Genomic DNA, 288,358 nt, shown 5'->3' with positions numbered 1-288,358 from the left:
CGCAGTTGACAGTGAGATGACGTTTCTTCTTTTGCTGAGTTTATATTCCCCACTTATATCTTAATGCAATGATATTTAAAAAATGTGCAACAGATCAACAGATGTAACAAGTTGTCCAGTGTAGGAAGTCCTCACTGCTACACTAGTTTATAGAAAGACCCATACGTGTAGATTACTACACTGTAAACTGTAAAAAGCCACAAAAAAAAATCACTTTTAGTGTAACCTAACTGAAACCATAGTTAAGTGTTTGTGGACACCGCCCCCCAAAAAAAATCAAAAGCGATTTTTATTCATCATGGTTTAAAAATTGCAGATTGGGCCTCCCGGGTGGCGCAGTGGTTAAGGGCGCTGTACTGCAGCGCCAGCTGTGCAATTAGAGGCCCTGGGTTCGCGCCCAGGCTCTGTCGTAACCGGCCGCGACTGGGAGGTCCGTGGGGCGACGCACAATTGGCCTAGCGTCGCCCGGGTTAGGGAGGGCTTGGTCGGTAGGGGTGTCCTTGTCTCATCGCGCACCAGCGACTCCTGTGGCGGGCTGGGCGCAGTGTGCCCTAGCCAAGGCGGCCAGGTGCACGGTGTTTCCTCCGGCGCATTGGTGCGGCTGGCTTCCGGGTTGGATGCGCACTGTGTTAAGAAGCAGTGCGGCTTGGTTGGGTTGTGTATCGGAGGACGCATGACTTTCAACCTTCGTCTCTCCCAAGCCCGTACGGGAGTTGTAGCGATGAGACAAGATAGTAGCTACTATTATAGTAGCTAACAATTGGATACCACGAAATTGGGGAGGAAAAAGGGGTAAAAAAATATTTTTTTTTTTAAATAAAAAAAATAAAAAAACAAAAATGCAGATTGAGTAAAAAAAATACATAATTATTGGATTGGAAGGACCAAACAACACAGTTCATTACAAAGGGGAAAGAATCTCAAACATAGCCAGCGATAGTATCTGGTCATAACGGGAAGAACATATTCACTGACTAATACTTCCAATAATGGGCTGAAAATAACCGAATGAGTATCAAATAAATAAGATGGCCTTGGTTACATGGCCACAGAGATGACAATAGTGTCTGCACAAAGAGACTTATTTCTGTCGTTTCAATTAACCCACTGTGGCCTCCCCTGAACTCAGTTGCCAATGAACTACCTCTGTGCTCCATCCAGAGAGCACCAACCCCAACCTGAACCCTGCTAAAAAGGTGTGAGATTGGGTTGGTCACACCTTATTTGAATGACAGTCTTCAGTGTTGTTTCTAAACCACATGATCTTAGGTGAACTCAACTAGATGAACACTTGTAGACTGTCACACTCAATGCCAACGCTCTTTAACCACCCTAAAGACTTACTCTAATCAGACCTCTCCCTCATATAGAGGTAGTCTAATAACCTAATTTAAGAGTTTGGGCTGTAGGTCATAATTCATCTTATTAACGGATGTGCAATGTGTTAACTTGAACAGGCTGGGGCTGCGAGCTATTGGCTGGGTTTGTCTGACATCTGCATATTTATCCAATTATTACGCTCGTTTTTTTTTCTCCAAATGGAGCCACCAGGTTTAAAGTTAACTTCTCGGAGACAAAAAGCCTTGATTTGTTATTGATGACAGCCATTATTCCATCAACGGCTGGATGCGAGAGGCAAGCTTCAACAGGCAGCTCCGTCAGTCAGTCTGTCCGGGGGAGTGATTAGTTCTTCACAATATAGAGCTGGTTTTTTTGTGTTACCCTGACTTCCTTCCTGCTGCATCAATTATTTAGATAACTTGTCTCGCTCTCAGGTTTTGGGGACTGAAAAAGTGAACACTGAGGCTTTTCGTTGACAACTACCATTATCAGCAACAGAGGCTCCACTGGCAATAGCAGAGTAACCTGTAATTATGACTTGCCCAGGCATTTTTCCTCACCCTGGGTGGAGGAAAGAGTGCACATCTCCACAGTATATCTGGGGTCAATTATATAACTCACCTAAGGTTTTCAAATCAAATCAAATTTAAATTTGTCACATACACATGGTTAGCAGATGTTAATGCGAGTGTAGCGGAATGCTTGTGCTTCTAGTTCTGACAATGCAGTAATAACCAACAATTAATCTAACTAACAATTCCAAAACTACTGTCTTATACACAGTGTAAGGGGATAAAGAATATGTACATAAAGATATATGAATTAGTGATGGTACAGAGCAGCATAGGCAAGATACAGTGGACGGTATCGAGTACAGTATATCCATATGAGAAGAGTATGTAAACAAAGTGGCATAGTTAAAGTGGCTAGTGATACATGTATTACATAAGGATGCAGTCGATGATAGAGTACAGTATATACGTATGCATATGAGATTAATAATGTAGGGTATGTAACATTATATTAGGTAGCATTGTTTAAAGTGGCTAGTGATATATTTTACATCATTTCCCATCAATTCCCATTATTAAAGTGGCTGGAGTTGAGTCAGTGTCAGTGTGTTGGCAGCAGCCACTCAATGTTAGTGATGGCTGTTTAACAGTCTGATGACCTTGAGATAGAAGCTGTTTTTCAGTCTCTCGGTCCCAGCTTTGATGCACCTGTACTGACCTCGCCTTCTAGATGATAGCGGGGTGAACAGGCAGTGGTTCGGGTGGTTGATGTCCTTGATGATCTTTATGGCCTTCCTGTAACATCGGGTGGTGTAGGTGTCCTGGAGGGCAGGTAGTTTGCCCCCGGTGATGCGTTGTGCAGACTTCACTACCCTCTGGAGAGCCTTACGGTTGTGGGCGGAGCAGTTGCCGTACCAGGCGGTGATACAGCCCACCAGGATGCTGTCGATTGTGCATCTGTAGAAGTTTGTGAGTGCTTTTGGTGACAAGCCGAATTTCTTCAGCCTCCTGAGGTTGAAGAGGCGCTGATGCGCCTTCTTCACGATGCTGTCTGTGTGAGTGGACCAATTCAGTTTGTGATTTGTATGCCGAGGAACTTAAAACCTGCTACCCTCTCCACTACTGTTCCATCGATGTGGATAGGGGGGTGTTCCCTCTGCCGTTTCCTGAAGTCAATAATCATCTCCTTAGTTTTGTTGACGTTGAGTGTGAGGTTATTTTCCTGACACCACACTCCGAGGGCCCTCACCTCCTCCCTGTAGGCCGTCTCGTCGTTGTTGGTAATCAAGCCTACCACTGTTGTGTCGTCCGCAAACTTGATGATTGAGTTGGAGGCGTGCGTGGCCACGCAGTCGTGGGTGAACAGGGAATACAGGAGAGGGCTCAGAACGCACCATTGTGGGGCCCCAGTGTTGAGGATCAGCGGGGTGGAGATGTTGCCTACCCTCACCACCTGTGGGTGGCCCGTCAGGAAGTCCAGTACCCAGTTGCACAGGGCGGGGTCGAAACCCAGGGTCTCGAGCTTGATGACGAGCTTGGAGGGTACTATGGTGTTGAATGCCGAGCTGTAGTCGATGAACAGCATTCTCACATAGGTATTCCTCTTGTCCAGGTGGGTTAGGGCAGTGTGCAGTGTGGTTGAGATTGCATCGTCTGTGGACCTATTTGGGCGGTAAGCAAATTGGAGTGGGTCTAGGGTGTCAGGTAGGGTGGAGGTGATATGGTCCTTGACTAGTCTCTCAAAGCACTTCATGATGACGGAAGTGAGTGCTATGGGGCGGTAGTCGTTTAGCTCAGTTACCTTGGCTTTCTTGGGAACAGGAACAATGGTGGCCCTCTTGAAGCATGTGGGAACAGCAGACTGGTATAGGGATTGATTGAATATGTCCATAAACACACCGGCCAGCTGGTCTGCGCATGCTCTGAGGGCATAGGCTGGGGATGCCGTCTGGGCCTGCAGCCTTGCGAGGGTTAACACGTTTAAATGTTTTACTCACCTCGGCTGCAGTGAAGGAGAGTCCGCATGTTTTCGTTGCAGGCCCTGTCAGTGGCACTGTATTGTCTTCAAAGCGGGCAAAAAAGTTATTTAGTCTGCCTGGGAGCAAGACATCCTGGTCCGTGACTGGGCTGGTTTTCTTCTTGTAGTCCGTGATTGACTGTAGACCCTGCCACATACCTCGTGTCTGAGCCGTTGAATTGAGATTCTACTTTGTCTCTATACTGGCGCTTAGCTTGTTTGATAGCCTTGCGGAGGGAATAGCTGCACTGTTTGTATTCGGTCATGTTACCAGTCACCTTGCCCTGATTAAAAGCAGTGGTTCGCGCTTTCAGTTTCACGCGAATGCTGCCATCAATCCACGGTTTCTGGTTAGGGAATGTTTTAATCGTTGCTATGGGAACGACATCTTCAACGCACGTTCTAATGAACTCGCACACCAAATCAGCGTATTCGTCAATGTTGTTATCTGATGCAATACGAAACATATCCCAGTCCACGTGATGGAAGCAGTCTTGGAGTGTGGAATCAGCTTGGTCGGACCAGCGTTGGACAGACCTCAGCGTGGGAGCTTCTTGTTTTAGTTTCTGTCTGTAGGCAGGGATCAACAAAATGGAGTCGTGGTCAGCTTTTCCGAAAGGAGGGCGGGGCAGGGCCTTATATGCGTCGCGGAAGTTAGAGTGACAATGATCCAATGTTTTTCCAGCCCTGGTTGCGCAATCGATATGCTGATACAATTTAGGGAGTCTTGTTTTCAGATTAGCTTTGTTAAAATCCCCAGCTACAATGAATGCAGCCTCAGGATGTATGGATTCCAGTTTGCAAAGAGTCAAATAAAGTTCGTTCAGAGCCATCGATGTGTCTGCTTGGGGGGGGATATATACGGCTGTGATTATAATCGAAGAGAATTCTCTTGGTAGATAATGCGGTCGACATTTGATTGTGAGGAATTCTAAAATCAGGTGAACAGAAGGATTTGAGTTCCTGTATGTTTCTTTGATCACACCACGTCTCGTTAGCCATAAGGCATATGCCCCCGCCCCTCTTCTTACCAGAAAGATGTTAGTTTCTGTCGGCGCGATGCGTGAAGTAACCCGCTGGCTGCACCGCCTCCGATAGCGTCTCTCCAGTGAGCCATGTTTCCGTGAAGCAAAGAACGTTAGTCTCTGATGTCCCTCTGGAATGCTACCCTTGCTCAGATTTCGCCAACCTTGTTGTCAAGAGACTGGACATTGGCGAGAAGAATGCTAGGGAGTGGTGCACGATGTGCCCGTCTCCGGAGTCTGACCAGAAGACCGCCTCGTTTCCCTCTTTTACGGAGTAATTTTTTTTTTGGGGGGGGGGTCCATTCCGTTGTCCTGGTTGAACGGCAGAACACAGGATCCGCGTCACGAAAATCATATTCTTGGTCATACTGATGGTGAGTTGACGCTGATCTTATATTCAGTAGTTATCTCGGCTGTATGTAATGAAACCTAAGATGACCAGGGGTACTAATGTAAGAAATAACACGTAAAAAAAACAAAAAACTGCATAGGAACGCGAAGCAAGGCGGCCATCTCTGTCGGCGCCGGAAGTTCTAGGTTTTAGGGACTGAACAATGAACGCGCTCTTCCTCATTGCCTTTCATCAAAGGGGCTCCACTAACTATGATGACAAAGTCACCTGGTTGAACAAATCGATATTTTCGCAATTATTATTTCAAAGTGATATTCTTCCTCACCCTGGGTGGAGGATAAATGGGGTCAATTATATGTATAAATCTGGGGTCAATTGCGCAGTCAGTTACACCACACAGCAAAGAGATCTCCTTGTCATGGAGGTCTTGGCAAGAAATAGATGATTGGGTTGGAGTCACCTGTTGCTCAAGGACAGAAAGTAGTCTGAAGTGTGTAGCGGCATAAATCAGTCCCCTATTGGTAATATGGCACTGGTCTTCCTGGGTCGGACATCTCGGAGGAAAATTGGCAATTCCACTTAAGCGTTTGGCTGCTAATTACAGTGTCTTAGACTTGGTCTGGGGTCCGGAGACTAGGGAGACGTAGGCTGTATTAATTTCCCCCAAGAGATCTCGCGGCCTTATGGCTTACACAAAAAAAGCCATCCGAGAAATTGAGCTGCGACAGTGGACTCCTCTAGATTTTGAAGCATGGGTGACCTTCCTGTACGATCCGGAGCCGAGCGTCATTTCTCTCTCAGCCTAAGGTCTCAACAAGCATCAGGTATCAAGGTGAGAATAATGGATTCTAGTTTGAGGTTTGATACACTGATAGTGTTGCTATGAAAATAGCCAGTGACAATGCCTATGATCAAACCTATCACGAAGATATCATTCTCTTTGAACAAACACTTAGTGTTGTATGACTGAGCTGCACATAGCTTGGTTGCCACGTAGATCGCACTTCAGAGGGCATGATACAGTGCCGTGAAAAAGATCTCTACTTTTGCATATTTTGATACTAAATGTTATCAGATCTTTACCAAAACTTAATATTAGATAAAGGGAGCCTGAGTAAACAAATAAAACAACAATTAAACTTGTTTCATTTATTTCAGAAACAAAGTTATGCAACACCCAAAGCCCCTGTGTGAAAAAGTAATTGCCCCCTTACACTCAATAACTGGTTGTGCCACCATTAGCTGCAATGACTCCAACCAAACGCTTCCTGTAGTTGTTTATTAGTCTCACGTCACTGTGGAGGAATTTTGGCCCACTCTTCCATGCAAAACTGCAGTAACTCCACGGCATTTATGGGTTTTCAAGCATGAACTGCTCGTTTCAAGTCCTGCCACATCATCTCAATTGTGGTTAGGTCTGACTAGACCATTCCAAAACTTCAAATGGTGTTACTTTTTTAGGCATTTTCATGTAGACTTGTATGATATTGGGATCGTTATCTTGCTGCATGATGCATCTGTGCTTCAGCTTCAGCTCACAGACAGATGGCCTGACATTGTCCTGTAGAATTGTCTGACACAGAGCAGAATTCATGGTTCCTATATACATATGGTTGCTGCAGGGACTTCCATTCAGTCACAAGAGCATTAGTGAGGTCGGGCAATGATGTTTGGGCGATTAAGCCTGGCTCGCAGTCGGCAATTCAATTCAATTCATTCCAAAGGTGTTCGATGGGGTTGAGGGCAGGGCTCTGAGCATGCCAGTCAAATTCTTCCACACTGATCGACAAAAAATGTCTGTATTGACCTCGCTTGTGTATGGGGACATTGTCATGGTGAAACAGGAAAGGGCCTTTCCCAAACTGTTGCCACAAAGTTGGAAGCACAGAATCGTCTAGAATGTAATTGTATGCTGTAGCGTTAAGATTTCCTTTCACAGGAACTTGGGGGCCGAGCACAAACCATGAAAAACAGCCCACAGCCCCCAAACCATGAAAAACAGCTGCAGTCACCTGGAAATGCATTACAGGTGACTACCTCATGAAGCTTGTTGAGAGAATGTCAAGAGTGTGCAAAGCTGTCAAAGCAAAGGGTGTCTACTTTGAAGAAAATCAAATCTAAAATATATTTGATTTGTTTAACACTTTTTTGGTTACTACATGATTCCATGTGTGTCATTTCATAGTTTTGATGTCTTCACTATTATTGTACAATGTAGGGAATAGGAAAAATAAAGAAAAACCCTTGAATGGGTAGGTATTTTTCTCCCTATTTAAGGTCCCACCAATACATAGAGAGAGAGAGATACTCATTATTTTTGCGTTAATATTTTTCCTTTAGTTTATTGAGCACATTTTTTTTACCTACTTTTTTTATAACTCTGCATTGTTGGTTAAGTAAGCATTTCACAGTGAATTCTACACTTGTTGTATTCGGCGCATGTGACAAACCCCCCCCCAAAAAATTCATTTGATGATCACACCGGCAGATGTGCACTTCCTTATAGCCAATGTCCACCTATACATCTTTACCATCTACCTCGTTCAACATCAATTGAAGAAAGGACATTCAGAATAGAGAAGCTTGCCTGCTGAGCAGTCTCAGTCATGGGTTATTTGAAAATCTGTATGATGTCAGTGCACATCACATCTCAGGATATTGCACAATTAGGCCTAGCAGTCAGGATTGATCTGGCTTCTGCATGTGGAGAAATCCATTTTTTTCAAAAGCATCCCTTATTTTATGGATACCCGAGGCTTTCCACTCTGTTCTACATCAACTAAAAAAAGGAACACACTGTGCATAATCCAGAGTTCAAACAGGCTATTCAATCTTGATATCGTTTATGGACTGCTGTTTACTGAGGCATGAGGCAGAAGAACCAATGACCTATATCACATGGTCTCTGAATAGGTCAAAGAATCCATTTCTATGCATTTTTTATGTAGGAGAAAACTGAAAGGACTGTTCAAGCCGCAAGGACCTGGTGTACGATAACGATCATGAAAATTCCATACGTTCTTCGACATACGCCGACGATGAGCATTCTTGAAGCAATCGACATTGGTCAACAAACTTCAACAAAAATGTTGAGAACTTTGTTTTGTTTGTTGAACCTAACGAAGCCAATGGGTAACTAGGGAAAAGTTACAGTAGTCTTCCTGGAAAAGTTATAACTTTGTGAACGGTCACGGATGTCTGCGTATCTGGTCCAGTAGTCTGCACATGTCCAAGTCTACAGCTATGCTAATTAGAGTCTGCCGGCATAACTTGGGAGTATGCGTGACCATAATGTATAGGAGTGTGAGATAGGTCTACATAATGACACAATGAATTTAATTCAGCTCGAAATGATCTGACATGTGCAACATCAATATTGCAATTTTCTCCTTTCTTTGACACTCCATTAATACAACAGAAACGAGACTACAGTACCACCTCCAATGAGATATGCGACACTCCGTTCATTTGCTCTCGACACGCACAGAGGACACTGACCAATCACATACTGGCCAATCACAAACATCCCCGTTCAGAGGGTGCAGTTAAGAGGCTGGTGAGGAGAGAAAGGGCTCTACCTCAGTAAACGAGATCGATTTGGTGCCAAAGTAGAACGAATCTTCAGTGCTGTGGCAGTTTTTCAGCTACAAGCAAAACTACACTGCTCAAAAAAATAAAGGGAACACTTAAACAACACTATGTAACTCCAAGTCAATCCCACTTCTGTGAAATCAAGCTGTCCACTTAGGAAGCAACACTGATTGACAATAAATTCCACATGCTGTTGTGCAAATGGAATAAACAACAGGTGGAAATTATAGGCAATTAGCAAGACACCCCCAATAAATGAGTGGTTCTGCAGATGGTGACCACAGACCACTTCTCAGTTCCTATGCTTCCTGGCTGATGTTTTGGTCACTTTTGAATGCTGGCGGTGCTTTCACTCCCGTGGTAGCATGAGACGGAGTCTACAACCCACACAAGTTGCTCAGTGCAGCTCATCCAGGATGGCACATCAATGAGAGCTGTGGCAAGAAGGTTTGCTGTGTCTGTCAGCGTAGTGTCCAGAGCATGGAGGCGCTACCAGGAGACAGGCCAGTACATCAGGAGACGTGGATGAGGCCGTAGGAGGGCAACAACCCAGCAGCAGGACTGCTACCTCCGCCTTTGTGCAAGGAGGAGCAGGAGGAGCACTGCCAGAGCCCTGCAAAATGACCTCCAGCAGGCCACAAATGTGCATGTCTGCTCAAACGGTCAGAAACAGACTCCATGAGGGTGGTATGAGGGCCCGACGTCCACAGGTGGGGGTTGTACTTACAGCCCAACACCGTGCAGGACGTTTGGCATTTGCCAGAGAACACCAAGATTGGCAAATTCGCCACTGGCGCCCTGTGCTCTTCACAGATGAAAGCAGGTTCACACTGAGCACATGTGACAGACGTGACAGTCTGGAGACGCAGTGGAGAACGTTCTACTGCCTGCAACATCCTCCAGCATGATCGGTTTGGCGGTGGGTCAGTCATGGTGTGGGGTGGCATTTCTTTGGGGGGCCGCACAGCCCTCCATGTGCTCGCCAGAGGTAGCCTGACTGCCATTAGGTACCGAGATGAGATCCTCAGACCCCTTGTGAGACCATATGCTGGTGCGGTTGGCCCTGGGTTCCTCCTAATGCAAGACAATGCTAGACCTCATGTGGCTGGAGTGTGTCAGCAGTTCCTGCAAGAGGAAGGCATTGATGCTATGGACTGGCCCGCCCGTTCCCCAGACCCAAATCCAAATGAGCACATCTGGGACATCATGTCTCGCTCTATCCACCAACGCCACGTTGCACCAGACTGTCCAGGAGTTGGCGGATGCTTTAGTCCAGACCATCCGCCACCTCATCAGGAGTATGCCCAGGCATTGTAGGGAGGTCATACAGGCACGTGGAGGTCACACACACTACTGAGCCTCATTTTGACTTGTTTTAAGGACATTAATTCAAAGTTGGATCAGCCTGTAGTGTGGTTTTCCACTTTAATTTTGAGTGCGACTCCAAATCCAGACCTCCATGGGTTGATAAATTTGATTTCCATTGATAATGTGTGTGATTTTGTTGTCAGCACATTCAGTTATGTAAAGGAAGAAGTATTTAATAAGAATATTTAATTCATTCAGATCTAAGATGTGTTATTTTAGTGTTCCCTTTATTTTTTTGAGCAGTGTATGTCAACCAAATGCAAGTGTTGTGCAAAAAGTGCCTCGTGGCGACAAGTATATTGAATAATTTGAAGAAGAACCATCCCACACTTTATGACGATTGCATGGGGAGGGGGAGGGGGAGGGGGACGGACGGACAGCACCAAAGCCTCTCAGCCACCCATCTTAAACAAGCATGCCATTTTGTGTCGTCAAAAGAATATCTCGCAGTCACATAGGTGATAGCCAAAGACATGATTCCTATTTACACAAGGCAGCAAAGATGGCTTATGCACTATGATAGACACGCGGAACAGGATATACAAGATTCCATCTCGCACATATTTCTCCAAAGTCACCGTCCCAACACTGTATAACAAAATGAAGGGAAAAGTTAACAGAGCGTGTTGATTATTACGCGACGACAACATACCTTGGGTAGAACAGGCGAGCCCTACAGTACAGTAGTTTGAAACAAAGGTTGGTGCTTGCAAACATCACAGGCTACTTCCCCGGAGATCACACGGGAGAAAACGTCACTCTGGGGTTGAGAGAAGCTTTAGCCCCCTGGGGCCTGAAGGAGGAGCAGCACGTGTGCATAACGATAACGGCGAAACGTGGAAAAAGCCATCGCATTGAACGACTAGCCAGACTCCAATGTTTTGTACACAGACTGCACCTGCATCAGTAGGCTACGTGTTACATGTTAAGGCCATGTAAATGATTGAGCCTACACAACACAACCATAAGCAAATGATTCCATCTGAACGAGTAAGTGCTGAGCTTACAGCACACTATATTTTGATGATCATGCTAAACATTTCTGTTTGTTATGTAGGTTTAATAATCCTATCTATTATTATATGTCTAACAATGTTAGAAACAATTTGTTTCATTTGGTTTTGCGTTCAGTTAGCACAGTATGTATCAATTCATATGAACTAATTTTAGTCACCCTGACACTTGCTTTTAACATGTCTGATGTAATTACCAAGTTTTCACCTAGGTGTAACCCTGCAATTAATTGACCACGTTCTACCTTTGTTGGCTTGTTAATACACTATAATGGCAAAGGCATATTCACAGTCGACCTAAATCAAACCAGGGTCGTGTGCAGTCACTGTAGTGAAGGATCTTCCCATAGACACCACAAGTTGAGCTTTGAATAGTTTATCCCTGCTTTCCTATAAAACATCATGCTTGTTTATCTGTACAAGTAACACAAATCTGAAAACGTCGCTGTTTCAAACACAATGGGTCAGTCTTTGTCGGAGCCTAAAAAGATCCAAGGACAATAAGCAGCCAATTTCAGAAAGTCCGTCTAGAACTCACGGAAGTTGGAACTGATAAGGAACGAGACATGATTCATCTTTAGCACTAAAAAATATTGCTGTTTTATTCCCCATTTCATTTATTTCTATATATTTGGATTAATTACAAGGCGTTGAAGAAGATTTACATTCTGATAAGAGCAGGATATGTTATTCTCCTTCGCATGTGCTGGAATAACCACATTCCTCAATACTATGCATGTTCCTTGACTGCATTCTTTCTCCCACACTAGGCTTTGTATGCACCCAGTCATATCCACTGGAGTAAAAAGCAAACGCATTGTAAGAATATCCGTCAAACAACAATCCAATCATGCGAAATCAGTGCAAAATTCATTCATTTCAAATTCAATTTTGCACCCAGTGGACCGTTACAATATCGCCTACTGTATCACGTCAGGTCATCAATGATTCGATTTCAACCTTGGTTCTTTCTTTAGTGTCGTTCACTCTTTCCTACAGATGTCCTCTCTTAATTTGACCAGTTTCTCACAGCGGGAAAATAATCCTGCAGCAACAGGACATGTGAATTATTATGTGGATTACAATTAAGGGACATTTTTGTATGGGTTGATGCCATTTTCGTTAGGGAAGATCCAGTCTGAAATGTTACATAGTGGAAATTATAATCTTTAGAAGCCTTTTTAAACCTCGGAGCCACTACATGTTTGAATTTCCTGCAGCGCAGGAAAATTCTCTGCAAGAAAAGAGTGATCAAATTAAGAGAACGCAAACATCTCTTTCCCATCTCATTCTGTTATTCTAGATGTTTCTTCTCGACAGGAACTTGTGTTTCTATAGACAGCTCCCTCCGAGGTCTAATGCAGATGCCTCAGAAGCCACATTTCTCCTGAGCGAAGCAAAGGGAATGCTATGCATGACACCTGAATAAATAAAGGAACTTGGCCAACTTCTTACCTGAAACTAATCTCTCCCTCTCCATATGTAGTGTTTGTGGACACATACATGACATTTAGAAAATGCTAACTGACTCCGTGCCAAATTAGGTGGCTGCCAGAAAGATGAAAATTGAATGTTGATGAACATGCATAGCTGGCACGGGAGCTGGACAAAAAGAGAACAATGTCAATAAAATAATAAAAGGTACTGATTTCAGCTCCCCTAAACTTCAATCTCATATTTCTTATCTGCAGTCTCCCTCGTACATTTTCTCTATTCATAGCTAGGGACATTGTTACAGTAGCGGTCGTCTCTCTGGTATAGCCTAGTATCTATTTGTGACTCACCTACTTCTGACAATCCTTTCTACTCTCTTTGAGGTCTGCTTTCATGAATCCTGATCCCCTCATGTCCCTGAGGGAGAGCTCACCTTTCCCCCATCCAGATTCCCTCATCTCCCTGAGGGAGAGCTCACCTTTCCCCCATCCAGATTCCCTCATCTCCCTGAGGGAGAGCTCTCCATTGTACTCAGGAGGTCTTTGTCTCAGATCAATAGTCCCTTTAAAATTCCTCTCCACCCTTAGGCAGTCACGACTCCACACTCCAAGGATCTCTCTCTCCTTTACACACACACACACACACACACACTACCTGAGCCTCTAAAATAACGAGGAAATGCAACCACTCCAAAGAAGGAGACAAACACAGTGGTGTTCTACTGTAAACTTTCTACAGATGCTTGTCTGAATACAGCCCTTTGGGTTGTGTCTAGTCTGCGGTTTATTTGTTATGACTGAAGAGACCAGTGGGACTAGTAACAACAGAACCGCACTTCCTTCAACCTGCTCTCCTCCCACAGGGACCCACTCCAGAGTAAAACACAGCATATGACTTTGTTTGCCAAGACTAGCTAAATGTCTATGCCACGGTCCAAGATGCAAGACTTTACAGCCAAACGTAAAAGCTGGGAAGAGCAGCAGTAAAGATGGAGAAAGCAGAGAAGAATGGTACTGAACCCCACTATTTCCAGCACATTTCAGGGACTGCGCGAGCTACCTGTGAGCATCAGAATACAAAGTGAGTGAGGCAGTGGAGGAGCAGATGTCTACAACAGACTTTAATGAACAGACCCCCGCTGCCTGTGAGAAGGTCACCATGAGGAGGAGTGACGAATGAGAGAGGCAGGTAGAAGCAGCTCTCGGCCTTGCCTCTGCATAGGGCAGGACTGGAGGATTGTATTTGCATTTTGCCTTGCAATGTTATTACTAAATTCCCTTCCAGACACTCCTCAGTCACCACAAGCCAACTGTTACATTCTACTCCGATTGTACTGAAGAGTCAAAAATAGTCCTGAAGAGAAAAGTCCTAAAGTTAACCAGCACAAGGAAATAGTAGCTGGTACACAAACATACTCTAAGTTTGCAGCTTATTTTCAGCTATTTTTCTATACTCCGTGTAGGATAATAGTTTAATTCATGTTCATAGTGATCAATCAACTGCTCCTTACATCCTCCCTCAAAACAGATCAGCTCTAGACCATAATTGGGCCCAGAAATAAAGCAAAGCCAGTTCAGACCGGAAACCTGAGTGTTTGATATCATCAGCTGATATTGAAGAGGCAGGTAGCCTAGCGGTTAGAGCGTAGGGCCACTACCCAAAAGGTTGCTCGATCGAATCCCCAAGATGACAAGGTAAAAAAAAAAATTAACAATGCAGTTAACCCACTGTTCCTAGGCCGTCATTGTAAATAAGAATTTGTTCTTAACTGACTAGTTAAATAAAGGTTCAATTAAAAAAATATGTAGCTATGATGTGCTCACTGCCTGAAGTTTTTGGTAATGATTTAGGTTTAATATGGCAGTGAGCTACCCTGAAGCTGCAGAGCCTAACGTCAAGACTTAAAGTATTGTCATGTACAAAATGGTTAAACTGTAATGTTTTCTGTCAGAAGTCCTCACAGTGAAAATATTTCATGCAGGCATCAGAATGATGTAAAAGCGTCAACTGTGAAATTAATTTCACTCAGAATTTGAAAATCCAGAACATAAAAATAAATTTAAAAAATTGTACCCATTTGTATGAATTATTTAATAAACTCATACTTTATGATTAGGCCAAGAAAAATGGATTGCTGCTGTGAACTTACGGCTAGTTCAAAAATAACTAAATCTCTCTGAAACCATAGCGGCCACATGGCTCTCTTGATTTCATTTAAATCAAATCAGTATATTAATGTTACTTAGAAAATACAATTCTTTGGGGAGAAAGATACTTTTACTAGAAATGTTCATATAATTTCCAGTTTCCCCATGGCACCTACTAAAGGTAGACTTCTTTCAGGGGACCGGAGCCCTAGGACCATGCCTCAGGACTACCTGGCATCCTTGCTGTCCCCAGTCCACCTGGCCGTGCTTTTGCTCCAGTTTCAACTGTTCTGCCTGCGGCTATGGAACCCTGACCTGTTCACCGGACGTGCTACCTGTCCCAGGTATGCTGTTTTCAACTCTCTAGAGAAAGCAGGAGCGGTAGAGATTCTCAATGATCGGCTATGAAAAGCCAACTGACATTTACTCCCGAGGTGCTGACCTGTTGCACCCTCTACAACCACTGTGATTATTATTATTTGACCATGCTGGTCATTTATGAACATTTGAACATCTTGGCCATGTTCTGTTATAATCTCCACCAGGCACAGCCAAAAGAGGACTGGTCACCCCTCATAGCCTGGTTCCTCTCTAGGTTTCTTCCTAGGTTTTGGCCTTTCTAGGGAGTTGTTCCTAGCCACCGTGCTTCTACACCTGCATTGTTTGCTGTTTGGGGTTTTAGGCTGGGTTTCTGTACAGCACTTTGAGATATCAGCTGATGTAAGAAGGGCAATATAAATACATTTGATTTAAATTGAATCAGTGTTTGTAGTGGTGGCAACAATACCTTACATAAATATTATTCTTCTTACATTCTACAAGACATAGGGGAGTATAAATCAGATGCATAATTAAGATCCCGAATCTGAGAGGGCCTCCCGAGTGGCGCAGTAGTCTAAGGCATATACAGTGGGGCAAAAAAGTATTTAGTCAGCCACCAATTGTGCAAGTTCTCCCACTTAAAAAGATGAGAGGCCTGTAATTTTCATCCTAGGTACACTTCAACTATGACAGACAAAATTAGGGGGAAAAAAATCCAGAAAATAACATTGTAGGATTTTTAATGAATTTATTTTTAAATTATGGTGGAAAATAAGTATTTGGTCAATAACAAAAGTTTCTCAATACTTTGTTAAATACCCTTTGTTGGCAATGACGGAGGTTAAACGTTTTCTGTAAGTCTTCACAAGGTTTTCACACACTGTTGCTGGTATTTTGGACCATTCCTCCATGCAGGTCTCCTCTAGAGCAGTGATGTTTTGGGGCTGTTGATGGACAACACGGACTTTCAACTCCCTCCAAAGATTTTCTATGGGGTTGAGATCTGGAGACTGGCTAGGCCACTCCAGGACCTTGAAATGCTTCTTAGGAAGCCACTCCTTCGTTGCCCGGGCGGTGTGTTTGGGATCATTGTCATGCTGAAAGACCCAGCCACGTTTCATCTTCAATGCCCTTGCTGATGGAAGGAGGTTTTCACTCAAAATCTCACGATACATGGCCCCATTCATTCTTTCCTTTACACGGATCAGTCATCCTGGTCCCTTTGCAGAAAAACAGCCCCAAAGCATGATAATTCCACCCCCATGCTTCACAGTAGGTATGGTGTTCTTTGGATGCAACTCAGTATTCTTTGTCCTCCAAACATGATGAGTTGAGTTTTTACCAAAAAGTTATATTTTGGGAGAATGTCATATGGTCAGATGAAACCAATCTTCTTCTGGATCATCCAAATGCTCTCTAGCAAACTTCAGATGGGCCTGGACATGTACTGGCTTAAGCAGGGGGACACGTCTGGCACTGCAGGATTTGAGTCCCTGGCGGCGTAGTGTGTTACTGATGGTAGGCTTTGTTACTTTGTTCCCAGCTCTCTGCAGGTCATTCATTAGGTCCACCCGTGTGGTTCTGGGTATTTTGCTCACTGTTCTTGTGACCATTTTGACCCCACGGGGTGAGGTCTTAAGTGGAGCCCCAGATCGAGGGAGATTATCAGTGTTCTTGTATGTCTTCGATTTCCTAATATTTGCTCCCACAGTTGATTTCTTCAAACCAAGCTGCTTACCTATTGCAGATTCAGTCTTCCCAGCCCGATGCAGGTCTACAATTTACTTTGCTCATCGCGCTCTAGCGACTCCTTGTGGCGGGCCGGGTGCCTGCAGGCTGACCTCAGTCGTCAATTGAACAGTGTTTCCTCCAACACATTGGTGCGGCTGGCTTCAGTGTTAAGCGGGTTGGGTATTAAGAAGCGTGGTTTGACGGGTCATGTTTCGGAGGACGCAGGACTCAACCATCGCCTCGCGAGCACGTTGGGGATTTGCAGCTGTAGAGCAAGGGGAACTACTACTTCAAGGTCTCAGAGCAAGTGACGTCACTGATTGAAACGCTATTTAGCGCGCACCGCTAACTAAGCTAGCCGTTTCACATCCGTTACACAGAGATGAGACAAATACAACAAACAAAAAATTGCGAATCAGATACCTAACTGTAAGGGAGGCAATGTGTCTGCCAAACTATCCCAGAAAGATAAGACTTCTTCTTGTAAGGCAGTAGGCAATACCTTCGGAAAAGTCTCACCCTTCCTTTAGCTTTGAGGATCTTCAAGAAATGTTTGGAAAACAAAGAACGGAGTCTACCAAAACAACTCAAAAGGCTGTCACATCTGACATCTGCTCATACTCACGTGTTGACAGATAGCAGAGAAACCCTGGGCTTGGAAAAAAAGAAAGGACAGTGTGTATGTGTGTTCAAAAACATATTTTCTTACCCCAGCAGCAAAGCCCAGACTTCCATCCAATATCCGCTTCTGAAGAGGAGGGCAGAGAGAATGGAGGAGTGAAGTCAAACCAAGGGCATCAACAATCCAATGTGATGTTTAGTTCAGAGCAATTCAATGGTAACGGAATTACACTGAGACACTGATTTTTCACTTTAAAATGTAAACCAAACAAAAACCATGTTATTTCAAAGTTTAACAAACCATATGACGCTATGCTCAATGACTACTTTTAAGAATTTTAACTAAAAATGTTACTAATACACATTTACAGGAAGAACTGTGCATATATAAAGTTTGGTAACAGAATAAAACTGAGGGATATTGTACTGTAATTCTTTTTACCAAACATTTTATCTGCAGTCTTTCCAGTAAATGTTTTATAATTGTTCTGACTGTGTAAATTGCTCAAAGTAGCCATTGTACTACTGTATGGTTTATTCAACTTTAAAAACAACATTTCTTTTGTTTAACATACATTTTAAATAGGAAAAAATCAGAGTCGGTGTAATTCCATTGACATGGAAATGCCCTTCTCAAGGACAAGAAAAAATAAAGAAATGAAGGCATGTCTTCAAAGATATTGAACTTTCCATTTCTATGGAACTTGAACTTCTGAAGCCATTCAAATATACTGCAATTGATTTAGTGAAACTAAGGGACATAAACTGTATTTGTCTGCATATAGCAGTGTCACAATACAGTAAAACATCATACAGCGGCAACACACAGAGAAACGTTGTACCAGTTCCTTACCTGTCGGCTGGAGAAGATGAAGACCAGGGCAGCCCCAGCAGCAGTCAGGCCCCAGGTGAACAGAGTTCCCAGCAGGGCCTGGGTCACAGGACTGTAGCCTGGAAGCATGGTGCCAATCTTGGAGACAGAGAAATGCACACAGTGGAGTGGAGCCGCACAGGATACTTTAGGTTGTTTTTACGACACAGTCACAGTAGCTAGCTACCTTGACGAATGTAAGGTACATTGTCGGGAAATCCCTGTAATATGAGTGCTCCAAATAACAGATCATTTTGTAGAACAAAGGCGTGTGTGCTAAATCCTGTTGGTTCAGGAATGTGACAGGGTGGCATGTTTGCAAATTACTGCCCAACCCCACAAGCGTCCTGCTTAGCTGTCTACATAGCTAAATAAACTTGCTTGGCAAGCAAGACGAGAAACATTTGCTAATGCCTTTCATTGCATTGTTACATCTTTATTTGTGCACAAAATAGCTCTCTTTTGGCTCTCTATCTGAAATCAATGTGCGTTGCTAGTATCATCTAAAGAGTTGGCCTAGCAGTATCAGACGACACTCAGATAACTTTGCTTTTGTTCTCTGCGCTGGTTGTGTTGCAACGAAACACGTGCTTTACGGCATTACCAAGACACATGCGTTATCCGGGGACCGATTAATATATTCTCATCTTGTTTTATGGTTTTAATTCATTAAATCATGTCAAAATACTTACTGTCACTTCTGGCACCGCAAGTCGAATGTATTTACTTCCTACTTCCCTGTATACGTATCTGTGACAGGTTGAGGACTGCCCCTCGCAAGATGCCATTGGCTATTCCAGCATTTGGAGGCGTGTATTGTAATTTGATAAGCCAATAAGCCTTCGTTCACAAAGTCACAGCCAGCCACTAACTTTTGACATCAATATTACAAATGGTGTTTTATGAATGTCATGTTAGATTTTTTCAAACGGATAATTTCCTGCATAGTATTATTTTGATTATTTTGTATTGATTTTGCATATCACACTATATAGCTTTTGTCAGGAGGTCATTTTTATTTACAATCTCTCATGTCTTGCCCAGTGGATGAGGTGAAGCAGTTTCGCAATGTAGCAGAAAATAGGTTGAAGTACCTCTGCATGGGACAGTTCAGGTAAGGTGACGTAGTTACACCCCATGAAGTGCCTCTGTGAATGTAAGCTGTAAGCTATTTTTTAATGTCAATAGACCACTGACAATTTGCTAGGGTCTGTTATTTGCAATGGTCTGTTATTAATAGTCTGTTATTGTGCTTGAGGATTAGTAAGTAACCATTGTGATTATTTTCCTATATCAGCTTCAATATGTAAGCTGTCCCTGTGTTGGCAGTAGGGCCTTAAGCAGATCAATTCCAAATGTTCCTCTCAATGAATGTACTCTCCCCACTGGGCACACACCGGTTTACATTTTCAACTAACTAACTTTGAACCAACGTGGAATATAAGTTGAATTGACGTCTGTGCCTATTGGTTTACTCTAAGGCTTTAAACGTTCTCTTGCTGATCTGTTGTTCTGGCTCTGCTTAGCTTAGTCTAATATTAACTGTAGGTACATTATGATCCTTACCATGCATCACATAGCCAAAGCTGTCAGAGCTACCACCCTGTTATGTGACACGTCATTGTGCAAACCAGCTCTCAAATGCACAAAGAGTGAGAATAATGCATGGTTCAGGATTTTTAAGCCCTTGAAACCTCAAGACAGGCAGTGAGTTTTCCTTGTTGTTAATCAATAGTGCTATAGTCCAGTTAAAGGCCCAGTGCAGTCAAAAACGTGATTTGCCTGTGTTTTATATGCATTTCCCCACTATGAGGTTGGAACTATACTGTGAAATCAGAAAAACATATCATAAGGCCCTTTTAGAGCTGTTTAAAAATAGTTGCTGAAATTTCAACCTGTTTTGGTGGGATGCTTTTGACCTGCCTGGTGACATCACCAGGTGATAAATGACTTACTAGACCAATAAGAAAGAGATTTCGAAACCTCTCTGCCAATAACAGCTAGTTTTCTGTTTTCCCCTCGCCACTCAGACCACTCCCAGACAGTCAAAATTATTTTTTGAGAAATTGCTCTTTGCTAAGAAGCTATTTTTGTTTATTTTTGACCATTTTAATTGAAAACAATCACTGTAAGGCAGTTCATTGTTATGCAGAAATTATTTGATATTGAGATAAAAGTGGCTGCATTGGACTTTCAACCAACTTTATTTGGTTTGTAATCAGTTGGTTCCATTTAACAAGTAGCCATGAATGGTCAGGCTGTGTGGGTCGCATCGCAACGCCCTAGATTCCATTCTGTGGAAATCTTCTGACAATACACAGCAAAGAGGATGGAGGTAAGCTCAGGTCTCTAGTCATCCAGCTAAAAGCATTAAGTATTGTGTATGTGAATGTGAATGTGTATGTGTATGTGTATGTGTATGTGTATGTGTGTGTGTGTGTGTGTGTGTGTGTGTGTGTGTGTGTGTGTGTGTGTGTGTGTGTGTGTGTGTTGTTGAAAGTGCCTCACAGCTCTGATTGGAGTGGTCCATGCTGTGTTTTGATAAAGATGGGAGTAGAGTAAACGTAGTGGCACACTGGAATGTTTTTTCCACACAGACACAGTGGAAATGACCTCATTAAATCTTTGGCCTGTAAATACTCATGGTTCTTTAGTTTTTGCCTGACTGACCCCTAAAGTGATGATATGTCATTTATACAACTTCACAGCTCAACACAGCTCGACACTCTGACATACAGTACTTTTTGGTTGTTTATTTACAAACGGCACATAGATTTCCTACTGTAAATGTTCAGGAGATTTAGTTGATCATAAACCAACAGCTTTGCACTGCCTTTTCTAAAGACAGCTAGAAAAAATGATATGTGAAATCCAAGGCCTCTGAGAAACTCCGAACATTTAGCTCCATGAAACCGAATGCCTCTAGAGTAGTTTTATGAGAGGAAAACCAGCACCACTCGATGAAGTACTAACAACCTAAGCAGGTACTGAGACTACAAAGGCATTTCTCACTTTAAATGACAAAGGCATTTGTCACTTTAAAGGGGCCTGTAAAAGGCCAGGCGCCAGGAGTTGATGGGTGTGGGTAATGGAAAGTGAGAATTTAGGGAACATTTAGAATTTGAGATCTTCTCAGATACAGGAGACAGTGGATCAGACAGGTACACTACCTTCAGAAACTATTCACAACTCTTGACTTTTTCCACATTTTGTTGTGTTACAAAGTCGGATTAAAATTGATTTAATTGTACTTTTTTTTTGTTGACGATCTACATGAAATACTTTAATGTCAAGGTGGCGGATAAATTCTAACATTTGTCAAATAAAAATCATAAACAATAACAACCTCTTGATTATTTAAGTATTATTTAAGTATTCAACCCCCTGAGTCAATACATCACCTTTGGCTGTGATTACAGCTGTGAATGTTCCTGGGTGAGTCTCTGGATTGTACAATATTTGCACATTATTCTTTTTTAAATGTTTCATGCTGGTTGTTGATCATTGCTAGACAACCATTTTCAAGCCTTAACATAGATTTTTAAGTCAAAACTGCCACTCAATAACATTCAGTGTTGTTGTGCAACTCCAGTGTATATTTGGCCTTGTGTTTTAGGTTATTGTCCTGCTGATATTTGAATGTGTCTCCCATTATCTGTTGGAAAGCAGACTTAACCAGGTTTTCCTCTGGGATTTTGCCTGTGTTTAGCTCTATGCTAGTTTATTTTTATCATAAACTCCCTAGTCCTTTCAAATTACAAACATAGCCATATTTTACTAGGCAAGTCAGTTAAGAAGAAATTATTATTTTCAATGACAGCCTAGGGATAGTGGGGTAACTGCCTTGTTCAGGGGCAGAACAACAGATGTTTACCTTGTCAGCTCGGTGATTCGATCTAGCAACCTGCCGCCCCATAACATGATGCAGCCACCACCTTGCTTGAAAACATGACAAGTGGTACTCTGTGTCGTGTTTTGTGATTTGCCTCAAACTTAATCCTTTGTATTCAAGAGATAAAGTTACTTTTTTTGACACGTTTTTTTCCCCAGTTTTACTTTAGTGCCTTATTGTATGTTTTGGAATATTTTTATTCTATACAGGCTTCCTTCTTTCCATCTTCAGTTCTCTCCTAATCACAGCAATTAAACCTTGTAACTGTTTTAAAGTCACCTTTGGCCTCATGATGAAATCCCTGAGAGGTTTCCTACCTCTCTTGCAACTGAGTTAGAAAGGGATATCAGTCTGCTTTTTTATTTTTACCCATCTACCAGTAGGTGTCTTTCCCTGTGAGGCTTTGGAATACCTCCCAGGTCTCTGTGGTTGAATCTGTGTTTGAAATATTAATGCAACTTATTAAGCACATGTTTACACGTGAACCTATTTAGGGTTGCCATAATAAAGGGGTTGAATACTAATTGACACAAGACCTTTCAGCTTTTCATTTTTTATTCATTTGTAAACATTTCAAAAACCATAATTGCACGTTGACATTATGGGGTATTGTGTGAAGACCAGAGACCAGTCTTCTAAATTGAATCAATTTTAAATTCAGGCACAACAAAATGTGGAAAAAGTCAAGGGGTGTGAATACTTTCTACAGGCACGGTGCTGTAATTATGATGGTACTGAACGTTCCACCCGCCTGTACCACTTTAGCACCTGGACATGTTTGAAGTGTTGACGATGTCGTTCAAGTGTTGAACTCCAAGGTAACCTGCCTAAATGACTATAGCCCCGTCCGTAGCCCTCACATCTGTAATCACGGGCACATTTGGAAAAGAGACCTCAATATGTCTTCCCTGTCAAAATAAAGGTTGAATAATGAAGTGCTTTGAAAGGCTGGTCATGACACGCATCAGCACCATCATCCCAGACACCCTGGACACACTCTAATTAGCACACCGCCACAACAGATCCACAGATGACGCAATCTCAATTGTGCTTTAGAATGCTGTTTCCCATCTGGACAAGAGGGGAAATGACTATGTGAGAATGCTGTTCATAGACTACAGATCAGTGTTCAACACTATAGTCCCCTCCAAGCTCATTAACAAGCTGGGGACTCTGGGACTGAACACCTCCCTCTGCAACTGTATCTGAAGCCACCTGACATTTACATAAGTATTCAGACCCTTTACTCAGTACTTTGTTGAAGCACCTTTGTCATCGATTACAGCCTTGAGTCATCTTGGGTATGACGCTACACGCTTGGCACACCTGTATTTGGGGAGTTTCTCCCATTCTTCTCTGCAGATACTCTCAAGCTCTATCAGGTTGGATGGGGAGCATCGCTGCACAGATATTTTCAGGTGTCTCCAGAGATGTTTGATCGGGTTCAAGTTCCTGCTCTGGCTGGGCCACTCAAGGACATTCATAGACTTCACGAAGCCACTTCAGCGTTGTCTTGGCTGTGTGCTTAGGGTCGTTGTCCTGTTGGAAGGTGAACATTTGCCCCCAGGCTGAGGTCCTGAGCACTCTGGAGCAAGTTTTCATCAAGGATCTCTCTGTATTTTGCTCAATTCAACTTTCCTTCAATCCTGACTAGTCTTCCAGTCCCTGCGTCTGAAAGACATAACCACAACATGATGCTGCAACCACCATGCTTCACCATAGGGATGGTGCCAGGTTTCCTCCAGACGTGATGCTTGTTATTCAGGCCCAAGAGTTCAATCTTGGTTTCATCAGACCAGAAAATCTTGTTTCTCATGATCAGTCCTTTAGGTGCCTTTTGGCAACAACAAGCAGGCTGTCATGTGCCTTTTATTGAGGAGTGGCTTCCATCTGACCACTCTACCATAAAGGCCTGATTGGTGGTGTGCTGCAGAGATGGTTGTCCTTCTAGAAGGTTCTCCTATCTCCACAAATGAACTTTCGAGCTCTGTCAGAATGACCATCGTTATTGGTCACCTCCCTGACCAAGGCCTTTCTCCCTGGATTGTTCAGTATGTCTGTGTGGCCAGTTCTAGGAATGTTGGTGGTTCCAAACTTCTGCCATTTAACAATGATGGAAGCCACTGTGTTCTTGGGGACCTTCAATGCTGCAGACATTTTTTGGCACCCTTCCCCAGATTTGTGCCTCGACACAATCCTGTCTCAGAGCTCTATGGACAATTCCTTTGACCTCATGGCTTGATTTTTGCTCTGACATGCATCGTCAATTCTGGGACTTTATATAGACAGGTGTGTGCCTTTCCAAATCATGCCCAATCAATTCAATTTAGCACAGGTGGACTCCAATCAAGTTGTAGAAACATCTCAAGGATGATCAATGGAAACAGGATACACCTGAGCTCATTTTAGAGTCTCATAGCAAATGGTCTGAATACTTATGTAGATACGCTATTTCTGTTTTTTATTTTGAATTAATTTGCAGAAATGTCAAAAAATCTGGTTTCGCTTTGTCATTGTGAGATATTGTGTGTAGATTGATGAGGATTTTTAAATTGATTTAATTCATTTTAGAATAAGGCTGTAACGTAACAAAATGTGGAAAAAAAGGGAAGAGGTCTGAATACTTTCCGAATGCACCGTACATATCTACCTCTAATCCCTCGTACCCCTGCACATTACCATACCATATAGCTACCTTCATTCTTGTGCACTTTATTCCTCTTATTTTTTGTTGGGAAGGGCTCACAAGTAAGCATTTCACGGTAAGGTCTACCGTATTTGACGCATGTGACAAAAAAAAAAGATTTGTTGGATGTGTTGATGTGATTGTTTAGTGCCAGGTGGCTCCTGAGTCTGTGGGCTGTTGGAGTATTCTAGCTATCCATGTCTGAGGAAAACAGGACCCGAGACAATCACTCACCCTGCATTTTATCTGCCTGCCTACCGGCCATCTCTTTCTTTTTCTCTCTCTCTCTCGCACTCACTCTCTCGCTCTCCCCATGATGAATGAACTGCCACGGAATAAAGCAAATCAGAGAGGGAAGCAAAAGACAAAAGACGAAAAACAACTGTGAGAAAAAACTAAACAAGCCTCAATAACCAACAGGGGCTTCATTCCTGTCCACAGCTCATCCGTTATAGCCAGTTTAGAAGGTGGGTGGCCCTAGCGGGAAGTGGTGGGGTATGTGGCAGTGGGGGCTAGTTCAGCTCCGAGTGAAACCCCCCCACCCCCCCGCCCCCAAACTGTGAGGGGAGTATAGGAGAGCAGAGGGGTGGGTTGGGTGAGACAGAAGGATGGGGTGAGGGTGAAGAGGAGAGAGGAAGAAAAAAAAGAAGCTGGATTGCACTTTGTGGAGAATGTTTAGTTTAGTTATCAAAACAAAAGTATTGTAACAGATGGGGCTGGTTACACCTTGGAAACGGCATAACAGCGGGGCTGGGAGTGCCAAGGGAGCTTATTAGGCTTATAGGAGAGCCAGAGGGAGACTGATGGGGCTCGCAGCCGTAGACACACACTTCAATGCTGCAGGGGAGATATAAAAGCCCTCTCACACACAGCGTCCAGCTTCACTGAAGTGCTCCATGTGACATGGGTGTGAGTTTCTTACCACAGTGAATGCTTCCTCCAGGACACCAAAGGACTCAGCTTGAAAGATTTTAAAGAAAAAAGAAACAGTTGGTTTGGACGGCATGTGACCACAGAAATTGCCTGTGTTTGAGGATGGATGTTTTCTTGGGCTAAGTAACAGACAAGTTTTTGAACTTATTTTTCTCATGCTAATGGTGGACAGGTACTGTCAAGCTGTTTGCAGAGGAAAAGACAGACATGTTTTTGAACTCTAACTGTTATTGTGACTTTTTTGCTACTTTTTATCAAGTTTTTCATATATTTTTTTAAATGATTCACAATTTATCCAAACCAAACTTTGAAAAACGAAAGTATTGAGCGAAGATGGACTCCTCATTCACCTCAGAGACGTTTTACAATGCGGGGTCGATAGCTGACCCCACTACCAGTTACCTGGACGAGGACATGTATCTGCAGGAGGATCTGGATGTGTTCAGTGTGACAATGGCTGTTCTCTACCTGGCTGTGTGCATCGTAGGGCTGGCCGGGAACACCCTGGTCATCGTGGCCATCTTAAAGCTGGACAAGATGGCTTCTGCCACCACGGTGTACATCTTCAACCTGGCCCTGGCCGACGGCCTCTTTATGGTGGGCCTCCCCTTCATCGCCATCCAGAATTTCCAGAACCACTGGGCATTCGGGGACCTGGCCTGCAAGCTGGTCATGGTCCTGGACGGCATCAACCAGTTCACCAGCGTCTTCTGCCTGACCGTGATGAGCATTGACCGTTACATGGCGCTGGTTGACCCTCTGCGGTTCGCCCGCTGGCGCACGCCCAGGCGGGCCAAGATAGTCAGCAGCTTCCTGTGGCTGTTCTCTCTGTTGCCTGTCCTCCCCATAACCATCCATTTCTCGGCTAGGGACGGCTTGTGTAACCTGGACCCCCAGGTGGCTTCCGAGTCCTGGTGGCTGGCCTTCATCACCTACACATTTGTCCTGGGCTTTGCTCTGCCCTTCCTGGTTATGATTGTCTCCTACACCGCCTTGGTGGTCACACTGAGGATCCACCGCCACCAGGCCAGCTCCCCAAGCCAGGAGAGCCCTTGCCTGGAAACCCAGGTCACCAAGATGGTGGTGGCCGTGGTGCTGGCATTCGCCGTGTGCTGGCTGCCGTTCTACGCCTTCAACTTCTGCTCGCTGTACCATACGGACCTGGTGCTGACCTTCGCCAGGTGCTTTGAGTTCGTGGTGCTGTTGTCCTATTCCTGGAGCTGTGCCAACCCCATCCTGTACGCCTGCCTCTCAGAAACCTTGGGACGCCACTTCCTCACCCTCCTCTGCCCCACCAAGAGGTTTCCCAGTGTGCAATGCAACCCTGACACGGAGCGCTATGACCTCAATGATACAAGCGGGATGGGCAACAGTGCGGTGGCATAGAGATTCCTGAAAAACATTGGAAACTTGTTTTATGTATGCCAACTTTCCCTTTAAATGATGACATTTTATTCTGTCTTTGGACATGTCCTTTGTATATAAAGGAGGTTGGTAAAGATTAGTGTGTTTTTCTATACAAGTGTTTCTACATACATTTCTGTACATCTGTTTTTCTACTGGATAATAGGTTTTCTATTTCTGCACCGCTCTGACTTGTTCTTTAATTTCATTCCTGATAAGGCTGCGGTGAGGCCCCGCTGCTCTATCACACCACTGTAATTCGATTTTCCATAACTAATTAAATGAGGAATAAATTCTGTGACAACCGGGAGACAACAACAGGTGGCATGTAAACAAGATGATAGCAACAGTATGTGCCGCTGGCCAAGACAAAGAGCTCCCAGAAGACCCACAAAAGACGTTGACTTAAGACTTTCACATCAACTTTGTGTGGACATTTTCAGTGACGTCATGGAAGTCAGCTCAAAGACGTTTACTTTATGGGACATTGTTCCTACAGAACTGTTTGGGGTGAGATACAAAAGACAAGTAGAAAAGGTGTTTGGTTCATCCCAAGATTAGTCCTATATCGAATGGTCATTGAGTAAGAATGTTTATACTGAAACTATGGATGGTTTATACTTATTAAAATGGAATAGTGAGGTTTTTCACGATAAAGGCAGATGAATGAAACATGAATTACTTTATGGGAACTTCATGATCGAGCAATTGATTCTTTATCAAGACAATGGACAAAGAAAATACAAGACAGAGATTGATGGCATAATCATCTTTATCATCATTATTAAAATCATAATCATCACTGCCATCGTCATCAACTATTTTTGTTGTAGTTGCTTTCGTGTTGCGTTTAACGCCCAACCTATTGTCGTGTTAAATTAGTTTCACAATTTACAAATATTGTTTATGGGATACATATTGCTGATTGAATCTCACTTACTCACTACAGGATCATCACCTTTCTGTTTTAAATATTAAATCACACGAGAGAAAAGTAATTGATGGAAATTTGCATTGAAAACATACAAAGCACAATTATGTGTTTTGTCTTCTCATGTTCATAACAAAAATTATTAATCTGTGAGGCTCAAGTTAAACTGCTTAGTAGCATGCATGTCTGACTGTAGCCTACCTGGTATATAAACAGTTGACTTGTGATGGATTGATTGTGTGGTGAAGTCACATTATGAGAGAGGCTCTGACTAGGGTTGCAAAGGGAGGGTATATTACTGAAAACTTTTCATGTTTACCAGTAAACTACCAGAATGTTGGTACATTTTTCAAGGATTTTATGTCTTCTATCACAAGACATCTAGTGACCCTTTTTGGTACTTCAGATTATCACAGATGTCTGTAATTATCTCTGGCCCTCTGTGTGGCCTTATCACATTTCAAATGTATGAAATCATTGAATAAGTTGATTTTAAAATGAAAAAAATCTAATTTCAAAGCTGTAAAACATGATCCTAAATATAAACCTTACATTTAGTGAATACCACTGATGTTTAATATGAGGGTTTCAGCATGAAATATCCTACATTTTAATTTATTTTACGATGTCATTATGTATTGGTTGTCAATATTTTAGCATCAAACTGGTGGCAGTTGTGAAAAAAGTCAATAGTTGGAAGAGTTGCAGAGTTAATTGAAAATAATGGCATTGTTGATTAGAGACTGAAATTAATTAGGTTATTTTCTCTTGAACCATACACTGTAGACTATTAGAAACTCATGGACAATATGGACACAGATTAAATACTTTATACGAATGCCTTTTTTAAAAAGTTATTCAAGAATAAATTACCAAAGTTACGATAGATTATCTGTTAATTACCAAAATTACTGAAGATTCTAGTAACTTTTGTAAATTATCAGTAGCTTTGCAACCCTAATTCTGACCAATTCTCTGTTGCAATTAGTGGTCCTCTGTGAAGCGTAGTCTGGAGCTGCTTTGAGTCTAAAGTGTAAGACCTGCTAACTACCCACTGGTTGAATCAACGTTGTTTCCACATCATTTCAATGAAGTTATGTTGACCCAGTGTGTAATAGATGATGAATTGACATCTGTGCCCAGTGGGTAGCGACTTGGGCTAGAGGTGTCTGGCAAGTGGACTATGTTTTTGAGGCAATAATATGTGGAGCCGTTTACAGAAAGGTTTCAGAGGAGTTGACGTTCCACTGGCTATAAAATTGCTCCTTTTCAAGGGTTCACTGACAGATTTCAGATGAGTGTAAATTGTTGCTTATTTTTGTATATATTTTTTTTAACAACCTCTTATTGCAAAGGGAAGATATTAAAAAAAGATTTGGAAGCTTTCTGCCTGGCCATATTTGAGGGACAATGAGGAAGAAATAAAGTGAACCCACACAACTGGACTCCATAGCGGTCTGTGTGTATACGTGGGCCCCCAGCCCTCGGAGCTCGAGGTAAAGGGTTGACGGTCAATGACACATAGCCACGCTTGATCAATATCAAGGGCCATTGGGGGCATGTTTGCTTAATGCGTCATCATTCTGGGTTTGAACAACATGAAAGGGAGATCAAATTCTTGACTGTGACTCCAAGGTCGTATATGTGCAATTCTATGATGTGCAAGTCCATAGGAATTATGGGTATCTGAAATTCGGTCATTAGGGGTCACTGCGTTTAAAAGATAATCCTACACCAGGGTTATTTCTGCGAGACGCGATCCAGCCCTGTTCAGTAATAGGAGCAGCTGCTAACTGTCTGTGAGAGACTGCAGTAAAGAAAAGTAATGGCCGCCATGGGAGTGTAGGTGGGAAACGAATCAATAAAGTTAAATTACACAATTTATGTCTGATAGCTGTCAGCACGTCTTTATCAATAACTCTCTCAATCCCTCTCTCTCACACACAGACACACACACATCCCATTGGGCACACACTGATTGAATCAACGTTGTTTCAACGTAAATTGTCAACATATTGTGCCGTGGAATCAACATGGAAAATATATTGCATTTTTATCAACCAGGACTGTTTTCATATAATTTCAACTAGCATTGAAACAAGCAGTAAACATGTCGGCAGCAGTAAACATGTCGTCCCCCATGAATGATGCAGCACTCATCCTTGGGCCAATTGAAACATTGCGTATGACTAACACATTTCAGTTAATTATTATAGCTCCCGCCATGGGCCAATCAGTGTAAATGTCGTATTTATATGATTATTTGGTTGCGTTCTCAATTCAACAACCAGTTTGTCTACAAATTAATGATTTGATATGTTGGAATCACGTCTCCAACTCAACCAAAAAGTTAAAGAATAGCACCAAATCAAACGTTACATGTTGTTAGATTCTAATTCTCAGAGTAAATAACTCAACTGTGTGTGTGTGTGTGTGTGTGTGTGTGTGTGTGTGTGTGTGTGTGTGTGTGTGTGTGTGTGTGTGTGTGTGTGTGTGTCAATCCTTACATCTTTTATGGGTCGACAGGAAGACGCAGTGATTGGGTAATAAAGTTTCAGATGGATATCTTGAAGTATGCGCAGACTACACAACATTTAGTGGAAAGTCACCCAGGTACATTTGGGCAAATCGTGAAGGAGACATTTACATTCACTTTACAATTTTCTGTGAGAATATCGTCATCTGTATACTTGGACTTTTTATTTCATTTTTCCAGTATTAGTAGCCATATTATAAGTTCAACATTTGCAAAACAAACAGTTTTCATAACTCTCCATATTCTTCTAATTTGTCACGGCCGTTGAAAGAACTGGACCAGGGTGCAGCATGGGGAGCGTACATATTACTCTATTTCATATGACACCGACAAAAACAATAAACCATCCAAAACAACCGTGAAGCTAAAGGCTATAGTGCCAACAAACAAAGAAAACTACCCACCAAGACATGTGGGAAAAAGGGCTGCCTAAGTATGGTTCCCAATCAGAGACAACGATAGACAGCTGTCCCTGATTGAGAACCATACCCGGCCAAAACAAAGAAATACAAAACATAGAAAAATGAACATAGAATGCCCACCCAAATTAGACCCTGACCATACCAAAAGGGCGTGACATAATTTTTGTCCAAAACGAAAAGCCTTGCTGTCGCACAAGGTTAGCAGCTACATATGGGAGTATCCGGAAACTCCCGTAAAGCCCAGCTCATTGGCTATCTAGCTAGTGAAGACCGCCCGCGTCATCCGCGTGCCATGAAGGCGTCGCTCTCTAACCAAATTTGGTGTCCTATAGGATATACTACACCACTAATGATATAGTGAAGTCTGGTTACGTTCTAGGATCTCTGAGGAATAAATACGAATGTGATTTGACTGATTGAAACAACATCTAGGGTTATATTTTCACAGATTCCTTTCTTTGCAAATTGAATGAGTGGAAATACAAAATCAATGGTGCATGCTATATGGACTTTTTTAGGATATGGGAAATGATTTCTCTAACAAAACAACACTTCATGATATCTCTGGGAGCCTTTGGATGATAAATCAGAGCAAGATTTCAGAATGTAAGTACACATTTCACCTTCAGAGGTGAATTTATCCAACCTATCGCGGTGAAAAAAGTGTTTTGTTGTTAGGAGCTCTCCTCAAACAATAGCATGGCATTTTTTTTCGCAGTAATAGCTACTGTAAATTGGACAATGCAGTTATATTAACAAGAGTTTAAGCTTTCAGCCGATATAAGACACTTATATGTACCAACATTTGTTGTTTCTCTAAAATCTGCGATCGTGACACAAGGCGCTGCATGATTTACAACTGATGCCTATCCCTATTAACATCCGATGTTAAAACCAATCTCTATCACTCCTCGGATACTATACTTCTGAGTATAACAATGTCCCAAGTTTAACACAGAATCTAACAGTGTGTGATAAATCAATTTGATTTGATTCAGTCCTATTCTTCAACTTAGATTTTTGGTTGAGATGGAGATGTAAATCCAACGTATTTCTAAGTTGTCGACTACATTTGATATCAAACAACCATCCTTTACGTACAATACAATATCCAAAGGTAAAAGTCTATTATTAATATCATGCATTTGGCGTCCTATTGATAGGGCTAAGGGTGACTACTTCTAAACTTTCTAAGAACCAATCAAGCCATGGATGAATGACAGTATGCCGAGCTACACGTTGAAATGATGGTGTGCTTTGGGCAAATCAAATGTCAATGTAGCCTACATAAGTCCAACCTCACTCCGAATGTACTTTCACGTACAGTTTATGTAAGAAAAGTAAGTTACCCAATGTGATTTCGGCAGTCTGCGCAAAGAAGTATGAAAGTGATCAATGTCTAAATGTGTTGACGTGATGGCTCAGCTAAGACAAACACAGGTTATTTCTTAAGCTAAGCAGCGTACATAGCAGGAGGCATCTGGATGGTGGACTCACTGAAGTGCATCACCTGTCCTATAACGGTAGGAGTCACTATTCAGGAAGAAATCATTCGACTGTGGCCTCATATTTTATTTCAATATGCCTCTGTATTGATATCGTGACGTCAAAAACAATCCCTCTGGGCACAGAAGTCAATTCAACGTTTATTCCACGTTGGTTCAATGTAATTGCATTGAAATGACATGGGAACCACATTGATTCAATCAGTGTGTGCCCAGTGAGATGATATTGATTCAAACATACCATTGATTCAAGCATACCAAATAACCATTGATTCAAATATACCAAATAACCATTGATTCAAACATACCAAATAACCATTGATTCAAATATACCAAATAACCATTGATTCAAACATACCACATAAAATATGTCTAATCAAATCTAAAATTCAACATAATATCTACCACCCAATCAATATAGGATAAATGTTTTTTAAAATGTTTTATTTTGTGGAATTGTCAACGCAATTTCAATATATACATAGTTCTGATGATTATGTTGAAATTAGATTGACAACCTGACTAATAGGTTGTTACATCAATATATTTAAGTTGAGATCTTACCCTAGTTATATTTTTTCACAATGCTGGTTGAAATGAGATGAAAGCAGTACTCTGGTTGAAGAATCTTTTCCAAATCATATGAATTGTCCACGTTGATTCCACATCACAACACATTGACAAATGATGTTGTAACAACATTGATTCAAGCAGTGTGTTCCCAGTGGGATAGCATCTAATTTTTCATCCTCAGACAGATTTTTTTTAAATGTCAGGCTTTTAAAAATAATTTACCAAAGACCCACTCTGAATATCATATCCCAACATAGTCCGAAGAAGATAAACATTCTTTCATTTTCTAGTCACAACACAACAAAACTCCAGAACTGGGCTTATCACTAAGCTTTGTGGTACTGGGTTCCCTGAGTGAGGCTGACTCTCACACTGATAACAACATTTCTCCCAGGCAGGCTATGTAATCCCTGGGTTTGTTGTTCTCATGGAGAGCCTGGGGGGGTCCTGGTAGTTTACTCCATGTTTTTCTCCGGCAGCAGGGAGAGAAAATCCCTCCTCATTACAAACAGATATGACAGCTTTAAACGTCCAGGAAGCCATAGAATAAACAAGGATATCAATTCAATGTTCACCATACTCCTATGCTACCACGAGCTTTAAAACCAAGAATGGAGGTATGACATCGCAACTGCTACTTTTTGATTAATTGAGATTTGGTCTGCATATTCCTGGAAAACATCTATCAAACTATCTCCTGTTTGGAGAGTCAATGGATGTCATGGTCATGATGATACCAGAATCATTGTGTGTGCAGGTCCAGAGGTGTCAGAGAAGAATCACAACATGTCACTTCGCTATCTCTATATCCTCTTGACGTGCCGCACTCTGCGACGTGCTGAGAGGGCAGACAGAGCGGAGAGAATCAATGTCATGGATGTGGGGAATGAAAAAGCACAACAAAACAACATGGCTGCAGATGACCTGAGATGGGAAGATGTGATGTGTCCACTACAGCACAGCGGGTTGTTCTTCAGAGGTAAAGGAGTCTCCCACTCAGACTCTGACCCTAGGGACTCTTCTGGAACAAACAGCCATCAATCCTGGTTCTATCCCCACACATCCACTCAAGCATCCTTACAAACAACTGTCAGTGGTTATGCGATAGATCATGGGGGAAAGAAGACGACAAAAACAAGTAATTCACGTCATAGCCTGTGCAAGATCTGGAACTGAAATGGCACATTAAAATACTCATTTTAAAGTTGGTAAGGATTGGAAGCTTGGAAGCTTCATGGTACATTTACATTACATTTAAGTCATTTAGCAGACGCTCTTATCCAGAGCGACTTACAAATTGGTGCATTCACCTTATGACATCCAGTGGAACAGCCACTTTACAATAGTGCATCTAAATCTTTTAAGGGGGGGGTGAGAAGGATTACTTTATCCTATCCTAGGTATTCCTTAAAGAGGTGGGGTTTCAGGTGTCTCTGGAAGGTGGTGATTGACTCCGCTGTCCTGGCGTCGTGAGGGAGTTTGTTCCACCATTGGGGGGCCAGAGCAGCGAACAGTTTTGACTGGGCTGAGCGGGAACTGTACTTCCTCAGTGGTAGGGAGGCGAGCAGGCCAGAGGTGGATGAACGCAGTGCCCTTGTTTGGGTGTAGGGCCTGATCAGAGCCTGGAGGTACTGAGGTGCCGTTCCCCTCACAGCTCCGTAGGCAAGCACCATGGTCTTGTAGCGGATGCGAGCTTCAACTGGAAGCCAGTGGAGAGAGCGGAGGAGCGGGGTGACGTGAGAGAACTTGGGAAGATTGAACACCAGACGGGCTGCGGCGTTCTGGATGAGTTGTAGGGGTTTAATGGCACAGGCAGGGAGCCCAGCCAACAGCGAGTTGCAGTAATCCAGACGGGAGATGACAAGTGCCTGGATTAGGACCTGCGCCGCTTCCTCTGTGAGGCAGGGTCGTACTCTGCGGATGTTGTAGAGCATGAACCTACAGGAACGGGCCACCGCCTTGATGTTAGTTGAGAACGACAGGGTGTTGTCCAGGATCACGCCAAGGTTCTTAGCGCTCTGGGAGGAGGACACAATGGAGTTGTCAACCGTGATGGCGAGATCATGGAACGGGGAGTCCTTCCCCGGGAGGAAGAGCAGCTCCGTCTTGCCGAGGTTCAGCTTGAGGTGGTGATCCGTCATCCACACTGATATGTCTGCCAGACATGCAGAGATGCGATTCGCCACCTGGTCATCAGAAGGGGAAAGGAGAAGATTAATTGTGTGTCGTCTGCATAGCAATGATAGGAGAGACCATGTGAGGTTATGACAGAGCCAAGTGACTTGGTGTATAGCGAGAATAGGAGAGGGCCTAGAACAGAGCCCTGGGGGACACCAGTGGTGAGAGCGCGTGGTGAGGAGACAGATTCTCGCCACGCCACCTGGTAGGAGCGACCTGTCAGGTAGGACGCAATCCAAGCGTGGGCCGCGCCGGAGATGCCCAACTCGGAGAGGGTGGAGAGGAGGATCTGATGGTTCACAGTATCGAAGGCAGCCGATAGGTCTAGAAGGATGAGAGCAGAGGAGAGAGAGTTAGCTTTAGCAGTGCGGAGCGCCTCCGTGATACAGAGAAGAGCAGTCTCAGTTGAATGACTAGTCTTGAAACCTGACTGATTTGGATCAAGAAGGTCATTCTGAGAGAGATAGCGGGAGAGCTGGCCAAGGACGGCACGTTCAAGAGTTTTGGAGAGAAAAGAAAGAAGGGATACTGGTCTGTAGTTGTTGACATTGGAGGGATCGAGTGTAGGTTTTTTCAGAAGGGGTGCAACTCTCGCTCTCTTGAAGACGGAAGGGACGTAGCCAGCGGTCAGGGATGAGTTGATGAGCGAGGTGAGGTAAGGGAGAAGGTCTCCGGAAATGGTCTGGAGAAGAGAGGAGGGGATAGGGTCAAGCGGGCAGGTTGTTGGGCAGCCGGCCGTCACAAGACGCGAGATTTCATCTGGAGAGAGAGGGGAGAAAGAGGTCAGAGCATAGGGTAGGGCAGTGTGAGCAGAACCAGCGGTGTCGTTTGACTTAGCAAACGAGGATCGGATGTCGTCGACCTTCTTTTCAAAATGGTTGACGAAGTCATCTGCAGAGAGGGAGGAGGGGGGGGGAGGAGGATTCAGGAGGGAGGAGAAGGTGGCAAAGAGCTTCCTAGGGTTAGAGGCAGATGCTTGGAATTTAGAGTGGTAGAAAGTGGCTTTAGCAGCAGAGACAGAGGAGGAAAATGTAGAGAGGAGGGAGTGAAAGGATGCCAGGTCCGCAGGAAGGCGAGTTTTCCTCCATTTCCGCTCGGCTGCCCGGAGCCCTGTACTGATCTCAAAGCCTTGAAATGTTTTAAATACCCACGTTTTGTGGAATATCTGTGATATATAATGGTGGTAGTCTGTTGGTCAGGCAGTGACAGGTTTGACATGTTTATTAAAGTCATTTTTGGAGGTTTTGGTAATCAGCTAAAATAATAAAGATTAGAGCATACCCAGCCAACCAAAACTGGTTATGTTAATGTTTCCTGAACATTTCTTTACGTTGTGGTAAAGGTGTAAGAACATTCCCCGGAACACTTTACTTGGACAGTCCATCTGTAGATGCTCTAACCCTAGCCCTAACCCTAAACTAAACCCTAATTCTAACCCTAACCTTAGTAAGCAGTTGCTTATCAACAGATGGTCATATTATCAACAAACTATCTGTAGAACCTCTACAGATGGACTATCCGCCCTGTCTAAAAAAAATGTGAACCATCCCGCCCAAAAAGTTAGAATAACACAAAATCTGTCCAGTTTTGTTGATGATTATAAACTAGGTGGTTCGAACCCTGAATGCTGATTGGCTGACAGGCGTGGTTTTTCAGACCAAATACCACGGGTATGACAAAACAATTATTTTACTGCTCTAATTACATTGGTAACCCCTTTTTATAATAGCGATAAGGCACCTTGGGGGTTTGTGGTAAGTGGTCAATATACCATGGTTAAGGGCTGTGTCCAGGCACTCCCCTTTGAATCATGCGCACAAACAGCCCTTAGCTGTGGTATATTGGCCATATACCACACCCCCTCGGGCCTTATTGCTTAATTAAACAATGTTGGCATTGTGTAATCACCAAGAATGTTTACAGTTCATATTTGGCCGTGCTGCTATTAACGCACTGAACAACTGATTCATACATGGGAAAACAGACAGACAGTCAAAAAATAAATGAAATGAGTTTGTTTTAACGTATCTGAGCATTGTAAGAAAGATCAGCAAATGATTTATATTTTGCACTAAACTACTTCCATGTGCACTGAGTGTACAAAACATTAGGAATACCTGTTCTTTCCATGACATAGACTGACCAAGTTAATCCAGGTGAAAGCCATGATCCCTTATTAATGTCACTTGTTAAACATTGAGACAATTGAGACATGGATTTTGTATGTGTGCCTTTCAGAGGGTGAATGGGCAAGACAATAGATTTGAGTGCCTTTGAAGGGGGTATGGTAGTAGGTGCCAGGCGCACCAGTTTGAGTGTGTCAAGAACTGCAACGCTACTGGTTTTTTCATGCTCAACAGTTTCCCGTGTGTAACAAGAATGGTCCACCACCCTAAAGACTTACAGCTTACTTGACACAACTGTGGGAAGTGTTGGAGTCAACATTGGCCAGCATCCATGTGGAATACCTTTTGACACCTTTGTAGAGTCTATGCCCTGAAAAATTAAGCCTGTTCTGAGGGCAAAAGGAGTGGGTGCAACTCAATATAACAAAGGTGTTCTTAATGTTTTGTAGACTCAGTGTACTGAATGTTCAGGTGCCATTTTTGGAACAATCACGTCATAACATCACATGTTATTCTTGATGTCTCCATGAACATAAGCAGAACGTTCATGTGATCTTTTCTCAGAACCACTGTAATTGAATTCAGACACAGTCACTTTCAAGATTATTGGCACCCTTCATAACGACGAGCAAAAAATACTATAAAATAAATATTACGAATACTGAGCTATATTGTATGCTCAAAAAAATAGGGGAAAATATATTACTTTATAATAATACAATTGCTCAAAGATAAATATTTTGTTTAATAATACAAACAAATCTCTAAAGGATAGGTGTCAATTCTTGGCACCCCTAAAGATTCTTATGAATAAAATCAAACAAAATTAAATCTGCATTAACATCCTACTTTTCTAAGTTCATCTCAGTTTCAGGAATTGTATTGTGGCCTTCCATGGCTTCCTGTTTCACTGGGGTCTAAACATTTTGTAACACGCATGTAAAAATCCATTTTGGAAAAGAATTCACAAGCAAAAAGAGACAAACACCATGGGACCAAGCAGACGTCATACCGCTCAGGAAGGAGACGCGTTCTGTCTCCTAGAGATGAACGTACTTTGGTGCGAAAAGTGCAAATCAATCCCAGAACAACAGCAAAGGACCCTGTGAAGATACTGGAGGAAACAGGTACAAAAGTATCTATATCCACAGTAAAACGAGTCCTATATCGACATAACCTGAAAGGCCACTCAGCAAGGAATAAGCCACTGCTCCAAAACTGCCAGATTACTGTTTGCAACTGCTTTTTGGAGAAATGTCCTCTGGTCTGATGAAACAAAAATAGAACTGTTTGGCCATAATGACCATTGTTATGTTTGGAGGAAAAGGGGGAGGCTTGCAAGCTGAAGAACACCATCCCAACCGTGAAGCACGGGAGTGGCAGCATCATGTTGTGGGGGTGCTTTACTGCAGGAGGGACTGGTGCACTTCACAAAATAGATGGCATCATAAGGTAGGAAAAGTATGCGGATATATTGAAGCAACATCTCAAGACATCAGTCAGGAAGTTAAAGCTTGGTCACAAACGGGTCTTCAAAATGCATAATGACCCCAAGCATACTTCCAAAGTTGTGGCAAAGTAAGGACAACAAAGTCAAGGTATTGGAGTGGCCATCACAAAGCTCTGACCTCAGACCCATAGGAAATTTGTGGACAGAACTGAAAAAGCCTACAGCAAGGAGGCCTACAAACCTGCCTCGGTTACACCAGTTCTGTCAGGAGGAATGGGCCAAAATTCACCCAACTTATTGTGAGAAGCTTGTGGAAGGTTACCCGAAACATTTGACCCAAGTTAAAACATTTCAAGGCAATTCTACCAAATACTAACTGAGTGTTTGTAAACTTCTGTCCCACTGGGAATGTGATGAAAGAAATAAAAGCTTGAAATAAATCACTCTCTACTATTATTGACATTTCACATTCTTAAAATAAAGTGGTGATCCTAACTGACCTAAGACAGGGAATTTGTACTAGGATAAAATGTCATGGAATTGTGAAAAACTGAGTTTAAATGTATTTGGCTAAGCTGTATGTAATCTTCTGACTTCAACGGAATATACTGAACGGGGTGGCAGGTTAGCCTAGTGGTTAGGGCATTGGACTAGTAACCAGAAGGTTGCAAGTTCAAATCCCCGAGCTGACAAGGTACAAATCGTTTGTTCTGCCCCTGAACAGGCAGTTATCCCACTGTTCCGAGGCCGTCATTGAAAATAAGAATTTGTTCTTAACTGACTTGCCTAGTTAAATAAAGGTTAAAAAAAAAATAATAATAAATATAAACACAACATGTAAAATTGTTGTGCACAAATGTATTTACATCCCTGTTATTGAGAATTTCTCCTTTGCCAAGATTATCCATCCACCTGACAGGTGTGGGATATCAAGAAGCTCATTAAACAGCATGATCATTATACAGTGACGAGATCCTGAGGCCCATTGTCGTGCCATTCATCTGTCGCCATCACCTCATGTTTCAGGATAATAATCCTGGAAGCTGAAAATGTGTCAGTTCTTCCATGGCCTGCATACTCACCAGTCATGTCACCCATTTGAGAATGTTTGGAATGCTCTGGATCGACGTGTATGACAGTGTTCCAGTTCCCGCCAATATCCAGCAACTTCGCACAGCCATTGAAGAGGAGTGGGACAACATTTCACAGGCCACAATCAACTGCCTGATAAACTCTAATCGAAGGAGATGTGTCGTGCTGCATGGTGCAAATGGTGGTCCCACCAGATACTGACAAATGTTTTAAGGTATCTGTGACTAACAGATGCATATCTGAATTCCCAGTCATGTGAAATCTGTAGATTAGGGCCTAATGAATGTATTTCAATTGACTGATTTCCTAATATGAACTGTAATTTTAATAATTGTATATAGCCTATATAAAGGATGAGAAGGTTAGGCCTAACCCCAGAGAGATAGATGTAGAGTATGCCAGTGGCATGCTACGAGATAAACATTTATTTATTTATGTCAAATGGCTACTGCATCTGCTACACAGATATAAAAGTATATTCAATCTGACTATTTTGTACAAAAATGAGCATTATATTGTTAGATTATATGAGTAAATTTGATAGGCCTGAAACAATCTTCCTCACCTCAAGTTCAACTGTTGGAGTCAGTTGGAGCGCCATGGCGCACTGCAGTAGCTGAAGCTTAATAATAGCCACACCATACCAAACCTTCACAAAGGTTTCTAAACTGTATTAGGTTAATACCAATAGTAAGTCAAGTTTATAGGGAAAAGAAGAGCCGAGGGGTGAAAATAAACCTTGGAAAAACATACTACCCTTCCCTGTGCCAAATTAAAAAACACTGCTATTTTGGACCACCCCTCCCCCTCAGTAAATGTCGATCTGTCCCTAATTGAGTGACTGTCAGTGACTGACACACAGTCGTGGCCAAATGTTTTGAGAATGACACATATTCATTTTCACAAAGTCTGCTGCCTCAGTGTCTTTAGATATTTTTGTCAGATGTTACTATGGAATACTGAAGTATAATTACAAGCATTTCATAAGTGTCAAAGGCTTTTACTGACAATTACATGAAGTTGATGCAAAGAGTCAATATTTGCAGTGTTGACCCTTCTTTTTCAAGACCTCTGCAATCCGCCCTGGCTTGCTGTCAATTAACTTCTGGGCCACATCCTTACTGATGGCAGCCCATTCTTGCATAATCAATGCTTGGAGTTTGTCAGAATTTGTGGGGTTTTGTTTGTCCACCCACCTCTTGAGGATTGACCACAAGTTCTCAATGGGATTTAGGTCTGGGGAGTTTCCTGGCCATGGACCCAAAATATCAATGTTTTATTCCCCGAGCCAATTAGTTATCACGTTTGCCTTATGACAAGGTGCTCCATCATGCTGGAAAAGGCATTGTTCGTCACCAAACTGTTCCTGTATGGTTGGGAGAAGTTGCTCTCTGAGGACGTGTTGGTACCATTCTTTTTTCATGGCTGTGTTCTTAGGCAAAATTGTGAGTGAGCCCACTCCCTTGGCTGAGAAACAACCCCACACTTGAATGGTCTCAGGATGCCTTACTGTTTCCTTGCAGGTAACCATGGTTGACAGAGGAAGAACAATGATTCCAAGCACCACCCTTCTTTTGAAGCTTCCAGTCTGTTATTCAAACTCAATCAGCATGACAGAATGATCTCCAGCCTTGTCCTCGTCAACACTCACACCTGTGTTAACGAGAGAATCACTGACATGATGTCAGCTGGTCCTTTTGTGGCAGGGCTGAAATGCAGTGGAAATGTTTTGGGGGGATTCAGTTCATTTGCATGGCAAAGAGGGACATTGCAATTCATCGTATCACTCTTCATAACATTCTGAAGTATATGCAAATTGCCATCATACAAACTGAGCCAGCAGACTTTGTGAAAATTTATATTTCTGTCATTCTCAAAACTTTGCACAAACTGCACAAGACAAAAACTGCTGATACACAACAATATGTCGAGCACCTGGTCGTATTCTACTTTTCTTACTCTATATTCTTACTCTCAATTGAGACCCCGGCTGAATTCCTTCTTTTTTTTTTGGAACCAAGTTAACCTAGTGTGCAATACATGCCTCATGCGGAAGAAGGTGCTTGAACAAGGGAAACTTTCTCAGACGCTTTTGACAGAGATCGTTCATTAGATGCTTATCCTCCAGTGTTCACTATAAACTCTGGTTGCGCAGTCTGTCGCGCTCGTGTAAACACATAAAATGCCCCGTCTGGTGACTGACCCAACCGTTTCCATTAAATACATTAGTACGAGCACATATCCTCCCTAGAAAATATAAGACCGAGGAACTCTTAATGGCAGTTTCCTTCACGCAGGCGGATGGACACTGACGCACATTGGGGGAGTTTGGTGAGGAGGGAGGAGGGGCGAGAGCATAGCGGATCGGCAGCTCCATCTGCATGCAGAGACGAAACCTGCAGCAAACGCGCACTCACCCATCATTCAATTCCACCGAACGCAGCAGTGAATGCAACGCTCATCAGCGCGCTGACAGGCTGCGCTCTCCTTTGCTTTTCAATCGTCCTGCAAGAACAGATTTCGCATTTGCTCTGGTCGTTGATTCAGCGCCAGTAGGCTACTTTTGGATACATCAGTTTCTCAAAACGATCTACAAATGATTTACACAATTGTAATTGCTATCTGGGGTATTTAAAAAAAATATATATATATACTGTAGCCTATTGCCTCTTTGACATATTACACATAACTGTTAGATATGTGGTGATGACCGTCACCGCTTTGGTGCACAAGATACCACTGTGCGTAATGGGAGGACAGGTGTATCATACTTTAAGTGGAAGCCACGGGGCAGAATGCTGCCTTCCCATGGACTTTCACTGATTCCCAGAAGTGGAAGTCGGAATACTCTTGGCTGAAATAACACCTTGTCAAAATGGAGCTAATGTGGCGTACAATTTTCACAATAAAAGGTAAGTTTAACCTACATGAATCTTGAAATTGTACGTGCTATTACCAAACAATAAGTAAATTAATTGTGATAACCAGTCGTCAAAGGTTAAATAGGCCTACCAAACGTGTAACCAATGTATATTTTTAATCGGACATGGATATTTCTTTATTTCAATTGTCACCTGTTAAATTTTGTTATCTGTATTCATTTATAACAGCGCACCTGTTATTTTATATTCTGATCAAGATTAGGCAATTTCTCGTGCGCATGTGTGCGCCATTGTGCCCGCTGTTGATTTTTAATGCTCCAAATGTATCAGTAATGGTCCATTGTTGAAATTCCAAATGCCATGTAGTACTTGACATTGACATTAATTGAATGTTAGTGTCTACATGTGGAGGCCAAACAGAGAAACCAATAAATGAGAACACAAAATAACCTCTGCACCAGCAATATTGACAAAAATATCAGATTGAAGACTTGTTTGGCGTGAGAAATATTTTAGAATGATAGAAGACAGAATAATCATAACCATCTTGCATTTTAGAAGGCCAATATTTCTGCATAAAATATGCACATAATCGATACTGAACCAAAGAGTTGTCTTATATTATCATAGTAAATACTATCTAACATTTGTCTATTGGCTACGATTTAAATATATCTAGAATATTACAAAAAATCCAACTCCAAAGAGAATTGCTGCCACAATTGTTTTCGAATTGTTACGTGTAAGCTATATACAATGTCATGAATAGTATTTGCTCCCTTTCTAATGTTCTCTATTTTTGCATATTTTTTATTCTGAATGTTATCAGATCTTCAACCAAAACCCAATATTATATAAAGGGAACCTGTGTTTGCAAATAACCCCAAAAAAATATTATACTTATTTTATTTTATTAAAGTTATGCAACACCCAATTCCCTTGTGTGAAAAAGTCATTGTCCTCTTACACTCTAACTGGTTGTGCCACCTTTCACTGCAAAGACTGCAACCAAACGCTTCATGTAGTTGTTGATCAGTCTCCCACATCACTGTGAAGGAATTTTGGCCCACTCTTACATGCAGAACTGCATTAACTCAGTGATATTTGTGGGTTTTCAAGCATGAACTGCTCATTTCACGTCCTGCCACGACATCTTAGTTGGGATTAGATCTGGACTTTGACTAGGCCATTCCAAAACTTCAAATGTGTTGCTCTATAACCATTTTCATGTAGACCTGATTGTGTGTTTTGGATCATTTTCTTGCTGCATGACCCAGCTAAGCTTCAGTTCACAGACGGATGGTCTGACATTGTCCTGTAGAATTCTCTGATACAGAGCAGAAATCATTGTTCCTTCTAATAAGGCAAGTCTTCCAGGTCCTGAGGCAGCAAAGCATCCCCAAACCATCCCACTGCCGCCATGATGCTTGACTGTTGGTATGAGGTTCTTACTGTGGAATGCAGTGTTTGGTTTTCGCCAGACATAATGGGACCCATCTCATCCAAAAAGTTGACTCAACTTTGCCAAATAAATAAATAAATAAACATCTGGATGACGATCAAGGTTCTTTGGAAGAATGTTCTATGGACAGATGAGTCAAAAGTATAACTTTTTGGACAACATGGGTCCCATTATGCCTCTGCATTCCACAGTAAGAAACGTATACCAACAGTCAATCATGGTAGTGGTGGTGTGATGGTTTGGGGATGCTTTGCTGCCTCGGGACCTGGAATAAGTATGGAATTGTTGTTATTTGTTCATTCAGGTCCCCTTTATCTAATACTAGGTTTTGGTTGAAGATCTGATAACATTCGATATCAAAAATATGCAAAAGTAGATCACATTTGAAAGGGGGCAAATACCTTTTCACAGCACTGTATACACGGAGTATAAAAAACATGAAGAACACCTGCTCTTTCCATGACAGACTGACCAGGATGAATCCAGGTGAAAACTATGATCCCTTATTGATGTCACCTGTTAAATCCACTTTAATCAGTATAGATGAAGGGGAGGAGACGGGTTAAAGAAGGATTTCTAAGCCTTGAGACATGGATTGTGTATGTGCCATTTAGAAGGTGAATGGGAAAGACACAGATGTAAGTGTCTTTGAACGGGGTATGGTAGTAGGTCCCAGGCGCACCTGTTTGTGTCAAGAACTGCAACACTGCTGGGTTTTTCACACTCAACAGTTTCCCGTGTGTATCAAGAACGGTCCACCACCCATAGCACATCCAGACAACTTGACACAACTGTGAGAAGCATTGGAGTCAACGTTGACCAGCATCCCTGTGGAACACTTTCAACGCCTTGTAGAGTCCTTGCCCCTATGAATTGAGGTTGTTCTGAGTGGTAGAATAGTAGAATACACAAAGTGACATTTTGAAACTTGGTTGTGCATCAGCAGTTTTCCTCTTGTTTTAGGTCAGTCACTGACAGTCACTCAAATAGCCCATGTCAGTTATTAAAATATTATAGAGTTGTAAATTAGTCTAGTTAGCTGGCTAGACTATCTAAACTAGTAATCATGGCCGAATTACTGATCGGGCATGCAGGGCACGTGCCCAGGGGCCCTGACCTCCAGGGGCCCCCATAGATTGTTGTTGTAATTTGCATATTAATATATCATATTAACATGGCATCAGTCATGGCAAAATGTGTAGAATTACAGGAAATTAGCTGTTAAACTGCAAACAAACAAATTCTATAAAGCAATTGTAGTTGTTTATCTTTCATTAATAAAATTGTTTTTCTGCTAACAGATTCCTTTGTACATATTCAATTTCAGTTTTTAATCCCGGTTTTGAGCTCATGTGAGTGTAGCGGCTAATTGTATAGCTAATAGGCTATGTCTTAGTAGATCGACGAAGGTGAATGAAGCTACATCAACCAATGTGATAATGGCTGGGGGTCATTGATGCTTGATTTTGCTGTTGTCCAAATAGCATTTTTGAGTTTTTAAACTGTATAGAAATGCAGTAAATGAGCTTCAACTGTCTTAACAGACCTCTAAAACTCAGACCCTGGCTACGGCCCTGCTGCCACTGTCTCTGACCAGAGCGCTACATGTTTCCCATGCAGTGCGAGCTTCTCATCACCACCAATCCAATAGAGGACCTGTGTTTGCACAATAAACCCAGATCCACACATAGCTTTATGCCCAACAGAAATAACAGCAAATCCTGACCTTTTCCATGCGCATGGATTTTGGTTTTCCATTTTAAAACAATTCTCAACAAACATTATTTTGGCTTGGTCTGGTCCTTTATCATAAAACAAACACCTTTGCATTGGAGAATAGTTTCATTACTGGACACTTGAGAATCCATGGGTGTTTTTCAAGGGGTTTCACATCAGCTTGGTGCTGTTTGTTCAACACAGTCCCAACCATTCAACACATTCAAATGAAAACACCAAAAGCCCTACTGGAGGAGTGTGGAGTCCTGCAAGTCCTATATTGTGTGGGGACCTATAAATGAAGGGCCAGGCTTTATTATGTAACTTAATGTTGAGTGTAAACCATTATATAGCAGGCTCAGTTACCATGGTGCTTTGAAGGAATGTATTCTCCCTCGTCATTGAGTTTCTCTGTTCTCACCCACTGTCTCCATTCTCTCTCTGTACTGTACACTCAGGTGGGATGTGAGATTAGTGTCTTCAACCCTGAAACAGAGCCAACCCAGCCCTCCTCTGTCAGCATGGATCCCTGGCCTCTCCTTCCGTCGCCCCCCAACCTCTCCCTCCCCGAACCCCTGTACTACGACAGCTACTTCCCAGGGAACGAGTCTGACCTGGGGTCCCGGAATGACACTCCGGATGAGACCCACCAGGCCTTCGACAAGACCAGCTCCGTAGTCATTACCTTCATCTACTTCACGGTGTGCGCCGTGGGGCTGACTGGCAACACCTTGGTGATCTATGTTATCCTGCGCTACGCCAAGATGAAGACGGTGACTAATATCTATATCCTGAACCTGGCCGTGGCCGACGTCCTCTGTATGCTGAGTCTACCTTTCATCGCCGTGCAGCTGGCCCTGGTCCACTGGCCCTTCGGCTCCGTGCTCTGCCGCCTGGTCATGACTGTGGACTCCCTCAACCAGTTCACCTCCATCTTCTGCCTCACGGTCATGAGCGTCGACCGCTACCTGGCCGTGGTCCACCCCATAAAGTCCACCAAGTGGCGGAAGCCACGCGTGGCTAAGATCATCAACCTGACCATGTGGGGAGTGTCCCTGCTGGTCAACCTGCCAATCATGATCTTCAGCGGTCTGATGCCCAATAATAACCAGGCTTGGGCGTGTACCATTGTGTGGCCAGAGCCTCAGGGGGCCTATCAGACGGCCTTCATGTTCTACACCTTCCTCCTAGGTTTCTTCCTGCCGCTCATCGTCATCTGCCTCTGTTACCTGCTCATCATCATCAAGGTGAGCCCCTCCTCCCTGTTCATGGTGTTTTTATTTTCAAATTCACTTTATTATCTTTATTATTGCTGACGTCTTTGGTCAAGTTCTCCGTTCTGACATGCTGGAACCTGTTATCTATCTACCTGTTGCCTGTAACCACAGCGATAGGCACAGTTGTGGCATCTAAGAAGGTAGTATCACCAATAACAATGGATCCCCTCTCTCCCCGTCCAATAGGTGAAGTCGTCAGGCATGCGCGTGGGCTCCACTAAGCGTAAGCGTTCGGAGAGGAAGGTGACCAGGATGGTGTCCATCGTAGTGGCCATGTTCGTGCTCTGCTGGCTGCCCTTCTACGTGTTCAACGTCACCTCGGTGACGGGGACCATCGACACCACGCCTGTCCTCAAGAGCACCTTTGAGTTTGTGGTGGTGCTGGGCTACGCCAACAGCTGTGCCAACCCCATCCTGTACGCCTTCCTGTCAGACAACTTCAAGAAGAGCTTTCAGAATGTTCTGTGCTTGAAGAAAGTGGCGGGCCTGGATGAGGCAGAGCGCAGCGACAGCCGCATGGAGCGAACGCGCATGGTCAACGACGTCACCGCGGAAATGCACAACGCCGCGCTGCTCAATGGCGAGCTGCAGACCAGTATCTGAGTGTGTGTGTGTGTGTGTGTGTGTGTGTGTGTGTGTGTGTGTGGGCTACTTGTGTGTCTCCTTGAGCAGATGGACAAGTGTGGAACAGTTAGAAGGACTACTCATATTAAAGGCACTCTTCTATAATCTCCTGTACAGCGGCCCAAACACCAGGGAGGTCCAGACTTTGCCAAACCCCCCTCCCCGGGTGTATCTTTTGGTTTTTGCCCCCAGGACTACACAGCTGACTCAAATAACCAACTCATCTTTAATTATTTGAATCAGCTGTGTGGTGCTAGGGAAAAAAAAACAGAGCGTGCACCCAGGCGGGACCCCGGAACCGAGATTGGGAAAACCTGCATTAGAACACATCTGCCAAGATCCGTCTCAGAAAAACAAAGACAGAGATGGAATGGAAGGAGATGAAAAAGAGGTCTCTCATGTTTCATTGGCATGGATTGATACGTACTGTCTTGATCAGGATATGAGAAAGCACACTTTTGATAACGCATCTTATTTATTGATCAGGAAAGATGATACTCACCAAGCCAGATGTCCTCTGACTGAAGCTGGAGACTTTTGAGTTTTGCATCCAGGATCATTGATCATTGATTCTCCGACTTCAAACGATCTTGATGCTGTACATAGACATGGTTTTCTGTGATGTGTTTTTGATCTCCTTGTAAACCCCAGTTTAGCATAGATCACACCCCATGTTAACTTCCCCTTGTTACTACCATTCGTCTGTCGGCAGTTATCAAGATCAATACTCTGATTTATAGTTGGCTCAAACTTTAGATGCTAGCACGGGCGAACACACACACACACACACACACACACACACACACACACACACACACTCACGGTCTCTGAGATGGGCTGTTCGTATACTGTGTACAGTTTATAATCTGGTATGACATTTTCTCTTCTGCTGTCAGCACTAGTTGGCTTAAAGGTGATATGCTCCTAGCATAACCAAGCTGTCGTGGTGCCAATCTTGTTGCTACTCAACAGGAGGAGTTGTGTTTCAGCATCAGTTCTATGCTGTCAGAGTGACGCTGATGATTTCTGAATGGACAGTATTGCATCACTGAGGGAGCCACAGCTGCAGTGTTTTGGTTGGTAGAGAGATGGGTGCATTTCACCACCACAGTCCAAGGGCAATGTTGTTATCTCTCTAAATGTGTACAGATGGAGAATCCATGGTTCTGTGTGTGTCTGTGTACTTGCCTGCCTTCCTCTGCGTGTGTGTGTGTGTGTTTTTCCCTGGAAGGCCTCACCATGTTAGGGTGTGTGTGCGTCACTATTTTCACAGCCCATTAAAGGAAAGATTCACCCATTTTGAATGTTATATTGTTTTGATGCATCTCTGAGCGATGTTCTATCAATTCCCGGGGACATTACATGTTTTCATGTGTTTCTGAGCTATTGCCGTTGAAGCAGGCAGAAATCCACCCGGTATGACGTAGCACTGCGATAAAGCCGTTCTTGCTACAAGTTAATAGGAATACGACTTTTAGATGGTGAAAACGTCTATCATACTTGTCAGATTTCAATACTGACCGATGCCATAACACAGGAGGTCGTCTTCTATCTAATGAGCCATTGATCATATTTTTGCGATATTCCTACCTCGAGAAATGTTTAATTTAACAGAGGGTCCACCACATTTCTCCTATTTGTCTGTCTCTTCATTCCAGGGTGCATTGCATGATGCCGTTGCATGGCCATTGAGAATGTCAGACTCCACTCTGTGAGGCACATCGATCTGCAGGTTGAACATGGTAATATAGTGAGAAAAAAAATGTTTGGGGGGGGATTTTACAGCTAACTAGCTACTTTACATGCTGATATTGACTTTGGTATTACTGTGTGTAGCTACATTTGCTAGCTAGCAGCCTACCAAGCTAGCCAGCCAGCCCACCAAGCTAGCCAGCCAGCCCACCAAGCTAGCCAGCCAGCCTACCAAGCTAGCCAGCAGCCTACCAAGCTAGCCAGCCAGCCCACCAAGCTAGCCAGCCAGCCCACCAAGCTAGCCAGCCAGCCCATAGAGAGAGCATTGCATTGTGTGTGTTGTAGTTGACTTGAGCTGCAACAGATTTCCACAACGATTTCCACATGTTGCTACCAACCTCAACGACAAAATGAAACATTTGTTCACAAAAAAATTGTCTTCATGTATTAGTGTTATTTAACACAGTAAATTATAGGAATTAATGATTCTCTTTAACATAGTGACATCAGGCATTGTAATTAGCATCATTATGCCAGAGGCAGTTGAACTCTCTCGCTCTCTGTACAGTAGATTAGGTAGACCGTACATAGATTTAACCCAAGAGGACGAGGGCGTAGGATAAAGACATATAGAATAAGGAGGATGGAACCTCAGCCTTCTCTCAATGTGTCGTTCATTTGTGAAGGGCTAGAAGCTGCTATCACTACCTTGTTCCTGCACACAAACACACAGATACAGACTGACACAGACAAAGTTCCAGACACCTTGAGGAGAACAGGTGGTGTTTGTATGGAGGAACTATCTACACTCTGCCTCACCCGAAATGTACTTACAGGAGAGCAAAGATGGCAGATATTAGATATAATAAGGTCATACATTCTTCTACAGTAAGCACCTATTGTCCTCTGTGTGTGAGCAATGTCTCTAAGTCGCTTGTTTTCCTTCAGTTTGCAAACCGTATGCACGGTGTAAAATATTGTAAATGACATGTCATAATTAGTTTGTTACATGTGAGTTCTCAGATGGATGATATTTTATACTGGTGTTTCATAATACAGGGCAGTGTGTGTGTGTGTGTGTGTGTGTGTGTGTGTGTGTGTGTGTGTGTGTGTGTATTGGTTGGCTCTTCTATCCTTGTGGGGACCTAAAATCCCCCAAAGTACGACAAGGATAGTAAAACAAGGAAAATGTTCCCTCGTGGGGACATTTCCCACATCCCCATGAGGACAAAGGCCCTTAGAGGTTAGGATTACAATTAGGGTTAGAATAAGGATTTGGGTTAGGTTTTAGGGAAAATAGGATTTTGAATGGAAATACATTTTAGGTCCCCACGAGGATAGAACAAAATGTGTGTGTGTTGAGTCCAATCTCGATTGGCAGGGAGTCAGGGGACTGCCGCTTGATGTCACTCATCATTTGTGTCGTCATGACTCACTGCGGTATGTATTGAACACTGAGTCAATGTGCACACATCTATCTATCGAGCCCATTCATTACGGCGTATCAGCTGTGGCAGTGTTCCAATAAAATCTACTTCATTAGTGAATAAATGAACGCTCCTGAACCTTAAAGGAAACATGATCATATAGATGGTCATCTGGAGAGATGGCATAAGTACAGAACACTGTGTGTGTGTAATGATTGCTAACTAAACAAACGACCCACAGAGAGCGAGAGGAAGGGGTCGAACACGGTCGTACACTGTCCTCAAACGCAGTCTTTTCCGTCGGAGTAAAAGCAGAGGTCAGCCCACACCATCCCTTTCATCATGTCAAGGGTCTGTCTCTCAGGTTCGAGCGTCACAAGTGGTTCACCTCGAAATGACTCAGGGACCGTACACTACTGACTGGCAGTCAAAGGAAGGAGCAGTTCTCATAATCAGATAGTTTTTCTCAATATCAGCTCCTCTTCTTGCTCTACAAGGTGAAATACAGAAACCTGATCCCAGATCTGCTTGTGCTCTTGCCAACTCCATTGCTGTCATTGTTTGGCCTGACAAACATGTTTGGCCTGACAATGAGTTTTCATGATAGCACAAACAGACTGGGAAACGCAGTTGATGCAAGATACTCGAGTACATGCAGTATCCTCACTGAAAGAGGAGAGTGAGTGTGGAGTGGCTCGCACATCGTTTAATTTTAGCTGCAGGTGATGGGCAGGACTCGCAGGAGGTATGTTTGTAAATTAATTTTGATCAAGCTATGTAGCCTATTGATTCCTTCTTGATGAATAAATAAAATAAATGTTTTGTTGTTTCTCTGTAATGCTAGCCCTCTTGAGGTTTTATGAGGTTGGCTTTAGGGAACCTATCTCCCAAACTCATAACTACCCACTGGGCACACACTGGTTGAAGCATCATTGTTTCTAAGTCATTTCAATGAAATTACGTTGAACCAACATGGAATAAAAGTTTAATTGACGACTGTGCCCAGTGGGTAGCTACCAAGCTATTGAGACTAGCAACAGTAGTGTACAGTAACTAAGTAACGATACTTTGAAGTACTACTTAAGTAATTTTTGGAGGTATCTGTACTTTACTATTTACTTTACTTTTACTCCACTACATTCTTAAAAGAAAATATGTACTTTTTACTGCATACGTTTTCCCTGACACCCAAAAGTACTCGTTACATTTTGAGTGCTTAGCAGGACAGGAAAATGATCCAATTCATACACTTATCAAGAGCACATTCCTGGTCATCCCTACTGCCTCTGATCTGGCAGACTTACCAAACACAAATGCTTCTTTTGTAAATTATGTCAGTGTTGGAGTGTACCCCTGGTTATCCGTAAATAAATAAAATATATAAGTCTCTGTATAAATTTGCTTAATATAAGGATTTGAAGTATTTACTTTTGATACTTAAGTATATTTTAGCAATTATATTTACTTTTGATACTTAAGTAAAATTCAAAACAAATAGACTTTTACTCAAGTATTATTTTACTGGGTGACCTTCACTTTTACTTGAGTCATTTTCTATTAAAAACGTATCTTTACTTTTACTGAAGTATAGCAATTGGGTACTTTTTCCACCACAGTCTATAAATCAAGTTAGATCAGCTTGTCTAACATTCCTGCTGGCAAGGTTGCTAGACTTTAGAAAAGCAAGCAATCACTAAATGTACTGAATAAGACTCACATTCCTTTCAATATTTTACCCAGATATTAGCAGAGATGAGGGGAAGCATATTTAGTAAAATGAAGGAAAAAAAACACACCAGTTAGGAAGATAAAGACAGCTTGACATAGATATGCAGAAAAAAATACTTGCTTTAAATGTAATCTGGCACCTTATGATAATATCATGATATTTGTGTATTAATTATGAAATGATATGTGCCTGTATTGATTGTGTGTTATCATCCCATGTACTGTGTTGTAATTTGAATGTAATATCCGAGGCATGTTTGTGCAGTACGTTAAGATGTGGGATTGAAAACAGTCAGAATGACACCCTCTGGAATGTGTAGAATAGAATTAGGCATAATGATTATGGCTATAGATTGCAGGGGGGAAAAAAAAACTGTTTCGGGTGTTTGAAACCCCCTCTATCCTCACATACATCGTGCCACCTCGAACACAATGGCCGCCTGATGCCACTGGTGTTCCAATTGGTTTGATAGAGAGTATTCAATGTTATATGAGGTAGTCTACTGGGGCTGGAAAGTTTTTACTGGAGTGGTAATTTACCAGGTGTACAGTGTACATAACACTGTAATGTATCTCCTCTGACACTGTGTTCTCTTGTAGAGATAGAGGTAGCAGAAGAGACACCCTGTTAGCAAATTATTAGAACAATGTTTAGAGGTTATTTTACTCTCAATGGCCATAGAAATGGGAGGGATATGTATATTCTATAAAATCGTTGAAAAACCAAATGTGTTTTATGGCTAATACTGTAATACAGCAAATCTGGTTGGGATATCCCCACAAATGTTGCTAAATGTCTCCCTCAGCTGGTTAGTTTTGAAATTGTGTAATGTGATTGCCCCAAGGATGTTGGGCGGATATAGAGATTCAAACTACTCTGCAATGGTAGGCCACTATGGATACACTATATCTACAGACTGGTCCATAATTATTGGCACCCTTGATAAAGATGAGCAAAAAAAGACTATAAAATAAACAATATAAATAGCTATGTGGTATGCAAAAAAAAAAATAAGGGAATTATTTTAAACCAATACAACTGTTTAGAGAGAGATTTGGTTTAACAAACAAAATAGGGGTTAAAATGATTGACACCCCTGTTTTCAGTACTCCAGCACCCTCCCTTTACGAGGAAAAAGACACAGCCACAATCCACAAAGAAACGGCTCAACATTTTGCAATGGCCATCTCAGTCAACAGACATGAACCCCATTGAAAACCTGTGGTTTGAATTGAAGAGGGCCGTCCATAAGAGCAGATGAAGGATATCAAGGATCTGGAAAGATTCTGTATGGAGGAATGGTAAAAAAAAAATGTTGTTATCTTTGCAAGGGGACAGTCTGGGTACTGAAAACATGGGTGCCAATAACTGACCCCTGTTTTTTTTGTATTACTTGTTAAACTCAATCATTCGATAAACAATTGTATAAATTAGTATAAAATAATACAATATCCAATTTTTGTTGCAGACAATATAGCTCAGTGTTTTGTATTATTTATTTTATACTGTCTTATTGGCACATCTGTATCTAGAGTTCCAATAATTATGGACCTGGATGTACATACTCTGATAGGATTAAAAGAAGGCTCTTTGTCCATACAGCTGCACAACCAAACAAACAGACATTGTGAGATCCTGAATGGTTTTTGTAAATATGTCATATTGTTGCTTCTGCTACTGCTGTTACTACGACTACTACTTGCAATTAAAAGCAGTTCCATTTGAAAATGGATGGCTATACTCATTTGGTTTGACTAATCGGTTAGCTTTTGAGATGAGTGTGTTGACTTGTGTGGTCTTCCTTTCTCCTCCCATTTGACTGAACATCTGTTTCTTGTAGGTCTATTCTGAGGATTAGTAGGTTTCTGTAGGTGAACTGTTTGCCTGTTTCTACATGAAATCTACTTCAGGCTGGCAGAGAACTTGTCCACCGGGTGCAGAGGAGGGTGTAATTATGCGTCGCCAATTTTAGTTTCACAGTGACTCAACACCCATGCATATTTACTTTGCTGTGAAGTCATTGCAAATTCCTTCCTTTGCAAAAGTGTTATTATTATGATTAAATTAAGTAAGTGGCCTTGTACGAGCCAGAATGCTCATAGGCATTTCTGTAGCATGAAGCAGCTTGACGTACAATTACACCCCCGATCTCCTTAATACCAAGCAGAGAGTCCCATCAAGTCCCATTTTGACCGTTTTTAGTGTGACTCGGCCGTGGTTTAAACTCCCAACCTTCCCCTCTAAAAACGTCTCGCATGCACGTGAAAACTAAACATTGATTCGCAGTATATGTAACGTCTGTATTCATCAACGGTCACATATGAAACAAAACATGGTACCGCAGGACAGATGCGTCCACGCTCCTTCAAATAGCATAGTGAGATGGCCATGTAAGTCTATTGCAAATTATAAACTGGGTGGTTCGATGATTGGCCGACAGCTGTGGTATATCAGACCGTGTAACATAGGTATGACAAAACATTTATTTGTACTGCTCTAATTACATGGTAACCAGTTTATAACAGCGACAAGGCACCTTGGGGGTTTGTGGTATGTGGCTCTATAGTGGTGTGTCACTGGCTCATGGTACATTGGTAAAATGTAATGTAACGGAGACTGCAGACTCACAGCAGCCTTGTGGCATGATGAGGATTCGGAGAGCAATATAAAGCTCTTATTTCATTTTTTTATTTCACCTTTATTTAACCAGGTAGGCTAGTTCAGAACAAGTTCTCACTGACAACTGCAACCTGGCCAAGAAAAAGCAAAGCAGTGTGACACAGACAACAACACAGAGTTACCATGTTGTCAGTTGTCTGTAGCTTGTGAGGTATGGAAACACTTGTTGTTGCTTTTATGGATTTTGTCTTGTTGCTTTTTGCTCTGCGTGTGCTCATTGCGCAATGATTGTCAATATTGTAATTGTTTTTAATAACCTGCCCAGGGACTGCGGTTGAAAATTAGCCGCCTGGCTAAACATTCAAAAAAGTTCTGGGACACTAAAGTCCATGGAGAATAAGAGCACCTCCTCCCAGCTGCCCACTGCTCTGAGGCTAGGAAAAATTGTCACCACCGATAAATCCACTATAATTGAACATTTCAATAAGCATTTCTCCACGGCTGGCCATGCTTTCCACATGGCTACCCCTACCCCGGTCAACTGCCCGGCACCTTCCACAGCAACCCACCCAAGTCCCCACCATTTCTCCTTTACCCAAATCCAGATAGCCGATGTTCTGAAAGAGCTGCAAAATCTGGACACCTACAAATCAGCCGGGCTAGACAATCTGGACCCTCTCTTTCTAAAATTATCTGCTGAAATTGTTGCAACCCCTATTACTAGCCTGTTCAACCTCTCTTTCGTATCATCTGAGATTCCCAAAGATTGGAAAGCTGCGGTCATCCCCCTCTTCAAGGGGGGTGACACTCTAGGCCCAAACTGCTACAGACCTATATCTATCCTGCTCTGTCTTTCTAAGGTCTTCAAAAGCCAAGTTAAACAGATTACTGACCATTTCGAATCCCACCATACCTTCTCCGCTATGCAATCTGGTTTCAGAGCTGGTCATGGGTGCACCTCAGCCATTTCTCAAGATTCTAAACGACATCATAACCGCCATCGGGGCGGCAGCGTAGCCTAGTGGTTAGAGCGTTGGACTAGTAACCGGAAGGTTGCGAGTTCAAACCCCCGAGCCGACAAGGTACAAATCTGTCGTTCTGCCCCTGAACAGGCAGTTAACCCACTGTTCCCAGGCCGTCATTGAAAATAAGAATATGTTCTTAACTGACTTGCCTGGTTAAATAAAGGTAAAATAAAATAAAATAAAAAAAATCGATAAGAGACATTACTGTGCAGCCGTATTCATTGATCTGGCCAAGGCTTTCGACTCTGTCAATCACAACATTCTTATTGGCAGACTCGACAGCCTTGGTTTCTCAAATGATTGCCTCGCCTGGTTTACCAACTACTTCTCTGATAGAGTTCAGCGTGTCAAATCGGAGGGCCTGTTGTCCGGGCCTCTGGCAGTCTCTATGGGGGTGCCACAGGGTTAAATTCTCGGGCAGACTCTCTTTTCTGTATACATCAATGATGTCGCTCTTGCTGCTGGTGATTCTCTGATCCATCTCTACGCAGACGACACCATTCTGTATACTTCTGGCCCTTCTTTGGACACTGTTAACTAACCTCCAGACGAGCTTCAATGCCATACAACTCTCCTTCCGTGGCCTCAAACTGCTCTTAAAACGCAAGTAAAACTAAATGCATGCTATTCAAACGATCACTGCCCGCACCTGCTCGCCCGTCCAGCATCACTACTCTGGACGGCTCTGACTTAGAATACGTGGACAACTACAAATACCTGGGTTTCTGGTTAGACTGTAAACTCTCCTTCCAGACTCAGATTAATCTCCAATCCAAAATTAAATCTAGAATCGGCTTCCTATATCACAACAAAGCATCATTCACTCATGCTGCCAAACATACCCTCGTAAAACTGACCATCCTACCGATCCTCAACTTCGGTGATGTCATCTATAAAATAGCCTCCAACACTCTACTCAACAAACTGGATGCAGTCTATCACAGTGCCACCCGTTTTGTCACGAAAGCCCCATACACTACCCACCATTGCGACCTGTACGCTCTCATTGGTTGGCCCTCGCTTCATACTCGTCGCCAAAGCCACTGGCTACAGGTTATCTACAAGTCTCTGCTAGGTAAAGCCCTGCCTTATCTCAGCTCACTGGTCACCATAGCAGCACACACTCGTAGCACGCGCTCCAGCAGGTATATCTCACTGGTCACCCCCAAAGCCAATTCCTCCTTTGGTCGTCTTTCCTTACAGTTATCTGCTGCCCATGACTGGAACGAACTGCAAAAATCTCTGAAGCTGGACTCACATCTCCCTCACTAGCTTTAAGCACCAGATGTCAGAGCAGCTTACAGATCACTGCACCTGTACTTAGTCTATCTGTAAACAGCCCATCTATCCACCTACCTCATCCCCATACTGGTATTTATTTATTCATTTTGCTCATTTGCACCCCAGTATCTCTACCTGCACATTCATCTTCTGCCGATCTACCATTCCAGTGTTTAATTGCTATATTGTAATTACTTAGCCACCATGGCCTATTTATTTCCTTAACTTACCTCATTTGCACTCACTGTATATAGACTTTTTGTTTTCTTTTGTTCTACTGTATTATTGACTGTATATTTTGTTTCTTCCATGTGTAACTCTGTGTTGTTGTATGTGTCAAATTGCTACGCTTTATCTTGGCCAAGTCGCAGTTGTAAATGAGAACTTGTTCTCAACTAGCCTACCTGGTTAAATAAAGGTGAAATAAAAATAATTAAAAAATAAAACCGTCACTTTTACTGAAACGTTGATTAATGTGCACTCTCCCTGTAAAAATAAAATAAACTCAACACATGGAATAAACAAGCGTACAGTCAATAACACAATAGAAAAAAAAATGAAGTCTATATACAGTGTTTGCAAATGGCGTGAGGAGTTAAGGCAATAAATAGGCCATAGTAGCAAAGTAATTACAATTTAGCAGATTAACACTGGAGTGATAAATGAGCAGATTTATTTATTTTATTTTTATTTCACCTTTATTTAACCAGGTAGGCAAGTTGAGAACAAATTCTCATTTACAATTGACCAAGATGGCCAAGATAACGCAAAGCAGTTCGACACAGAGTGGAGTAAAACAAAGACACAGTCAATAATACAGTAGAAAAATAAGTCTATATACAATGTGAGCAAATGAGGTGAGATAAGGGAGGTAAAAAGGCAAAAAAAAAGGCCACTGTGGCGAAGTAAATACAATATAGCAAGTAAAACACTGGAATGGTAGATTTGCAGTGGAAGAAGGGGCAAAGTAAAGATAGAAATAATGGGGTGCAAAGGAGCTAAATAAATAAATACAGTAGGGGGGAGTGGTGGTTGTTAGGGCTAAATTATAGATGGGCTATGTACAGGTGCAGTAATCTGTGAGCTGCTCTGACAACTGGTGCTTAAAGCTAGTGAGGGAGATAAGCGTTTCCAGTTCCAGAGATTTTTGCAGTTCGTTCCAGTCATTGGCAGCAGAGAACTGGAAGGAGATGCGGCCAAAGAAAAAATTGGTTTTGGGGGTGACCAGAGAGGATGTTTTTAGCAGAAAATCTTCAATAATGTTCCAACCGGAGAATTCCTTTGTCTTCAGAAATGCAATGGAACTCAAGCTAACTCTCACGTGGACACACGTAGGTCAGCTCATGCCACTCTGCCAGACCACTGACTCATTCAGCTCCCCTCCTTCACAGTAGAAGCATAAAACAAGGTTCTAAAGACTGTTGACATTAGTGGAAGCATTAGGAAGTGCAATGTGACCCCATAGACACTGTATATTCGATAGGCAAAGAAAAACTTAGATTTCCCACTTCCTGGTTGGATTTTTTCTCAGGTTTTTGCCTGCCATATGAGTTCTGTTATACTCACAGACATCATTCAAACAGTTTTAGAAATTTCATAGTTTATTCTATCCAAATCTACTAATAATATGCATATATTAGCATCTGGGCCTGAGTAGCAACCAGCCATAAGAAGTTTAACACAGTGTCCAAAGAAGGGCCAGATGTATACAGAATGGTGTTGTCTGCGTGGATCAGGGAATCACTCACAGCAAGTGACATTATTGATATGTACAGAGAAATGAGTCTGCCCAAGAATTTAACCCTGTGGTACCCCCATAGAGACTGCCAGAGGTTCGGACAACAGGCCCTCCGATTTGACACACTGAACTCTGTCTGTGAAGTAGTTGGTGAACCAGGCGAGGCAGTCATTTGAGAAACCAAGGTATTGAGTCTGCCGATAAGAATACGGTGATTGACAGAGTCGAAAGCCTTGGCTAGGTCGATGAAGATGGCTGCACAGAACTGTCTTTTATCGATGGCGGTTATAATATTGTTTAGTACCTTGAGCGTGGCTGATGTACACCCGTGACCAGCTCGGAAATCGGATTGCACAGCCTGAGAAGGTGTGGTGGGATTCTAAATGTTCAGTGATCGGTTTATTAACTTGACAAGACTTTAGAAAGGGGTGGTGTGGTATATGGCCAATAAACCACAGCTAAGGGCTGTGTCCAGGCACTCCACGTTGCTTCGTGCTTAAGAACAGCCTTTAGCAGTGGTATGTTGGCCATATAACCACACCTCCTCGGGACTTGCTTAAATAAGAGCTTTATATTGTGCTCCAAATCCTCATCATACTACAAGGCTGCTGTGAGTCTGCAGTCTACATTACATGCCATTTTTACCAATGTAACAGACCACTGTAAATACCATACTGTCGGTCTCATTCAATATTTGGGAAAGGTAGGCAAGTTCACATTGCTTAGTAAAAGTATATGAATAGACATGACAAAATCTAACTCATAGTCACAATTCACACCTATCAAGCACATGACTCACCATAACAAGAGAGTAGCTCACCTTCTGTGCAAGGGGGAAGTACCAGAAAAGACATTGTGGTTGTACCCAAATTAGCCCCCAACTCAAATACATGTAGCCCAACATCACTGCATGAGAGGCACATTTCAAACAAAGGTCCATACATGTCTTTCATCTCTCTGTGGGTAAGTCATACGATATCTGTTTTGTTACATTATGTCACAAGATGCATTTTTTAAATTGACATGAGTCGGTTAATGGTTATGCTGTTCATGGTTTATAACTTTTTAAAAGAAGTAGTCTTTAATAATTAATTGACCACCTGGGAATGGTAATTAAGGGGGGGGGGGGAATGTTTACTAAATCGGATATCCAGACATAAAGATCAACATCATGCCTTGAATACTTACTGGTGTATGCAATGAGCCAGTTTATGCTAGAGTGTTACACCAACAAAAACACCATAATGTCACGTGTGGTGAAAGGAACCAAATCAGTAGTAAAGGTCTTATATGATACTGTTGGAGAATTGTTTAAGCAAATGCACAGATAAGAACAAACGTATGAGTCAATTTTATGAAGTTGAAGAGTAAGGCGAGGCGCAGCTTCATGAGTACTTTCTCCGGCTCAGTGATTCTGTGCCCAGCAGAGCGCAGCGCAGTATTCCTCTGTCAAGAAAAGTTCATTTCAATCTTTGAAGTTGTATTGAGTTGTTTTTGGAGCCTTGCCCTCTCTTCTGATATATTCTGGAGCTAGTTGGACCGGATCATTTTGTGTAAAACTAAAGAGGTTTGAATCCATCCAAACCAAGTGATCCAAGACTGATTACTATGCGTTATGAAATGTAATGTAACATTTTTTGTATATAACTGCCTTAATGTTGCTGGACCCCAGGAAGAGTAGCTGCTGACTTAAATGAGGATCCTTAATAAATACAAAATACAAATTACACAAGGATCCCCATGAACTGACCCTGATTTTTCCCCATCTGTCATTCAGTGAGTCAGAGTGTGAGTTGACACCCGAACTGAGCCATGGGATTAGGCTGTTCTGAGGGTTACTTCTGGGACCGCCTGGTCAGGAAGTGTCTGACCTGTCAGATGGTCTGCCAGCAGCCCCATCGCCACCTCAGATGCATCGAGTACTGTGGTAAGTTCACATACACACAAACGCTCACCGGGGGCAATAACACATACACTGACTTGAGAAGTCAGTGAGAGGCCAATACACAGTGTGATTGTCCTTATGACTCAATCAGTGGAAGCTGCTGAGTGGAGGACGGGTCATAATAATGGCTGGAACGGAGTGAATGGAATGGCATCCAACATATGGAAATCATGTGTTTGACATATCTGATACCATTCCAACCATTACCACAAGCCCACCCTCCCCAATTAAGGTGTCGCCAACCTCCTGTGGACTCGATCTTCAAAGTTATATATAGAGATAAAGTGTGTATCATAAGTATTCACCCCCTTGTGTTGCATTTCAAAGTGGGATTCAAATTGATTTCATTGTGTTTTTTTGTCGTCACTGATCTCTACAAAGTACTCCATATTGTCAAAATGATATTTTTGTTTGACAAATTAATAAAAAATGTATTACTAAAATGTTTTGGTTGCAGAAGTATTCCCTCCCTTTGTTACGGCAAGACTAAATAGTAAGTTCAGGACTAAATAGTAAGTTCAGGACTAAATAGTAAGTTCAGGACTAAATAGTAAGTTCAGAACTAAATAGTAAGTTCAGAACTAAATAGTAAGTTCAGGACTAAATAGTAAGTTCAGGAGTAAAAATGTGCTCAACAAGCCACATAATAAGTTGCATGGATTCTGTGTGTGTTAAGTTTTTTTTTTAAATGACTAACCCATCTCTGTACCACACACATACAAGTAGCTGCAAGGTCCCTCAGTTGAATAGATCATTTCAAGCACAGATTCAACAAAAAAGACCAGGGAGCTTTTGCAATGCCTTGTTAAGAAGGGCACCAATTGGTAGATGCGTTAAAATAAAAAACAATGATGAATATCCTTTTGAGCAGGGTGAAGCTATTGATTAGGCTTTGGATGGTGTATCAATACACCCAGTCACTACAAAGATACAGGCGTCCTTGCTAACTGAGTTGCCAGTGAGAAAGGAAATCTCTCTGGGATTTCATTATAAGTTCCTTGGTGATTTGAAAACAGTTAAGAGTTTAACGGCTGTGATAGTTTTCTCCTGAGTCTGGATCAACAGTGTAGTTACTATACAATAATAACCTAAATGACATTTAAAAAAGCGTGTACAGAATACAAATATTCCAAAACATACATCCTGTTTGCAACAAGGCAGAGTAATAATGAAAAAAATCTGGCAAAGGAATAAACTTTTTGTCCTGAATACAAAGCGTTATGTTTGGGGCAAATCCAACAACACACCACTGAGTACCACTCTCCACATTTTAAGAATGGTGGTGTGGCTGCGTGATGTTATGGACATGCTTGTCATCGGCAAGGACCAAATATTGCACAATCAAGGTGTGCATAGCCACCCAAAAAGGTGTTTCTAACATGTATGGACTCAGGGGGTGAATACTTATCTAGTCAATATCCACTGAGTGTACAAAACATTAAGAACACCTACCCTTTCCATGACAGGCTGAATTGACGTGAACGCTACAGTATGATCCCTTATTGATGCAACCGGTTAAAGCCACTTCAATTAGTGTAGATGAAGGGAAGGAGACAGGTTAAATAAAGATTTTTAAGCCTTGAGACAATTGAGACATTGAATGACACACACACACAATCCGAGGGTGAATGGACAAGACAAAATATGGAAGTGCCTTTGAACAAGGTATGGTAGTAGGTACCAGGCGCACTGGTTGGAGTGTTTCAAGAACTGCAACGCTGCTGGGTTTTTCACACTCAACAGTTTCCTGTGTGTATCAAGAATGGTCCACCACCCAAAAGACATCCAGACAACTTGGCACAACTGTGGGAAGTATTGGAGTCAACATTGGCCAGCATCCCTGTGGAATACATTTGACACCTTGTAGAGTCCATACCCTGACGAATTGAGGCTGTTCTGATGCAAAAAGGGGTGCAATTCAACATTAGGAAGGTGTTCCTAACGTGTTGTGAACTCAGTGGATATTAGTGTTATATTTTTCAATCATAAAAAATTAAATGTTTCATCGAGTTTGACATTAGAGTATAATTTATCCAGTTTGACATTAGAGTATAATGTGTAGCTCATTGACATTTTTTTATTAAATCCATTTTAATCCCACTTTGTAACACAATAAAATGTGAATAAATCCCAGGGGGTTGAATTATTGATAGGCACTGTATTTAATTATATATAACATGTTGTATTTAATTATATGGTGTTGTATCAGTGGTAAAAGGATCATACAAAAGGTTAATGAATCTCAATACCATTTTTGTCAGGTTAACTAACATGTATAGCCTACTGGAATCATGGCTGATATTGAACATAGTATCCATTTTGTGTCAAAACACAGGAAGAATATACCATGCATGTTATAATACTCAAGACCATCCCTGTGCCATTGTGTGTCTGTCTGTGCCAGTGTCTCTGGGGTGTAAGGCGGTCCCAGGGCAGTACTATGACAGGCTGTTGAAGATGTGTCTGAGGTGTGCTGCGGTGTGTGGCAGCCATCCCTCAGAGTGTTCCCACCAGTGTCAGAGTGAGTGAACAGCATTCTAAAGTACTATACATCCGCACAGTATGTTGTAGCTATTACAAAACATATAGGACACTCACTTAGCAAACCCTTTTCCATAAGCATTTTAGGTGCTAAATGTTCTCTTTTTGTCTCTCGTTCTCTCTCTCTCTCTCTGTAAGACACTCAAACCGTCATAATAGTTTGTACACTACTAAGTCATTCATTGAGCATACAGCCATCTCCAAAAGAGCTTCTGGCAGTCGAGCCAATATGTATAACAACTGACATGCAAGCGACCCCTTCACAAATGCAGCAGCCTGTTATACATTTTGTTTAAAGGAAAAACCCACACTCACTGGAATATTCCTTACGTTTGAATGCCCTTTTATTTTTTTAAATTGTAGAAGCGGAGGTCAGAGCAAGCGGACAAGTTTCAGCCACAGTCTTCGTCAGCGTTTGGTCAAGGCTGTGGCCTTTTGCTCTGACCTCTGTTGCTAAAAATAATAAAAAATAAAAGACATTAAAACGTCAAGAATATTCCAGAGTGTAGGTTTTTCCTTTCTTAAAATATATGCCTTTTTAACTCAGCAACCAAATACTTTTTTCTTCTACAAACATTTGAGTTGAGCACACCAATTCCTTCAAATGCCCTTTACCCAGCCAGGTGCTTCATTACCTCAGGATTACACGGCTGGACTAGCTGAAATGTAATGTCTATGTCCCAAACGGTACCCTCCCATAAGGTGCCATTTGGTGTTCTCTCTAATTCAGTCAAATTTAAATAAGATAACTTTGGGATTAAATGCATTTGGCTTTGATGATGTTCAGAACTGAGAACCGTCTGGAAGTAGAGCGTTGACATTTGGAAATGGTGCATACGCTACAACTCACTTCACATTACATGGACGTTATTGCAGAGTACATAAGGATTTAATTTAGGCATTTAATTCCCTCAAGACCAACAGTCTGCCTTGAATGGAATCTTGAGGCCTGTGGATGGGAATGCCTTCCAGAACCATTCCATCAGGGGGGGCTACCTACCCAGAGGCCTGCCCTACTCAACCATCCTGGTGTACTCTCTGCTGGGCCTGTGTCTGACTCTGCTGCTGTTGACCCTGTCTGTGGCTCTGCTGGTGCTGCTGAGGAGGCCCCCCCGACCAGGGGCCACACAGAACAGTCACACCCAGGGTCATGAAGGTCAGAAGGGCCAAGAGCCTAATCAGAACACCCAGTCCTCCAAAGGTCAGTTTGGGCACACATCTAGTGTAAAAAAGTTAGCACAGGTCACAGCTTCATAAAGCCACTCAGAATAGAAGTGCTGATCTGGGATCAGCCCCCCCCCCCCTGTCCATTTATGAATATTCATTAAGATCTAAAAAGGTAAAAAACAAACAATCAAATGTATTTATAAAGCCCTTTTTACATCAGCTGATGCCACAAAGTACTGTACAGAAACCCAGCCTAAAACCCCAAACAGCAAGCAATGCAGGTGTAGAAGCACGGTGGCTAGGAAAAACTCCCTAGAAAGAACAGAACCTAGGAAGAAACCTAGAGAGGAACCAGGCTATGAGGGGTGGCCAGTCCTCTTCTGGCTGTGCCGGCTAGAGATTATAACAGAACATGGCCAAGATGTTCAAATGTTCATAGATGACCAGCATGGTCAAATAATATTAATCACAGTGGTGATCCAAAATCACAATCTTGTAACTCAACATGACTCCTTTTAGATCGAGATAACCTGTGTGTGTGTGTGTGTGTGTGTGTGTGTGTGTACGTACCATCTTTAGACTGCCCGATGGATCCATCCCTGCTCCAGATAAACAGTGTGACACTGAGCCGTTCGTCCAGCCCCACAGAGACTTGTGTGTGTGTCCACTGCTTCCCTGACCTCGGAGTGCCTGGCAGGGGAGAGAAGCAGCAGAGACCCCCACTCGCCCTCTACCAGCAGGCTGTCCCCCAGGACCTCCACTCTCCGACCAGAGCCTCTCAGTGTGGATCATCACAGAGAATAATTTGCTCCCCCAGTCAGCCCAGCTTCTGATTGCAGAACTGAACCAGACTGGACACTAAATAAATAAACAACTCAGGACAAATCTGATACTGCCCACTCCAGGGTGAAGTTTCCAGTAAAGTACAGATCTAGGATCAACTTCTCCTCCCCAATCCTAACCTGAACAATTAGTGTGGGGGGGGGGAGAAAAAACTGTCCCAAGATCAGATGTGTGAGCAGTCTGGAGAGCAGAAATGAATAGGTGGTGAAGGATACAGGAGAAACCGGATTGAGACAGAAGCGAGTGACATAGAACATTATATACAGTGGGGAGAACAAGTATTTGATAACCTGCCAAATCGGCAGTGTTTCCTACTTACAAAGCATGTAGAGGTCTGTATTTGTTTTATTATAGGTAAAAATGACAGACCTCTACATGCTTTGTAAGTAGGAAAACCTGCAAAATCTGTAGTGTATCAAATACTTGTTCTCCCCACTGTATGCCTGTACAGATGTTGGATATTCATTTGAGCCAGTTTTCTACAGCAGGAAACTAATCCTGCAGCAACAAGAAATGTGAATTATGTGGATTATAATTAATGGACATTTTTGTAGTGGTTGATACATTTTTCAATAGGGCAAATTACGTCCGACATTTTAAAATTGAGATTTTAAAAACCTTTTAAAAGCCTTTTAAAAACCTTGAATACACAAGTTTGCATTTCCTGTTGTGCAAGAAAATTCTCAGCAACAAAAATGATCAAATTAGGACACCCTCTCCGTCTCTCGGGAGACATTACAACTACCGCTCAGTCAGAATTAGACGTTCATCCATGTTTCTCAAATGTCAAATTACAAAGTTCATGTTTAAGGTTAGGCATTAACTCAGAATATTTAAGGTAAGGGTTACGGTTTGGGGTAGACTTAAAACAGAAATCTCAAAAGCATATTTTTATTGCTAGATTTGAACATGCAACCTTTGGCACCAGAGGGGGATGCGTACACATTCACTGTTGCCCCTAGTGGCCGGTTTCCACGTCATCATCCGACGTGCTCAGACATGGACGGACATCAAATACTGACTATCACAGGTGACTGGACATTCACAGGCATGTGTCCTCCACGTGCCATGAAAGACCTCCAGTAAATCTTCAACAAGCTAATAAAACCCTGCAGCACACAGGCGAGTAAAGATATAGGTTTTTATTTTGGGTCTCACCATCAGTGTCCAGTTCTTGCAGCAGATAAAGTGTTGGGGGTGTAGTCTTGACTAGACCATAATGATCCTTGGCCGATAAAGTAACTCAGTTTATACCTTGGTTTCTTATTTTAGCATACATACATACATACATACATACATACATACATACATACATACATACATACATACATACATACATACATACATACATACATACATACATACATACATACATACATACATACATACATACATACATACATACATACATACATACATACATACATACATACATACATACATACATACATACATACATACATACATACATACATACATACATACATACATACATACATACATACATACATACATACATACATACATACATACATACATACATACATACATACATACATACATACATACATACATACATACATACATACATACATACATACATACATACATACATACATACATACATACATACATACATACATACATACATACATGATGTGGAAAAAAACTCTCCGACACCGACTTTATATCCATCGTAGACAGCATGCTGAATTGAAAGTACTGATTCAGTACACAAACATATGCACAACACACGTGCGCTCGCGCATACACGGAATTCGAGAAACACGTGGACAAGTTTTAACACTGTCAGATCGAGCCATAGTCTCCGGCAGGATGCACAATGTGCCAGTCTTTTCCTTATCCACAACAGCGCATCACCTGAAACAAATTCGACCACGATATGTCAGCAACACAAGAATTATACCATCAGCGCAAGAAAGGAACAAACGTGAAACGGTGTCTTTTTGAAAAGGACACTGACTGCATAAGGTTGTTCGAGGCAGAAGGGAGGATGGGAAACCATAAACAAGGACTCAAATTAATTATAAAAATATACTTATGTATTTTCGCTGCCATCGCGAATAGTAAAACACAAAAGAGGATAGCTTTTTCACAGAACAACACTCCGCTTATTCAACTCAAGTCTTTTTCCGTGGTTACAAAATAGATGTTAGATTAATCATACAGTATTTTTTTTACTAAAAAGTCACAAACAACTATTATAGTAACCACTTTTGTCTTTGCAATATTGTAAATACCATTTGTCAGCTTGTTTTACAGTCAGCGCAACAATAATGCATAAAGAAATTAGACAACCAAATATATTTCCGCCTTTGAAAATGCTTGGTCACTTGAAGATGGGTGTATGTGTGGGTGGAATGATGGATTTCAGAAATGATAAAATAACTGAATGTGAAGTTTTTATGAGATGCGCCCACGGTCAGTCTGTCCCTCCATCTGCCCGTCTGTCTGAAACAAGAATAGAGAGAGGGAGATTGAGAGCGAAGGAAGCGCCTTCTCTTCCAACAAGGCCTCCATAGTCACACACCCCCCTCCCCCTCTCCATCCTGCAATCTTCCCTCCCCCTCTCCTCTATTCCTCCTTATCAAGTAGATCCGAGTAGCTTCAGTGCAGATTGGTTTTGGAGTGTCCTTTACACAGAAAGGATGCATGATTCATTTTCCTTTCCCTCCATTCCCCCAGCTTCAATCTTCACTGACGTAGAGTTTCAGGTAGGCGTGCGTCATGTCGCCACCTTGTTGTTGCAAGTCTCTTGGTGGCTGTTGACATCAGTGCTGAATGAAGGTGGCTATTCGTACTCCAGAAATTGTTTATGGTAGAACAAGAGGTACCTGAGAACAGAGAGAGATTCATCGATAAGATTTCACACTGATACATACAAGTAATTATTCACGATAATGAAAAAAATATGAACAGAAGGTAGAGGCTACTGCATCATGATGGCGATGGAGTTGTGGATTACATTTGGAGAGGACCTAGCTGGACTAGGTCAAAGCTGCAGGTAACCTAGTAGTTGGGTTGCTGGATCGAATCCCAGAGCTGACTAGGTAAAACATCTGTCGTTCTGCCCCTGAACAAGGCAGTTCCCCGGTAGGCAGTCATTGTCAACTAAAAATGTGTTCTTAATTTACTTGCTGAGTTAAATAAAGGTTAAAAGAAAAGAAATTTAAAAAGCCTCGGGGGCAAATGCAGAAAGAAAAGAATTGGCCATGCTGAAGATGTCTATATAGGTACACAGGACGAGTAGGACACTACTTTGGTGAAGAAATGTAAACCAGTATTATCTGTACAGTTCGTGTGAATACTTGTGGAATATAAAAATAATTTATTGATATATTTGATCAAGAACAATATTTCATTTGATGTGGATGTTTTGAGTCTTCGCACCTTTTGATGTACATGTTTTGTTCTTTCTGGATTCCAGTCAACTCTTACATTTCCAACTATTGAATCCTGCAGGATACCGTTCTTAATTACACAGCTACCTTTTCTGCCAAAGGGGAGATGCAGCAAAATAAACAGTCTGCCCGTGCTACAGACGTCTCCATATCAGTCTGCTAATACTAGTAAAGGCCCAGTGTACTACTTTTGTGAACAAATATTACTCGTTATGACCACAGTTCAAACTCCGGATATTTTCAGAGCTTACCCTTCGCTGTCCAGTACGTCCTTGATGCTGGCCTTGGTGATGACGGCGTCGTCGCACTTGAACCACTGGTCCTTGTGCTGCCGGATGAACGTGGTGTAGTGACCGCTCTCCAAAGTACCCTGGTGGTTGACCACCGCAAACAGAGAATACCTGGAGGGAGAGAACAGGGGAGATAAGAAGCGAGGCAGAAAATGGATGAGAATTGGTTCGAGTTAAAGCGAGAGAGAACATGAGCCAATTCACTGTCATTATGATGTTCTTTATATGCAACCTAGTACCATTGTTTGCGGGACAGCGCACATACTTATTGTCGTTGTTGAACACGTCTACTGACTGCTGGTACTGTCCGTTCATCCTGCTCTCTTTACTGAAAGACACACAGACAACATGTCAGCAACGATGAACAAAGGCCATCATAAGCCATCCTTAGGCTTCACTCCAGGGATAGTTCACCAAAATGAACTTAACCTGTCTATGGACAAGATGAGACGGCAATCTATGCTTTGATTTAGTTTCCCTGTCACCGCTTCCACATGCTACCGCTAACAGTACCAGGGAAACTAAACCAAAGCATGGTTTAACCGTCCCACTTTGTCCATAGACTGCTTACAGGGTGAGGAAACCAATGTGATTTTGTCATTTGGGTGAACGATCCCTTTAATACCACACGTGTAGATTACAATGAATCCTATAGCACCCCTATTAAGCCGTGTTAGCTATGACATTAACATCTCACCCTGCCAGGCACGGTTTCCAATGAGGCCCCTGACTGCCTGCCTGGTGACACTAACCCTACAGATTACATTCCCACCTCCACACCATTATAACGCATCTCTTTCATACACACCCACACATTCATTCAGTCAATTAACTGATGCAGTTCCAGACATCGCTCTTCCTCTCTGGAGGAGAGAGATCTGAATCCATTTGAGTCCCCCTCAGCAGCAGGTGGTGTTTTGACATGATGTGCATCAGGGGTCATGACTGTCCTGATCAGGTCAGGTTACAGGAGACCACAACCCTACAGATTATCTCTCAACCCCAACAGAGGAGGAGAGATCTAGGGGTCTGAAGATGTGGGGGTTTTATGACCCCTCACGCCCCTGGTAAATCTCAGGCCACAGACAAATGTGTTTGTCTTGTTACTATGGAGAACCAGCCTCAGAACATTAAACATGAAATAAAGGGACTTTGGAACAATGGTTTCCATTAGCCACAATGGTGGTCATGACGATAGATGGAATATGAAAATGTATGTCATTTTTGTTTTGTTATTAAAGGTTAATAGATGACGTTATTACGAAAACATTGTAACGTGGAGAGTTTTCCTAGCATATGTTTGAGGTTTATACATTGTACGTTGTGTGGAAAATGTCCAAATCAAAGGGAATGTTTCGGTAAAGATGAAATGTGAAGTTAGTTGTCTAAAATTGGATTTGAATCAAATCTAGACCTGGCCTCATTAACTTGGTACGCCCAGAGAATTGCCCTAAAGGCGGTTACGCCCACTTCTGACCCAAGGGTATAAAACCTGTGAGTAAAGAATTCACAGAGAAGACTACGTGACCCAAGCTGCAGCCACGGTCTAAAAAGTCAACGAACCCAAAACGCAACACAAGTTAGAAGACAAAGAAATCCTTTTCTACCCAAGCTACAGATGAGTAGCTGTGTCTAAGCGGGTGAATTCAAGCCGGACCCCCTTAGCATCCAATCCCAGCGAATCGTGGTATCTAAAGGGTTTCATTCCTATGCTGTGAGCTCTGAGCTACAGAGCTGTCTGGCCTCAGAAGACCCCTTCCAGAGCAAAGGGTGAGGGAACAGACTCCTAAGCCAAAAGGACACTGACATCGGGAGGACGATCAGAGAAGTGTGTCATCGAGCAGCTGAACGGTCCCCTGAACGGTCCACACAGAGAATCCTCTGAGATCTACCTCACTTAATTACATCATTATATTCTCACCCATAAGAGCGGCAGTTTGGGGCAAGGCTAGGGTTAGAATAGCATAGCTGACAAATTCACCCAAATGTATATTTCTCTCGTGTACTTTCTCTTTTCCTCTCTCTTTGAAATCCCCATTGTGGGTAACACCATAGTGTGTTGGCCCGTTATACTAAGTTCTTAGCAATAGCCTATAATGTGTTTTGCCTGTGTGTATCTTTTATCATCATTTTAGCTTTTTAGTACATAAATATTCAACTAAGATTGGTGTGGTATGAACTCATTGGTGAGACCCGGGTCCGTGCAGATTCACAGGCTATACGACGTTCAGAATGAGATTGGTAGAGGTAACTGGTTAATTAGCGGCTGTTGTAAAATCGATATTCTGATATTCTTTGTGTTAATTTGGGAAATAGAAACTCAATAAAAACTAGTTTTCCCATGGTGCCCCAGGTTAATGAGTTAATAATTGCTTGATTCAGTTAATCACGCAATTAGAAACTTGTAATCATTCGATGAGCAACAGTCTAATTAACTAATACGTCACGACAGGGGATACGAATAGGGAGTTCTGCATTAATGTGTACACACACACACACCTGTGTCTGGCTAATTAAGTTAACAGACCAATTAAACACACAGAAAATGGACGTGGTTGGTCAGACAGCTCATACACCTATTTAATTCTATGACATAAAAGGGCTGCATCTCAGTCGACTCAAGGGGCTTTCTTTCCTCGTCTCCTTTCTTTCCTTAGCACGGATTTGAGAATTGCCTCGTGAACGCTACATAGCAAGGAGACCATCAGAGGGCTGACTTTCACTTGGTGACTTCACCTGGCGAAAATATGTGGAAGTAACTTCCGACTACTGAGATGCAGCCCTCATCTCGTCCACGGTGGGCCTGGCTCATTGTTCAGACTGACCTGGAGGCCATGAAGGGAGTCATGTCCAGCTCTAAGGGGAACGAGACATAGGTAGGGATCTTCCTCCGCAGCTTCGCTGAGTGTTCAAACCGCTGGAGAGAGAAAGAGGAGAGGGGGGAAAAATGAAAGAGAGATCGGGTAGAGACAAGAGGTAGGACATGAGTTTGAAGTGGAAAAGGGAACTAAAACTGGAGCGCTCACTACCTTTCACACAAATACAGAGAAAACACACACACACTGACTTTGAGGTGGAAACACGCCACAATGGGGAGCTTCTTCATGGTCAGCTGTTTGGTGGACTCCTGGTAACTATGGCAACCGCTACATTTAATCTTGGCGCTGCTCCCCAAGTGTTCTGGTCGGGTAAACCTGCAGAAGATGGGACCATGGTCAGAACACACTCCGGGTGTTTGTGTGTGTGTGTGTAAGAGATTGGTGGGGTCTCCATTGATGTGGAGAGAGCTGGACAGCAGACTAGAGAGATAAACAGGAAGTGATATGGAAGTGAAGAATAGTAATGAGATACCGGAGTAGACAGTCAGAGTGGTGGCCTTTGATAGATGGAGAGAGGGATAGAGAAAGAGGGAGAAAGAAATGGAGATAAAGGGGTGAGTAGTACCTGCGAAGACAGTCTGTGAGCGTGGTGGCCCCGGAGAGGTGGCTCTCTCCGTTCAGTGTGCTGCCGTCCCCCCCGGGGCTGAGGGGCCAGAAGGGCGTGGACGACCCTGGCAGGTCCAGACTGATGTCCCAGAACGGGTCAATCGTCGTGGAAACACCGCTACAGGACGAGAGGGGAGGAGTCTGAGGGAATGGCACTGTAAGGTTTGGGCTTCGACAGACCTGAAGCTTATGGAACCATAAATATGACCCCCACCAGTAGTCACAACACTGTGACAATATTTGTTTGCATGTAAACTCAGCAAAAAGAAGAAACTTCCCTTTTTCAGGACCCTGTCTTTCAAAGAGAATTCGTAAAAATCCAAATAACTTCACAGATCTTCATTGTAAAGGGTTTAAACACTGTTTCCCATGCTTGTTCAATGAACCATAAACAATTAATGAACATGTACCTGTGGAACGGTCGTTAAGACACTGTCAGCTTACAGACGGAAGGCAGTTAAGGTCACAGTTATGAAAACTTAGTACACTAAAGAGGCCTTTCTAATGACTCTGAAAAACACCAAAAGAAAGATGCCCAGGGTCCCTGCTCATCTGTGTGAACGTGCCTTAGGAATGCTGCAAGGAGGCATGAGGACTGCAGATGAGGCCAGGGCAATATATTGCAATGTCCGTACTGTGAGACGCCTAAGACAGCGCTTCACGTAGACAGGACGGACAGCTGATCGTCCTCGCAGTGGCAGACCACGTGTAACAACACCTGCACAGGATCGGTACATCGGTCTAGGGCGGTGTGTCACAGCATCATCGGACTGAGCTTGTTGTCATTGCAGGCAATCTCAACACTGTGCGTTACAGGGAAGACATTCTCCTCCCTCATGTGGTACTCTTCCTGCAGGCTCATCCTGACATGACCCTCCAGCATGACAATACCAGCAGCCATACTGCTCGTCAGTGTTCTGCCATAGCCAGAGAAGAGCCCAGGACCTGTTGGATCAGAGGGTGAGGGCTAGGGCCATTTTCCCTAAAAATTTCCGGGAACTTGCAGGTGCCTTGGTGGAAGAGTGGGGTAACATCTCACAGCAAGAACTGGCAAATCTGGTGCAGTCCATGAGGAGGTGATGCACTGCAGTACTTAATGCAGCTGGTGGCCACACCAGATACTGACTGTTACTTTTTATTTTGACCCCCCTTTTGTTCAGGGACACATTATTCCATTTCTGTTAGTCACATGTTTGTGGAACTTGTTCAGTTATTGTCTCAGTTGTTGAATCTTGTTATGGTCACATAAGTTAACTTCTTTGGGATAGGGGGCAGTATTTTGACGCCCGGATGAAAAGTGTGCCCAAAGTAAACTGCCTGCTACTCAGGCCCAGAAGCTAGGATATGCATATAATTAGATTTGGATAGAAAACACTCTAAAGTTTCTAAAACTGTTAAAATAATGTATGTGAGTATAACAGAACTGAAATGGCAGGCAAAACCCAGAGGACAAACCATCCCCCCCCAAAAAGCAATTAATCCTACCACTGATTTCAATGGCTGGCACTTTCAAAATAGGGCGAAATTGTGCCCGATTGCAGTTCCTAGGGTTTCCACTAGATGTCAGTCTTTAGAAAGAGATTCAGGCTGTTTTTTTAAAAATTAGACAGAAATTGTAGTTTTTCTAGGTGGCTCCCATTTTGGCTGTAGTGTTTCCAAGCGCTTGGATGAGAGCGTGTTCTTTGGTATTTTTCTCCGGTAAGGACAATAACAATTCTCCGTCTTAAATGTTATAGTTTATTTGCTTATTAGGGTACCTAAGGTTTGATTATAAACGTTGATTAACTTGTTTGGAAAAGTTTATTGGTAACGTTTGGGATAAATTTTGTATGCATTTTGAAGGAGGAAACCCGAGTGGATTATTGACTGACTGCAATGCTCCATGTGTCCACCAGGTGGGGATAGAACACTGTCGGTCTACACTGTCCAGTAGGGGGCTTGCTACAGCAGAGGGAGTGAAACAGTGGGTGGTGTGTGTCTGTTCAAATCAGTCCCACTCTCCCTGACTCACTGCAGAGGAGAGGGGGTCAGACCAGGGCTGACACTGAGTGATGTAAAACATGATGCAACAAGAGCACAGACAGAGAGACAGAGACACAGAGACAAAGTAAGGATGAAGCATAAATGTCACATAGAAGGAAAAAAACAATGACATACACACACACGGGCGCTTACTGGCAGACTTGACATGTGACGTCAGACTGCAGGCCTCCAGTGAAGATTTGGTCGATGATGCAGTTGCAGTTATTGGGGTTGTTAGCCTTCTTCCCGTTGTCATCTCCTTGGTGAGCACAGGGACACGGACACACGATTGAGAATCAAAGCATGTCGAACTACCACATCAACCCTCCCACTGACCGCAATATCAGAGAGGGAATGAGACAGAGAGGGATGGTGGAGGACGACACAGAGCCAAGCAAACACAGCGCTTTTATGTAGAGTGTCTGTGTCAATTAGTAACCTCTCAGCTCATCAAATCCAGGCCGTCAGTTATCTGCCTCTCATTTCATCTCATCCAGGCAGTCAGTTATCTGCCTCTCATTTCATTTCATCCAGGCAGTCAGTTATCTGCCTCTCATTTCATCTCATCCAGGCAGTCAGTTATCTGCCTCTCATTTCATCTCATCCAGGCAGTCAGTTATCTGCCTCTCATTTCATCTCATCCAGGCAGTCAGTTATCTGCCTCTCATTTCATCTCATCCAGGCAGTCAGTTATCTGCCTCTCATTTCATCTCATCCAGGCAGTCAGTTATCTGCCTCTCATTTCATTTCATCCAGGCAGTCAGTTATCTGCCTCTCATTTCATCTCATCCAGGCAGTCAGTTATCTGCCTCTCATTTCATCTCATCCAGGCAGTCAGTTATCTGCCTCTCATTTCATCTCATCCAGGCAGTCAGTTATCTGCCTCTCATTTCATTTCATCCAGGCAGTCAGTTATCTGCCTCTCATTTCATTTCATCCAGGCAGTCAGTTATCTGCCTCTCATCTCATCTCATCCAGGCAGTCAGTTATCTGCCTCTCATTTCATTTCATCCAGGCAGTCAGTTATCTGCCTCATCCGGGCAGTTAGTCATCTGCCTCTCATCTCATCTCATCCGGGCAGTCAGTTATCTGCCTCATCCGGGCAGTAAGTTAGCAGACCAGCACAGCTATTTCCCACACTCTCCTCCTCTGTAGATCCTTCTCTCCCCCTCTCTCATATTCCTGCTTTTCCTCCCACCCGTTGACTGTGGAGAGTGTGGGTGCCATTTGAGTAGAGCAGTCTGCTTTCTACAATCTGTGTGTAAGTCTGTAATATATGCGTCTCTGTATATACAGTGTATTCAGAAAGTATTCAGACCACTTCCCTTTGTTTTTTACATTTTGTTACATTACAACCTTAATCTAAAATGGATTAGTTTTCCTCATCAATCAACACAGTATACCCCATAATGACAAAGTAAAAACAGATTTAAACATTTTTTTGCAAATCTATTACAAATATAAAACAGAAATACCTTATTTACATAAGTATTCAGACCCTTTGCTATGAGACTCAAACTTGAGCTCAGGTGTATCCTGTCTCCATTGATGTTTCTACAACTTGATTGGAGTCCACCTGTGGTAAATTCAATTAATTGGACATGATCTGGAAAGGCACACACCTGTCTATATAAAGGTCCCACAGTTGACAGTGCATGTCAGAGCAAAAACCAAGCCATGAGGTCGAAGGAGTTGTCCGTAGAGCTCTGAGACAGGATTGTAGGGAGGCACAGATCTGGGAAAGGGTACAAAAAAAAAATTGTCCACAGCATTGAATGTCCCAAAGAACACAGTGGCCTCCATTATTCTTAAATGGAAGAAGTTTGGAACCACCAAGACCAAGCACCTGATGGTCACAGACATAGTTCCTCTGTGGAAATGAGAGAACCTTCCAGAAGGACAACCATCTCGGCAGCACTCCACCAATCAGGCCTTTAATTGTACCTTTATTTTACTAGGCAAGTCATTTAAGAACAAATTCTTATTTTCAATGACGGCCTAGGAACAGTGGGTTAACTGCCTGTTCAGGGGCAGAACGACAGATTTGTACCTTGTCAGCTCGGTTCGGTTACTAGTCCAACGCTCTAACCACTAGGCTACCCTGCCGCCCCTGGTAGAGTGGCCAGACGGAAGCCACTCCTCAGTTAAAGGCACAAGGAGAGTTTGCCAAAAGGCACCTAAAGGACTCTGACCATGAGAAACAAGATTCTCTGGTCAGATGAAACCAAGATTGAACTCGTTGGCCTGAATGCCAACAATCACGTCTGGAGGAAACCTGGCATCATCCCTACGGTGAAGCATGGTGGTAGTAGCATCATGCAGTGGGGATGTTTTTTTCAGAGGCAGGGACTGGGAGACCAGTCAGGATCGAGGGAAAGATGAATGGAGCAAAGTACGGAGGGATCCTTGATGAAAACCTGCTCCAGAGCACTCAGGACAACAGAGTGGGGTGAAGGTTTTTTAAATTTTTTATTTCACCTTTATCTAACCAGGTCGGCCAGTTGAGAACAAATTCTAATATACAACTGCAACCTGGCCAAGATAAAGCAAAAGCAGTGCGACAAAAAAAAGAGAGTTACACATAAACAAAGGTTCACCTTCCAACAGGACAACAACCCTAAGCACACAGCCAAGACGACGCAGGAGTGGTGTCGGGACAAGTCTCTGAATGTCCTTGAGTGACCCAGCCAGAGCCCGGACTTGAACCCAATCAAACATCTCTGAAGACACCTGAAAATAGCTGTGCAGTGACGCTCCCCATCCAACCTGACAGAGCTTGAGAGGATCTGCAGAGAAGAATAGGAGAAACTCCCAAATACAGGTGTGCCAAGCTTGTAGCGTCATACCCAAGAAGACTCGAGGCTGTAATCACTGCAAAGGTGCTTCAACAAAGTACTGAGTAAAGAGTCTGCATACTTATGTAAAATGTGAGTTTTTTTTATTTCTAATAAATTTGCTAAAATTTCTAAAAACCTGTTTTGGCTTTGGCATTATGGGGTACTGTGTGTAGATTGATGAGAAAAATAAAATGCTATATTTTTAACAATAAGGCTGTAGGTTAAGGGGCCTGAATACTTCCCGTATGCACAAGGTAGTTAAGGCGTATAATGTAGTGTGTGTGTGTACTATGATGCAGACCTTTGCAGTGGCGGTGCAGCACATCCAGGGCAGCGATGAGGAACTCATGGGCATCCTGCTGCTCGTAGCCTGCAAGGTGGCGCGCGTGAGTCCACACCAGGTGCAGCAGCCGGAAGGGAATGTGGGGCGAGCGGTGGCCCGAGTAGAACTGAGAGAGAGAAGAGAAGAGAAAGAGAGAGAGGGAAGAAAAGGGAAACATTAGGAGGAGAGGCAGAGGATGTGGAAAAGAGAGACAGATAAATGGGACAAGGAGAGAGGAGGATGAAGAGAGAGAAAGAAAGTAAAGGTGAGGCAAAGGGAAATAAGAGGGATGAGAGAGAGAATGAAGGTTGGAGAAAGGATGGGATGAAACAAGCACTTAAACCATACTACATTCTAAGTACGTCCACAATAATAGTTTTAGAAGGAGAGAAGAGTGAAGATAGTTGGGCTGAGATGGATGAAGGAGGTTAGACAGCTGTAGAGGTAGGCTGAGAGAGAACGAGGTAGGAGAAAGGAGGCGTGTGAGACTGAAAGAGAAATATATTTTTAAGCCCATACCTCCTGAAAGAGCTGTGACATCTCACACACCAGACAGGAGTTGGACTGCATCTCACACTTGTGTCTGTCGGACAGAAAGAAGTCCCGCAGCAGGGGGGTGTGGGTGAGGGCCTGGACGATGCAGTTCATAAAACACGTGTTTCCCAGGTTGATCAGCCCTCGAAGACCTGAGGGAGGCAGAGAGACAGACAGCGAGAGAGACAGAGGGAGAGCGCGAGAGAGCCAGAGGGAGAGCGCGAGAGATCCAGAGCGCGAGAGAGCCAGAGGGAGAGCGCGAGAGAGCCAAAGGGAGAGCGCGAGAGAGCCAAAGGGATAGTGCGAGAGAGCCAGCGAGAGAGCCAGCGCGAGAGAGCCAGCGCGAGAGAGCCAGAGGGAGAGCGCCAGAGGGAGAGCGCGAGAGAGCCAGAGGGAGAGCGAAAGAGCCAGAGGGAGAGCGAGAGAGAGCCAGAGGGAGAGCGCGAGAGAGCCAGAGCGAGAGCGCGAGAGAGCCAGAGGGAGAGCGCGAGAGAGCCAAAGGGAGAGCGCGAGAGAGCCAAAGGGAGAGCGCGAGAGAGCCAAAGGGAGAGCGCGAGAGAGCCAAAGGGAGAGCGCGAGAGAGCCAAAGGGAGAGCGCGAGAGAGCCAAAGGGAGAGAGCCAGCGCGAGAGAGCCAGCGAGAGAGCCAGCGCGAGAGCCAGCGCGAGAGAGCCAGCGCGAGAGAGCCAGCGCGAGAGAGCCAGCGCGAGAGAGCCAGAGGGAGAGAGCCAGAGGGAGAGCGCGAGAGAGCCAGAGGGAGAGCGCGAGAGAGCCAGAGGGAGAGCGCGAGAGAGCCAGAGGGAGAGCGAGAGAGAGCCAGAGGGAGAGCGAGAGAGAGCCAGAGGAGAGAGCGAGAGAGCCAGAGGGAGAGCGAGAGAGCCAGAGGGAGAGAGCGCGAGAGAGCCAGAGGGAGAGAGCGCGAGAGAGCCAGAGGGAGAGAGCGCGAGAGAGCCAGAGGGAGAGCGCGAGAGAGCCAGAGGGAGAGAGCGCGAGAGAGCCAGAGGGAGAGAGCGCGAGAGAGCCAGAGGGAGAGAGCGCGAGAGAGCCAGAGGGAGAGAGCGCGAGAGAGCCAGAGGGAGAGAGCGCGAGAGAGCCAGAGGGAGAGAGCGCGAGAGAGCCAGAGGGAGAGAGCGCGAGAGAGCCAGAGGGAGAGAGCGCGAGAGAGCCAGAGGGAGAGCGCGAGAGAGCCAGAGGGAGAGCGCGAGAGAGCCAGAGGGAGAGCGCGAGAGAGCCAGAGGCAGAGAGCGAGAGAGCCAGAGGGAGAGCACGAGAGAGCCAGAGGGAGAGCGCGAGAGAGCGCGAGAGAGCCAGACAGAAACAGACAGACAGACGACAGAGAGAGAGAGAAAACGCATCTTGAATATAGTTTCCAGTGCCAAAAGTACCACAGTAATCGAGGACTATTGGAGGCCACACTATCACAGATGGCCACAGTGTTCCCTAGAGGAAGGTTGGAGTGACAACAGCAGCCCCAAACCGTCAGGACAACAAGGTAAGAGACACAGAGAGATGGGCGTCCCTGACAGGTGAGACCAGGCACACACAGTTGGCCCTGACCAACTGCTCCCTCTAGAAGTTTAGTTACAAAAAAAATAGAGATGGAGGAAAAAGGAGGAGGGATGTAGAGGGAGAGACAAGAGTGAGGAGGTCGCTCCTTTCCGGACACTAAAACACCCCCCCACAGAGCACCCTTCTCTGTGTCTTTCCTAAGGGGGCAAGAGCGCATCTTGACAAAAGAAATGATCACATTTGATATTTCTCACAAGAGAGTGAGACTGAGAAACAGAGAGGCAGACAGAGAGAGAGAGAGAGAGAAGAGCGCAGAGGGAACGCGAGTGGTTAGCGGCTAGCAGTAGCCTGCAGCGATGCCGTTAAACACCATTCATTCTCCATCTCTGAGCGGCTCCCTCGCTGTGTGGAGGAGGGGTGAGAAAGAGAGGGATGAGAAACGAAGGTCATTTCCCCCCACTGTACCGCACTTCATCGATAATAACATACTACTGAATATTTGTCTCCCTCTTGCACAGACACACACAGGCGGAGGCTAAATGCCATGCTCTGAAGCCTGGACCTGCTCCAAAGCCCTTGTTCATGACCACCTGCTCACGTTACAACCCTTAGTTTAGTTAACAGAGAAAACAGGGACGAGGAGGGACGGAACAAGAGAGGGATTGAGGAGAAGACAAGCAGATCCAGTTGCGAGCACCTGTCAAGAGAGCGCGGAGGCTTCTCCCTTCTGGACATGAACACATTCCCCATCATGCACCATTCTCTGTGTCGCATAGGCTTCATTCAGGTGCAATGTACTTGGACTCAGCCACACACACATAGGCAGCTTGACAAAAACACATTTAGACTTGGTCTTTCTTCATCTCATCCAACCTCATTACGTTTAGCATAGAGCGAGAGGAGAGGGACAGCGAGCGGCTAGCAGTAGCCTGCAGCAATGCTGTTTAACAACATTGATTCTCCATCTCAGTCTGAGCAGATCTGCACCCCCCCCGCTGTGTGGATGAGGGGTGAGAAAGGGAGGAGAGAAAGCTTTTATTTCCCCAATGGACAGCACTTCAGAAATCCCAGATCGATAACATACTATTGATGGGTTCTGAACTTGAAATATGAAATCTCCTTGTTCATGGTACTGAGGGACAGAGGAGAGTACGGAACGTTCACGTTATTGTTAGACATCAGGTATCCTCTGGAAAGGAAAAGGGCCACAGTCTGGTTTCAGTTGTTGGGTTGTAATTTGAACTACTTGCTACACCAGAAGATAATGGTTATCTGTAGGAGGAATGTATATGGTGGGGTCAATTAAGGTTGGATATGGATAGAGGCTTGGAATGTTACTGAGTAAGGGAAAGGGCAATCACATGGTTGTGGTCACTGATAAGGGTGGAGAGCTGTGGATTGGTGAGGAATGGGGGCAGAGGTCAGGTCAGGTCACATTAAGGAAGAAGGGACCGTTTATTACCCACGTCACTTAACTTTGAGAAAAGGAGGAGACTTCACCTAAAGTGGGGTATACATACTTGTACTGGCGGGAACATGCCTTTGCCTGTTCAGCTGTCTGACCCATTGGGTGAATAAACTTGGTTTGAGATTTTCCTTGTTGTCCGGTACTTAGTACCTAACACAACTGTGTATATTTCGCACTTGCGCACACCTTTTCAGACACACCCAACTGGAGTCCCTGCGATGAGATTCAGGAGAGACTGGGAGTTATATCCACCAATGTGTTCCAGACACCCAGTCTGCACTGCAGCTGCTGTCATCACACTGAACCTCATAGGGAATGAACTACACCCAGAAAGAGAGAAGCAGACCAGGCTTGTGTTAGTCCCGGCCTCCTTCCTCCAACCCTTATGTGTTTGCAGGTCTGGTGTGTTGAATATGGCAATGACTCCACCAAGCCTTAGAACTTCCTTCTGCCATATCGCTTATCCCATCATTGGGTTTCTTCAGATTTGGAAACACAGAAAGGGGAAAGCCTAGGGTAAGGAGCTAGGATTAAAGGTACCAGGGTAAGGAGCTAGGATTAAAGGTACCAGGGTAAGGAGCTAGGATTAAAGGTACCAGGGTAAGGAGCTAGGATTAAAGGTACCAGGGTAAGGAGCTAGGATTAAAGGTACCAGGGTAAGGTGCTAGGATTAAAGGTACCAGGGTAAGGTGCTAGGATTAAAGGTACCAGGGTAAGGAGCTAGGATTAAAGGGACCAGGGTAATGAGCTAGGATTAAAGGTACCAGGGTAAGGAGCTAGGATTAAAGGTACCAGGGTAAGGAGCTAGGATTAAAGGGACCAGGGTAAGGAGCTAGGATTAAAGGTACCAGGGTAAGGAGCTAGGATTAAAGGTACCAGGGTAAGGAGCTAGGATTAAAGGGACCAGGGTAAGGAGCTAGGATTAAAGGGACCAGGGTAAGGAGCTAGGATTAAAGGGACCAGGGTAAGGAGCTAGGATTAAAGGGACCAGGGTAAGGAGCTAGGATTAAAGGGACCAGGGTAAGGAGCTAGGATTAAAGGTACCAGGGTAAGGAGCTAGGATTAAAGGTACCAGGGTAAGGAGCTAGGATTAAAGGGACCAGGGTAAGGAGCTAGGATTAAAGGGACCAGGGTAAGGAGCTAGGATAAAGGGATCAGGCGCAAGACAACTCTTGCTATAGCCAGCCTCTGCAGCGCTGGAGGTGCCCTCACCGATGGTGCAGTTTGTTGTTATTTTCCGGCGCTTTGGATTGTGCCGCAGCAGTTCCAGCTCTCGCTTTGTGGGCTCCCACGTCGAATACTTCTCCCCTACACCTGACATACAAATGACAGGAAAGAAAACAAAAAATGAAATATGCTACCCTCTTTGTTTACTGTTGTGCTATCATCAGATAATAGCTTCTTATGCTTTCGACCGAAAAGGCCTTTTTGAAATCTGACATGTTGGCTGGATTCACAACGAGTGTAGCTTTAATTTAGTATCTTACATGTGTGATTTAATGAAAGTTTGATTTTTTTATTTGCCGAGCTGCATTTTCCCTGGCTTTTGGCCAAGTGGGACGCAAGTGTCCCCAATACCATAAGAAGTGAACCATAAGCCTGAGAGGAAGTGAATAAGAAAGATTGAAACATACATGGCCCAAGGCAGTGGAATCTCTATTAGTGAATACAGGTATTTTACATTTTACAGTGCGTGTACAACAAGAGGTGCATCAATGTACTACACTGTGGATCCCTAAAGATGTACCTACAGCTGAGGTGTCAGTGTGCTACTGTGCAAGCCAGAGGGCCCTACTGAGGGATTAAATAGGGGAAAGAACCTACCTTGCAACTTCCATGCTTTCCTTTGTTCCTCTTTGGCAATCTGTTCCATGTCTTTGTCGTATATGTAGTCTTGGCACACAAAGCAGTATATCCCGCCGTACAGTAGATCTATAGCTGGAAGATAAAAAGAAAGACAGAGAGAGGAAGAAATTAGATGGGAGGAGGAAGAAGGAATGAATAAGCTCAAGGCTATGTTGGCTAATTTGCAGCCCCCGGGTTCGCTGTTGAGAAAGGTGGGTATGCAGCTACACCACTCTTGAACACATTCTATACCTCTGCAAGGCTGGCTTATGTGCTGACATCTTTACTGAGACACAGCCAGCGGGACGGAGACACAGCCAGCGGGACGGAGACACAGCCAGCGGGACGGAGACACAGCCAGCGGGACGGAGACACAGCCAGCGGGACGGAGACACAGCCAGCGGGACGGAGACACAGCCAGCGGGACGGAGACACAGCCAGCGGGACGGAGACACAGCCAGCGGGACGGAGACACAGCCAGCGGGACGGAGACACAGCCAGCGGGACGGAGACACAGCCAGCGGGACGGAGACACAGCCAGCGGGACGGAGACACAGCCAGCGGGACGGAGACACAGCCAGCGGGACGGAGACACAGCCAGCGGGACGGAGACACAGCCAGCGGGACGGAGACACAGCCAGCGGGACGGAGACACAGCCAGCGGGACGGAGACACAGCCAGCGGGACGGAGACACAGCCCAAAAAAACAACAAAAAGTGAAAGCTACCGCTCTATCCCGTTACCTATCATATCCTCCTCACCTTTTAAGCAACCGCAGCGTCAATACCTGTTTGCAGTTCCCATGACAACCTGCCTCTTTCAATTGTCTGCTTGAGGCAGAAGTTATGAGCACCAGGTGTACATCACGGACGCGCGCCCGTGTGTGTGTTTAAATGGTTGGCCGCATGATTAAATAAACAGTATTAATGTGGATTAGATATGGTGTTGACTGGTGTGACTGACTGGTGTGACTGCATGTATTGAAAATGTCAGCCTGGGCCCTGCAGGTATAGGTGAATTAGTACCAAGCTGTAGTTGATAGCAAATACAAGAACATCAAGTCTGCCTGTAAACTTTGTTCTACAGATGCAATATGCCGTGGAAATTGCACCGTAGCCTATAATGCCGATATTGCGGTGAAAAGAGAACTTCCCTGCAGATTGTCACATCAACGACGGAGGCAACTCCCTAATCGAGCACAACAGGACAGAGAGAGTGAAACACTAGCCTGGGCCTCAGATTGAACGAGAGCCTCGCTGTCAATGGCACGACAAGAACAGGAGAGAGAGCGAACAGAGTTGTGTAACAAGGTGAGACCAGGCTTATTGCTGGAGAGAAGACCAAAACGAAAATAAACCAACGGACCTTCAGGTAACCATGGGAACGCAGAAAAGGGAGGGGGAGAAAGAGAGAAGACAAACATAACATGAGGTAAATAGAAGAACAGATCAAAATATCTGAAAGGAAGAACATTTAAGGAAAATGGAGTGAAAGGATCAAGAAAAGAAGGAATCATTTAAATTTAATTCTGTAGTGTTTACGAAGACGTTAATTACCCTGCACGCTAGTCTAGTGAGATCTGTCCTTTTCTTCTGCTGCTGCTCTAGCGTAAATCTATCTGCACGCTGGCACATTTTTATTCAGTAGCTAACCTAATTAACACACCAATTAATCTCCAGTGGCTGGGAGGGAGGGCACACACGGGCCTGGGCAAGGAGATAACACTGAACTGTCTGTGTTGCCAAGCACATAGGAAGCCTGCAATGCCGCAGCACTAACACTAGCCTATATCATCCCCCTAACAAGTATTACTACATCTAAACATGGCACAATAACTTTTGTCCATTATTCCCTATATTGGGAAGAGAAAAGCAATTGCCACACACACACTCAGTGGACAGTTAATTAGGAACACCACCTCGTTCACAAAAAAAAACTCTCCTACAGACAGTCACGTGGCCGTGGCTTGCTATATAAAGCAGGCAGACAGGCATTAAGTTACTGTCCCATTGACCGTTAGAATGGGCAAAATGAGTGACCTAAGTGACTGGGCGTGGTATGATAATCGGTGCCAGCCATGCCAGATTCAGTATCTCAGAAACAGCCGGCCGTCTGGGCTTTTCACACACGACAGTGTCTAGCATTTACCCAGAATGGTGCGACAAACACACATCCAGTCAGTGGCAGTCCTGTGGGCGAAAACAGTGGTCGAAGGAGAACGGCAAGAATCGTGCAAGTCAACAGGCGCAGGACAACAATGGTGTGCAGAACAGCATCTCAGAACACACAACTTGTCGATCCTTGTCCCAGATGGGATATTGCAGCAGACTACCACACTGGGTCCCACTCCTAGCAGGTACAAACAAGAAGCGACTCCAGTGGGCACGCAGTCAACACCGGACAATTGAGGAGTGGAAAAACATTGGCTGGTCCGACAAATGCCGGTTCCTGTTGCGTCTTGCTGATGGCAGAGTCAGGATTTGGCGTAGGCTGCATGAGTCCATTGACCCATCTTTCCTGGTGTGAACAGTACAGGCTGGTGGTGTACCGCTGTCCAATCTGCAGAAACTGCATGATGTCATCACGTCAGCATGGACCAACATCCCTTGTAGAATCCATGCACTGAGAATTCAGGCTGTTCTGGAGGCAGGGGGGGGTCCGAGCTGGCACTAGATTAGTGTACCACATAAACTGAGTGTATATCCTATCCTAGCTCCGAGCCGGAGGCCCATTACTTTGTGTTGCAGTGCAGTCGCACAGTATTGAAAAAAGGAAGAGGACAAGGCCAATTAGACCCTGGTCTGCAATGCACTGACCTAGCAGCAGAAAACAACTCATTGGTGCCTAGAGTCTAGGTGGGACCAAATACACAGGTGACATTCAATAGCTCCTGGGGAATAGTCCTGGGGTGTTGTATTGTGTTGTGATTAAGTTCCATAAGGATTTGGTGAATGCCGGCAACAGCAGTAACAAAGTGTGTTGACACGTTCAGCTTGACACGGGGTCTCTGGGTGATCATTTGGGGTTTTGCCATTAAAAGAAAGCAGTGATTTCTCTCATCTTCATGCTTTCCCTTGAGGAGAACAAAAGGCCACTGTGTTAAATTACCATCTCCCTGCTTCATGAAGCAGGCTGCGTGCTTTATTACCCTCCTCCACAACAGTAGAATTAGCTACTTGTGTGAATAGAGGCGGCAGAGGGGCAGCCAAGGCCTACCTCGTTAAGCAGAGGGGGTAATTAGTGGTCTTTGATGGTTTTTTTGGGGGGGAGATCTGGCAGTGGGCGGTGTGTTGTGGCGGTGCTAATGGTGCTGATCAGGTCCGATGTGTTGAATATGAATGTGTTAGGAGACTGAGGCAGTGGAGCAGAGCAGATGTTCTATGGCCTCTCCTCTCGGAGGGCAGGGCTGAGACGGTGGGACTCAGGCTGTGGTCCATAGGGGCGGAGCGACACAGCTCTTTGCTGTGACGTTCTCATAAGCAGGGTTGTCGGTTGTCGTGCTTGTGATCATCTTACCTAGATTGTGTCGTTTGCTTTTGGCGTGCTCGTGAATGTGTTTCTTGGTGAAGCAGCCGAAGAAGACGCAGGAGAGGCAGGAGTGGAGCCGGTTCAGGTGGGCGCCGCACATGTGACAGATACACGACTTGGCCTGCAGGGGGCGAGAGAGGGCCACAGGTTGAGGATCACTAACAGAGAAGCCAAAAGCATCGTTACCATCCTAAACTCACGAAGAAGCTGGTAAGTCAATTAGACTGGATTTAGACAGTTTAGTGACTATGGGCAGCCATCAACGGAATGAGGAGAAAATTGACATTGTTCTTTACGATCTTTTCAGCAAACAGGCTAGGTTGCACACCTGGCATCTCTGAGACGGAAAGGGATTGAGGGCTAACAACAAATGCCTTTTTCATAGAGAGAGAAAGCCAGCGTGCAATTTTCAGCTGACATGTTTAGTTTCACTGTCCTTGCCTAATCTCTGCACCTTTGGCAGGGTGGAGAAGATTGACAACAGGGTTGCCAGATCAGCAGCTCCCACACCTGCCAAATCTCTCTTTTCCCATACCAATGACATCGTCAGTCTGGAGATCACGAGTCCACTAGAGGAGTAACCATATGAGGAGTACCCATATGTGACACAGGAGTACCCATATGCGTTGTGGCTTCAATAAAAGTGCCCCCTGTCAGTCAGCCAGGGTTTATACACGTCATTGTCTTGAACCTGCTCTTGAAATAGACCTAGAAGGTCTAGGTCACGAAATGCAGGCCTAGATCAACCCCTCATATTTTGTATTTAAAATATATATTTTTAAATGTAAACATGGGACTTTAAAAAAGTAAGCCTATGCAACAACCTATGTAAAAGCCGTTCTGGAGCAGTGAGATTTGTGCAGTAGGCTATATGCCCAATACATTATCACTGTCTGTTGGCTATGCTTGAATTGCCCTACCAATGTTGTTCTTCTCAAACCATTTTGAAATTCTATTTTTAAAAACCTTAGGTATATAATCAGACTGGTAATAGATTTGTTGTATTACTTGTGAGGCCCAGCTTAAATGAGCATAAATTGAAATAATTAGTTTTCTTTATTTTACTGGAATGCTGGTGTCTGCATCTGACGGTCAGTCTCAGCGGAAGGAGAGCATCAGGGGTCCACCTCTCAAATTCAGACCGCACTTCAGCTCTCCCCCTCTGCTAATGCCCCGTACACGTTGTGACATATTTCATTACGCCGTACACCATGTTCACGGAGGCTTTCCCCGCTACTGAAGGGATAAATGTAGTCATTTACAGTAGGAGCAAATTAACCATAACGTGCAGAACAAGCAAGGCGGTGGACAAAGCCAAGCACAAGCTAGCGAGATCCTATTGGCGTGTTGTATCAAGTATTTGCATATTTTCTCAGTGAAGTGCACATACTCAATTCAACCTTGCAGTACTAAACAATGCAATTAAAAAAATAAAAAATAAACTTTGGCTCAGTGTTAAATCTATCAAATTTAGTGCACTCGTAAACAAATTCTACTGAACAAAATGTTTTTTTTATTTTTTTAAATGCAACAATTTCAAAAGACTTTACTGAGTTACAGCTCATAGAAGGAAATCAGTAAATTGAAATAAAGTAATTAGCCCCTAATCTATGGATTTCACAACTGAGAATAGAGATGTGTGTCTGTTGGTCACAGATAAACAAAAAAATGTTTTAAGCTAGGAAAGTAGTGTGGATCAGAAAACCAGTCAGTGTCTGGTAAGACCACTGCTTGCAGCGCAACACATCTCTTTCACATAGAGTTGATCAGGTTATTGATTGTGGCCTGTGGAATGTTGTCCCACTCCTCTTCAACGGCTGTGCAAAGTTGCTGGATATTGCTGGATAACACGGAGATGAGCTTCCTAGAGGCGGGTTGTGACAGTTTGTGCAGAAATTCTTCAGTTTGGCAAACCCACAGCTTCATCAGTTGTCCGGGTGGCTACATGTTGTTTACAGTAGTGAGGTTGGTTGGATGTACTGCCAAAATTCAATAAAATCAACGCTGGGGGCGGCTTATGGTAGAGAAATTAACATTAAATTCTCTGGCAATAGCTTTGGTGGACATTCCTGCAGTCAGCATGTCAATTGCACGCTCCCTCAACTTGAGACATTGTGGCATTGTGTGACAAAACTGCACATTTTAGAGTGGCCTTTTATTGTCCCCAGCACAAGATGCACCTGTCTCATTCTGTTTAATCGGCTTCTTGATATGCCACACCTGTTAGGTGGGTGGATATTCTTGGCAATGGAGACATGCTCACTAACAGGGATGTAAACAAATTTGGCACAAAATTTGAGAAGCTTTTTGCGCACATTGAACATTTCTGGGATCTTTTATTTTAGCTCATGAAAAATGAGACCAACACTACATTGCGTTTATTAACATTTATTTCAGTATCGTTTTGGGAACAGGAAAATGTATTGGGATAAGATGTTTCTTCGATGACAAAATGATCAGAAGCTCCATCTTCTCCCACTACTGGACTTCCTCCCACTACCATATTTGGGGGTGAGAAAATGTTCTACAAACAGATGCTTCAGCTCGATAGCCCGTATGATGCGTCTGGATTTCCCCCCCAGACTCGGAATGCCTTGGAGATCAATGAGTCGACCGGCTGTTTAGTAACCACTAACCTAGATCTTTGGATCCCTTTTCTTTATGCTGCCGTTAGGGTAACCTTACTGTCACGGTTTCTCTGCTGTACCATTTTGCACCCCATTTATGCAACGAGACCATGTCGCCGTGTTAAAGCTGTCCTGCCAGGGTGTCCCTAGCGGCACGCCACCTGAGTGAGCCGAGAGATCACAGGGACATCTTCACACCTTTATTGCCTCAGCCTCAAAAAAAAAATCATCACACAACGCAGTTGGTGAGCAGCAGTGAAAGCACAATCACAGTGCGTGTGTGAGAGAGAAAACAAGACTAGAGCAGGGTGGAAAGGAGCGAAGAGGAGTGATAGAGGGAAAGAAAGAGGGATGCCAAAGTCAATCCTGCCTAATCTAAGCAGAGCCTTGAGACTCAGCAGCTGATCTCCGCCAGACCAGAGAGGGAGACGAAGAGAGGGAGGGAGCAAAGTAGAGCGGGGGATGTAGAAAGAGAGGTCGGGAGCAAAGTAGAGCAGGGATGTAGAAAGAGAGGACGGGAGCAAAGTAGAGCAGGGATGTAGAAAGAGAGGACGGGAGCAAAGGGGAGCGGGGGATGTAGAAAGAGAGGGAGGGAGCAAAGTAGAGCAGGGATGTAGAAAGAGGACGGGAGCAAAGGGGAGCAGGGATGTAGAAAGAGGACGGGAGCAAAGTAGAGCAGGGATGTAGAAAGAGAGGTCGGGAGCAAAGTAGAGCAGGGATGTAGAAAGAGAGGACGGGAGCAAAGGGGAGCGGGGGATGTAGAAAGAGAGGGAGGGAGCAAAGTAGAGCAGGGATGTAGAAAGAGGACGGGAGCAAAGGGGAGCAGGGATGTAGAAAGAGGACGGGAGCAAAGTAGAGCAGGGATGTAGAAAGAGAGGTCGGGAGCAAAGTAGAGCAGGGATGTAGAAAGAGAGGACGGGAGCAAAGTAGAGCAGGGATGTAGAAAGAGAGGACGGGGAGCAAAGTAGAGCGGGGGATGTAGAAAGAGAGGACGGGAGCAAAGGGGAGCGGGGATGTAGAAAGAGAGTACGGGAGCAAAGGGGAGCAGGGGATGTAGAAAGAGAGTACGGGAGCAAAGGGGAGCAGGGGATGTAGAAAGAGAGGGAGGGAGCAAAGGGGAGCGGGGATCTAGAAAGAGAGGACGGGAGCAACGGGGAGCGGGAGATGTAGAAAGAGAGGGAGGGAGCAAAGGGGAGCGGGGGATGTGGAAAGAGAGGGCGGGAGCAACGGGGAGCGGGGGATGTAGAAAGAGGGCGGGAGCAAAGGGGAGTAAAAGCAGCAAGACGTGAGAGGTAGAACACAGGATGTGGAATCTGCAAAATGACTGGAAGAACAATGCATTCCTCCTCATTTTTTTGTTTGAGTAATATAATCCAGCCAAAGACCTAGGATCAGGTTATCTTCATAAAACAGAGGAAATACACACACCCCTAGTCTGACACACACACACACACAGTGTTCTGCACTGCAGTACAGCTGCTCTCAGCCTCCCTCTCCCTCAGTCTGTCCCAGACTCACAGCTTGTCCTCACACATCCTTTGAGATCTCTCCTCCACTGTTCACTCCCCCTCTTCTTTCTTCCTTTCCGTCTGTTCCTCTCATCGTGCTCTTCACTTCAGCCATCTGCATTCCCCATCCTCTGTCCCTCTCCCATTTTGTCCCTCTCCCATTTTCTCTTTTCTTGGTCTCCTGAGTGGTGCAGCGGTCTACGCCACTGCATCTCAGTGCTTGAGGCATCACTACAGACTCCCTGGTTCGAATCCAGGCTGTATCACAACCAGCCGTGATTGGGAGTCCATTAGGGCGGCGCACAATTGGCCCAGCATCGTCCGGGTCTGGCTGGTGTAGGCCGTCATTATGAATAAGAATTTGTTCTTAACCGACTTGCCTAGTTAAAAGGTTAAATAAAAAAGGTAAAATACATATTCACACACCCTTCAAGAGAGAAATGCTGGTTAAAATGGCATGAGGAAGTCTTTAAAGCCTCTACATTTTTAATGGTTGGATTTTGGTTACTTTGAAGCAAGTTAAGAAGACATTTCTCACTATTTGAAGTAAAATGTTCAGGTTTCAAACTATACAGCATCAAGGTCACATGATAAAGTGATGGCTGATAGTCAACTGTACAAAAGCTATAGCCTACGCACTCCAATGGCAGGCACGCTTTAATTACCAGTTGAGATAAAAATAACACTTTTTTTTTAAATAAATAAAATAATTTAAAATCGCCCTTTTTAAAGATCATAGCCATCAAAACAGTTAACAATTCTAAATGCAATCGTGTGTTCATTCTTGCACAATGACCGGGCTTATAAAAGCACGTTTCACTTCCAGTACCAGCTTTGAGGGCCTGCTCTCATGCAGTCTGAGGTGATGGGCAATTCCGCTCCTCAAAACAGGTTCTCTGTATGCTGTACGTGTGTGATAAATAAGATGCATGACGAATAACGAGTACACACGTTATACAAACTAGCTACATAAAGCTAAAATGAACCTAGCCCGATAAACATGACCAGTCAAACATATTTTAGGCAGTTAACATCTCAAACACAGACCCATAGAGATATAGAGGGCACACTTGCCAATACACAGGAAAGCTCTATGGGCTTTGCTATCACAAAAGTGATCAATGGCAGAGATCAGTGGTGCACCCTCTATACATTTTTATGGAGAGCAGCTGTCATGGCATTTCTCTGCTAGCTTGAAAACTGACCAAATCACAGAAACACTCACCCGGTAGAGATAGGATTGTGAAAGTAACGCACGCGTTGTTTGACAAAGCAACTGTATTATTACCCAATTTGAAAAAGTTAAGCGTACCATAATCAACATTTTCCAACTGGCCGTTCAGCGCAGTACAGTTTCCGCCGATTTTCAAAGTTACACACCGTACTGAACACAAAGCCAGAGTATGGTAGTGTTGTCAACACCCTTTTCTGTTGGTGTTAATATCCTATAAGGAGGTGTATCCATCGCAGCGGTGCCCCCTGAACAGATCATCTAATAAAGAGGGCTAAAGACAGAGCAGCTTCCTCTTACAAGACTGCTGCTGGCTCGCTATACACTGATACATCAAACACACGATACAAACCCATTCATGCTGAAGCTTTTTAGTTGAACACACACACACACACACACCTAGATCCTGAGGGTGACTGTGGAAGTGGAACTGGACAAGAGTGAGTGGCCTAAGAATGTTGATTGGTCTTCTTCCGGGATGACATCAGACTTTGGCTGGGCCGGAGTGAGAGAAGGGCTGCTCTGTGTTGGTGATGGAGCATGATGCAGTGAGATGGAAAGGGGGCTAGTCAGAGGAAGTGCGACAGTGCCAACTACACAAACATAACAGGCGAGCAGCAGGCCGATGGAGAGATCCTCAGTGTACTGACCAACAAAGACAGTTACTTACGGTCCTGCTCGGACCGAGAGACAGACAGACGGGGAAAACTGGGCTAGAACATCTTACACATAACTGACGGCTAGGGCCACCATACCCTGAATCCATTGTGACGAGTTGGGTATATGGAATGGAAGGCATACTGCTGCAGAGGGATAATGTGAAATATGGAGGGTGACTTGGAGAGAAGAGAAAGAGAGAGTGAGGGACCTAGAGAGAAAGAGGGGGAGGACGTGGCAGCAGAGGATGAATAGTGACAGTTCAAACGCATGCAGATGAGGCGAGCTTGCTGCTGTGAGCCAGCATGGCTGTGAAGTGCAAGGCATGATGGGATAGAAAGCAATAAGATGTGCCCGAGAGATGGGGGAAGAGAAAGCGAGAAAGAGAGAGAAGGATAAATGGAGTTGAGAACAGGGGATAGACCCTTGGATGACAAAGGCCATGCAGCATAGTTGGTTTGCGCTTGAACATTTGCTAACCCTCAGTTCCTTCTCTCAATAAACTTTACTGAGAAGAATCCATCTTCATCCGAAATCTAAAGTAAACAAAAATGGAATACCTATTCTTTGGCTATAGCTCAGAGGTAGTATACTGAACAAAAATGATGAACGTAACACGTAAAGTGTTGGTCCCATGTTTCATGAGCTGAAATGAAAGATTCCAGAAATGTTCCATTCATACAAAAACTTTCTCCCAAATGTTGTGCACAAATGTATTTACATCCCTGTCAGTGAGCATTTCTCCCCTGCCAAGATAATCCATCAACCTGCCAATATTTGTCTTTGGAGATTGCATGGCTGTGTGCTCGATTTTATACACCTGTCAGAAACAGGTGTGGCTGAAATAGCCGAATCCACTCATTTGAAGGGGTTTCCACATACCTTTGTATATACAGTGCACTTGGAAAGTAATGACTCCTTCACTTTTTGATACAGCCTTATTCTAAAATGGATTATTGACCCCCCCCCCAATCAATCTACACACAATACCCCATAATGAGAAAGCAAAAACAGGTTTGAGAAATTTATTTTAAAAAAAAAAAACAGAAATATCACATTAACATAAGTATTCAGATACGTTACTCAGTACTCAATATTTTAGGTACAGTGGGGCAAAAAAGGATTTAGTCAGCCACCAATTGTGCAAGTTCTCCCACTTAAAAAGATGAGAGGCCTGTAATTTTCATCATAGGTACACTTCAACTATGACAGACAAAATGAGAAAAAAAAAAATCCCATGGAGGACGGAGGGTCATTAAAACAGGACGTTCGACAATGGATTGAGTGAATTCCTTGACGGGCCATGGTCCTCTGAATCAAGCACTAAACCTAGCCTACACATTGAAGTGCACCAGGACTGACAGACAGCTTCTATCACCAGGCCATCAGACCGTTGAACAGACATCACTAGCCAGCTACCTGCCCAGTACTCTGCCCTGCACCTTGAGACTAATGCTCCATGTACAGTGCATTCAGAAAGTTCAGACCCCCTGACTTTTCCCACATTTTGTTATAGCCTTATTCTAAAATGGATTAAATAATTCCCCCCCATCCAGCTACACAAAATACCTCAATGACAGTGAAAACAGGTTCAGTACATTTTCATTTATAAAAAACAGAAATACCTTATTTACTTAAGTTCAGACCCTTTGCTATGAGACTTGAAATAGAGCTCAAGTACATCCGGTTTCCATTGATCATCCTTGAGATGTTTCTACAACTTGAAGTCCACCTGTTTACACTTTGTCATTATGGGGTAGTGTATGTAGATTGATGAGAAAAAAAACAAATATTTAATACATTTTAGAATAAGGCTGTAACATAACAAAATGTGGAAAAGGTACTCTGAATACAATATATATAGTCATTGAACACTGATCACTTCCGGTACTATTTATATTACTGTCTGGACATCAGTCACCAATATACCTACTACTGTACATATTTTATTTTCCAAATGATATCCTGTATACACACACATACATTTACATTCTGGAATCTGACATGCGTTTAAATGTTTTTATTATTTGTGTTGCATTTGCTAGACATTCTCCTACACTGTTGGAGCTAGTATTACAAGCATTTCACTGCACCTGTACGTGACAAATAAACTTAGATTTGAAGGTTTCTCTAGAGAAAGAGTTAGATGGGAGGGACACATGGTCGAATTACGGTTATGATTTTGACCATAGGTATTAGGCACTAGGCTTTCCTCAACAATCAGATCGCTCAAAAGACCCATGTGCCTGAAGATTTCATGCGAGCGAAATTGAAAGTTAATGGGGCATAGAGTGGCTGGTCAAAGGCGGTGATGAGGACAGCACCAAGGTGCGTTCAAAACAACTGCTTCAATGGAGCAGCCTTCATAGGCTTTAGGAGGTGGGCACTGGCAGTATCATAAGAGAATGACGAGGTTGAGGCATGGAACAGGTTTGAAAAGGTGATACAGGGAGGTAATACCTGCAGTTATTTTAATACATTCCTGTTTCAAAGGGTTTGGCTACGGTGTGCCTTAGTGAACACGACCTGGGTGCCATTGTCACCTCTGTGAGTCTGTTCTCTCTCAGGAAAGAAATGAGGCGTTTAAACAGACTGATGATACAATCAACTGCTCATTAGGATGTCCAGCCCAGATGGTCGATCCGTTTGTTTTCTCCTCATCCCTGCATCACTCACTCCGCTAACCCTAATTGAGGTATCCATGGAGCAGGGTGACTGCATGGTGGGGGGGGGGTATGAAAGGAGAGCTGAAGGAGAAAGAAAGAGGTAGAGAAAGAACTTGACAGAAAGAGGGGGGGTAAGAAAAAAAACAATAGATAATCAGTCTGTCGCTGCCATTCCACAACCTCAGATCGCCGCGTCAGCCCTGATTAAACACACCAAGCCTGGTCATTGACAGCTCTGAACACAGGTCTCCCCATAACACACCACCACCCAGTGGACAGGTGGGTTGAGATTACCATGCCACACATGGTTAAATATAGATTCCCGGCCTAACGCAAGATGGGGTGGCGTGGAGTCAAACAACTAGAAAGCAGGGATGCTAACTGATGGTTTAGCACATAAACACACAAAACAAAAAAAAATATATATATATATTTGTTAAACTACAAGAAAAATGGCCTATTATCAGAGTGAGGTTGTCACTATACCAACATTTTACTAACAATGTGATATCAGGCCAAATATCACATGGGTTGCCCTGCCCCAGATGCCTGTTTTCCATACATTCTGCATGTGTGCTGCACTAAAGTCTTTCCCTGGTATTCACACATGTCCTTAATACAACACAATGAATTTAACTTCACATTTTCTCTGTATAAGAGAAAAGGCTATTGCTGAAAATAGCTGATTTACTCATATCCGAAGGCTACCTGTGATTGGGCAGGAGGAATGTTGTAAGGAATATAAATGCATAAATCAGCTACATTTTCATTGGGGCAGGGGAAAAAAATATGAAACCATCTTTAGCCTACTCTTCAGACAACTTTAAACAGCCTACAATCTCTCGCTCTTTTTCTCCCTCACACACACAGCAGTCATTCTAGTTCGCACAGACACCAAAAGGTAGGCACCAAACAATTTAACACCAGAACGAGAGATTGATTTGACTCAGATTTATCTTTGAAATACACTAGGCATATGTATCCTACCTTTGAAGCATCTGAGTAGGTTCTCTATCCCGTTTTCTGTGCCATCCAAATGTGTGCATAGCCAAGGTCCCATGTGGTTAGCTTGCTAGCCAAGTAACATGACTTAACAGGATTGTTTGTTATCAAACCAACAATTTGCAGCCTACGAGATGTAAAAAAATAAATACATTTTTTAAAGACAAAATTTAAAAAACTGCCCCCGACATTGTTTTATGTAATTGTATAAACTTACGCCAATTCGCGGTACAAGGGAGAGAGGGTAAGGATGACTCACTGTGCCCTCTTTTTCATCTATGGCAGTGGCACTCAGAGGCAGCGTGACAGCAAAGTCAGACTGGCCTGCTTGTTCTTACAGGAGATACACATCCACTGGGCTCACGCTGCAAGCCGCTCCAACCCTATCCCTGTCTGCACACTCTAGCTCGCCATCACGGCTAAGTAACATATTAAAACTGATGGAGATGTGCAGAAAGAACAGATGGAGAAAAGCAGCCGAGTAGACTGCTCACAGCTGCCACATGGTACTGGTTGAAGCACTTATTCGGATATGACAACACTCTCTGAACTCAGACATTCTATTTGTAGGATGCATGTATTCTGTACTCAGTCATTACCTTCGATACGAGAAACAGACACCATTGTTGAGTGATCCGACAGGGAGAAGATCTGTTTGTGCCTCGAACAGTCAAGACTATTTTATTTTCATCCTGGGACAAGCCACCAAGCACATTCCATTAAATAGTATCACAGTATTTAATTGTTTTAATACATCTAGAGTTGACGTCCGTTCCCATGCCTATCCCCAACTCAAACAACCAGTGATGAGGACTCAAAAGGACAAAATTGTTCATGATGTTTTTAGATAGTGAGATGGTTACCATTTACCTTACAAAACACTGGCTACAGTGTGTGTGTTGCGGTGAGCAAGCTGAAGGCCCTGAGATGAAACAGTTACAATGTTGAAACTAGAGGTCGACCGATTAAATCGGAATGGCCAATTAATTAGGGCCGATTTCACGTTTTCATAACAATCGGAAATTGGTATTTTTGGTCCCCGATTTTTTATTTAATCTTTATTTAACTAGGCAAGTCAGTTAAGAACACATTGTTATTTTCAATGACGGCCTAGGAACAGTGGGTTAACTGCCTTGTTCAGGGGCAGAATGACAGATATTCACCTTGTCAGCCCGGGGGATCCAATCTTGCAACCTTACAGTTAACATGTCCAACGCAATAACGACCTGCCTCTCTTGTTGCACTCCACAAGGACTGCCTGTTACGCGAATGCAGTAAGCCAAGGTAAGTTAAAAAAACAATCAATCATAATCACTAGTTAACTACACATGGTTGATAATATTACATTCATTCAAACAGCACTTTCGTGCGTTTTCCAGCAGCTCTTCGTTGTGCGTCAATCATTGTGCTGTTTATGATTTCAAGCCTATCAACTCCCGAGATGAGGCTTGTGTAACCAAAGTCAAATGGCTAGCTAGTTAGCGCGCGCCAATTGTCGTTGTGCTGCTGGTTCGAGCCCAGGGAGGAGCAAGGAGAGGGGCGGAAGCTATACTGATACACTGGCAATACTAAAGTGCCTGTAAGAACATCCAATAGTCAAAAGTTAATGTAATACAAATGGTAGAGAGAAATAGTCCTATTATAACTACGTAATAACGTTTTTTTTTTACCATTATTTAACCAGGTAGGCTAGTTGAGAACAAGTTCTCATTTGCAACTGCGACCTGGCCAAGATAAAGCATAGCAGTTCGACACATACAACAACAGTTACACATGGAATGAACAAAACATAGTCAATAATACAGTATAAGGAAGAAAAAACTTACCTGGGAATATTGAAGACTCGTGTTGAAAAGAACCACCAGCTTTCATATGTTCTCATATTCTGAGCAAGGAACTGAAACGTTAGCTTTCTTACATAGCACATATTGCACTTTTACTTTCTTCTCCAACACTTTGTTTTTGCATTATTTAAACCAAAATTAACATGTTTCATTATTTACTTGAGGCTAAATTGATTTTATTGATGTATTATTTTAACTTAATATAAGTGTTCATTCAGTATTGTTGTAATAGTCATTATTACAAATACATACACACATATATATATATATATTCTTTTTTATTATTATCGGCCGATTAATCGTTTTTTTTTTTGGTCCTCCAATAATTGGTATCGGGGTTGAAAAATCATAATCGGTCGACCTCGTTGAAACCATTTGGAAGGAAGCTACACTGTACACATGACACCAATAAACCCTTGAACCCACAGAGACAGAGGCCTGGGGGGGAAACAGACAAGGATTCTAGCTTCATTACCTCAAATATTTTCCATTGTGCTCCTAAATGTGTGTGTGCAACTACATTTTTCAACTTTAGGCGTACACGTGCTCCTTATAAAAAAAAAAGTTCAGTGTAGAGCCCTGCACCCCTGCTGCATCTACATGGCTGCACTGAACAGACAATACTGTTACATGAGGGCTAAGGTATGCAAACTCCTGGGGTTAGTCCAACCACACACATGATATGTAGATTGGGTCTCAAGAATAGACATTGCTGGCTTCCTGCTTGTGTGAATCCTTCACTGCAGCCTCTCAGTATCACTTGATGAACTCGGGCAAAACGCTTAGTGGGTTTAAGACGCCCTAACCTTTGAAAATGTGTGTGAACGGAGGAGATGGTAGGCGATGCACTGCCTACCAACACAATGACACCAACAAGTGGAGGCTCTTGTCTCGCTAGAACGAGAGCAGCTATATGACGCATTGCGTGGACACAGACTGTACTGCACGAGAATTCTAATGCAGACTAGCCGAATATGCTTTGAGAGATGATCTCCAAAAACTGTCTGAAAATAAATTGGTAAAAAAAAATATTTGGTGATTCTCTCCTACTGTGTGTTAATACGCACACCCTGTAGCCAATGGATGCATCGGTTAAATTATCATGATATGGACACACATGTAATATATATACATGTTTTACAATCGCTAACTACGTTAGTTATATAATATCCCCAGATCCGACTGTACTTGACTCATAAGGAACATAAGATAATCGTATTTTGTCTGTCTGTACCGTTGCGCGGGGGCGTCCGGTGACGAGCGCAGATGGCACACGGAAAAGTAGAGCTAGCAAAGGAATTGTACACTTGGATGAAATAACCCAAGTACTGTGTTCATGTTATTCAAGAAGCATGCACATTGCTGAGATGTACTTATTTTCTGTGTAGCCTAGGAGATACTTTCCAGGCGGACAAGCAATGTATCTCGCTGGGGATGCAAGCACCGTAAACAGAGTAGGGACTGGTTACAGGCACACATGATTGTGTGATGCATGAGACGTAAGAGGTTAGATAGTATGTTAAAGGTCTCTCTCACACACACACATCAGTGTCAATATCCTGTCCAAAACTGCACCTGCCCAAGCCGAGAGAAACAGACATGCCTGAAAATGTGTACTGTGGTTAGTTAACGTTACCGAGCCAACGTTTGATACGTGTTATGGTGGTAACCCGTAGCAAATATCACTAATTAGACCTAACGTTTACGATAGCTAATTGACTAACCAGGGTCTGTCACACACTTGTATGAGCTGCCTCTTCCTGTGTGACTTGCTACTTAGACATAGTGATGTGCGACAGCTAGCCTGTGAGACGTCGAGGGCAGTTCGCTTGAGGAGCGGGTCTGCTGCAGCATGTTCTGAGCTAGTCAGCTAACGTTAGCGTTTAAACATTTTACCTTGCGTTTCCTGGTTTCGGCAGATCCACTCCACACAAAGCATTGGTAAATAACCCGTAGATTCTGTTTCCAGTTATCCACTTTGAAACCGTTCACATGGGGGCACCCGGCTGGACTCATGACAGAAACAACATTCGTTTTGCGTATTTTTAGCGATGAAACGTGCACCGTCCGTGTCCTACTACATATAACACAAGTCTAGTTACTGTAGTTAGCTAGCTACGTTAGATAGCTGGCTGGTTAGCTACCGATTGTTCAGATTCGGCTAGCTTGAGAGTTAGCTAGCCACGGCAAAACCAGAGGAAAATGCAGTCCACTTCAATGCAATCCTTAAGTAATCCTATTTCCGAATGTTAACATTTCTTCTGCAATTAAATCCAACATTTTGTCTTATTTCTCGTTGTCTCCACTTCGGTAAATTGTTAGTCCGTTGTTTTAATGGTCGGCAATGGAATTTCAACAGAACACCGCGAGCTTTGCGGCAAGCCCCACCTCATTCATACCTCTACTGACCAATGGAAAGGAGGTACCTGGTTTTGATTGAGAGGATTATATTACGATGCACGGGGCGGAACCGTGCACGACCTGCTCAAATCGAACAGTAATTTGCGCCGCTCTGTCAATGTTGTCTCGTTATATTTTCCATGAAATATGTCGAATTTTCAAACTCGTTTTAATTGGTAAGGCAGATAATGCGTTCCTATGAAAAGCAACCACTTAGGCAGGTGGAAACACCGAATCATACTCTGCTCCGCGTACTTAACCGAAGAGCAGAGTTTGAGCCTATTTCCTCACCGGCCAAAACGGGGCAACTGTCTCGTGACCGTGAGAAAGCCTAGTTCCAAAATTAATGCAAATCACTTTTCACCCGGTAAATGGGCGCCCGGTGCAGCTTAATCGACTCTCCTCCTTGGTGTGTCCCTATGATGTCCTGCCCCTATGCGGAAACTGATTGGCTCAATTCTTTATTACAAACCACATCCGCCCGTCAAGCGATTCCCACTGGCTACATAAAAGCACTGGTGGCAAATACATTAAATACATCACACTGACTGTACCAAATATTTTAACTATCCCTTTTATTTGTGACTAAAATATACAGTTACATCTTCCATATTTAAACGCATTCACGTCCAGAACACATGTTTGGTGTAAAGGCATGACATTGGGTTGTCAACATACTGTGCATTAGGAAAGTATTCAGACCCCTCGACTTTTTCCACATTTACTTCTAAAATCAATGACATAGTTTCTCACCAATCTACACACAATAACCCATAATGACAAAGCAAAAACATTTATATAACTATTCATACCTTTTACTCAGTACTTTGCTTTAGCAGCCATTACAGCCTCAAGTCTTTTAGGTATGACGCTACAAGCTTGGCACATCTGTATTTGGGGAGTTTCTCCCATTCTTCTCTGCAGATTGTCTCTAGTCCTGTCAGGTTGGATGGAGAGTGTCATTGTACAGCTTTCTTCATGTCTCTCCAGGGATGTTCAATCAGGTTCAAGTACGGGCTCTGGCTGGGACACAAGGACATTCAGAGACTTGTCCCAAAGCCACTCCTGGAGTTGTCTAGGCTGTTTGCTTAGGGCTGTTGTCCTGTTGGAAGGTGAGCCTTTGCCCCAGTCGGAGGTCCTGAGTGCTCTGGAGTAGGTTTTCATTAAGGATCTCAACTTTGCGCCGTTCATCTTTCCCTCGATCCTGACTGGTCTCCCAGTCGCTGGATAAAAATCACCACAAACAATGTTGCTACCACCATGCTTCACCGTAGGGATGGTGCCAGGTTTCCTCCAGATGTGACGCTTGGCATTCAAGCCAAAGAGTTAAATCTTGGTTTCATCAGACCAGAGAATCTTGTTTCTCATGGTCAGAGAGCCTTTAGGCAAACTCTAAAAGGGCTGTCATGTGCCTTTTACTGAGGAGTGGCTTCTGTCTGGCCTGATTGGTGGTGCTGCAGATATGGTTGTCCTTCTGGAAGGTTCTTCCAATGCCACAGAGGAACTCTGGAGCTCTGTCAGAGTTACCATCGATTTCTTGGTCAATTCCCTGACCAAGGCTCCCCATCTCCCCAATTGCTCAGAGCAGCCAGCTCTAGGAAGAGTCTTGGAAGAGTCTTGTTGGTTCCAAACTTCTTCCATTTAAGAATGATGGATGCCACTGTGTTCTTGGGGACCTTCAATGCGGCAGAAATCTTTTGGTACCCTTCCCCAGATCTGTGCCTCAACACAATCCTGGTTCGGAGCTCTACGGACAATTCCTTCGACCTAATGGCTTGGTTTTTGCTCTGACATTCACTGTCAAATGTGGGACTTTATATAGACAGCCTTTCCAAATCATAATCAATTGAATTTAGCACAGGTGGACTCCAATCAAGTTGTAGAAACATCAAGGATAATCAATGGAAACAGGATGCACCTGAGCTCAATTGAGTCTCATAGCAAAAGGTTTGCATACTTAAGTAAATAAGGTATGTTTTTTAATACAAATTAGCAAACATTTCTAAAAACCTGTTTTCGCTTTGTCATTATGGGATATTGTGTAGATTTGAGGACATTTTTTTATTCCGTTTTAAAATAAGGCTGTAACATAACTACAATGTGGAAAAAGGAAGGGGTCTGAATACATTCCGAAGGCACTGTAGTTAGTACAAGTGTCCAGACAGGCAAATTGGCCAAATGTTACAATTTTCATAATCTATCATACTTCCAATGTCAAAGTTGGATTTGAGAAAACGTTTTAAAAAATATATAAAAAACTTCAGCATATGTATATTGAAATATATTAGACTTAAATTGTTTAAAAGCAACCACTATTTTTATTTGACCCATTCTAAGCCAAATGCCAAATATGTTTCAAAAGGTAAAAATATATGAACAGTTATTGCATGTGATTTGTAGCGAATATTGACTGAAGTAACCTGTGCTGTCTGCGGTGGATGTTTTTGGTTGTATCAAAACACCAAGTCACCAGACCAACAGGACCTATCATGGCTGTTTATGTTAAATATTATGTAGAGTACTATGCATGACATCACCATGGAGAGGAAGAGATAGGAGGAGCAAGAACTCTAAAAAGATGTATGGAGAGAATGTAAGGGGTGAGAGACACCCCTCAGGAGGGAGCACAGTTTCAAACCTGAATAAGCCTTGGAGATGAACAGATCACACAGAGGAGAAAAAGGATAGATGAGATGATTCTCCTTCACTCCATTTCAGGATTAGTTCTATACGGTGTATCAGCAATGATGGTGCTGAAAGAATGGAAATATTGCTCATTCTACAGGTAATAGACTTGCTAGGCTAAGAGTCCTCATTTTCTCAATCCCCGCTCTTTATTTGGCCCCTATTGGAATGTATTAGGTTCCTCATATGACCCTTTTAAATGGGTTACATAAGGGAATTTAGGTTTAAGCACCATCTCTTCCTTTACTGACCTTAATGGGTATTGCCGTCAGACACCAGATGTTGCCATTCCTGGATTTCGTGAAGGGTCCGATGAGGTCTACCCCTAACATGTAAAGTGTTAAAGAGTAGATTACTTTATTCTTAGCCGTATCATACAGTATACAGATTTCATATGTGTAAGAATACTTACAACGTTCAATACTAAACACTACTAAAGTGATGGAATAATAATGACAAATGGCAACAATATACTCATAGAAAACAAACAATGAGATTAAGTATACACACAGAACTTCAAGTAGCATACTTGTCATTTTAGAAACACCAAAATAAAGAATAAAGCAATGTGTTAAAGTTGGTCCCCCTTTGCTGCTATAACAGCCTCCACAGGGCACCAATGTTGGTCGATTAGGCCTGGCTCGCAGTCTGTGTTCCAATTCATCCCAAAGGTGTTCTATGGGGTTGAGGTCAGGGCTCTGTGCAGGCCAGTCAAGTTCTTCCACATCAATCTCGACAAACCATTTCTGTATGGACCTCGTTTTGTGCACAGGGGCATTGTCATGGTGAAACAGGAAAGGGCCTTCACTAAATTGTTGCCACAAAGTTGGAAGTACAGAATTGTCTAGAATGTCATTGTATGCTGTAGCATTAAGATCTCTCTTCACTGGAACCATGAAAAACAGTCCCAGACCATTATTCCTCCTTCACCAACCTTAACAGTTGGCATTATGCATTCAGGCAGGTAGCATTCTCTTGGCATTCGCAAAACCCAGATTCATCCATCGGACTGCTAGATGGTGACGCGCATTTCATCACTCCAGAGAACGCATTTCCACTGCTCAAGAGTCCAATTGTGGCGCGCTTTACACCACTCCAGCCAACGCTTGGCATGGTGATCTTAAGCTTGTGTGCAGCTGCTCGGCCATGGAAACCCATTTCTTGAAGCTCCCAACGCACAGTTCTTGTCCTGACCTTGCTTCCAGAGGCCATTTGGAACTCTGTAGTGAGTGTTTGGCACCGAGGACAGGTGATTTTATACCTGCTTCAGCACGCTTTTTTGTGTAGATGGATAGGACACACACGTCCAGGCAATCTATATACCAAACATCATTAAGATCTGATCATTTGTACATGTATTCACATGACTTGATTAATGAAATGTAGTACAATACCAAAAACTCACATTGTATACATAGGCTTTGGCCGATACTTTTTTTTCTCTTCTTCAAATTATCCATCAGTAAGCTCAGAGAACAAGTGTACCAAAGGACATTTAAAAATGTCTTATGGACATGAATGGGTTAAGTTGAGGCTTTGCAATACAATAAATCCTACATCTCTTTGTTCACATATGACAAACAAAACACTGCACAAATAGCTGAGGCATAAGTAGCACAGAATGTCAGAAGACTAGGGTAAACACTGCTGACAAAACAGGAATGTGATGTGATCCATTTAATCCAAAATTGTGTCAATTTACTGAATCAATGTATTCTTGAGTCCTTCCAGATAACAGATAAGTATGACTCCAGCTCAGAGCTCATCCCACCTGCAGTAAATGCAAACTACAGTACAACACAGTACACGAGAGACCTCTAGGGGATGGAAAAAACAGTGCACCAATTGTTTTATTTTTTTAAGCTGTACTATCCTCTCTACATTTGTTCATGGGCAGAAGTACAGCCTTGTTTTTGTTGTCAAATCTCCATGTGATATACCAGAAAATTTGTCTAGCAGGTCAAGGGAAATGACTGATCTTCGAAACATGAGACTTAAGATTTCCTCAAATGTTGCATGTTATCCTATAAGTAAATTCCTAAAAAAAAAAATATCATGCAACAGAAAAACGGTGCTTTAGCACACATTCCTTTTGAACAAATAAGTCCAGTTTTTATTATTATGGTTGTTAATGCAGCAGTGGCTCTTCCGCCTGAACAATGATAAATAAAACACTGACAAAATTGTTTTTTTTTGTTTAGGTTTCCTCAAGACACCGTGAAAGAAATAACCAAATTATCATTCCACACATTTAGATTTTCCTTGACCAATGTCCATACTCAATAGAATGTTTTTCCACTTTAAAAAAAAGTCATCCAATGAGAACCGTAAGGGTGGCAGTGTTCTCCCCTGTCCATGGCCCTCAGGAGTAACTTGACGTTTTGCTGCCTACATCATCCTCCTGCGTTCCCATACTCTGAAACACACAATGTGATGCTAACCATTAGTAATCATTTCTATACTAATAACTGGAAGACCAGACGTTTCATATAGCTACTTCATATGTCTTAGAATGGGATAAAAAAATATTTAAAAAATAAATAACACCAACCCTCAAACACCTGAATTTCAAATTTACTCCTCTTGAAAAACCTATAGAGGAGCCTAGAAAACAGAACAGTTGCTTTTTACCTTCTGCACAAACTGCGGGTTTACTGTGATTTCTTGATCCATGGACTTTAGTTTCTCATCCAGCTCTATACACTTCAGCATCTGTGAAGGACACAGAACAAGGCATTTACTTCACTAAAACATTACCAAAAGAGATGCCATTGTACCTCAGTCATTTTCATACAAGGATAGATCATCAACACTGCTATTCTCTTACCTCTTGGTCAATTTTGTGAAGCATTGCGGGGTTGTTGTATTTCTCCGGGTTGTCATGGAAACAGACCATGCCATCCTTTTGGTTGATACTGGCATAGATCTCGCCATCTTCAATCTGTAAGGAACAGAAAACGTAACCAATGGAAAAATCTAAATCAGGTAAAGTCCATTTTCTTTCAGACATTCAAAAGTGAGTGTTCTTAAGAGTACTGAGATACAACATGCCTTTCCTCCTGCGGTCGCATTGGCTTACCATGTGCAAGACATACTTCTCCGCCTCCTGGGGCCCTGACAGCTGCACTCGACTTGCCATGTCTTGCAAGGACAGCGTCAAGAAAGTCTGCAAAAATAGAACGGTGGTCATATACAATCTGACCATTGACTTGAAAAACGTTGTTTACACCCTGGTAACAGGGCGAAGATAGGGATGTGGAAGGTTTATTTGAGGTGAAGGACAGACGGTATATTTTGAATATAGCTGAATGCGGACGGAGGGATATTAGGGATGAGAATGGTATGTTAGGGGTAAAGGTGAGGTATTTAAGGTGAGCGGGGACTATTGGTAGACATATTAGGAGGTATGTGTGAGGTGAGGGGGGCATATGAGGTTAAGAAGGTTGAGGTTAAGATGAGCTAAAGGGGGTATATTTAAGTTAAGGGAGGTATATTGAGGTAAAAGACTAAGTCCATTTGGAGGTTGTGGGAGGATATATTTGGGCTGAGTTGATAGTCAAATTTGTTTGGTCGTGTCTACAGCTGAAGTCGGAAGATGACATACACCTTAGCAAACTACATTTACACTCAGTTTTTCACCATTTCTGACATTTAATCCTAGTAAACATTCCCTGTCTTAGGTCAGTTAGGATCACCACTTTATTTTAAGGATGTGAAATGTCAGAATAATAGAAGAGAGAATGATTTATTTCAGCTTTTTCTTTCATCACATCCTCAGTGGGTCAGAATTTACATACTCAATTAGTATTTGGTAGCATTGCATTTAAATTGTTTAACTTGGGTCAAACATTTTGGGTAGCCTTCCACAAGCTTCCCACAATAAGTTGAGTCAGGTTTGTCGGCCTCCTTGCTCGCACATGCTTTTTCAGTTCTGCCCATATAATTTTCTATAGGGTTGAGTTCAGCTCCAGGGTTGAGCTCATGAATCCATCTATTTTGTGAAGTGCACCAGTCCCTCCTGCAGCAAAGCACCCCCACAACATGATGCTGCCACCCCCGTGCATCAAGGTTGGGATGGTGTTCTTCAGCTTGCAAGCCTCCCCTTTTTCCTCCAAACATAACGATTGTCATTATGGCCAAACGGTTCTATTTTTGTTTCATCAATCTACAATCTTTGTCCCCATGTGCAGTTGCAAACCGTAGTCTGGCTTTTTTATGGCAGTGGCCTCTTCTTTGCGGAGCAGCCTTTCAGGTTATGGATCGCCATAGGACTCGTTTTACTGTGGATATAGATACTTTTGTACCCGTTTCCTCCAGTATCTTCACAAGGTCCTTTGCTGTTGCTCCCGGGATTGATGTTCACTTTTCACACCAAAGTACGTTCATCTCTAGGAAACAGAACGCGTCTTCTTCCTGAGCGGTATGGCGGCTGCGTGGTCCCATGGTGTTTATACTTGTGTACTATTGTTTGTACAGATGAACGTGGTACCTTCAGCCGTTAGGAAATTTCTCCCAAGGATGAACCAGACTTGTGGAGGTCTAAAAATATTTTTCTGGGGTCTTGGCTGATTTCTTTAGATTTTCCCATGATGTCAAGCAAAGAGGCACCGAGTTTGAAGGTAGGCCTTGATATAAATCCACAGGTACACCTCCTATTGACTCAAATTATGTCAATTAGCCTATCAGAAGCTTCTAAAGCCATGACATCATTTTCTGCAAATTTCCAAGCTGTTTAAAGTCACAGTCAACTTAGTGTATGTAAACTTCTGACCCACTGGAATTGTGATACAGTGAATTATAAGTGAAATAATCTGTCTGTAAACAATTGTTGGAAAAATCACTTGTATCATACACAAAGTAGATGTCCTAACCGACTTGCCATAATCAGGTTGTTAACAAGAAATTTGTGGAGTGGTTGAAAAACAAGTTTTAATGATGCCAACCTAAGTGTATGTAAACTTCCGACTTCAACTGTATATGAATAGAAAAGGTGTGTACAGCAGAAGTTACAATGCATTCAGAAAGATTTCAGACACCTTGACTGTTTCCACATTTTGATATGTTACAGCCTTATTCTAAAATTTATCACATAATAATAATAAATATATATATATATATATATATATATACACATACATACATACACACACACACACATCTATATATATATATATATATATATACACATACATACATACACACACACACACATCTATATATATATATATTTTGTTTTAAATCAATCAACCCTACACACACATACCACACCAGCCCCTAATGACAAAACAAAAACTGTTAAGAAATTTCTGCAAATGTATTAAAAAAAAAATGCCTTACTTACATAAGTACTCAAACTCTTTGCTATGAGACTCAAACTTGAGGTCAGGTGCACCCTGTTTCCAATGACCATCCTTGAGATGTTTCTACAACTTGATTGGAGTCCACCTGTGGTAAATTCAATTGATTGGACATGATTTGGAAAGGCGTGGTGTGTCCGTCTATATAAGGTCCCACAGTTGACAGTGCATGTCAGAGCAAAAACCAAGCCATGAGGTGGAAGGACTTGTCAATAGAGCTCCCAGACAGGATTGTGTCAAGGTACAGATCTGGGGAAGGGTCCCAAAAAAATGTCTGCAGCATTGAAGGTCCAAGAAAGCAGTGGCCTCCATCATTCTTAAAAGTGGAAGAAGTGTGGAACCACCAAGACTCTTCCTAGAGCTGGCCGCCCATCCTAACTGAGCAATCAGGGGAGAAGGACCTTGGTCAGGGAGGTGACCAAGAACCCGACAGCCCGCTTGGAAAGGACTCTGACCATGAGAAACAAGATTCTCTGGTCTGATGAAACCAGGTTTGAACTCTTTGGCCTGAATGCCAAGCGTCATGTCTGGAAGAAACCTGGCACCATCCCTACGGTGAAGAATGGTGGTGGCAGCATCATGCTGTGGAGATGTCTTTCAGTGGCAGGGACAGGAAAGACTAGTCAGGATCAAGGGAAAGATGAACGGAGAAAAGTACAGAGATCCTTGATGAAAATCTGCTCAAGAGCACTCAGGACCTCAAACTGGGACAACGACCCTACGCACATTCGGGACAAGTCTCTCTCTGAATGTCCTTGCGTGGCCCATCCAGAGCCCGGACATGAACCCAATCGAACATCTCTGGAGAGACCTTAAAATAGCTGTGCAGCTCCACTCCCCATCCAACCTCGCAGAGCTTGAGAAGCTCTGCAGAGAGGAATGGGAGAAACTCCAAATACAGCTGGGCCAAGCTTGTAGCGTCATACCTAAGAAGACTCGAGGCTGTAATTGCTGCCAAAGGTGCTTCAACAAAGTACTGTGTCAAGGGTCTGAATACTTACGTAAATGTGATATTTACGTTCTTTTGTCATTATGGGTTATTGTATGTAAAATCCATTTTAGAATAATGCTGTAACGTAACAAAATGTGAAAGTCAGGGGGTCTGAATCCTTTCCGAATGCACTGTATATAGGATGAGCCTCGACTAGAATACAGTATATATGCATGTATGAAGTGGGTAAAACAATATGTAAACATTATTAAAGTGACTAGTGTTCAATGACTTTGTACATAGGGCAGCAGTGTCTAAGGTGCAAGGTTGAGTGTCGGGTGGTAGCCGGCTAGTAACAGTGACTAAAGTTCAGGGCAGGGTACTGGGCGTAGGCCGGCTAGTTGGGGAAGCTGTTTTTCCAGGCTCTCGGTCATAGCTTTGATGCACCTGTACTGTCTCCAGCTTCTTTATGGTAGTGGGGTGAACAGGCTGTGGCTTGGGTGGGGTGAGGGAAGGATATCTTGGCTACGGGTGACATGTGGTAAGGGAAGGAAGTATACCTTTGTTAGCCTCTGTATATTCTTCTTGTAGAGGGATGACAGGCACTGCTTGACAAGGCCTGTATTGTTGTCGCGTGTGAAGGTCTCGCTGTGTTTGTTCACCTGGGTGCGCAGTTCTGCTGGGTTGTTGGTGGCGTACACCTGAGCAAGCTCATGGTAGGCATTGCTGAGAGGCTGCAGAAACAAAGCAGTAAAATATGTAATACTATGTCATATGTATAGTATATAGTACAAGAAGCACAACACTAGAATCGCTAAAGCAGTGATTTGGACTGTTCATAAAATGTAAATAAATTATTACTCTGCCATTTTTAAAGTCATGCCCCCCCCCCCTCCGACCACAACTCTATATAACACATGGTTGTTAGAATATTAATATTAATATTAGACAGACTGGTGTCACAGCCAGTTTAAGGAGGGCATGTCATTTTTTTAATCATTTTCCCGTTGCCCCTCCTCCCAACAGTAGGTCCTGCTCCGCTCCTTCTCCTGATAGTTGAAGGTGCAGTGCTCAATTGATGATCACCCCGCAGATTGCCTCAAAACTGAACCTAAACCAAAACTAATTTCACACGTCAACAGATTAAATGAATGAAGTAAATTGTGATGGGGGCAAATGGGTGAGTTGATGAGCAAGGGGAAGCGAAAGATGCATAACTATGTAGTCACTAATTGTGAATGAAGAACAGACCATTCTATTGAATACATCTATTCTAACTGTAATCCAAAATATGCTATATACCAGGGTTTCAGTTAGCCGGTCACTGCCGGCTTTTGGACGATATTCTTTGTTGAAAAGCAGATAAATCAAATTGGCACTGGCCAATTATCCCAGAGAAGAAGAAAAAATCCCATTGCGAAATAACGCTTTTTAACCTATTCATTGAGGGAAATAACAGTCGATGGAAATACATTTGACTGGTCCTGCTTATCGGTCTATAGGTGACACTGCATCATTTTGTGCAATTAAATTGGCGCGTGTACAGTATATTCGTTATGTATCTTATGGATCACACACCTAGGCCTACAGTATACAGAGCCTTCTGTCAGACAGCGTGAGCTGCTGCTTCAGCATCTCAAACAGCATGCATAGGCAACAGAACAGGCTTCATCAGCACGTCACACACCACTTTGCAATGAGCTGGAGGCAGTATGCATTTTGAAAACATATACTTAATTGTTTGAAACCTGAACGTTTTACTACATATTATGAGGCACGTCTTACCTTGCTTCAAAGTAGCCCAGTCAAAATCAGATCATATCCCTGGAGGCAATTATTTGATATCAACTTTCTTTCATTGTCCAGTAACCAAAGGCACAATCCTAGTCAAATTAGCAACCCATGCTAGATCTCCCCTCTCTAAATGATTTATTTAAAGATATATTCATCTCTGTCACATGAAAGTGCTCGCACATGCGGTGCGCTATGACACCAATGTTTTCCAGTTAAGTGCATTATGGAACAAACATTTGTGAAGAAATAATAGTTTATCAACAGTTTAAGCTAAACGTTCTGATCCGACTTGTTAATATTGCCTAGGTCTACTGGTTGTACACATTTTGGATCTCTAGTCCAACAACTGTCCCTAAGTCTGTTTGGAATAGGCCATTTCTTTCTCAAAAAGCTGACCAATAGAAGAGGTCAACTTTTCTACTATGGGGGAATCGTAGATTGACATAGGCTAGTGATTTTTCTGTTTGTTACTTGTCTTGTTGGCTGAGGAAAAGTCAGTTATTCTAACATCTTCATAGTGAGCATCAGAATTCGGTGAGGACACACGCCATTGCATCCTTGACTTGCATGTTCTGTTAACACAAATTACTATATTCTAACTCTGATTTCTGTCATTCTGAGCACCAGTTGCGCACCCAATGCATATGGGACCAGTAAATTTCTCAAGATGTCAGATAAATTAAAATGCTGCCAGTTTCTTAACGGAAACCCTGGTATGTACCCTATATCAGTCCACCCAATCCAATTAGTCTACTCTGGTCTACTTGGAGTACACAGTGATAGTGTGTAATTTACAGTGGCAAAAAGACGAAGACTAATGGATGCACATTTGCTACAAGATCTGAAAGAAAACGACTCAGAAGGCAGGGGAAGAAATTAATCATGACGTCTCTGATGATTATTCTTCTGATTCTGAGCCACAGCCTGAACCTTCACCTCCGAGGCCTAATGGTTAAAAAAAGCCAGAATAGTGAGCAGGTGGCTGTGCCACTACCAAATGAAAACGGTGAGACAGGACAAAACAAAGCCGGTAACAATGCTGCAGCGGATTATCAGCACAAAAATATCAGAGAGCAGATCCAACATTGCAAGCCAAAAAAACACCTGCAACGCACTCACCAGCTTTCGTTTGTGACATGAACACCCTCCAACTGATGCCATTGCATGAAGCAGCACAACATGTAAGCACAAGCTGACAATAACTGACGATTTGTGTTTACTGCTGTCATATCAACACTTATATTCATTATAATGGGGCGGCATTGTAGCCTAGTGGTTAGAGCGTTGGACTAATAATCGAAAGGTTGCAAGATCGAGTCCCCGAGCTGATAAGGGAAAAATCTGTTGTTCTGACCCTGAGCAAGGCAGTTTACCCACTGTTCCTAGGCTGTCATTGAAAATAAGAATTTCTTCAACTGACTTGCCTAGCTAAATACATGTAAATAAATAAATAATGCATTATTGCTTTTGTGCTGATTTTCATTACTCATCCGGCACACTTATGATGTTTAGGCTACTGATGTTTTTATCATTTGGCCACACGTCTTGGTGGTTGGTGTTACCGCAATCCAACACGTATGCTTTCTGTTTCATACTTAAAAAGGTACTCCACACTTGAATGTTGGTGCTTTTTCTTTTTAAATATAGTGTACAGTAACAAACTAATGAAAATGCTATTGTTATTTGAACATTTTGCTTTCTTATTCTAATGTTCCTAAGACCTTCATAAATACAACCAAATCATATTTTGCAATAGCATATATATGATGTATTAATTACACCGTTAGACTGGTGCAGTCAGAATGACTGGGGGTCCCTCAGGCCCCAGCGGGTCTAGTGTTCAAGATGTAATGGCACATCTAAGGATGTAAAATATGGCCCTGTTTGCATATTCACTCTCACCTTTATGAACCTCCCAACTATCTGTGATGTGTATTTGGGGAGCTGCTGCACTTTGCCGTGTAGAATCAAGGAGACCAGGATGTACTTCTTATAGGCCTCCAACATGATGTGACTGACTGCCATAGCTGGAGTGGTTATTGCCTGGGGGGGGGCATAAGAATATCACACAATGGAATTAGAGACGTAACCAACTACAGCCAAGTCAATGCCCTCACAGATTCAACGTCAACACGAGGTGTAGTGTACTGGACTACTGCATGCATACACAGTATCAAAATAGTAACTTAAAAAAGGTCATTTCAAATGGTATTAAGATGAACAAATGTGTTACTAGTAGTCTGCTAAATCAATTCACTTTCGATAACAGGAACACACATCCAAAACATCTTTAGCACACACATTTTAGATTCTCAAATAAGCCAGTACCTGTTCATAAAAATACAGTGCTCTTTCAAAGTTCTTCAGACCTGTGTAGATCATGCCTCCGTAATAGTAGTAACATAGAAAGTGCTTTGCGTCGTAGGCGCCATTCTCCTTACAGATGTCCATCATGTCAAGCTCAAGAAATGGGAGGACAGGCTTGAAGCACTTTGCTAACAAGCACAGCTGTGGATGTACACACAAAATAATGGAGAGCTCATTCATGCTTAGTCAAGCATCAATACATTTCAATAATCATGTAAAGTCCAAAGAGCCAGTTGACATGAAGCGGTTACACACCTGACACAGGTCCGCATGAACTGAGGTAAGTTGGTTTGTGTTCATCTGCATTTTGTCTATTGCCTGTTTTAGAATGCCGACGCCTCTCAATGGCTGTGAAGGAAAGAGATGCATTAAACCAAATGTAACAGAGACAACAATATGCCAGGAACTCACTCCACAGCTAGCTTGAAATGTCGCCATCGAGGTTCCGTTTTGGTGGCATAACTGGATAGTACGTTGCCAAGCAGGGCGATCACGTGTGCTAGCAAGGCAGAGGTCCACAGGTTTGAGCCTTGGTACGATCAGTTTACCCTGAGTTGTCTGGCACACGTCTGTTTCACATACCCTCCACTGCTGTGATTACAAATTAAATATCCAAGCATGGAATTCACAGTGCCAATTCTATCCTTCTTTGAAAACTGCTGCATTAAACTTATATAAAATAGAATGAACCAATATGCTTTCTCATTAGTTGGCTTTGTTTTTTTAAAATCATGTAGAGTGGTAATGACATAAGCTGGGTCTTATCTTGTAAAAACACAAGTCCTTTTTTCAAACAGACTAAGTTAATCGACAAGTAAGTTCATGCATTAGCTCTTCTGATTGAAATGTGTTGCTCCCATTTTGGCCAGACTTACCTGTTTCCGTTCTACAAGGGCGTTTGTCAACTGATGGCAGAGGCCGGCAACTGTGGAGAGAAAAATCAAATAGTGGGTTTTGCATTTCCCAAACTTGGGGTCACCGGATATGAAAGTGGGATCGCGAGAAACTCTGGGGGGGAAAAAAAATACTGAATAATTGTGCTTGGTTCATAGAATCACGGTTACATCTAATCTCTGGTAGCCGCTAGATGCGGTTGTAATTAACAGAGCCATTTCTGTTTGCTTCCTACAAAATGTGTCTCTATCCCTTTGAACAGTTTATGCTACAAAATATACAACCACATCACTGAAAGATAACACTCTCAGGAACCCGTACCCATCTTGTTTCCCTCCACAATGACCACAAGCCGAGCAGGATTCATTAGAACACTGAATCATTAGGCACGAAATCAGACAGGGAAAAGAACACCAACAATGATGTTCTTTTCTACACAGATCATCATACAAAACAAGAAAACATGTCACCCCCACGAATGATGCAGCACACCCCCTTGGGCCAATTGGGATATCACACATTTCAGTTAATTACTACAGCTCCCGCCTTGGGCCAATCAGTATCATTTTGTAAATGCCGGATCTCTACAAGACGCATCATTCACCCAAGTTACATCAAAAATCGGGCCAGTGCTGTCTGACTCGCGTGTGACTAACGTACAGGGACAGATCCACAGTCCCCTCCCTGATTCCATGGCACTTATTTCCTGATGATCTTCTGAACATCCCAATACCTTTGATGCATTTCAGTCACTTCAAACTATGCTTCCTCAGATTGAAATACTGTCCAGAAAAATACTGTCAGACTGATGTAATAGACTGTCATAAACCAATTTAAAAAAGTAAACACTGGCCGTTGATTACCTCTTTTTTTCCCCCCACATGGTGGGGTTGCAAGAAATGTTGACGTCAAATGGGGTTGCAGGGCAAAAGAAATGTGCAAACCCCTGGTTTAACAGGTTCAAGCGAAATACATTTTGCCCTGATCATTTGACCTTGAAAAACATTATCCACGTTGCTTAGAAAACACTTCGATCACTACAAGACGTTAACACTGTATGGAGTAAACACATCAATACATGGCTCCTTGAAACCAAAAATAAGTTACGATTAGACTTACAAGTGTCTGTTGCATATCTGATGTGCTCCCCATTGCAGGTACTGATAAAGAGCTGGACTTGGGAAAAGAGCGTCTCAAAGTCACTGATGTTTGGCATGGAGAACTTCACAAACCTTTATGAAGGGAAAGTGAAAACTGGCCGTGAGTACACAAGAAAAAAAATGTTGTCACCGTATTAAAACAAAGAATGTAGACTGTAAAAGACAACCAGTTTCAACAGGCACAATTTTATTTTAACACCTTGATCTGTGTGATATTTGTATTATTTCACCAGGTAGGCTAGTTGAGAACAAGTTCTCATTTGCAACTGCGAGCTGGCCAAGATAAAGCATAGCAATTCGACACATACAACAACACAGAAATGAAATAAACAAAACATACAGTCAATAATACAGTAGAACAAAAGAAAACAAAAAGTATATATATACAGTATATATACAGTGAGTGCAAATGAGGTAAGATGAGCCTCAAATGCACACAGGTACAGTAAGCAGAAACTGACTCAGTCATATCCTAGATCAGTGATTGACTTATAAAATCATTGATCAAGGATTAGATAACTGCAGAAGAGAGCAGGCTACTCACAGCACAGCCAGCACGCCCAAGGAGTGCTCCTGGATGTCCAAGGCCCCCAGTACAGTGTCCAGGTGGGACAGGTTCTTGGCCAACAGCTCCCCGCTCTTGTTGATCAGTTCACACAGCTGTGTCATCTGACCTGATAAGCAACAGTAAAGACAATAGGTAAACAACGATGCAGCACTTGATAGTTGAGCCATTAGAGCTGGTTGAAGAGTACAGGTCCAAATTAAAAATGGGAGTTCATGTGTGAATATAGGATGAAGAGTCTATATCATAAATAGTTTAATTGACACAAGTGTTTCTCCCATTTTTAGATGGAGCCCTCCCAAACTCTACTGTCCAACAGCAGACCCACGTTACACTCATCTTACCCAGAGATGAAAGCCCATGATAGTCAGAAATAAATATTTAATTATGTTGCTCGCTTATTTCTAACAATATAATACAGACTATAATAGCAAACCTCTATAAACCTCTGTACCAACAAAATAGCCAGAATGTCAACTGAATACACCCGCATATGTAAATAATAACGTTAATCATTTAGTAATATATATTTGTTTTAAAGAATATAATATTGTGTGCCAATAAGAATATTGAGCACGTTTTTAGAATGGAACGCGGTCTAGGCGCATAGCTCACATTCTTTGCGGCTACTAAACTTCCCCCGTGGATGAAATCATCGTGGACTTGAGGTACTTGGCAACTGTAAAATATATCGGCCGGTCAAGTGTCCTGTCAAGGCCTGCACTGGGTACATTACCAATGGAACTATTGCATATTGCGTTACAGATGGGACTGTCGCCCAATAACATTTGACAATGGCGCTCTTCATCGAATCGCTCGTGCTTAGGGCGGAACTACCGGAAGGCATACTCCAGAAATTATTTTCTCTAACAAAAACAAAAAGTAAGATTTTAAAACACGTATTCGTTTGCAGTGTTGTTTGAGGTACACATTAGTGTCCCGGGGTAAAAACGCATCTTTGTGAACTACTTTTTTGAGGCCTCGTTCACAAAAACAATAAATTTAGCGCTGTGTTTACATGATAAAGCAAAACGGATCTATCCAGTTTGGCTACATAGCCTAGCTAGTTAAACATGATAACAGCACAGTAACCCATTGGTTAGCATTAGCTAATAGTTCCAGCTCGTCTGAGAACTAAAACCTGTTTAGTGTCCATACCTTGAGCAGAGAGCTGCCGCACATTGTTCACGAACTGCTCCAAGGCTGAAGCCATTATTTCATCTGTCCAAAGTGGTAGCAATTCAAACTGTTTTTCATTCAAATGTCAGAAACAACTCCGTCCGTGCTGGCTGAGACAGGGGGCAACACAGCCGCCACTGAGAGAGAGAAGTGTCGTGAGATCTTCGTAAGAACAGACGGGATCTAACGAGATTTACGGTTGCAACTTTAGGCTCTTAAATTGACAGGCACAGATTTGCTGAACGCAAAATATAAATTTATCCAGAAACCTAGTTATTGCTGTTTGTTACCGTTTATTTTGCCTCCTTTGCTCGAAACTTACACCCCCTGAAAACATCTGCTGATTGTCTTTATGTTTTTTCATGAATTGTATTCATTGGGAATTTGTCTCCCTGTGCTACCACTTTAAGGATCACACACTAGTAAACACAGGAAGTACAGTGCAGATGCTACCGGGTTGCAGGCAAAGACATTGTATAATTGGAGATTTCCCACTCGAATGCAGCCGTGGAGGCCACAGGGCAGGACTCTTTTTTGTTGTTGTTTCCCTAATCGGACTGATTCAAATCAGGACTGGGACACCAGTAACACAAGGTTAATTGAATAGCCCTGCACCTGTATTTTTGACTGTATGTGTGTATGGAGTCAAGTTTACTTGTCATATTCACAGGATACACATGGTACAGTACAACAATTAAAATAATACATGAATTATCATGTCTACCACGTTAGCCTTGTTTCAGATGTGATTTGGCAAAACTAGATTGGAGGCCCCTACACTCAACGTCTCCCTGCAGCTTAGCAACGAGCCAGAGACCTCCCCTGCTCCCTACCACAGACAATTATCAAACCACACAATAGGCCAGCACACTCCACTCTGTTAACTGTAGCTGCTTCTCAGAATCTCTTCATTGTTCTGGGGCCTCCTCATTGGATATGTCTTCCCATTGACCACACCTGTGTAGTCTTGCTAGCCAGATTCATGGCACTCATGGCTGTGTGGGAACTGGAAAGATTCCAGCACCTGTGTTCTCCAGAGCTGAAATTTGGCCTGTCCCTGAGGGCCCCCATCCCAACGACATTCATCACTGTTGCAGTTGTTAATATGTATATTATTACTCTTATTTCACTTTGTCCCCACACCCACACAATGGTCTTGCTGCTCATTCTCCCACCCCCTCAACAGGCTTTACTCTAATGGACATGTATTTATTAATCACTGCTACAGATTGTATGGTGTATATAGTGCTATTTCTATTGTTGTTTTTATTACAATTTTCATTATTTTATTCCACTTAGTATTGCATGTTGGAGCTCAGCACCTAAGATTTCCACTGTACCCTGCAATCACACCTGCAAACCCTGTACACGTGACTATTAAACACTCTGAATCTGACTGATTCCTCCCTTCCCTGTTATTTTGCTCCCTCTGCTGCATGCATGTTCAGCTTCTTTTGATGTAAAAGTTCAATGTTGTAGATGTTTTCCAGTTAACACTCCATGATAGAAGAATGCATTTTTAAACTCCACTGAGAAATTGAGGACACGTGCGTAATCTTGTTTCACGACATTGTCTTTGACTGCAGGATTTTGCACAGTAGGCGACACATCTAAGAGTATTTGTACCCAATTTCACAGCTGCTGTGCGGCTGACTATGCGACACTAACTGCTGAAGAACCAGTCCATACTGACAAGAATCGTAAACAAGTCCAAATACATTGCTGAAAGGCATTGGTCAAATTTGACCCTGTGCGCTAATCAATATACCGGTAGTGCTATCGTTAGCTAGCTTGCTGCCAAAGCCTGACCAATTGCAATAAAGGTTGAAACCATAAATAAATAGCTGACCGTGTCAAATAGTTAGTTACATTAGCAACGTCCCAAAATATATTTAGTTTAAATGGCACCCTATCAGTATTAGGAAAAACACATTTTTCTCTTCTGGACTTTCGAATACTTATCTCGCGCTTCGTGAGTCTTGAAGCCATCGTTCGATCACCGACAGAAATCAGCGAGGCAAGTAAATCATGTCATTACTGCCCAAGATAGTAACGTTACGCGACAGAGGGAGGATCTTACTCCATGACCAGTTCAAGTATATTTCCGCGAAGATGTCTTCATCCTCTGGTAAGAGACTTCGGGTTCTAGTAGACATGGATGGCGTCATTGCAGACTTCGAAGGGGGATTCCTGAAGAAATACCGGGCCAGGTACCCCAATGAACCGTACATCACCCTGGAGGACAGACGAGGATTCTGGGTGTCGTCTCAGTATGGGAACTTGAGGAGTGACCTGTGTGTAAGTAGTTCCGAACTGTGCATTCTGTCTGAAAACGGGAAATATCCATACATTAATTTTCTGTATAGTCTGGCATTATGTCGCTCATTCATTTGCATCAGAAGTCCCCTGCATGTTCAAAAGGCTTCAAGAGCAGCAGCTGTCAATACATTGAATTATGTAAATGCCAGTCACACACAGATCTGATTTATAAGAAAGTCCTTGTACTGAGTTAACCCCTACTCACATGGTGGCTCGAAAAAGTGCTTTAATTTCTGCCTTATAATGCAACCCCAGTTTCTCCAGACAGTGCTCTATTTCCACAGTATAGTCATAGCAAGCATGCACTTGATAAAGATGTCTCCCATATCCCTATTATTGTATGATTGTATATAATACTCTCATTGTATAATGAGAGTATTAAAGTATGCCATGCGTCTCGGTCCTCAGTGTCTGCCATAAATTAACACACACACAATCTGTAAAAGTCTGGATGATAAGCAGAGGCTATATTGACTGTAGGAGAAGGCCATCAGCATTTGGGAGTCAAAGGACTTCTTTATAGAGCTGGAGCCCCTTCCTGGAGGAGTGCAGGCCGTCAAGGAGATGGCTAAGATGGAGAAGTAAGTTTGAACCATATATGGTCATTCAAACCATATCTGAACAATACCATAGCTTACGAAATATTCTTAAAATACTCACATTTATTTCAAAGACACTTGCCCGGTGACTCAGCTGTATTGAGTCAGCTGTTCAAAGAGAAGGAATTGCTGTTTTGTTTGTGTTCCCAAAGTGCTTTACAATGTTTTGACCCTCACCTAGAGACTATTTGCCATTTCGTCATCACCCGTTAGGCTATAAACAAATAGGGTGGAGAAGGCGGGCAGGTGGTCCTGGAGTAGCATGGTAACCCTCTCAGGAAGGGAACTGCTATGTCATGGTGTGCTCTGCTGTATGCATTTGCCATGTTAAAATATCATCATGCTAATAGCACATTAACAGACAGATGCTTTTCTCCAAAGCGACTTAGTCATCCACGCATGCATTTTATGTATGAGTGATCCCAGGAATCGTACCTACTATCTTGGCTGTTGCAAGTGCTATGCTCTACCAACAGCTACAGAGGACCACGCCGTCTTTATAGAGGGAACCTTTGCTTTAGTGTTTCATTTTGGCCAACCTTATGTCAACAACCATATAGTAGTTCACCTCAAGCAAATGCCCTCACCATGAAACAGTACATTCACAGTAACTCTGTTCCAATACTAGCCTATATCCTCATGTTAGGACATCCCCTTTGCTCACCTTTCAAAAACTCCATGTTGTAGAAGATTTACCTTGAAAACAAATGAACCCTGTTGTGTTCTTCTCCGTTTTCCAGCACAGATGTCTTCATTTGCACCAGCCCTATAAAACATTATATCCACTGCCCTGGTGAGAAGGTAAGCTCAGAGTCAAGACAGTAATCCTTTAGGCTGGAGGCCGAGTGGTGGTTGTGGTACCTCTTTCTAACAATAGTTCTGGTCTTTGCGCTCTCCCTGTTGTGTGTTCAGTATGCCTGGATAGAGAAGCACCTGGGCTATGATTTCTTGGACCAGATCATCCTAACCAGAGACAAGACTGTGGTGACTGGGGATGTCCTCATAGATGACAAGCCAGACATCCTCGGTGAGTCAAGTGTTTGTAGCAAAGCTGGAAAACTGTGCGCGTGTAAATATATGTGCATTTATTTATATAATGGCGCCATATGCATGCTAGTGTCATACATACAGGTATTTTCGGTAGTTAGTATTTGACTGTTCGATTAATCTACAAGCGTCACGTGACCTTTGTGATGTGCCTCTGTTGCAGGTGTAGAGCCTAACCCAAGCTGGGAGCACATCCTATTTACAGCCTGCCACAACAAGCACATACTTCCCAGCTCCAGCCACCGGCGCCTGCTCTCTTGGGCAGATGACTGGAGGGGCATCCTGGAGAACAAGAGGCTCTGATGAGCCCCCCTCATACACACATCAACCTCCCCTTCTCCACCCTGATTACCTACACTGTATTGGGGTACAAAGGGTGAATACCTCCACTAATACACCACAGTCAATCTCGAACTTGAAGTTTAGGGTTCTACTGTACCTTATTTAGCCAATGTCAGAGAATATGAATCTGTTTTACCACTAGGGGGCACACATCGACTGAAGCATGAGGTAGAAATACTGAAAATGATTGCAGTGAAAGACCAGCAACAAAATTGAATAGAGAGTAAATGCAGAGTTTACTGTTATGACTCACTCTTTATAGTTGTATAAGACTATTATTAGTTGTTCCTTCTACATATTTTGTTTGTATGTTGACCAGGACATTGGCCAGAGGGCAATACAGTTTTGTTTCACATATACTGTATAGGAGTGACTCCATTTTGTAAATGTTGTGTTCCAACATTGTGCCAACATGGATCAAATTGTAGCCAATATATTATTTTCTCAACTTAGTTTAGGTAGATTTTAAAAAGTGTTTTAAAGCATCCACCAATCCACAGGCAAGTATTGAGAATGACAGATATGACTAGGTTGCATGATATTAACTTAATATCTACGGATTTAAAACACAGATTTAGAAAAAGTGAATATACTTTATTTAAAAAAATATATAAATTATATATCAAATGTATTATGAAGACATGCTAAACCTTCCTATTTTATTTCAAATTTTAACATTATGTAATCGATCGTCTTATGTGTCTTATTGTTTGAGACAAGAAAATAGTTGACTGAAAAAAAAAAAAAGCATTAATTATTACACCTCAAAGTATCCAATACGCTCTGCTGTGAATATGGTCAAGCTCTTCCATCAAAACAAATGTATTTCTTTTCAAAAGTGTCTTTACAGGCCTTAAAGTATATTCACAAAGCAACCTAACGTAGCAGGGGTAGCAAGACACCTGAGCAGACTCCCCACGTTTTTCAGGGGAAATGGAAGTTTGGTTGAAAATACTGTATCCCTGAAAACCAGAAACATCCACATTCTGCTGACTCCACGGAGAGTGGTCACAAAGTGGTCCAGTGAAGAAGTTATACTTACACCTAGCTGAATGTCTCTAGCCTTTTGTAAACATTTTCAAAACAGTTGAAATTGGTGCTAATGTTGTTCATTGCTAGTTCACCTATTGTGAGTATCCCTTTCCCCAGTGATTCACATAGAGGGCATAGCTAGCTCTGGCCTGACCTCTATAGAGGCCCACAGTGGAGGTGTTATAATACCTATAAAATCTAGCGGTCAAACGGAAATGATTCCAATTGTTTTTCGACCATACATTTTTCCCATAGTGGATTTTAGAAACGCTTAAAATAAGGGTTGTTTCGTGTAGGCTTACCATGGTGTGACATTTTGATAAACATGTAAATCTCTCTTGTACATGGTGACTTCTATCAATATACTCGGATCTATTTACTCTGATTCAAAAATCCTAATCTTAGCATCAAAGTAGACACCATTCAAAACTACAAATCCCTCCAAGCTCCTGCACGTCATCTCTAACTGATACCGTTGCTAACAGGTAATGTGTCCATTTAAAACGTACACAAGACAGTTCACAGAATTGTCCATTTAAAAAAATGTAGCCTATTTATTAATTTCTACATTTAGCTAACATTAGATAGTTAATCCAGAGATTCTTACCTTTGCCTTGATTTGACAGTCTCATCCAGATCATCATGACATTTGTTGTTCTTTATGATAGCCAGTTTAGCAGCTAATTAGCATTTCCATTTTTGGGGGTAAATATAGGCGAATATATTGATTTAGAAATTACCTTGTCCTAGAGAGATTTCACAATTAGCAAAACGTCACACAAGGGTAAGCCTACACAAAACACAGCCCTTATTTAAAGTGTTTCTAAAATCCCCTATGGGACAAATAAATGGTGGGGAAATTATTGGAACCATTTCCCTGTTTTAGGTTGTATGGGTATTATGACTCATACTATGGTACTCTATACGGCTCTGATTCTAACTGGTTTTAGTCTAACCCTTTCAGCATGCTGTTGTATCCTCATTAGCTAGCCTCGTGTCCCAATGCCACCTCCTTTCCTCTCCTCGTATCTCTCATGTTAATCACATTTTAAAAGCCATGGATTCTCTTGTAATTTATTTTTTTACCCTTCCAAGTGTCTTTACAGTTGTCATGAAGGGAAGGCGTTGTTGTCAAGACTTTTGGAAAATACTGTACGTACACAGCCTAAGTGTTACGATTGCCCTGATGATGACCCTGTCTGTGGGGTGAGTTAGGGTTAAGCGATGTGTGTAGAATCCACTGCTAGGTCAACCACTGTATCTCACAAAGTCTGTTCACTGCATCTTGTCAATGAATGTCTCATGTCTTTGGTGCTGGGTGATATCTATGTCAATGTGTTTTTTGGAGAACAGAGAATATACTAAATGTTGTCGTTAACAGATCGAATAAAGGATGCAACATTGAAAATAGCAATATTCAATACTTTATAGATGTGATTTTTTTGTATAATACATTTTATTTTGTTTAACCTTTAATTCAACTAGGCAAGTCAGTTAAGAACAAATTCTGATTTACAATGATGGCCTACTCCAGCCAAACCCTAACCCGGATGGCGCTGGGCGAATTGTGCGCCGCCCGATGGGTATACAAAACATTAGGAACACCTTCCTAATATCGAGTTGTTTCCCCCACCGCCCTCAGAACAGCCTCTTTGTCCAGGCATGGACTCTACAAGGTGTCAAGCGTTCCACAGGGTTCCTGGCCCATTGACTCCAATGCTTCCCACAGTTGTGTCAAATTGGCTGGATGTGCTATGGGTGGTAGACCGTTGTTGATACACACGGGAAACTGTTGAGTGTGAAAAACCCAGCAGTGTTGCAGTTCTTGACACAAACCAGTGTGCCTGGCACCTACCATACCCCGTTCAAAGGCACTTAAATATTTTGTCTTGACCATTCACCCTCTGAATGACACACATACACAATCCATGTCTCAAGGCTTAAAAATCCTTCTTTAACCTGTCTCCTCCCCTTCATCGACACTGATTGAAGTGGATTTAACAAGTGACGTAAATAAGGGATCATAGCTTTCACCTGGATACACCTGGTCAGTCTATGTCATGGAAATAGGGAAGCAGATATTCCTAATGTTTTGTACACCTGTTACGATCTGGAATGCCATTCCACAGCCACCCATAGAAGGAGCCACCACCACAGTGACATTTTCCTAAAAAAGAAGACAGGCCAGATTTGAAGCAAGAAATGCAGACAACGAGCCCCTAGCTAGCCCCTGGTCAATGCCTTGTGGTGACTATAGCGGCCCTGGGTCTGCAAAGACCAAATGCGTCAGAGGCCTAAGCATTCCCACTGGGGCTTTAAAATACAGACTGAGGATTCTACGTAATGATGTTCTGACAAGAACACAGAATGGAACTATAATGGAGGACATTCTAGTGATCAGGACTCTGTGTTTCCTATGATGGGTTGATGGGACTGTTTTTGTGTGTCTCTGTAAATATGTAGCCTTGCATGAGCGAGCCGGAATGGCTTATAGGAGCAGGAACATGTCCTGTTTCTGTAGCATGAGGCAGCTTGATCTATTAAGTACACCCTGTGGACAGGATGCTAGTCTAACGCAGTGCCTTACCTCCATTCTATCTCCTTAATGCTGAGTGCCAAGCAGAAACGCATCAGGTACCAATTTTACAGTCTTTGGTATGACTCGGCCGGGGATTGAACTCCCAATCTCAGGTCAGACAATAAAGGCCACTGAGTTAACACTGTGTCTCTGTGGATAAGGAGTAAGGCTCTGCTGTGATTAAGTCGATCTCAATTATGAGACGGAACCTTTTGTGGAAAAAGCACATTGTCCAGTCACTCACAAACACTGGAAAACAAGCTGGAAAAACAGGCATAGTGATAGAGACAGCACTGACGAGTAAACAACCAAGGTACAGCATACAGCCAACCTCTGGGCTCCCTCTAAACTGTTGTTCAGCTCCTTACCAACTTTCTATTTGTCTTTTCCCACTCTGTCTATGCGCTTCATAGAGGAAGGGAGTCATCTGTCTTTTCGTTGAGACAGTGTGCTTCCCAGCACTGACTGGCCCACCAGTGAAGTGTTGTACTTTGGTCCTCACAAATTGCAAGGTATCTTATCAGTTTTTTCCAAAGTCTTTATTGTAATGTTAATGTACTTTGATTATGATTTGGGTAAAAGCGAGAAAATGTCTCCATGACTCCTGAAATGACATGGAACATTAAAGAGTTGTGATGATCCTGCATGTGACTTCCTGCTTCCAGACCCATGTTACAGTGCCTTGCGAAAGTATTCGGCCCCCTTGAACTTTGCGACCTTTTGCCATATTTCAGGCTTCAAACATAAAGATATAAAACTGTATTTTTTTGTGAAGAATCAACAACAAGTGGGACACAATCATGAAGTGGAACGACATTTATTGGATATTTCAAACTTTTTTAACAAATCAAAAACTGAAACATTGAGTGTACAAAATTATTCAGCCCCCTTAAGTTAATACTTTGTAGCGCCACCTTTTGCTGCGATGACAGCTGTAAGTCGCTTGGGGTATGTCTCTATCAGTTTTGCACATCGAGAGACTGAAATTTTTCCCCATTCCTCCTTGCAAAACAGCTCGAGCTCAGTGAGGTTGGATGGAGAGCATTTGTGAACAGCAGTTTTCAGTTCTTTCCACAGATTCTCGATTGGATTCAGGTCTGGACTTTGACTTGGCCATTCTAACACCTGGATATGTTTATTTTTGAACCATTCCATTGTAGATTTTGCTTTATGTTTTGGATCATTGTCTTGTTGGAAGGCAAATCTCCGTCCCAGTCTCAGGTTTTTTGCAGACTCCATCAGGTTTTCTTCCAGAATGGTCCTGTATTTGGCTCCATCCATCTTCCCATCAATTTGAACCATCTTCCCTGTCCCTGCTGAAGAAAAGCAGGCCCAAACCATGATGCTGCCACCACCATGTTTGACAGTGGGGATGGTGTGTTCAGGGTGATGAGCTGTGTTGCTTTTACGCCAAACATAACATTTTGCATTGTTGCCAAAAAGTTCAATTTTGGTTTCATCTGACCAGAGCACCTTCTTCCACATGTTTGGTGTGTCTCCCAGGTGGCTTGTGGCAAACTTTAAACGACACTTTTTATGGAAATCTTTAAGAAATGGCCTTCTTGCCACTCTCCCATAAAGGCCAGATTTGTGCAATATACGACTGATTGTTGTCCTATGGACAGAGTGTCCCACCTCAGCTGTAGATTTCTGCAGTTCATCCAGAGTGATCATGGGCCTCTTGGCTGCATCTCTGATCAGTCTTCTCCTTGTATGAGCTGAAAGTTTAGAGGGACGGCCAGGTCTTGGTAGATTTGCAGTGGTCTGATACTCCTTCCATTTCAATATTATCGCTTGCACAGTGCTCCTTGGGATGTTTAAAGCTTGGGAAATCTGTTTGTATCCAAATCCGGCTTTAAACTTCTTCACAACAGTATCTCGGACCTGCCTGGTGTGTTCTTCATGATGCTCTCTGCGCTTTTAACGGACCTCTGAGACTATCACAGTGCAGGTGCATTTATACGGAGACTTGATTACACACAGGTGGATTGTAATTTATCATCATTAGTCATTTAGGTCAACATTGGATCATTCAGAGATCCTCACTGAACTTCTGGAGAGAGTTTGCTGCACTGAAAGTAAAGGGGCTGAATAATTTTGCACGCCCAATTTTTCAGTTTTTGATTTGTTAAAAAAGTTTGAAATATCCAATAAATGTTGTTCCACTTCATGATTGTGTCCCACTTGTTGTTGATTCTTCACAAAAAAATACAGTTTTATATCTTTATGTTTGAAGCCTGAAATGTGGCAAAAGGTCGCAAAGTTCAAGGGGGCCGAATACTTTCGGAAGGCACTGTACTTGGCCAACTGTTCTCTTTACCTAACTACCTGGCCTACTGTTTTCTTTACCTACCTACCTACTTGGCCTACTGTTCTCTTTACCCAACTACCTGGCCTACTGTTCTCTTTACCTAAGTACCTGACCTACTGTTTTCTTTACCTTCAAACAGTTGAAGTCGGAAGTTTACATACACCTTAGCCAAATACATTTAAACTCAGTTTTTCACCATTCCTGACATTTCATCCGAGTAAAAATTCCCTGTTTTAGGTCAGTTAGGATCACCACTTTATTTTAAGAATGTGAAATGTCAAAATAATAGTTGAGATAATGATTTATTTCAGCTTTTATTTCTTTCATCACATTCCCAGTGGGTCAGAAGTTTACATACACTCAATCAGTATTTGGTAGCATTGCCTTTAAATTGTTTAACTTGGGTCAAATGTTTCGGGCAGCGTTCCACAAGCTTCCCACAATAAGTTGGGTGAATTTTGGCCCATTCCTACTGACAGAGCTGGTGTACTGAGTCAGATTTGTAGGCCTCCTTGCTCGCACACACTTTTTCAGTTCTGCACACACATTTTATATAGGATTGAGGTCGGCTTTGTGGTGGCCACTCCAATACCCTGACTTTGTTGTCCTTACGCCATTTTGCCACAACTTTAGGCTTGGGGTCATTGTCCATTTGGAAGACCCATTTGCAACCAAGCTTTAACTTCCTGGCTGATGTCTTGAGATGTTGCTTCAAGATATCTACATAATTTTCTTTCCTCATGATGCCATCTATTTTGTGAAGTGCACCAGTACCTCCTGCAGCAAACCACCCCCACAACATGATGCTGCCACTCCCGTGCTTCACGGTTGGAATGGTGTTCTTCAGCTTGCAAGCCTCCCCCTTTTTCCTCCAAACATAACGATGGTCATTATGGCCATCGTTATGAGTTTGAAGGTAGCCCTTGAAATTCATCCACAGGTACACCTCCAATTGACTTAAATGATGTCAATTAGCCTATCAGAAGCTTCTAAAGCCATGACAACATTTCTGGAATTTTCCAAGCTGTTTAAAGGTACAGTCAACTTAGTGTATGTAAACTTCTGGCCCACTGGAACAGTTAATTATAAGTGAAATAATCTGTCTGTTAACAATTGTTGGAAAAATGACCCGTGTCATGCACAAAGTTGATGTCCTAAATGATGTCCTCCTTGTTTTTGAAAGAAAATAAAAACAAATTCACATTAAAATAACATCAAATTGATCAGAAATAAAGTGTAGACATGGTTAATGTTGTAAATGACTATTGTAGCTGGAAACGTCAGATTTTTTATGGAATATCTACATAGGCGTACAGAGGACAGTTATCAGCAACCATCACTCCTGTGTTCCAATGGCACGTTGTGTTAGCTCATCCAAGTTTATAATTTTAGAAGGCTAATTGATCATTAAAATCCCCTTTTTCAGTTATGTTAGCACAGCTGAAAACTGTTGTTCTGATTAACGAAGCAATAAAACTGGCCTTTAGACTAGATGAGTATCTGGAGCATCAGCATTTGTGGGTTCGATTATAGGCTCAAAATGGCCAGAAACAAAGACCTTTCTTTTGAAACTCGTCAGTTTATTCTTGTTCTGAGAAATGAAGGCTATTCTATGCGTGAAATTGCCAGAAACTGAAGATCTCGTACAACACTGTGTACTACTCCCTTCACAGAACAGCGCAAACTGTCTCTGACCAGAATAGAAAAAGGAGTGGGAGGCCCCGGTGCACAACTGAGCAAGAGGACAAGTACATTAGAGTGTCTAGTTTGAGAAACAGATGCCTCACAAGTCCTCAACTGGCAGCTTCATTAAATGGTACCTGCAAAACACCAGTCTCAACAGTGAAGAGGCGACTCTGGGATGCTGTTCTAGGCAGAGTTGCAAAGAAAAAGCCATATCTCAGACTGGCCAAAAAAACAAAACATTAAGATGGGCAAAAGAACACAGACAGAGGAATCTTGCTGTGGGGATGTTTTTCAGCGGCAGGGACTGGGAGACTAGTCAGGATCGAGGCAAAGATGAATGGAGCAAAGTACAGAGAGATCCTTGATGAAAACCTGCTCCAGAGCACTCAGGACCTCAGACTGGTTGCGAAGGTACACCTTCCAACAGGTCAACGCAGGAGTGGCTTCGGGACAAGTCACTGAATGTCCTTGAGTGACCCGGACTTGAACATCTCTGGCGAGACCTGAAAATAGCTGTGCAGCAACGCTCCCCATCCAACCTGACAGAGCTTGAGAGGAGCTGCAGAGAAGAATGGGAGGAACTCTCCAAATACAGGTGTGCAAAGCGTCATACCTAAGAAGACTCGAGGCTGTAATTGCTGCCAAAAGTGATTTAAAAAAGTACTGAGTAAAGGGTCTGAATGAGTACTTATTTAAATCTGTTATTTCAGTTTTAGCTAGAATTTCTAATATCCTGTTTTTGCTTTGTCATTATGGGGTATTGTATGAAGACATTTGAGGGTGGAAAACAATTTAATACATTTTAGAATAAGGCTGTAACCTACCAAAATGTAGAAAAAGTCAAAGGGTCTGAATACTTTTCGAAGGCACGGTATAGCCTAATATCAGCTCTTGGCTGTTTGTCAGCTTGGCAGCAGCAGCAAGCATATGGAGGCAGTCTAAAAGGAGAGGAAACTTCCTCTGCAGTGGATGACGTGCCACTTCCTGCATCTTTAATCAGTGTAGATGTGATTTGAAGGGTGGGAAGAGGAACGCGGTCAACCCACTCTATGTACACAGCTACTGTTGAGAGGGCAGTGGGATGCTTGTTTCATTACCGGTCATGGACTGGCAGGGCTTATGCATCTCTTGTGGAACATTTTTTTGTTACGCACACACACATACACACATACTCAGTGTCCATTCATCCTTCAACAGCCTCCCATTAATTGAGTTACAGTAGATGAGAGGGCTGTGCCTCAACTGTTTGCTCAGTGCCTGGCCCCTGTCAACACTCAGTAATAACAAGGGTCCCTAATATAATAAACGAAGCAAAAAAAGAAACGTCCCTTTTTCAGGACCCTGTCTTTCACAGATAATTTTTTAAATAATAATCTATATAACTTCACAGATATTCATTGTAAAGGGTTTAAACATTGTTTCCCATGCTTGTTCAATGAACCATAAACAATTAATGAACATGCACCAGTGGAACGGTCGTTAAGACACTAACAGCTTACAGACGGTAGGCAATTAAGGTCATAGTTATGAAAACTTATGATTGATATCACATTGATATCCAAGATGCTGGTGGGTCAACAACACATTTGCGAGGGCTTCCAAACATGAGTCATTCATGTCAATAGCTAGCTACATCAGACAGAGCAGTGGGCTGGGTGGAGATTTCCATAGCCTGGTGGCATAAATAATACAAAATGCTTAGAGGAAATAGGAAAACAACATTACAATCAATCCATACAATGCGAAGGCATACAGACATTGACGTCACTCACTGACGTATACACCCGTGAGATGTGATCGGTATACAGCTTGGGTAGAAGTGTGAGCGTGTTAGGCTTTCGAATTTTGACTTCATTGAGTCGATTAGACCATCACGAAATCTGAATTACCCAACTCATAGGCATGAAGAAACACATGAATGGTAACAATATTGGGAACTTTTTCATTTTAGTTCTAGGTATTGTGATTCACACGTGGAGCAAATGTCCTTATTGGGAGGTCAAATCAAATCAAATTCTATTTCTCACAATTGGTGGCTGTGACTAAATACTTTTTTGCCCCACTGTACTTATACAGACTTATTTAAAGTCCATTCACACCTGCATTTTGAAGACTCAGCTTTAAAGGCAGGTAGAGAAAAACAGAAAGGTTTTAGACTATAGGTGCCTCTATAGGTTCCCCTTCAAATAGGTTACGTCCCCTATCTCATACTTAGAAAAATGTGGAACTTAGTCATAAGTATAAATGTTAGCGCAATGGCGAAGTCTATGGGTAGTCTCTCGGTCCCAGCTTTGATGCACCTGTACTGACCTAACCTTCTGGATGATAGCGGGGTGAACAGGCAGTGGCTCGGGTGGTTGTTGTCCTTGATGATCTTTTTGTTCTTCCTGTGACATTGAGTGGTGTAGGTGTCCTGGAGGGCAGGTAGTTTGCCCTTGGTGATGCGTTGTACAGACCTCACTACCCTCTGGAGAGCCTTACGGTTGTGGACGGAGCAGTTGCCCTACCAGGCGGTGATACAGCCCGACAGGATGTTCTCGATTGTGCATCTGTAAAAGTTTGTGAGTGTTTTTGGTGACAAGCCAAATTTTTTAGTCTCCTGAGGTTGAAGAGGAACTTTAAACTTTCCACCTTCTCCACTACTGTCCTGCCGATGTGGATAGGGGTTGCTCCCTCTGCTGTTTCCTGAAGTCCACGATCTTATCCTTTGTTTTGTTGACGTTGAGTGTGAGGTTATTTTCCTGACACCACACTCCGGGGGCCCTCACCTCCCTGCCGTCTTGTCGTTGTTGGTAATCAAGCCTACCACCGTAGTGTCATCTGCAATCTTGATGATTGAGTTGGAGGCGTGCATGGCCACGCAGTCATGGGTGAACAGGGAGTACAGGAAAGGGCTGAGAACACACCCTTGTGGTGCCCCAGTGTTGAGGATCAGTGGGGTGAAGATGTTGTTTCCTACCCTCACCACCTGGTGGGTTGCCCGTCAGAAAGTCCAGGACCCAGTTGTACAGGACGAGGTTGTGACCCAGGGTCTCGAGCTTAATGACGAGTTTGGAGGGTACTAAGGTGTTGAATGCTGAGCTGTAATCGATGAACAGCATTCTTACATAGGTATTCCTCTTGTCCAGATGGGTTATGGCAGTGTGATTGCGATTGTGTCGTCTGTGGACCTATTGGGGTGGTAAGCAAATTGGAGTGAGTCTAGGGTGTCAGTAGGGTGGAGGTGATATGATCCTTGACTAGTCTCTCAAAGCACTTCATGATGACGGAAGTGAGTGCTACAGGGCGATAGTTGTTTAGCTCAGTTACCTTAGCTTTTTTGGGAACAGGAACAATGGTGGCCCTCTTGAAGCATGTGGGGACAGCAGACTGGGATAGGGATTGATTGACTATGTCCGTAAACACACCAGCCAGTTGGTCTGCGCATGCTCTGAGGACGCGGCTAGGGATGCCGTCTGGGCCGGCAGCTTTGCAAGGGTTAACACGTTTAAATGTTTTACTCAAGTTGGCTGCGGTGAAGGAGAGCCCGCAGGTTCTGGTAGTGGGCCGTGTCAGTGGCACAGTATTGTCCTCAAAGCGAGCAAAGAAGTTGTTTAGTTGGTCTGGGAGCAAGACATCGGTATCTGTGATGTGGCTGGTTTTCTTTTTGTAGTCCGTGATTGACTGTAGACCTTGCCACAAACGTCTCGTGTCTGAGCCGTTGAATTGCGACTCTACATTGTCTCTATACTGACGCTTAGCTTGTTTGATTGCCTTGCGGGGGGAATAGCTACACTGTATTCGGTTATGTTTCCGGTCGCCTTGCCATGATTAAAAGCAGTGGTTTGCGCTTTCAGTTTTGTGCGAATGCTGCCATCAATCCACGGTTTCTGGTTGGGGAAGGTTTTAATATTCACCGTGGGCACCACATCACCGATGCACTTGCGAAAAAACTTGCTCACTGAATCAGCGTATACATCAATGTTATTGTCCGATGCTATCCGGAATATATCCCAGTCCACGTGATCAAAGCAATCTTGAAGCGTGAAATCAGATTGGTCGGACCAGCATTGAATAGACCTGAGCACGGGTGTTTCTTGTTTTAGTTTCTGTCTATAGGCTGGGAGCAACAAAATGGAGTCGTGGTCACATTTGTCGTAAGGAGGGCGAGGGAGGGCTTTGTATGCGTCGCCGAAATTAGAGTAGCAATGATCCATAGTTTTATTAGTCTGGGTCGCGCATTCGATATGCTGATAACATTTAGGGAGCCTTGTTTTCAGATTAGCCTTGTTAAATCCCCTGCTACAATCAATGCAGCCTCAGGATATGTGGTTTCCAGTTTACATAGAGTCCAATGACGTTCTTTCAGGGCCGTCGAGGTGTCTGCTTGGGGGGGAATATACACGGCTGTGATTATAATCGAAGAGAATTCTCTTGCAAGATAATGTGGTCTGCATTTGATCATAAGGAATTCTAGGTCAGGTGAACAAAAGGACTTGAGTTCCTGTATGTTGTTATGATGACACCACGACTCGTTAATCATAAGGCATACACCCCTGCCCTTCTTCTTACCAGAGAGATGTTTGTTTCTGTCTACGCGATGCGTGAAGAAGCCGGGTGGCTGTACCGACTCTGATAACGTATCCCGAGTGAGCCATGTTTCTGTGAAACAAAGAATGTTACAATCTCAGATGTCTCTCTGGAAGGCAACCCTGCTCGAATTTTGTCTACCTTGTTGTCAAGAGACTGGACATTGGCAAGTAGTATACTTGGGAGCGGTGGGCGATGTGCCTTTTTACGGAGCCTGAATAGATGGCCGCTTCGTCTGCCCCTTCTGCAGCGCCGTTGTTTTGGGTCTCCTACTGGGATACGATCCATTGTCTTGGGTGGTGGTCCAAACAGAGGATCTGCTTTGGGAAAGCCATATTCCTGGGGGAGGCCCGTCAGGAAGTCCAAGATCAAGTTGCAGAGGGAGGTGTTTAGTGGCAGGGTCCTTAGCTTTGTGATGAGCTTTGAGGGCACTATGGTGTTGAACGCTGACCTGTAGTCAATGAATAGCATTCTCACATAGGGGTTCCTTTTTTCCAGGTGGGAAAGGGCAGTGTGGAGTGCAAAAGAGATTGCATCATCTGTGGATCTGTTGGGGCGGTATGCAAATTGGAGTGGGTCTAGGGTTTCTGGGATAATGGTGTTGATATGAGCCATGGCTATAGATGTGAGTGCTACGGGTCGGTAGTCATTTAGGCAGGTTACCTTAGTGTTCTTGGGCACAGGGAATATGGTGGTCTGCTTGAAACATGTTGATATTACAGACTCAGTCAGGTGGAAGGAGGTTTAGATTTTAAGAGGTGTTCAGATTTGAAGTTTCTATGAGACATCTTATGCAGGGAAACACGTCCAAAATAGACCTGTTTTGTCTTGGCATTTAATATTTGTGTCTAAATATTTACTCTCAGACTACAATAGCCCACACCAGACAGACTCACGTCCTTTAGTATCAGCTGAGCAGATGGAGGATTTAACGCAGAAGAACACACACAGTGTGACACCAGGAATGATGACAAGGTGTATGTGCGTGTGTGCGCGCCTGCGTGCATATCTGCACACGTGTTTTGTTGTGTGTGTGTGTGTGTGTCTGTCTGCCAATGTTAGGCTTTGTAATATATATTTAAACTCTTCACTAGTAAATGCTCCCTATAGAACTCCCTTACCAAGGGATATGACAAATTGCTTAGTTTTACAGCCAAAATTACACTAGAAAGACTGCTACTATTACTATTGAAGGACTAAAATACCCTAAGGGATTAGCAGCAGTTATTAACACTTTCAATAGGACAGAGAAAATTACTGTAGGCAGGGAAATTGTCATTATAGTCACATTACAGTAGCAGTGTATTCGAAAGCTTTAATAAAATTTCAATACATTTGTTTCTGCAGAGCACGGGTGAATCATCACCATCCTGGAAGTTTCCATATGCTATTTAATTGGAAACACACATGGCTGTCCCTCTGCCTGACGTGGGGTTATTTTAGGCTCATTATTAACTGTTAGTGGCTTGTTTTCGCTTTGGCCCAGCACCCAAGCAGTTTTTTTTCACACTCCATATTTGGAGCACCGAGGAACGTATGGACAGAGATTAAAGGCAGCTATTAACTTGGCCACAAGGCTTCCAGCCTGAAATCGATCACCAGCCCACAGCGTCCCACGCTCCTGCTCCCTTGTGGAGGGAGTACCAATCCATCCATGACTAGCTCCCTCTACATACACACACACACACACACACACGTGTATGCACATGCACGTCCCATCATCACGCACTCTGATTCCTTCATGCTACCACCAGTGCCAGTGATGGGGTGTATCTGTCTCCTGAACACTTTGAGGAAACACAGACTCACTCAGAAAGCAAGTTAGACACATGTGGCGTGTCAACCTGCGTACTAGGCTTCTGATCACGCTTCCACTTACTCACATGCCACAATTTTGCAGCATTTATTTTTGTTGCTTCCTGGGGGTTTACTCATTGTAAAGTTTCCTCATTGTAATCTATTTAGTCTATTTAGAGATTTCTTATCTACATGACGATATGCAAAACGGCTGAATGACAACGAGACAATCTATAGAGACAAGTGACTCACTGTTATTTTCCCATTGAACAGTTTAAGTGCGTGCAACACTAACAGTCGTTTTTATCAACAGTGACATTTCACAAATGAGTGTTCAGGCAGAGAAAAGAGAGAATGAAGGCACTTTGAAGACCAACACGACACAGTCGGGAAATTGAGTTAATCTAATGAATTGAGAAATGCAGAAACAGTGGGGTACCCTCCAAATGTAGGTCTCTAAGTACCTACGTGCCTTCAATTCCAAATCATCTCACTTAACGAAAACAAATGTGACAGACACTGCCTATCTATCCTTCTGGGAAGGGATAAGAGAATGGTTCCTTGAAACCCTTGCTGTGTCTATAATTGCATTGTGCTACCTCAATAGGTGTAAGAGTCAACTATTGAGCTCTCTTACCAAAGCAATATAGAGAGGAACTGTGGGAGATAAATTAGTATAACATTTGGAAGATGCAGGAGCCTTAAAACCTCAATTTGTCCTGTTGTTTCAGAATCATTTATCAGAAGTGGTGGCATTTTAGTTTTCCGTTATCCAAAGAGCACTTTCAACTGAAAGTGAGCAAATGATCCTTCACCAAACTGTAAAACCTTAGGAGTACCATATTCCATTTCCTCTAGAAGGAGTTACACAGTATTGATTAAGCTACAGACTTGGCCAAAACGTTATCACTGAATTGCCATGCTACAAAGGACAACATTTTCGACACGAGCTGTCAGTTTGGGCTGATGGTGACCATCTAGACCAGTGTTACTCAACTCCAGTCCTCAAGTACCCCCAACAGGACACATTTTTGTTGTAGCCCGGGACAAATATACAAGTCATTTAAGGCTTGATGGTTAGTTGACAAGTTGAATAGGTGCGCTTGTCCAGGGTTAGAATAAAAATGAGTACTGTTGGGTATACTTGAGGAATGGAGTTGGGAGACACTGATCTCGGTGGTGTGGTTTGTAGATTGTATGGATTGTGTCCAAAATTGTGACTGGCTGTACTATACCACAATCATTGGGATTCAGAACATTTAGGGTAAAAAAAGAAAGTCCACTGAAACAATCCCTTCAACGAAACAGCGGCCAGAACATTAGTGACGACATCAGCGGTCACCGCGAACGTGCAGTCAACGAGAGGCTCTCCAAGGGGCCTTGGACTGTGTCAAGGACGTGTACTCTTTGTTTCTGTTTCTCTCTCTCCTTTCTCTGTCATTATTCTAACACATCATTTTACTCGTGGTCAGAGAAGAGGAATGTATGAGAAAATTGTGCCCTTTTCCCTACAAAAACCGACAGATATGTGTCAGATTACAGATATCAAGCGAGGGCAGTTATAGTGCCTTCAGAAGGTATTTATACCCCTTGACATATTCCACATTTTGTTGTGTTACAGCCTGAATTCAAAATGGATAAATACCAAAAATCTCACCCATCTACAGGCAGTACCCCATAATGACGAAGTGAAAACATGTTTTTAGAATTTTGGGGGGCAAATTTATTGAACATTAAATACAGATATCTCATTTACATAACTATTCACACCCCTGAGTCAATACTTTGTGTCACGCCCTGACCTTAGTGTTCTTTGTTTTCTTCATTATTTTGGTTAGGTCAGGGACATGGGACATGGGTGATGTATGTGTTTTGTTCCTGTCTAGGGGTTTTGTATGTCCATGGGTGTTTACTAGTCTAGGTGTTAGGTATGGTTGCCTAGATTGGTTCTCAATTAGAGGCAGCTGTTTATCGTTGTCTCTGATTGGGAACCATATTTAGGCAGCCATATTCCTTGGGTATTTCATGGGTAAATGTCTATGGTTAGTTGCCTGTATCTGCACTTGTTTATATATATATATATATATATATATATATATATATATATAGCTTCACGTTGTTTTGTAAAGTTTGTTTAAGTGTTCTTTGTTAATAAATATAAGAATGTATTCACATCCCGCTGCACTTTGGTCTCCTCCATTCAACGAACGTGACACTTTGTAGAACCACCTTTTGCAGGAATTACAGCTTTGATTAATCTTGGGTATGTCTGTATTAGCTTTGCACATCCGGACTTGGGGATTTTCTCCCATTCTTCCTTGCAGATTTTCTCAAGCTCTGTTAAGTTAGGTAGGGTGCGGTGGTAAAAAGGAAGTCTTTCCACATATTTTCAATGGGATTCAAGTCAGGGCTTTGGCTGGGCCACTCAAGGACTTTCAAATTCTTGTTCTGAAGCTATCCCAGTGTTGCTTGGGGTCATTGTCCTGTAGGAATGTAAATCTTCACCCCAGACTAAGGTCGTTTGCACTCTGAAGCAGGTTCTCATCAAGGATTTGCCTGTATTTGGCTCCATTCATTGTTCACTTTATCCTTACCAGTCTCCCAGTCTCTGCCGCTGAAAAGCATCCCCATAGCATGATGCTGCCACCACCATGCTTCACAGCAGGGATGGTGTTAGATGAGCTGTACCTGGTTTTCTCCAGACATACAGTGGGGCAAAAAAGTATTTAGTCAGCCACCAATTGTGCAAGTTCTCCCACTTAAAAGATGAGGCCTGGAATTTTCATCATAGGTACACTTCAACTATGACAGACAAAATGAGATTTTTTTTTCTCAAGAAAATCACATTGTGATCATTTTGACCCCACGGGGTGAGATCTTGCGTGGAGCCCCAGATCAAGGGAGATTATCAGTGGTCTTGTACATCTTCCATTTCCTAATAATTGCTCCCACAGTTGATTTCTTCAAACCAAGCTGCTTACCTATTGCAGATGCAGTCTTCCCAGCCTGGTGCAAGTCTACAATTTTGTTTCTGGTGTCCTTTGACAGCTCTTTGGTCTTGGCCATAGTGGAGTTTGGAGTGTGACTGTTTGAGGTTGTGGACAGGTGTCTTTTATACTGATAACTGTCACGCCTTGGTCTTAGTATTTTGTGTTTTCTTTAATTATTTGTTCAGGCCAGGGTGTGACATGGGGTTATTGTATTGTCGTATTGGGGTTTTTGTAGGCATTGGGATTGTGGTTGATTAGGGGTGTGTCTAGTTTAGGCTTGGCTGCCTGAGGCGGTTCTCAATCAGAGTCAGGTGATTCTTGTTGTCTCTGATGGGGAACCGTATTTAGGTAGCCTGGGTTTCACTTTGTATTTCGTGGGTGATTGTTCCTGTCTCTGTGTAGTTTCACCAGATAGGCTGTAATTAGTTTTCACGTTCCGTTTGTTGTTTTGCTTTTGTATTAAGTTATTTCATGTATCGCTCTTCATTTATTAAAGACATGAGTAACCACCCCGCTGCATTTCGGTCCGACTCTCTTTCTACAAACGAAGAACGCCGTTACAATAACAAGTTCAAACAGGTGCCATTAATACAGGTTACGAGTGGAGGACAGAGGAGCCTCTTAAAGAAGAAGTTACAGGTCTGTGAGAGCCAGAAATCTTGCTTGTTTGTAGGTGACCAAACACTTATTTTCCACCATATTTGGCAAATAAATCCATTAAAAATCCTAAAATGTGATTTTCTGGATTTTTTTCTCTCATTTTGTCTGTCATAGTTGAAGTGTACCTATGATGAAAATGACAGGCCTCTCTCATCTTTTTAAGTGGGAGAACTTGCACAATTGGTGGCTGACTAAATACTTTTTTTGCCCCACTGTATGTCAGTTTGTTAGAAATTCAAAAATGCCTAAAAACATATTTTCACTTTGTCATTATGTGGTATTGTATGTAGATAGGTGAGAGAAAAAAATATATCTAATATATTTTGAACTCAGGCTTTCACACTACAAAATTTGGAATACCTCAAGGGGTATGACTACTTTCTGAAGGCACTATGCAGCAATGAACTGTATAGGAACAGCATCATTTGCTCTCAGATGTCTCGTGATATGACATAACAGATTCCAATAAAAATATTGCACTTCCAAATCTGCAATTCTGAAAGGCAGAGAGGATGCCTAGTACATTGAGTTGTCTGAAGGGTCAATCTTCAATCTTTCAGTGTTGCCAATCACAAAGTAGAATAACCATACACACCCTCTTTGTGGCTCGTGCCATATTTCTATAGAATATCCCCTCCAAAATAATAGAAATTATGCAGCAATCGTCAACATACTGTATGGACACACACAACATACTGTATGGACATGAACAATGTGTACACACTGAGCATACAAAACATTAAGAACTCTTTCCATGGCATAGATCGACCAGGTGAATCCAGGTGAAAGCTATGACTCCTTACTGATGTCACTTGCTAAATCCACTTCAATCAGTGTAGATGAAGGTGAGGAGACATTCAGAGGGTGTAGGTGTGCCATTCAGAGGGTGAATGGGCAAGACAAAATATTTAAGTGCCTTTGAACCTGGTATGCCAGGTGCACCGGTTTGTGTCAAGAACTGCTGGGTTTTTCATCTCAATATTAGGAAGGTGTTCCTAATGTTTGGTATACTCGGTGTATACTCGGTGTATGAGGCTTTGACTGAGAATCAATCAAGCTGTCATTTAAATGTTATTTGTACGGAGTTTAGAAATGCATGTGACACTGTGTGTGTTTGTGTGTGTGTGTGTGTGTGTGTGTGTGTGTGTGTGTGTGTGTGTGTGTGTGTGTGTGTGTGTGTGTGTGTGTGTGTGTGTGTGTGTGTGTGTGTGTGTGTGTGTGTGTGTGTGTGCGTGTGTGCGTGCATGCGCGCTGAGCTGAGCTGAGCTGAGCTGCAGGTTGGAGATGTTGAACACTGTGGGAAGGTTATTTTGAGATAGAGAGAGGAGAGCACATTTCACTCTGTGACAGTGCTGGGTCACTGAGATAAGCAGGCTGACCTTCTGCCTCCCCCCATACTCATGTACGTAGGCAGCCCTTTGCCACCCCCCCCCCACACACACACACACACACATATTCACACCACACAATCAAGAGGTATGCACACATAATAACTAGACATAGCTAGATCAAATCAAATGTATTCGTCACGTACACAGTTTACAGCATGTACAAACGCTGACAGTGAAACGCTTGCATGATCATACACACGCGAGCAGTTACGTACACAAAGCACGACAAACAAGTTGACACTAAAAAAACTTCACTTATGTGCTTAGTGTTAGTGCTACTAGAACAATCATACACTGAAACCCTTCTCTGAGGTCTTTAATGCGTGCACACTGGATCCTATCTTAGCCATAACTATACGATATGTACACCGACACACCGGTGTTCACACAGGCCCCAACATGGTGGAACACTGTGTCTTACCCATGCTCTTTCTGGCACAGATAAGACCACACTACAGTGTGTAATGTGTCTCTGTTCTTCCATCAAAAATGCTGCTTAGCTAGCCTCTTTCAACTGCCACTGTGTCAGTCTGATATTCCTTCTTTAAAAGTTGCGAGCTTACACCGCGGGACTTAGAGGTACCCAGCGTCACGGCTTCATTGCTCCAAACGACCACAAGGGGAGTTAGAAGAGCACTCATTATGCATTTGGGTCCCAAGGTTTTTATATGACTAATCATATCGAGTGGTTCTACTGACGAATTTGACGCGAGTCACCCGTCCCTGGTGACTTTCTTCAGCAACGGTGGCTAAACAAAACATTACGGTGAAAGCAAATATAAGTAATTATAATGTCATAACGAGTCAAGCAAAAAAATTACAATTGAGAGGAATATGTTAGTTAATGTAGAAACAAACGATTGTGCATATTTTTTCATTTACGAAAATGTCTATTTAGCAAGTTAGCTGACTAGCTAACATTAGCCAGCAAGCTAGCTGGTGTTATGACATGAGTATGACATTGTAATTCGTGTTGTTTAATGTTTTAGGGACTCTTGAGAAAACCAGCAAACCAGGCTGTCGTCTTGGGAAACAGTGGATGTTAAGAATCTAGCTAGCTAAAGCATTTACTGCAAATTGAATGTACAATTGTGCAAGCTTGCCTTGCAATGCAGCTGAAGTATCAGAGCTAGCTAACTATTTACTTCCTTATTGTGTAGTGGAGGATAAAAATAACTGTATGCTGCCTCCCGGGTGGCGCAGTGGTCTAGGGCACTGCATCGCAGTGCAAACTGTGCCACCAGAGACTCTGGGTTCTGTCGCAGCCGGCCGCGACCAGGAGGTCCGTGTGGCGACACACAATTGGCCTTGCGTCGTCCGGGTTAGGGAGGGTTTGGCCGGTAGGGATATCCTTGTCTCATCGCACACTAGCGACTCCTGTGGCGGGCCGGGCGCAGTGCACGCAAAGCTAACCAGGTCGCCAGGTGCACGGTGTTTCCTCTGAAGGATGCGAGTCCTATATACATGTACTGTAGTTATTACCACACATGAGATCCCACACATTGTAGCCTGTACATTGAATATATTCACTGATCATGTACTTTTCCATGGCAAATAAAGGTGCGGTTCAGGTATGAATCTCTGTGAGACATTCTTTTTCAGTCATATCCAAAACCAGTTGTATCAAACTCCATTCTTTGAATGATGCTGTGTCTGCATGTATGTATTACAATTACACACTTCAACAGTGTTTACCACTCCTGCTCCTGGGTGATCAATGATTACACATTGTAACTATGCAATAGACTAGAAAAATGATTTAAGTAAAGGCTGATTTGTAATTCATATATACAGAGAAAAAAACCGATGCATATCTAACTCCCTTTATGTGCATTAATCTGAGAACACAGGATAGTATTTAAGATACTTAATTTCAACCAGTGGAGAATGTGAAGGACTTTATTGAAAGAAGTTCATTATTCAGGTGTTATAAATACATAATACATGCATTATAATTATGATAATTGTAATATTATATTATAAATACAAGTTCAATCTGAGTTATGACTGTTCAATCTAAAGTATCAGATGTCATTTTCAGGATACGTCAATGCAGCACAGAAAGCTTAACACCAGGGTGGTATTGTGGTTGTTCATTAGGTGATGGGAAATATGCAATATGTATACAAAATAATATACTTACCTTCCTTGAAAATCCATCTATACCGCCAAAGATGACAATGTTGTATTTTGGGAAAAAAGCATTGGAATTAAAAGTGAAATGTTTAACCTATTAACCTGCTTATTTATTTATTTATTTATTACCAGTTGATGAAGAACAACTCCAATTTCATACATCATTGAAAATGTGTCTACGAATTTGATGGAGACACTATACATCTTAGTACCTTGTCAATTTATGATTTGTATCAATGTGGACGAGAGACAGGGGAGCAAGAACTGAGTGTTTTTGCCGAGCAATGCAACAAAGCTGGATCATTCTGGCAATGATACCTGCACCATCTACACGCTGCAAAGACTCCCTACCTCTTCGCCATTGTACACGATGGCCCATTGCTTGGAGACTTCCTTTGACCATTCTAAAGCCTGCATGGGGCCTCCTTGCCTTAATGGCCCTGACTTTCTGGTCTAACTCTTCATCTGGCATATCAGAATAGCATTCCCTGACAGACATATTGTGTTCTTTCATTCTTTTGTAAAAAAGAAAGCTAACCGTTACACTGTCATGAAATATGATTATATATCGACTATGAAACAAATAGGACATGGCCTGCTTATGAGTTGCCATGAAAGAAAGTTAGATGAATTCAACTGAAAATGGCGAGAACAGGTGTTCATTGCTAAATGCTTTTGGTTAGCTTGAGAATAATAATTGCATGATTTATCATTCTATGGTATGTATGTATGTATGTATGTATGTATGTATGTATGTATGTATGTATGTATGTATGTATGTATGTATGTATGTATGTATGTATGTATGTATGTATGTATGTATGTATGTATGTAATATAGTAGAATGTTATGAACCGACACTGTAGGAGACAACTACTAGCTATGTAACTTTAGAAGTTGGACAGAAGAATGCCCAGTGCTGCTCACCTGAGATGCCAACATCACACAGTCCTAGGTGTCCACTATGACTTCCTTTGTGTTGGAAAGAAAGGGTGAACAGTATTGGTTGTGGCCAAACTGACACTCACAAAAATGGTCAAAATGGAGGGTGGTTGATAGCAAAATTAAATTAGAGTTTTGTTTTCAAATACAATTATTGTTGTCAAAATATTTTGGGAGAATAAAATACATAAAATGCAAGTTTTGCGCTCTATTACAAAATATTTGATAGCAACATTTTTTGTTTTACTTTGAAGCCTCAATTTTGCTTTCAGAAAAATTATTTTTGATTGAAAATAAAAACCTTTTCCTTTCGACAAAAAGTTTGTTGCAAGTTGGGGAGGGGGGCTTATAGCTGAACAATAGACTATTCAACCTTTACTAAAGAATAGTCTAATAGCCAAGCTAGGTGTGGAGTTAGAGCACTGATTATGCTTTAGGGTCCCAATGCACTACAGTGTCTCTAACTGACAATGAATGGGCAATATAAACCAAATAATAAACTGATAATTGTGGACGACTTCAAATGAAACAAGCAGGGAGCAGGTTTCGAACTCTCAACCTTCTTGCATGAAGTTCAGCGCGCTATCGACTGTGCACAAAAAGCATGCTCAAGGTGCAGAACAGATAGAGCGCATCCTTGCGGTAGCTTGCTACTCAATGTAATGAAGTAATGACTTTTCAAATAAGTTACAGAATAAGAACCACATAGCACATCATTACAGCAGTTTGTACCGGTATGTTAGCTATCTACCTAACGCTAGTAGTTATACATCAAACTTGGCAGTATATTAACTATAGGCTATCTAGCCACCCAATGTTTATTGACTTGATTATTCCTGTCATTCTTAGCTTAGCTAAATGGTATAGTCGTTGTGCATTCTCAATGGACATTCGGGTGCTTTCGTAAATTCACTCTGGCTATCAACTCCGATTTCAGAGCAATCTTGTCTGAGTGTACCAGAGCGCAGAATAATGAATTTACAAATGTTCAATACCCGTTGTCGGCAAAAAAGCACATTTAAATGGTTTCCAGCAGCAGTTACAGTCTCCAACGCGCTGGTTAACAAGAAAACTGCCTAACCAGCTCTGCTAGGGTGAGTAAAATGGTCAGAGTGGTCTCATTTGTGTCTGGAAGTAGCTAGCAAGCTAGCCAACGTTAGCTTGGGTGTTTGACTGCCGTTCTGAGGCCAGAACGCTCAAATCAACCCTACTCCACGGCCCGAGCGTCCAGCACTCTGAGAGCGAAATGGTCTCAATTTACCCAGAGGGTTTTTTGTTTCTCATGGAATAGAAATACCATAATATTAATCTAATTAATTAAGCAAGTACCAGTCAAAGGTTTGGACACACCTACTCATTCCAGGATTTGTCTTTATTTGTACTATTTTCTACATTGTAGAATAATATTGAAGACATCGCAACTATGAAATAACAGATATGGAATCAGTTAAGAACAAATTCTTATTTACAAGGACAGCCTACTCCTTCCTCCCTGTCGGGGGATTGAACCCCGGTATCCCGTCCGCACGACACAGGGATTCTTCAGCTAAATAGCCCAGTATTGTACTGCCAATGGTCACGTTGTACAACGCCATATTTTCCGTCCCATCCTAACAGAAACCAAGAGGATTTTTCATGTGTCATGGAATAGAAACACCATAATATTAATCAAATCAATTAAGCAAGTACCAGTCAAAAGTTTGGACACACCTACTCATTCCAGGATTTTTCTATATTTTTACTATATTCTACATTGTAGTGAAGATGTCACAACTATGAAATAACACATATGGAATCAGTTAAGAACAAATTCTTATTTACAAGGACTGCCTACTCCTTCCTCCCCGTCAGGGATTGAACCCCGGTCTTCAGCGTGCCCTTCCCGTCTCTGGTAATGCCAATATGAAAGACTATCGAATGCTTCTCAAAGATGCACTCTGGTGGTCAAACTAGCACTAACTTGCATTAACAGAAAAAAATGTCTGACAATGAAATGATGTGCCACAGAATGCGGCACATCATTTAAGACGCAACTTTTAAAGGAGGAACCACTGTACAAGCTGGTGGCGCTCAAGTACAGGTAGGTCACCTGTGGTACAAGTCAGTATTCGACATCTGTCCATGTCTGAGGACATCGGGAGATGACATGAAAACCGTCCACTAGGGGCAACTGTTACCTTCAAGTAGGTTTCGGCTTTGCTTGTTGTGGACGAGGCTGACTGTCATGCCCTGGCCATATAGAGGCTTTTTATTCTCTATTTTGGTTAGGCCAGGGTGTGACTAGGGTGGGCGTTCTATGTTTTTGTATTTCTTTGTTTTTGGCCGGGTATGTTTCTCAGTCAGGGACAGCTGTCTGTCGTTGTCTCTGATTGAGAACCATACTAAGGTAGCTCTTGCCCACATGGGTTTTGTGGGTATTTGTTTTCTGTTTTGTGTGTTTGCACCTTACAGGACTGTTTCGTTCACTCTCTTTGTTGTTTTGTTATTCAGTGTTCAGTTGATTTATTAAATATTAACATGGACACATACCATGCTGCGCATTGGTCCGATCTTGACTACTCTTCCTCAGATGACGAGGAGAACCGTTACACTGGCGGACGGAATCTGCCTCTGATTCCAAAGGTTGGTTTAAGGTTTAGGTAAATGTCTAAACTGAACTTTAAACACTTAAACACATTTGGATCAACTTTGAAATTTGACATTTCTGAAACATGGATGAATGTCTAATTCTGATGTAAGACTGAGAGCTTGAAGCTCAAATGAGGGTGATGGTGGTGATGATGACAATGATCACCATCGTCAACATCTTCATTATTGCCCCATTGTTGCAGATTCCTGGTAAATGTCTGAGTTCACTGAAACAGACAGAAATTGAGCACTTTTGTTCCATACTAATGGGCCCATTTGAACAGAAGATAAAACTATATTTCCTTGAACAAAAATACAACAGCGAATGTTCACAAAGAGGACAATTGACTTCTTGTTGGAATTCATTTTGGCAATATCGGCGTCACAATATAGTAAGTACTGCTGCTTGTACTGTAGCTACCAACCAATCTTGATCTATGCAGTGAAGAAGGACAGGACAGTGTTTAAGGGAATAGGAGAGAGGGAGTTATAAAGGACAACCAGGGTTGGGTAGGTTACTTTCTAAATGTAATCCGTTACTAGTTACCTGTCCAAAATTGTAAAAAGTGACTTTTGGATTACCCAAACTCAGTAAAATAATTACATTCAGTTACTTTTAGATTACTTTCCCCTTAAGAGGCAAAAATGTACAGTACCAGTCAAAAGTTTGGACACACCTAGTCATTCAAGGGTTTTTCTTTATGTTTAATATTTTATACATTGTAGAATAATAGTGAAGACTATGAAAAACTATGAAATTATACACATGGAATCATGTCATAACCAAAAAAGTGTTAAACAAATCAAAATATATTTCATATTTGAGATTCTTCAAAGTAGCCACCCTTTGCCTTGATGACAGGTCTGCACACACTTGACATTCTCTCAACCAGCTTCATGAGGTAGTCACCTGGAATGCATTTTAATTAACAGGTATGCCTTCTTAATTTGTGGAATTTCTTTCCTTCTTAATGTGTTCAAGCCAATCAGTTGTGTTGTGACAAGGTATGGGTGGTATACAGAAGATACCCCTATTTGGTAAAAGACCAATTCCATATTATGGCAAGAACAGCTCAAATAAGCAAAGAGAAACGACAGTCCAACATTACTTTAAGAAATGAAGGTCAGTCAATCTGCAAAATTTCAAGTACGTTGAAAGTTTCTTCAAGTACAGTCGCAAAAGCCATCAAGAGCTATGATGAAACTGGCTCTCATAAGGACCACAACAGGAAAAGAAGACCCAGAGTTACCTCTGCTGCAGAGGATAAGTTCACTAGAGTTAACTGCACCTCAGATTGCAGCCCAAAATAAATGCTTCACAGAGTTCAAGTAACAGACACATCTCAACATCAACTGTTCAGAGGTTCATCAACTGTTCATTGCTGCAAAGAAACCACTACTAAAGGACACCAATAATAAGAAGAGACTTGCTTGGGCCAATAATTATGAGCAATGGACATTAGACCGGTGGAAATCTGTCCTTTGGTCTGATGAGTCCAAATTTGAGATTTTGGGTTCCAACTGCCGTGTCTTTGTGAGACACAGAGTAGGTGAACAGATGATCCCTGCATGTGTCGTTCCCAGTGTGAAGCATGGAGGAGGAGGTTTGATGGTGTGGGGGTGCTTTGCTGGTGACACTATCAGTGATTTATTTAGAATTCAAGGCCCACCATCATGGCTACCACAGCATTCTGCAGTGAAACACCAGCCCATTTGGTTTGCGCTTAGTGGGACTGTCATTTGTTTTTCAACAGGACATTGACCCAACACACCTCCAGGCTGTGTAAGGGCTGTTTGACCAAGAAGGGATGGAGTGCTGCATAACATGACCTGGCCTCCACAATCACCCGACCTCAAACCAATTGAGATGGTTTGGGATGAGTTGGACCTCAGAGTGAAGGAAAAGCAGCCAACAAGTGCTCGGCATATGTGGGAACTCCTTCAAGACTGTTGAAAAAGCATTCCAGGTGAAGCTGGTTGAGAGAATGCTTTTTGGTTGAAGACTGTGCACAGCTGTCAAGGCAAAGGGTAGCTACTTTAAAGAATCTCAAATATAAAATATATTTAGATTTGTTTCACACACTTTTTTGCTTACTACATGATTCTATATGTGTTATTTCATAGTTTTGATGTGTCCAAACTTTTGACTGGAACTGTAGGTAAACAAGTACAATCACCAGGATAACATTGGCAAAACGAAATGAGTCATGTCACAAACAGCTTTAATCACTTTTTGCAGTGAGTTTGTGAGATCATTTTGAATAATGTGCATAGAAAAGGCAATGTAAGAAAAAAAAAGTTGCTCAAATTGCACTTGAAGCAGATTGTATGATCATAGCATACTTCATGCCATTGAAATCAGCTAATTTGAATAATGTAGTGTATAACCATTGTCTTGTCATTTTTTCTCTGTCACTCTTTGCAAATTGCATCAGTGAGCGCAGTGACGTCAACACATGGATACTCATAACACATGATGTAATGGATGACATTGTATGCAGGTGATCCTATTCAATAAACAAGAGCAGTCACCACTGTCAGAATTATGCAATGACATGAACAATTACATTTCCTATCCAATAAACAGCACTACAATGTACAAAACCACAGTTATGCACAGAGTAACTGCAGCAAGATCGGTCTCTATTTTTACGATGACTCATATCTTGACAAGCTAAATCTTCACTTCCTAGTTCTTTTTGGGATGTGACGTGAGGTCACCTCGGGAAAACACCCCCATGGGAATTATGACGTCCTCACTGTCACTATAACAAACATTGTGACCACCAAGGAAACCCCTTCTAGAAACCTTTAGACAACTCTAGACACCGCCAGCGTTCCTCTACCTTCTTTGTGCTTGTCACGGTTCTCTTGAATTGAAGGAGAGTCAGACCAAAATGCGGCGTGGCTATTGAGATTCATGTTTAATGAAACAAAGTAAACACGAATCAAATACAAAAACAATAAATGTAACACGAAAACCGAAACAGCCTAATACTGGTGCAAAGTAACACAGACAGGAACAATCACCCACAAACACACAGTGAAACCCAGGCTACCTAAGTATGATTCTCAAACATAGAAATACCCCAAAACATAGAAAAACAAACATAGACTGCCCACCCAACTCACGCCCTGACCATACTAAATAATGACAAAACAAAGGAAATAAAGGTCAGAACGTGACAGTGCTCCAGTTCTTTGGGCGTTTACACTGAAACTGAGTCTGACAATGGGCCAGTGTTATGCATTTAGCACAGACCAACTCTGTCAGTATCATAAGGCCCCATACCAAAAAAAACACATTTACCGTCTTGGCCAATATTGGCCAATATTCCATGACTAAGGGCTATTCTTACGCACAACGCAACATGGAGTTCCTGGATATTTCCCTTAGCTGGATAAACCCCTGAGGTGCATTATTGCTATTAAAAACTGATTTCCATCGTAATTAGAGCAGTAAAAATACATGCTTTGTCATAACCGTGGTACACGGTCTGATATACCATGGTGGTCAGCCAATAGCATTCAGGTCTTAAACCACCCAGTTTATAATGAAGAATAACCCGCTGATTAAAAAAACAAATGTGTCCTTAACTGGCAGTGTCTTCTGTTGACTGTTGACATTAACACATGCCAAAGGAGGTTACTGTATCACAAAAGGGTATCTGTTGTTCATCTCGCTTACAGCCATGCACAGTAATTTACTGTTACAAGCTTGTGAACTCATCAGAGCGTACTGATGTGAAAAATTGAGTTAGCAAACTCACCTCAAAGACTTCAAACAATAACAACAGAAGGTGCTCCTATGAATACATAATGAGAGAGATCAAGACACACCCAGACTGTCACCTGGACTGTCACATGTCTGTGCAGACTAAGATATACTTAACAAAAATATAAATGCAGCATGTCCCATGTTTCATGAGCAGAAATAAAAGATCCCAGAAATGTTCCATAGGCACAAAAAGCAAATTTCACCAAAAAGAAATGTTTTTTTTACATCCCTGTTAGTGAGCATTTCTCCTTTGCCAAGATAATCCATTCACCTGATAGGTGTGGCATTTCAAAAAGCTGATTAAACAGAATGATCATTACACAGGTGCACCTTGTGCTGGTGACAATAAAAGGCCACTCTAAAATGTGCAGTCTTGTCACACAACACAATGCCACAGATATTTCAAGTTTTGATGGAGAGTGCAATTGGCATTCTGACTGCAGGAATGTCCACCAGAGCTGTTGACAGATAATTGAATGTTTATTTCTCTACCATAAGCTGCCCAAATGTCATTTTAGAGAATTTGGCAGTACGTCTAACCAGCCTCACAACTGCAGACCACGTGTAACCATGCCAGCCCAGGACCTCTACATCTGGCAACTTCACCAGCCACCCGGACAGCTGGTGAAACTGTGGGTTTGCACAACCGAATAATTTCTACACACTGTCAGGAACCATCTGGAATGAACTACAAACATTTCTGGAACTGGAAACACTTATCTTCCTCACTAGCTTTAAGCACCAGCTGCCAGAGCAGCTCACAGATTACTGCACCTGTACATAGCCCATCTATAATTTAGCCCAAACAACTACCTCTTCCCCTACTGTATTTATTTATTTTGCTCCTTTGCACCCCATTATTTCTATCTCTACTTTGCACATTCTTCCCCTTCAAATCTACCATTCCAGCGTTTTACTTGCTATATTGTATTTACTTCGCCACCATGGCCTTTTTTTGCCTTTACCTCCCTTATCTCACCTCATTTTCTCACATTGTATATTAATATCACGTCCTGACCTTAGTTCCTTTTTTATGTCTCTATTTTAGTTTGGTCAGGGCGTGAGTTGGGGTGGGCATTCTATGTTTTTGTTCTATGTTTTGTATTTCTGCTTTTGGCCTGGTATGGTTCCCAATCAGAGGCAGCTGTCAATCGTTGTCTCTGATTGAGAGCCATACTTAGGCAGCCTGTTTTCCTACTATGATTTGTGGGTAGTTGTTTCCTGTTTTGTGTTGCTGCACCTTACAGGAACTGTTTAGTTTTCGTTTCACTCTCTTTGTTATTTTGTTTAGTGTTTCTGTTCTAATAAATATAACATGAACACTTACCACGCTACACATTGGTCTGATCCATCTTATTCCTCATCAGAAGAGGAAGACAATCGTTACAATAGACTTGTTTTTCTACTGTATTATTGACTGTATGTTTTGTTTATTCCATGTGTAACTGTGTTGTTGTATGTGTCAAACTGCTTTACTTTATCTTGGCCAGGTCGCAATTGTAAATGAGAATTTGTTCTCAACTTGCCTACCTGGTTAAAAAAAGGTGAAATAAATAAATCAATCTCAGGGGAAGGTCATCTGCATGCTCATCATCCTCACCAGGGTCTTGACCTAACTGCAGTTCGCCGTCGTAACCGACTTCAGTGAGTAAATGCTCCCCTTCCATGGGTACTGGCACTCTTCATGGATGAATCCAGGTTTCAACCGTACCGGGCAGATGGCAGACAACGTGTAATGTATTGTGTGGGCGATTTGCTGATGTCAACGTTGTGAACAGAGTGCCCCATGGTGGCAGTGGGGTTGTGGTATGGTCCAGGCATAAGCTACGGACAACAACACAATTGCATTTTATTAATAGCAATTTGAATGCACAGAGATACCGTGACGAGATTCTGAGGCCCATTGTCGTGCCATTCATCCGCCGCCATTACCTCATGTTTCAGCACAACAATGCATGGCCCCATGTCTCAAGGATCTATACACACATGTTTGGGATGCTCTAGATCAACGTGTACGAAAGCCTGTTCCAGTTCCCTCCAACATCCAGCAACTTCGCACCGCCATTGAAGATTGGGACAACACTCCACAGGCCACAATCAAGAGCCTGTTCAACTCTATGCGACGGGAATGTGCAACATTGCGTGAGGCAAATGGTGGTCACACCAGATACTGACTGGTTTTGAGACCCAAGCCCCTACCTATTTTTAAGGTATCTGTGACCAACAGATGCATATCTGTAAAATCTTTGAAATTGTTGCATGTTGCGTTTATATTTTTGTTCAGTGTATATATACAGTAACCTCCTTTGGTATGTGTTTATGTCAACAGTTAACAGAGGTCACTCTCTGCCAGTAGGAGACACATTTGTTATTTTGAGCATGTGACCTTACTCTCAGCGGGTTATTCTGCAAAGTCTCTCTTCTTTTGGTGCAAACTAGACACAAGCTACTGTCGCTGTAATTTGGCCTTGAGTATTGATGTTTCTGTGCACTAAACAGAAAGACGGTGTGTGAGACCTTGTATGAAAGGTAGCAATGTATTTCCAAAACTCAGTCCTCGGGACCCCAAGAGGAGCATATTTTAGTTTTTGCCCCTAGCACTCCACAGCTGATTCAAATAATCAACTAATCCTCACGCTTTTTTGTTTCATTCTATTTTTGTTTCATCAGCCCAGAGGACATTTCTCCAAAAAGTGTGATCTTTATCCCCATGTGCAGTTGCAAACCGTAGTCTGGCTTTTTTATGCCATTTTTGGAGCAGTGGCTTCTTCCTTGCTGAGCAGCCTTTCAGGTTATGTCGATATAGGACTCGTTTTACTGTGGATATAGATTATTTTGAACCTGTTTCCTCCAGCATCTTCACAAGGTCATTTGCTGTTGCTCTGGGATTGAGTTCCACTTTTCACACCAAAGTACATTCATCTCTAGGAGACAGAATGAGTCTCCTTCCTGAGCGGTATGGCGGCTGCGTGGTCCCATGGTGTTTATACTTGCATACTATTGATTGTACAGATGAACGTGGTACCTTCAGGCATTTGGAAATTGCTCCCAAGGATGCATCAGACTTGTGGAGGACTACAAGTTTTTTTTCTGAGGTCTTGGCTGATTTCTTTTGATGTTCCCATGATGTCAAGCAAAGAGGCACTGAGTTGGAAGGTGGGCCTTGAAATACATCCACAGGTACACCTCCAATTTACTCAAATGTTGTCAATTAGCCTATCAGAAGCTTCTAAAGCCATGACATAGTTTTCTGGAATTTTCCAAGCTGTTTAAAGGCACAGTCAATTTAGTGAATGTTAACTTCTGACCCACTGGAATTGTGATACAGTGAATTATAAGTGAAATCATCTGTCTGTAAACGATTGCTGGAGAAATTACTTGTGTCATGCAGAAAGTAGATGTCCTAACCGACTTACCAAAACTATAGTTTGTTAACAAGAAATTTGTGGAGTGGTTGAAAACCTAGTTTTAATGACTCCAACCTAAGTGTATGTAAACTTCCGACTTCAACTGTATAAGAAACAGTTGACCCATAAAAACATCCGCCTTGTGCCTATCACATGGTGTTTGCAGAGGGAGGACAACCATAACCAAGCGGTAACTCATTAATTGTTCATTATTAACGGCAAATACCTTATGAAGGGTGTAGGTTACATTAGAAACATGGCTACTTGGCTAGATAAACACACTGAGGAATGGGAAGTATGTGTGAGGAAGACATTTACTGAAACACCTTGTGTCAGCTCACAGGATGTTCCAAAGGGCCAGGATGTTGACGTTTCCATTTGGGGAGTCTGTGACCTACTCGTGCCATAGATTCTCAGGTGTTCTTTATGCCCATTCTTGCAGTCATCAGTAATGGCATTGGCAAACTCTTTTACTGTAAAGAGAAGGACATTAAAAGAACTCCATCACTTCGAATTATGCTCACCATTGAAAGGTTTGACAATAGAGCTTCTGTAAATTATGCAGGCTGTCTGTACATTACTGTGCCCTTTAGAAGAAAAGGCTTGGACTTCTCTGAACAGCCCCTCCACCCCTCCTACGCCCAATTACTAAGAAAAATGATGTGGTCAAACTTGTTCTCTTCTGACTTAGTACGAAAATTGCATTTTAATAAGGATGTGGCTTTGGATCCAAATGTCCTCAAATCTGAAAGGTCCCGAAGCTTCTGGCATGTGGGGATGGATCACATTCTGGGCATGTGTTTATTCTCTAATTTATGCAGTCTCTGCTCTGCTCTTCTTGCGAATGGTGCTGGTTTAATAACGTTAGATCAAAACTGAATCAATGTCTGCAAGATCACATATTGATAACATTCTAGATAACATAAATTAATATAATAGCATAGTCGTTACTATAACGTTACTTAACAGCTTCTACCCCCAAGCCATAAGACTGCTGAACAATTAATCAAATGGCCACCCGGATTATTTGCATTGAACCCCCCCAAATTTGTGCTGCTTCTTGCTGTATATTATCTATGCATAGTCACTTTTCCCCTCTACCTACATGTACAAATAACCTCGACTAACCTGTACCCCCGCACATTGACTCGGTACCGGTACCCCTTGTATATAACCTCATTATTGTTATTTTATTGTGTTATTTATTTATATTTTACTTTAGTTTATTTTGTAAATATTTTCTTAACTCTATTTTCTTAAAACTGTATTGTTGGTTAATTAAGGGCGTGTAAGTAAGCATTTCACGGTTGTATTCAGAGCATGTGACAAATAAAATAATATTTTTTGATTAGACAAAAACACCCCTGCATTTTTCTCTTATATGGCCAAAACTCCATAGCATGTGCAACTAGGTAAAAAATTGTCACAGTTGGCTATGCAACAGTTTGTTAATTAAGACCATCTGAAATTCGCTCACTGTATATCATTCAACATCACTGTAGGCTACATCCAAACAACAATGTAAATCTCAAATAAGATCTAAATGCATATCCCAATGAAACTGATTGAGGTCAAACGGACGGTAAGCAGATGCTGCATGGACGTTTCACTGGGAAAAGTTGAAGAATTATCCTTCACGATTGACAGTGAGAAATGTGAAGGGAAGGAGACCACAAAAATGTGTGCGTAAAGAAACACATGCGGAGAAAGCAACCACTGAGTAAAAATGTTCTGTCCTCCATTGGCGGCACTCACTACCGAGTTCCAAACTGCCTCTGGAAGCAATGTCAGCACAACAACTGTTTGTCGGGAGCTTCATGAAATGGGTTTCCATGGCCGAGCAGCCGCACACAAGCCTAAGATCACCATGCGCAATGCGAAACGTTGGCTGGAGTGGTGTAAAGCTCTCCGCCATTGGACTCTGGAGCAGTGGAAACGTGTTCTCTGGAGTAATGAATCATGCTTCACCATCTGGCAGTCCGAAGGACTAATCTGGGATTGGCAGATGCCAGGACAACGCTACCTGCCCGAATGCATCGTGCCAACTGTAAAGTTTGGTGGAGGAGGAATAATGGTCTGTGCTGTTTTTCTTGGTTCGGTTTAGGCCCCTTAGTTTCAGTGAAAGGAAATCTTAATGCTACAGCATTCTAGATGATCCTGTGCTTCCAACTTTGTGGCAACAGTTTGGGGAAGGCCCTTTCCTGTTTCAGCATGACAATGCCCCCGTGCACAAAGCGAGGTCATACAGAAAAGGTTTATTGAGATTGTTGCGGAAGAACTTGACTGGCCTGCACAGAGCCCTGACCTCAACCCCATCAAACCCCTTTGGGATGAATCGGAATGCAGACTGCGAGCCAGGCCTAATCACCCAACATCAGTGCCCGACCGCTCTTGTGGCTGAATGGAAGCCCCCGCAGTAATGTTCAAACATTTAGTGGAAAACCTTCCCAGAAGAGTGGAGGCTCAGGAGCAAGGAAGATCATAGGTTCATTTTCATGAACACACTCATTATCACCTATACATGTGAATGGACCATGGCAACCCTCATGTCAAATAGGGCGTGCTTGTCAGTGGAGGCTGCTGAGCGAAGGACAGCTCATAATAATGTCTGGAATGGAGTTAATGGAAAGGCATCAAACTATGTGGTTTCCGTGAGGTTGATACCATTCCATTGACTCCGTTCCGGACATTATTATGATCCGTCCTCCACTGGTGCTTGTATTTGTCCTGTTTCACACGTACAAGTGTGTGGTGTGAAATGGAAATGTATTTTTTGCATATCCCACTTCTGGAGCAATTAGTGTTACGTGCCTTGATCAAAGGCAGATTGACAGATTTCACCTAGTTGACTCGGGTCGGGTATTCGAACTAGCAACCAAGGAGATCTATAATCGGGGGTTGGACACATGATATAGTAACAAAGCATTTTGAGGCCACTTCCTGTCAAATTGAGGTCATCAGTAAAATTGGATTTGATCCATTTGGCCAATGTCCACACATTTCCAGGAAAATGTGACTCGGCCTAACTAAAAGAAATCAAAGTGACATACCGAGTTAGAAATCAAAGTGATATGATGGAGCAAGATCTATCACTCACAAATGCACAATCACACAAACAACAGACACACCCAAACCTCAGAGGTTAGCTAGTCATGTATATATTGATTCAAACATAAATGAAAACTTGCCATCTAAAATCTTGTGTCATGTCAGACAACTTACCAGACAAAGATCCTCAGAACAAAAAAGCACAAGGAAATTATTAAGACTGATACTAAGCACAGATATCAGGGCCTGACAGAGTCACAAGCCCTGACAGGGTGTTTATCATGGGGTTGGAGCAATTTGCATGGTTTTAGGAAGACTGGGCATGTTTTGTGTTTAAGCAAGAGAATGCGTCAGAGAATGGCCCATCAAACCCAACCAGAACGCTTTGAGCTGATATCATCTGTAATTGAATTTATCTCTTGTTTGTTTACGGCCAGCTTCTAGCCCCAGAGCAGGCTCGGAGAAGGGGATGAAAACCACCCAATAAAAACAAGGATGATTCCATCAGAATATTTTATATCCAAAGACGAGAAAGATGCGGATGTGTCGAGGAAAGCGATTTTTGTTGTGGATCTGTGACTTAAGTGAAAATTGATTGCAAGTGCAAAATGTTTAAGTTGGACTTTTTTTTTACCTCTTGAAGGAGAACGATACACCACATGAGCAAAAGCATGTGGACACCTGCTCATCGAACATCTCATTCCAAAATCATGGGCATTAATATGAAGTTGATACCCCCTTTGCTGCTATAACAGCCTCCACTCTTCCGACAAGGCTTTCCACTGTGGCTGAAATAGCCGAATCCACTAATTTGACAGGGTGTTCATATACTTTTGTATATATAGTGTCGGTCCTGATAAAGTCATTTAGGAGCACCTTGTTCAATACAGGCCTAGTCATACACAGCCCCCACCTGTGGGTGTGTGTATGCCTGTAACACTCCGTCTGTATGGTGTGTGGGTGAGTATGTGTGGGTGAGTATGTGTGTGTGAGTGTGTGTGTGTGTGTGTGTGTGTGTGTGTGTGTGTGTGTGTGTGTGTGTGTGTGTGTGTGTGTGTGTGTGTGTGTGTGTGTGTGTGTGTGTGTGTGTGTGTGTGTGTGTGTGTGTGTGTGTGTGTGTGTGTGTGTGTGTGTGTGTGTGTGTGTGTGTGTGTGTGTGTGTGTGTGTGCGTGTTTGTTCATGCAGCCAGGTGTGAGGGGATGTCAACATAATAACAGCTCCAAGTTGCTCGTTCATGGATGTCCTGACCAAAGGTTCTTCTACTCATGTGATTCCCCAATTAGGGGGAGGTGGTATTTCAATGGCCATTTCTTGGAATGTAACCAAATAGATCAAACACTATCCTGCACACAGCCACTTACACATCAGCAGAATTGGCCCCTCCCTCTTCCTGTTTACTGTTTAACCAAAGGCAGGTTTAGAGCAATAGGACATCTGCATTTGGAGACCATGTCCCTAAAATGGATATTGCAGTGTTGCAGAAAAATAATTTGTAATTGACTGTTGTCTCTAACCGGATATGATGCGAGTGAGTGAATGGAATGTTCCATGCTTGTTTTTAGGCCAGACATATATCAATAGACATATATACCATATGTATAATACAGTAGTTGTAAATATTTGTCACCTACTGTTAGAAACTCCCTCTGCTGTACATGATACACTTTGAGACAAAACTCCCCCCAGGACAGAGTTATGATATTGGTATGTTGCTCGTGGTCAGCAGTGTCATATTGAAACGAGAAAAGTTTCAACCTGGTCTTGGAATCACTAACATCACATCTGCTAATCGAACACAAATCCATTTTATCTGGTAATGTACCATTGTTCACTGAAAAAGCCCATTACATTATGATTGTCATTTGGTAAATGTGATTGAATTGTGGCTTGTCACGACATGCCAATGCATATTAAGGCTGTAATGTAGATATTAGCTAACACAGTAACTAGTCAATAGGACAGTCATTTCAGAAGTTACAAATACAAATATATAATTAAATAAATGAAATGGGATTCATAATTAAATGGGATTTAAAGGAGAAATGCTCACTAACAGAGACGTAAACAAATTTGTGAACAAAATTTGAGAGAAATACACTCTGTGTGTATGGAACATTTCTGGGGATTTTCTTTTTAGCTCATGAAACATGGGATCATCACTTTACATGTTGTTTATATTTTCGCTCAGTGTAAATACCAAATAGAAACATATTATTTCAACCCAAATTAAATGAACATCTCTAATCGAAATCACTGTGCAGTAAGAGTATACCGGCATGTTAGGCCCTTTATTTATTGGATCAGTGGACCCAGGTTCAAATGCCCTGTAGCCTTGCACAGACACCACCCCCTATCATTGGCCCATCCAAATGGGGCGCTTCATTTTTATTTAATAGGATCATCCAAACAACTGGAGGCCTTCTTCAATTGACTCTCCAAACAACAAGCACAATGTTATTTGAAGCATGAGGTCTCTACGCTGACCTCCTGATCCAAATCAGTTGCTGTAACTGTGCTGCAATGTGCTTAAGGGTAATTTAAACCCTGTTACATCACAACGTGTTTCTTGGTAGTCTTAAACAAATCTACGCATACACCTCACACACATTGTTATTGGCTTTAAAAAAGAAGCCAGCTGTATCATTTCAAAATTAGAGTTGAAATGTATTACATTTTGCATCCCAATATTACACTTTATACACAGTACCAGTCAAACGTTCGAACACCCAGTCATTCAAGGGTTTTTATTTATTTGGACTATTTTCTACATTGTCAAAACTATGAAATAACACATATGGAATCATGTAGTAACCAAGTGTAAAACAAATAAAAATATATTTTAGATTCTTAAAAGTAAAAACCCTTTGCCTTGATGGCAGCTGTGCTCACTCTTGACATTCTCTCAACCAGCTTCACCTGGAATGCTTTTCCAGCAGTCTTGAAGGAGTTCCCACATATGCTGAGCAGTTGTTGGCTGCTTTTCCTTCACTCTGCGGTCCGACTCATCCCAAACCATCTCAATTGGGTTGAGGTTGGGTGATTGTGGGGGCAGGTCATCTGATGTAGCACTCCATCACTCTCCTTGGTCAAATAGCCCTTTCACAGCCTGGAGGTGTGTTGGGCCATTGTCCTGTTGAAAAACAAATGATAGTCCCACTAAGCCACTCGGGGCTCAGCGGTGTAGGGCACTTCATCTCAGTGCTAGAGGCGTCACTACAGACCCTGGTTCGATTCCAGGCTGTATCACAACCACCCGTGATTGGGAGTCCCATAAGTCTGCGCACTATTGGCCCAGTGTTGTCCAGGTTAGGGTTTGGCCAGGGTAGGCCGTCATTGTAAATAAGAAATTGTTCTTAACTGACTTGCCTAGTTAATTGATGGTGAAATAAAAAAATAAAAAAAAATAAGTGCAAACCAGATGGGATGGCGTATTGCTGCAGAATGCTGTGGTAGCCATGCTGGTTAAGTGTGCTTGAATTCTAAATACATCACTGACAGTGTCACCAGAAAAGCACCCCCACACTATCACACCGCCTCCTCCATGCTTCACTGTGGGAATCACACATGCTGAGATCATCCGTTCAGACATGGCGGTTGGAACCAAAAATCTCAAATTTGGAGTCATCAGACCAAAGGACAGATGTCCATTTCACATGTTTCTTGGCCCATGCAAGTCTCTTCTTATTATTGGTGTCTTTTAGTAGTGGTTTCTTTGCAGCAAATTGAACAAGAAAGCCTGATTCACGCAGTCTCTTTTGACCAGTTGATGTTGAGATGTGTCTGTTACTTGAACTCTGAAGCATTTATTTGGGCTGCAATTTCTGAGGCTGGTAACTCTGTTGAACTTATTCTCTGCAGCAGAGGTAACTCTGGGTCTTCCTTTCCTGTGGCGGTCCTGTGGCGGTCCTCATGGCGGTCCGGTGGCGGTCCTCATGGCGGTCCTGTGGCGGTCCTCATGGCGGTCCTGTGGCGGTCCTCATGGCGGTCCTCATGGCGGTCCGGTGGCGGTCCTCATGGCGGTCCTGTGGCGGTCCTCATGGCGGTCCGGTGGCGGTCCTCATGGCGGTCCTGTGGCGGTCCTCATGGCGGTCCTGTGGCGGTCCTCATGGCGGTCCTGTGGCGGTCCTCATGGCGGTCCTGTGGCGGTCCTCATGGTGGCGGTCCCTCATGGCGGTCCTGTGGCGGTCCTCATGGCGGTCCTGTGGCGGTCCTCATGGCGGTCCGGTGGCGGTCCTCATGGCGGTCCTGTGGCGGTCCTCATGGCGGTCCTGTGGTGGTCCTCATGGCGGTCCTGTGGCGGTCCTCATGGCGGTCCTGTGGCGGTCCTCATGGCGGTCCTGTGGCGGTCCTCATGGCGGTCCTGTGCCTTGTCAAAACACAACTGATTGGCTTAAACACATTAAGAAGGAAAGAAATTCAACAAATTAACAAGGCACACCTGTTAATTGAAATACATTCCAGGTGACTACCCCATGAAGCTGGTTGAGAGAATGCCAAGAGTGTGCAAAGCTGTCATTAAGGCAAAGGGGGGCTAATTAGAAGAATATAAAACATATTTTGATTTGATAACTACATGATTTCATATGTGTTATTTCATAGTTTTGATGTATTCTACAATGTAGAATAATAGTCTAAATAAATAAAAACCCTGGAATGAGTAGGTGTGTCCAAACTTTTGACTGGTACTGTAGCTTTTTGTTCAAGGGACTCTCGTGGGTAGTATGGACTCACAATCAATCGTTTCTCCAGTACAGTGCTATATTTGTACTGTACCAGGCAACCCACTTTAAGCTGTCTGACCGCAGTAAAAGTCCAGCAACAGTGTCCCATGAAATCAAATCAAATTGACAACATATATGGATTGCACAGACGCTACTTAGTATTCCCTCAAATACTTTCACTGTGGCACCTAGAATAGTTTTTACTCTATAAGCCAATATGTATTCCATATACAGTACATAGTTTGAGTAAAAGGTCAGCAACACTCCATATTATTCAGAGCCCCATGAAATGACACCATATACATTCTACACAGGCACATATGGAATACATATTGAGTACTCCTCACCCCACTTTCACATCAGCACAATAAATCGTTTTTTACATTTTATTTTAATTTTACCCAATTTCGTGGTATGCAATTGTTACAACTTCCGTACGGGCTTTGGAGAGACAAAGGTCGGAGAGCCATGCGTCCTCCGAAACACAACCCAACCAAGCCGCACTGCTTCTTAACACAGCGCGCATTTCAAAATTCCATCCTTGAACAATAGCACCAGTTAATAAACAAGAATCATACAATCTAAATAATGATTTATTTTGACATTTCTACATTTTTTACCAGTAAGCTATTGTTATGTTCTTGACATTAATTTACTTAAGCTCCAACCATTTCTCAATGTGCTCCACCGTATAGTATTCTTTATCTTGTATAAAGTAGTAATTCTCTTTTAGTTTAGATTTTTCCCCCATGTAGTTATACGAGTTTCTGTTACATTGTTTTAACATTATGCAAAAATATTGATTTCGTATCATACACGGCGTTTTAGCAGACAGACTTTTACATCTGAAAACTGGAAGCCTTATGGTAGGATCCAGCTCGTGTTGCTGCCATGATGCTAATGTGAAACTACATGCGGCTTGCTGATGATGGAGGAAGGCTGGGCTCAGCATTTGCAAGCCGCACGAAGCGCCCTGGACCAGGGTGACTGTTCCAAGTGACTGTTCCACTGGATGTCATAAGGTGAATGCACCAACTTGTAAGTCGCTCTGGATAAGAGCGTCTGCTAAATGACTTAAATGTAAATGTAAATGTCTACATCTTTCAGCCAATAACACTTCATAATGAATTACTATGTTGCCTAAAGTCTTACTGAAATATCCAGGCCCCCGGCAGCAGCAGGAGCAGCTGAAGACCATGAGAGAGCAGGTAGACACGAGTGGAGGCTGGTGAGGGGAGATATAGGAGGATGGGCTTATTGTAATGGATGGAATGGTATAAATGGAACAGAGTCAAACGTGGTTTCCATATGTTTGATACCATTCAACTGATTACATTCCAGCCATTACAATGAGCCCGTCCTCCTATAGCTCCTCCCACCAGCCTCCTCTGGTGGGCATCACGACACAGCTCCTACAAAAATACAAGGGCCTCAGTGTGTTTGACTTTCCAAATCATAGAGGGATGGGGACAACATTATGGTGAATGGATTATCAGGGCTGAACTGCAAAGGCCAAGCATGTCATGCAAACTGATTCCACTCGGTTTCACTGTTGTTAAACTTCAAGGGAAATAGTGGTACGTGCAGCGCTCAGTCTAGTTTAACAAGGCTACAAAAGACTGAGCTTATGATGCCAAATGTGTTCATAGTTCAGCGAATTCATGGCCTGGTTGCTTTCAATTTAGTTACACACTGACTGTGTTATGTGCTGTGTTTCTCAACTCCAGTCATCCAGGACCCCCAACAGTACACATTTAGATTGTAACCCTGGTCCTCAAGTACCCCAACAGTACACATTTAGATTGTAACCCTGGTCCTCCAGTACCCCAACAATACACATTTAGATTGTAACCCTGGTCCTCAAGTACCCCCAACAGTACACATTTAGATTGTAACCCTGGTCCTCAAGTACCCCAACAGTACACATTTAGATTGTAACCCTGGTGCTCCAGTACCCCCAACAGTACACATTTAGATTGTAACCCTGGTCCTCCAGCATCCTCAACAGTACACATTTAGATTGTAACCCTGGTCCTCCAGTACCCAACATTACACATTTAGATTGTAACCCTGGTCCTCCAGCATCCTCAACAGTACACATTTAGATTGTAACCCTGGTCCTCCAGCATCCTCAACAGTACACATTTAGATTGTAACCCTGGTCCTCAAGTACCCCAACAGTACACATTTAGATTGTAACCCTGGTCCTCAAGTACCCCAACAGTACACATTTAGATTGTAACCCTGGTCCTCCAGTACCCCCAACAGTACACATTTTGATTGTAACCCTGGTCCTCCAGTACCCCAACAGTACACATTTAGATTGTAACCCTGGTCCTCCAGCATCCCCAACAGTACACATTTAGATTGTAACCCTGGTCCTCCAGTACACCAACAGTACACATTTAGATTGTAACCCTGGTCCTCCAGTACCCACAACAGTACACATTTAGATTGTAACCCTGGTCCTCCAGTACCCCCAACAGTACACATTTAGATTGTAACCCTGGTCCTCAAGTACCCCAACAGTACACATTTAGATTGTAACCCTGGTCCTCCAGTACCGCACCAGTACACATTTAGATTGTAACCCTGGTCCTCATGTACCCCAACAGTACACATTTAGATTGTAACCCTGGTCCGCCAGTACCCCCAACAGTACACATTTAGATTGAAACCCTGGTCCTCCAGTACCCCCAACAGTACACATTTCGATTGTAACCCTGGTCCTCCAGTACCCCAACAGTACACATTTAGATTGTAACCCTGGTCCTCCAGTACCCCCAACAGTACACATTTAGATTGTAACCCTGGTCCTCCAGTACCCCAACAGTACACATTTAGATTGTAACCCTGGTCCTCAAGTACCCCAACAGTACACATTTAGATTGTAACCCTGGTCCTCCAGTACCCCAACAATACACATTTAGATTGTAACCCTGGTCCTCAAGTACCCCCAACAGTACACATTTAGATTGTAACCCTGGTCCTCCAGTACCCCAACAGTACACATTTAGATTGTAACCCTGGTGCTCCAGTACCCCCAACAGTACACATTTAGATTGTAACCCTGGTCCTCCAGCATCCTCAACAGTACACATTTAGATTGTAACCCTGGTCCTCCAGTACCCCAACATTACACATTTAGATTGTAACCCTGGTCCTCCAGCATCCTCAACAGTACACATTTAGATTGTAACCCTGGTCCTCCAGCATCCTCAACAGTACACATTTAGATTGTAACCCTGGTCCTCAAGTACCCCAACAGTACACATTTAGATTGTAACCCTGGTCCTCAAGTACCCCAACAGTACACATTTAGATTGTAACCCTGGTCCTCCAGTACCCCCAACAGTACACATTTTGATTGTAACCCTGGTCCTCCAGTACCCCAACAGTACACATTTACATTGTAACCCTGGTCCTCCAGCATCCCCAACAGTACACATTTAGATTGTAACCCTGGTCCTCCAGTACCCACAACAGTACACATTTAGATTGTAACCCTGGTCCTCCAGTACCCCCAACAGTACACATTTAGATTGTAACCCTGGTCCTCAAGTACCCCAACAGTACACATTTAGATTGTAACCCTGGTCCTCCAGTACCCCAACAGTACACATTTAGATTGTAACCCTGGTCCTCAAGTACCCCAACAGTACACATTTAGATTGTAACCCTGGTCCGCCAGTACCCCCAACAGTACACATTTAGATTGAAACCCTGGTCCTCCAGTACCCCCAACAGTACACATTTAGATTGTAACCCTGGTGCTCCAGCACCCCCAACAGTACACATTTAGATTGTAACCCTGGTGCTCCAGCACCCCCAACAGTACACATTTAGATTGTAACCCTGGTGCTCCAGCACCCCCAACAGTACACATTTAGATTGTAACCCTGGTCCTCAAGTACCCCAACAGTACACATTTAGATTGTAACTCTGGTCCTCAAGTACCCCAACAGTACACATTTAGATTGTAACCCTGGTCCTCCAGTACCCCCAACAGTACACATTTAGATTGTAACCCTGGTCCTCCAGCATCCTCAACAGTACACATTTAGATTGTAACCCTGGTCCTCAAGTACCCCACCAGTACACATTTAGATTGTAACCCTGGTCCTCCAGTACCCCCAACAGTACACATTTAGATTGTAACCCTGGTCCTCCAGCATCCTCAACAGTACACATTTAGATTGTAACCCTGGTCCTCCAGTACCCCCAACAGTACACATTTAGATTGTAACCCTGGTCCTCCAGTACCCCCAACAGTACACATTTAGATTGTAACCCTGGTCCTCCAGTACCCCAACAGTACACATTTAGATTGTAACCCTGGTCCTCCAGCATCCTCAACAGTACACATTTAGATTGTAACCCTGGTCCTCCAGTACCCCCAACAGTACACATTTAGATTGTAACCCTGGTCCTCCAGCATCCTCAACAGTACACATTTTTGTTGCAGCCCCGGACAAGAACATCCTGATTCAACTTGTCAACTAATCATCAAGCCCTCAATGAGTTGAATCAGGTATTTTTATCTGGGGCTATAACAAAAATGTGTGCTGTTGGGGAACTGGAGGAGTCGGGAACCACTGTAATATAGGGCAGTTAGAGAACAGAATTATCATGAATAACAGCTGATAAGAGGTGTTAAATAGTATATATTTTACAGATTGTACGGTTGTATTTATGACATATTGTAGAAATAAACATTCTCATTGTAGGAATATTTTTTTTCTCCTCAGTCATGTATGCTATCTGAAGTATTCGCTGATAACAATGATTGATAGACACACCAAAGCAAATTCCTAGACAGGCCTAGTCCATTGAAGTATCTTTATTGTTCAAGTGCTGTACTGTATGCGCAGTGCCTGGAATTCACACCCATCCACATTTACAATGTGACATTGGTGCCTTGTGTCATTTCTGTACAAATGGGGGTGGGGGCTGTGAATTTCATCCCAGAATTGTTCATATTGAAATGTTACATTTTGGGACACTGTGGTCTTTGGAAAATTTCAGTAAGATCTATTTAATACAGGCCTATATTGGTTCTAGGCAGTTGGCCAATAGTACAACCTGCTTGTGTCCTATGATAAGGCGTCACGGAGCGCTAAATAATGTTGGCAAACACAAAGTAGTCACCTGCCAAGAGAGAACTGTGCATATTAATCAGCGTCGTAATAATGCATTTCAGCAATTAAACCAGAGGGACAAACAGAATGTTACAGAAAGCAGGGGGATTCTTTTGTTGGAACGGTTCTAGAAGATCTTATCCCAGTCTTCGTAGGATAATCAAGACATGTCACCGTTCTTGTGTATGAATTTACAGGATATACGTACAGGCCTAGGCCCCTAAAATTCAACTCTGGACCTTGAAGCCAGTTCCACTCTTTAAAAAAACCTCTTCCCCTCTAATAAGGGACTTATTTAGAGCTGGGACACCAGGTGGGTGCTGCTCAGGTAGAACAGGGCCAGCAGGATACGGACCTCGTTGGGTAAGAGTTGAATAACCCTGTTCCAGGCTATACATTATTTCCATGCTTTATTGTGTGACGTTTCACACGTTTGTGTCTGGCACCAAGGAGAGAGACATCTGCACACTGAAAAGTTTGAATTCAGAAGTCTTTAAAAAATATATATTTATTGTAGTATGTAGGCCAAGAAAAAACAATAGTGCAAAAGGGGAAAAAGCTGAGATTGTGCATGTCCCTTTAAATACACAAAAACAGGTGTGGACACCCCTTCAAATGAGTGGATTTGACTATTTCAGCCACACCTGTTGATTACAAGTGTATAAAATCGAGCACACTGCCATGCAATCTCCAAAGACAAACATTGGCAGTAGAATGGCCCGTACTGAAGAGCTCAGTGACTTTCAACGTAGCACCACCTTTCCAAAAAGTCAGTTCGTCAAATTTCTGCCCTGCTAGAGCTTCCCCGGTCAACTGTCAGTGCTGTTATTGTGAGGTGGAAATGTCTAGGAGCAACAACGGCTCAGAGCGAAGTGGTAGGCCACACAAGCTCACAGAATGAGACCATTGAGTGCTGAAGCGCGTACCATGTAAAAATCGTCTGTCCTTGGTTGCAATGTTCACTAGCAAGTTCCAAACTGCGTCTGGAAGAAACATCAGCACAAGAACTGCTTGCCGGGAACTTCATGAAATTAGTTTCCATGGCCGAGCAGTCACACACAAGCCTTAGATCACCATGCGCAATGCCAAGCGTCGGCTGGAGTGGTGTAAAGCTCACAACCACTGGACTGTGGAGCAGAGTAAAACACATTCTCTGGAGTGATGAATCATACTTCACCATCTGACAGTCCAATGGATGAATCTAGGTTTAGTGGATGCCAGGAGAACGCTACCTGCCCGAATGCATAAAGACAACTGTAAAGTGTGGTGTAGGAGGAATAATGGTCTGGGGCTGTTTTCATGGTTCGAGCTAGGCCTCTTAGTTCCATTGAAGGGATATCTTAATGCTACGGCATACAATGACATTCTAGATAATTCTGTGCTTTCAACTTTGTGGCAACAGTTTTGGGAATGCCCTTTCCTGTTTCAGCATAAAAATACCCCTGTGCACAAAGCAAGGTCTATACATTAATGGTGTGTCGAGATCAGTGTGGAAGAACTTGACTGGCCTGAACAGAGCCCTGATCTCAACCCCACCGAACACCTCCGGAATGAATTGGAACACTGACTGCGAGCCAGGCCAAATCGCTGAACATTAGTGCCTGACCTCATTAATGCTCTTGTGGCTGAATGGAAGCAAGTCCCAGCAGCAATATTCCAACATCTAGTGGAAAGCCTTCCCAGAAGAACAGAGGCTGTTATAGCAGCAAAGTGGTGGACCAACTCCATATTAATGCCCATGATTTTGGGATGAGATGTTCGACGAGCAGGTGTCCACATACTTTTGGCCATGTAGTGTATGTTCCATCACTGGGTAATTATAGTTCTGACATCAATTAGGGTGCATTCATTATCAACCACTAACCATGTGGTGTGGTAGGGGACCATTTGGCTAGCAATTGTCTTACTGCAGCTACATCGTTAATTCATGCTTTGATGTTTAGCCTAAGTAGTTTCCCTGGATCTCTAGGCCTACTGCTAGGTAGGGGTATGGAGTGATGAGTGAAGTGTGGGCCATTTCAAAACACTTGTATGAGAAGAAAAACATGAAGAAACAGAAGATTCAGATGATGTGTGTTTATTTTTTTCAGCTTTTTTTTTTTTGCAAAAGTTGACTGACACAAAATATACATTCACAATATTAAATGTTTCAGGTTGCAACAATCAAGTATGAATTATCTGTTATAAAATGTGTTACAAAATGTAAAACTATTCTCAACATTTCACACGCCAGAATGATCTTTTCTCGCCTGTCTGTAAAGGCTGGTGTCAAAACAATACATTTTACGTATTTGTGAAGAATATCACAATATTTTAAGCCACATCACAAACGGCTCTTAACAGAACAAAGTAACATTCTTAAAAGTATCGTGGACATGCGCTTCCACGTGTGCGGAGTGTCTGAATCTAGTCAGTGTCATTGCGCCCGGAGCACATCCGCTCTCGGCATCGCTGTCTCAAGTGTCCTCACTACGGAGCGACGGTAAGCGGCATGGGCAGTCTTGCGCGCCCAAGCCCCGTCTGTCAGGTGCATCACAAATGAAGCACACCCTTTTTGGTTTCAAGATCTATAAGATTAATCTGTCTTAACTGATAGTACATCTCTCTTTATCCTTTCCCTGTCCGCCGATCGCCTTCTCCTTTATGTACATCAAATCACTGTGGACGCTCGGGCGCCGGGCGAATGGTGCCACGATGCCGTAGGCGTCTCCATTGTCCTTCTTGTTCTTGTTTTTCAGGGACTTACTGCGAAGCATGTCGCAGTACTGCACCGAGACCTTACGGTGGAGGTCCGGGCTCATCTCATTGGGCAGCTTGGCCATTGTGAATAGGGTCTGGAACATTTGATCCACGTTGGTGTTGCGCTTGGCTGAGATCTCAAAGTATGCGCACTGCTCGTCTCCCGCCACCAACTGTTCAATCTCTTCCTTCTGCACCTCCCGGTAAAACTCCCGGTCGCCCTTGTTTCCGCAGATAACAAGAGGAACGTCAATGTTATCCTTGGTCTTGTTTTTCAGGCACGACTTGGTCTCAATGATCTGTTGCTTGAGCCTCTGCACCTCATGGAAAGAGTCTCTGTTGTCTAAGCTGAAGACCAGGATAAAGACATCACCTGAAGGGAAACAAGAGGAGCAACGCATTTAGTATCTTAGCTTCTAAGAAACACATTGACATAGGCTATAGTATTTACATGCGTAATGGCACCAGTGGCGCGTGGTGCAGCCAATGCAAAATGCGCGCACAGTACATACACTCTTGTGGTTACAAAAATGCACGACTACAGATTGCTATTGGACATGCACTCCGAGCCGCATTAACTAGAGATGGAATATTTACCTGTCAGTATGGATAGTCTCCTCATTGCAGGGAACGGGTGGTTGCCTGAGGTATCCAATATGTCCAGTTGGTATACATCTCCCTTAATGCTATACAGTTTCCTGTGAAAGTCCTCGATGGTCGGCGTGTACTGCTCCTCATCGAATCTTCCGTTCAGAAACCGGGACACGATGGCTGTTTTGCCCACCTTGGTGGATCCCAAAATCACCATCCTGCAGCAATTCTTTGCCGGGATATCGAAATCGTTCTCTGAAGGAGACATTTTCTTGATCATGATTCTAAAGTAGCCTAAATAGTTGCCTAGAGTGAGTCACATGTGTTCGGACACTTCGTTTCGTTTGATAGATTCAGCCAAAGTTGGATTTAACAGTAGGCTGCCGTTCAATAGTTCTTAGTGTGCTCTGTTGCGTCTGTCTGAACTAGTGAGCGCCTGATATTTAAGGGGAAAGCGGAGCCCTCCCTCTCCCGACGTCACGGGTTTCAGTGCTCCATTGAGCAGAATGTAAAATGTAATATAGGTGCCCACTGATGCATCAGTCAGTTCCAGTCTGAGACTGAGAACGGCTGATCAACTAACTACCCTGGGGACTGGGACAGCAAAGCATTGTAGCTTAAAGCACATGAGAAGACGGAGATAAACAAAGCATTGACTCGACTTTGACAGTTGGGCATCCGCATATTTATCTTCATCTATTGTTAGTAATATTGTGCGTAATGCCCGCTTTCTGCAATATGACATTGTTAATAAATTACACCATTTCCGTCATTTAGACTACTCTGGGACATTCTGTTTGGAATGATGATGGACCTTGGACAACTTTAGTAATAGTAAATCTACAGAACGGAAGTGAGGACTTGTGACTCAAAATAACACTCTCCATACCAGCCAATTCCAATGCGTCAGAGCAGTGGCCCTACACAATCTGTAATTTTACTATTTATTGTGTCAGATTGTTTGTTTGATTAAAATGAAAACTGTCCATGCACATTCAGACAGGTGGAAATGAAATTGTTATTCTAGACATGAACTAATTTAATTAAAGTGTAACAAAATGTAGCCTTGTATTATTCAACAGTGCACTTAGTTGATTCCTATTAAGCTAACACGAATACGTTTTGTTAAAGGGACATATTGGTTTCCTACCCTGTAAGCAGTCTATGGATAAGGTATGACAGCAATCCATGCTTTGGTTTTGTTTACCTGGGCACTGTTTCAATTGCTAACTGCTTATTAGCATTTATGGCACAAATCCAATGCAAGTCAATGGTACCTATATTAGTATTTTTGCGCTTCATGCCCAATCAATACAAAAGTATCTATAAATTAGTAGTTCTTAATTCAAGGCCTGTCAAAAAAAGTGTTGTTGTGCACGAAGAACATGTGTATTTACAAAGCCTACCACAAGGGGGCACTCATGTTATGACCCATACATGTGCCTTGGCAAACATGCTTTGTGTGATTATTAGCCATAGACGCAGTATTTAGAGATGGTTCCCTCAGTGTGTGGCTGCATAATGCATAGCCATTGTGTGTACACATATCTGCGCTTACATGTGTTCCTGTACGCGTATTTGTCCTGTTTCACTGCATGTACAAGTGTGAGGTGTGAAATGGAAATGTGTTTTTTTGCATATCCCAACTCCCTGTGAGACTAGGATCACAGCCAATGGTTGCTTGCCATGTCATCAAGTATGCAAAAATCAGATCAAGCACACGTCAGCTACGCCTGGGCAGAGGAATGCACCCAAGGCATGGGCCAAATGTCCCATCTGTTCCAAAATTCGAAATATGCGAACAAAGTTCTTCGATAGTCGTCACATCCAGACACCTTCCTTTTACGTGCGCCTCTCTAGGTATAGGCTAGAGGCAAGGCCCCCCACATGTTTGAGATACCCCTGCCCAAGGTAGAACAAAATACAACTGTGTTTTTTCACATGCCTAATAACCATATATGAAATGGATGGTTGTGTAGAAATATTTGACTGCAAAAGTGGTTAAATTGATATTGTGACACACAGTCAAAAAGTACAGAATATGCCTGGCTGGAGGGAGGATTAGCAACATACATTCATGTAACCCATTAGTGCTGATATTGCAAAATTTGGACTAGTGGAGTGGGCCTATCGAGGAAGGTGTTTTTGATGATTGGCCACTAGCCTAGTAATCAGTATGTAACTTCAACCCTCCCTGAGGTTTTTTATTTATTTATTTATCCATTATTTTACCAGGTAAGTTGACTGAGAACACATTCTCATTTGCAGCAACGACCTGGGGAATAGTTACAGGGGAGAGGAGGGGGATGAATGAGCCAATTGTAAACTGGGGATTATTAGGTGACCGTGATGGTGGAGGGTGGCAGAGGCATCCCCGCTGGCTGACTCACTGAAGGGGACTTCCAAGTGGGACGTGTGCCGGCCTCTCAGCGAAACCACTGGTGGGTTATGAAAGAGAGAATCCAGAGGTACTGTGACCCAATGTACCCACAACACAACCTGTTTATGAAGACTTACCCAGGGTCTCTCTGACCCGGGGCCTGGTGCACAGGTAATGACTCAATATTAGAAACAGGTCAATAATATTCCATGATGAGTTTGATTGATTGATTGGAGAGAAAAAAATCACCACTGTAAAGCGTCAAGCAGCTACTGGCTTTATGTGTTTTCGCACCACAGGGCTCCTCAGTGTCCCCCCGCTGCTAAATAGCTTTTGATTGTGCCCGGTCCCCAGAGGCAGCCGGCCAGCCTCGTGGTAAACGGGAAAAAGAGTTGAGCACAGCTTGTAAGAGGAACGGGGGGAAAGGAATTGAACCTCTCTTTCCCTGCAATTTATCCTCTTGTTCCCTTTTCATCGGTCGGTAATGTATTGCTCTGGTCTGCAGTAACAGCTCACTAACTGCTCTCTCTTTCTCTCTTTGCGGTGTTTGCTGAGGAGAGGTAGCAACTGTACAATGCATTCGGAAAGTATTCAGACCCCTTCCCTTTTTTCCACATGGTTTGTTACTGCCTTATTATAAAATTGATTAAATATAGATTTTTCCTCACTATACCCCATAATGACAAAGCGAAAACAGGTTATACATTTTTGCAAATGCATTTAAAACAAAAAACTGAAATATCACATGGACATACACCGCCGTTCAAAAGTTTGGGGTCACTTAGAAATGTTCTCGTTTTCCATGAAAATGTACATGAAATTAGTTGCAAAATGAATAGGAAATATAATCAAGACGTTGACAAGATTATAAATAATGATTTTGAATTTAAATAATAATTGTGTCCTTCAAACTTTGCTTCGTCAAATAATCCTCCATTTGCAGCAATTACAGCCTTGCAGACCTTTGGCATTCTAGTTGTCAATTTGTTGTGGTAATCTGAAGAGATTTCACCCCGTGCTTCCTGAAGCACCTCCCACAAGTTGGATTGGCTTGATGGGCACTTCTTACGTACCATACGGTCAAGCTGCACCCACAACAGCTCAATAGGGTTGAGACCCGGTGACTGTGCTGGCCACTCCATTATAGACAGAATACCAGCTCACTGCTTCTTCCCTAAATAGTTATTGCATAGTTTGGAGCTGTGCTTTGGGTCATTGTCCTGTTGTAGGAAGAAATTGGCTCCAATTAAGGACCGTCCACAGGGTTTGGCATGGCGTTCCAAATGGAGTGATAGCCTTCCTTCTTCAAGATCCCTTTTACCCTGTACAAATCTCCCACTTTACCACCACCAAAGCACCCCCAGACCATCACATTGCCTCCACCATGCTTGACAGATGACGTCAAGCACTCCTCCAGCATATTTTCATTTTTTCTGCGTCTCACAAATGTTCTTCTTTGTGATCCAAACTCCTCAAACTTAGATTCGTCTGTCCATAAAACTTTGTTCCAATCTTCCTCTGTCCAGTGTCTGTGTTCTTTTGCCCATCTTAATCTTTTCTTTTTATTGGCCATTCTGAGATATGTCTTTTTCTTTGTAACTCTGCCCAGATGGCCAGCATCCCGGAGTCGCCTCTTCACTGTTGACGTTGAGACTGGTGTTTTGCGGGTACTATTTAATGAAGCTGCCAGTTGAGGACTTGTGAGGCGTCTGTTTCTCAAACTAGACACTCTAATGTACTTGTCCTCTTGCTCAGTTGTGCACCGGGGCCTCACACTCTTCTTTGAGCTGTTCTGTGAAGGGAGTAGTAGACAGCGTTGTATGAGATCTTCCGTTTCCTGTCAATTTCTCACATGGAAAAATGTCTAAAAACCTGTTTTTGCTTTGTCATTATGGGGTATTGTGTGTAGATTGATGAGGGGGAAAACAATTTAATCCATTTTAGAATAATGCTGTAACATAACAAAATGTGGAAAGTCAAGGGGTCTGAATACTTTCCGAATGCACCGTATATTCACGAGCGCTCCAATGTTTACATGTTTTGAAAGCTTAAAACAAGCATTTCATAAATGTTCCTATGTTGTATTCCTATGACTAGCGAGATATTGGTGATGAGATAATATTTGTTTTAAAGGTGGCCTATTCTAGCACGCACAGTATCTGGATCTTCCCCTTTTCTACTGCAGCTTCATTTTAGTTGAGTCATTTAGCAGTTACTCTCATCCATCACTCTTATAAAGAGTGACTTATAGGAGGATTTAGCGTAAAGATCCAGATTTTTTTCAAGTAGTCTGCTTGGGATTTGTACCAGTAACCTCGGTTATTGGCCCAACGCTTTTAACTGCTAGGCTACCTGCTGCTCTGTAATAGACTGGTACTATGTAGTCAGCTAGCTAGCCATACATATTGCCAGCCATTAAATAACTAATTTAGCTAATAAAAGCAGAATCTAATGTGTGTTAATAAGCTAACCCCATCCATTTGTTGTCATATGATAATGGTATTTGGTCCTATTATATATATATGCCATTTAGCAGACGCTTTTATCCAAAGCGACTTACAGTCATGTGTGCATACATTCTACGTATGGGTGGTCCCGGGAATCGAACCCACTACCCTGGCGTTACAAGCGCCATGCTCTACCAACTGAGCTACAGCAGACACATTATTATGGCAGGGGTCAAAGACAGGCAGTAGTGAGAAGGAGAGAGTGTCACCCATGCTGAGGCAGGGAGAGGACGAACAGATCGTCAGGTGAGAATTTCAATTATAAGGCACTATCAGTTCAACTCCTCATCTTTGCTGATTAAGTGCTATTGCAAATGTTGCCTACATTCGGATTTAATTTGGTTGTCATGGTAGGGGCCAGAGTGAGAGGGAAGCGTGGTGAAGGGTACACAAAGAACAATTGTTTTTGACATTAAAGGGCTCAAATCAATCAGATCCGCTTTAGCCAACATCCGCATAGAGCTGGAACTGGGTTAGAGCTGTCAAATCCACAAGTGGCTCGTGGCATTACACCTAAAGCAGACATTGCCAGAAATCCCATGCAGCCTGGTTTACGAACACCAGAATGTCAGATGCAACCTACACCTTGATTAGGATGACACAAATCCTAATTATTTCCTTTATGGTTTTTCAATTTGAAGGGGGGGGGGGGCTGCCTTTAATCAACATCCACGTCTTCAGCGCCTGGTGAACAGTGGGTTAACTGCCTTGCTCAGGTGTAGGACGACAGATTTTTACCTTGTCAGATCTGGGATTCGATCTAGCAACCTTTTGGTTACTGGCCGAACGCTATAACCACTAGGCTACCTGCCACCTAAGAACACAGTAATAGTAATATAGAAAAAAAAAGGTATTTCAGTTGTGATTGGGGTATATTTTTGGATGTCAACCCCCCAATATGCAATCAAAAGTTACGGCCCTTGTCTCTAAAGGAATACAGGCACATAGCAATGGAACACACTCAGTGCCAATGGCTCCACAGAAACAGCAGAAGAAACTGAACCTTTTAATCATGATGCATTATGCATGTTTATTTCGCGCAATAGACTAGAACAAACAATCGACTGTATAGATATGACATTGTGTGCGAGAGAGGCTGCAGAAGAGACAGTCAAGCAGAGCTAAATAAAAAGAGCCCTTTCTGATAGCATGGCGAAGGATTTCTAAGAAATTACAGTGAATGCAGACAAGACATGACACATTAAAATGGAGTAAAAAAAACAACTTATAACCGGTTAGGTAGCGGTGGACACAGAGGGCCTTTATTACAGAGCTTAAGGGACGAGACAGAATATTGACACAGAGAGAAGGAGAGGTGATCTCTCTCTAACACTGTAGGAGGGAACCAGGGAAGGAGACAGGACTCTGACATGAAAGACAGGGTCCAATTTCCTACTGCTGTATCCACCCATCCTTCACCTCCCTCGTTCCACGTTACCAACGAGAGGAAGAAATGACATTCCCTTTCCCTGTGAATGTGAGAAAAAAACAACGCAGGGAGCGAGACCACAAAACACACATCGAAAAAAAAACATTGGGCCATTTTAAATGTCAGATAACGATGTGTGATAGGAGAAGACAAGGATGCAGTTACAGGACCAGAGGCAATGGAGGAGAATAATGTGGAACACTAAATGTACAAAGCAAACAGAGGACTTCAAACAGCCGGATTACAAAGGACTCTGGATGTGTGGGACAGAGAGAAGCAGAGGCAGGCAGGGGACACACAGCTTGGTGCATCAGCAGTTGCAGCCATGCTGGGGGATTGCTACACAGACGGTGATGGGAATACAACACTCATACTGGGAAGTTGCCCTGTACAAACACGGGTTCCCACAAGCTGCAAAACATGGGGTGTCCAGAGTTCACATTACACTTAACACTGGCCAGCTGCTGGATGCAGGAGGTGTGTTGATCTGGTGTTTGAGACAGTTTTTTGTAAGCAGATGTAATTCTGTAAGTCACAGGGCTCGCCAACCCTTGTCCTGGACAGCTACCCTCCTCTTATACGTTTTCACTTCAACCCCAGTTGTAACACACCTGATTCAGCTGATCAACCAGCTAATTATTAGAATCAGGTGTGCTAGATTAGTGTTGGAGTGAACAGGTAAAAGGTTGGAGAGCCATGGTGCAAGACAAGTTACACAATCTGTTTTGTAATGTTCAGTAGATGCCACTAGTTTCTAATATATCTTCTCTGCATTCACCTCTTCCAGACATGTTCAAACACCTTATGGCCATTGGTGAAGTGAACGTTCAATGTATCTGGTAGTTTCTAGTGTGTGTTTATACCTTTTTTGGTCGTCTTTAATGGTCTAGTTAAACATTCCTTGCAACCACCCATCCCTACCAGTCAAAACCCCAAACAATGACTGAAGGCATACTAGTATATATCTGGTAGTTTCTAGTGTGTAGTTATACCAAGTTTGGTCGTTTTTAGGGTCTAGTTATACCTTCCCTGCACCCACCCATCCCTTCCAGACAGAACCCCAGACAATGACTCATGGCAGAGCTGCTGTTCTATCAATGTTTATTAAGGGTTTGCATAGCAACAAGTCTGACTGTGTGTGACTACCTGGTCCCATCATAATCCAGTTAACTAAATAACAAGCAGACTTAATAATTACATACTATTATTCAAATAATAGCATCAGTCAAGCAATCAATCTGGCAAGTGTGCTTAAGAGCGTCTGTGAGAGTCTTCATTGGTCAGATTTCCTGGTCTGATTGTAAACAGACTGGGTAATAAATGGTCTGGTATACTTGTTTTGGCGGCGTAACTGTGTTGGAGCAAATCAGTGAGCAGCTGCTGTTACGGTCATTGTTACTGAAACCACACCAGTCCGTCCGTATATCCCACCCACGTCAGAAGTTCAGAACGACTCAGTGAATACAATGGCAATGTCAACTCCCCTCGGGGACACAGTGCTGCACCGCAGGGGAACTTACTGCTCTTTAAATGGTCCATGTACATTTTCTCCTCCCTTTCTCTCTCTCCCCATCTTTCACTCTCTCTTCCAGAGTGAGCCTGAATTGGCCACAGTAAAAGTTTGTGCATCCATAACATGAGAAGAAAAAAGCAAAAGCGTCTGTCTGACCACAGCCTCACATTGATCTATTGATATGGCTTTCCCCAACCCTTTAATCAGTGGCCGCGTCACACAGGTCCATCTAAAACCTCAATGAGTAAGTGTGCTTCTCATCTGATCCTAGGATAGTTATGCTAAATACAGTGGCTTGCAAAAGTATTCACCCCCCTTGGTATTTTTCCTACTTTGGTGCCTTACAACCTGGAATTAAAATAATTTGTGGGGGGGTGTATCAGTTGATTTACACATCATGCCTACCACTTTGAAGATGCAAAATATTTTTTATTGTGAAACAAACAATAAATAAGAGAAAAAAACAGAACACTTGAGCATGCATAACTATTCACCCCCCCCAAAGTTAATACTTTGTAGAGCCACACCTTTTGCAGCAATTACAGCTGCAAGCCTCTCGGGTATGTCTCTATAAGCTTGGCACATCTAGCCACTGGGATTTATTTTGATTCTTCAAGGCAAAACTGCTCCACCTCCTTCAAGTTAGATGGGTTCCGCTGGTGTACAGTAATCTTTAATACCACAGATTCTCAATTGGATTGAGGTCTGGGCTTTGACTAGGCCATTCCAAGACATTTAAAATGTTTCCACTTCAACTACTCGAGTGTTGCTTTAGCAGTATGCTTAGGGTCATTGTCCTGCTGGAAGGTGAACCTCCGTCCCAGTCTCAAATCACTGGAAGACAAACAGGTTTCCCACAAAAATATCCACGTATTTAGCGCTATCCATCATTCCTTCAATTCTGACCAGTTTCCCAGTCCCTGCAGATGAAAAACATCCCCACAACATGCTGCCACCACCATGCTTCACTGTGGGGATGGTGTTCTCGACGTGATGAGAGGTGTTGGGTTTGCGCCAGACATTTTCCTTGATGGCAAAAAAGCTCAAATTTAGTCTCATCTGACCAGAGTACCTTCTTCCATATGTTTGAGGAGTCTCCCACGTGCCTTTTGACGAACACAAAACGTGTATGCTTATTTTTTTCTTTAAGCAATGGCTTTTTTCTGGCCACTCTTCTGTAAAGCCCAGCTCTGTGGAGTGTATGGCTTAAAGTGGTCCTATGGACAGATACTCCAATCTCCACTGTGGAGCTTTGCAGCTCCTTCAGGGTTATCTTTGGTCTTTGTTTGCCTCTCTGATTAATGCCCTCCTTGCCTGGTCTGTGAGTTTTGGTGGGCAGCCCTCTCTTGGCAGGTTTGTTGTGGTGCCATATTCTTTCTATTTTTAAATAACGGATTTTAAATGGTGCTCCTTGGGTTGTTCAAAGTTTCTGATATATTTATAGAACCCAACTCTGACCTGTACTTCTCCACAACTTTATCCCTGACCTGTTTGGAGAGCTCCTTGGTCTTCATGGTGCCGCTTGCATGGTGGTGTCCCTCGCTTCGTGATGTTGCAGACTCTGGAGCCATTCAGAACAGGTGTAAATATATTGAGGTCATGTGACACTTAGATTGCACACAGATGGACTTCTTTTAACTAATTATGTGACTTCTGAAGGTAATTGGTTGCACCAGATCTTAACTAGGGGCTTCATAGCAAAGGGGGTGAATACATATGCACGCACCACTTTCCTGTTTATATTTTAGAATTTTTTTAAACAAGTAATTTTTTTCATTTCTCTTCACCAATGTGGACTATTTTGTGAATGTCCATTACATGAAATCCAAATAAAAATCCATTTCAATTACAGGTTGTAATGCAACAAAATAGAAAAAACGCAAAGGGGGTTGAGTATTTTTGCAAGGCACTGTATAAACAATAAAGGTTTCTGGTCAAAAGTATTGCACTTAATAGGGGATGTGGTGCTATTTAGAACATATACTTCAGTTATAATGTTGATGTGTGTTAATCAACAACACAGAACACAAGACAGACAGACAGGTAATGAAACAACAGTTCAGGTAGTTATGGGATCAGATCTGTATTTACAGTTTCATTAAGATACACGGGACTCTGCAAACATAGCCATGCAGAATATATTATGGAATGATTGTCATTGGCTTTTGAGATAAAAACTACATGACTAAATAGTGTGAAATATGAAAACTACAGAGCATTCAATTTAAAAGCTGAAAACGATTGATCCAGCCCTTGCATTGTTAAGACTTGCTATTAAAATACTGCAAGCAGGGATCAAAGTTTTTATAAAGAGAAGTAGAATATCTTGGAATTGGGCCAGGAGGAAGACTGTATACTTGATCTTTGCCAGAATACAAAAACACCCTCCATCCCTTCTCTCTCTCTCTCTAGCCCACCTCTCGCGCTCTGTGTAGCAGGCTGACATGGTGTGTGGCCTGGTAGTCAGTCTGGTAGTCTCTGATCTGTAGGTATGATCCTCGGACAAACACAGTTCATCCTTCCTCTTTATTTGTGCTTGCAGCACTGTGCTCTCTGTCGATAGATATCCTCGGTGAAAGGTCTGTAAAAACCAGAGAAAAAACCCCACATAAACAGGAGAAGAGTATTACTGTTCCTCCACCGTACCAACCCGTGCCTGGAGCCCCGTGTGTGTCTGTAAAAGGTGTCCCTCCTCCTGCATGTTATCCATTGATGTACAATTTTCTGCACCATTGAGCCTCCTTCTAAGGCCACGTCCTATACAGAAATTTGACTGCAGAGGATAAGTTCATTAGAGTTACCAGCCTCATAACCATTTATTTATTTTGGATGCAATTGAACAGAATTCAAATAACAGACATCTCAACATCAACTGTTCAGAGGAGACTGTGTGAATAAGGCTTTCATGGTCAAATTCCTGAAAAGGAACCACTGCTAAAGGACCAATAAGAAGAAGAGATTTGCTTGCGTCAAGAAACACGAGCAATGGACATTAGAAAGGTGGAAATCTGTCCTTTGGCTCCAACCGCTGTGTTTTTGTGAGACGCAGAGTAGGTGAACGGATGATCTCTGCATGTGTGGTTCCCACCGTGAAGCATGGAGGAGGAGGTGTGAAGGTGCATTGCTGGTGACACTGTCTGTGATTTATTTAGAATTCAAGGCACACTTAACCAGCATGGCTACCACAGCATTCTGCAGATACGCCATCCCATCTAGTCTGTGCTTAGTGGAACTATCATTTGTCTTTCAACAGGACAATGACCCAACACACATCCAGGCAGAATAAGGGCTATTTGATCAAGAAGGAGAATGATGGAGTGCTGAAATCAGATGACCTGACCTACACAATCCCCCAAACTCAACCCAATTGAGATGGTTTGGGATGAGTTGGACAGCAGAGTGAAGGAAAAGCAGCCAACAAGTGTGCAGCATATGTGGGAACTCCTTCAAGGATGTTGGAAAAGCATTCCAGGTGAAGCTGGTTGAGAGAATGCCAAGAGTGTGCAAAGCAGTCATCTAGGCAAAGGGTGGCTGCTTTGAAGAATATAAAATATATTTTGATTAACACTTTTTTGGTTACAACATGTGTTATTTCATAGTTTTGATGTCTTCACTATTATTCCACAATGTAGAAAATAGTCAAAATAAAAGAAAAACTCTTGAATGAGTAGGTGTGTCCAAACTTTTGACTGGTACTGTACTAAACTAAAATATAAACGCAACATATAAAGTGTTGGTCCCATGTTTCATGAGCTGAAATAAAACATACAGAAATGTTCCACGGAACCCCAGGACCTCCACATCAGTCTTCTTTTTATTTAGCCTTTATTTAACTAGGCAATTCAGTTAAGAACAAATTCTTATTTAAAATGATGGCCTACTCCAGCCAAACCCTTCCCTAACCCTGACGACACTGGGTCAATTGTGCGCCGCCCTATGGGATTCCCGATCACGGCCGGTTGTGATATAGTAGTAGTGATGCCTCTAGCACTGAGATGCAGTGCCTTAGACCGTTTAACCACTCGGGACCCCTGCCGGATCAGAGACTTGTCCCAAAGCCATTCCTGCATCGTCTTTGCTGTTTGCTTAGGGTTGTTGCAAACTTCTAGTCGGCTGTCATGTGCCTTTTACTGAGGAGTCGCTTCCGTCTGGCCACTCTACCAGAAAAGGCCAGAATGGTGCAGTACTGCAGAGATGGTTGCCCTTCCCCAGATCTGTGCCTTGACACAATCCTGTCCCAGAGTGCTGACATGCTCTATAAACTGTTGGACCTTATTTAGGCAGGTGCCTTCTGGAACATTCCTCCATCTCTGACACTCTCTATCCAAGCTTGTGGCGTCATACCCAAGAAGACTCAAGGCTGTAATCGCTGCCAAAGTACTGAGTAAACGGTCTGAATACTTGTGATATTAACGTGATATTTTCGTTTTGTCATTAGGGTATTGTGTGTAGATTGATGTGGGAAAAAAATTAATGAATCCATTTTATAATAAGGCTGTAACGTAACAAAATGTGGAAAGGGTCAAGGGGTTTGAATACTTTCCCGAAAGCACATAAATACAGTGTATGTATGTGGACCCCCATTCAAATGAGTGGATTGGGCTATTTCAGCCACAACCGTTGCTGACAGGTGTATGAATGAAATCGAATACACAGCCATGCAATCACCATAGACAAAACATTGGCTGTAGAATGGCCTTACTGAAGAGCTCAGTGACTTTCGATGAGGCACCGTCATAGGATGCCACCTTTTCAACAAATCAGTTTGTCAAATTTCTGCCTTGCTAGAGCTGCCCTGTAAGTGCTGTTATTGGGAAGTGGAAACATCTAGGAGCAACAACGGCTCAGCCGCGAAGATGTAGGCCACACAAGCTCACAGAACGGGACCGCCAAGTGCTGAAGCGCGTAGCCCATCCTCTTTCTATTCTGGTTAGAGCCCGTTTGCTCTGTTCTGTGAAGGGAGTAGTACACAGCATTGTACGAAATCTTCAGTTTCTTGGCAATTTCTCGCATGGAATAGCCTTCATTTTTCAGAAGAAAGTTCTTTGTTTCTGGCCATTTTGAGCCTGTAATCGAATCCACAAATGCTGACGCTCCAGATACTCAACTAGTCTAAAGAAGGCCAGTTTTATTGCTTCTTTAATCAGTACTACAGTTTTCAGCTGTACTAACATAACTGCAAAAGAGTTTTCTAATGATCAATTAGCCTTCTAAAATGATAAACTTGGATTAGCTAACACAACGTGCCATTGGAACACAGGAGTGATGGTTGCTGATAATGGGCCTCTGTATGCCTTTGTAGATACTCCAAAGTTTAAAAAAAATAATGTTTTTTAAAAAGTAAAAAAATATATAAAAAAATCTTCCGTTTCCTGCTACAATAGTCAATTACAACATTAACAATGTCTACACAGTACTTTTTATCAACTTGATGCAATTTTAATGGACAAAAAAAAATTGCTTTCTAAGTAAGCCCAAACTTTTGAACGGTAGTGTGTGTATATATATATAAAAATTACCCATCCACCACTTTGGAGAATAAAAATAAATATTTTGAAATGTTTTTTTTTTAATGTCTCATCGCATATTACCTACAGATTCTGAACCTGTCTGCTCACTCCATCCCTCAATAATATAATGTTTAAGAACGCTTGCGGGGAGTTTGATCAGGGACAGGAAGACAAAACGTTTCTCTTTATCCTCACTCAACCTTTCATGTGTGCAGCACGAGGGAGTGTGGATTTGTATGGGCTTGATGTGACTCAGCATTGAGACAGATGTTGGTCTGCTAACAGTAAAAACTGTTATAGAAACACTTCTGTCACTCGGAACTAAACTGTGACTGTAAAGTTAAACTTCTGTCATTGTAAAAACCGAGGGAAAAACCCATAGGGAGGCTGGATTGTGATCAGCCTATTGGGCTTTTTTTCAAATTCAACTTAGTTGTATAAGTCATCCCACATCATCATGATTAAAATCACATTGATCTGATGCAACACATGCTAAGAAACAACCAAACTTAACAAGGCCAATCAAGGAGATCAACATGTAACTTTATTTATGTCAATTTTAGTCATTTAGCACAGTGGTTCTCAACTGGTTTTGCCTCGGGACCCAAATTGAACCAGTTTGTTTCATTCGAGACCCAATATTTGAATCGCAAAAACAAATTGGCAAAATACATGGAACATTTTTGTTTATGCTATATTGATAGTAAATGTAGCAATTATATGACAAGAGAACAACATCCCCACCTCTTTCATTGTCAATAATACAATTTTGCTCATATTTTTGATGATTAATGTTAAACTCACTGGCTTGAGACCATAAAATCAACCAAAATAGTGCTGCTAATAGCTCTATATTGAAAATGCTGTGATTGAATAAACATTTTTCAGATATTAAAGTATAAAAAAATGTAAGTTCATTATAATTTCTACTCACTTTCTACCTGGTTTACGTTGTTAACGTTCAGACTGGAGTATTTTTTCACCTGATTTTTTTATAATCATTTGTAACTCAAGATACCGGCGACCCATTAAAAAAATGTGGGTTGTGACTCACCACTTGAGAATAGCTGATTTAGCATACGCTGTTATCCAGAGCGACATACAGGAGCAATTAGGGTTAAGTGCCTTGCCCAAGGGCACATTGACAGATTTTTCAACTAGTCAGCTCGGGAATTTGAACCAGAGACCTTTCGGTTAATGGCCCGACACTCTTACCTAGGCTACCTCCTGCCCTGTACTTGTCAGTCCATTTAACTGGATGTGATCTGATAGTGTCTGCATTGACGCAGCCAGCTTGTTCAGCGCCTCTCAAGGCTACGAACCCTGTTCACCGCTGAGACAGAAGAGTGTGATAAGATAGCCACAGTGAACAGACAGAAAACAAGAGAGATGCTTACCCCTCAAAGATGATGGCCACTTGGTATGATATGGCTACCACTGCTGTCAGCACCAACCCCACCGGACTGGCATTCCTGGAAGAGGGAGAGGAGCATTATAATATGTTCTCAATATGTACATTTATTCATAAAGTAAATATGTTATTCCACTGGCAAATGATACAATCTGATTATGTAGGTCAGGGGTGGGGAACGTCAGGCCTCCGGGCCGTTTACGGCCTACGAGACTGTTTGATCAGGCCCCCGAGCCAATTCATAAATAAAAAATAATTTAATAAAAAAATCTGTTTTTCCACCAAAAAAAAAAATATTGAAAAAAAATCCACCCACACACCTCCCCCAAAGCTTTGGCGGTACCAGACAGCTGGTCATCATCGAGCACCTGTAGATCATAAAAATGACGACAGTAAAGAAAAGTAGATGCGGAGTGTCACGCTTTCCAAGACAAATGTATATTTTTTTGTCGAAGTGAAAGGCAAACCTGTATGCCTAGTTTGTGGGGATGCACTTGCAGTAGTGAAAAAGGCGAATTTGGAGTGTCATTGCAGCTCGAAACATGCTAAACCGAATGAGTTGTAAGAAGTGTGGATAAAGTGTGGATATCGAGTGGATAAAGTGGATAAAGTCATTGCTCTTCAGTGGGGTGTGGGTTCCCACCAAGCCGCCTTTACGAAACCTCATTTGGATGAGGAAAATGTTATGCAAGCAAGTTTTGTGTTGAGCGAGCTTATCGCAAAGAAACTGAAGCCTCATTTGGAATGAAAAAACATTGAAGGACTCCGCAAGACATTTCTTTGGCATATGACGAAACGACTGACAACAAAAACCACCCACGTTGCAATTTTTGTGCGTGGGATTACCGCTGAATTTGACACAGGGGAGGAATTGGAAGCCATGCATGGCACCACCAGAGGTGCGGACTTGTTTGAGAGACTTGGCTTGAGCAAATTTGAGCTACGGTTTGAAAAATGATGTGGCCTTACTACAGATGGAGTGCCAGCCATGGTTGGCTCGAAAAAGGGGTTAACCTCATTAGTGAAAAAAGACACGAGTCGTCTCAATCTTGATCCAAGTGTATGCAACTGCATCATACATCAGAAAGTCTGTGTGTACAGTCCCTAAAGCCGACCAATGTAATGGCAACTGTAGTGTCGACCATTCATTTTATCAAAAGCAAAGGGCTGAACAACCGCCAGTTTAAGGAGCTATTGGGTGATCTTGAATCGGAGTATGGTGATCTGATTTACCACTGTGAGGTGCGATGGTTGAGCCGTGGAAACATACCCGTGCGGTTTTACGGACTGAAAGATGAAGGGGAAACCTGTAGTGGAACTGAGTGATGACAAGTGGATGTGTGATTTGGCCTTCATGGTGGACATGACTTGAACGTCAAGATTCAAGGGCCGAACCAGCTTCTCAGCGATCTGCTGTCAAATGTGACATTTTTCGAAGCAAAATTAAAGCTGTGGCAAGTCCAACTAGAAAGGGATAACACAGTTCATTTTCCTACTCTGCAAGGACAAGAGATTATGTCGGAATATGCCGGTGAGTGTGGAAAGCTCACAAAGGCATTTTGTGAGCGATTTAAGGATTTGAAAAGTAAACAACTGGAGTTGAACATATTTGCAACCCCGTTTAACGTCGAACCAGCGGATGTGCCGGATGGCCTACGGCACGAAGTCATTGAGCTGCAAAGCAATGACGAGCTCAAAGCCAGGTACAACAACCTCCCTCTCCTTGAGCTCTACAAAATTTATGTTAGCGCTGAGCATTTTCCTGGTCTGAGGAGACATGCACTTAAATTTGCATCTGTGTTCGGGACGACCAAACTGACTCTTGCAAAGACTCGATTCTGCTCAAGACTAACTGACGCAAACCTGGAAAACCAGCTGCGAGTAGCGTCGTCTTCTCTGCCAGCTGACATCAAACGCCTCAAAGATAAGCAGTTTCAGCCATCGCATTAGAGGTGAGCTTGAACAAGTAATCATAATAACAACAACATTATTTACAATACTAATATTTATTTAAATAGGATTTGCACTTTTCTAAACACTCAAGGACACAAGAAATGTCATAAAAGTCATATTTAAACTATAAAACCAATGTCAGTGATTAAAGTCACATTAAAACCTGAATAAAGCAGAATAGCACATTTTAATATGGCCGCTGAATGAATTTATAAATATCCAAATGGCCCTTGATAGAAAAAAGGTTCCCCACCACTGATGTAGATGATACTTTCATGATACTAGTTGATTATATACAGTGTTTTTAAAGGGGGTGTGTGAATGAATGATGTTGTGGGATCATTGGGATGACAAACAACAGGAGATGATCAGGCTGGATTCAAGCCATGTGTTTTGTCATCGGATGTCAATTTCAGGCGCCTGTGTTATCGGCAATTATAGTAATTATAGAGGATATGGACAAAGCTGAAAGAAGTTGTACCGAGCTGGACAACAAGAGAAGGAGAGCGAGAGAGTTACTAGGGCTTACATATCCTCTATGTAAGGGGAACAACTGAAGACTATTTCTATTCTGCACCAGCGATTACTAAGGGAGCAAATGACCACTCTGCTTTCAGATGGAGTCTGGCCACGCTTCATGTGGACTCAATTAGGCACTAATCACACACATATTGAGCAGCAGTAGCATTTACAGTGAGGGATGAGATATGGAAGGCTTTTTGGGAACTAAATGGAAGGCGCACGCACACGCGCACGCACACACACACACACTTGCTGCCGAACTTCTCTTGACCTGGCTGAAGGTCTGCTGGGGGGTAAACGAAACATGGGCATTGCTGGTCAAAGTGCCCTTTTCCATTGAATTTCATTCAGAGACAACTGAATGTTAATTGTAAGACAAAGCGTCACCTTGAGTAATCCAGCCTAACCAAAACAGCTGTCACCATTTATCAAGTTTTATGCTTCTGTGCAAAGTCTGTACTCATTATTTTGCAGTGGGTATCAAACACAGCGAAAAGTTGGAACAAAGGTGAAGTTAAAGGGATACTTTTTTCAACAAGGCCCTTTACCTACTTCCCCAGTGTCAGATGAACTAGTCGATACCATTAGCACGTCTCTGTGTCCAGTATGAAGGCAGTTTCGCAAGTCAACGCTAACTAGCGTTAGCGCAATGACTAGAAGTGTATGGGTATCTGCACGCTAGTCTATGGGTATCCACGCTAGTGGATACCCATTGACTCCCAGTCATCGCGCTAATGCTAGTTAGCATTGGCTCGAGAAACTACCTCGTCAAGGAAAGTGCAAACAAGGACTTGTTGTTGGACTTTTCTGTTACCATCTGGTGTAAACATATAATAAATAAATACCTTATTCAGCACCAGATCCTGAAGTGAGCCACATTCATTATACAGATCAAATAAATATCTATTCTATGCAGCTGACAAAACCCACTCGATAATATGGGTCACTAGCTATATTTTGACATCCCCATTGCCCTACATCCCACACTGTCCTACGTTATATGATCCGTGAATTGGCCCGTGCAGAGCCAGACATGTAAAGTACTGTAACTAGAGCGTTTCACTGACAGCAGCATGTGTCAGCATGTGTCAGACTCACCCAGTCTGGACGTGACTAAATGCCACACAACATGGCCTGCATATTAGTATGAGCTGTTTGTCGGGCCTCTACTACAGACTGTGGCTACATGTCAGATGACATTCCCTATGGTGTACTACGTTTGGACTATAGCCTTATGTGACTTTGGTCTATTTTATAGAGAGTTTGGTGCTCTAAGATCTGTATAAAATCTTTAGAAAACATGCCTATTGTTGTCATACCATACCGTCAGTTATGGTCAAAGTTGGCTAAAACACATATAGATCTGGGGTGCATAGATTACCAAAGTATGAGTCATAATACCCATAAAACCTAGTAGTCAAACAAGGAAATGGTTCCAATTGTTTTCCCACCATTCATTTATCCCATATGGGATTTTAGAAACACTTCAAATAAGGGTTGTGTTTCATGTAGGCTTACGTTTGTGTGAGGTTTTGATAACCGTGAAAACTCTCTCTAGGAAAAGGTGACTTATCAATATATTCACCTGTATTTACCCCCCAAACATGAAATGCTAATTAGCTGCTAATGTGGCTATCATAAAGAACTACAAATGCCATTATGATCTGGACGAGACTGCAAAATCGAGGCACAGGTGAGAATCTCTAGATTAACTAATGTTAGCTAAATTTTGAAATTAATAAATTGGCTAAATTGAATTAAATTGACAATTCTGTGAACTGTCTTGTACAAGTTTTAACTTAACACCTGTTAGCAAAGGTGTCAGCAAGAGATGATGTGCAGATGCTTGCAGGGATTTGTAGTCTTGCATGATGTCTACTTTGATGCTAATGATCATTTTCTGATCTGAGAGTAAATAGTGACGAATATATTGATAGACGTCACCTTGTCCGAGAGAGATTTACACGCTTATCAAAACATTGCCAGGGTAAGCCTTATATTAAGTGTTTCTAAAATTCCCCATGGGAAAAATGAACAGTGGAAAAATGATTGAAACCATTTCCCTGTTTGACTGCTAGGTTTTATGGGTATTATGACACTGTGGGGCTCTATTCAAACAAAAAAAAGTTTAATGATTTCATTATTAAAGTGACCAGTGTGTGTGTGTGTGTGTGTATGTATATATGTACAGTCGGGCAAAAAAGTATTTAGTCAGCCACCAATTGTGTTCTCCCACTTAAAAATATGAGAGAGGCCTGTAATTTTCATCATAGGTACACTTCAACTATGACAGACACTGAGAAAAAAAATCCATAAAATCACATTGTAGGATTTTTAATGAATTTATTTGCAAATTATGGTGGAGAATAAGTATTTGGTCACCTACAAACAAGCAAGATTTCTGGTTCTCACAGACCTGTAACAACTTCTTTAAGAGGCTCCTCTGTCCTCCACTCGTTACCTGTATTAATGGCACCTGTTTGAACTTGTTATCAGTATAAAAGACACCTGTCCACAACCTCAAACAGCCACACTCCAAACTCCACTATGGCCAAGACCAAAGAGCTGTCAAAGCACACCAGAAACAAAATTGTAGACCTGCACCAGGCTGGGAAGACTGAATCTGCAAAAGGTAAGCAGCTTGGTTTGAAGAAATCAACTGTGGGAGCAATTATTAGGAAATGGAAGACATACAAGACCACTGATAATCTCCCTCGATCTGGGGCTCCACGCAAGATCTCACCCCGTGGGGTCAAAATGATCACAAGAACGGTGAGCAAAAATCCCAGAACCACACGGGGGTACCTAGTGAATGACCTGCAGAGAGCTGGGACCAAAGTAACAAAGCCTACCACCAGTAACACACTACGCCGTCAGGGACTCAAATCCTGCAGTGCCAGACGTGTCCCCCCGCTTAAGCCAGTACATGTCCAGGCCCGTCTGAAGTTTGCTAGAGAGCATTTGGATGATCCAGAAGAAGATGGGGAGAATGTCCTATGATCAGATGAAACCAAAATATATATTTTTGGTAAAAACTCAACTCGTCGTGTTTGGAGGACAAAGAATGCTGAGTTGCATCCAAAGAACACCATACCTACTGTGAAGCATGGGGGTGGAAACATCATGTTTTGGGGCTGTTTTTCTGCAAAGGGACCAGGACGACTGATCCTTGTAAAGGAAAGAATGAATGGGGCCATGTATCGTGAGATTTTGAGTGAAAACCTCCTTCCATCAGCAAGGGCATTGAAGATGAAACGTGGCTGGGTCTTTCAGCATGACAATGATCCCAAACACACCGCCTGGGCAACGAAGGAGTGGCTTCGTAAGAAGCATTTCAAGGTCCTGGAGTGGCCTAGCCAGTCTCCAGATCTCAACCCCATAAAAAATCTTTGGAGGGAGTTGAAAGTCCATGTTGCCCAGCAACAGCCCCAAAACATCACTGCTCTAGAGGTGATCTGCATGGAGGAATGGGCCAAAATATGTGTAAAACGAGTCCTATATCGACAGAACCTGAATGTTCGCTCAGCAAGGAAGAAGCCACTGCTCCAAAACCATCATAAAAAAACAGACTACGGTTTGGAACTGCACATGGGGACAAAGATCATACTTTTTGGAGAAATGTCCTCTGGCCTGATAAAACAAAAATAGAACTGTTTGGCCATAATGACCATCGTTATGTTTGGAGGAAAAAGGGGGAGGCTTGCAAGCCAAAGAATACCATCCCAACCGTGAAGCACGGGGGTGGCAGCATCATGATGTGGTGGTGTTTTGCTGCAGGAGGGACTGGTTCACTTCACAAAATAGATGGCATCATGAGGTAGGAAAATGATGTGGATATATTGAAGCAACATCTCAAGACATCAGTCAGGTTAAAGCTTGGTCGCAAACGGGTCTTCCAAATGGACAATGACCCCAAGCATACTTCCAAAGTTGTAGCAGGAGTTATTGGAGTGGCCATCACAAAGCCCTCAATCCTATAGAACATTTGTGGGCAGAACTGAAAAAGCGTGTGCAAGCAAGGAGGCCTACAAACCTGATTCAGTTACACCAGCTCTGTCAGGAGGAATGGGCCAAAATTCACGCAACTTATTGTGGGAAGCTTCTAGAAGGCTACCTGAAACGTTTGACCCAAGTTAAACAACTTAAAGGCAATGCTACCAAATACTAATTGAGTGTATGTAAACTTCAGACCCACTGGGAATGTGATGAAGGAAATAACAGCTGAAATAAATCACTCTCTACTATTATTCTGACATTTCACATTCTTAAAATAAATTATACAAACTGACCTAAGACAGGGAATTTTTTATAGGATTAAGGTGTATGTAAACTTCCGACTTCAACTGTATATACTGTATTCTAGTCAAGGCCATCCTATTCAACTATTGCTGTATATATACTATTCTATCCACTTATTCTTCAGATAAACTATATAGTATATGCACAGAAATAGTTGAAAAGGATGGCCTTCACTAGAATACAGTATATACCCATTTTCATATGCAAAACAGTATTTAACATTATTAAAGTGACCAGTGTTCCATGTCTCTGTACATAGGGCAGCATCCTCTAAGGTGCAGGGATCAGTAACCAGGTGGTAGCCGGATAGTGACAGTGACCAAGTTCAGGGCAGCGTACTGGGTGGAGGCTGGCTAGTGGCAGTCTGGACGGCATTGAGAAGAAAGCTGTTTTTCAGTCTCTCAGTCCCTGCTTTAAAGCACCTGTACCGACCTCGCCTTCTGGATGACAGCGGGGTAAACAGGCTGTGGCTCGGGTGGTTGAGGTCCTTGATGATCTTCTTGGCCTTCCTGTGACACCGGGTGCCGTAGATGTCCTGAAGGACAAGTAGTGTGCTCCCAGTAATGTGTTGGGCTGACAGCACAAACCTCTCAATGGTGCATCTGTAAAAGTTTGTGAGGGTCTTAGGGGCCAAGACAATTTCTTCAGCCTCACGAGGTTGAAGAGGCATTGCTGTGCCTTCTCTGCCACACTGTCTGTGGGTGGACCCTTTCAGATTGTCAGTGATGTGTACGCAAATTAACTTGAAGCTTTTCACCTTCTCCACTGTGGTCCCATCGATGTAGATGGGGGCATGCTCTCTCTGCCGTCTCCTGAAGTCCACAATCAGTCCCTTCATTTTGCTGAGGGAGAGTATTTTCCTGGCACCACTCCACCAGGGCTCTCACCTCCTCCCTGTAGGCTGTCTCGTCATTGTTGGTAAATCAGGCATACCACTGTTGTGTCATCTGCAAACTTGATGATTGAGTTGGAGGCGTGTATGGCCACGCAGTCATGGGTAAACAGGGAGTACAGAAGGGGGCTGAGCACGCACCCTTGAGGGGCCCCTGTGTTGAGGAACAGCGTAGTGGAAGTGTTATTGCCTACCTTCACCACTTGGGGCGGCCAGTCAGGAAGTTCAGGACCCAGTTGCACGGGGCGGCCAGTCAGGAAGTTCAGGACCCAGTTGCACGGGGCGGCCAGTCAGGAAGTTCAGGACCCAGTTGCACCAAGGCGGGATTCAGACCCAGGTCCCCGAGCTTAATGATGAGTTTGGAGGGTACTATGGTGTTGAAGGCTGAGCTGTCGTCAATGAACAGTATTCTTACATAGGTATTCCTCGTGTGCAGTGCGATGGCGATTGCTTCACCCGTGGATCTATTGGGGCGGTATGCAAATTGCAGTGGGTCTAGGTTGTCAGGTAAGGTGGAGGTGATATGGTCCTTAACTAGCCTCTCAAAGCCCTCCATGATGACAGAAGTGAGTGCTACTGGGCGATAGACATTAAGTTCAGTTACCTTCGCTTTCTTGGGTGCAGGAGCAATGGGGGACATTGTGAAGAAAATCAATTTGCCTCAATGTTTTGCTACGTTGCGTGTTGGTTTGTACTGAACAACACATTTCCCCGAAATGGTGGGCACCCTTCTTCAACAGCCTTTTGGGGACACCATTTGAAATCGATCTTCCTATTGCTTTTCGACCCTTTTCCCCAAACTCTGCTCAGAGAAATATGATATTTGTGATGTCAGATTAAAAAAAAAGTAATCCTTTATCTCTCGTGTAACTTTGGGGTTATCGCTGGGAGGACATGACAATAGACAGACATTCTCATTCCCACCAATAGGAAAAGGGGATTACTTTTTGTCCTTCTCCATTTTCAAAGTTGTATCTCAGGGCAATGTGTTACATATACTGTACATATACAGTGTGTGGGTTGGATAACAAACAACGTACATTATTCTTTCCATTATGAAAGGATACATTATCATTGCTTTAGACGGTAAAGGAGGACCTGGCCTGGTATGGCTGCCACTGTAGCAGACGCAACCAGGCCGGTAGATGCAACCAGGCCGGCAGATGCAACCAGGCCGGTAGATGTAACCAGGCTGGCTCTCACCCAAGGGAGGATCCCTCCTCTGCATTTCATTGAGTTCCATTCATCTTTATATCTCCTGTTATCTGATTACCTTTCTTAATTGGAGCAGTGGGATCAATGTTAATTTGATTCCCGCTGTCCTGTTCTGGGCCAGGAGAGAGGTGGAAGACAGACCCGAAGGAGACAAAATAAGAGGGAGAGAAGATGAGAGTGAATGAAAGTCAGTGGGTAAATGAAGAGGAGGTTTGGATACTTGGGTCAAGGTGACCACGACACACCTGAAGGACACTCTTTGTCTGATGACGTGACCTCTGGAATACAACAAACGTGAATACATATCCCGCATGCTCAAATACGGCAAATTCATGAGAACACCCACAGACACTCACACAGAGGTAAATTCAGAATAACTGTATGGGAACAGTGACTACCTGGGAATTGCTTTGGTCCTCTGTTTTGGTTCACAACCTACTGAAGTTAACCATTGTGTAAAAACATCCTGAACTTATTGTGCCAAAATGACAAAGATTATAGATTCAGAATTCAGCACAAGAGCTAATCTAACAAACGCCTTTGCACATGTATCCTCACTACAGAAAGGCGAGTGCAAACACTGAACCCCCCCCCCCACACACACAACTCCCCCACACAAACACACATAATGGCCGTCACCTAGGGAAAGTGTCATCTCAAATTGAACAGCAGAAAGTGGGTCAATGAGATTCCGTCGAGGGAACAGGGCGACAGGTTGTCGGTGTTGTCGCTGCAGACCAGATCGCTGGGTGGGTGACTCTTGCTAACGCTCTGCTCAATACGGACCTTTTTTCCATTCCATACGTGTCCATCCGCCATGCAGGCAGGGTGGAAGGCCTCAGTCAGGGACAGCTGGCTAGAAAAGAAAAGTCATGGCCCCAGGATGACCACAGGAGAGAGAGGAGCGGATAGGAAGGAGGAGAAGGTAACAGAGGGATTGAGACTTGAATAGAAGGGAAAACCTGGGGGATTTGAGACCAACATAAAACCTAGATGACATGCTACGGGGTTTGAGACTAAAATAAAACCTAGATGACTTGCTGGGGGATTTAAGACCAAAATAAAACCTAGATGACATGCTGGGAGATTTAAGACCAAAATAAAACCTAGATGACATGCTGGGAGATTTAAGACCAAAATAAAACCTAGATGACATGCAGGGGGATTTAAGACCAAAATAAAACCTAGATGACATGCTGGGGGATTTAAGACCAAAATAAACCTAGATGACATGCTGGGGGATTTAAGACCAAAATAAACCTAGATGACATGCAGGGGGATTTAAGACCAAAATAAACCTAGATGACATGCAGGGGGATTTGAGACCAAAATAAAACCTAGATGACATGCAGGGGGATTTAAGACCAAAATAAAACCTAGATGACATGCTGGGGGATTTAAGACCAAAATAAAACCTAGTTGACATGCTGGGGGATTTTAGGCCAAACAAAATAATTTACATTTTTATTTGTCATACGCTGCATAAACAACAGGTGTCGTAAACTAATAGTGAAATGCTTAGTTACGGTTCTTCCCAACAATGCAGAGACAAAAAAATAATATAATAATAATAATATATATAAGAGAAATAATTTTTAAAAATAATGGCAAGGAAGAAATAAACACTGAGTCGATGTCCAGGGGTACAAGGGTATTTGTGTTTAGATATGTACGTATACTGTAGGTAGGGGTAAAGTGACTAGGCAACATGAGAGATAAACAGTAGCAGCAGCGTACGTAATGAGTCAAAAGAGTTAGTGCAAAAAGGGTCAATGCAGATAGTCCGGGTAGCTGTTAGTTAACTATTTAACTTACTATTTAGCAGTCTTATGTCTTGGGGGTAGAAGCTGTTCAGGGTCTTGTATGCAATAATAGTGCAATAGTAGTGTTTAACATGATTTTTGAATGACTACCTATCTCTGTACCCCACACATACAGATAATTGTAAGGTCCCTCAGTCGAGCAGTGAATTTCAAACACAGATTCAACCACAAAGACCAGGGAGGTTTTCCAATGCCTCTGAAAGAAGGGCACCTATTGGTAGATGGGTAAAACAAAAAGCAGACATTTAATATCCCATGAAAAATGATGAAGTTATTATTACCATTTGGATGGTGTATCAATACACCCAGTCACTACAAAATACAGGCGTCCTTCCTAACACAGTTGTCAGAGAGGAAGGAAATCGCTCAGGGATTTAACCATGAGGTCAATGGTGACTTTAAATCAGTTATAGAGTTGGCTGTGATAGGAGAAAACTGAGGATAGATCAACAACAACGTAGTTACTCCACAATACTAACCTAATTGTGATGGATAAACAACATAGTTACTCCACAATACTAACCTAATTGTGATGGATAAACAACATAGTTACTCCACAATACTAACCTAATTGTGATGGATAAACAACATAGTTACTCCACAATACTAACCTAATTGTGATGGATAAACAACATAGTTACTCCACAATACTAACCTAATTGTGATGGATAAACAACATAGTTACTCCACAACACTAACCTAATTGTGATGGATAAACAACATAGTTACTCCACAACACTAACCTAATTGTGATGGATAAACAACATAGTTACTCCACAACACTAACCTAATTGTGATGGATAAACAACATAGTTACTCCACAACACTAACCTAATTGTGATGGATAAACAACATAGTTACGCCACAACACTAACCTAATTGTGATGGATAAACAACATAGTTACTCCACAATACTAACTTAATTGTGATGGATAAACAACATAGTTACTCCACAATACTAACCTAATTGTGATGGATAAACAACATAGTTACTCCACAATACTAACCTAATTGTGATGGATAAACAACATAGTTACTCCACAATACTAACCTAATTGTGATGGATAAACAACATGGTTACTCCACAACACTAACCTAATTGTGATGGATAAACAACATAGTTACTCCACAACACTAACCTAATTGTGATGGATAAACAACATAGTTGTAGAAGGAAGCCTGTACAGAATACAAATATTCCAAAACAACCATCCTGTTTGCAACAAGGTACTAAAGTAAAACTAAGTAAAACAGTCATCCTCAGTAAAAGGTACATGACAGCCCGCTTGGAGTTTGCCAAAGGCACCTAAAGACTATGAACATAAGAAACAAGATTCTCTGGTCGGATGAAAACAAGATTCAACTCTTTGGCCTGAATACCAAGCGTCACGTCTGGTGGAAACCTGGCACCATCCCTACAGTGAAGCATGGTGGTGGCAGCATGATGCTGTGGGTGTGTTTTTCAGCAGCAGGGACTGGGAGACTAGTCAGGATCCAGGCAAAGATGAACGTAGCAAAGTACAGAGAAATCATTGATGAAAACCTTCTCCAGAGTGCTCAGGCTGAGGCAAAGGTTCACCTTCCAACAGGACAACGACCATAAGCACACTGCTAAGACAAAGCAAGAGTGGCTTAGGGACAAGTCTCTGAATGTCCTTGAGTGGCTCAGCCAGAGCCCGGACTTGAACCCGTCTCTGGAGAGACCTGAAAACAGCAACGCTTCCTATTCAACCTGACGGAGCTTGAGAGGATCTGCAGAGAAGAATGGAAAAACTCCCCAAATACAGGTGTGCCAAGCTTGTTGCTTCATACCCAAGAAGACTTGATGCTGTAATCACTGCAAAAAGTGCTTCAACAAATTACTGAGTAAAGGGTCTGAATACTTCTGTAAATGTCATATTTCAGTTTACATTTGATTTATAAATCAGCAAAAAAAATGTAAAAAAAAGTTTTTGCTATGTCATTATGGGGCATTGATGAGAAAAAAAACAACGATTTAATCAAATTTTACAATATGGCTGTAACGTAACAAAATGTGGAAAAAGTCTGGGGTCTGAATACTCTCTGAAGGCACTGTATATGCAGAGTCAGGAAGGATATTTAGGAGAGCAAGGGAAAAGAAGGGAGAGAAGAAGGAGGTGTGAAGAATGTTATACGGTGATGATGGCGAGATCGGGGGTTGACAAACACAGGAGGATGGTTTCCAGGTGCTGGTGAATGAGGGAGGTCTCTCTGTTAGAGCCAGATGTATATGGATAGCAGGTAAAGTGTTAAAACCTACTTGTGACAATACTGCATCAGTCTCAATGCATCTGCTAATCTCCTTTAGGTCATGGGATGGACGGAGGTAGAGTAAGTGGATGTGTGTGTGTTTGTGTGTGTGTGTGTGTGTGTGTGTGTGTGGGGGGGGGGCAGTTGGGTGAGTGTGTGGAGGTGCTTTGCCTGGTTGAGCTAAGGAGAGCAAGGGAAGCAGAAATTGTAGCCCACGTGAAAATCAATTTTGTGGCAATGGAGACAGAGAGGTGGTTAAATCCCTAAAAAAAAACTAGGCACCAGGCACCTGTTAAGAATGATCCCAGGAGTTGAAGCCTCATAACTGTTGAACAGTCATGTGACGTTAAGAAATGAATGGACATGCAGTAATGCAACATCTCCAGTACTGTATCAGTCTGCATCATTGATACAATGGTGCAGTGCTATAGTTTGTGTGACTAAACAGCCTTTCGAAACCAATATCTGACCACTGAGCCACACGTGCGTGTGGGGGCACACCTCATGGTCCGACTGTAGCCCTTTCATCCCTGGGGTTACTGACGCTCGAGCGCGGGGGGATGCTGGAACGGCACAGGGGCGATACCGCTGCCAAGCAACTCAAACGATTTTAAAATGGAGGGAAAGAAGGAGTGCAGGGAGAAAAGTAAGGAAAAAAGGGAGCTGCAGGAAAGGAGGATAATAGGTTGCAGTAATAGGCTGCTCTCTCCTGCTGTCTGCCTAGCAACAGTGCCAAGCCACTCACCAGTGGTTTGGTCACTGTTGTCATGGAGACCACACACACATACAGTTTTCCACTCCTGAAGGAGAAGTGATTCGAAACTCATAAACAGCAATACACAGAGTGACGTTTGACATTTGTAGTGCTCGTCATTGTTCCCCAGCTCCAAAATTATAATCTAATTGAGTCTTTATTTATACAGAGTAGACGCAATTCCCTCAAGGTTTTGCATCCCATGTTTTATCATGTACCGAAATGCAATTGTTTCTTTGCGGCAGGTAGAGTTTTTTTGTGTCCTGCATGAACACTCTGAAATAAATCAAATCAAAGTTTATTTGTCACGTGCTCTGAATACAACAGGTGTAGACCGTACAGTGAAATGCTTACTTACAGGCGCTAACCAATAGTACAAAAAAAGGTATTAGGTGAACAATAGGTACAGAAATAATAGAAATAAAACAACATTAAAAAGACAGACTATATACAGTAGCGAGGCTATAAAAGTAGTGAGGCTACATACAGACACTGGTTAGTCAGGCTGATTGAGGTAGTATGTACATGTAGGTATGGTTAAAGTGACTATGCATATATGATGAACAGAGAGTAGCAGTAGCATAAAAGAGGGGTTGGCGGGTGGTGGGTGGGACACAATGCAGATAGCCCGATTAGCCACTGTGCGGGGGCACTGCTTGGTCAGCCCAATTGAGGTAGTATGTACATGAATGTATAATTAAAATGACTATGCATATATGATAAACAGAGAGTAGCAGCAGCGTAAAAGGTGGGGTTGGGGGGGGAACACAATGCAAATAGTCCGGTTAGCCATTTGATTACCTGTTCAGGAGTCTTATGGCTTGGGGGTAAAAACTGTTGAGAAGCCTTTTTGTCCTAGACTTGGCACTTTGGTACAGCTTGCCATGCGTTAGTAGAGAGAACATTATACAACTGGGGTGTCTGGAGTCTTTGACAGTTTTTAGGGCCTTCCTCTGACACTGCCTGGTACAGAGGACCTGGATGGCAGACAGCTTTGCCCCAGTGATGTACTGGGCCGTACGCACTACCCTCTGTAGTGCCTTGCGGTCGGAGGCCGAGCAGTTGCCGTACCAGGCAGTGATGCAACTAGTCAGGATGCTCTCGCTGTTGCAGCTGTAGAACCTTTTGAGGATCTCAGGACCCATGCCAAATCCTTTTAGTTTCCTGAGGGGGAATAGGCTTTGTTGTGCCCTCTTCACGACTGTCTTGGTGTGTTTGTACCATCCTAGTTTGTTGTTGATGTGGACACCAAGGAACTTGAAGCGCTCAACCTGCTCCACTACAGCCCCGTCGATGAGAATGGGGGCGTGCTCGGTTCTCCTTCTTCTGTAGTCCACAATGATCTGCTTAGTCTTGGTTACGTTGAGGGATAGGTTGTTATTCTGGCACCACCCGGCCAGGTCTCTGACTTCCTCCCTATAGGCTGTCTCGTCTTTGTTGGTGATCAGGCCTACCACTGTTGTGTCGTCTGCAAATTTAATTATGGTGTTGGAGTCGTGCCTTGCCACGCAGTCGTGGGTGAACAGGGAGTACAGGAGGGGACTGAGCACGCACCACTGGGGAGCTCCAGTGTTGAGGATCAGCGTGGCAGATGTGTTGCTGCCTATTCTTACCACCTGGGGGCGGCCAGTCAGGAAGTCCAGGATCCAGTTGCAGAGGGAGGTGTTTAGTCCCAGGATCCTTAGCTTCCTGTTATGATGAATATTACTTCACTACAAAGTGAAGTGCTGTCATTATGTCTTGCCAATCAGACAGTGTGAGTGGGTCTGGGACCGGAGAATTATGGGTTTTCAGCTAGCCAAACAAACAAACCAATGCACACACACCTAGCACAAACATACACTCAAACACACTCTCTCTCGCACCCACAAACTCGCTCGCTCTCTCACACACACAGACACGGACAAAGACTTACATGAATGCGAGTCCCAGATAGTTGGCAGTGCTGCCCCAGTACATAGGGTTCTCAGTTACATTGAAGGGGAAACCTTTCACTTTCTCTTCCATCAGGATCCCAAAATAGTCACCTGGAAGAAACACACGGACATAAGATATTCAATACATCACACTACAGGTGACCAGATACACTACCCTTACAAGGCACACACACTGATAAGCTTTAATATTGCAGATAGATTGTGGCTCTATTAATGTTATTGTCTGCATCATTTCCAATCACCAATATACACTGAAAAAAAAATATATGCAACATGTAATGTGTTGGTCCATGTTTCATGAGCTGAAGTGAAAGATCTCAGAAATGTTCCATATGCACAAAAAATCTTATTTCATTAAAAAAAAATGGCACAAATTTGTTTACATTCCTGTTAGTGAGCATTTCTCCTTTGCCAAGATAATCCATCCACCTGACAAGTGTGGCATATCAAGAAGCTGTTTAAACAGCATGATCATTACACAGATGCACCTTGTGCTGGGGGACAATAAAAAGCCACTATAAAATGTGCAGTTTTGTCACACAATACAATGCCCCAGATGTCTCACTTTTTGAAGGAATGTGCAATTAGCATGCTGACTGAAGGAATATCCACCAGAGCAGTTGCCAGAGAATTGAATGTTAGTTTCTCTAACATAAGCCGACTCCAACGTCATTTTAGAGAACTTGTCAGTATGTCCAACTGGCCTCACAACTGCAGACCACGTGTAACCACACCAGCCAAGGACCTCCACATCCAGCTTCTTCACCTGCGGGATCGTCTGAGACGAGCAACCTGAACAGCTGATGAAACCGAGAAGTATTTCTGTCTGTAATATAGCCCTTTTGTGGGGAAAAATGAATTCCAATTGGCTGGGCCTGGCTCCCAAGTGGGTGGGCCTATCCGCTCCCAGGCCCACCCAAGGCTGCGCCCCTGCCCAGTCATGTGAAATCCATAGATTAGGGCCCAATTAATTTATTTCAATTGACTGATTTCCTTTTATGAACTGTAGTTAGGAAAACATTTAAATTGTTGCATGTTGCGTTTATATATATTTTTCAGTATATTTCTTTGTAAATATATAGTAAATATATTATTTTAAATAAGGTACATATATTTTTTAAACAACCCCTCCCCGAATTGGAGTAAACTAATGGACAACATTACTTAGGTTTCATTGCCCAGCTTATAAATACTATATACATTTTGCAGACCGTATATTTTACATCAGTTATATTTTGTTAGTTTTTAGTCTGAGCCGTCAGCTACCCTTAACCCCTCCCATCTATCTCTTAAGACCATCCAGTTTTGATTTCTAACTGCTATATATGTATTTTCCACTCTGTGCTGTGATGTTTTTACAAAGGTTCTGAACCTTTATATGCTCATAGTTTCTACAGATTGCAAATTAAATCAATATTTTTGCTAAGAGTTGTATAATATTACTGATTGATTGTCTATGACTTTTCAAATCACCCAGAAGCGCTCTTTTCAGAGTTAGCTCCTAATAAATGTTGATCTTTTTTTGACCATTCCTGAACCTTCGACCAAAAACAAGCTTCATATGGGCAGTACCAAAACAAGTGATCTAATGATTCTGTCTCTTTGCAGCAAAATCTGCAGAGTTGGGATGGTTGTATCCCCCCGTATATATAAATAACATTTTATTGATTGCAAGAATTCGATATAATAATTTAAATTAAGTTTTGAATCCGGCGTCGTTTTATGCATCAATTCATGAACCATATGCCATGGGATCGGTACATCGAAAATCTGTACAGCTGTACATTTTTTGGTCCTCAAATAAAAAAGTACACTAGTTTTATTTATCACAATCTTTAACCAATTTTGGTCTTTAATGCAGGACAGACAAGTTCCTTATCTTCTCCCCCTTCCCACTTGCCTCCTTCATTTTTGTGGTAATGCTGCAATCAGTTGGTTGTAACTTCGGATAGAGCAGACATTTCCATATATTTTTGTTAACTGTATGTGACATACATTAACTCCACCAGTTCGATTTATGATAAAAAATCTTTGTCAATTTATTTTTAAATTCTAAAAAAAATCATGTTTTTTAAAAATCAATTTGTGTGTTTGAGATGAACCATAATATTTGGTTCTGTCTTTTCGGGTGTAATAAAACAAAAAAAAATGGTTTTAAAAATAGCAATATTTTGGAGATTCATTCATTTTCAAAAGGCCATTCTTGAACACTGGGTGTGCCATTCTTGCTAATCTGCTAGAGAACCAGTTTGGATTTAAGTATAGTTTTGTATGACTGAAGCCTTTAGAGAGAGGTCTAATGCATGAATATTTAATAATTTCTGCCCTCCGAATTCATATTCATTATATAAATAGGCCCATAAATATGGCTAAATATTTTGGCTTGGTGGATGGTTATAAAATGGAGGAAGGTGGAGGGAATGTATGAGTGAGGCTGGTGGCAGGAGTCTCTGATCTGGGGCATAACTCAGTGAGCACCTGGCTGCCAACTGCATAACCTGCCAGTGGGAGCTCTCCCACCATACACAGACGACACAAAAATACACTATTATGGTTGGTTTGGCAACATCTCTGGATTTTTGCATTAGGGTGAGGAGGGGTATACTATGAAGTTACAGTTGAAGTCGGAAGTTTACATACACTTAGGTTGGAGTCATTAAAACTTGTTTTTCAACCACACCACACATTTCTTGTGAACAAACTATAGTTTTGGCAAGTCGGTTAGGACATCTACTTTGTGCATGACACAAGTCATTTTTCCAACAATTGTTTACAGACAGATTATTTCACTGTATCACAATCCCAGTGGTTCAGAAGTTTACATACACTAAGTTGACTGCGCCTTTAACCTGTTACTCCTACCCCCTACTTTTTCGAACATTCTGTTAAAAATCACGCAACATTTCAGCGCCCTGCTGCTCATGCCGGGAATATAGTATATGCATATGATTAGTATGTGTGGATAGAAAACTCAGACGTTTATAAAACTGGTTAAATCACGGCTGTGACTATAACAGAACGTGCGTTTCATCGAAAAGCGCAGGAAAATCTGATCACTGAAAATGGAAAGATATATCCATCTGCCACATCAACCCATTGTTAAAGGCGAACCACATTAAATGGGGCTGAGGTTGCAATACCTACAGCTTCCACACGATGTCAACAGTCTTGTCATTTGCCTAGGCTTTGTTTCTTGGTCAAACGAAGAAGAGACAAGCCATTTGTTCAGGTCTCTGACCGGATATTTTGGTTGAGATTTACCCGGACATTATTTCCAGACGTACCCCATATAGAATATACATCGCCTCGTGATCAAGTTGATAGCTTATTAACGTGTACTAATACCTAACGTTGCATTACAAAAGTATTTCGAAGTGTTTTGTGAAAGTTTGTCGACTTTTTTAATAAAATAAAATGACGTTACGTTATAAGACGCTATTTTTTTCCGTTTATCACACTGTCTTCATAGATCGATATCTAAGCTAAATGCGGACCGATTTAATCGAAAAAAAGACCCAATAGTGATTATGGGACATCTAGGAGTGCCAACAAAGAAGATGGTCAAAGGTAATGAATGTTTTATATTTTATTTGTGCGGTTTGTGTAGCGACGACCATGCTAATTATTTTGTTTGACGTCCTCTGCGGGTCTTTTGGGGTGTTACATGCTATCAGATAATAGCTTCTCATGCTTTCGCCGAAAAGCATTTTAAAAATCTGACTTGTTGCCTGGATTCACAACGAGTGTAGCTTTAATTCAATAACCTGCATGTGTATTTTAATGAACGTTTGAGTTTTAACTAGTACTATTAGCATTTAGCGTAGCGCATTTGCATTTCCAGATGTCTAGATGGGACGCCTGCGTGTCAGGTAGGAGCAAGAGGTTAAATAGCTTGGAAAATCCCAGAAAATTATGTCATGGCTTTAGAAGCTTCTGATAGGCTAGTTGACATAATTTGGGACAATCGAATGTGTACCTGTGAATGTATTTCAAGGCCTACCTTCAAACTCAGTGCCTGTTTGCTTGACATCATGGGAAATATCAAAAGAAATCAGCCAAGACCTCAGAAAAACTATTGTAGACCTCCACATGTCTGGTGCATCCTTGGGAGCAATGTCCAAACGCCTGAAAGTACCACGTTCATCTGTACAGTAAAACATCCACAGTAAAACGAGTCCTATATTGACATAACCTGAAAGGCCGCTCGGCAAGGAAGAAGCCACTGCTCCAAAATCACCAAATGAAAAGCCAGACTCCGGTTTGCAACTGCACATGGGGACAAAGATCGTACTTTTTGGAGAAATGTCCTCATGTCTGATGAAACAAAAATAGAACTGTTTGGCCATAATGACCATCATTATGTTTGGAGGAAAAAGGGGGAGGCTTGCAAGCTGAAGAACACCATCCCAACCGTGAAGCACGGGAGTGGCAGCATCATGTTGTGGGGGTGCTTTGCTGCAGGAGGGACTGGTGCACTTCACAAAATAGATGTCATCATTAGGATGGAAAATTATGTGGATATATTGAAGCAACATCTCAAGACATCAGTCAGGAAGTTAAAGCTTGGTCGCAAATGGGTCTTCCAAATGCACAATGACCCAAAGTTGTGGACAATAAAGTCAAGGTATTGGAGTGGCCATCACAAAGCCCTGACCTCAATCCTATAGAACATTTGTGGGCAGAACTGAAAAAGTGTGTGCCAGCAAGGAGGCCTACAAATCTGACTCAGTTACACCAGCTCTGTCAGAAGGAATGGTCCAAAATTCACCCTACTTATTGTAGGAAGCTTATGGAAGGCTACCCAAAACATTTGACCCCCATTAAAGGCAATGCTACCAAATAAATCAAATCAAATTTTATTTGTCACATACACATGGTTAGCAGATGTTAATGCGAGTGTAGCGAAATGCTTGTGCTTCTAGTTCCGACAATGCAGTAATAACCAACAAGTAATCTAACTAACAATTCGAAAACTACTGTCTTATACACAGTGTAAGGGGATAAAGAATATGTACATAAGGATACATGAATGAGTGATGGTATAGAGCAGCATAGGCAAGCTACAGTAGATGGTATCGAGTACAGTATATACATATGAGATGAGTATGTAAACAAAGTGGAATAGTTAAAGTGGCTAGTGATACATGTATTACATAAGGATGCAGTCGATGATATAGAGTACAGTATATACGTATGCATATGAGATGAATAATGTAGGGTAAGTAACATTATAAAAGGTAGCATTGTTTAAAGTGGCTAGTGATATATTTACATAATTTCCCATCAATTCCCATTATTAAAGTGGCTGGAGTTGAGTCAGTGTCAATGTCAGTGTGTTGGCAGCAGCCACTCAATGTTAGTGGTGGCTGTTTAACAGTCTGATGGCCTTGAGATAGAAGCTGTTTTTCAGTCTCTCGGTCCCAGCTTTGATGCACCTGTACTGACCTCGCCTTCTGGATGATAGCGGGGTGAACAGGCATTGGCTCGGGTGGTTGATGTCCTTGATGATCTTTATGGCCTTCCTGTAACATCGGGTGGTGTAGGTGTCCTGGAGGGCAGGTAGTTTGCCCCCGGTGATGCGTTGTGCAGACCTCACTACCCTCTGGAGAGCCTTACGGTTGAGGGCGGAGCAGTTGCAGTACCAGGCGGTGATACAGCCCGCCAGGATGCTCTCGATTGTGCATCTGTAGAAGTTTGTGAGTGCTTTTGGTGACAAGCCGAATTTCTTCAGCCTCCTGAGGTTGAAGAGGCGCTGCTGCGCCTTCTTCACGATGCTGTCTGTGTGAGTGGACCAATTCAGTTTGTCTGTGATGTATATGCCGAGGAACTTAAAACTTGCTACCCTCTCCACTACTGTTCCATCGATGTGGATAGGGGGGTGTTCCCTCTGCTGTTTCCTGAAGTCCACAATCATCTCCTTAGTTTTGTTGACGTTGAGTGTGAGGTTATTTTCCTGACACCACACTCCGAGGGCCCTCACCACCTCCCTGTAGGCCGTCTCGTCGTTGTTGGTAATCAAGCCTACCACTGTTGTGTCGTCCGCAAACTTGATGATTGAGTTGGAGGCGTGCGTGGCCACGCAGTCGTGGGTGAACAGGGAGTACAGGAGAGGGCTCAGAACGCACCCTTGTGGGGCCCCAGTGTTGAGGATCAGCGGGGAGGAGATGTTGTTGCCTACCCTCACCACCTGGGGGCGGCCCGTCAGGAAGTCCAGTACCCAGTTGCACAGGGCGGGGTCGAGACCCAGGGTCGGGGCAGGGCCTTATATGCGTCGCGGAAGTTAGAGTAACAATGATCCAAGGTTTTTCCACCCCTGGTTGCGCAATCGATATGCTGATAAAATTTAGGGAGTCTTGTTTCAGATTAGCCTTGTTAAAATCCCCAGCTACAATGAATGCAGCCTCCGGATAAATGGATTCCAGTTTGCAAAGAGACAAATAAAGTTTGTTCAGAGCCATCGATGTGTCTGCTTGGGGGGGGGGGATATATACGGCTGTGATTATAATCGAAGAGAATTCTCTTGGTAGATAATGCGGTCTACATTTGATTGTGAGGAATTCTAAATCAGGTGAACAGAAGGATTTGAGTTCCTGTATGTTTCTTTCATCACACCATGTCTCGTTAGCCATAAGGCATACGCCCCCGCCCCTCTTCTTACCAGAAAGATGTTTGTTTCTGTCGGCGCGATGCGTGGAGAAACCCGCTGGCTGCACCGCCTCGGAGTGCGTCTCTCCAGTGAGCCATGTTTCTGTGAAGCAAAGAACGTTACAGTCTCTGGTGTCCCTCTGGAATGCTACCCTTGCTCGGATTTCATCAACCTTGTTGTCAAGAGACTGGACATTGGCGAGAAGAATGCTAGGGAGTGGTGCACGATGTGCCCGTCTCCGGAGTCTGACCAGAAGACCGCCTCGTTTCCCTCTTTTTCGGAGTAGTTTTTTTGGGTCGATGCATGGGATCCATTCCGTTGTCCTGTTTGAAAGGCAGAACACAGGATCCGCATCGCGAAAAACATATTCGTACTGATGGTCGTACTGATGGTGAGTTGACGCTGATCTTATATTCAGTAGTTCTTCTCGACTGTATGTAATGAAACCTAAGATGACCCGGGGTACTAATGTAAGAAATAACACGTAAAAAAACAAAAAACTGCATAGTTTCCTAGGAACGCGAAGCGAGGCGGCCATCTCTGTCGGCGCCGGAATTGACTGTATGTAAACTTCTGACCCACTGGGAATGTGATGAAAGAAATAAAAGCTGAAATAAATAATTATCTCTGCTATTATTCTGATATTTGACATTCTTAAAAAACTCCTTAGGGCTGCAATCCCGTTAACGGGATCGATATGACAACAGCCAGTGAAAGTGCAGGGCGCCAAATTCAAAACAACAGAAATCTCATAATTAACATTCCTCAAACATCTTATTCCATTTTAAAGTTAATCTTGTTGTTAATCCCATCACAGTGTCCGATTTCAAATAGGCTTTACAGCGAAAGCACCACATACGATTATGTTAGGTCACCACCAACTCACAGAAAAACACAGCCATTTTCCAGCCAAAGAGAGGAGTCACAAAAAGCACAAATAGAGATAAAATTAATCCCTAACCTTTGATGATCATCAGATGACACTCATAGGACGTCATGTTACACAATACATGTATGTTTTGTTTGATAAAGTTCATATTTATATAAAAAAATCTCAGTATACATTGGTACATTCCTTTCACTAGTTTCCAAAAACATCCAGTGATATTGCAGAGAGCCACATCATTTTACAGAAATACTCATTATAAATGTCGATAAATATAATTGTTAGACATGGAAATATAGATATGCCTCTCCTTAATGCAAGCATTGTGTCAGATTTCAAAACAACTTTACGGAAAAAGCAAACCATGCATAATCGCAGACGGCGCTCAGAAAATAAATAAAATTATCCGCCATGTTGGAGTCAACAGAAATCAGAAATCACATTATAAATATTCCCTTACCTTTGACGATCTTCATCAGAATGCACTCCCAGGAATCCTAGTTCCACAATAAATGCTTGATTTATTTATGTCCAAGTAGCTACTTTTCGTTTAGTACAAAAATCCAAAAGCTTGTGCAGGTCCATCCAAACGTCGGACGAAAACTTCAAAACATTATATTATAGGTCGAAGAAACTTGTCAAACTAAGTATCGAATCAATCTTTAGGATCTTGTTATCATAAATCTTCAATAAAATTCCAACCAGAGAATTCCTGTCTGTAGAGAAGCCATGGAACGCAGGTCGCTATCATGTGAAATGTGCATGACCAGGACCTGGCTCTCTGCCAGACCACTGACTCAAAGAGCTCCCATCCGGCTCCACAACACAATAGAAGCCCCATTAAAGTTTCTAAAGATGGTTGACATCTAGTGGAAGCCCTAGGAAGTGCAACTTCATCCATATCCCACTGTGTATTCAATAGGGGCTGGGTTGAAAAATCGACCAACCTCAGATTTCCCACTTCCTGTTTGGATTTCTTCTCAGGTTTTTGCCTGCCATATGAGTTCTGTTATACTCACAGACATCATTCAAACAGTTTTAGAAACTTCAGAGGGTTTTATATTGAATACTAATAATAATATGCATATATTAGCAACTGGGACTGAGGAGCAGGCCGTTGACTCTGGGCACCTTTCATCCTAGCCACTCAATACTGCCCCTGCAGCCATAAGAAGTTCAAATAAAATGGTGATCCTAACTGACCTAAGACATGGATTTTTTTACCAGGATTAAATGTCAGGAATTGTGAAAAACTGACTTGAAATGTATTTGGCTACGGTGCATGTAAACTTCAGACTTCAACTGTAGGTAGATCTGTCAGGATTTTCTAAAGCGAGCCAGCTTCATCTAGCTTCACATTCCAACTCAGGCTTCATCCATGTTACGAAGGTGGATATTGATCCCGCAACTGCCGCTAACTCAAACCAGGATTGCAACTGCATGTGTGTCGCAGCTGTATAGCACAACGAGTTGAACGCCAAACTCATCATTGAGACAATGCTGGAACAGCATTGAGAGACAAATTATTCTGAAAATTCAGCCTATGGTGGTTAATAAACTGGTTGTTTCGAACCTCTGATGCTGATTGGCTGAAAGACGTGGTATATCAGACCGTTTACCATGGGTATGACAAAACATGTATTTTTTAATTACATTGGTAAACAGTTTAAAATGGCAATAAGGCACCCCGGGTGTTTGTGGTACATTGCCAACATACCATGGGCTTTATCCAGGCACTCAGAGCTGCATCGTGCTTAATTAAGAACAGCTCTTAGCTGTGGTATATTGGCTATATACCAAGACCCCTCGGGCCTTATTTCTTAATTAGAAGTGCCATCTTTCTTTTATTACACGTATCGTTAATGCCGTCTTATCAATGAACTTGGCACCCTTTTTTCCAATCCTATTGATCAAATAATGGTCATACAAAATGCCATTGCTAAATTTGCAGTTTGATAGGTATTTTAATATTAATATTTTTAACACAAAATATTTGATCAATCAAATATTTAAATCAGTCTTTTTCCTCAAATGAAAGGGAGGCTGATGTCATTTTTGCGAGAGGGAGAGAATCTGATTGGCAAAAATGTGAGTCACCTTCATGGCAATGGTTATCCCGAACTCTGAATTTAGTTTAGCTCCTCTATCCCGCTTCGAAGTATACCCCTCAGCTGTTTGGTTTGGTAGGTGAAAGGTGGAGAGCGGTAGGGGCGAAGGGAGGTGTCATGACGTTGGCCTGGGGGTAGGTTTATGACAGTCATAAAAACCTCTTTCCCCCTTTTTCCTCTCTCTACCCTACTGATGTTACATTTTCACAACCCTTGGTTAACATAGAGATTCTGGGAACATCAGAAGGTGGGGGGAAATGAACTATATTCTGGTAATCTGACCAATTGAACATATGCTGTAGTACTTAATGAATATGATGTCAGTTCGGTTGTCATCGGAGACATTCTCATCAATGATAAGATGACAAACTCTACAGTGGAAAGTCTACACATCAGAATTATCGGATTCACATGGAATTGTTCAATTTAAATGTTTGAATATGAAATTACTCGTGATGGGATGAAATGTTTTAGCTTCTAAAATGTAAGATTTGGGTTTTAGGGACATGGGCTATAAAACTTTTCAAACACGCCCTCCTCTCCCTTCCTATATAAAGCCTTGACGAAAATATAACCTCCTGTTCCGAGGATGTGGGGACAACGGTCCGATGTCAGAATGGTTCAGATAATAACTACAGAACGAAGCCAATGTCTGCGAATGGTATTAACTTTGAACTCTTATTCACTACAGAAGTGATACCTCCTAGCTGTTGAGTTAGCAACAGCCGCTGCAAACGAGGGTTATTAGGAATGAACAGACAGAGTATCCCGTCTACCACACAACGGTGTTACTACAACGTATCCAATTGACAACCAGAGACATTCTTCAAAGGACAAAGGAGTCGGTTGGACAACACTGCCTTCCATCTACTACCAACCTACCGAAGCGCAGATCAGAGTAAATATTTATTGCATTTTCCTTTTCCAAATGGGCGGTAATTTAGAATGCATAAGATACTGTATTTACGATAGCACAGCTTCGTCCTTTGTTCTTCAGTCTTCCCACTCAAACGCAGCCCCTTTTCTTTTGTGTAGCAAGCTGTCATATCTGTTCTGCCTGCTAGGGACGTTTTCCTTTATGACGTAATTTGTAATCAAGTTATGATTTAATTATGTGTAATTCTGTGAGATTAGTTAGGCATTTAGTAAATAAATATTTAAACTTGTTAGCCAGGGTTCGTGCAGATAACCAATAATTTTTCAGATGAGACTGAATTAAGATGACGATTAATATTGACTGCTATTGATGTAAAATCTTACTAGGTCTTTAAGAGTTTATTCGGAAGATAACAGCTCTATAAATATTACTTAGTGGTGGCCGACTCTCTAGTTAATTACTTAATCCGGCATAGCCAAAGACACGACAGAGGTTACACTAAAGTAAGGTGTAGGCTGAGGCATTGCTCAGTGTAACTGGAGAACCCGCATGGCTTCGACTGCAGTGTGAATTATTTTCCATACAAACAGTACCTCTCTCTCTAAGTAAAACAGACAAGTTGATCTTTTCTAATTCACACAGATGGCCATTTTCATTTTCTCTTTAAAATGCCAAATGTAAGAAGAGGCAGGTAAATACATGTTTTTATATATAATGGCTTACATTATGTAGTCTGTGTGATTGACTTACATCAACAAATCTTTGCTGAATAGAAACCTGGCTTTTAGGGCATCATAACAAAACCATGGTAAGCTAAATTGACTTTCCCTGCGTCACTTTAGAAGATAACTATATTTTTCAATTTGGTTACGAGACTTCAAACCCAGATTTGTTGACAAATGACTAAAGTCACTGAAGGAGGGTTTCTTTACAGTACACTACATTATCTAGAGACTCCAAGCCCCCCCACCAAGCTGATGTGGCTCTGCTTTATGTATTCTTTGAGTATTAGAAATACCGGTCTCTTGACGTAAAAAAAAAACGAATGACACTCAGCATTCACATGATGGCTTAAAGGTGAAAAATATAAGTGATAAAGAGTTTCAGAGAAAAACATGAATGCAAGAGCTGTGGTATACGGACAAAAACACATTAGAATGATACGTTTATAACAATAATGTGCACCTCCGTTACTTTTTTACATTACCCTTAAAACTACTACTAATTTGAATGGCATAGCTATCAACGTACCCATTAGCAAGTGGCCATATTAGCAGACTTAATTCATTTCAAACATCACATTTCCGTATAGGTAAACTATTTATATTTACTGACATCCTCGGTAAGTGGTCAGTTCGGTCGTCACGATCATTTTCTGTTTATCATCCCCGCTCTTATGAACACAATTTCGAAACGGTGTAGCTGCACGCACCCAACATGACCATTTTAGAGGTTTGGAGGCCCCACAAACACTTACTCTCTTCGGAATCACCTCAAAACGCACTAGTCGGTTTACCTCCCCTCATGTCGAATGGTATGTTATTCGTCCTAGTCTACCCACCTAAAAATCCACCTTCACCCGTTACGAGGATAAACACTAACTTCATAAAACAGCCATCATTGTTCACTTAGCTGCTCCACAGCAAATGGGCTTGGTTTCACTTTAGGAGCCATGGCACTGTAGCTCATTGTAAATCACAGTTACCCACTCACACCTTATGGCAGTAACCGCTGCATGATTTGATTATTCCAAGCGTAATGTTGACACCTTTATCTTCCTTCAGGGCCTATTGACCTCCGCAGTAGAAGACATAAAAAAGAAACATAGAAACTGACAGAAGAATTGGACCCAGGAGCTTCAAAACATTACGAGTGAGTCAACATTGAGTTATAGTTATTTTTAAACAAGCTCTGAGGCAGGGAGAAAAAGGGAACTGAGCAATACAAAAACATTTAAAAACAACAACAAGAGGCCTGAGGAGGACAACAGACTGAGCGTGAACAGAGGCTGAGTAAGCAGCTGAGCCCTATGGATGTTTGATACCAAATCATAGAGGGGCGTAAAATCACAGGGCAGCATGTAGCCTAGCGGGCCAGTAACCGAAAAGTCGCTGGTTCGAATCCCCGAGCCGACGAGGTGAAAAATCTATCGATGTTCCCTTGAGCAAGGCACTTAACCCTAATTGTTTCTGTAAGTCGATTTGGATTTACAGGCTCTCTCGCGCGGGATCAGTCTGGTTCTCAAAGTAGGTGGTGAGGGGGTCGTCCTTGAAAACAAGCCCAGCTCGGGTAATGTTCTGATATTAGGTTGTTGTTGATACGAATGTGTTTGTTTGCGCAGTTGGACTTAAAATGTAGGATAATGAGTCTGGTAGTCTGATCGACATACCTTGCAACTGTACTAAAATGGCGGAATAGAGATTGACAAATAGTAGATAGTGAAGGGTTTGACCTTGAAAAGAAGTACAGCTGGTGATAGATTTTTTCCCATTGTTAATAAGTGTTTGCTTGCGTCGGTGGAATTAAAATAAAGTGTACTGGGGTTGGTAATCCGGTCAGCCATACAACAGTTTATGTATGTATTATGTACAGTATATAGACATTAAGAGACGGGTGACAGGGGTTGAGGAAGATGAGCGAAGTGAAGGCAGGGGCTACAGAGCATGAACGCACAGCCACTGACATTACCAATTTCTGCCTAAAAGGTTACGTATGTATAGTGCCTAACATGTATGAATAGTCACAACACGGCAAAGGGTTTTTCTGATCAACTTATAAGAGGTCTCTCAGCCTATTGCCGACGGTCTGAGCACTGATGAAGGGATCGTGCGTTCCTGGAGTAACTCGTGCAGATGTTGTGACTAATCCTGTACCTGTCCCGCAGGTGTGATGTTCAGATGTACCGATCCTGTGCAGGTGTTGTTATACGTGGTCTGCCACAGCGAGGACGATCAGCTGTCCGTCCTGTCGCGCTGTCTTAGGCATCTCACAGTACGGACATTGCAATTTATCGCCCTGGCCACATCTGTTGCTTTTCAGAGTCAGTAGATGGCCTCTTTAGTGTCCTAAGTTTTCATAACTGTGACCTTAATTGCCTACCATCTTTAAGCGGTTAGTTTCTTAACAACCATTCCACAGGTACATGTTCACTAATTGTTTATGGTTCATTGAACAAGCATGGGAAACAGTGTTTAAACCCTTTACTATGAAGATATGTGAAGTTGTTTGGATTTTTAGGAATTATCGAGTTTATAATAAAAAATACGAAAAAGCACTCCTCTACAAAAATGGAAATTACAATGTTCACTCACTTGTGTCCATAAAGAAAACAGCACAAAAATTAACACATCTATACACTCGATGAAATGAGTCAATGAAATTGAACATGGGCTATGTCATGAAGTGGCCCTTTCTGGGTATAGATAGTAGCTTCCCCCTCACTCTCTCCTACACCCAGGTTCTGTTATCTCAGGCCATAAATTCCTGGCTGAGACTCTCTCCCCCTGGTCATGCAGAAAGGGAGAAACAGAGAGAACGAAGGATTTCACATGGCCAAAATGGGAATTTGAAACAAAACGTCCACTTGTGAGATGGTGGGAATTGTTCGTGGACACTTAAGGGACGGGTATGATGAGTATGTTTCATTTGGTGACCTCAGAGAGGACAGGAAACACACAATTATATTTCTGAAAGTGTACATTTCTCAATTATGGGGTTTGCATCTAATTCTTGTATAGAATGAAGGCGTAAAGATGAAACTATTTGCGTAATTATGTCATGTGTTGTTAAACCTTTAATTGAGAAAATTGTATACCCTTTAAAGTTTAAAGTCATTGGCCCGCCCCCGTGAGCACAGCTATGATCTGGCATCATAGAACTGCCTTTTCTATTGTTACAAATAAAAAAACATCCTGAGGAAATCCTCTTCAGACCACAAAAACCTCAGTTTAAGCTAAGGTGGCAATGGTTGTTGAATTCCTAACCATACCACGTGGAGCATTGGCTACACGATGGGAAATGGTTCAACTCAGACTATCGATACCAACAGAATAAGAGCAAATCTTAGATACTAATTACTAGTCTGCAGCTAGAAATTCTGTAAACCTGGGATGCTGTTACCGATAACCGTTGAAGCATCTATTCTATGAGAACATTTCTGAATGGTACTCTGAAGTATCCATTCTAACCACGAAAGACTGATCTCCAGGAAAGCAGAGAGAGAGAGAGAAAGAGACTCAGATGAACTCTTCAAAAGACGGACTGACGATTCCGACAGAGATCACGACGACACACTGGGCGTAAATATATATTGATTGCAATTATTCCCAAATGACGTTCATGTGCAAAGGATTAGCATTTCAATTCATATAAATATCAACTGTGTAGGGATTCCTTTGGTCTTTCCCGCCTGTTCTCAGTCCACACCCCCTTCTCAGTCCACACCCCCTTCTCAGTCCACACCCACTTTCCTTTGTCCACCAAGCCATCATATCAGCTTAGCCCACTAGGGAACCTCCCCTATCATTTCTTTGTAACCATATCTACTGTTTGTTTGTTTATGCATTTCTGTGATTATTTAGTTAGTTAGTAAATAAATGATTAAGCCAATTGGTGTATGGATGATTCATAGTAAAGGCTGGGTTCGTGCAGATAACCAACCATTTACGACCTTTGGAATGAGAATGACGTGTGGTAAAGGATAATTCATTAATTAGAAGACTAATTGATCAGATATTAAAATATAAAGGTAAAAAAAAAGAAAAGAAAAAAACTCAGAATTTTTTTTTCACCCTTGTCATCCTGTTAAGAGTCATTGCATAGCTACGTCAGAGTAACCAGTAAGTAATTACCATTAGTAAACCATTAGGCGGCGCAGTAACTCACTCACTCTGCCATCTTGTCAATGATGTCATCTTTGTCAAGTCCCATAAGACTGTTGCCATCAAAAGGAACGCTTCAACGTTCTCGAGTGAGGGAGGTTCTTAGGCAGTTCTTCAAATTTCAGGGTGGAGAAGGTCCTCTCACAAGCCACCTGAGTGATGGATAGGGTGAGGAGGAACTTGTAGCCCAAACCAATGATGTGATACGCATCCGTGAGCAGATTGTACTGAGACAGGAGTAGATAGCAGCATATCGGGCAGTTTGAACATGTGGAACAACTTCTGCTCACCAACTCCACACTTTCATCAGGATCCCCAAAGCCTTCCCATGATTCATCACTGGCGGCAGCCCTGGTGTTGTACTCCTCCAATGCTGACTGTTTCAGTCTTTCCCACCATTGTGCATCAGTTCAGCCTGCAATGCCTCAACAGTGGCATGTTCGCTGAGCTCCTCAATGGCTGTCTTTGGAAGGTCCTTTTCTCTGATCTCAGGAAAATGCTTCGGCTTCATGCAGGAGACGTCTGCACACAGCGCTGCATTTGCTGCATAACGGCAGTGAATGCTTTCAACAACAGTGTCCAGTATCACATTGTGGATCTTGATTTTGTAATCCATGTCTGCATTAGCAATGGGCTCGTCTTCTGCCAACTCACCTGGTTTCCTCTTCTTTTTTTTTTGTTCTCTTCTCTGGGAAAGCAATCTGAGCTCCGGCATCACAGTCCTACTACTCCTCCAGAATGCCATTGGCCCACTCAACAAAGTTGTCTGCTGCCCTCTTCACACACTCAAAGTCTCTGGCACACTTTCTCAGGTTATCCTCTGTTCCCGTCACCAAGTGCTGTGCTGTTACGATATCCATGCCACTTGTTTGCAAGTATTTAGAGAAAGGGGACATCTGCTCAAAAATCCTGAGAAAAACCTCAGCTGTAAGTATGGTTTCATACTTTAGGAGAGCATCCTTGTACCCTTGGGCATTGCTTCGTATGGCAGGTTTCATGGTCACATCCTTTTCAATTTACAACATCTGTGTAAAGTGCACGGTCAGGTTTTGCAAAGCTTCCAAATACTTTCCTCAAAGCCTCGCCTTTTGCCCACCAGCATGTTTCACCAATTACATTAAGCCGCCTGTGTCTCCTGTCCTCACTTGTTTCCTCCCATAGCTTCATGCGCTTGTAGGAATCTCGAACGAACACTGCAATGTCATTCATTAGTGAGAAAAGGGATTCCCTTCCCACAACAACCCCAGTACTGTCAGTTAGCACAAGGTTGAGGACATGTGAGTAACACCATATGTGTACTTGGTTAGGAGTCTCCTGTGAGCAATGCAGAGAAGCCCCTGTATTGTCCCTGCATATTAGCTGCTCCGTCTGTTGCATTACCAACACACTGTTTGATATCTATGTCCATCTTCAAGGGTCTGTTTCACAAGGTCCACAAAGTACTGTCCTGTTGATGACTCACAGTCAATGACCGTAATGAGTCTCTCATGGACAACATCAGTGACATATCGCAGAACTACTACACACTTGTCTTTGGATGTTAAATCCTGTGTTGTGTCCATTTGTACTGAGAACATCCCTACCTTTCTCACTTCAACAGCAATTGTCTGCTGAATCAACATTCTGATGACTTCAATTACTTTATTTGCTGTTGTTTTGGACATCATAGTTACCAAGGACCCTCTTCCTTACTTGACATCTGCTTCTTGATCTTCTCAATGCAATCACTAACATGCTCTTGTAGGCAGACATAAGCACAAGAAACTTGCCATGATTGACGGCCATGTTTTCCAAGTTATATGCAGCGTCGTGTCTGTGTCCTCTGTAGCTAAGCCCACATTTACCAATAACTACAGTTGAAGTCGGAAGTTTACATACACTTAAGTTGAAGTCATTAAAACTCGTTTTTCAACCACTCCACAAATGTATTGTTAACAAACTATATTTTTGGCAAGTCGGTTAGAACATCTACTTTGTGCATGACACAAGTCATTTTTCCAACAATTGTTTACAGACAGATTATTTCACTGTATCACAATTCCAGTGGGTCAGAAGTTTACATACACTATGTTGACTGTGCCTTTAAACAGCTTGGAAAATTCCAGAAAATTATGTCATGGCATTAAAAGCTTCTGATAAGTGATGTCAATTAACCTGAGTCAATTGGAGGTGTACCTGTGGATGTATTTCAAGGCCTACCTTCAAACTCAGTGCATCTTTGCTTGACATCATGGGAAAATCTAAAGAAAATCAGCCAAGACCTCAGAAAAAAAACTGTAGACCTCCACAAGTCTGGTTCATCCTTGGGAGCAATTTCCAAATGCCTGAAAGTACCATGTTCATCTGTACAAACAATAGTACGCAAGTATAAACACCATGGGAACATACAGCCATCATACCGCTCAGGAAGGAGACGCGTTCTGTCTCCTAGAGATGAACGTACTTTGGTGCGAAAAGTGCAAATCAATTCCAGAACAACAGCAAAGGACCTTGTGAAGATGCTGAAGGAAACAGGTACAAAGGTATCTATATCCACAGTAAAACGAGTCCCATATCGACATAACCTGAAAGGCCGCTCAGCAAGGAAGAAGCCACTGCTCCAAAACCGCCATAAAAAAGCCAGACTCCGGTTTGCAACTGCACAAGGGGATAAAATTCGTACTTTCTGGAGAAATGTCCTCTGGTCTGATGAAGCAAAAATTGAACTGTTTGGCCATAATGACCATCATTATGTTTGGAGGGAAAATGGGAAAGATTGCAAGCCGAAGAACACCATCCCAACCGTGAAGCACGGGGTTGTGGGGGTGCTTTGCTGCAGGAGGGACTCATACACTTCACAAAATAGATGGCATCATGAGGATGGAATATTATGTGGATATATTGAAGCAACATCTCAAGACATCAGTCAGGAAGTTAAAGCTTGGCCGCAAATGGGTCTTCCAAATGGACAATGACCCCAAGCATACTTCCAAAGTTGTGGCAAAATGGCTTAAGGACAACAAAGTCAAGGTATTGGAGTGGCCATCACAAAGCCCTGACCTCAATGCCATAGAAAATTTGTGGGCAGAACTGAAAAAGCATGAGTGAGCCAGGAGGCTTACAATCCTGACTCAGTTACACCAGCTCTGTCAGGAGGAATGGGCCCAAATTCACCCAACTTATTGTGGGTAGCTTGTGGAAGTTTGACCCAAGTTAAACAATGTAAAGGCAATGCTACCAAATACCAATTGAGTGTATGTAAACGTCTGACCCACTGGGAATGTGATGAAAGAAATAAAAGCTGAAATAAATCCTTCTCTCTACTATTATTCTGACATTTCACATTCTTAAAATAAAGTGGTGATCCTAACTGACTTAAGACAATGCATTTTTACTAGGATTAAATGTCAGGAATTGTGAAAAACTGAGTTTAAATGTATTTGGCTAAGGTGTATGTAAAATTCAGACTCCCTGTTTATAGGACCTTCCACCCCCACCTGGGATATGCATGCCTGATGAAGACCGAAGGGTCGAAATGCTGTTATAGTAAAATCACCTGGAAGCATGAGCAGCAGTGCGCGGCATTTTCCTTTTTCATGAATTCACCTAAAACTCCAGCACCTGCAAAACATACCTGGATGTGCGTATGTTCTTCAGCTTTTGTTCATGCAATAGAATTCTACTCCAATGCACTCCGCCTAGAAGAACATCTCTTGCATAGTTTGTTTTGCATACTATGGCTTGCATAGTTTGTTTTGCATACTATGGCCTGCATAGTTTGTTTTGTTACGGTATGTTGTATTGAAAGTGGCTAATATTGCATTGATTCGATCACAATTCCAACAGTAGAGCGAAAACATTGATATTGTTAACTAAAGGGGAAAACTCTAGAAAGTTGAGTGAAGTTTTAATTTCTTCTGTGCGGCAGTCTGAGGGGAGCTGCAGGCCCGCAGCCTAGAGGTAACATTGGTAGTAGTTTCCAGGCGCACCAGTTTGAGTGTGTCAAGAACTGCAATGCTGCTGGGTATCAAGAATGGTCCACTACCCAAAGGACAGCATTGAAGTCGAGATGGGCCCTGTGGAACGCTTTCAACACCTTACAGAGTCCATGCCCTGATTAATTGAAGCAGTTCTGAGAGCAAAAGGGGCGAAACTCAATATTAGGAAGGTGTTCCTAATTCTTTGGACTCTCAGTGTACATGTATTAAAAGAAACTCCCCACACACTACACTTAAGTCTTATGCATTTACTGTGCTTAACGCCAAGTCTCACAACCTTTCTGCGAGAGCACAGCATTTGCACATGTCACCACAATAAAAACAAATGAAACACAAATTTAAGAAAAATAATAGGTCTATAATATATTCTGAAAAGCAGTGGAGAGAAACTTTAAGACCCACCCAGGAAGGTCCCGGTGAATCCGAGAGCCAGGAAGCTGGTGACCACCAAGACAGAGCCCAGGGCCATGAGAGCTGCCCCCGCGTAGAACACCTCTGGGCTGGCCATCACCTCCCACCTTGCCTGGGCCTTCATCGCCACTGTCATACTGGAAAGAGGGAAGGGGCGTGGGGGAGAAGGGGAGGATTAAGGGATAGGAAGAGGTAAAGGTGCAGATGGAGAGAAGGAAAAGAGGAGATGAAAGAACAGAGAGAAGCGAAGGGAGATGAGAGAGAAGAGAGAAGGAAGAACAGAGAAGCGAAGGGAGATGAGAGAAGTAGAGAGAGACGAGAGAAGGAAGAACAGAGAAGAAGCGAAGGGAGATGAGAGAGAAGTAGAGAGAGACGAGAGAAGGAAAAACAGAGAAGAAGCGAAGGGAGATGGGAGAGATGAGAGAGAAGGAAGAGAGACGAGAGAAGGAAGAACAGAGAAGGAAGAACAGAGAAGAAGCGAATGGAGATGAGAGAGAAGAGAGAGACGAGAGAAGGAAAAACAGAGAAGAAGCGAAGGGAGATGAGAGAGAAGTAGAGAGAGACGAGAGAAGGAAGAACAGAGAAGAAGAAGTAGAAGGGAGATGAGAGAGAAGTAGAGAGAGACGAGAGAAGGAAGAACAGAGAAGAAGCGAAGGGAGATGAGAGAGAAGAGAGAAGGAAGAACAGAGAAGCGAAGGGAGATGAGAGAAGTAGAGAGAGACGAGAGAAGGAAGAACAGAGAAGAAGCGAAGGGAGATGAGAGAGAAGTAGAGAGAGACGAGAGAAGGAAAAACAGAGAAGAAGCGAAGGGAGATGAGAGAGAAGTAGAGAGAGACGAGAGAAGGAAGAACAGAGAAGAAGCGAAGGGAGATGAGAGAGAAGTAGAGAGAGACGAGAGAAGGAAGAACAGAGAAGAAGCGAAGGGAGATGAGAGAGAAGTAGAGAGAGACGAGAGAAGGAAGAACAGAGAAGAAGCGAAGGGAGATGAGAGAGAAGTAGAGAGAGACGAGAGAAGGAAGAACAGAGAAGAAGCGAAGGGAGATGAGAGAGACGAGAGAAGGAAAAACAGAGAAGAAGCGAAGGGAGATGAGAGAGAAGTAGAGAGAGACGAGAGAAGGAAGAACAGAGAAGAAGGAGGAAAGGGGAGATAAGGCTAGAAATTAGCAGGCAGCCTGGTTTTTGTTAACATAATCATACATATGAAACAGGAGATGATTCAACATGTATGTCAATGAAGTACGCAAAGCTGGCCTAGATTCTTAAGGTCAACACATCACTGAAATTAAACTTGGGTTAATGTTTTGTTGAGAAGAGCAAGCACAAACAATTTAAGCAATGTATCTGATAATGATGGACAAAAGTAAACTTTCCCAGGGGTTTGGATTGAAAAACACAGATACTGTGTATACTCTGAGCCCTCTACGCACAGTACCCATAACATGTTTAGAGTTTCATGATAAATGATCAGGGAAAACCAGCGATATAATGGAGAATGATCTTGATTACATTTAATATCAAAGTACACAGTAAAACTTTGAAGGACTCCCAACTTAACCCATGATCTGATAAGAAAATGTTTCCCATGACTTTATTTGGTTGTGATTTATTTTCTGTTGTCATGGACACTATGCAACAGGCTCTCACAGTCTCACTGCAGAATTAGACTTTCTACTTTGTCCAAACATTACATTTCGAAGTTGGTTGTTGCTCCTACTGTTCTGTATCATTCCATTTCTCCAAATGTAAACATTTTTAAAAGTTAAGGCACTCATTCTGAATGGGTAAGGTACGGGTTAAGGTTTGGGATAGGGTTTAAACAAAAAAATGAAAAGCAGTTTCCACGACTGGGATCATGTACCACCCCCATTCACAACGCCCTAATAAAACCAGAGCCTACTTGATGGAAATAGCTCACTGTTGCCTCTAGTGGCCAGTTTTGAAAGCATTTCCCGACATCCTCAGGACATGGATAGACATCCAACTTCGACGTCAATCTTGAACTCCCTGAGTTGATGTCAACCAGACAGAGTTTAAAGGTGACATTCATTTTTCTTGTTATTTTCACCCCCAAAAAAGCTGGTGACAAATGACAGACAGAAACTTACCTTCAACTGAAGCAAAAATAATGAACAATGACCAATGAAAATGACAGTAACAGAGAATTACAAAAACAGGGAGTTACTCCTCCCCTTCCATCTCAAATCACAGCTGCCACAGTGAGTCTTCGGCAGCAGGTGTTCCTACCAGGATCCCAGCACCCACACACAATTCCTGGTAGTCTGCCTTTGAAGTTGAATGCAATGCAACAGAAATGTGCACATCACAAAAACACAGACCCTCCTACCAGCTTTCCTAACCTAGTTTTCTTCTGATACCAACCTAGTTTCCCATACATAATGTACGCATGCACAAACAAAAGCTATGCACGCACACACATACAGGCCAGGGATCTACGGTAACCTATTTGATTTATTTATTATTTATATATTTTATTTTTTACAAAGAGCACGTTTGCAGCTAAGATGAAAAATGTAAGTGCACACAAAGAAATGTAGGAGCACAATGTAAACATAAAAAATATGTCAGCGTCACCCACCACCACCAACAAAACACCAAATGATGGAATTCCTCATGGAAGAATGGTGTCGCATCCCTCCAAGAGGTCCAGACACTTATAGAGTCTATGTCAAGGCGCATTGGAGCTGTTCTGGCGGCTTGTGGTGGCCCAACGCCTTATTAAGGACCTTTATGTTGGCATTTCTTTTATTTATTTATTACATACACACATGCACAAACAAAAGCTAGTTTTTTGGGGTATCTGTACTTTACTTTGACTTCACTACCATCCTTAAGAAAATAATGTCCTTTTTACTTCATACATTTTCCTTGACACCCAAAAGTATTCATTTTGAATGCTTAGCAAGACAGGAAAATGGTTCAGTTCACGCACTTAAGAGAACATCCCTGGCCATCCCTACTTTTCCCTACTGCCTCGGATCTGGTGGACTCACTAAACACATATGCTTTGTTTGTAAATTATAGTACCAGTCAAAAGTTTGGACACACCTACTCATTCAAGGGTTTTTCTTGATTTTTTTTTACTATTTTCTAAATTGTAGCATAATAGTGAAGACATCAAAAACAATGAAATAACACATGGAATCATGTCGTAAGCAAAAAAAGTACATTTTATATATGAGAGTCTTCAAAGTAACCACCCTTTGCCTTGACAGCTTTGCATACTCTTGGCATTCTCTCAACCAGCTTCATGCTTCAAAGAAACCACTATTAAAGGACACCAATAAGAAGAAGAGACAAGCTTGGGCCAAGAAACATGAGCAATGGACATTGGACCATTGGAAATCTGTCTATTGATCTGATGAATTCAAATGAGATTTTTGGTTCCAACCGCCCTGTCTTTGTGAGACGCAGAGTAGGTGAACAGATGATCTCTCCATTTGTGGTTCCCACCGTGAAGCACGGAGGTGGTGTGATGGTCCTTTGCTGGTGACTGTCTGTTATTGACTTAGAATTCAAGGCACATTTTTACAAGCATGGCTACCACAGCATTCTGCAGCGATAAGCCATCCCATCTGGTTTGCACTTAGTGGGACTATAATTTGTTTTCAACAGGTCAATGACCCAACACACCTCCAGGCTGTGTAAGAGCCATTTGACCAAGGAGAGTGATGGAGTGCTGCATCAGATGACCTGGCCGCCACAATCACCTGACAACCCAATTGACATCGTTTGAGAGCAGTTGGACCACAGAGTAAAGGAAAAGCAGCCAACAAGTGCTCAGCATATGTGGGAACTCCTTTAATACTGTTAGCATTCCAGGTGAAGCTGGTTGAGTGAATGCCAAGAGTGTGCAAAGCTGTCATCAAGGCAAAGGGTGGCTACTTTAAGAATCTCAAATTATTTGTTTAACACTTTTTTGGTTACTACATGATTCCATGTGTTATTTCATAGTTTGTGTCTTCACTATTATTCTACAATGCAGAAAATAGCAAAAATAAAGAAAAATGGAATGAGTAGGTGTGTCCAAACTTTTGACAGGTACTGTATATATAATTTTTCTTCCACTTTGACATAACAGAGTACTTGGCAAAGATTGTTAACAAAAAAAATGACAATTAAATCAATTTTAACCCACTTTGTAACACAAAATGTGAAGAAATCCAAGGGGTCTGAATACTTTTATAAGGCACTCTTGCAGCTTGAGACTTCTGTCACTTGGTTGACTGAATAGGGTCTCCTGAGGCACAGAAAGTTGTCATGGTACCTTAGGTGTTAAACATAACAGATTTGATAAACATACACCCCACTCAGGAGAGTGAGTCATCATACTGCAACAATTTGTGACAGTTAAAGAGTTAGACCTGATTATAACAGCATCTTGAAGCAGCATCTGAAGGAAACTGGGATGTTGAGAAGGTGAGTAGTGAACTTTCTTTCTCTGACATTGAGATACATACAGTACTTTCAACAGTTCAAAATAACCTTCAATTCTTCGGTCCCATCATGAGAGACTGAGAGCGAGCATAGCATAGAGCATAGATGTGAATGAACAGTGGAGATCAAAATAAATAACTGTTATCCTATGAAGGAAGGGATTTATTGATTACTTTGATTTATCGTTTCTCGTCAAACGTTTCCTGTGAGTTGGAGAAATACAGAAGCCGTAATATTATATGTTATTGGTAACTTATTTTGTACATAATGTTCCGCCACCAATATCTTATGACCGAAAAGAGCTTCTAGATATCAGGACAGCGTCGGTGTCTAGTGGCCTCCTTGCTCGAACACGCCTTTTCAGTTCTGCCCACAAATTTTCTATAGGATTGAGGTCAGGGCTTTGTGATGGCCACTCCAATACCTTGACTTTGTTGTCCTTAAACCATTTTGCCACAACTTTGGAAGTATGCTTGGGGTCATTGTCCATTTGGAAGACCCATTTACGACCAAGCTTTAACTTCCTGACTGGTGTCTTGAGATGTTGCTTCAATATATCCACATAAATGTCTTTCCTCATGGTGCCATCTATTTTGTGAAGTGCATGAGTCCCTCCTGCAGCAAAGCACCCCCACAACATGATGCTGCCACCCCCGTGCTTCACGGTTGGGATGGTGTTCTTCGGCTTGCAAGCATCCCCCTTTTTACTCCAAACATAAATGGTCATTATGGCCAAACAGCTCTATTTTTGTTTCATCAGACCAGAGGACATTTCTCCAAAAAGTACAATCTTTATCCTCATGTGCAGTTGCAAGCCGTAGTCTGTCTTTTTTATGGTGGTTTTGGAGCAGTGGCTTCTTCCTTGCTGGGTGAACTTTCAGGTTATGTCGATATAGGATTCGTTTTACTGTGGATACAGATAATTTTGTACCGGTTTCCTCCAATTGACTCAAATGATGTCAATTAGCCTATCAGAAGCTTCTAAAGCCATGACATAATTTTCTGGAATTTTCCAAGCTGTTTAAAGGCACAGTCAACTTAGCGTATGTAAACTTCTGACCCACTAGAATTGTGAGGCAGTGAATTCTAAGTTAAATAATCCGTCTGTAAACAATTTTTGGAAAAATTACTTGTCATGCACAAAGTAGATGTCCTAACCAACTTGCCAAAACTATAGTTTGTTAACAAGAAATTTGTGGAGTGGTTGAAAAACGTGTTTTAATGACTCCAACCTAAGTGTATGTAAACTTCCGATTTCCACTGTATATCCTACCAACGGGACATTAAAAACTCTAATATCTTATGTTTCACCGAGTCATGGCTGAACGATGACATGAATAACATACAGCTGGCGGGTTTTACAAGTTTTCGGCAGGATAGAACAGCAGCCTCTGGAAAGCCGCCTACGTATATTTGTAAACAACAGCTGGTGCACAAAATCTAAGGAAGTCTTGAGGCTTTGCATGCCTGAGGTAGAGTATCTCATGATAAGCTGTAGACCACACTATTTACTAGAGGTCGACCGATTAATCATAATGATTAGAATAAGAATAATTAGGGCCGATTTCAAGTTTTCATAAACAATTGGAAATCGGTATTTTTGGGTGCGAATTTCCGATTTAAAAAAATATATTTTTAGTATATTTTTTAATATCATTATTTAACTAGGCAAGTTAGTTAAGAACACATTCTTATTTTCAATGACGGCCTAGGAAAGGTGGGTTAACGGCCTTGCTCAGGGGCAGACCGACAGATTTTCACCATGTCAGCTCAGGGGATCCAATCTTGCAACCTTACAGTTAACTTGTCCAACGCTCTAACCACATGCACTCCACGAGGAGCCTGCCTGTTACGCGAATGCAGTAGAAGCCAAGGTAAGTTGCTAGCTAGCATTAAACTTATCTTATAAAGGAGCACGTGATGCCGCGGAGCTGAGTAGATGTTGACAAACCGAGCTCTTCAAAGTTATTCTATTTTTACATAAATAACAACGCTGAAACAATATTCTAACATTGGCTGATAAATTGTCAAGTACTTACCTTCCCAAAGAGCCATGGTCCTCCGACCGAGAGGCAAGAAGGACGACCAAAACGTTGTTGATTCCCAAGATAACGATAACGCTACAGCTAGCAAGATTAGCATTAGCCCTCATAACTCAGACGACAGTTCCAGACTGTTGCTCTCAGCAGCCTCTTGCGAGCCTGCCGACATGCTGGCTACTCTCCTCCGGGAAATTCAGGATGGTAACAGAGGTCTTTCTCTGAAAATGGATAAGAAATCGGCTGAACTCCATTCTTCCATTGACGACCTGAAATCCTCCATGAATGATCTCCTTTTGTGAACGACTGAGGCAGAGTTGCGCATTAGCACAGTTGAAGATACCATCGCTAGACATGACCAGGTCTTGACACAACTGCAAAAGGACAATGCCTACCTCAAAAACAAGGTAGATCAGATGGAGAACCAGAGTAGACGTAATATCCGTGTGGTGGGATTGAAAGAGGACAGCGAGGGCCGTGACCCGGTCCGTTTTTTAACTCAATGGATCCCGGAGGTCCTAGGCATAATCAACTTCACCAAGCCGCTGGAAATCATACGCGCCCACAGAACATCAGCGCCGAAACCCCAGCCAGATGAGCCCCCACGAGCCGCCCTGATCAGGTTCCTCTGTTTCCAAGACAGAGAGAAGATACTGCAACTCGCAAGAGCCAAAGGGGACATCACCATCGATGGAAAGAGGGTCAGACTTTTCCCAGATATGAGCGCGGATCTCGCCAGACGCCGCAAGCAGTTCAGACCTGCCGCCAAAGCACTGAAGGAGAAGAACATCACCGGCTACCTCATCCACCCTGCGCGGATGAAAGTTCAGTACAAAGGCCGAAGCCATCTCTTCAACACACCGGGAGAAGTGCACACTTTTCTCAAAGAACTGAGCAACGTCTGAGCCAGGACAGTCTCTCTGGGGGATAAGAGGCAGTTTGTTTGTTTTCTCTTATCCGGATTGAACTGCTGGTATCTCCCGGTCACTTTCATTTAATTGATTTGTACATTTTCAACTAACCGTATCTTCCCAGGGTGAGTTCTATTACATTTACAGGAGAGTATATTTTGGTTTAGTCCATATCTACTGGGCGAAGCAATAAGTGGGTTTAGGCCCACTGCTTTCCCCCTCATTTATGTTAATATTTCGAAAAGAGACTCAAGCATCCCTTACCGTGGGCAGTAAATATTCAGCCATAAATAACTATTCACAACGTTTGTTTTCAATTTAGAGAGCTCGCAGGTTTTAGTTTACGCCAAGGTTTAGCTAGTAAGAGCAAGATGGAAAGCGAGCAGCAACGTATCTCTACAAGTGTATTCATGTTTGATTGTTGGGATTGTTGTTTTAGTCTGACAATCGGGGTGGGTGGGATTTTTATTATTTTTTTTCTATGTTTATTGTTTCCTTCCTAAAGAGACACACAGGTCACTTTTGTGCTCAAACCAAAGTTGAAACATTTCCTAATTATCTGCATATGATAGATTTCTATTCAGTTACATATTTGAAACCCAACCTATGCTTAATCCACTAAAATATGTCACATTCAACGTAAAAGGTCTTAACACCCCGATTAAAAGGAAAAGAGTCTATACATACCTTAAGAAATTAAAGGCCGACATTGTGTTTTTACAAGGAACACATCTTACAGCCAGTGAACACAAGAAATTGAAGAGGGAATGGGTAGGACACGTTTTTGCATCCTCTTAACCCCAAAGCAAGAGGAACTGCAATTTTGATAAGTAGACACATCCCCTTCTGCGTCAACAACACCATCTCTGATCCCTCTGGTAGGTTTGTTTTGGTGCATGGGCATATGTTTTCAGAGTCTTGGACCCTATTGAATATTTATGCTCCTAACTTCGATGACCATATGTTTATTCAGAATGTCTTCCTTCAGGTTGCTCAAGCACCACCAGGATGGCTACTGGTTGGAGGAGATTTAAAAATTTTCTTAGATACAGTTCTTGATAGGTCTTCTGATAAACCCTCACTTCTTACCAAAGCCGGCAAGCTCACCATGTCTCTCTCACCAGCCATGAAAACGCAGGAGTGGCTTCGGGACAAGTCTCAATGCCCTTGAGTGGACCAACCAGAGCCCAGACTTGAACCCAATCGAACATCTCTGGAGAGATCTAAAAATAGCTCTGCAGACAAGAATGGGAGAAACTCCAAACACAGCTGTGCCAAGCTTGTAGCGTCATACCTAAGAGGACACGAGGATGTAATCGCTGACAAAGGTGCTTCAACAAAGTACTGAGTAAAGGGTCTGAATACGTATTTAAATGTGATATTTCAGTAGTTTTTTTTCATACATTTGCAAACATTTCTAAAAACCTGTTTTTGCTTTGTTATTATGGGGTACTGTGTGTAGATTGATGTGGGGAAAAAACAATGTTATCCATTTTAGAAATCAGGCTGTAATGTAACATGTGGTAAAGGTCAAGGGGTCTGAATTATTTCCGTATGCACTGTAAATGTTTCTGAAAACTTGAGAGCACTCTGGTGCCAGTACAGCACAAAGGGTCCCTCATCCTCGTTTGAGCTTTTAGGGCTCATAAACTGGTAATGTCCTAATAATCTAAACACTTCAATTGAGTCATCATCAAGGGAGTCTAAATCAAGAGCTCTTAGAGAATTATAGTGCTGTTCATAGGCATTGATTCATTTTTTATACACTACCGTTCAAAAGTTTGGGGTGACAAAAGTTTGAAAATTACATTTTTTGTCCATTAAAATAACATAAAATTGATCAGAAATACAGTGTAGACATTGTTAATGTTGTAAATGACTATTATAGGGGTAAACAGCAGATTATTTATGGATTATCAACAAAGGCATACAGAGGCCCATTATCAGCAACCATCACTCCTGTGTTCCAATGGTACGTTGTGTTAGCCAATCCAAGTTTATAATTTTAGAAGGCTAATTGATCATTAGAAAACCCTTTTGCAATTATGTTAGCACAGCTGAAAAATGTTGTCCTGATTAAAGAAGCAATAAAACTGGCCTCGATTACAGGCTCAAAATGGCCAGAAACAAAGACATTTCATCTGAAACTCTTCAGTCTATTCTTGTTATAAGAAAGGAAGGCTACTCCATGCAAGAAATTGCCAAAAAACTGAAGATCTCGTACAACGCTCTGTACTACTCCCTTCACAGAACAGAGCCAACTATCTCTAAACAGAATAGAAAGAGTGGGAGGCCCTGGTGCACAACTGAGCAAGAGGACAAGTACATTAGAGTGTCTAGTTTGAGAAACAGACGCCTCACAAGTCCTCAACTGGCAGCTTCATTAAATAGTACCTGGAAAACACCAGTCTCAACATCAACAGTGAAAAGGTGACTCCAGGATGATGGCCTTCTAAGCAGAGTTGCAAAGAAAATGCCATATCTCATCCTGGGCAATAAAAATAAGATTAAGATGGGCAAAAGAACACAGACACTGGACAGAGGAACCTCTCCACTGTTGTAAATAGTCATTTACAACATTAACAATGTATTCACTGTATTTGTTACTTAAAATGACTTTTTATATTTCAGAAACAAGGACATTTCTAAGTGACCCCAAACTTTTGAATGGCAGTGTATATATAATGTATTCCTATCTCATCCCTAAAGGTCAGAGGGAAAAATCATTCACAAACGTCTTCATTAAAAATGCTAATTTATGAAGTTCTCCATGGCTCGGTTAGTGTTATTGTTGTTGACTGGTGCCCACAGGGAGGTGGTGACAAAATAGCTGTGGCGTTGTGGGCAAGAGGGACTGGCATGGCTTTTAGAATATTAGCATGGCATTCATGCAATTATTCACAATCTTGTTGCGTGTGTGTGTGTGTGTGCATGAGTGTTTATCTTCATATAAGCTGTGCATGTCCATACTGCTTGTGTGTGTGTACACAAACTAACTTTCTAACTCTAGGATACTCAGAGATCGGACGCACCATGCTGGGACAGAAGGGTTTTGTCAGCGACAGACAAAGCCACGAGGTGAGCTAGCGAGTGTTGTGTGTGTTGTGCAATTGAAGAGGTCAGGTCACGCTACTCTAACTTAAGGGTTTAACACACTGCTCCATCTGTCAATCTCTGTTCATTCAGTACGTCAGAGGTGAAGGCAGGTTATAAATACAAGCACAAACGCTGTGTTCCACATCCCTTCTACTCCCCACACCTCTGAGAGCTGTCATTATGTCTAAATGGGCTACCAGACAATGAGAGATGGGAGGGTGGAGGCTAGAAATTGAAACTGTCAGATAAATTGGTGTTGGGTACTTTCTGAATACGTCTTTCAAAACCAGCTCTGCCTACCAGGAAAAAAAGGGGCACACCCTCCACCCCTACTCACCCATCACGACCAGGTTAGTGCAAGGACAGTCTTGGGGTGGGAAAGCAATCCATTCCAGGAAACTAGAAGTAACTTGTGCAACATTTAGTTTCACAAAGTAAAAGTGGGTCTGTCTGTCTAAACTGATGGAGTAAGTCAGACAAGTAGCTCTCTATGAATGGATAGTTACTCCTCACAAACACAAACAGGAAAATACCACAAGCAGTAAACTGTTGGTCATTCTGTCCAAATATGGAGAGGAGCTTAAAGGTCCATTAATTTCAATGAAAGTTGTATATTTTCCAAAGAGCATTTTCCACGTCAATCATAACGGCCAACTATGCGAATGATTTGGAAAAAGAGTAGAGACAGTCACTTCTTGGGGAAACCCCTAAAGGTCTCTCCACTTTGTGCTAATACTATGTTTCATGTGATACTTGACAAAGATAGATATGGTATTAGTTATGACTTAAGATCACTTTGTCTTGGGAGCCACAGCCTTGAGCTACACTTGTACTCCAACATACTGCAGAAACATACAGCGATTTAGAACTCAAAATGTGCATCGCCACGACAGACATTCTGCAGCAGTCACAGGTCACCAGAACAAAAAGTTACCGTTGTACAGCCTTCAGCCATAAGACTGACCATAGGGTGGATTCGACACGACTGGTCACAGCGGAAATTGAAGTGCGAAGAGTGTGACGAAGGGGAAGGCTGTTTTTCCCTTCACTATCAGAGATAAATACAACATAACCTTGATCTACTACCACTCACAAACGCAAGTAACCCCCCCCCCTCCCTGTCTTTAAAGTAAACAAGGAGGATAACAATCACCTGGATGGAGGGAGAGAAAGTGAGCGAGTGAGAGCGCAGAGAGAGAGAGAGCGCAGAGAGAGAGAGAGAGTGGCAGAGAGAGAGAGAGTGGCAGAGAGAGAGAGTGGCAGAGAGAGAGAGAGCGCAGAGAGAGAGAGAGCAGAGAGAGAGAGTGGCAGAGAGAGAGAGTGGCAGAGAGAGAGAGAGCGCAGAGAGAGAGAGAGGCAGAGAGAGAGAGTGGCAGAGAGAGAGAGTGGCAGAGAGAGAGAGAGCGCAGAGAGAGAGAGTGGCAGAGAGAGAGAGTGGCAGAGAGAGAGCTGGCAGAGAGAGAGAGCGCAGAGAGAGAGAGCGCAGAGAGAGAGAGAGCGCAGAGAGAGAGAGAGCGCAGAGAGAGAGAGTGGCAGAGAGAGAGAGTGGCAGAGAGAGAGAGAGCGCAGAGAGAGAGAGAGCACAGAGAGAGAGAGCTGCGCAGAGAGAGAGAGCGCAGAGAGAGAGAGAGCACAGAGAGAGAGAGAGAGAGCGTGCAGAGAGAGAGAGTGGCAGAGAGAGAGAGCGCGCAGAGAGAGAGAGTGGCAGAGAGAGCGCAGAGAGTGAGAGCGCAGAGAGAGAGCGCAGAGAGAGAGCCAGAGAGAGCGCAGAGAGAGAGCTGCAGAGAGAGAGCGCAGAGAGAGAGCTGCAGAGAGAGAGCGCAGAGAGAGAGCGCAGAGAGAGAGCGCAGAGAGAGAGCGCAGAGAGAGAGCCAGAGAGAGCCGCAGAGAGAGAGCTGCAGAGAGAGAGCTGCAGAGAGAGAGCGCAGAGAGAGAGCGCAGAGAGAGAGCGCAGAGAGAGAGCGCAGAGAGAGAGCGCAGAGAGAGAGCGCAGCGAGCGAGAGCTAGAGAAAGCGAGCGAGAGCTAGAGAAAGCGAGCGAGAGCTATAGAAAGCAAGTGAGAGCTAGAGAAAGTGAGCAAGAGAGAGCGCAGAAAGCGCAAGTGCAGAGAGCGCAGAGAGATGGGCACCAACCTGTGGCTGCGGTAGACATTGAGGAGGATGATGAGGGTGCCTAGGCAGTAGCAGGCCAGATAGGGACCCCCAAACAGTCTGGTCAAACCTCTCGTACGATGCTCCCAACGCGCCACCTGCAACACAAGTTTTATTTCATGAATAAAGTGCCTTTTTGGTCACATAATATAAATAAATATGTAATATAACTAAAATAACTATTTATTTCAACATTGTTATAAAACGTATAGGTTCAACTTCATAACAAACATGTTTTCCCCATCTCCAGAGATTAAATAAAAAATGACAATAAAAAAGGTGACAATTAAAATGACTGGGTTGACCGTAAGAGGCTGGACAATGTCACCTTAATAAATCTGCCATGAATCCACAAGTGACAGGGGGAATAGAAGATTGTTGTGTACAACAGGGAGTGGCAATTGAATGCAAGCTTAACACATGTCTAGCACATCTATGGGCAACAGGGTTGACACGTCATGCTCGACAGTCAGTTTTTCCACCACAAAACAGAAAATAAATAAATATATCTTCAGAAATGACTTTGACAAAGCAAAACAATAACTCGGGCTTAACAATTACAGTGCCTTCAGAAAGTATTGATACCCCTTGATTTACTCCGCATTTTGTTGTGTTACAGCCTGAATTCAAAAAGGATCAACAAATTCTCACCCATCTGCACACAATACCCCCATAATGACAAAGTGAATGTTTACACATTTTTGCAAATTTATTTAAATGAAACACAGAAATAATCCATTTACATAACTATTCCCACCACTGAGTCAATACATGTTAGAATATATTTTAAGTATATTTAAAATGACCTAAATTGGAACAATTTTAAATAAATGTAATGCATTTAATGTTCATTTTATTAGCATTTAAGTATATTAAATACATATAAAATAATATAAATTGAGACACTTTTGTACTTAAGTTTATTGTTATTATATTAGATAAAGAGCAAAAAATATATAATATGAAATACAACTTATAAATTAGAAATATACTAAAATGGTATTTGAATCAGAATTCCTGTATTTTCTTTACAAAAAGGAAGTGCATTTATAATGCGTTTCATGTATACTTCTACAAATACCACTTCTACTCTTTAACCACATTAGCTACTGTATTGAGCCATGTAAAGGTTACCTTTACAATTAACACTTTTGAGATATATGCACCATTGGGATTTCACACTTGTTGTTCACATACATTTTTGGTAATAATTGATCATTTAAAAAAAATGTGGAATGTATATGTAATTAAAAGTTCTACATTATTCAGTTTTAAAATGAATATCAAAAGATTTGAATAAGCCAAATATGAGAAACAATATCATATTATGAATCAAAACTTCAACTGCAGAAAATGATGCTGGGGAATAAGCCAATGTTTGTGCACATGCATTTTTTTGAGTATGCTTCAAATATATTTTGTGGACATGTAAGTTAAGAATACTTTCAAAAACGTATTTAAGTATATTTTCTTGCAATATGAAAAAGTATACTCTCAGGAAGCATGTTCCTCAGCTGTGCAATATCATTGTCACCTTTCTCTGCACTCTTCTGAACAGGAATTCAGAAGGTACTTCAAAACATTGGCACTGAAACTACAGTGCCTTGCAAAAGTATTCATACCCCTTGGATTTATTCACACTTTGTTGTCCTACTGAAAGGGACATTTGTATCCCAGTGTCTGTTGGAAAGCAGACTGAAATAGGTTTTCCTCTAGGAGTTTAACTATTCTGTTTATTTTTATCATAAAAAACTCCCTAGTTGCAGTCTAAGGCACTGCGTCGCAGTGTTTGGGCGTTCGGGAGTCCCATAGGGCGGCACACAATTGGTCCAGGGTCGTCCGGGTTAGGGGAGGGCCATTATTTGGTTCATCGCACTCTAGCGACTCCCTGTGACAGTCTTCAGTTGAAAGGTGTTTCCTCCAACACATTGGTGCAGCTGGCTTCATGTTTTGGAGGACACATGACTCAACCTTCTCCTCTCCCGAGCCCATTGGGGAGTTGCAGCGATGAGACAGAAATGTAACCACAAGATTGGGAGAAAAAGGGAGTAAAAATGTGCAAACCCATAACAGGATGCAGCCACCATCATGCTGGAAAATATGAAGTGGTTCTTAGTGATGTGTTCTGGATTTGGATTTGTCCCAAAATAACACTTTGTATCCAGGACAAAAAAATGGCCACATTATTTGCAGCTTTACTTTAGTGTCTTATTGCAAATAGGATATTTTTTATTCTGTACAGGCTTCCTTCTTTTCACGCTGTCAATTAGATTCATATTGTAGAGTAACTACAATATTGTAGAACATAAGTCCACTTTGACAATATGGGGTATTGGTTTTAGTCCAGTGATAAAAAAATCTCTCGATGTAATTCATTTTAAATTCAGGCTCTTGCACAACAAAATGTGGGAAAAAGTCAATAGGCACTGAAGGCACTGTATGTATGCAATAAGGCACTAAAGTAATACTGAACATTTTTTTATAATAACAATTATACACTTTTAGGCCTAAGTGCAAAGCCTTATGTTAGCAGCAAATCCAACAACACATCACTGAGTAACTACCTCCTTATTTTCAAGCATGATAGTGGCTGCATCATGGTATGGGTATGCTTGACATCGGCAAAGACTGGGGAGTTTTTCAGGATGAAAAGACATTGGATGGAGCTTAGCACAGGCAAAATCCCAGAGGAAAACATGCGTCAGTCTGCTTTACAACTGACACTGGGAGAGGAATTCACCTTTCAGCAGGACAATAACCTACAACACAAGGTCAAATCTACACTGGAGTTGCTTACCAAGAAGACAATGAATGTTCCAGAGTGGCCAAGTCACAGTTTTGACTTAAATCTGTCTGAAAATCTATGGCAAGACTTTAAAACGTCTGTTTCACCATGATCCCCAACACCTTGACAGAGCTTGAAGAATTCTGAAAATAATAAAATGGGAAAATATTGCACAACATGAGACTTACTTACCCAAGACGACTGTTGTTGGTATTTCTAACATGTATTGACTCGGGGGGTGAATACTTATCTAACCAATGTATATTAGCATTTAATTTTTCATCCATCTTTAGACAATGTTAGAATTTTCTTTCACTTTGATATTACAGAATATTTGCACCTTGTGTCTGGAACTCTATCGGAGGGATGCGACACCATACTTCCACGAGAAATTTCACCATGTAGTGTTCTGTCTCAGGCAGTGCTCCAGAATATCCCATAAGTGATCAAATGGGTTTACATCCTCATCAAACCATTCAGTGACCACTCGTGCTCTGTGGATAGGGGCAATGTCATCCTATGGGGGCATAGCCATAGTATCCAAAATAATGCCCTGCCCAGCAATTTATACATGCCCCTAAGCATAATGGGATATTAATTGATTAATTAACTCAGGAACCACATATGTATAGAAGTACCTGCCTTTAATTCCTTTTGTATCCCTCAATTACGAAGCGTTTCCATTATTTTGGCAGTTAACTGTACCTTATATGCTTTATGACAGAAGGTGCTATAAATACACAGGTATATCAAAGCTTTACCACACTGTGTGAATGCATTCTGTGCCAGCACCATTCACAGATTCAATCAAGGCTTAGGTAACAGCCTGAACAGGCCACTCCATCCAGTTACTTACCACGGGTGTATTTCAGACAACAAGGTCCTGGCTCGTCTCTGATATGATGCATTAGGAGCTCTTAAATGTGTTTGTGTGGGCTCTATTACAGAGGTACTGTGTGTCTTAGTGGATGCAGGCTCAGTCCCCCGGGGCCCGGTTCTCTGACAGGGCCTTAGAACCAGCCTAATCACCACATGAGATTCATGCCCCGTATTAATGCACGGCCGCGCTCCGTCCCTGTCCCCAGCCCAGGGAAACAGAGGGAACAGAACATGCCCTAATCACATGCATAACAGGCTACACATTAGAACTCTCCCCCTACAGCTATGCTATTTACTGTTTAACCATTTCAGAAAATGAAATTAGAGCATCTGTCTTAGAAATAGGATCTAATCGAAGATCTATCTCATCCGATCACACAGACTATACCAGAAATGCCAGCCTTCGACAGTTAGTCTAGATGCACAGTTGATATATAACTAAACAACCAAAAGACAAAACCATTACTGTCTTGTCTAAAAAGCGATACTAATACCTTCTCCCCTGTCAAGGTGAACCTCATCTATAGCACAACGTGGCCGTTGTTCCACTAGACATTTATATTTCAGTCATTTAGCAGATGCTCTTATCCAGAGCAACTTACAGGAAGCCCTGACTAGTCAAAGCCTTGGGGAAAATAATACATGCAGGGTGCAGAGAAAAGCCAGAGTTTAGAATTCTAGACAAAATGGTTATGAAACACACACACAAAGAGCGAGACAGAGAGAGAGAGAGAGAGAGAGAGAGAGCGAGAGCGTGACCTTATCCCCACTCGACGAGACAGAAGGGCTGAATCCTATATTGAAATTCAACGTTACAAAACCAGCAGCAATGGTTTCCATGCAAACCGTTGTTTGTGCTCCTACAGTCTGACTATACTGGCTATCGTGAGGGCGAATCAGCTATGGAGACAAACAAACATTGCATTATTTGAGCAGGAGATCGAGACTATCAAATCGGTTATCCATCCATAATAATTTTAAATCAAGAGTGAAATCATGAATCTAAAGCACTTTAATTCTAAATATACACCACCGGTCAAAAGTATGGACACACCTACTGATTCCACGATTTTTCTTTATTTGTACTATTTTCTACATTGTAGAATATAGTGAAGACATCAAAACTATGAAATAACACACGGAATCATGCAGTAGTAACCAAAAAAAAAAAGTGTTAAACATGTCCAAATATATTTTATATTTGAGATTCTACAAATAGCCACCCTTTGCCTTGATGACAGCTTTGCACACTCTTGGCATTCTCTCAAGCATCTTCATGAGGTCAATTAACAGGTGTCCCTTGTTAAAAGTTCATTTTTGGAATTTCTTAACTTCTTAATGCATTTGAGCCAATCAGTTGTGTTGCGACAAGGTAGGGGTGGTATACAGAAGATAGCCCTATTTGTAAAACGAACAAGTCCATATTATGGCAAGAACAGCTCAACCAAGCAAAGAGAAAATGACAGTCTATGATTACTTTAAGACATGAAAGTCAACCAATGCGGAACATTTCAAGAACTTTGAAGGTTTCTTCAAGTGCAGTCGCAAAAACTATCAAGGGCTATGATGAAACTGGCTCTCATGAGGACCGCCACTGGAAAGGAAGACCCAGAGTTACCTCTGCTGCAGAGGATAAGTTCATTAGAGTTACCAGCCTCAGAAATTGCAGCCCAAATAAATGCTTCAGAGTTCAAGTAACAGACGCATCTTAACATCAACTGTTCATGGTCGAATTTCTGAAAAGAAACCAATACTAAAGGACACCAATAAGAAGAGACTTGGTTGGGTCAAGAAACACGAGCAATGGACATTACACCGGTGGAAATGTGTCATTTGGTCTGGAGTCCAAATTTGAGTTTTTTGGTTCCAACCACCGTATCTTTGTGAGACGCTGTGTGGGTGAACGGATGATCTCTGCATGTTTGCTGGTGACACTGTGATTTATTTAGAATTCAACTCACGCTTAACCAGCATGGCAACCATAGATTTCTGCAGCGATACGCCATACCATCTGGTTTAGGCTTAGTGTGACAATCATTTGTTTTTCAACAGGACAATGACCCAACACACCTTCAGGCTGTGGAAGGGCTATTTGACCAAGAAGGAGAGTGATGGAATGCTGCATCAGATGATCTGGCCTCCACAATCCCCCGACCTCAACCCAATGGAGATGGTTTGGGATGAGTTGGACCGCAGAGTGGTCCAAGGACAAGTAGCCAACAAAAGTTCAGCATATGTGGGAACTCCTTCAAGACTGTTGGAAAAGTATTCCAGGGGAAGCTGGTTTTTTATTTCACCTTTATTTTAACCAGATAGGCCAGTTGAATACAAGTTCCCATTTACAACGGTGACCTGGCCAAGATAAAGCAAAGCAGTGCGACAAAAACAAAGACAGAGTTACACATGGGATAAACAAACGTACAGTCAATAACACAACAGAAAAATCTGTATCCAGTGTGTGCAAATGAAGTAAGGAGGTAAGGCAATACATAGGCCAATAGTGGCAAAGTAATTACAATTTAGCAATTTACATAGTGATAGATGTGCAGATGAGAATGTGCAAGTAGAAATACCAGTGTGCAAAAGAGCAGAAAAACAAAAACAAAACAAATATGGGGATGAGGTAGGTAGTTGGTTGGCTGGGCTACTTACAGATTGGCTGTGCACAACTGCAGCAATCGGTAAGCTGCATTGACAGCTGATGCTTAAAGTTAGTGAGGGAGACATAAATCTCCAACTTCAGTGATTTTTGCAATTCGTTCATTGGCAGCAGAGAACTGGAAGGAAAGGCAGCCAAAGGAGGTGTTGGCTTTGCGGATGACCAGTGAAATATGCCTGCCTGAGCGCGTTCTACTGGTGGGTATGCTTTGGTGATTAGTGAGCTGAGATAAGGCGGAGACTTAGCAAAGACCAAAAGATGACCTGGAGCCAGTGGGTTTGGCGACGAATATTTAGCGAGGACCAGCCAACGAGAGCAGTGGTGGGTAGTGTATGGGGCTTTGGTGACAAAACGGATGGCACTGTGATAGACTGCATTGAATTTGCTGAGTAAAGTGTTGGAGGCTAATTTGTAGATGACATCGCTGAAGTCAAGAATCAGTAGGATAGTCAGTTTTACGAGGGTAAGTTTGGCAGCATGAGTGAAGGTGGCTTTGTTGCGAAATAGGAAGCCAAATCTAGATTTATGTTGCAGTAGTTTATGTGTTGGGGGGATAGGGTCAGTTTGTTATATCTGGAGTACTTCTATCTTATCCGGTGTCCTGTCTGAATTTAAGTATGCTCTCTCTAATTCTCTCTCGGAGGACCTGAGCCCTAGGACCATGCCTCAGGACTACCTGGCATGATGACTCCTTGCGGTCCCCAGTCCACCTGGCCGTGCTGCTGCTCCAGTTTCAACTGTTCTGCCTGCGGCTATGGAATCCTGACCTGTTCACCGGAGACTCATTAAGAGATACTCTTAATGATCGTCTATGAAAAGCCAACTGACATTTACTCCCAAATCAAATACATTTGATTTGATTTAACTTTGGATTGGAGATGCTTACTGTGAGTCTGGAAGGAGAGTTAACAGTCTAGCCAGACAGCTAGGTATTTATAGTTGTCCACATATTCTAAGTCAGAACCGTCCAAAGTAGTGATGCGGGCGGATGCAGGCAGTGATTGGTTGAAGAGCATGAATTTCATTTTACTAGCATTTCACCCTTTCATTCGTGAGTTCCAAATATCTCTAACAGTCGCCCCAGCGCGAGTTCTTTTATGCACGTGATGTTAGAAGGTTCTCTCCATTCCAGAATGTGATTGTTACGCAACAGTACGTTTAATCCGCTCTCCCCTCAAACCAAGGCACGCAGCCTGTTTTTATTTATAGGCTGTTTCAACTTCAATTTCAAATTATTTTCAAACAAGTTTTTATTTTCAGTTTGAATTGAGGTGTGTTCCGCCTCCTCATTCATTCACAGAAAAATTGTCATTTTTACTTCTGCGGACAATTCATTGTTGGGACATTTCTGACCCAGACAAAATTCCCCTACACACTTCCCAATTGTTCGCATGCATTCCAATTACTGCATAGATTGTAATGGGCACATATTATGTGCGTAAAATATATTTTTTGTAGGTTGTACTGATTATGATGAGCTAAGATCATTCCAGCTGTGTGTATCCATGTTTGTTGACATACAATGCATTCTGAGTTTCAGGTAATTGTTTGTTGGACCAAAGATGTTATAACAAAATGAGGTGAGTATGGGTTCACTCATTGTTTGAGGACTTTCGGAAATTAATGATGGGATGTCGACAATAGTGGACGACACCCCCCCTTGAACATACATATTATAAACAGACCAAACTCATCTTGTCTCCTTTTATAATCTATGGTTTCTGTGAGGGAAACAAAAAGCATGGCAGCGCGCAGAAACTACCCATTGTCCGGATTTCTAGAGAGTGTTTTACTCAATTATTTCGATCAATGGTGAGCTCACCCGTGATGTGATTAATTATAGTCATTGCTATTAGCTAATTCATATTGTAGATTGTCAGCGAGAGTTATACAAATATGACCGCTTGTGTTACGTCAATCTTTCCTCAGCTAGCGCTAGGACAAATGTAGACTACATTTTTTCTGGTTTGGATGATTGTGTTATGCTGTAGATACTTTTGTGAATGTCTGAAAATTGTATCCAAGAATAAACCTCACATTCGGGACATAACTTTGTAAGGACTGTGTTTGTGCAAATGTTTCTGAAAAAATTGTGGGCAGCTCAAATACTGATTGTTGCATCATTCAAAACTGGCCGTTCTAAATAAGTGTTCTAAATAAGCGTTCTAATTACACCGGTTTGATCGTACGCTACAGGGACCACTGTAGAATGATCACACCCGTGTGTTGGTACGTGTGAAAAGGTTAACCTTTTTGGGATAGGGGGCAGCATTTTTACTTTTGGATGAATAGCGTGCCCAGAGTGAACTGCCTCCTACTCTGTCCCAGATGCTAATATATACATATTGTGGCAAACCTCTTCAAGGTTAGGAGCGTTTGTCACAAACTAAGTGGTAAACTGTCACCAAATCACCCAAGAATGAGAGTTCTTTCGAACAGGACAGTACCTGTGTGTTTGTTTCTCCGTCCTGGTCCACCCAGGCCGTAGGCGAGGTCAAGGATAGCAGGGTTCGGTACACAAATCGGGTTCTCGGTAGGTCCAGGTCCAAACGTCAACAGGTAAGTCCAAACAATCCAGCTCATACACGGTAAATCCAGCCAATCTCTATAGTCTCTTTCTCTATTGTTCATAGCTCCTTCCAGCACTCTCTCTTCCTCTTCCTGGTTTTTCTTGACCCTTTATCTGTGAGTTGGCTCCACCTTCTGAGGGTTCCCCTTGCTTCTGGGACTTGTAGTTTTGGCGGTCGGCCATTTTGTGATCTGTAGTTCTGACAGGGGTGGCCATTTTAGTGATCGGGCAGAGCCCGTTTATTAGCTCTGCTCTCACATATCTGCCACTTATCACTCGACCCCCTTCTTTGCCACAATATTATTATTAGTATTGTATAGAAAACACTCTGAAGTTTCTACAACTGTTTGAATTATGTCTGTGAGTATAACACAACTCATATTGCAGGCAAAAACCTGAGAAAAATCCAACCAGGAAGTGGGAAATCTGAGGTTTGTAGATTTTCAAAGCTTGGCCTACCGAATAAACAGTGTCTACGGAGTCAAGTTGCACTTCCTACGGCTTCCACTAGAAGTCAACCATCTTTAGAAACTTATTTGAGGATTCTACTATAAAGGAGGGTCTCATGAGACCTGTTTGAGTCAGTGGTCTGGCAGAGTGCCTTGGTTTCATGACGCGCAATCACGAGAGAGTTAGCTCTCGTTCCAGTGCTTTTCTTCAGACATAGGAATTCTCCAGTTGCAACCTTATTGATGATTTATGTTTCTAAAGATTGATTCCATACATCGTTTGACTTTCTATGACCTGTAACGGAACCTTTCAAGTTTGTCTGGACGAAGTGCTCGCGCCTCATGAAGATGGATTACTGGGCTGAACACGCTAACAACAAGTGGCTATTTGGACATAAATGATGGACTTTATGGAACTTTATTGAACAAATCAGTCATTTATTGTCAAACTGGGATTCCTGGGAGTGCCTTCTGATGAAGATCATCAAAGGTAACTGAATATTTAGTGTTATTTCTAACTTCTGTTGACTCCAACATGGCGGATATTTCTCTGGTTGGATTAGACTCTGAGCGCTGTTCTCAGATTATGCTTTTTCCATAAAGTTTTTAAAAAATCTGACACAGCGGTTGCATTAAGGAGAAGTCTATCGTTAAATTCTGTGAATAACACTTGTATTTTTTATCAATGTTTATTATGAGTATTTCTGCAAAATCACTGGATGTTTTGGAATCAAAACATTACTGCACGTAACGCGCCAATGAAAACTGATATTTTTGGATAGAAATATGCACATTATCGAACAAAACATACATGTATTGTGTAACATGAAGTCCTGTGAGTGTGATCTGATGAAGATCATCAAAGGTTAGTGATTCATTTTATCTATACTTCTGCTTTTTGTGACTCCCATCTTTAGCTGGAAAAATGGCTGTGTGTTTTTTTGGCAGTCAAGTCTTGAGTGAACCAAGGGTTATATCTGTTCTTAGTTATACATTTTTTGAAAGGGGCATGCTTATTTAAGATGGTGAGGAAGGCACTTTTGAAGAACAACCAGGCATCCTCTACTGACGGGATGAGGTCAATATCCTTCCAGAATACCCGGGCCAGGTCGATTAGAAAGGCCTACTCGCATTAGTGCTTTAGGGAGCGTTTGACAGTGATGAGGGGTGGTCGTTTGACCGCGGACCCATAACGGACGCAGGCAATGAGGCAGTGATCGCTGAGATCCTGGTTGAAATCAGCAGTGGTGTATTTAGAGTGCAAGTTGGTCAGGATGATATCTATGAGGGTGCCCATGTTTACGGATTTGGGGTTATACCTGGTAGGTTATTTGATCATTTGTGTGAGATTGAAGGCATCTAGCTTAGATTGTAGGATGGCTGGGGTGTTAAGCATATCCCAATTTAGGTCACCTAGCAGTATGAACTCTGACGATAAATGGGGGGCAATCAATTCACATACGGTGTCCAGGGCACAGCTGGCAGAAGAGGGGGGGTCTATAACAAGAGGCAACAGTGAGGGACTTATTTCTGGAGATATGGATTTTTAAAAGTAGAAGCTCAAATTGTTTGGGCACAGACCTGGATAGTATGACAGAACTCTGCAGGCTCTCTCTACAGTAGATTGCAATTCCTCCCCCTTTAGCAGTTCTGTCTTGACAGAAAATGTTGTAATTGGGGATGGACATTTCTGAATTTCTGGTGGCCTTCCTAAGCCAGGATTCAGACACGGCTAGGACATCAGGGTTGGCGGAGTGTGCTAAAGCAGTGAATAAAGCAAACTCAGGAAGGAGGCTTCTGATGTTAACATGCATGAACCCAAGGCTTTTACGGTTACAGTAGTCAGCAAATGAGAGCGCCTGGGGATACACAGGGCCTGGGTTAACACATCTTAGGGCTAGGGCCCTTTTTTAAGAGTTTCCGCCTGACTGATGTGCCCAAAGTAAACTGCCTGTTAGTCAGGCCGAGAAGACATGATATGCATATAATTAGCATCATTGGATATAAAATACTTTGAAGTTTGTATACATTTAAAATAAGGTATGAGACAAAACACAATTGATATGGTAGCCGAGAATCCAAAGACAAACCAAAACGGAAATACTTTTTTTTTTTCATGCTCTTTCAATGGAAAGCTATGGGTCCTATGTAATTTCGGCTCCCAGATTGCAATTCCTATGGCTTCCAGGACATGTCAACAGTCTTTTTTTCAAGGTTTCAGGCTTGTTTCTTCCAAAAAACGAGGAAGAATTTTTAGTTTTGGTACCGAGAGTCACAGTTGGATATTAGTCTGTGGGCGAGCGAGGAAGAGGACATGCCAATTTTCCTTTTATATTGATCATACTTCTTTCTGTAGGACATATTATTGTTTATTTACATTTTAGGGTACCTGAGGATTAAATAGAAATGTAATTTGACTTCTTTTAACAAAGTTTAGCAGTAGCTTTTTGGATTCCTTTGTCTGCTTTTTGAACGGGTGGATTACTGAAATCAACGGCGCCAACTAAACAGACTTTTGGGGATATAAAGAAGGATTTTATCTAACAAAACAACCATGCATGTTGTAGCTGGGACCCTTGGTTTTGCAAACAGTGGAAGATTTTCAAAAAGTAAATGATTATTTTATCGCTATTTGTGATTTTATGAAGCCTGTGCTGGTTGAAAAATATGTTGATGTGGGGCGCCGTCGTCAAACATTCGCATGGTATGCTTTCGCTGTAAAGCCTATTGTAAATTGGACAATGCAGGTAGATTACAATAATTTATGATTTTAACCGATATAAGATACTTGTATGTTCAGAAATGTTTAATATTACAATTATTTATTTGAATTGCGCGCCCTCCAATTTCACAGGATGTTGTCAACAGGTGTCCAGTTGACAGGATGCCTAGCCCTAAGAATGAACCTCTACATCACCAGAGGAACAGAGGAGGAGTAGGATGAGGGTACGGCTAAAGGATTTAAGAACTGGTCATCTAGTGCTTTGGGAAAAGAGAATAAAAGGAGCAGATTTCTGGGCTTGGTAGGATAGATTCAGGGAATAGTGTACAGACAAGGGAATGGTAGGGTGTGAGTACAGTGGGGGTAAACCTAGGCATTGAGTGACAATGAGAGAGGTTGCATCTTTGGAGGTGTTAGTTAAGCTAGGTGCAGTTTCCGCATGTGTGGGGGTGGGACAAGGGGGCTATCTGAGGCATGTTGAGCAGGACTAGGGGCTCCACAGTAAATTCAAACAATGAGATTTGCCCTAAACAACAGTATACAAGGCATACTGACAGAGAGAGGCATAAAGCAATCACAAGTGTTGATTGGAAGAGCTAAGACCACGGGTGAGACAACAATGGGTAAACAGCTAAGACAACGACGGGTAGATGGCGATAAATGGGCAGTGAGGGTCAGTTAGCTACACACAGGGCCTGAGTTCCAGGCTGGGGTCAACAGATAAAAAAATGAAGTACCGTGTTAATGAACAGTCCAGCAGGCATCAGCTGTGTAGCCGTGTGATTAGAAGGTCCAATGAGCAGCAATAGATGAAACAGGGAGCCGTTCCGTAGTCAATTGCTACGCTAGGTGAGAGGGAGACAGTTTTCATGAAGCTAGCGGGCCGGGGATAGCAGATGGATCTTCACCACATCCACGATGCTTAGGCCGGTTGAGAGCACGTCGGCCAAATTACGTCAGCAGATCAGCAGACCAGCAATGATGGATCGGCGGGGCTCCGTATCGACAAAGGGTCCAGGCCAAATTGGCAAGAGAGGCATTGTAGTTGGTGTACTTCGCTTGCTAGCCGGGAGATGGGCCTAACTCAAGGCTAACTGGTGCATGCTTCTGGACAAGGGTGTTAGCCACAATAGCAGCTAGCTAGCTGTGAAGATCCGGTGCAATGGTCCAGAGCTTGCGGCAGGGATCCGGTGATGTAGTGGAAAAAAGTAGCTGTCCGATATGCTCAGGGCTGATATCGCACTGTGCAGACTGGCAGGTATTATCCGGGCTAAAGTGGCTGGTGTCCGTGCTAAAGGTAAAGACCGCTAGCAGTGGCTAACAATGACTACATAGCTAGTAGCTAATTAGCTGGCTAGCTTCTGATGGAGGTTCCAGTTATTAGGTCTAAAAAATATCAGATTCGTACCACATTGTGCGAGGCGGGTTGCAGGAAGGTATATTTACTTCAAAAATTGAAAAAAAGAGATTGAAATATAATGAAATGTATACCAGAAAAACGAAAAGACTGAATATTTAGATGGGACAAAAACAAATACGTCTTACTGCTGCGCCATCTTGATTGAGAGAATGCCAAGAGTGTGCAAAGCTGTCATCAAAGCAAAGGGTGACTATTTGAAGAATCGAAAATCTATTGTGATTTGTTTAACACTTTTTTTATTACTACATGATTCCATGTGTTATTTCATAGTTTAGATGTCTTCACTATTTTTCTACAATGTGTAAAATGGTAAAAATAAAGAAAAACTCTTGAATGAGTAGGTGTTCTCAAACTTTTGACCGGTAGTGTAAGTAATGCAGATTCTCAAAATCTCAGAACACTTATTTATTTCACCTTTATTTAACCAGGTAGGCAAGTTGAGAACAAGTTCTCATTTGCAACTGTGACCTGGCCAAGATAAAGCATAGCAGTTTGACACATACAACAACACAGAGTTACACCAGGAATAAACAAAACATACAGTCAATAATACAGTAGAAAAAGTCTATATACAGTGAGTGCAAATTAGGTTTTGAAATAATGAACACCTGGGTTGGGCATTGAGGCTACCATATTGAATCTGGCCTTTAACATTGTCTTGTTTATCCAGGTGAATTCCTAATTCATAGGAAACCCCGAAAAAACAGTCTAGCTCTAAACCACCTGCAGCTGGTTGTAGGACATATGAATGGTAAGTAAAAATGCATACAGTGGTTCGTCCTTTGTGGCGTACCTCGGTGCAGCTTACATGGTGCCACAGAATTCTGTGCTAAGTCATTACTTAAAAATCATACAAATGTGATACTCTGGATTTTTGTTTAAGATTCCGTCTCTCACAGTTGAAGTGTACCTATGACAAAAATTATAGACCTCTACATGCTTTGTAAGTAGGAAAACCTGCAAAATCAGCAGTGTATCAAATACTTGTTCTCCCCACTGTATATATTTTTTTATTGCAGGAAATTGGCTGTAAAACACAAGATGGGGGCCTGAAAAATGTTCTTGCCGACGCCAACGGGCTGACCATGGTCATTGCCACGACGCCGCCACGCCCACCACTTAAGCCCCTTTTTGAGCCAGGAAAAAAACCTGTGGGTGTGGGTGTGCATGCATGTGTGGCTGGGTTCGGAGCTAACTGTAAAAAATGTGAGTGTACACACACACACGCTCCATAGCTGTCATATCCAAAGGAACGCTAAACATCCGAGCTAATAAATTAGGCTAAATATAACTAATTACGATTTAAATGTAAGATAAGATCATAGTGGCCCAATTATATGCAAAGGGCTGTATGGTGCAGCAGCTCATAAGAATATAATTTTGTGATTGTGATTGCATTTTTTGGCACTTTAAAATTAATGGTATATTAAATGCTATTGATTACTGCAGATTATAATTTCTAAATACCTTGTGAGATCAATTGTTGTATCCCATAAAAACTCAAAATATAAGCTTGTTTACCCCATAACTATAATCTAAAACCTAAATAATAACTCAAATCTAAAAACACTGTATAGTGTCAAAACATGGTTAAAACTATCATTTTGATCTCATGGATAGTCAGACAGCGGACTATGAATTTGAGAGTGATTACATTTCTCCAGCCCCATCCCTCAGCTACATATCAAAACACTAGCGGGGTGGTCACAATCTTGTTGTTTGAACTGCAGATTGCCCCATTAAATTCAACAATAATCTCAACGTCCCTGGTCCACTTGACAGTCTGAAGTAGTAACAAAGTAACCTTGGTAATAATAACATTAATAGATTGTTATGTCGGCAGCCAATGGAAAGACATGGAGTAGCTACCATCTAAGATGAAGAGTTGCCCAATGTTGCTTTATAGTGAAAATTCAGAATTCAAACTTTTCATTCAGACGAGCACAGGTGGAACCTTGAATACCAGATGTATACCCATCATGTTTCTCTTCACTTTGTTTCACATGTTTTGCTTCCCTCTCATGATGTGCTCCCTCGCCCTTATCTCCCCTCCATTTCACTTTTCCATTGAAATGAAAAGTAATCTTACTTCCTTTCTATTCCACCCTGTAAAACATTTTTTTATTATTAATTTTTTACCTGCCCAAAATGTTCAGTACATCTCCCTGCTAGACTTTTATTATATTGTGCTTCTCCTCTCATCCCTTCACCCCTCTTTTCTTATCCTTTGTCAGCTAGTTCTGCTAAGCTCCTTTCATTCTTGCTGACTCATGGTCTGGTTGATTGTTCTGGGCTGTGGCCATCAGGCCAACTCGGGCACTCAATAAAACACCCGAGGGGAGAAAAGGGGTCCTTCGGCCCTGCTGGCTAATGGGCTGGCACCCATTCTACATCAGTTGCATTTTCCACCTCTAGGCCTGAGAGGCTGCTTATTAAAACGGGCATAGGAGTGAGGCACCGGTGGTGTTGGTGGGTGTGAAAGGTGGATGGGAGCGAGGTTTGATTGCAGTTTTTCACAAACATTGTTTTCCCTTCAACACCGCTTGATAACTCCAATGCAACCACCGCCGCCCACCAACTTACATCAAACAACCTCATTCACCCCAGAGAATGAGTGTAAACTGTCATGTCAAAAACTCAACAAGGGTCTGTATGCTATTGTGTTAGGGAGGTGTTGGGCGCTGTGTGGGTGAAAAGGCATGCTGTACCAGAGTGTATGTTGGCATTTCAGAATCCACTGTATAAATGAAGAGGGTCTTTTAGGGTGATGTATTGTTTAAATATTTTGCATTACTCATCTCATATGTACAGCTGAAGTCAGAAGTTTACATACACCTTAGCCAAATACATTTAAAACTTTGTTTCCCACAATTCCTGACATGTAATCAAGGTAAACATTTCCTGTCTTAGGTCAGTTAGGATCACAACTTTACTTTAAGAATGTGAAATGTCAGAACAATAGTAGAGAGAATGATTTATTTCAGCTTTTATTTCTCTCATCACATTCCCAGTGGATCAGAAGTTTACATACACTCAATTATTATTTGGTAGCATTGCCTTTAAATTGTTGAACTTGGGTCAAATGGTTTGGGTAGTCTTCCACAAGCTTCCCACAATAAGTTGAGTACATTTTTGCCCATTCTTCCTGACAGAGCTGGTGTAACTGAGTCAGGTTAGTAGGCCTCCTAGCTGTCACATGCTTATCATTTCTGCCAACAAATTTTCTGTGGGATTGAGGTCAGGGCTTTGTGATGGCCACTGCAATACCTTGACTGTGTTGTCCTTAAGCCATTTTGCCACAACTTCGGAAGTATGCTTGTGTTCATTGTCCATTTGGAAGACCCATTTGTGACCAAGCATTAACTTCCTGACCTATGTCTTGAGATGTTGCTTCAATAGATCCACAATCTTCCATCGTCATGAGGCCATTTATTTTGTGAAGTGCACGAGTCCCTCCTGCAGTAAAGCACCCCCACAACATGATGCTTAACGGTTGGGATGGTGTTCTTCAGCTTGCAAGCCTCCCCCTTTTTCCTCCAAACATAACGGTGGTCATTATGGCTAAACAGTTCTATTTTTGTTTCATCAGACATGAGGACATTTCTTCAGCCTCCAGTATTTATGCTGCAGTAGTTTATGTGTCGGGGGGCTAGCGTCAGTTTGTTATATCTGGAGTACTTCTCCTGTCCTATTCGGTGTCCTGTGTGAATCTAAGTGTGCGTTCTCTAATTCTCTCCTTCTCTCTTTCTTTCTCTCTCTCGGAGGACCTGAGCCCTAGGACCATGCCCCAGGACTACCTGACATGATGACTCCTTGCTGTCCCCAGTCCACCTGGCCATGCTGCTGCTCCAGTTTCAACTGTTCTGCCTTATTATTATTCGACCATGCTGGTCATTTATGAACATTTGAACATCTTGGCCACGTTCTGTTATAATCTCCACCCGGCACAGCCAGAAGAGGACTGGCCACCCCACATATGCTCTCTCTAATTCTCTCTTTCTTTCTCTCTCTCGGAGGACCTGAGCCCTAGGACCGTGCCCCAGGACTACCTGACATGATGGCTCCTTGCTGTCCCCAGTCCACCTGACTGTGCTGCTGCTCCAGTTTCAACTGTTCTGCCTTATTATTATTCGACCATGCTGGTCATTTATGAACATTTGAACATCTTGGTCATGTTCTGTTATAATCTCTACCCGGCACAGCCAGAAGAGGACTGGCCACCCCACATAGCCTGGTTCCTCTCTAGGTTTCTTCCTAGGTTTTGGCCTTTCTAGGGAGTTTTTCCTAGCCACCGTGCTTTTACACCTGCATTGTTTGCTGTTTGGGGTTTTAGGCTGGGTTTCTGTACAGCACTTTGAGATATCAGCTGATGTACGAAGGGCTATATAAATAAATTTGATTTGATTTGATTCTTCAAAAAAAACTACGATCTTTGTCCCCATGTGCAGTTGCAAACTGTAGTCTGGCTTTCTGATGGTGGTTTTGGAGCAGTGGGCTTCTTCCTTGCTGATCGGCCTTTCAGGTTATGTCGATATAGGACTAGTTTTACTGTGGATATAGATACTTTTATACCAGTTTCCTCCAGCATCTTCACAAGGTCCTTTGCTGTTGTTCTGGGATTGATTTGCACTTGTCGCACCAAAGTACATTTATCTCTAGGAGACAGAACGCATCTCCTTCCTGAGCGGTATGATGGCTGCTTGATCCCATGGTGATTATACTTGCATACTACAGTTTGTACAAATGAACGTGGTACCTTCAGGCGTTTGGAAATTGCTCCCAAGGATGAACCAGACATGTGGAGGTCTACAATTGTTTTCTGAGGTCTTGGCTGATATACTAACTGTATATACTATATTCTACCCTACTGTGTCTTAGTCTATGCCACTGACGTTGCTAGTCCAAATATTTATATATTCTTAATTCCATTCCTTTAACTTTAGATTGTGTGTATTGTTAGATATTACTGCACTGTTGGAGCTAGAAACAGAAGCATTTCGCTACACCCGCAATAACATCTGCTAAACACGTGTATGCGGCCAATAAAATTTGATTTGAATTTGATATCTTTCATTGACTGTACAGGAGCCGTGTGCAGCATGTGCAGGAGCAGTTCGAGCTTCAACTTGGTGGGAGAAGCTGTGCTGTTACTGTGTGGCAGCGTTTCACAAACTCGGTCCTGCGGACCTTAAGGGGTGCACGTTTTGGTTTTTGCCCTAGCACTACACAGCTGATTCAAATAATCAAATCATGATGATTAGTTGAATCAGCTGGGTAGTGCTCAGGGAAAAAACAAAAATGTGCACTTGGGGTCCCGGGGACAGAGTTTGGGAAAACCCTGTTGCATTTCAGTGTAGAAAGTCATTTTGGTGCAAAGGGCAACATCGTCTAATGCTAGGTCGTGAATCTAGCTTGGTTGACATTGTAACTTGAGTGTAATATTATTATTTTCACCTTTATTTAACCAGGTAAGCTAGTTGAGAACAAGTTCTCATTTGCAACTGCGACCTGGCCAAGATAAAGCAAAGCAGTTCGACACATACAAAAACACAGAGTTACACATGGAATAAACAAACATACAATCAATAATACAGTACAAAAAAAGTATATATACAGTATGTGCAAATGAGGTTGGATAAGGGAGGAAGGTAATAAATAGTCCATGGTGGCGAAGAAATTACAATATAGTAATTAAACACTGGAATGTTAGAATGTGCAGAAGATGCATGTGAAAGTAGAGATACTGGGGTGCAAAGGAGCAAGATAAATAAAATACAGTATGGGGATGGAGGTAGTTGGATGGGCTGTTTACAGATGGGCTATGTACAGGTGCAGTGATCTGTGAGCTGCTCTGACAGCTGGTGCTTAAAGCTAGTGAGGGAGATATGGGTCTCCAGCTTCAGTGATTTTTGCAGTTCAATCCAGTCAGTCATCGGCAGCAGAGAACTGGAAGGAGAGGGGGCCAAAGGAAGAATTGGTTTTGGGGGTGACCCGTGAGATATACCTGCTGGAGCGCGTGCTACGGGTGGGTGCTGCTATGGTGACCAGTGAGCTGAGATAAGGCGGGGCTTTACCTAGCAGAGACTTGTAGATGACCTGGAGCCAGTGGGTTTGGCGATGAGTATGAAGCGAGGGCCAGGCAAAGAGAGCGTACAGGTTGCAGTGGTGGGTAGTATATGGGGCTTTGGTGACAAAATGGATGGCACTGTGATAGACTACATCCAATTTGTTGAGTAGAGTGTTTGAGGCTATTTTGTAAATGACATCGACAAAGTCGAGGATCGGTAGGATGGTCAGTTTTACGAGGGTGTGTTTGGCAGCATGAGTGAAGGATACTTTGTTGCGAAATAGGAAGCCAATTCTAGATTTAATTTGGATTAGAGATGCTTCATATGAGTCTGGAAGGAGAATTTACAGTCTAACCAGACACCTAGGTATTTGTAGTTGTCCACATATTCTAAGTCAGAACTGTCCAGATTAGTGATGCTGGACGGGCGGACGGGTAGCGATCGGTTGAAGAGCATGCATTTAGTTTTACTTGCATTTAAGAGCAGTTGGAGGCCACGGAAGGAGAGTTGTATGGCATTGAAGCTCGTCTGGAGGTTAGTTAACACAATGCAGAATGGTGTCGTCTGCGTAGAGGTGGATCAGAGAATCACCAGCAGCGAGAGCGACATCATTGATGTATACAGAGAAGAGAGTCGGCCCGAGAATTGAACCCTGTGGCACCCCCATAGAGACTGCCAGAGGTCCGGACAACAGGCCCTCCGATTTGACACACTGAAATCTGTCTGAGAAGTAGTTGGTGAACCAAGCGAAGCAATCATTTTGAGAAACCAAGGCTGTTGAGTCTGCCAATAAGAATGTTGTGATTGACAGAGTCGAAAGCCTGTTCGATGAATACGGCTGCACAGTACTGCCTTTTATCGGTGGCGGTTATGATATCATTTAGGACTTGAGCATGGCTGAGGTGCACCCATGACCAGCTCTGAAACCAGATTGCATAGCGGAGTAGTTACGGTGGGATTCAAAATGGTCTGTAATCTGTTTGTTAACGTGGCTTTTGAATACCGTAGAAAGGCAGGGTAGGATAGATATTAGTCTGTAGCAGTTTGGGTCTAGAGTGTCTCCCCCTTTGAAGAAGGGGATGACCGTGGCAACTTTCCAATCTATGGTAATCTCAGACGATAAAAAATAGAGGTTGTGAGAGAGTGTAATCAGTATTGTGTAATCTGGTTGACGTTAGCGCCACCAGCTAGCCATAGAGTCAGAGAGATAAGAAGGAAGAAGAGGGACAGGCTGACCCTGCCATTACCTCAATGTCAACATGGCTGACTGAGCCCGCTGCAGAGGAACGTAAGGGGTATGGCGGGCAAACAGTCCTGTGCAGACCTTGAGGCTGAGCTGCTTCAAATCTCATGAACCACCAACCTGCTAACTATCATTTCTCCTCTGCAATGATCAATCATGGTCACAGTGATTGCACACACCTAGTTACTCAGGTCATTATCAAATCACTGATTAAAAAGAAGGAAAACCAAGAATAAATGGACACAGCCATTGAGGACCAGCGCTGAAATATCTCACTGAGCACACTTCCCTTCTCTGCACAGCTAGAACACACAAACTTGTCTCAAGTCTATGGGTGCAACCCATGTCTGGGGCACAAATAAATATTGGACGCAGCTATGGTGGGACTAGCTAACTCATGTCTGACTACAACAATGTACTAACTGTGAAACACATTCGACACCTTGTAGAGTCCATGCTTCGACGAATTGAGGTGGTTCGGGGGGCAAAAGGGGGTGCAACTCAATATTAGGAAGGTGTTCCTAATATTTTGTGCACTCAGCAAATTATATAGACTAAGGCAACAGCCAAAGGGTATTCAAACAAACCCTATACAGGTGTCAAATCCTCCATGTACATTCACAATTTTTACAAGTGCTCAGAATATTTTGCTTTCAATTAAAGGCCAGTGGACATTTATAGACTAAAGAAAGGTTGGGTAAGATGTTTGTGAAAAGAAGCTCTACCCTTTCCTCTGAAATTATATAAAAAGATCTATTGAATAGCCTCTATTGAATAGAGCTTCTATTTTCCCCTTTCCCGCAGACCCACTTGAATGCTTTTAGGTTATTCTCACAGAGAGAGAGAGAGAGAGAGAGAGAGAGAGAGAGAGAGAGAGAGAGAGAGAGAGAGAGAGAGAGAGAGAGGACACATGCTGTACCGATTCAATATAATTCTATACTGGTCTCTCACAGTCAGAACATCTCAAGTTGGTTTATATTTCTCTACCTCTGTCTCCCTTAGTCTCTACTTATGGTGAGAGTTTTGCAGACTTTGTTTCATGTGGTAAGATTTTCTGAATAACAGATATGAATGACTGGCAAAAAGAAAGATCTGAGTAACCCACACAGAAAACAAAAGACCTGAAGAACAAGCTGTAAACTTCAGAGACCACTCAGGCTTGGTGCTGCTAGCCCAAAACTCTCCACTCTACTATTAGAAGAATACCACTAGTTGCTACAAAACAAATGTCGACAAACTATGACCTCTTTCATGACGGTTAGTGTGCCAAGTGTTATTGTTATCAACCAGTTGACGGGGGAAATCAATGTTGTTTTGGTGTTTCAATATTACATCGGAGTCTAAAAGATAAAAGCGTTATATAACCAGCTGATAATGCATGTTAAGGGCGTGCATTTGCATAACCAGCCCAGATAAACGTGTCATGTTGTCCTCCTAAACCTGGGGCAGATCCTCGGTCTCTGCAAATGTGTTGAAGGCATGGCGTTAAAAACAGATGACTTCTTTCAGCATGTTATCCAATAGACAACTAACAATTTGTTCCGTTTCATTGAATTAACTTCCAACACTGATTGCTTTGATATGTAAACTGAGGAACTGTGAAAGAAATGGGTTGGGAGAAATAGAGGGAGAGGAACAGAGCAAAGACAGGAATGGCAGGAAAAACAGGCGTGTAACAGAGAGAAGTTGGGAGAGGCTGGTATACACCTATGGACAGAATCAATGTTGAAGTACTAGGGAGTGGTCTCCAGACTACATTCTTGTCTCGGTGTCGGATACCTTTGACTCGGTCTCGATAGTGAAGACTCATCATTTCTTCTAGTCAGAATTATCAGCTTCCATACAGTCAGAGCATAAAACCGATTCGCCAGGCCAAATATATACACTCCTTTCCTGAAACAATCTCTTAACAGTCTTTATATGTATTATAGACATGTTTGCACAGTGGCAAACCTATAGCCCTTCAGTGTGCGACGGGTTCGTGATTCTGAAAGGATAGTAAGCATAATACTAGCTCACTCATGTAGGGAAGTGCACTTCTTACCAAAACACAAAGGGCCAGTAGTGTAGTGGAAGGTATACGCAGGTATAAGCCATATACCCACTTTTTTGATGCGAATCAAAGTAGTTTAGTGGAGGTATACGAAAAATTACATGGGTAGCCGGTAGAGTAGAAAATACATTTTATCTTCTGTAGCTCAGTTGGTAGAGCATGGCGCTTGTAACGCCAGGGTAGTGGGTTCGATTCCCGGGACCACCCATACGTAGAATGTATGCACACATGACTGTAAGTCGCTTTGGATAAAAGCGTCTGCTAAATGGCATATATTATTATTATTATTATATTATCTACCAGTAAATGCTAACTGAGGCAACAATGGATACGCAAACCAGGTATTGCATTTTTTTGTGTTGGTGTTGGTTAAATTATTATTTTATTTTTTAAAACTAAGAATCTTGAAAGTGAAAATCTGAAGAAAAAAAAAGAATGTTTTACACAGGGTGCCCATCCTTCACTGGGAGGGCAGTTAGGGAACTCTTTTGCAAAATTAGAGTACTCCCATTTTTCCAGGCACCATAAGGCTGATGGAAATGTTTATCTTTATTTAGCCATCTTACATCTAAAAACTTATTTGTTCATCAGAAACTGTGGAAAAACTCACCACAGGTTAATGAGAAGGGTGTGCTTAAAAGGAAGTTGGGTTGTATTGGAGAGAGTCTCAGTCTTAAATTATTTTCCACACAGTCTATGCCTGTATTTCGTTGGCATGATAGTGAGGGCCGAGAATCCACACGCACATACAGTTGAAGTCGGAAGTTTACATACACTTAGGTTGGAGTCATTAAAACTCGTTTTTCAACAACTCCACAAATTTCTTATTAGCAAACTATAGTTTTGGCAAGTTGGTTGCATGATAAGACATTTTTCCAACAATTGTTTACAGACAGATTATTTCACTTATAATTCACTGTATCACAATTCCAGTGGGTCAGAAGTTTACATACAGTAAATTGACTGTGCCTTTAAACAGCTTGGAAAATTCCAGAAAATGATGTCATGAAGCTTCTGATAGGACTAATTGACATAATTTGAGTCAATTGGAGGTGTACCTGTGGATGTATTTCAAGGCCTACCATCAAACTCAGTGCCTCTTTGCTTGACATCATGGGAAAATTAAAAGAAATCAGCCAAGACCCCAGAAAAACAATTGTAGACCTCCACAAGTCTGGTTCATCCTTGGGAGCAATTTCCTAACGCCTAAAGGTACCACGTTCATCTGTACAAACAATAGTACGCAAGCATAAACACCATGGGACCACGCAGCCGTCATACCGCTCAGGAAGGAGACGCATTCTGTCTCCTAGAGATGAATGTACTTTGGTGCGAAAAATGCAAATCGATCCCAGAACAGCAGCAAAGGACCTTGTGAAGATGCTGGAGGAAACAGGTACAAATGTATCTATATCCACAGTAAAACAAGTACTATATCGACATAACCTGAAAGGCTGCTCAGCAAGGAAGAAGCCACTGCTCCAAAACTGCCACAAAAAAACAGACTACGGTTTGCAACTGCACATGGGGATAAAGATCGTACTTTTTGTCCTCTGGTCTGATGAAACAAAAATAGAACTGTTTGGCCATAATGACCATCGTTATGTTTGGAAGAATAAGGGGGAGGCTTGCAAGCCAAAGATTACCATCCCAACCATGAAGCACGGAAGTGGCAGCATCATGTTGTGGGGGTGCTTTGCTGCAGGAGGGACTGGTGCACTTCACAAAATAGATGGCATCATGAGGATGGAAAATTATGTGGATATATTGAAGCAACATCTCAAGACATCAGTTACGAAGTTAAAGCTTGGTCGTAAATGGGTCTTCCAAATGGACAATGACCCCAAGCATACTTTCAAAGTTGTGGCAAAATGGCTTAAGGACAACAAAGTCAAGGTATTGGCGTGGCCATCACAAAGCCCTGACCTCAATGCTATAGAACATTTGTTGGCAGAACTGAAAAAGCATGTGCGAACAAGGAGGCCTACAAATCTGACTCAGTTACACCAACTCTGTCAGGAGGAATGGACCCAAATTCACCCAATTTAATGTGGGATGCTTGTGGAAGGCTACCCGAAACGTTTGACCCAAGTTAAACCATTTAAAGGCAATGCTACCAAATACTAATTGAGTGTATGTACACTTCTGACCCACTGGGAACTAGATGAAAGAACTAAAAACTGAAAGAAATAATTCTCTCTACTATTATTCTGACATTTCACATTCTTAAAATAAAGTTATGATCCTAACTGACCCAAGACATGGGATTTTTTTACTAGGATTAAATGTCAAGAATTGTGAAAAACTGAGTTTAAACGTATTTGGCTAAGTATGTAAACTTCTGACTTCAACTGTAATACATCTGTTAAAGTGTGTGTGCGACGAATAAACTTTAATTGGATTTTCAATATGTACTGTTTGAGGTACTCGACGACCGGAGTTGGGAAACACTGCTCTCTAGTTATATGATAAATAGAATTACACCAGAACAGCCACTAAACATTTGAATGTGAAGGTCCATTCTATTAATTTTATTTCTATGCATCGGCTACTCATTACTCATCAATATTAATTTTGAATGGAAATCATGTCTATGAATTTTACATATATGCTTTGATTACTCACCACATTCCAGAAGAAAGGGTTGAAGATGATGGCGATGACAGCAACACAGAACCTGGGGTCATAGACGTCTATGTGCTTCAGAACATCCTCCATTACTGACATGTCCACCTGACAGACATAGAAACAGAGAAATATCAGAAGCACAGAAATAGAATTCTATGTCAAACTTCAAAAGACAGTTTAACTTTGACCTTTGGAGTTTTTTAACTGATGAGTGCCTAAAGGTTTTCTTTGAGTATATGAACAGAGTTGTAGGCCTTTTCTAGATGGGAAAATGAACTGTGGGTATTTTAATTCGGTCAGAGTGTTAAATAGTATTTCAGTATGACTGATGTAGTCAATTTTGGATATCATTCACGGCTTTATGCAGAATATTTATAGGGCAGTAGGTAGCCTAGCGGTTAGAGAATTGGGCCAGTACCTAAGGGTACATCTGTCAATGTGCCCTTGAGCAAGGCACTTAACCTTAATTTGCTCCAGGGCACCGTCCTACTATAGCTGACCCTGTAAAACACATTTCACTGCACCTATCCGGTGTATGTGACAATAATATACAGTACCAGTCAAAAGTTTGGACACACCTAATCATTCAAGGGTTTTTCTTTATTTTTACTATTTTCTACATTGTAGAATAATAGTGAAGCCATTACAACTATGAAATAACACAATTGGAATCATGTAGTAACCAAAAAAGTGTTAATAAAAATATATTTGAGATTCTTCAAAATAGCCACCCTTTGCCTTGATGACAGCTTTGCACACTCTTGGCATTCTCTCAACCAGCTTCATGAGCTAGTCACCTGGAAAACATTTCAATTAACAGGTGTGCCTTGTTGAAAGTTAATTTGAGGAATTTCTTTACACTTAATGCATTTGAGTCAATCATATGTGTTGTGATAAGGTAGGGGTGGTATACCCAATTTGTTAAAAGAACAAGTCTATATTATGGCAAGAACAGGCTCAGTGACTTAGCCATTTAAAAAAAATGTATTTGAAACCTTTAGAAACTTTTGAAAAATTACTCAAATGCACACAATTTCCCTCTAAATGGCACAAAAACGATTTTCTCTGTCAAACACTCACAACACAACTACCTGGCTGCAAAAGTGCATTGTGAGTAACGTCAGCAGCAGGCGCTCAGCTCGTGCACAGGCAGAAGCAGGCCAGCAGCAATTTCAGCAAATTGCAAATCATTGTTGGCTGACGGCAGCAGCAAGATTGTAGGCGTTCAACGAGACAAACCCAATGAATATAAACTCAGAAGAAAAAGGAATGTCCCCTTTTCAGGACCCGGTCTTTCAATGATAATTGGTAAAAATCAAAATAACTTCACAGATCGTCATTGTAAAGGGTTTAAACACTGTTTCCGATGCTTGTTCAATGAACCATAAACAACACAGCTTAAGGTCAGTTCAGGCCACAGTTAGGACACTAAACTTAGGACACTAAAAAGAGGCATTTCTACTGAGTCCGAAAAACACCAAAAGAAAAATGCCCAGGGTCCCTGCTCATCTGTATGAACGTGCCTTAGGCATGCTGCAAGGAGGCATAAGGACTGCAGATATGGCCAGGGCAATATATATATTGCAATATATTGCCTAAGACAGCACTCCAGGGAGACAGGATGGACAGCTGATCGTTCTCGCAGTGGCAGACTACATGTAACAACACCTGTACAGGATCGGTACATACGAATATCACAGCGGCAGGACAGGTACAGGATGGCAACAACTGCCAGAGTTACACCAGGAACGCACAATACTTCCATCAGTCCTCAGACTTTCCGCAATAGGCAGAGAGAGGCTGGGTCGCGGTCGCGGTTTTGTCTCACCAGGGGTGATTGTCGGATTTGCGTTTATTGTCGAAGGAACGTGCGTTACATCGAGGCCTGTACTCTGGAGCGGGATCAATTTGGAGGTGGAGGGTCAATCATGGTCTGGGGTGGTGTGTCACAGCATCATCGGACTGAGCTTGTTGTCATTGCAGGCAATCTCAATACTGTGCGTTACAGGGAAGACATCCTCCTCCCTCATGTGGTACCCTTCCTGCAGGCTCATCCTGACATTACCCTCCAACATGACAATGCCACCAGCCATACTGCTCACTCTGTGCGTGATTTCCTGCAAGACAGGCATGTCAGTGTTCTGCCATGGCCAGCGAAGAGCCCGGATCTCAATCCCATTGAGCACGTCTGGGACCTGTTGGATCAGAGGGTGAAAGTTAGGGCCATTCCACCCAGAAATGTCAGGGAATTTGCAGGTTCCTTGGTGGAAGACTGGCGTAACATCTCACAGCAACAACTGGCAAATCTGGTGCAGTCCATGAGGAGGAGATGCACTGCATTAGTTAACTTCTCTAGGATAAGGGGCAGCATTCTGAATTTTGGATAAAAGCGTGCCCAGATTAAACTGCCTGCTTATCATCCCCAGAAGATAAGATAGGCATATTATTAGTAGATTTGGATAGAAAACACTCTGACGTTTCTAAAGTTGTTTGAATAATGTCTGTCAGTATAACAACTTATTTGGCAGGCGAAACTCCTAGGATTTTTATTTTTTGAGGTCCCTCTTTTCAATGGCTTTTCATTGGGAATCCAGATTTCTTGCAGTTCCTATCGCTTCCACTGGATGTCAACAGTCTTTAGAAATTGGTTGACGTTTTTCCTTTGTGTAATGAAGAAGTGTCACTGTTCAGAATGAGGCTAGAGTGAAGAGAACTCTTTGTTAGAGGCTAGCCTGAAAGCTAGCTACAGTTTGTTTTCCTACTGTATTGAACACAGATCATCCAGTCTTCAATTTATCAATTATTTACGTAAAAAAATACCTAACGTTTTATTACAAAAGTAGTTTGAAATGTTTTGGCAAAGTTTACATGTAACTTTTGAGATATTTGTAGTCACGTTGCGCAAGTTGGAACCGGTGTTTTTCTGGATCAAACGCGCCAAATAAATTGACATTTTGGATATATATCGACATAATTAATCAAACAAAAGGACCATTTGTGGGACATGTTTATGGGACATATTGGAGTGCCAACCAAAGAAGCTCGTAAGGCATTATATCTTTATTTCTGCGTTTTGTGTCGAGCCTGCAGGGTTGATATATGCTTTTCTGTCTTTGTTTACTGGGGTGCTATCCTCAGATAATAGCATTGTTTACTTTCGCCGAAAAGCCTTTTTGAAACCTGACATGTTGGCTGGATTCACAACAATTGTAGCTTTAATTTGGTATCTTGCATGTGTGATTTCATTAAAGTTGGATTTTTATAGTAATTTATTTGAATTTGGCACTCTTCATTTTCACTGGCTTTTGGCCAGGTGAGACGCTAGCATCCCACATATCCCAGAGAGGTTAATGCAGCTGGTGGCCACACCAGATACTGAATATTCCTTCTGATTTTGACCCCGCCCCTTTGTTCAGGGACACATTCTTCCGTTTCTGTTAGTCACATGTCTGTGGAACTTGTTCAGTTTATGTCTCAGTTGTTGAATCTTATGTTCATACATATATTTACACACGTTAAGTTTGCTGAAAATAAACAGTTGACAGTGAGTGAGATGTTTCTTTTTTTGCGTTTAGTCACAAATGTTTGATCTTGAACTGAACTTACATCAACCAACATGTCTCAATCAAAAGAGTCTGTACTGTACCTGAATTTAAAGGGTGGCTGAAGCCAGTAATTGGGGAGGATTGTCAGGCATGCTGTGCATACTGCAAATCAGATGTACTTACAAAAATGTATGACATCAAAAAACATTGTGCTACAGCAAAGCATATAAATAAATCAAAACCGTACAACCCCACAACACAGTCTACATTACCAGTTGGTTAAGAAAGTGGATAACTGCAAAAGCACAGAAGCTACTATGGCAATGGCGGAGCATTGTTCACTGCTAGCATGTGACCATTTAGGTATGGCTTGCAAATCTGCCTTTTCAGATTCTGTGACAGCAACAAACTTCCAAATGCACCGCACCAAGTGCACAGAAATGATTAGGGGAGTACTGGCTCTTTATTTTCTCAAAAGGGTAACATCAGATGTGGGGGATGAGAAGTTCAGTCTCCTTTTGGATGAGTCCACTGTCAGTGTCTCGAAATGCCTGGGTGTGGGGATTTGGTATTTCAGTGCAAAAAAAATAACTGTTGTATCCACATTTCTCAGGCTGGTTGAATTGGAGGGGGGGCGGGGGGGGGGGATGCCAGATCCATAGCAACAGCGGTAGTTGAGTTTCTTAAGCAGTGTAACCTTAAAAAAAAGAGGATCTTGGGGGCCTCCCGGGTGGCGCAGTGGTCTAGGGCCACCAGAGACTCAGGGTTCACGCCCAGGCTCTGTCGCAGCCGGAAGGTCCGTGGGGCGGCGCACAATTGCCCTAGCGTCGTCCAGGTTAGGGAGGGTTTGGCCGGTAGGGATATCCTTGCCTCATCGCGCACTAGCGACTCCTGTTGCGAGCCGGGGGCAGTGCACGCTAACCAGGTCGCCAGGTGCACCTTGTTTCCTCCGACACATTGGTGCAGCTGGCTTCCGGGTTGGATGCATGCGGTGTTAAGAAGCAATGCGGCTTGGTTGGGTTGTGTTTCGGAGGACGCATGGCTTTCGACCTTCGTCTCTCCCGAGCCCGTACGGGAGTTGTAGCGAGTGTTGAGAACTTAATCATGAACACCGACAACTGGTTTTCGATTTCCCCAAAACGACGTGAGGTGTACAAAGCAGTGTATGCCACCATTAATTGTGGTCAGAAACCCCTGCAGATCACCAAAGTGTGTGCCACACGTTGGCTATCGATTGAGCCTGCGGTAACTCGTATATTGAGCCAGTGGGAATACGTGAAACTCCACTTTGAGTTGACCATGGCCAGTGAGCATTGCTCTACATGACGGATGTGCTCCATGCCATGTACAAGACCAAATATGTCTACCTGACATTCTTGAAATCAATCTTGTCTGACATACAAGTTGCAGTAAAGTCATTTGAGGGAGAGCAAACAGATCCTGTCAAGCTTTTGGATAATCTGGTACACCTCTTAACATAAATTTGCAGCAGAGTAGTCAACCCTACGTAAAAAATGATTGTGCTGAAGGATGCCATTGATGGACATCTCAGTCCATCACCAACCTTGGGTACCTTTTTGAGAGCACGGTGTATCAACTCAGTCTTGCGCCAGAGGACAAAAAGGTTATTTGGAGAGAGTGCATCAACTACATTGTTTCTTTAAGCAAGGAGCTGCAAGCAAGGCTCCCAGACATCCTAGAAGCCTTGCAAGACATGGCCTTGTTCAGTGTTAAGGAAACGCTAAAGCACAATAAAGGCACCACTGAAATGATTAAAGTAGTTAAGTTACTGGGGTACCAGCCCCAAACAATTGATACAATTGTTTCCCAATGAAATGTTTAGGTGGGACTCAGTCGCATTTTGGAGTGAAGTGAATAACTACACAGACTCTTCTGGGTCAAATCCATTTGAAGAACTGTGCAAAGCTGCACTCGCTGCCCTCTCCTTGCCAAACCCAAATGCGAAGGTTGAATGGCTGTTCAACCAAATGAGTGTGGTCAAGTCAAAGTTAAGAAATAGAATGTCACTGCACACTCAACTCCATACTCCAGGTGCGGTATGGACTGAATCTGGCTTATGATACCTGTTACCAGCATAAACTACCAAGTGAAGTTCTGCAGCAGTTTGGCACCACAGCAGCATACAGCTTAAAGGGCACTCCATCCTCTTCTGCTGGTTCTAGCTCCGTGACAATGCAGTTGGACAGTGAAGATGAGGAGGATTTCATTGCCAATCTATGATCATGATAATAATAATACTTACAGTACGTATGCAAGGAGTGGACTTTCTGGAACTGGCGGAGACACAGCTGATGTGGCAGTGTGCACTGCAGTGTAAGCGAGAACAGTGGAAATATTTGGAGTAAACCACTGAGCAGCTAGCCAGCCAGAAAGCACAACAACCTGGAGAGAGATGCCTAGCGCACACATCATTATTTGAGTTAAGTTGCTTGTTCAATACCATAGCATACCTTGTTATTAGCTTGTACCTCTAATTGTTGATCAGTTAGGTACCATGTTAACGAACTACCAATACACTGCTTAACGTTTTAGGGATAGAGGGCAGCATTTTCACTTTGGACACTAGTAATGGACATTATCGAACAAAGCAACGATTTATTGCGGAACTAGGATTCCTGGCACTGCATTCTGATGAAACATCATCAAAAGTAAGGGAATATTTATGATGTAATTTCATATTTCTGTTGACTCCAACATGGCGGAGAAATATTGTGTACCTCTGAGCGCCGTCTCAGATTATTGCATGGTATGCTTTTTCCGTAAAGTTTTTAAAAATCTGACACAGCGGTTGCATTAAGAACAAGTGTATCTTTAATCATATGTAAAACATGTATCTTTCGTCAAAGGTTATGATGAGTATTTCTGTTATATGACGTGGCTCTCTGTAATCACTCTGGATATTTGAGGCATTACTGAACATGGCGCCAATGTAAACTGAGATTTGTGGATGTAAATATGCACATTATCGAACAAAACATAAATGTATTGTGTAACATGATGTCCTATGAGTGTCATCTGATGAAGATTATCAATGGTTAGTGATTCATTTTCTCTCTATTTCTGCTTTTGTAACTATCTTTGGCTGGGAAAAATGGCTGTGTGTTTTTTTTTGGATTTGGTGGGGATCTAACATAAAACTAACATAAAATGTAAAACATTTTAAAAATCGGACACGATGCGTAGATTAACAAGATGTTTATCTTCCATTTGCTGTATTGGACCTGTTAATGTGTGAAAGTTGAATATTTCAAAAAATATTTTTGAATATCCCGTGCTGCCTTTTCAGCGGAATGTTGGGGGGGTGGTTTCCGCTAGCGGAATGCGTGTCCTAGACAGGTTAAACTATAATTGTTGAGAATGTGTAGGTCTACTAGTTAACTTCTTGGATATAGGGGGCGCTCTTTTAATTTATGGATAAAAAAAAACGTTCCCGTTTTAAACAAGATATTTTGTCACGAAAAGATGCTCGACTATGCATATAATTGACAGCTTTGAAAAGAAAACACTGACGTTTCCAAATCTGCAAAGATATTATCTGTGAGTGCCACAGAACTGATGCTACAGGCGAAACCAAGATGAAATTTCAAACAGGAAATGCTCCAGATTTTGAATGCGCTTTGTTCCAATATCTCCTTATATAGCTGTGAATGTGCAAGGAATGAGCCTACACTTTCTGTCGTTTCCCCAAGGTGTCTGCAGCATTGTGACGTATTTGTAGGCACATCATTGGAAGATTTACCATAAGAGACTACATTTACCAGGTGCTCCGGATGGTGTCCTCCGTTGCAATTATTGCGTAATCTCCAGCTGCGTGTATTTTACCATTTGCTTCAGAGGAGAAACCAAACTGCCACGAATGACTTATCATCGAATAGATATGTGAAAAACACCTTGAGGATTGATTCTAAACAACGTTTGCCATGTTTCTGTCGATATTATGGAGTTCATTTGGAAAAAAGTTTGCCGTTGTAATGACTGAATTTTCGGGGGGTTTTCTTAGCCAAACGTGATGAACAAAACGGAGCGATTTCTCCTACACAAATAATATTTTTGGAAAAGCTGACCATTTGCTATCTAACTGAGAGTCTCCTCATTGAAAACATCCGAAGTTCTTCAAAGGTAAATGATTTTATTTGAATGCTTTTCTTGTTTTTGTGAAAATGTTGCCTGCTGAATGCTAGGCTTAATGCTATGCTAGCTACCAATACTCTTACACAAATGCTTGTGTAGCTATGGTTGAAAAGCATATTTAGAAAATCTGAGATGACAGTGTTGTTAACAAAAGGCTAAGCTTGTGAGGCAATATATTTATTTCATTTAATTTGCGATTTTCATGAATAGTTAACGTTGCGTTATGGCAATGAGCTTGAGGCTATAATTACGCTCCCGGATACGAGATTGCTCGACGCAACAGGTTAAGAAAATAAATTATATGTAATTGTTCAATAATATGGAGTTGTTCAATAATTCAATGTGTTTAAAAATAAAAATATCTGATCATATAAAATGTGTTTATATTACTTTAACAAGTAAAAATATGTGATAATAAAGAAACAAATCTAAACTAAAAAATGTCAAATCATACATTTTGCCGTGATGGCCAGTCAATTTGAGTAACGTTATTGTGTATTCTACATAATGACGCAGTTTTACGTTATTACGTAATGACGTGATATCATTGCGTGATGACAACTTCATTTAGCAACAAAATCGACTTGCCTCTAGCAACTTCTCCTGAAAATTAGTTGTCAACACTGAGAACAGCTCAAATAAGCAAAGGTTAACATCAGTCCATAATTTAAAACCTTTCTGGCGCAGGCGTTCTGCTAGCAACCCACCTCAACAACATCCGGTGAAATTGCAGAGTGCCAAATTCAAAATACAAAACACGCAATATTAAACATTCATGATAATACAAGTGTCAAACATTATTCTTTAGCTTAGAATTTTGGCAATCTAACCGCATCGTTAGATTTCAAAAAGGCTTTACGGCGACAGTACAGCAATTGATTTTCTGAGGTCAGCACCTCACAACAGCATATTATCCAAACAAGCACAGGCGTCACAAAATCCCATATAGTGACAAAAGTCACTTACCTTTTGAAGATCTTCTTCTGATCGCAATCACAAGAGTCCCAGGAACACAATGAATGGTCGTTTTGTTCGATAAATTCCTTCTTTATATCCCACATTGAGTTCAGTAATCCACCCGTTCAGAATGCAGACATAGGAGTTCCAAAAGTTACCAGTAAAATTTGTCCAAACAAATCAAATGACGTTTCTAATCCATTATTAGGTACTCTAATATCTAAATAAACAATCATATTTCATACGGAGCTAACTACTTTCAATAGGAAAGGAAAAGAACGAAGCTCGCACGCAAGGGGACTAGTTTTGCCATAGGACTCTGTGAGGATAAACAACTATTCCTTGTTGGTTTTTCAGAATACAAGCCTGAAACCATGTACAACTGTTGACATCTTGTAGAAGACATAGGAACTGCAATTTGGGAGGTGGAAGTCTTTGTTTTCAATAGCTTAACATTTGAATTGGCTGGCAGGTCAACAGAAAGTGTCCTTGGGTTTTCACCTGCCAAATCAGTTCTGTTATACTCACAGACATAACTTTAACAGTTTTAGAAACTGTGGAGTGTTTTATATCCAATACTACCATGTATATGCATATCCTAGCTTCTGGGCCTGAGCAGGTAGTTTACTTTGGGCACCTCAGTCATCAAAACTTCCGAATACTGCCCCATATCCCGAACAAGTTAAGACACGAAGGTCAGTCAATCTGGAAAATGTCTTGAACATTGAAAGTGTCTTCAAGTGCAGTCGCAAAAACCATCAATGGCTATGATGAAACTGGCTCTCATGAGGACCGCCACAGGAAAGGAAGACCCAGAGTTACCTCTGCTGCAGATTATAAGTTCCTTAGAGTTACCAGGCTCAGATATTGCAGCCCAAATAAATGCTTCAGTTCAAGTAACAGACATCTCAACATCAACTGTTCAGAGGAGACTGTGTGAATCAGGCCTTCATGGTTGAAATTGCTGCAAAGAAACCACTACTAAAGGACACTAATAAGAAGTAGACTTGCTTGAGCCGTGAAACACGAGCAATGGACATTAGACCGATGAAAATGTATCATTTGGTCTGTGGAGTCCAAATTTGAGATTTTTGGTTCCAACCTCCGTATATTTGTGAGATGCAGAGTTGGTGAACGGGTGATCTCTGCATGTGTGGTTCCCCCCGTGAAGCATGGAGGTGGTGCAATTCTGGTGACACTGATTTATTTAGAATTCAAGGCTCACTTAACCAGCATGGCTACCACAGCATTCTGCAGCAATAAGCCATCCCATCTGGTTTGAGCTTAGTGGGACTATAATTTGTTTTTCAACAGGACAATGACCCAACACACCTTCAGGCTGTGGAAGGGCTATTGAACCAAGAAGGATAGTGATGGAGTGCTGACATCCACAATCACCCGGCATCTACAATCACCCGACCTCAACCCAATTGAGATGGTTTGGGATGAGTTGGACTGCAGAGTGAAGAAAAAGCAGCCAAACTAGGTGGGATGGCGTATCGTTGCAGAATGCTGGTTACGTGTGTCTTGAGATATAAATAAATCACTGACAGTGTCACCAGCAAAGCACCCCATCACACCTCCATGCATCTCGGTGGAAACCACACATGCAGAGATCATCCATTCACCTACTCTGCGTCTCAAAAATATATGGCGATTAGAAGCAAAAATCTCAAATTTGGACTCATCAGACTAAAGGCCAGATTATCACCGCTCTAACGTCCATCGATCGTGTGTCTTGGCCAAAGCAAGTCTCTTCTTATTGGTGTCCTTTAGTAGTGGCGTGGTAGGTTTATTTGAACAGTGAGAGACAGAATAACAACAACAAAATCCAGAAAAATGCATGTCAAAAATGTTATAAATTGATTTGTATTTTAATGAGGGAAATAAGTATTTGACCCCTCTGCAAAACATGACTTAGTACTTGGTGGCAAAACCCTTGTTGGCAATCACAGAGGTCAGACATTTCTTGTAGTTGGCCACCAGGTTCGCACACATCTCAGGAAGGATTTTGTCCCACTCCTTTTTGCAGATCTTCTCCAAGTCATTAAGGTTTCGAGGCTGATGTTTGGCAACTCAAACCTTCAGCTCCCTCCACAGATTTTCTATGGGATTAAGGTCTGGAGACTGGCTAGGCCACTCCAGGACCTTAATGTGCTTCTTCTTGAGCCACTACTTTGTTGCCTTGGCCGTGTGTTTTGGGTCATTGTCATGCTGGAATACCCATCCACGACCCATTTTCAATGCCCTGGCTGAGGGAAGGAGGTTCTCACCCAAGAATTGACGGTACATGGCCCCGTCCATCGTCCCTTTGATGCTGTGAAGTTGTCCTGTCCCCTTAGCAGAAAAACACCCCCAAAGCATGTTTCCACCTCCATGTTTGACGGTGGGGATGGTATTCTTGGGGTCATAGGCAGCATTCCTCCTCCTCCAAACACAACGAGTTGAGTTGATGCCAAAGAGATCCATTTTGGTCTCATCTGACCACAACACTTTCACCCAGTTGTGCTCTGAATCATTGTTCATTGGCAAACTTCAGACGGGCATGTATATTGGCTTTCTTGAGCACATATACGGGTACTGCATGATTTCAGTCCTTCACGGCGTAGTGTGTTACCAATTGTTTTCTTGGTGACTATGGTCCCAGCTGCCTTGAGATCATTGACAAGATCCCCCCGTGTATTTCTGAGCTGATTCGTCACCTTTCTCATGATCATTGCAACTCCACGAGGTGAGATCTTGCATGGAGCCCCAGGCCAAGGGAGATTGACAGTTATTTTGTGTTTCTTCCATTCACGAATAATCGCACCAACTGTTGTCACCTTCTCACTAAACTGCTTGGCCCATTCCAGCCCATTCCAGCCTTGTGTAGATGTACAATCTTGTTCCTGACATCCTTGGAAAGCTCTTTGGTCTTGGCCATGGTGGAGAGTTTGGAATCTGATTGATTGCTTCTGTGGACAGGTGTCTTTTATACAGGTAACAAACTGAGATTATGAGCACTCCCTTTAAGAGTGTGCTCCTAATCTCAGCTCGTTACCTGTATGAAAGACACCTGGGAGCCAGAAATCTTTCTGATTGATAGGGCGTCAAATACTAATTTCCCTCATAAAAATGCAAATCAATTTATAACATTTTTGACATGCGTTTTTCTGGATTTTTGTTGTTGTTCTTCTGTCTCTCACTGTTCAAATAAACCTACCATCAAAATTATAGACTGATCATTTGTTTGTCAGTGGGCAAACGTACAGAATCAGCAGGGGATCAAATACTTTTCCCCCCTCACTGTAACTCTGGGTCTCCCTTTCCTGTGGCGGTCCTCATGAGAGCCAGTTTCATCATAGCGACTGCACTTGAAGACACTTTCAAAGTTCTTGACATTTTCTGGATTGACTGACCTTCATGTATTAAAGTAACGATGGACCGTCATTTCTCTTTGCTTATTTGATCTGTTCTTGCCATAATATGGACTTGATCTTTTATAAAACAGGGCTCTCGACTGTATACCACCCCTACCTTGTCACAACTGATTGGTTCAAATGCACTAAGGAAAGAAATTCCTCAAATTCACTTTTAACAAGGCACACCAGTTAATGTACACACTTTTTACATTTATTTTTACGTTGAATGAGTAGGTGTCCAAACTTTTGACTGGTACTGTATATATATATTTTTTTTATTGCAAACCCAAGACCCTTGTACAACTGAGTAGTGACACCATGTTCACCTCCAATTCAAACATGAACATACGTCGCTGCTTGTTTGGGTTTCCCCACACTGAGGCATAGTGCCTTCTTCACCTGATACTTGTTGTTTTTAGACATACCCGACTTTGAACTGGGCTTTGAATGGGGGAGGAGAGGGGCCAGGGTTCAGTCAATTTTAGAGTTCCATTACCACAAGGCAAACACTTTATTTTTCATTTTGAAAAGAGCTTTTGACACCCCCACATAGACACAATGACCTAGCCTGCAAAGGCCAGCAAACCACATGAACTGGTCATATCCAAGCCTACTCTGTGGTGATACGGAATTAAGTAGCCTACAGTACATCAGTTGACCATGTGTACCCACCTGCACGTGTTACTGGTTTGACTCTGGTAAACAACCGCTATAATTTGCACTAGTAAATGTAGCCTACATTTCCAGCATGTTGTAGGAAACGATGGTTTAAGCAGGTGGGCTAATACTTCAGTTCAAGGTCTGCTTATAACCAAACCATCATCAGATATTTCTTATCCACTGGTTGTTTGTAAAGCATTAGTCTAGATATCACTTGTTAGTCATTAACAAGATTCAAAACCAATGTATTATGAAGGACAGTAGGCTAATCCTTTGTTAATCATGTAAGAGGCTAGTGGTTAAATGATTAAATAGGTAGCCAGTTTATAAGTAGACATTAAACCTACCTCATTCCCATATGTGTTTACTCCTGCTCTTTCGCACACCAGTATTTATACTTGCACATCTATTTCTCCAGTGTTTAATTGCTAAATTGTAATACCTTCACCACTATGGCCTATTTATTGCCTCACCTCATTTGCACACACTGTATACAGATTTTCGATTGTGTTATTGACTGTACATTTGTTTATCCCATGCGTAACTCTGTGTTGTTTTTGTTGCACTGCTTTGCTTTATCTTGCCCAGGTCGCAGTTGTAAATGAGAACTTGTTCTCAACTGGCCTATCTGGTTAAATAAAGGTGGAAAATAAAAAAGGCTTACGTGCAGGCTGGTCTCATAGGCAAGACGTAACATCGTAAACAAAAATCCATGACCTCAAATTAGTATGACATGTTACGTTTGATATGGTTACATTAGACAGAAGGTCGGGGTGAGAGTATAAAGCAAACATCAGGAGGATGGTTGTTCGGGATGGACGGGTGGGGGTATAACGCGAACGTCTAGCAACCCAAAGGTTAGATGTTCAAATCTCATCACAGACAACTTCAGCATTTTAGTAACTACTTAATACTTTTTTAGCTACTTTGCAACTACGTAGCATGTTAGTTAACCCTTCCCCTAACCCAGCTAATGTTAGCCACCTAGCCACAACAAATTGTAATTTGTAACATATCATACGTATTGAAAATGTGTAACATATTGTACAAATTGTAATTTAGAAAACATCACGGTACCTTTAATACATACCTTACAAAATGTAACATTTCATTCTAATTTGAGTGTCCCTGATTTACTATGTTACGTCTAACCCCGGAGTCCAGGTTACAAAGTGATACCCAGAGACGGTCCAGCCATACAGGCTCGAGCAATATTCAGAAGCAGTAGGCTATTATATTATTTGTATAAGCTGTCAGACCCACAACTCTCCAGCAGCTTGACTCTTCACCATGGCGACACTGTAGCCTACTACCTAAAACGTGTTGTGCACTGCGTTGTTGCTAAACCAACTCGGTCACATCTCACATACACTCACGGAATGCAACACTGCGCACTGAACATTATTATCTATGACAGAGACAATGGTCGATGTCACGTTATAGCGGTTGTGTGGCAATTCATTCCTTTCGATACATTCTTTGCCTAAAACGGGTTACTGTGTGGCGAATGACAACAAATCAACGATAGTTAGTTGTTGAGTAGACCATCCCAATTTTTGCCCTCTCTGAATGTCATGCGCACACACTAGTACCATATGTATCACCCACTCACTCGTGTACCTTACTGTAATCCACGTTATTCAGACCTCCGCAACAATCCAGCACGGGATTTCTCTTGTCGGCAACGCCGCTCATACACACACCACGGTAGAAAGAACGACTGACTGAGAACTTGAATGCTTTATATGTGCTGATAGAAACGCATTTCAGAATAACTGAGCTAAATGTATGACAACATCTTAACCAAGATTAGAAGTAGAACCGATACAACAGCCAACTCTAACCCACTGAAGCCGACAGCGCAGTGTTTTCTGGGTAACGCGGTTCAAAGGTCATCGTCATTGAGCAACGACAGACAGAACCGCGAGACACAACCAGGTAGGCCATCTATTTACCAGAATCACTGTTGCGATGACCAACATTTTAGTGTGAAACGCATTGTATACTGCGTAGCCAACTGAAATGTTCTGCAGGCAGACACAGTCTAACAGGTTGCTGTAAAACATGCATTGATATTACTCAAAAACATTATCTGGATCTCACTACTGCCATCTAGCCTACTGCCATTAGTGCTTGCAGGTTAAATTAACAGGCGTTTGACACTAAATGCATTTAAAGTAGAGGATGAATGAGACCACAATGGAAATTAGTCTCTTACTTTATTGTGCTATCCTGGTCACGTTTTTAAAATGTATGTACTGTATATGTACTTTTTTCACTGGCAAATTAAAATCAATCAATGATGGATACATTAATACTCATATTTTCTGTGGATTATTACATTAAGGAATAAACAGAGGCATGATCCCATATCTTAGCCTGACAACACTATATTCTTCCACTGCTCTGCCGTTCGCTACATATTTTATTTCACCTTTATTTAACCAGGTAGGCTAGTTGAGAACAAGTTCTCATTTGCAACTGCGACCTGGCCAAGATAAGTCTGGAAGGTGTGTTTACAGTCTAACCAGACACCTAGGTATTTGTAGTTGTCCACATATTCTAAATCAGAACCGTCCAGAGTAGTGATGCTGGACGGGCGAGCAGGTGCGAGCAGCGATCGGTTGAAGGGCATGCATTTAGTTTACTTGCATTTAAGAGCAGTTGGAGGCCACGGAAGGAGGGTTGTAATGGCATTGAAGCTCGCCTGGAGGTTAGTTAACACAATGTCCAAAGAAGGGCCAGAGGTATACAGAATGGTGTCGTCTGCGTAGAGGTGGATCAAATAATCACCAGCAGCGAGAGCGACATCATTGATGTATACAGAGAAGAGAGTCGGCCCGAGAATTGAACCCTGTGGCACCCCCATAGAGACTGCCAGAGGTCCGGACAACAGGCCCTCCGATTTGACATACTGAACTCTATCAGAGAAGTAGTTGGTGAACCAAGCGAGGCAATCATTTGAGAAACTAAGGCTGTTGAGTGTGCCAATAAGAATGTGATTGACAGAGTTGAAAGCCTTAGCCAGGTCGATGAATACGGCTGCACAGTAATGTCTCTTATCAATAGCGGTTATGATATCGTTTAGGACCTTGAGCATGGCTGAGGTGCACCCATGACCAACTCTCAAACCAGATTGCATAGCGGAGAAGGTACGGTGGGATTCAAAATGGTCGGTAATCTGTTTGTTAACTTGGCTTTCAAAGACCTTAGAAAGGCAGGGTAGAATAGATATGGGTCTAGAGTGTCTCCCCCTTTGAAGAGGGGGATGACCGTGGCAGCTTTCCAATCTAAGGCTATAAGAACTGGCTGTCTAGCACGTTTGGACCAGAGAGTAAAGGGAGCAGGTTTCTGGACACGATAGCATAGATTCAAGGCATAATGTACAGACAAAGGTATGGTAGGAAGAGAGTACATTGAAGATAAACCTAGGCATTGAGTAATGATGAGAGAGATATAGTCTCTAGAGCCGTTTAAACCAGGAGATGTCATTGCATATGTGGGAGGTGGAAAAAGATGGTTGGTTAAGGAATATTGAGCAGGGCTAGAGGCTCTACAGTGAAATAAGACAGTAATCACTAACCAGGACAGTAATGGACAAAGCATATTGATATTAGGTAGAGGCATGCGTAGCCAAGTGATTGTATGGGTCCAGTGAGTGGTTGGGCTGGCTGGGGACACAGCGATTCAGACAGTTAGCAGACCGGGGCTAGCAAGATAGCCGTTAGCAGGCCGGGGCTTGCATAAGGGCCTTAGAGGGACGTTGCGATGGGGGAAAGTATGTTTTTGCCTCCTTGTGCAGTGATGTCGATAGACCAGTCGTGGGATTAGTAGGGTTCCAAGTACCAGAGGGGTCCAAGTCCAATTGGCAAAATGTGTAAAGTGGTCCAAGAAACTGGCCGATGGATCAGCTAACAGTCCAATATGCTCTATATAGCTAGCAGGCCGCAGTTAGTAGAACTGGCCTTCAGGGGACGTCGCGCCTGAGGGGCCTGTTGGGATCCTCAGGCAGATTATGTCGGTATTCCAGTCGTGAAGGATCGGCGGGGTTCCATGCCCCGTACCGGCATTAGAAGGGGTCCGGATATTGTAGCCGAGGAGTGGGCTTTAGGAGTAGCCCAGGAGCCCTAGCCGGGAGATGGGTCTAGCATGGGCTAGCTCCAGGCTAGTTGGTGCTTGCTCCGGATTTGGTTAACGCTAGCCAGGAGTAGTCAACCCGGGTTGCGGTTAGCTAACTGCGATGAATCAGATGAAAAGGTTCAGAGTTTGCGATAGGAATACGGGGATATGGAGAGAAAAATAGGTCCGGTATGCTCTGGTTTGAAACGCGATGTACGAACTGATGAGAGCTTTCGGAGCTAAAGGTTAGCTGATGACCACTAGCAGTGGTTAGCTGACTGATAGCTGGTAGCTAGCTAGCTTCAGTTGAGGTATTCCAGTTCGGAGGTAAATAGAAATACTTTAGGGAAATAAACAGATCCACACCACATAAGATGAGGTGGGATGCAGGAGAGTATTTTGAAGTTGAGGTTTAGGAAAGATATTAAAAAGAATGCGAAGAAAAATATATAAAAGATATATACATGGGACGAGACAAGACAAAGACGTCTGACTGCTACGCCATCTTGGAAACCAAGTACTTTAGTCTGAGACTGCCATCAATCAAGTAGTTTGTGGTGACGCGGGGCACGAGGGGCAATGTACAAAATAAAGTAATCAGCGATAGGATCGTCTTTAACCAACCAAAGCCAATGGTGAATTTGTTTGCATGCGGTGAAGGGTCAGGGAGGTACTCCGAAACCAGACTCATTACAAAGAAGAAACTTAACTTCCGTGTGTGTGGTGTAGCCAGGCAACATATCACTGATTGTCTCACCATCCCCCATCTGACCCCCTGATACTGAAGTCTCAGTTAAAACCATTCATGGTATGATCGGGACATAGAAGCACGTCATGGCATTGAGGGACTCAACATGACACAACGACATGGAGGGAATGGGATCGAAACATGTGGAGACAAGAAGTTTCAAGTTTTAATGTCACGTGCACAAGTATAGTGAAATCCCTTTATTGCAAGCTCCAAAGAATATGATATTCAGCAGCATAGCAACAGTATATTTATCACTCTGGTAAATTAATCTTTATTTTATTCATATTGGCCCAGTACAAGCAGATAAATCCATCTCTCAGAGAACAATGGGTAAACATGCTCGATGAAACCTTATCTTATACCTTTGTTTGGTTCCTGTATACTCCTCTCTCGCTGCTCATCTCCATGGTTAAGCGTGCGTAAATGGAACGTATTTCCTTTTTTATGCTATTTTCTCTATGCGTATTCTGACCTCGAACTTGAGCATGAAAATAGCATGCTATTCACCCGCTATTCGTTTAAGATGGAGCTCGAATAAATGAATGTGTGGCGGAGGTGTGTCTAGAGATGTGCCGTATTCTGACCTTGACTTAATTCCACCACCTTTACGCGCGAGGAAATCATGAATAAAGTCGAGCGAACCTGTCGGTTCCAATTGGAAAAGCATATACTTATAAATAACTGCAATCTCCATTCACTGTCATTTATAAATTGATAAGATCTATTGATAAGAGCTAGGTAAATAAGTCATCTGATTGGAGAAGGGGATTGTAAATACACATAGCAATCGTTTTAGATTATTTTTCCTCATGATCTCTGGAGATAAATATGAAACCAGCCATATGGAAGTAAACTGAAAATCATATCAACATGATATGTATTGCAGCCCCTTTTCCACAGTTAAATAAGATGTAAATAGCTGTGCCGTTCTTCAGAATTTGAATTGTGTGCCCTCATTATTTGCGTGGGTAAAATGTGGAGACCCAGGCTATAGGCTTCTGGAGGGCTGGACCTGCTGAGTTGATGTATGCACTTGAGAATGTTTTGATTATATTCCAGGCTTTTCTATGTTTTATTTTACAATTTGTATCATGTTAAATATTAGCTATTATTGGGAGACACCGTCAGTAATGACCACATACAGTGCATTCAGAAAGTATTCAGACCCCTTCACTTTTTCCAAATGTTGTTACGTTACAGCCTTATTCTAAAATGTAGTTAAAAAGGCTGCATCTCTGATCATTCTTCTCCTTGTATGAGCTGAAAGTTTAGAGGGACGGCCAGGTCTTGGTAGATTTGCAGTGGTCTGATACTCCTTCCATTTCAATATTATCGCTTGCACAGTGCTCCTTGGGATATTTAAAGCTTGGGAAATCTTTTTGTATCCAAATCCGGCTTTAAACTTCTTCACAACAGTATCTCGGACCTGCCTGGTGTGTTCCTTGTTCTTCATGATGCTCTCTGCGCTTTTAACGGACCTCTGAGACTATCACAGTGCAGGTGCATTTATACGGAGACTTGATTACACACAGGTGGATTGTATTTATCATCATTAGTCATTTAGGTCAACATTGGATCATTCAGAGATCCTCACTGAACTTCTGGAGAGAGTTTGCTGCACTGAAAGTAAAGGGGCAAATTTTTCAGTTTTTGATTTGTTAAAAAAGTTTGAAATATCCAATAAATGTCGTTCCACTTCATGATTGTGTCGCACTTGTTGTTGATTCTTCACAAAAAAATACAGTTTTATATCTTTATGTTTGAAGCCTGAAATGTGACAAAAGGTCGCAAAGTTCAAGGGGGCCGAAATACTTTCGCAAGGCACTGTATATAGACAGGTGTGTGCCTTTCCAAATCATGTCCAATCAATTGAATTTACCACAATCAAGTTATAGAAACATTTCAAGGATAATAAATGGAAACAGGATACACCTGAGCTCAATTTCGAGTCTCATAGCAAAAGGTCTGAATACTTATGTAAATAAGTTATTTCTGCTTTTTATTTTTTATAAATTTGCTAAAATGTCTAAAAACCGCTTTGTCATGATGGGGTATTGTGTGTAGATTGATGAGGGAAAAAAGTTATTTAATCAATTTTAGAATAAGACTGTACTTTCTGAATGCACTGTAGGTAAGTCACAGAGGTTAAGAAATACAGTATATAATCATATACAGCAAGCCATTTACCAAACACTTTTATCCAAAGCAACTTAGTCATTCGTGCATATATTTTTACATATGGGTGGCCCCAGCTGAAACAAAACTCACAACAATTGGCGTTGCAAGTGCCATGCTCTACTGACAGAGCCACACAGGACCACAAAGTCAACAGCCTTTGAAGCTAAATGCTTTGACAGTAGGTGTAGACAGGATGAGATATGATTAGGCACAGAGGATGATGATAAAAGAATGAACTGATTTTCCCTGGATGATTACGTTAAGGAAGCAACAGAGCCGTCATCCCATATCTCTAGCCATTTACGGTATGCTCTACTGAATCATCTTCAGGGATCATCTGGCCAGAGCTCAATGACTAACCACAGGGGATCTCATTAGGACGGTAAGTGTCAGAAGCCTTCCTCCTCCTCCTCTCCCTCCGTTTACCTCAACTCACCTTTCCAGCATTACTTACTGAGCGCATGGTGTTCACTCATCAACATCTTCAAGGTTTTCTGAGGTAGCTGCCTCTTACGTGTTGATTCTATTCACCTGAGAAAGTACACAATATCCTATAGCATATCCTGTTTGATGAGTGATGTTTCTCAGGGCACACTTCTATCAACACCTCCCATCATTACATCCGTTTACCTATAGGCATCCATGTGTGGTGAGGTGAAGTGCGAGGACCTTTTCATTCGAATTTTGTATTTATTCATTGTTCTTCTTTTTATTTTTGTATCTTGCTCTTTGAGGGAAGATGCTCCAAGAGGGAAACACAGGTGTAATCGTAAGAAAATGTTGTGAACACGAAAAGACATGCGGTAGCCTGTACACTGCATGTGTTTGGAAAGATGCTAGGCTTATAGGCAGGGGTGGATCCAGAGGGGTGTCCAAAATTTCATTCGCTACTGGCAGTTTGATGCTGATTGACATCTCATTTCACCTCTTATTGAAAGAAACATTTATTTTGACGTTCAGCTGCACATTTTTTAAATCGAGGATGAGGAAGAGTGAATATTAACGTTGGTTGCGAGATACATATAAGCAAGAAGAACATACAGAAGAAGAAGAGAGAATATTTCCACAGCTCCACAAGCTCTTTTCGCGATTGGCGAAAGCATCATATTTGAAGTAAGTTTTAAGGTTTAGCATCGGGTTTACGTTTCTTGAATAACTTTTACGAAAGTTGAGTCGCTGTGTAAGTTAACGTTAGACCTTTGGCTCTGTTAATAACAGACAGTTAATCAGATTAGAGAGACATTATGTTTACATCTGTGCTAGAAATACACGCATATACAGTACAGTGTCGTAAGTTACAGTATACAAATGTTTATCTAATGTGGGGTAACTAGTAGGCTACAGATGTCAGTGTTCAGCAAGTTAACATTCAGCTATTTGAAATCCAATAACTCAGTTAGATTTTCGTACTTGAACTCGAAACAAACAATTGTTATTATCAATCTGTTACCGTTACTCAAAAAATTACCACAATTTGCAGATAGCCTGTTTGCTATCGTAAAGATGTAAGAAATTATAGCTAGCTAAGTTACTTACTGCAGAGTAGGGCTAGCCATGATCTACCTAGTAACTTAGGCTGGTAGTTGATTTTAAGGTAGGACAGAAAAATTAGTGACCAAAGTGTTGGTGAGAGCTTCCAAAGAGCTATCTCTTATCAGGTGCTTGATAGTCTCACAGCTGAGCTGCAGAGGCGTTTTTCAAAGAAGAAGAGTGCAACATTCTTGAATGAGGAGCCTCTGTTTGACATTCTAAAACGATAAATCCAAATGGTATCATGTCACTCAGATTTAATTGATTAGGCCAATTCTAAAACGATAAATCCAAATGGTATCATGTCACACAGATTTAATTGATTAGGCCAATTCTAAAACGATAAATCCAAATGGTATCATGTCACACAGATTTAATTGATTAGGCCAATTCTAAAACGATAAATCCAAATGGTATTATGTCACAAAGATTTAATTGATTAGGCCAATTCTAAAACGATAAATCCAAATGGTATCATGTCACACAGATTTAATTGATTAGGCCAATTCTAAAACGATAAATCCAAATGGTATCATGTCACACAGATTTAATTGATTAGACCAATTCTAAAACGATAAATCCAAATGGTATTATGTCACAAAGATTTAATTGATTAGGCCAATTCTAAAGCGATAAATCCAAATGGTATCATGTCACACAGATTTAATTGATTAGGCCAATTCTAAAACGATAAATCCAAATGGTATCATGTCACACAGATTTAATTGATTAGGCCAATTCTAAAGCGATAAATCCAAATGGTATTATGTCACAAAGATTTAATTGATTAGGCCAATTCTAAAACGATAAATCCAAATGGTATTATGTCACAAAGATTTAATTGATTAGGCCAATTCTAAAACGATAAATCCAAATGGTATCATGTCACACAGATTTAATTGATTAGGCCAATTCTAAAGCGATAAATCCAAATGGTATCATGTCACACAGATTTAATTGATTAGGCCAATTCTAAAACGATAAATCCAAATGGTATTATGTCACAAAGATTTAATTGATTAGGCCAATTCTAAAACGATAAATCCAAATGGTATCATGTCACACAGATTTAATTGATTAGGCCAATTCTAAAACGATAAATCCAAATGGTATCATGTCACACAGATTTAATTGATTAGGCCAATTCTAAAACGATAAATCCAAATGGTATTATGTCACAAAGATTTAATTGATTAGGCCAATTCTAAAACGATAAATCCAAATGGTATTATGTCACAAAGATTTAATTGATTAGGCCAATTCTAAAGCGATAAATCCAAATGGTATCATGTCACACAGATTTAATTGATTAGGCCAATTCTAAAGCGATAAATCCAAATGGTATCATGTCACACAGATTTAATTGATTAGGCCAATTCTAAAACAATAAATCCAAATGGTATCATGTCACACAGATTTAATTGATTAGGCCAATTCTAAAACGATAAATCCAAATGGTATTATGTCACAAAGATTTAATTGATTAGGCCAATTCTAAAACGATAAATCCAAATGGTATCATGTCACACAGATTTAATTGATTAGGCCAATTCTAAAACGATAAATCCAAATGGTATCATGTCACACAGATTTAATTGATTAGACCAATTCTAAAATGTTTCTTTACTATTAGTTAACATAATACATATGAGCATAAATATTATACTGTAAGTTTGTAATATTGATGGGCACCAAAATATTTTGTTTTTTAAGTTTAATTTATGTAATAGACCCAGATTATATATTCATGAAAACAGAGTGACCAAGTCTCTCCAGTATGTAGGTTGTGTGTGTGTGTGTGTGTGAGAGAGAGAGAAAAAGAAATTCTCACTATCTGCCATGTTGAATTCTAGTGAAGTAACCCGTTTGGAGCTCACTATCTGCCATGTTGAATTCTAGTGAAGTAACCATTTTGGAGGTCACTATTTGCCATGTTGAATTCTACTATAGTAACCCTTTTGGACCTCACTATCTGCCATGTTGAATTCTAGTGAAGTAACCCGTTTGGAGCTCACTAACTGCCGTGTTGAATTCTAGTGAAGTAACCCCTTTGGACCACACTATCTGCCATGTTGAATTCTAGTGAAGTAACCCTTATGGACCTCACATTGAATTCTAGTATAGTAACCCTTTTGGACCTCACTATCTGCCATGTTGAATTCTAGTGAAGTAACCCTTTTGGACCTCACTTTGAATTCTAGTGAAGTAACCCTTTTGGACCACACTATCTGCCATGTTGGATTCTAGTGAAGTAACCCTTATGGACCTCACGATCTGCCATGTTGGATTCTAGTGAAGTAACCCTTATGGACCTCACATTGAATTCTAGTATAGTAACCCTTTTGGAGCTCACTATCTGCCATGTTGAATTCTAGTGAAGTAACCCTTTTGGACCACACTATCTGCCATGTTGAATTCTAGTGAAGTAACCCTTTTGGAGCTCACTATCTGCCATGTTGAATTCTAGTGAAGTAACCCTTTTGGACCACACTATCTGTCATGTTGAATTCTAGAGAAGTAACCCTTTTGGACCACACTATCTGTCATGTTGAATTCTAGTGAAGTGACCCTTTTAGACCACACTATCTGCCATGTTGAATTCTAGTGAAGTAACCCTTTTGGACCACACTATCTGCCATGTTGGATTCTAGTGAAGTAACCCTTATGGACCTCACATTGAATTCTAGTATAGTAACCCTTTTGGACCTCACTATCTGCCATGTTGAATTCTAGTGAAGTAACCCTTTTGGACCACACTATCTGTCATGTTGAATTCTAGTGTAGTAACCCTTTTAGACCACACTATCTGCCATGTTGAATTCTAGTGAAGTAACCCTTTTGGACCACACTATCTGCCATGTTGGATTCTAGTGAAGTAACCCTTATGGACCTCACATTGAATTCTAGTATAGTAACCCTTTTGGACCTCACTATCTGCCATGTTGAATTCTAGTGAAGTAACCCTTTTGGACCACACTATCTGCCATGTTGAATTCTAGTGAAGTAACCCTTTTGGACCACACTATCTGCCATGTTGAATTCTAGTGAAGTAACCCTTTTGGACCACACTATCTGCCATGTTGGATTCTAGTGAAGTAACCCTTATGGACCTCACATTGAATTCTAGTATAGTAACCCTTTTGGACCTCACTATCTGCCATGTTGAATTCTAGTGAAGTAACCCTTTTGGACCACACTATCTGCCATGTTGAATTCTAGTGAAGTAACCCTTATGGACCTCACATTGAATTCTAGTATAGTAACCCTTTTGGACCTCACTATCTGCCATGTTGAATTCTAGTGAAGTAACCCTTTTGGACCACACTATCTGTCATGTTGAATTCTAGTGAAGTAACCCTTTTAGACCACACTATCTGCCATGTTGAATTCTAGTGAAGTAACCCTTTTGGACCACACTATCTGCCATGTTGGATTCTAGTGAAGTAACCCTTTTGGACCACACTATCTGCCATGTTGAATTCTAGTGAAGTAACCCTTTTGGACCACACTATCTGCCATGTTGAATTCTAGTGAAGTAACCCTTATGGACCTCACATTGAATTCTAGTATAGTAACCCTTTTGGACCACACTATCTGCCATGTTGAATTCTAGTGAAGTAACCCTTTTGGACCACACTATCTGCCATGTTGAATTCTAGTGAAGTAACCCTTTTGGACCACACTATCTGCCATGTTGAATTCTAGTGAAGTAACCCTTTTGGACCTCACTATCTGCCATGTTGAATTCTAGTGAAGTAACCCTTTTGGACCACACTATCTGCCATGTTGAATTCTAGTGAAGTAACCCTTTTGGACCACACTATCTGCCATGTTGAATTCTAGTGAAGTAACCCTTATGGACCTCACATTGAATTCTAGTATAGTAACCCTTTTGGACCTCACTATCTGCCATGTTGAATTCTAGTGAAGTAACCCTTTTGGACCACACTATCTGTCATGTTGAATTCTAGAGAAGTAACCCTTTTGGACCACACTATCTGTCATGTTGAATTCTAGTGAAGTAACCCTTTTGGACCACACTATCTGCCATGTTGAATTCTAGTGAAGTAACCCTTTTGGACCACACTATCTGCCATGTTGGATTCTAGTGAAGTAACCCTTATGGACCTCACATTGAATTCTAGTATAGTAACCCTTTTGGACCACACTATCTGCCATGTTGAATTCTAGAGAAGTAACCCTTTTGGACCACACTATCTGTCATGTTGAATTCTAGTGAAGTAACCCTTTTAGACCACACTATCTGCCATGTTGAATTCTAGTGAAGTAACCCTTTTGGACCACACTATCTGCCATGTTGGATTCTAGTGAAGTAACCCTTATGGACCTCACATTGAATTCTAGTATAGTAACCCTTTTGGACCTCACTATCTGCCATGTTGAATTCTAGTGAAGTAACCCTTTTGGACCACACTATCTGCCATGTTGAATTCTAGTGAAGTAACCCTTTTGGACCACACTATCTGCCATGTTGAATTCTAGTGAAGTAACCCTTATGGACCTCACATTGAATTCTAGTATAGTAACCCTTTTGGACCTCACTATCTGCCATGTTGAATTCTAGTGAAGTAACCCTTTTGGACCACACTATCTGCCATGTTGAATTCTAGAGAAGTAACCCTTTTGGACCACACTATCTGTCATGTTGAATTCTAGTGAAGTAACCCTTTTAGACCACACTATCTGCCATGTTGAATTCTAGTGAAGTAACCCTTTTGGACCACACTATCTGCCATGTTGAATTCTAGTGAAGTAACCCTTATGGACCTCACATTGAATTCTAGTATAGTAACCCTTTTGGACCTCACTATCTGCCATGTTGAATTCTAGTGAAGTAACCCTTTTGGACCACACTATCTGCCATGTTGAATTCTAGTGAAGTAACCCTTTTGGACCACACTATCTGCCATGTTGGATTCTAGTGAAGTAACCCTTATGGACCTCACATTGAATTCTAGTATAGTAACCCTTTTGGACCTCACTATCTGCCATGTTGAATTCTAGTGAAGTAACCCTTTTGGACCACACTATCTGCCATGTTGAATTCTAGTGAAGTAACCCTTATGGACCTCACATTGAATTCTAGTATAGTAACCCTTTTGGACCTCACTATCTGCCATGTTGAATTCTAGTGAAGTAACCCTTATGGACCTCACTATCTGCCATGTTGAATTCTAGTGAAGTAACCCTTTTGGACCACACTATCTGCCATGTTGAATTCTAGTGAAGTAACCCTTTTGGACCTCACTATCTGCCATGTTGAATTCTAGTGAAGTAACCCTTTTGGACCACACTATCTGCCATGTTGGATTCTAGTGAAGTAACCCTTATGGACCTCACATTGAATTCTAGTATAGTAACCCTTTTGGACCTCACTATCTGCCATGTTGAATTCTAGTGAAGTAACCCTTTTGGACCACACTATCTGCCATGTTGAATTCTAGAGAAGTAACCCTTTTGGACCACACTATCTGTCATGTTGAATTCTAGTGAAGTAACCCTTTTAGACCACACTATCTGCCATGTTGAATTCTAGTGAAGTAACCCTTTTGGACCACACTATCTGCCATGTTGAATTCTAGTGAAGTAACCCTTTTGGACCACACTATCTGTCATGTTGAATTCTAGAGAAGTAACCCTTTTGGACCACACTATCTGTCATGTTGAATTCTAGTGAAGTAACCCTTTTGGACCACACTATCTGCCATGTTGAATTCTAGTGAAGTAACCCTTTTGGACCACACTATCTGCCACATTGAAGAACTCTGGGTTAAGTGAATTATCACTTCTACCTCTAATTAGCAATCATAGGATTCATTCACGCTCCTTAGATGCCAGGTTAGGGTTACACACACATTTTATGTCATGGTCTATGGACCCCCTGAAGTAGGGGCCACCCCATGTATAAAACTCTACTTCCATCGCTGCTTATAGGACGGATGTGCTACAATGTTGTTTAGGCTTTATGGAAGCGCGTCATGGCATTGAGGAACTCAACACGAAACGACGACATGGAGTGACTATGATCAAAACATGGGACAAGTCACAGAGGGTTGTAAAGCAAAGTTCCTTCTCATTTTTTGAGGCACTGAGCAAATTTCAGCTCTGCTGAGTGCAAACTTGAACGTTGTGAAATTCCTGTGCAACTTCCAGTGTGCTTTGGATGTACCTGCTTTAAGGTACAGTTTTGTCAGTGGCCAAGTAGGGTACTGTGGCTATTTGATCATAATGTAGGTCTACCAGAGTGGTCCTACCATCAAAAACAATAGAGCAAATGCATCCCATAACATTTTAACATGGAAATAGCTGTTCTATCATTCAGCCTACAGTAGCAGCCAATGTGTGGTGTTTAATGTAGGCCTACATTCCATTAGACTTTTTTTTTTTTTAAACATGCAGGGCTTGACATGAACCTCTTTATCCACTTGTCCTTCAGAAAAGGAGGTGACTGAAACTGTTGTTTAATGCAAAAAAACACTGTACAAAATCAAATGTATTATTATTCCCCTACCATTATTACAACGAATCATACAACATATGCTACCCTCTGCCTATTGGCTACTTAGCTTATTCAAGTCTGTCTTAAAATACAACACTACCCCTTTAAGGCAAAAAAAAAAGCTCATTTACCTGACTCACTTGTGCTCTTGTCGGAAGCAATCACTCCCCTATTGCTGACATCAACATGTATCGATCACATCTTTAACTAATGCTGCAGAAATGTGCTTGAAAGCAGTATCCAGTATCCGTAGTGATCACAATATAGTAGCCATATCTAGGAAAACCAAAGTTCAAAAGGCTGGGCCTAATGTTAAAAATATATGTTGGTTTGTGGTGTGTAATGAGTAGCAAACAGACACTGCACTTGACACATTTATGAAATTGCTTATTCGAGTTGCTAATAAGCATGCACCCATTAAGAGAATTACTGTGAAAACTATTAAATCCCTGTGGATTGATGAGGAATTGAAAAATTGTATGATTGAGAGGGATGAGGCAGAAGGAATTGCAAATAAGTCTGGCTGCACAACCGATTGGCAAATTGAGAATCATGTGACTAAACTGAATAAAAATAAACTATACTATGGAACAAAGTTAAATGAAATAAAGAATGATTGTAAAAAGCTTTGGAGCACCTTAAATTAATTTCTGGGGAAAAAGGCAAACTCAGCTCCATCTTTCATTGAATCCAATTTCTCATTCACCACAACAACAAGTTGCTACAGTAAAGGGAAACATTGATACTGTTAATTTACAGGGGAAACTCTAGAAAGTTGAGTGAAGTTCAATCTCGTGCTTCTCTCCTTGGGCTGATATTTCTTCTCATGCACTCTGTGCAGCAGTCCTGGGGAGCTGCACAGCAGGCTCAAGGCTACTGCGCGGCACTCACGCACACAGTTTAGAGGGAACATTGGTTGTAATAGAGGTTGGTGCATGGGTGGATGTTTATGAATAGCAGACCTTGACATATAGAAAAGAAAACAAAGCAAATACTATTTCTTCGAGACATTTTAATTTGTCTTTAAGCATATGATCGGTAATAATAATAATATAATATAATATATGCCATTTAGCTGACGCTTTTATCCAAAGCGACTTACAGTCATGTGTGCATACATTCTACGTATGGGTGGTCCCGGGAATGCAGTACCTCGTCTTTCCATTTAAAAGGCTGAATGCACAGCAATGAATGATAGTTACAGTACTGTGTATCCTAAAACTAGTAATTGAAGAAGCCTATAAACAACAATTAAGTCTGATAATTTCCTTTAAGTTTTCTCATGATGTACAGAACCAGTCAAAAGTTTGGACACCTCATTTCAGGGTTTTTCATTATTTTTTCAAACTAGTTTCTACATTGTTGAATAATAGGGAAGACATCAAAACTATGAAATAACACACATGGAATCATGTCGTAACCAGTGTTAAACAAATCAAACTATATTTTATATTTGAGATTCTTCAAAGTAGCCACCTCTTGCCTTGATAACAGCTTTGCACACATTGCAAACTTTTGACTGATACTGTGTGTCCTTTTTCAGACATCAAGGAGACTAACATCCTGCCATGCAAGATGGTCGGTTTCACTTTAAGAAGGT

The 288,358-nt window shown here is 42.3% G+C and overlaps 9 protein-coding genes and 1 long non-coding RNA gene across 30 annotated transcripts in view; 5 read left to right on the top strand and 5 right to left on the bottom strand.

Moving 5' to 3' along the window:
- Window positions 1-19,130, bottom strand: part of LOC118363370 (zinc transporter ZIP11-like) — a 138,939-nt gene extending 119,809 nt beyond the window's left edge. For 2 of the 3 annotated variants that reach the window (XM_052490888.1, XM_052490892.1), the window contains exons 1-3: window positions 18,532-18,567; window positions 18,327-18,443; window positions 17,562-17,600 (exon numbers count right to left, since the gene is read on the bottom strand). In XM_052490888.1, the coding sequence (XP_052346848.1) occupies window positions 17,562-17,600; window positions 18,327-18,443; window positions 18,532-18,552 (177 nt within the window). In that variant the 5' untranslated portion in view covers window positions 18,553-18,567. Of the gene's footprint in view, window positions 1-17,561; window positions 17,601-18,326; window positions 18,444-18,531; window positions 18,568-19,036 lie in introns of those variants that run through there. The other variant, XM_052490893.1, reaches the window with a different exon arrangement.
- Window positions 19,131-19,313: 183 nt separating this feature from the next.
- Window positions 19,314-54,705, top strand: sstr2a (somatostatin receptor 2a). 2 transcript variants are annotated; one of them, XM_052490855.1, is made up of 3 exons: window positions 19,314-19,458; window positions 46,591-47,379; window positions 47,596-54,705. In XM_052490855.1, the coding sequence occupies exons 2-3, from the start codon at window positions 46,654-46,656 to the stop codon at window positions 48,010-48,012; spliced, it is 1,143 nt and encodes a 380-aa protein (XP_052346815.1). In that variant the 5' UTR covers window positions 19,314-19,458; window positions 46,591-46,653; the 3' UTR covers window positions 48,013-54,705. The 2 variants fall into 2 exon arrangements, with proteins under 2 accessions (XP_052346815.1, XP_052346808.1); XM_052490848.1 differs by lacking the exon at window positions 19,314-19,458 and adding an exon at window positions 42,438-42,984.
- On the top strand, window positions 25,733-30,062 carry LOC118367599 (somatostatin receptor type 5-like). The gene has a single exon (XM_035751192.2). It carries the CDS (start codon window positions 26,189-26,191, stop codon window positions 27,239-27,241), a length of 1,053 nt encoding a protein of 350 aa, XP_035607085.1. The 5' UTR covers window positions 25,733-26,188; the 3' UTR covers window positions 27,242-30,062.
- LOC118369268 (tumor necrosis factor receptor superfamily member 13B) lies at window positions 51,769-67,148 on the top strand. 2 transcript variants are annotated; one of them, XM_052490886.1, is made up of 5 exons: window positions 51,769-51,897; window positions 61,322-61,471; window positions 63,894-64,010; window positions 64,947-65,231; window positions 65,777-67,148. In XM_052490886.1, the coding sequence occupies exons 2-5, from the start codon at window positions 61,357-61,359 to the stop codon at window positions 66,028-66,030; spliced, it is 771 nt and encodes a 256-aa protein (XP_052346846.1). In that variant the 5' UTR covers window positions 51,769-51,897; window positions 61,322-61,356; the 3' UTR covers window positions 66,031-67,148. The 2 variants fall into 2 exon arrangements, with proteins under 2 accessions (XP_052346846.1, XP_035609616.1); XM_035753723.2 differs by lacking the exon at window positions 51,769-51,897 and adding an exon at window positions 60,426-60,507.
- Window positions 67,149-68,081: 933 nt separating this feature from the next.
- Window positions 68,082-101,225, bottom strand: usp22 (ubiquitin specific peptidase 22). 4 transcript variants are annotated; one of them, XM_035751142.2, is made up of 14 exons: window positions 100,733-101,225; window positions 87,290-87,422; window positions 83,753-83,866; window positions 83,141-83,242; window positions 78,938-79,104; window positions 78,398-78,545; window positions 75,413-75,518; window positions 73,197-73,355; window positions 72,820-72,946; window positions 72,578-72,669; window positions 70,018-70,080; window positions 69,714-69,863; window positions 69,452-69,554; window positions 68,082-68,895 (listed from the first exon to the last, which is right to left on the bottom strand). In XM_035751142.2, exons 1-14 carry the CDS (start codon window positions 100,850-100,852, stop codon window positions 68,875-68,877), a joined length of 1,605 nt encoding a protein of 534 aa, XP_035607035.1. In that variant the 5' UTR covers window positions 100,853-101,225; the 3' UTR covers window positions 68,082-68,874. The 4 variants fall into 4 exon arrangements, with proteins under 4 accessions (XP_035607035.1, XP_035607046.1, XP_035607040.1 ...); XM_035751153.2 differs by lacking the exon at window positions 87,290-87,422; XM_035751147.2 differs by lacking the exon at window positions 69,452-69,554 and having other exon boundaries at window positions 100,733-101,223.
- LOC127914479 (uncharacterized) lies at window positions 82,150-83,059 on the top strand. 13 transcript variants are annotated; one of them, XR_008088532.1, is made up of 5 exons: window positions 82,150-82,492; window positions 82,605-82,632; window positions 82,689-82,772; window positions 82,829-82,968; window positions 83,025-83,059. It is a non-coding gene; the product is annotated as an uncharacterized LOC127914479 (long non-coding RNA). The 13 variants fall into 13 exon arrangements; XR_008088531.1 differs by lacking the exon at window positions 82,150-82,492 and adding an exon at window positions 82,506-82,520; XR_008088530.1 differs by lacking the exon at window positions 82,150-82,492 and adding an exon at window positions 82,534-82,548.
- Window positions 101,226-105,583: 4,358 nt separating the features above from the next.
- cops3 (COP9 signalosome subunit 3) lies at window positions 105,584-119,801 on the bottom strand. Its single transcript, XM_035751118.2, has 12 exons — window positions 118,148-119,801; window positions 116,969-117,098; window positions 116,384-116,496; window positions 115,246-115,295; window positions 114,626-114,718; window positions 114,332-114,511; window positions 113,906-114,046; window positions 110,770-110,943; window positions 107,001-107,087; window positions 106,749-106,862; window positions 106,553-106,633; window positions 105,584-106,337 (listed from the first exon to the last, which is right to left on the bottom strand). Exons 1-12 carry the CDS (start codon window positions 118,200-118,202, stop codon window positions 106,284-106,286), a joined length of 1,272 nt encoding a protein of 423 aa, XP_035607011.1. The 5' UTR covers window positions 118,203-119,801; the 3' UTR covers window positions 105,584-106,283.
- A 15-nt stretch (window positions 119,802-119,816) lies between these two features.
- On the top strand, window positions 119,817-124,930 carry LOC118367544 (5'(3')-deoxyribonucleotidase, mitochondrial-like). Its single transcript, XM_035751129.2, has 5 exons — window positions 119,817-120,466; window positions 120,968-121,068; window positions 121,827-121,887; window positions 121,999-122,113; window positions 122,297-124,930. Exons 1-5 carry the CDS (start codon window positions 120,197-120,199, stop codon window positions 122,434-122,436), a joined length of 687 nt encoding a protein of 228 aa, XP_035607022.1. The 5' UTR covers window positions 119,817-120,196; the 3' UTR covers window positions 122,437-124,930.
- A 44,419-nt stretch (window positions 124,931-169,349) lies between these two features.
- rasd1 (RAS, dexamethasone-induced 1) lies at window positions 169,350-171,052 on the bottom strand. The gene is made up of 2 exons (XM_035753714.2): window positions 170,625-171,052; window positions 169,350-170,400 (listed from the first exon to the last, which is right to left on the bottom strand). Exons 1-2 carry the CDS (start codon window positions 170,896-170,898, stop codon window positions 169,874-169,876), a joined length of 801 nt encoding a protein of 266 aa, XP_035609607.1. The 5' UTR covers window positions 170,899-171,052; the 3' UTR covers window positions 169,350-169,873.
- A 9,462-nt stretch (window positions 171,053-180,514) lies between these two features.
- On the bottom strand, window positions 180,515-273,561 carry pemt (phosphatidylethanolamine N-methyltransferase). 2 transcript variants are annotated; one of them, XM_052490754.1, is made up of 8 exons: window positions 273,281-273,561; window positions 261,048-261,140; window positions 258,943-259,050; window positions 233,453-233,568; window positions 220,811-220,956; window positions 201,013-201,124; window positions 185,355-185,429; window positions 180,515-181,028 (listed from the first exon to the last, which is right to left on the bottom strand). In XM_052490754.1, exons 1-8 carry the CDS (start codon window positions 273,353-273,355, stop codon window positions 180,974-180,976), a joined length of 780 nt encoding a protein of 259 aa, XP_052346714.1. In that variant the 5' UTR covers window positions 273,356-273,561; the 3' UTR covers window positions 180,515-180,973. The 2 variants fall into 2 exon arrangements, with proteins under 2 accessions (XP_052346714.1, XP_035606966.1); XM_035751073.2 differs by lacking the exon at window positions 261,048-261,140 and having other exon boundaries at window positions 273,281-273,553.
- Between the last annotated feature and the right edge of the window lie 14,797 nt (window positions 273,562-288,358).

Source organism: Oncorhynchus keta, chromosome 3, assembly GCF_023373465.1.
Source record: "Oncorhynchus keta strain PuntledgeMale-10-30-2019 chromosome 3, Oket_V2, whole genome shotgun sequence".
NCBI lineage: Eukaryota > Metazoa > Chordata > Actinopteri > Salmoniformes > Salmonidae > Oncorhynchus > Oncorhynchus keta.
This window is presented reverse-complemented; position numbering and strand designations above follow the sequence as displayed.

Coding starts and splice junctions, on each gene's coding strand:
- LOC118367599 (XM_035751192.2), top strand. CDS start 26,189: ATGGACTCCTCATTCACCTCAGAGACGTTTTACAATGCGGGGTCGATA.
- sstr2a (XM_052490855.1), top strand. CDS start 46,654: ATGGATCCCTGGCCTCTCCTTCCGTCGCCCCCCAACCTCTCCCTCCCC. Junction 47,380..47,595: donor ACCTGCTCATCATCATCAAG/GTGAGCCCCTCC, acceptor CCCGTCCAATAG/GTGAAGTCGTCAGGCATGCG.
- LOC118369268 (XM_052490886.1), top strand. CDS start 61,357: ATGGGATTAGGCTGTTCTGAGGGTTACTTCTGGGACCGCCTGGTCAGG. Junction 64,011..64,946: donor GTGTTCCCACCAGTGTCAGA/GTGAGTGAACAG, acceptor AATTCCCTCAAG/ACCAACAGTCTGCCTTGAAT. Junction 65,232..65,776: donor GAACACCCAGTCCTCCAAAG/GTCAGTTTGGGC, acceptor TACCATCTTTAG/ACTGCCCGATGGATCCATCC.
- usp22 (XM_035751142.2), bottom strand. CDS start 100,852: ATGAGTCCAGCCGGGTGCCCCCATGTGAACGGTTTCAAAGTGGATAAC. Junction 79,105..83,140: donor AACAACAAACTGCACCATCG/GTGAGGGCACCT, acceptor TGCCTCCCTCAG/GTCTTCGAGGGCTGATCAAC. Junction 78,546..78,937: donor TGTCACAGCTCTTTCAGGAG/GTATGGGCTTAA, acceptor TCTCTCTCTCAG/TTCTACTCGGGCCACCGCTC.
- cops3 (XM_035751118.2), bottom strand. CDS start 118,202: ATGGCTTCAGCCTTGGAGCAGTTCGTGAACAATGTGCGGCAGCTCTCT. Junction 115,296..116,383: donor CAGATATGCAACAGACACTT/GTAAGTCTAATC, acceptor TTCTCTCCACAG/TTGCCGGCCTCTGCCATCAG. Junction 106,338..106,552: donor ACCCGCAGTTTGTGCAGAAG/GTAAAAAGCAAC, acceptor TGTGTGTTTCAG/AGTATGGGAACGCAGGAGGA.
- LOC118367544 (XM_035751129.2), top strand. CDS start 120,197: ATGTCATTACTGCCCAAGATAGTAACGTTACGCGACAGAGGGAGGATC. Junction 121,069..121,826: donor GAGATGGCTAAGATGGAGAA/GTAAGTTTGAAC, acceptor TCCGTTTTCCAG/CACAGATGTCTTCATTTGCA. Junction 121,888..121,998: donor TCCACTGCCCTGGTGAGAAG/GTAAGCTCAGAG, acceptor TTGTGTGTTCAG/TATGCCTGGATAGAGAAGCA.
- rasd1 (XM_035753714.2), bottom strand. CDS start 170,898: ATGATCAAGAAAATGTCTCCTTCAGAGAACGATTTCGATATCCCGGCA. Junction 170,401..170,624: donor GAGACTATCCATACTGACAG/GTAAATATTCCA, acceptor GTTTCCCTTCAG/GTGATGTCTTTATCCTGGTC.
- pemt (XM_052490754.1), bottom strand. CDS start 273,355: ATGAGCGGCGTTGCCGACAAGAGAAATCCCGTGCTGGATTGTTGCGGA. Junction 220,957..233,452: donor AATGTCTACCGCAGCCACAG/GTTGGTGCCCAT, acceptor CCCTCTTTCCAG/TATGACAGTGGCGATGAAGG. Junction 181,029..185,354: donor GTGGCCATCATCTTTGAGGG/GTAAGCATCTCT, acceptor TGGTTTTTACAG/ACCTTTCACCGAGGATATCT.